Source organism: Homo sapiens, chromosome 4 (genome assembly GCF_000001405.40).
Source record: "Homo sapiens chromosome 4, GRCh38.p14 Primary Assembly".
In the NCBI taxonomy this organism is placed as follows: Eukaryota; Metazoa; Chordata; class Mammalia; order Primates; family Hominidae; genus Homo; species Homo sapiens.
This window is the reverse complement of record NC_000004.12, coordinates 138019878-138257083: the sequence shown is the minus strand read 5'-3', so window position 1 is coordinate 138257083 and position 237206 is coordinate 138019878. Positions and strand designations below refer to the sequence as shown.

The following is a 237206-nucleotide window of genomic DNA, read 5'->3' as shown; positions in this document are numbered from 1 at the left end:
TTGTACAATTTTGAGATTGATAAGGTAAACCTGACTCAGATGAGATACTGATATATGCCAGATTTGCTTACATGTAGATTGCTTTCAGATCTAGAAAGAGAATGTCATGGTAACAGAAAGCTTGGGCCACCTCACTCAGCTTTCTTGTATGTTATGGTCTGCAAGTGGTGAAAGGAAAACACCATCTGTGCTGAAGAATGTAGCTAAGATCTCTGTGGTATACCTTGACTGCATTTGCTTTCTTCTCTCTGTGCTTTAGGTAAGTAAACACTACTTGATTTTCACAAGCAGCGCCAGTCAATGTTTATTATTGACAAATGTCAACAAAGTGGTTGTGTACCTGACACACAATTTTTTCAATGCTGCTTCACCAGCCGGAATTCTCCACAGCCAGTGGCGCTTCTGCCCAGGCTTTGCTGGGGCCACTGGGCCCTGGCATCTGGACGAGAGGGAGACAGTGGCACCCCAAAACTCGGAGATGCCAGCAACTGTGGAGTTCCAAGGGGTGTTACAGCTTTTGCTCAGGGAGTCCCGAGGTCTGAGCCCCAAGGAAGTGTTACAGCTCTCTTTCATTCCTGCTGCCTGAGCTTGGTGAAGTGGGGTGTGTCACACATCTCATTTGGTCCCACTGCCTGCAGCTCAATGAATGGGGCTGTGTGGCGCCCAGCGGTTTTTTCACTCCTGTAGCTTGACGAGCAGGAGTGTATGTACACAGCACCTTTTGCACCTGCTGTTCTACGGTTTCCGGGTTCTTGTCTCATGACCGAGAGGAATGAGGTATGGTGGACATCAGAGGGTGAGCAAGGCAGAGAAGAATTTTATTGAGTGACAGAAAAGCTCTCAACAACAAGAGGGGACCCAAAGTGGGTAGCCCTCTGTGAGGATGAGTCCAGGATTTTTATGGGCTCAGAATGGGGAAGTGCATGCTGGTTGGTCCACGGGCAGGCCTGGAAAAGCAGCATTCAATTGGCTAAAAGGCATGGGGGAAGTTTTCACTCCAGTTGTGGGCTCCACCCAGAACTGGCAGCTCAGGTTCTCAGGCTTCAGGCTGTCTTTGGTTTGAAGGTTAGGTTTCATCGGGGAACTTTCCCTGTCTGCCCAGGGATGCATCTGCTCCTGTTGCTATCATACCTAAGGTCACTTTTTCATGTGTTCTGCCAATTAAGTTTTCTCTTCTTTGAATAAACTGATTAAATCCTTTGTCCTTTCTATCTTGAATTGTTTGCTTTTCTTATACATTTCCATACACACACACACACACACACATATTCTGGACTTTACAACTTTCCCTTAGATGCAAAACAAATATGGTCTCTTGGATATGGACTATTTCTATATTTATAGTAATTTTAATGTACAGAAAATTTTTAATTTAATGTCATACACTTACAAATACTTTCCTTTATAGTTTCACTTTCTTTTTTCATTTTCACAATTCTTTAAATATTCTATTCAGAGAATATTATGTGCCAGGTACTAGATCTAGGGGTACAGCAGCAAACACAATAGATGAAGTGCCTATTCCCTTCTCAGCACCGATAATAATTGATATAAAGAAAAGTAAAACAGGGTAATGATATAGCAAATAGTAAGCATTAAGTGTGGAGGTTCGTATTTTATATCTGATGGCCAAAAACAAGCCCTTTTGAGTAGAGCAGAGAACTTGTTAGGCAAGGGAGGGAGCAACCCATGTAGATATTTGTCTTGTTTAAAATTTTTTCACTGTTCTGATGACATAACATTTACTCCTAAACATTCTTGTAAAATACTTTAAAAATTAGCTTTTCATATTCAGGTCTTTAATCTGTTTAAAATATTTTTGTGTATACTTTGAGGTAAGAATCTAATCTGAACTTTTTCTATGCAGAAAGCCAACTATTTTAACACCATGGATTACATAGGCCACTCTGTCTCCACTGTTTTGTAATGCTGCCTGTTGTACACCTTTGACTTCATATATAATTGAGCCTTTTAAAGTAAGCTTTCTATTCTGTTCTATTGGTCTACTTATTTGTTTCTGTACCAGGATCACTAGTTTAATTACCATGTTTTTGCAATAAGTCTTGATTTCCAGTTGACTCTTTCCTCCTCTTACTAGTTTTTATTTTTAATTTGTGCTGATTATTCTTGGCCTTTCATCCTAAAATATATATATTTGAGTATGAACTTATCTAGTTTTATAAAAATTTTAAAAAATATTTTATTTTCACATATCAATTCATTTAATGAGGATTGCCATCTTCAAGCTATTGAGTTTTGTCATCCAGGAGAGGGCATATATCTCTATGAATTTAAGTCTGCTTATAAATCCTTCAGTGAAGATTTTAATATTTTATAAACTTTTTATTTATTTCTAGGTCATCTACATTTTTCAACTTTTAATACTTTTTAAAGGATATTTTGTATTTTTTTGCTTTTGGAAATATAAGTTTTTTTGGTATAATGATCTGATATTCAGCAACCTTACAGGGCATCCTCATTATTTTAAATATGTTTGTTGGTAGAGTCTCTTCTCTTCAACTTTCTATTTAGACAATAATACCATCTGTGAATAACAAAAACTCTTTATATACTTTTTTTACAATACTTAGCCATTTTATTTATTTTCTTTCTTTTCTGTTTTTATTGGTTAAAATTCCTTTTTGTTTTGTTTTGTTTTTTGTTTTCTTTTGAGACAGAGTCTTGTTGGAGTGCAGTGGTGGGATCTCGGCTCACTGCAACCTCCACCTCCCATGTTCAAGCAATTCTTCTGCCTCAGCCTCCCGAGTAGCTGAGATTACAGGAGTCTGCCACCATGCCCTGCTAATTTTTGTATTTTTAGTAGAGACGGGGTTTTGCCATGTTGGCCAGGCTGGTCTTTAACTCCTGACCTCAGATGATTAGCCCACCTCAGCCTCTCAAAGAGCAGAGATTACAGGCATGAGCCACCATGCCTGGCCAATTTCTAAGAAAATGTTTAATAGCATATGTTAATATATATATTTTTATATATGCATATATAATAAAATATATGCATATATAATAATATACTATAAATAAAATAAATTTATCATTTTACCATCTTTTGGTTATACAATTACACAATAAAAGGATTCTAAAAAATTGTAAATTCCATATTATGTACATTCCAGTATAGGAATTGTGAATTCTATACTTATACAAGTAAATTGCATATAAATAATACACAAAGGACTATGCTTATTTTCTATTGTTCAATTATCTTTCTATTCTAAGATATCATATTAGATTATTATGAATTTTTAAATGCATTATTAAATATGATTTGCCAATATTTTAAGTATTTTTGTTAACACTTTAGCATGCATTTATTTACATTTTAGGTAAGGCTGTACTTTCTTTTTCCATGTTTTTACTGTCTTTTTCTATTACTTGTTATCAAAATTACAATAGCTTAATAAAAAAGAATTGGGAGTTTTTCTACTTTTACTACTTTGGCAATAGTTTGCAAAAGTTAGGAATTATGTGTCCTTTAAATGTTTGTGGACATCTGCTATAAAATACCTGTCTACTTTTTGTTGATTATTTTGTTAAATGTAGCTTTTTAACGTTGATTAATTTCTAACTATTTAAAAATATATTCCAATTTTCTATTTATTTTTGAGTCATTTTGGTAGTATTGGTTTTTCTAGAAAATTGCCCATTTAATCTGGCTCTTAAAATAAATTGTTCTGAATTTGGGCCCTTTATTAAGGTTTTTAAACCTGTACTTTGTTACTGGTTATTACCTGTATTTTTTTCTTAAGATTTTCTTATGACTGTCTCTCTTTATCTTGAGCCGTCTTGCCAAAAACATGCTTAAATTTATTAGCTTTTCAGAAAAACAGTTGTCATATTTGTTATTTCTCATCATTATGTTTAAATCTATTTCTGTTATTACATTATCTACCTTTTCTCTACATTCTTGGCACTTGCCTCATTGTTTGTTACATTTTTGTGGTTATTAAAATCGGTATTCATTCACAAAGGTTAGATATCAGCATTAAAAAGAAGTATAAACTAAAAACATTTCTCCTACTTTTACACCTGTCTGCTCAATTTCTATGCAGAGATTTTACATAATTATCTTTATGCACACACACACACAATTATTGCCCTTCTTTTGTTACTTAATATCAGATATGTTATATTTTAGAAATTTACCTATACCACTACATTACGAGATTAAAACAAATTTTTAAAGCTGGTTAGTATTTCATTTTATATTTGATAATTATTTAACTATTCCCTTTTGATGGATATTGATGTTTTTTCCAAACTTTTGCTATCATAAACTCTGATGCAACGGTAATAGTTTACTGCATCTGACTTATCTTTACATATATTTTTGCTGAATCATTTGGCAACAAATTACATACACTATGACACCTCACCCATATGTATTTCACATGCATCTCTGAAAGATAATGACATTCTCCTGTGCAGTCACAATTTTATTGTCACATCTAAGAAAATTAATAATTCCATATATAAATTAAAATACAATTCTTATTCATATTTTTTCAATTTTCCAAAATATATTGTATATATGTAAAAATCTGGGGTTCAATCAAGTTTGACAAACTGCATTAGGTTGTTGTATCCCTTTAGTTATTTTGAATCTAGAACACTCTCTCTCCCTTTTTATTTTTTATTACACTGAGTTTTTGAAAATTCCAGGCCAGGCCGGGCACAGAGGCTCACACCTGTAATCCCAGCACTTTGGGAGGCCAAGGCAGGCGGATCACCTGAGGTCAGGAGTTCGAGACCAGCCTGAACAACATGGCAAAATTCCATCTCTACTAAAAATACAAAAATGAGTCGGGCATTGTGCCGGGCTCCTGTGATCCCAGCTACTCGGGAGATGGAGGTTGAAGTGAGCAGAGATCATGCCAGCCTGGGTGACAGTGAGACTCTGTCTCAAACAGAATTAAGGAAAAAAGAAAGAAAGAAAAAGAGAGAGAGGAAATTCCAGGCCAATTGTGGCATAGATTTTATCATATTCTGGATTTTTTGGATTCTTTTGTTTTCTCATCACTGGATTCAGGGTAAGCATTTTTGGCAAGCATTTTACATAAAGTATATGGCGTTATCAATATTGGTTATGTTAACTGGCAGTATTGGTGATGTTTGCTTTGGTCATTTAATTAAGGGTGACAATCAGATCTCCCTTTTACAAAGGTACGCTTTCCTTTGAAATGTATAAGTGATCTTTGGATGAATAATTCAAAAGTATGTGAAATTTTCTATTTTAATAAGATTTCACTCAGAGGTTTCCACACTCATTATGATGCTTGTCTGAATCAATTATTGAATAGAATTGCAAAATCATTGATTTTCTAATTCTTTCATTCCTTTTACATTTATTAGCTGTGATTCTTTAAAGAACCTCCTTTTTCTTTTTTCCCTTCTCTCTTCTGATAAAACTATACTCATCATTTAAAAAATGTATAATAATTCATTGCAATCATTGTCTTTCTTAGTGCTCAAATTATTCCAAGTTGGGCCAGAATATGCTGCTTCAAGAAAGCTTCTCCTTTTGATCAACTCTTATTTGTTAATGAGAACATTCTTGATTTTTGAAATTGCATTTCAATATGATTAAGATTGAGCATCTTTGCATATGTATAAAAGCCATATGTATTTTTTTTCTGTGAAGAATTTATTAATATCCTTTGCTGATTTTCAGTTAGGTTGCTCATCTTTTTGTTATCAATTTGTATGAACTTTGTTAAATTTAAAAGGACTAGGACTTTGGCTGTGGTTTTAAATATATCACATTTTTGTGACATTATGATTTTATGTTTTGACTTTATGATTTTTTTCTTTTTGTCAGAAAGATTTCAACAATTTATCTTGTTAAAATGATCTTTTTTTTCGTGGCTTCTAGAGTTTGTGTCAGTTAGATAAACCTTTTGCACTCTAGACTCTAAAGGAATTCTACCATGTTTTATTATAGGACTTTCTACCATGTTTTATTATAGGACTTTTGTGACTTTATTTTTACATTTATACCTTTGATCTATTATGATTTTATTTCTGTTGTATGGTATGAACAATTAGTTCAACTTTATGTTTTTCTAACAGTTTATGTAGGTTTCCCCACTTCATTTATTAAAAAATAATTTTAGCTTTTGTTTTAGATTCAGGGGGCACATGTGCATGTTTACTACATGGGTAAATTATGGGTATATTGTGATGCTGGTGTTGGGGGTATTAATGATCCTGTCACCCAGGTAGTAACTGTCACCGATAGTAGCCAATGGGTAGCTTTTCAGTCCCCATCTCCTCCGTCCCTCTTCTCTAAAGTAGTCCCCCGTACCTGTTGTTCCCATCTTTATGTCTATGTGTACTCAGTGTTTAGCTTCCACTTATAAGTGAGAACATGTGGTATTTACTTTTCTGTTTCTGCATTAATTTGCTTAAAATAATGGCCTCCAGCTGCATCCGTGTTTCTACAAAGGACATGATTTTGTTCTTTTTTATACAGCTGCGTAGTAGTCCATGGTGTATAACCAAGCCTCACATCATTTTTAAATAGTTCATATTTTTCCCTCTGGTTTGAGATGATACTTTTATCGTTAGATAAAATTCCAAATTTATTTGGGCCAATTTCTGGTCTTTAGATTCTGTTTTTAATGTACCTGCACCACCGGGTTTTAATTACTGAAAAATCGTAGTATATTTTGATGACCTTGTATTTTCTCAATCTTTGTTTTTTAGTCACGAAAAGTTAATATTTTCATATAATTGTAGAATTACTTTTCCTAGTTAAAAATGTTCTTGGCATGTTTATTTGTATTATGTTCCATTTGTAAATTAACTTAAAAAATTGACAACTTATGTTATTAGTATTCCTATCTAAAAGCATGACATATCTTTCTATCTGGTCAAGCTGTTTTTAAAAAAATATACAATTTACAGGCCAGGCACGGTGGTTCACGCCTGTAATCCAAGCACTTTGGGAGGCTGAGGCGGGCGGATCACGAGGTCAGGAGATCGAGACCATCCTGGCTAACATGGTGAAATCCCGTCTCTACTAAAAATGCAAAAAATTAGCCGGGCGTGGTGGCAGGCGCCTGTAGTCCCAGCTACTCAGGAGCCTGAGGCGGGAGAATGGCGTGAACCCAGGAGGCGGAGCTTGCAGTGAGCCGAGATCACGCCACTGCACTCCAGCCTGGGCGACAGAGCAAGACTCCGTCGCAAAAAAAAAAAAAAAAAGCATGACATATCTTTCTATCTGGTCAAGCTGTTTTTAAAAAATATACAATTTACAAATGTCTTGTTAATTTTATTCTTAGCTTTTAAATTCTTTGTTGCTATTGTAAATGGTATGACGTCTTTCAATATTTCATGTAACTTGTTTGTATATACAAAGTGTACTGATTTGGAAATTTATTTATTTGTAAACATTATCTTAAAATGGTTTAATTCATTGTAGGAGAGATTTTTGTTGTTGTTGTTGTTGAATGTTTTATTTTTTCCAGGTAATTAATCATAAAATAATGAGTTTTTGTGCTCTTTTTTTCCTTCTTCATGCCTTTTCTTGTCTAATTCTAGCAGTTAATGCATAGAAAATGATAAATGATAGAGGTGACAATATATTTCTTTATCTTATCTCTAAGATTAAGAAGAGTACTGTAATATTCCCAAATACTAGAGGATGCACAAAGCAGTTCATCCCTATTCAACTGTACCCTATCCCAGTTCATCCCAGGTGAAAGTCTTAGTAACTGCAATACAGCAGCCTGACAGCAGCTATCCATACTCTGCTGGTCACTTGAGTTGGGCTCGTTACTGCCATTTGGCAGGTGAGTCAGTAAACTACAGATTTTTTTGAGTCTGCACTCTAGACTACGTTCAATATCAACTGTCTTAATTCAAGTTCTCTAAAAAAAAAAAATACCACAAAATAAGGAAATGCTTCTATGAATACTGTGGAGGGAGTGCAGGAAGCAGAACACGGACGGGAAAGACAAAGAAAGCTAAAATTTCAGGTAAACGCCTAGCCTGATCCTGCAGCTTGGGAAAATAACTCCGGAGATTGTCTCAACTAAAGGCAAGTATGTTGGACTGTCATATTCTCAAATCAAGGAGTGATCGGTTAACATCTGTTAACATTCCATAAGGGATGTAAACTCCCAGGCATCCCTACTCTCTGCCCCCATGGGAAAAGTGGCTCCGTTAATCTAAGCGCCGTCCTCTGAGGAGAGTCGCAGGTATGCCTTTTTAAGCAAAAACAGAAGCTAAGGAACAAATACCCAGAAATAAGAAAAGTGATATGAGAAAATCTCTATAGAACATCAACTATCACCTACAATTGATAATATTTTTTTCCTATTGATTTAATATTGAGAGAAGTGTGTTGAATTTTCAACATTTGCTTATCAAATTTTCTTTGTTATTTTATTGTATGTGCTTCACATATTTTGTGCTGTGTTCTTAGATGCATAAAGATATTTTATCTGTACAATGACTCTCTTCATAATAGTTTTTGCTTCACAGTTTTTTTGTTTTAACTCCTATCTTGTAGGAATAGCAAGCACTGAATATGCAAAGAGAGTTACTAGTAAGAGAGAACATCAAAGTGGAAATAAATAGTCAATTCCTGTATCTTCTCTTAAGCCAGAGTCAGCGAACTTTTTCTGTAAAGAGGCAAATTATAAACATTTCTTATTTGGCAGGCCATTCAGTCTCTTTTGCAGTTACTCAACTCTACTGTTGTAATATGAAAGCAGCCATAGAAAATATATAAATGAGTGGGCATGGCTATGTTCTAATAAAACTTTATTTATAAAACTTCCTGTCATTAGCCCATTGCACTGACCTTGTAATGCCTTATTTGCAGTTAAGATATTGCTAAACAAAGAGTTGGCGAACTACACAGGAGCTAAGAAAAATGTTTATATTTTTAAAGGGCTGTAACACACACACACACACACACACACAAACACACAGATACACAGAACATGGACAGAGACAATGGGTAGCCTTAAAGTCTAAAATATTTACTACTTGGCCTTTTACAGGAAGTAGGCCAATGTCTGCACTAAACTCACAAAAATGAGTCTGGCAGTTTTTCCTCCTGTTTTCACTTTCTGAAATAATTTCTCTAAGGAGGAGATTATTTATTTCATAAAAATGTGGTAGGCCTTACCTGTAACACAAGTAGAACCTAGTTTTGTTTGGTTTTATTTTTTTGAGCCAGGGATATCCTTGATTAGCACCATAAATAGTTGCCATTCCATTCAGTTTTTCTGTTTTTTCTAATGACGTAATAGAATCGATTCATTTTCCAGAAATGTGTCCATTTTATTCTGAGTTTCACATTATTTTCCATATAGTAGATCACTGTACTCCTTTATTATTTAAAAATTCTCTTTAGCTCTCTAAGATATTTTCTCTTTTTTTAAACTCACATTTAATATATTTCCGAATTTTTTATTGCTTACATTTGCCAAACCTGTATCTAAATTATTATTCTTTCTAAATAATTAGATTTTCCAATTGGGAATGTTTTCTATTCCCCTTTTGTTCTTAATTTTTTTATTTCTGTAGTTATCTTTTTTTCTTCTTTGACTATATTGTTTTTACTTAAATTTTTCTGTTGAATATTGAGCTCATTTCCTCTTTTATTTTCTGATGAATGTATCTTGAAGCTTTAAGTTTTCCTTTAAGTTTTCTTTAATCTACTCTAACAAATTTGAACATATGGTTTTCATTGTTATTCAGTTTTAAGTATTTTGTGAATTTTTTCTCAGGGCCTATTTTCTAATTTAAAGATAAGTTGGTAGTATGTTTTTTTTTTTTTTTTTTTTGAGACAGAGTCCCCCTGTGTCACAATCTCAGCTCACTATAACCTCTGCCTCCCAGGCTCAAGCGATTCTCCTGCCTCAGCCTCATGCTGGGATTATAGGCATGAGCTACTGCACGCAGCTGGTAGTATGATTTTTAATTTCCAGACATATAAGATTTATTTTATTAGTTTTATAACTATTAATTTCTAATTTTGTTGCATGTTTATAGTAAGAGTGTATAGTTTACACAATGTTGATTCTTTGGAACTTACTGGGGTTTCATTTTTGTCTTCGATACGGATAGTTTTGTTAATGTTTCATATATGCTTGAAAATAATCTTTATTTTTTATTTGGTGGATGGGAAATTCTCTATAAAGTAACTCTATTGAGTTGATTAATTATGCTCTCCAAATTTTCTACAGTTTTGCTTATTTGTCTGCTTGAGCAATCTGTTTCTGAAAGAATATCACAAATTTTCAACTATTGTGCTTTTTTTTTATAATTGAGTTATGGCATAAATACAGAAAGGTATAACAATATAAATGTAGGCCAGGCGCAGTGGCTCATGCCTATAATCCCAGCACTTTGGGAGGCCGTGGCGGGTGGATCAGTTGATGTCAGGAGTTCAAAACCAGCCTGACCAACATAACAAAATCTCATCTCTACTAAAAATACAAAAATTAGCTGGGCATGGTGGCACATGCCTGTAATCCCAGCTACCCAGGAGTCTGAGGCAGGAGAATCACTTGAACCCACCAGGCAGAGGTTGCAGTGAACCGAGATTATACCACTGCACTCCAGCCTGGGCAACAGAGTGAGTGAGACTCCGTTTCAAAACAAAAATAATAAAATAAAATAAATGTAAATCTCAGTGAATTGTCAGAAAGTTAAAATATTCAGGTAATTACTACCCAGGTTATAAAATAGTACAATACCAGGACTCTAGAACTGTTTTTGTTCCCCCTCGCAATCACTAGAAATGCTTATCTCCAAAGATAACCAGAGAGTTCTCAGACTATAGAATCATTTCACTTGTTTTTAAACTTTATATAAATTGAACCATGCAGTATATGCTTTTTAATTCTGTCTTCTAACATTATGTGAGAGTCACCCATATTGTTTTTTTATATCACTATTGTTCGTCCTTTTTTTTATTGCATTGCAGTATTTCACTAAATAAATACAATGATACATATATCCGTTGTACTGTTAATGGACATTTGGGTTATTTTCAAATGAATAAAGGTACTAGGAATGTTCTCATCCAAGCTTTTTGGCATATAGATGCCCTGCATTTTTACTGGGCATATTCCCAGGAGTGGGTTTTTTTTGTTCAAAGGGTATGTGTCTGTTTAACTTTAAAAGATAACACCAAACAGCTTTCCATAATGGATGCACCAATTTGTGTCCCCCCACCAGCAGTGTAAGAATTCTGGTTGCTCCATGCTGTCAGTACTCCTGGTATTGCCAGTCTGTCTCATGTGAGCCATTCTCAGTGGGAATTGATGGCTTATTGTGGTTTCGGTTTTAATTGCCCCAATAGCTAATACTGTTGAGCAGTTTTTTACAAATGAATTGACTATTTTATTGAGCATCTGTTCAAATTTCTTGGCCATTTTTTATTGGGTTGTCTGTCATTTTCCTATTTATACAAACTTATTATTTATTCTGGATATGAGACCTTTGCAAATTGCAAATATTTTGTCCCATTTTAAGATTCACTTTTATAATCAAATAATATATTTCAATAAACTCAAAATCTTAATTTTAATGTATTACACTGTATTTTTCTCTTTTTTGTATTAGGGCTTTGTGTGTCCCTTTTAAGAAATCCCTGCTTACACAAAGTTTAGAAATATATTCTGCATTTTCCTCTAGATCAGCACCGTCCAGTAGAATTATAATGGAAGCCACAACTTTGAACCACGGATATGATTTTAATTTTTAGTAGCCATAATAATAAATAAAATAGGTAAAACTAGTATGAATAATACAAATTGTTAATAACTTTTTTGTTATTTTTCTTTAAGACTTCAAGTTCTAGTCATATTTCAAGGGCTGATAACCACATGTAACTAATTATTATCATATCAGGTGACCCATTTCTAGAAGCGTTCATGATGCACCATTCAAATTTAGCTCCATGATCCACGTGCAATTGACTTTTGTGTGTGTTATTAGGTAGCATACCTAGCAAGGAAACTAGGTAGCTTACAGAAGCAAATGAAGGTCTTCAGGATCCCGAGCCAATCTGGGTCCCTTAGGAACTAACATAGGGCATGATAGTACTAGGACTTTCTGAATATCTCTAATTTCTGCACATTCTCTGTTATTCTGTGAGGATATTTGCAACACGCCAGGGAACATGGCCACCAGTTGTTGTCAGATCACATCTTTACAATCTCCAACAACAGATGAAAAAAGCTGATTCTAATTCTGTTTAGAAATATCCCAGCTCAGGTAATATTCCAATACTCTGCAGCCAGAGCACTGGATTATTTTTGGCCAGGCCTAGATGATATGCCTGTATTTATAACCATGGGACAGAAATTGTTACTAGAAAACGGTAGCTACCAGTATACATTATTTCTATTTCTATTACGAGATGCTGTGAGGAAGCTAGGACTATTTCTTGTGCACAATAAGCAGTAAATAAGTATTTGCGAATAGCACTAGGATAGTCTCATAATTTGACAGCTATACTTAAAATAAGGCCTAATACAGGATGAAAAATATGTATTCATTTGCTTTGAACACATTTTTATGATACACAAGTATTTGAGGACCATCCAAACTCTTAGTTTACAAGCTTAGAACTGGCAATTTTAAGAGTTCAAGGCAATTCAACATTTTCTTTATAAACTGCATTTTCTACAGATTTTGGGGTGCTTAGAAGAGGTACACTGGTGCCCTTAGCAGCAATGTGCAGCTTTGCAAACATTCTGAGTGGTGGCCTCTATCTTACATGAAAGTACAATCCTTTTGGTTTTTAGTCTAACATCAGCCATTTTTCTTCATAATTAAAAAAAAAATACTGTGAGGAGGAAAATGTTATTTAATATTGAAAGAATAATCGTCCTTTATAATTCATTCAGTTTCCTATCTGAGTGGGGTCTTTGGCTCAACTTATGAGTTCAGTTATTTATAACAAAATTTAAAATTAAAGTGTGACACTGTGTTAATTAGAGAAAGTTGCTGTTCCCTGAGATTCCTAGTGTCCTACTTTTACCTCATATTTCTTCAGAGCTAATATGTTTCTCTTACTGGGAAAGAAGAGCTGCTCCTTAGGTCCATTAATCAGGAAAATTGTGTGAGTGAAAGGAGATGTAGGAGGAGGAAGAGAATTGGAAAGAAAAGAATCTCTATTTAGCTTCCTTCTTTGGGAGTTTTAGCAGGATTGCATGAGGAAAATGATCCATTTTTGTTTTTTGAAAGACATTAACAACTGAGAAAAAGTATTTATTTTGGTTTTATAAAAACTTTAACTTGGTGTAGCTGAAACCAATTATATAGAATTTAGATAGATAATTTAAAAAGGAGAAAATGTAGCCTCAATTATTTGGATGGCAAAGCATTGAGGTGGTGTCATTTTCTCAGGTGTCAACATAACAGAAAATGGTTCTGACCTTTTCCATGCTACTTTCCTAATGGCGATTTCTCATTTCTTTCTTTGATCATCCTCACCATACTTGACTCCCTTCTTTCCCTGCCAACCTCTCGCACACAGGCTTTTTGTTTGTGGTTTTTGTTCAAAGGTTCAGAAGCTTATTTAATGGTGCGTATAAAGGTAGCTTCAGGGTAATGATAACATTCAATTCTTCTCACTGAATCCAAAACCACATGTAACTATAGCCAAAAATGATATCTAGGATTTCTTTTCTTTTCATATTTGTTTTTTCTTGACACTTGGTTGAGAAAGTTAGAAGGGTTTAAAAATGTTTTGCCTTTTTGACTATTGCAAAGTAAATATTTTAATTTAGCTTACATTTTTAATGCATTTTAAATTTATAATAATAACAATAGTTTATATAATGTGGAAAAAAGTCATACATAATATCATTACTTTCTATAACTACCATTCTGTTTTCCTTTACAGGCTTTTGCTATATACATATTTTTATGTAATTGTAATTGTGTAATTTTGAACTTAGAAATTTTTTTTGGTAATTCAAAGGAACAACATGACAATGAAGGATATGTATCTTTTACATAGTTCAAAAAAATCACCTAGTGCTAATGAGAATCAGAAAATGACTATTTTCTGGAGTCATGGTGAATTTTGTATTAGTCACACTCGGATGGTGATTTAAAATACTGGTTTATTATGAGTAGTAAGAAATAATTTTATCTTTTAATGTTGAGGAAGGCTTATAGTTGTGTGTATGTGACAGAAGTATAAAGTGTAGAATCTTTAATTTTGTAAATATTGGATTTGACTGTATTGCCTTATAAAAAACTCAAAATAAAAAAATAAAAAGCATTACACAAATTATGAAATTCAAACTGTGTTGTTATAAACAATGTAGCTTTAGGATACATTCTACTCACAAAACAGTCGCATGTAAAATGTTTTTATACACGCATTAAAGAAAAAGAAACTCCTTAAAATGAAGTAACTATTTCCTGTTTCATTTTGTTTGAACAGCTTTTGTTGCTCACTACGAGTTGCTTTAAATCTCTGGGAAGGTCTGTTCCGAATTTACTACTTCTGGATTGGCTAAAATCTCTTTAAAGTGTGTGCTTTGTTCTCTAAAAAGCTTAGGTCAGTTGAGCAACAAGCTCCTCCTGTTTTTTTCTTTTTTTAAAAAAAAGAGCTGAGTAATGCTGGAGGCTTCTCATGTGGCTGATGCAAACCTGGAGAATTTGCATCATCATTTAGCTGTAGTAAGTTGGTGTGACAGGCAGGCGCTTAAATACAAGCCCATGAGGAAGCTGAGCTGGTTTGTAATGATAGGGCGGCAGCAGCAGCAGCAGCAGCAGTGGTGGAACGAGGAGGTGGAGAATTGAGAGCACGATGCATACACAGGTGTTTCTGAGTAGTAATTAGATCGCTGTGAAGGAAAAAGCACACCTTTGAGTTTTCACCTGTGAACACTATAGCGCTGAGAGAGACAGTCTGAAAGCAGAGGAAGACATCGATCAGTAACACCAAGAGACACCAAAGTTGAAAGTTTTGTTTTCTTTCCCTCTGTTTTATTTTTCCCCCGTGTGTCCCTACTATGGTCAGAAAGCCTGTTGTGTCCACCATCTCCAAAGGAGGTTACCTGCAGGGAAATGTTAACGGGAGGCTGCCTTCCCTGGGCAACAAGGAGCCACCTGGGCAGGAGAAAGTGCAGCTGAAGAGGAAAGTCACTTTACTGAGGGGAGTCTCCATTATCATTGGCACCATCATTGGAGCAGGAATCTTCATCTCTCCTAAGGGCGTGCTCCAGAACACGGGCAGCGTGGGCATGTCTCTGACCATCTGGACGGTGTGTGGGGTCCTGTCACTATTTGGTGAGTGCGACTTTTTCTCTCGTGGGGGCGTGGCTGTGGGGCTGGAAAGCTTGCTTTCTGGGAAAGCAAATGGTAGTTTTTGAGGAGTGAATGGATGGCAAAGGCCACACCAAATTTTTAAAATTTTTGTTCGGGTACGTGAACTACCCAGATGCAGCATCCGCTGTTGGTGTGATCTGGAACACCCTCAAATTGCTTCCTACAGGCTGTACTTTCTTTTCCTGACTAAGACAGGCTATCTTCTGACTTTTCTCTGTGGTGATGAGAGCAAAGGCTAACTTTCATGACCCAGTAAAAAACATGCACACTTTCTGTGCCGGGCAGTTGTACACTTAGCTTGGGCATTCTGGCAGCTGGCATGCTGAATGAGACACCTGTGAAGTGGAACCTGGCATGGGCTATTTAGACATAGAACGGAGTGTTCAGCAGAAGTCTTACTGACTTTTTATTAGCCAAACAAATGGGTGGCAGTCTTTATAAAAATATTTTTTAAGTTCATGTGCTTGTCACCTCTTAATATCCTTTCAAAAGTCCTTGACATGGGAGAGATGTATGATGGCGCATAACTCAATCCCTATCATAATGGGGTATATTGCAATGGCCTGAGCATATTTCAAATTACTTTTCAACCTTTCATCTCTTCTCAATACCCATACACTTTTGCAATATAAGTTTTAAAACTTCAGTTGGGCGTTAGTTTTCTGTACTTGCCCAGATCTGTTTTTTTCATTATATTTCACTTGTTCTCCAGGGACACAGAGAATTTGTCCACCTGTTCACTAAATTAATCTGAAGGGAACTGGCAGAAGTATAATTATGAATTTTTCTTCAAAGTTTATGTCTCTTCTATTGATCTGAGAATTAATAGTAAAGAGGTAAATAAATGCCCCCTTATGGAGTAGGCAAATTACTAGAGAGCTACCTGAGTTTGTTGTAAAGATGATAAAAACTGGTGAACTGTCAAACATTAAATTTGATTTATGCTATGAGGATTTATTTACTCTTCTTGGGAAAGATTCTGTACTTTAAAGTTGCTCTTTGTCTTAACTCTGGGACTAACACTAACTAACAAGTACTAACGCTAACTCTAGGACTAATTAACAAGTACTAACTCCTGTTCCCATGTGTACCAATCAATTCATTCTTTCTACTCAGGCCTTGTGATGTTTTAAATCATTGGTTTGACACTCATCTAGAGAACTCAAATTCCATTTTTTTTTTTTTTTTGAGACAGAGACTCGCTCTTTGCCCAGGCTGGAGTGCAGTGGTGTGATCTCGGCTCACTGCAACCTCCGCCTCCCAAGTTCAAGCAATTCTCCTGCCTAAGCCTCCCGAGTAGCTGGGACTACAGGTGTGTGCCACCACGTTGGGCTTATTTTTCGTATTTTTTAGTAGAGATGGGGTTTCACCATGTTAGCCAGGATGGTCTCGATCTCCTGACCTCGTGATCCACCCACCTCAGTCTCCCAAAGTGCTGGGATTACAGATATGAGCCACCGCGCCCGGTCCTCAAATTCCATTTTTAGGAAGAAGTTATTTTAAATAGAACTTGTTAAAACAAGTAGTATAGAAAGATTTATAGAGGAATTATTTGGGGTTTTTAGAGAGAGTTTGTGGTATTATTTATAACTAACTTGTGCTTTATTAAATATTCAGTAACAATTGTGTATCATTATTTCCCAGTATTACTTCCCATCTTTATAAAATAATTTGGAGTAATATCATTATGAAAAACTCTAATAGTACCCTTAGCCACTATTAATATTAAAATAGCTCTGGTATATGCACTTATAGAAAAAGAGAAACCTAATTGTTGATCATCTTAAATGATTTTGTGCACCCTCAGCCTTTAAATCTTCCTACAGCACTTTATATATTCAGAATAAATCAATATCTAATCAGAAAAACCACAACCAGTTTACTGGACTTTGCGTACTTATGTGCATGCAGCTTCCACTATGTGATTCAATTTTTGCACATAATAAAAGATTATTCAGATGTAATAAAATAGATCAGTATGAGTATTGAACTAGTTAAAGTGTGTTGACTTGCACTATGAAAATATGCTTATGCATAAGTATTACATATCATCTGAAGCAAAAGCTCAAAAAAAAATAAAAAGAGAGAAACAGCTAAGGAGACTAGCTAACATTACACTTGAGTTGGTATTCTTTGATTAGTAATTGCAGGGAGTGTGCTCTTGTATTAATCTACTTATCTTTATTTGCATTGCATTTGTCACTTAAGTTACCAGAAGCTTTTGGACAGGAGTGCCTCTGTAACAGCAAGCAAAGCAAAATCTGAAGAAAAAATAATCCTTCTTTTTAAAAAGACTCTAGAACTTTGGGACCAACTGTAAAGAATCTGTACATTTGGTTTAATACATATATATACTTTTTTTTTAAGTGAAGGGTCAATACATGGATTTTTACATCTTGTTTTGAACTTTTTTCATCTGGGCAAAATGGTTATGAAGCTTGAGACCTTTAAATGAAAATCATTCCCCCAGAACTCAGTTTAAACCTAGGGCAACCATCCTGGAGTTTCAGTAAAGCATATAGAGGTCTAGGTATTGATTCTCTGACAATAAATTCTGAGGTACTTAAGACTCTTCCCAATAACATTTTATATTGGATCCTTTTCTGGACAGCCTACCAACATGGCGAATGTTTCCCCATGGAGAGTGAGTTGCAACTAGTTAAAATTAGTTATAGGTAGATGAAATACATCAGTGTTCCCCAAATATTAGTCTGCAGACTCGTTACTTTAGAATTATTTGTACAAATTTTAAAATGATAGAGATTCTTGAATTTCTCTTGTGGACAATCTATACTCTCTTGATTAGAGTCTGTTTTTGGTTTGAGTGTTTTCGAATTAAAAATTATTCCCAGACTGAGCATGGTGGCTCATGCCTATAATCTCAGCACATTGGGAGGCTGAGGCAGACAGACCCCTTGAGCCCAGGAGTTCCAGACCAGCCTGGGCAACATGGCAAAACCCTGCCTCTACAAAAAATACACAAAAATTTAGCTGGGCATGGTGGTGTGTACCTGTGGTCCCAGCTACTTGGGAGGCTGACGTGGAAGGATCACTTGAGCTCAGGAGGCAGAGGCTGCAGTGAGGCAAGATTGTGCCACTGCACTCCAGCCTAGGTGCCAGAGTGATACCCTATCTCAAAAATTAAAAAAAAAAAAAAATTATTCCTAGGTGACTTTGATGTCATGATAAGTTTAGAAATCAGATATAAAATATGTAACACTAAGATTTCACTGAATATCCAAATTATATTTATATTGAGCAGTTCTGTCTAAATTATTACTAATCAGTAGTACTTTTCTACACTTTTATTCTCAGAAGTAGATTGGAAAAAAATTGTGTTCTTACATTTGAGCACTTGGCAGTACAGATAGAACTTTTCACATAATGACAGGATTTTTTTAAATTTTCTTGTTAATTACTCAAATTAATAAGTATAGCTATATTTCATGTGGTGCTTGCCATGTGTCAGGCCATGTACTGTACTAGGTACCCGCTGCCACATTTATACACACAACTCCTTTATGAGGTAGAAGCTGAGATCTCCATTTCACAGAGAGTGAAACTGAGGTTTTGGGGAGTTGCATATTTGTCCAATTTTATGTGAATTGTATCGTTAAATGTTAAAAATTTAGCTTATAGTTAATTTGATCTAAAGTACACAAATATAAATTATAGCACCTCATTTTAAAAAGTATATTCTGGGCCGGGCGCAGTGGCTCACGCCTGTAATCCCAACACTTTGGGAGGCCAAGGCAAGCAGATCACCTGAGGTCGGGAGTTTGAGACCAGCCCGACCAAAATTGAGAAACCCTGTCTCTACTAAAAATACAAAAAATTAGCCAGGCGTGCTGGCAGGCACCTCTAATCCCAACTACTTGAGAGGCTGAGGCAGGAGAATCACTTGAACCCTGGAGACAGAGGTTGCAGTGAGCAGAGATCGTGCCACTGCACTGCAGCCTGGGGGGACAGAGTGAGACTCCATCTCAAAAAAAAAAAAAAAAAAAAAAAAAAAAAAATATATATATATATATATATATATATATATATATATATTCTGGCTAGGCGCAGTGGCTCACACTTGTAATCCCAGCACTTTGGGAGGCCGAGGTGGATGGATCTTCTGAGGTCTGGAGTTCAAGACCAGCTTGGCCAACATGGTGAAACCCTGTCTCTACTAAAAATATGAAAATTAGCCAGATGTGGTGGCAGCCACCTGTAATCCCAGCTATTCGGGACCCTGAGGCAGGAGAATTGCTTGAACCTAGGAGGCAGAGGTTGCAATGAGCTGACAGCGCCATTGCACTCCAGCCTGGGTGACCAAAAATTCCATCTCAAAAAAACAAAAAACAAACAAAAAAAAACACCCAGAGAGTACACTTCAAAAAACATCCAAGATAGCCTTTTATAGAAACAGAGTCAGAATTCATTTTGTTGACAAAATATATCCTACAAATTAAATGAAATCTTGGCCGTGCACAGTGGCTCACACCTGTAATCCCAGAACTTTGGGAGACCAAGGCGGGCAGATCATGAGGTCAGGAGATTGAGACCATCCTGGCTAACACCATGAAACCCCGTCTCTACTAAAAATACAAAAAAAATTAGCCAGGCGTGGTGGCGGGCGCCTGTAGTCCCAGCTTCTCGGGAGGCTGAGGCAGGAGAATGGTGTGAACCCAGGAGGCAGAGCTTGCAGTGAGCCGAGATCGCGCCACTGCACTCCAGCTTGGGCGACAGAGTGAGACTCCGTCTCAAAAAAAAAAAAAAAAAAAAGAAATCTTGCAAGTCAGAGAGTCCATGGTTTTCTAAAGAGTGGATACAGCTTGTTCATTTTGATTTTCCACAGAAACATAATTTATTAAAAGGGTTCTCAAAAAATAACTCAAAAAACTTAAAAGCTAACTCAAACATTTGGACTAATGCCTTGTCTTGGTGTGAGGTTGTGTTCTTCTAAAAATAGGTCAATATTATTGACATCTCTCTCCTCTTTTTCCCCTATTTCCAGGTTTTCAGCTCAAAATTCTGGAACACATGATATTGTTGCAGACATGTATCTTTGTCATTTCAAGTAAAATTATAGTGTTCAAATAGAATACACTAAATCTCAACTGTGAGGATGTTAGAAAAGGAACTTGGCGGGTCTTAGCAATTAGATGATGGTTATTTGTCTTGAGTAAGGATGCCATTCAGACCAAAGGAGGCAGTTACATCTCAGGCAACATATAAACATTATTGTATCTATTCTAATGCTGGGTGTCTTGAAAATGTATTAAATTGGTACCATTTTGTGACAAATATTTCACAGGAGCTTTGTCTTATGCTGAATTGGGAACAACTATAAAGAAATCTGGAGGTCATTACACATATATTTTGGAAGTCTTTGGTCCATTACCAGCTTTTGTACGAGTCTGGGTGGAACTCCTCATAATACGGTAAGAGCATAGTAGAAAGAATTAAGAAAAAATAAACCAATTCATTCTTATGAATCACCTTGATTATTTTTAACTGGTTAGACACATGCATGTCATGTGACTACATGATAAACATGTCTACCTCAGGATATAAAGCCTGTGATAAAGTACCTTTCTGAATTAAGATATTTTTAATGCAATTTTATCACTGACAAGCAGTTCACCAGCAATGCCAAACTTTTAGAAATATCTACCTTTCTTTGACCCTCAGCTATTCTCTTTGACACTTCCAGGAGAAAGATGCTTACTTGAAAGAATATGAACATGAAAATTCACCTGGATACCTTTTGACCAACTAGACCAAATTAAATATTGAAGTTTTCTCTTATTGTAGATTATATCATTAAGGCATTTAACTTTACTTAGTCATTGTGACCAAGACACTTCTGTGCCTCACAACTTAGTTGGTCACCAAGTCTTATACTTCATAAAAAACAGAGTTTGCATGACAGAGTCAAATGACTCATTTCCTTATATTAAACAGATTAGGAACTACAGTTCCAAAAGTCTTTTTTGATTTTATTGTTGTAACAATGTGTTTACATTCCTGCTTGTCTTGGTTTAAAATCACACTGAATAGTGCTAAGTCACTCTGAATAGCAAATTTCCTTCGACTTTGTGGGAAGCTTATGATGTCATATGAGCATTTCAGAGTATCACAGTTCCTTAAGGCTAACTACTTTGATAAAATGTGATGTGCACAGTCTGATTACAGAATTTAATGGATATTACTAGGGAAACTTGCTCTTATCAAACTTATCAAACATATGTGATTGAGAGTTCATGTGAGCTTTTATGGCTAAGTGCCAAATACAGTGCTAGTAAGTATTGACAACACTAATCATGAGTTTTACAGTGTTAGAAGTCTTTTTTTTTTTAACCAAAAAAAGATCTTCAAAGTAGTATATGCTTCATGAAGGCTTTTTCATTTTAAACACTCTGCATTATTTAAAATTGTTATAATGAAATAATAATAAGTATTTTTTTCCTTTCCTGAAATTCCTCTATCAGGAATGCACTTCTATTCCTTTTGGTTATCTCAATCTTATCTGCTCTTCAAAGGTCATCTTAAATCCTTTCTTTCCCACAATTAATTTCCTGTTTATTCTAATTTATGTTATTTCTTTCATCTCTAAATTCTTCTGAAAATTCTATCTCTGCTTCACATTTGGCATTGAGCATGATACCTTCTATTCTTCCTTAATATTTTAGGTGTCTATATTTTGTTTCCCTTTTAAAACTGCCAACATTTCAAGCATACAAAGATAAGATCTTTTTGTAACCCATATACTACTTAGGTCAGTGCCCTTTTTTTGGCATATATTAAATTATTTTTGAATAAGTAATTGAAAGTTTAAAGTTACAATATATTGTGTACAACATACTCAGCATTCAAATGCATGTACTACTTATTGACTGCTGGCCTGTCAGGCTGGCGGGCTTTGGAGCTTAATACAGTTGGACTTGACTCCGTCTTCAGCCATGTATTAGTTGTGTAACTTTGGCTCATTGCTTAGCATTATGATGAACATGATCATTCCATATAAATATAGCTTATATCTTACAGTAGCACAGATAAAATATTCATATATTAATTTATTTATTCCACAAACTGCTACTGAATGGTAAATGGCAATAAAAAGAGATCTAAAATGAAATCAGCCACAATTTCTGCTCCCAGGTAGCGGATAATCAAATGTTACTTTAATTTAAAAAAAAAAACTACTTTTCTCTGTGTGTGTGTGTCTGTTGACAGAGGAAAGTACCTTTGTATTCTAGAAGCTTTTAAAATATGTTCATATATCTCTTTGTCATAACATACTCATATTGCTGAGTTGGCCTTTTAAATAGGCAGAATAACAAATGACATGAGGAGGGACAAAATATCTAAGTATGTAAATATTTCTCTTCTTTTACTAATACCCATAGTTCCTAAGTACTTCCCATTAAAATTATACCTTTAGATTAAGTTAGTATTGCCAGAAATAATCTGTAAAACACAGATTTCAAGGACAGAAATATTATCTATCTGTACACAGCAGGGGTCATTAAACCGAATTTGCGTGTGCACTATATATTCAATATATATTGGGTTTCCACTATATGATAGACACTGTTCTAAACACTGGAGGTAAAACTGTGATTAAGATAGATATGATTTTGTACCCTTAGAGCTCAGAGTCAAGTGGGAGGAAATCATTATCAATCGAGAAATCACATAGGTAAATATAAAATTGCTATTGTGATAAGCACTGTGGAAGACAGGCCAAGGGCTTCAGTATGAATATACTCCAAGAGATCTGGCCCAGTCATAGGTTGGAGAAGTTTTCCCCTGGGAAAGGAAAATTGAACTAAGATCTGAAGTATAAAACATAGTCAATTAGTTGCAGAGGCTGCAGGCAGAGAAGATTCATATCCTTCTAGTGGGAAGAAGCTAACTGAAGAAGTAGGGAGAGCTTAGACCAGATGGAGCCTTGAATGCAATGTGAAGGCTTTTTGCATATCCTGAACATATTTTGAAAGCACTAAAATGACATAATCAGATTTTAAATTATACATAAAAAATTGTATAAATGATGGAGAATAGGATAAACAGTTTTGTTTGGGGAAGATGGGAGGGTGTCTAGGAAAAGAAGAAAATGAAAAACCTTATGCCGCTCTCCAGTATCAGCCGGCCAAAGTTGGGAACATGTAATGCTGGTTGGTTTTCTGATAATCTATGGATCGGGCATGAATGTTGGGTAACCACGAGAAGAAAGAGAAGCTAAAAAGGAAGTTTGGCATAAGAAATTAGATAATTGCTGCCGGGCACGGTGGCTCACGCCTGTAATCCCAGCAGTTTGGGAGGCCGAGGCAGGTGGATCATCAGGTCAGAAGTTCGAGACCAGCCTGACCAATATGGTGAGACCCTGTCTCTATTAAAAATACAAAAAATTAGCCAGGCATGGTGGCATGCACCTGTAATCCCAGCTACTCAGGAGGCTGAGGCAGGAGAATTGCTTGAACACGGGAGGCGGAGGTTGCAGTGAGCTGAGATCGTGCCACTACACTCCAGCCTGGGGGACAGAGTGAGACTCCATTTCAAAAAAAAAAAAAAGAAATTAGATAATTGCACAGACTTGCATGTTTATGGAAAAAATATGCATTCATATATACATACATCTAAAATGAAAAGGTCTGTGCAATTTTCTCATAAAAATATTTGAAGAATTAAAATAGAAAGATGTATTACCTATATTTCTATATACCTGAATTTATTTCATATTCTTGTCTCATTTATATTTTCTTAATTGTATCAGATTATAATAAATCTATTATTTTTAAATTTATATTTTATATCTGAATGTTACTATAGGATTAAGAATAATCACTTGACTTTGAGTTTTTGTCTGTACAGAAAAAATAAAACAATGTCAAATATTTAGGCATGTATTTGCAGGGAACACTTAATACTAATTTTTTAGGTTGAGTGTTGTGTTCATTCTTTTGACTATGCCCTGACACATTAGATCTGTATGGCATTAATTAATTCATAATATGGCTGAAGTTTACTTACTGACTTTTTGAGAAAGAAGATGGCTTCCTGTAAGCCTAGCTCTGTCAAGATCTCATGTAATAAACCAGATTTTTAAGGAAAAGTCAAATATGGGAGAGCAGGGGAAAAGTTGATAGTACTTACCCTTGTTCCCAAGAATATGTGAAGTTTAAAATCTAGCCACCAGTGTTACAGGAAGTACTTCATTTGGAATGTCTATGGCAACCTAATCAAGTACGGAATTCTGAAAACTATGGACTTTCATATTTAACATGTTCCATATGCTAAATACACTCAAGGTAGAAAAAATTAATGAAAATGCAGTTTTTTCCCCTGTGGTTAACCTAAATATATACATTTTTTTTTAGCCCTGCAGCTACTGCTGTGATATCCCTGGCATTTGGACGCTACATTCTGGAACCATTTTTTATTCAATGTGAAATCCCTGAACTTGCGATCAAGCTCATTACAGCTGTGGGCATAAGTGAGTATTATAGCTATATATGTGAAAAAGGAAAAACAACACAAAAATGATTGAAGACAAAGTGTCTTTAGACTTTTTGCATTGCGGGATTGCCTCTCACATCATGTTCTTTTTGCTTACAGTTCCAAATTTCTACTGGAAGGATTTGGAGTGGGATCCAATACTGTATTCCATGCCAGTTTTGTATTTGGTCAATAGATATGATGGCTAATCTTTTTAAATAGTAAAAATCACCTTACTAGTAAAATATTAAGTCTATTATACATGAACAAGACTTTTAAAGAGAAAACCCCAATTATTTTAGAGACTACTTGAATTGGAAATTAGCTATATATTGAATTATATCTCATGTGTAATCATGGAGTTACCTTTATGTAGTGGGTGTTTAAGTTGTACTTATACATTTTGTAGTGTTAGCAGCTGTCACTCCCAGTGTTATAATGTCAGCTGCCTGTTGTTGGTCATGAAAAGAATTTTCTTTTAAGATTGATTATTAGTAGTATTTTCTAACTAGATTTCTTTATGGTCTCCAAATTAAGAAGTTGTTCATCTTTTATCAATGGGCACAAATATTCATTGATTAAAAAAAGAAACAAAAAGAAGAACATGTACAAAATTGCATGAGTGATATGAAGCCATATATGACTCTAATTCCCCAAAAGATGCCAGGTACCAAATCCTTAAATATGGGAAAGGATAACTTAATTCTAGGTGCCATTTGAATCACTGTCTTAAGAATCAATATGATCACATTTAACCGAGTTTTAGCTACTCATAAAGAGAAAGCTACACAGGAATAACTCAACTGCATAATCGTGGAAGAATTTTTAGTTTGTATGGCTAAGGTGTTTCAATGGGACAATGCCTGGGGTATTGCCTGTAATTTACTTATTGCCTGTAATTCATTTATTTATTTTTAATTAAAATTTAAAAAATAGATTTAGGGGGTACAGTGCAGTTGTGTTACGTGGATATATTGCGTAGTGGTGGAGTCTGGGCTTTTAGTGTAACCATCACCCAAATAGTGTACATCGTAGATATTAAGTAATTTTCATCCCTTATCCTCCTCCTACCCTCTCATCTCTCTGAGTCTCCGATGTCTATTATTTCACACTCTACGTCTATGTGTATACATTATTTAGCTCCCACTTATAAGTGAGAACCTATGGTATTTGACTTTCTTTTTCTTTAATTCCACTTAAAATAGTGACTTCCAGTTCCATCCATGTTACTGGCAGCAAAGACATTATTTTATTCAATTTATTAAGAAGACAATAAAAAATGGTAACTATTTATACTTTTGGAAAAACATCATTTGATGTTCCAGGAGACTAGAGACCTATTCATTGCTGTATTTCCAGCCCCTCACTTAGCTCCTAGCATGTTGTTGGTGGTGCTCAGTAAGTATTTGTTGACTTGATTTTCTGAGAAGTCTAAGAATTTTTTCTCCGGCAGAAAAGTCTATAGTCTGTTTACTTGTTAAACTTGGAGGATTAGATATCTTCAGTATATTTCCAGGCAGTGGGAAAATGATAAAAATGAAATAGAGTTTGCTTCATATTATGTTCAGATCTAGCAGTCTAAGTTTTTGAGGGTTGAACCATTTGAGCATAGTGGTTACAGTTTAGGCTTTGGAGGGAAACAACCTGGAATTGAAGCTTGGTGTTACAATTCTTAGTTTTGTGATCTTGTGCTAATTTTTAAACCTATTTAAGCCCCAGTTTTATATATTAGGAAAATGCCTATGAAAAGATAATCTATTAATATCTTGAATAGCTGAAGGAAGATGAAGTTAAGCCAAATTTTTTGTTTGGGTCACATTCTTTTTCATTATTTTTTCTTTTTTTTTTTTTAGCTTTCATTTTGAGTTCAGGGGTACATGTGCAGTTTGTTACATAGGTAAACTCGTGTCATGGGGGTTTGGTGTACAGATTGTCTCATCACCCAGGTACTAAACCTGGTACCCAAGCTATTTTTTTCTGATTCTCTCCCTCCTTCCAAACACCCTCAAGCAGGCCCAGTGTCTGTAGTTCCCCTTTGTGTTAATGAGTTGTCATCATTTAGCTCCCACTTATACGTGAAAACATGCAGTATTTGGTTTTCTGTTCCTGTGTTAGTTTGCTAAGGATAATGGCCTCTAGCTCTATCCATGTTCCCGCAGAAGACATGATCACAGTCAGATTTTTAAGACCTTTAACAGAGTGCCTTGCCTATAGAAAGTTCTTGATAAGTCCACTGTTCCACTAAGGGACTGAACTAACAGCCATTGTTATATTCACCATTTTCTTGTCCCTTGAATGACTGAGGCAGAATCATATCACAATTATTATATTTAAAAAAGAGAAGAGCAGGGGTGGCATTTTTGAGAGCTCTGTAAATTAACAATGATAGTTATTAATTAAAAGCCATAACCAGAAGACTAAGTAGATTGCATGTAAACATTTATAAATCCACAAATTTTACTCACTTTGGAGTTAAACTTATATGAATACTAATGCTATATTTATGTTTTTATAAGTCTAGATAACTCTTTTCTTGTTTATCCCAATTCAATTAAACATTTTAAAGGGAAAATTCGTATCTCTGAGGATTAAATGAAAACTGCTCAAACTAAACTTTAAAACAGTTCTAGGAAAGGATAACCATATTGGGGTTTACAAAACCTCTGTAGTAGACATTGGTGACGGAATAGTTAACAAGGAGCCTGAGGAAATCTTAGATGAACCCAGACATTTCCTTCTATTTTTGCCATAAGTTATTACATTCATTTTTAAATTTTGATGTTCCTTTTGCAAGCTTGAAATTCGGAGAAAGAAATGTGTACCCATAATCAGCAACAGTTAAAAAGCAAACTGGATATCCTTATGACTCAGTGGTAGGTAATGTAAATCAGTGCCCTAATTGGGAAAGTCAAACTGTCTGTAAGAAAAATTTAGCTTTAATGGTGCAACAGCGGGTGGAGATGGAGATAGAGAAGGAGAAATTTATCTAGGGGCAAATCTCTCACACCCTGCTTTCTTCAAAGTGAGTCTAGGTGATTTTCTACCTGTTAGGGGTGGAAGGTTAACCAAGATGTAGAAAACAGAGTTGAATTGCATGAATTGCTTCCCTGTGATCCCTGGGGAAGGAAACAGTTCGTGGTCATTTGAAATCTCTAGTTAAGCATAGAAAAAGGGCAAACCTGAAGGGTCTTGCTACATCATAGAAAAAAAGAATTTCAAATTTTGTGAAATGTTAGCCAACCATTTGAGAGATGATAATGGGATAAGGGTGGGGGGTTAAGTAAATACTAATTCACCCCCATTTTTTTAAGTACTGTATTTCATTTCTGTCAAATTTAATGAAGATAAAAAAGTTTTTGCTTATACAAATTTCATCCATTCCAGTAAACATGTCAGGTGCGTGGAAGTTAAGATGGAAAATCTTATAGATTTGCATTTGGCTGCTCTCTTATAGCTCAATATTTAATTACTTTCGTTTGTTCTTTTTTTTTTTTTTTTTTTTTTTTGAGACGGAGTCTTGCTCTGTCGCCCAGGCTGGAGTGCAGTGGCATGATCTTGGCTCACTGCAAGGTCTGCCTCCTGGTTTCACGCCATTCTCCTGCCTCAGCCTCCAGAGTAGCTGGGACTACAGGCGCCCACCATCACGCCCTGCTAATTTTTTTGTATTTTTAGTAGAGACGGAGTTTCACCATGTTAGCCAGGATGGTCTCGATCTCCTGACCTCATGAGCCGCCCGCCTCGGCCTCGCAAAGTGCTGGGATTACAGGCATGAGCCATCGCGCCCGACCTGTAATTACTTTCTTCACCTTCTGTAGAAGTTCATGAATTTTCACTGCTTTTATAGATTCAATAAGCATTGAAGTATGCTCAATATTTAAAATATTTATCTGTTCTGTATTCCTGAAATTGGACCCTATATAATTATACACTTGAATGTCAGAATATTATAATAAAAATATTCTCCTTAAGATACGAGATCTAGTCCCAGATCCATCCCTAACACCATCAATTGTTGGATGTCAATTTCCTTGCTAGTTTATTTTATCTATATAAAATAAAGATGAGTTAAGAACCCCATCCTAATTCTCAAACTTTTGAAAGTAATTGGGAGGAACAAGCAAAAATAACATTTGTGATTGTATTGTGAAAAAAATTACCCAGTTCTGCAAACGTATTACTTTATATTCTTTTTGAAATCTATATTTTCCTGGCACCATTAAATTACATAAAAGAAAATCTAGGACTATTTCTGTGTTAACACTTCAAATACAGCATATGAAGTGGCTCTGTTTAAATCTTTGAAATCTGGCTATACCTACTTCTTTTCTACCATAAGTAACTTAGCAACACAACCAATTCTTAGGTAAATAAACATAGTATTAAAATATACAAGTACTGCAGAACAACTATCACATACTTTAGGAGGATGACATGCAAAATGTGGAAACAAAGGGTCCTGTAGCTAACATAAATGTGAACTTTTGCAGAGAGAAAGAGCCATCAAGAGTTTAAAAGAACTAGGTACACCAAGGGGATCATGTATGTCTTTTGAACTACTTCCTCATTGTTGCCTGGGAACTAATGGTAAAAGTGTGGGCTCCAGAGTTAGATTACCTGGGCTCCAGACCCATCTTCACTGTTACTACCTATGCAAACATGCGCAAGTTAAACAATATCTTGAGTCTCAGCTGCTCATCTGAAAAATAAAGCCAATAAAATGACTATGTCATAGAGATATGAGGATTAAATAACATTATTCATGTAAAGTCTTTGTACAATGTCTGCCATAAAATAAGTTTATATTTATATATCACTTAACATTTTTATTCCCAATAGTGAGATCCTAGATACAAACTGTCACTCTGCTTTTTAAAGGGTTTGTTGCTACCTGTCTTCTCTAAAATTAATGCATCCAGGAGATGAATTCTAATAAAAAGATAAAAGGAATCCAGGCAGTCATTACAAAACAGCAGTGAAACAACCCACTTTATCTCAACATGTAACATACATACACAATATCCATATATTTTATCAGTTAAGCACAAAGTACTCAGAATTCAGAAGCCAAGAAGAACCTGACCCTGGGAGAAAACCCAATATATCTAGACTCTGTAATCTCACTCTTCAAAACCCAAAGACAGACTTGAATTACATAGTGCAGAAAGAAATACTTGCCAGTCCTTAAATCACAGCTTCAGTCCTTAACATTCCCCTAAACATCCTCTTCAAATATAGCTTCCTTCAAATATGTATTTCTTATCTCCAGGATTTATAGATATCACTTCCATTGCCACATTTCAGTTCTTAGGAAACTGCATCATAAATAAGTAAATAAAAACTATATGTCCCTGTATTTTTATTTTGGTAAAATTTAAGGGGAGCATACAAAAGAATGCCCAGACTGATATAATTATTTCCTCATGTGTGAAATTAGCAAATTGTTATTCAAAGGAAGTAAAACTAGGACCAGAGAGCTGGCCCAGATTTCTTTCATTATTGCAATGTGGGTAAGGTAGTATTTTTTAAAAGTATATATTATTTGTTTCAGAAACTTAGAAAGCTCTTGCATTTAGTGAATCCCAAGTCCCTTTTCAATATTGTTGGAGAAGCAACATACATAGACATAAATTTCACTGTAAAGACACGTGATGAAACAGCAGTTATAGCCACCGGAGAAGCTTCACTGTACCTCTCGCTGGCTGCCTTGTTACTTGTTAAACTGTGCCTTCAGGGTAATTCAGGGGCATCTCAGCTGGAATTTAGTGTACCAAATAATGAGTACAATGTCTGGATGCTCAGATAAAGCAGGGTTTTAAGAACCCTTTGAAAAAAATTCATCTTTTTTTTTCTTAAAAAGTTTCATTGAGGTGTAATTGACATACAATAAACCACACATGCTTTAAATGTACAGTTTGATAAAGTGTGATGTATGTATTCACCTGTGAAACTATCACCACAATCAAGTACCCAGCAATGGGATTGCTGGATCATATGATAGATTTATTTTTAGTTTTTTGAGACACTTCCATACTGTTTTCTATAGTGGCTATACTAATTTACATTCCCACCAGCAGTGTACTAGCATCTTAATGAGAATTTTTGTTAAGCTATCTGAGAGGAAAGCAGGGTGAGATGATCAATTCATAATATCTGTTTAATTTTGTCTTCCATTTGCCTAAGAAAACTTTACAAAGTATTTTTTAAAATCCCAAATACCCAGTTTTTTTAATATTTCAATAGACATTAGGTACTTATACTCTTTATGAAAGTAACAAAACCTCTTTCTTATTTTCAAACATATAGTTAGTTGTTCCAAAAATAAGAATGCCTCTCTCTCTCTCCTTCCTTCCTCCCTGCCTGCCTCTTTTCGTTTTTATCCTTCTCCTTTCCTCTCCTTTCTTTTTCTCTCTTTCTCTCTATATAACAGTTCTTTTCTACTGTGGAAAGAACTTTCATAAATACAGAGTGCTTTGGGTTTTAGGAGCCCTATTTGAAAGAAAACACTGCCCTTTTGTTGCTGGTGGCCACATGAGACAATTTTTTCACTTTTACACCAACGTTGAACCTCCTTAATTAAAACAATAATCATTATTGTGTAATGACTCATCACACAGTCATTTGCATAGAAAAGGAAAGGAATCACTGGATGATGGAGCAGGGAGCAGAGTTACACTAACTTATTTTCCATATATAAGTGCCTTATATTGGGGAGAGATAAATAATTTTATTTTTGTGATTCCTCTGATAAAATAATGCACTTTGTCATTGACAACAGACCTGTCTATCCCTTCATGTTTTCAGCTTCCAACACAGATGAAATAACCCCCCTTAGATGCCCCTGTAGCTTATTCAGGGGTTTGGCCTTTTTGATCATTCTCATAATTACTCCTTTGAAATATTTCTTCGTTAGTAACCCTGTATTTCACTTTGTATGAGATCTTCTGATCCCTTATTTTTCCCATCTTGGAGTTTTTTCCAAAAACAAAATGTATTTTATTGCTTCATTTACTTTTGAAAATTTTTTCATCTTTATTGAGGTATATACAACAAATAAAATTGTAATTTTAGGGTGTACAATGTAATGATTTTATTTATATATATATATATATATATATATATATATATAGTGAAATTATTGTCTCAATCAAGTGAGTTAACACCTCTGTCACATCATTTAGTTACCCCTCTTTTTTTTGTTTTGTTCTGTGGTGAGAACATTTAAGTATATTTCAAGTATACAATTCAGTATTTGAAACTATAGCCACCAAAATGCTATATGTTCATCATAAAATTTATTAAACTATTCCTAAAAATAAATTTAAAAAATTGAAAATTATTTAGTGTTCTATCACTTATAAACACCTGCTGTTGATGTTTTGGTAAATATGTTTCCAGATCTATTTCTCCTTCCTTCCTTCCTTCCTTCCTTCCTTCCTTCCTTCCTTCCTTTCATCCTTCCTTCCTTCTTTTCCTTCTTCCTTCCTTCCTTCTTTCCATCCATTCCTCTAACTTGCTGTATTGATCAGTAATATATCATGAATATCCTTTCTTGTAATAAATATTTAACTGCCTCATAATTTTAAGTGGCTGCATATAAACTATTAAAATGATATACCTTAATTAGCCTTCCTTTAGGAGGTTTAGGCTATTTCCATTTTTTTGCCTTTAAAGATTATGTGTTGCTGACATTTGCATTGATTGTTAAATTCTGAAGTGAGCTAGTAACTATATCAGGCAGTGAAAACTGTGAGGCGGACTCATTACTATATATAAGGAAAACTTCCAATTTCAATTTGAATAATAAGAATTCTGTAGGAGTTTTGTTTCATTCTTTGAGAAATATCTTTACATTTTAAATATTTGTTTAGGGAGAATATACCTTTATAAATATAAAGGTTATAGTTAATAACTGTAAATGTCAGGAATAAAGTAGTGTTTTGGGTTGTTCCAAGCATAAGGTTGTGGAAAGAGTATAAAGTTGAAAACCACTGTCTAGAATAACCTCAGTCATCCCAGCAGAGTAGGGGAGAAAGGTCTTAGAGCATCACCATTTCCCTTGTGCCTTAGATTTTCTAACTGAGGATCCAGTTCATTCATTCAACAAAAATGTATTAAGTTACCTGGGCCAGGCATGGAGCTGGATACCAGCGATACAGCGATGAATAACCCTTGCTCTATCCTTGAGGTTTTCATGGTCCACAAGGTGTCGAAGGTGGATAGTTATTGCTGCTTGGGAAATTGTAGACAGCATCAGTAAGAATGAAAAATTCTTCTGGCTTTGAACCCAATGTGCATTCTAGCCTGGTTAGTCTTTTGCACTCATCACTTAGAATATTGTGCTGAAGCCCTGAAACATATCTTGAAAAACTATACTTGTACGGTGGGTTGAAAGTCGCCCCTTGACATGCTAATTAGAAAGAAGACAACCAAAAGAAAAGTGCTGCCTGAGGCTAGTCCTGAGAGTGAAAAATAAGATCTGAGCCAACTTCTACACTTCTTGCTCCTTCTTGAGTGTGATCCACATTGGCAGGCATACCATCATAGAGACAGGAAAGAGTTGTCACATCAAGCTAGACAGTGAAATTCAGCCATCTGATTGGATGCTGGGTTTGGTTAGAAGACATTTTTATGTGATTGTTAGAGTACTACAATATATGTCCACTCTTACATACAAAGAACAAGAGAAGAATTCTTATTGTCCAGAGGCTTTATCCATGTTTCTCAAACTTCAATGTGCATAAAAACCAGCTGGAGAACCTGTTGAAATGTAGATTTGTATTCATTAGGCCTGGGGCAGAGCCTGAGATTCTGCATTTCTAAAACACTTCTAAGTAATGTCAACACTGCTGCCTCACAGATTGCCCTTTGAGTAACAAGGACCTAAAATGTCTTTGTGCCAGTGAGAATTCACCTTTTGTAACTTCCTCTATTTGTTTGCAGCTGTAGTGATGGTCCTAAATAGCATGAGTGTCAGCTGGAGCGCCCGGATCCAGATTTTCTTAACCTTTTGCAAGCTCACAGCAATTCTGATAATTATAGTCCCTGGAGTTATGCAGCTAATTAAAGGTATGGACTGAAAAGCAAATGCTTTTTAAAATACGTATCTGCTTTTGGTCTTTTTTAACACTAACTTTTGCTTGTACTAACAGAATCCTTAATTAGTCTCTGCCTGTGGAACTTAAACTCTATATTGTCATCTAATTGATTTGAAAGGCTGCTACATTGTGAGTGAGTTGGTTTTTACAGTTGAATGGCAGAAAGAGGATTAAGAATGGGCCATGCAACAAAATAAGGCATCAGTGAATTTTCTAGGTTTAATGGTTTGGAGTGAAAACTCGAAGTGGAAAAAAAAAAAACCTGCCACTTAGTTTTAATTAAAGATAAATATGTCTTTTTTTTACTTTAAAATTGTCCAATAATAGTAATAAAAATTAAAGAGAAAAAGGTATCTGGAAAGTGATAAAAGATGATCAATAATTCTTTGACTTTCTGGTTATTATTCCTTTTAAATTGAGAGTGGTATCCTCAACAGAGGAGTCAATACGGGAACAGCATTCCTAAACACCAAAATTATATCACAATAAAATAGTTGTAAAAACTTAATTTTTATTGTTACATTATTTTTAATATAAAATTCGCATTTCTGCGATTACTTGCTTTATAGAGTTTAACATTTAATTTAAAAAAAGAAATTGAGAGGTGACATTTAGAGTTTTTGTTTTAGGAAAGAAGGCACATGCAGTTGCTTGGATTCAGTGGAAATTGTTGGAGGACAGAGATTCACATGTGGTATTTAATTAGCAACAGGAATATAGCAGGAAATAAAGTGAGAAGAAATTGTAAAGGAATGACATAACTTGGGCATGTTAAGTATTTAATGTTTACATTGATATTGTCTGTTCCAAGAAAGGGAATCTAGAGAAATTTAATGACGTTGCAGAAGAATTACACAAGGCAAAAGGAAATGCCAGCGTTTGGTAAAATCATCACTGTTGGTAGAAGCATTAAATAATGACAAACACTGAAGGATCAGCCACTCTGGAGCTGGGAAAGGGAGCTGCTGTTGCCCATTTAATAAGCCTAGTGGGAGATTTTAGAGCCCTGCTGGCGGAAATGCTTTTATGAAATCCAGCAACAGCAGCCAATGCAGAATAAACACAATGAAGATTTTGACCGTTAGAGCTTGCACTGAAGAGAAGACAGGAGCTTGCTCTTCTAATACACCTTGGCCTCCACAGAGCTAGCCTGCTCATTTCTATCTTATTCGTTAGGAATGTAGGCACAATAATCTGTTTTGTTAGTGCTTTATTTTTCTGAGCTAACTCTTCAGTCTTCTGTAAGGAGTTTCTTCAGTATTTGAAAAGTGCAGAATCTCTGGGTCATTGGCTGTTCTTTAATACTAGTTTAGATTCCAAAAGATTATATGCTATCCCTTGAAACTAAGATTTATTTTCTTCTTCTTTTTGGTGTAATGTAAGATACTATAGGTAGCATTATAGACTTTATTCAATTTTTACCAGGTATTTATATATGTATATGAGGAAGGGTTTGGTTGCCCAAATGTTGCTCTATTGCAAATTCCTTGAGAGCAGAGGTCATGATATATCTTGAGGTTTTTTTAGTGGCTAAAATACAGAGACACTTTAATCAATAATCATGATATCAATGCTTAATGTGACAGGCTTATTCAGAGATCTCACACAACAGAGAAATTCCCTGAGAATATTACCGCATTTAATGTAAATTTAACATTTTAGAGACCATTATTAGCAGGTATATTTGCTCGATTGCTGTAAAATTGTGATTTTCTTCATCTCTAACATGATCACACATTTTTCACATTAATCTGAAACTCTAGTAGGAGACTTTGTTAATACAGATTGTGCTTTTATTTCTATTCTAATCATATCCTGAAAGTAGTTGTATGTTATGTATTCACTTATGAGAGTTTGTTGAACTTTCCTTTGAATATTGCCTTTAATCTTCATGAGACCTCTGTTATATAGCCAAAATATTCCTGAATTCTAGAAACAAAATGCCTCTCTTTTGTAATATTCTCAAAATGGCACTTTTGAAGATCTTTGCTTGTGACCCAGTCTTTATAGAATTTGGTTTTTCTTATGGATTATTTGGTGCTGCACTCTAAGAAATATTGTGCCTTTATGCCAAAGAGACCACAGATTATGATAAAAGAATATTCAACAGATGCTTTTATCTGAATTCCACTATTTATATTTTTCTCCTGGAAGGACACAATGATGTTTTAGTAAAATGGGCATTTCTGAATTTATCATGTCATTTAAAAAGTGAGCTATGTTTGGGAATCATTTGAGAGAAAAATTGTTTAGTATATAATTCAACATTCTCCATTTTTGGTCTTCATACTCACACATATTATATTTATATATAAGTTATGCCTGGGCAATGAATGCAGGAAAAACTGAGATTTGACTTGGAAGAGAGAGTGTCTCATACACATCATCCACCCCCTGTCCCCCTTCTGTTTATTTACATGAAGTTTTATTTTAAAACAAAGTCTCACTTCCCATTTGGGTAATCTCATTTGCTATTTTCTTTGGGTAATAGAAACATTTTTTCTGCTTAAGCTTGAATATTGACTGACTAAAGTAAATCTGAATTTCTAACTTTTAAAACTATTCAAAAGATATAAAAGAAAAAGCTCCAATGTGATTCATAAAATAGAGAAAAAGGTGAAGTGTTCAATTCACATGCTGCTGCAAAATTTGTTGAAACCTATTTATTTTAGAGTTCATTATAATATCTTTTCAATATTTCTAGGAAAAAAAACATGTCATTCTCTAGGACAGGGTCACAGAGTGAGTGGACTTTCTCTGTAAAGGACAAGAGAGTAAATATTTTCAATTTTTCAAGCTAGCTGTATGGTCTCAACTCTGCTATTATAGGTTGAAATCAGCCATAGGCAATACTTCATGAATGGGTAATACTTCATGAATGGGCATTTTTAACTTATAGATAAAGAAAACTTTATCTATAAGAAAGGCTTGCAGCCAGACGCAGTGGCTCACACCTGTAATCCTAACACTTTGGGAGGCCGAGGCGGGCGGATCACAAGATCAGGAGTTCAAGACCAGCCTGGCCAACATGGTGAAACCCCATCTCTACTAAAAATATGAAAATTAGTTGGGCATGATGGCGCGCTCCTGTAATCCCAGCTACTCAGGAGGCTGAGGCTGGAGAATCACTTGAACCCAGGAGGCGGAGGTTGCAGTGAGCCAAGATTGTGCCACTGCACTCCAGCCTGGGCCACAGAGTGAGACTCCATCTTGAAAAAAATAAAAAAAGAAAGGCTTGCAGTTTGGGTTGACACACATGGTCTTCAGGATTTTCCAACTTCTCTTCTAGGAGGTAGGCATCTAATGAACAACATGGGATAAACAGAAAGCAGAAAGGTAAATTGTGTAGGAAAGGAGTCCTGGGATTTATTTCCATCTCCTCATTAAGGGTAGAACCTTGGATACCTCTCCGCATTTTCTTGCCAAGCAAAACATTATCTTTTTAAGAATTCTATCTTTTAAGAATTCTATCATATTCATAAAGATTATAATTTACAGAAAACCCTTTAGTCTTCTTTTATGGTCACAATAGAGGCATACTCAAACAGAGGATTATTTTTCAATGCCATTTTCATCTTTGTTATAAATTTATTAAAAGAGAAATATGAAATAGTGTTAATGATCAATATACTTTTGGGACCCCTTCTATAGAATGGGTACAGTATTGATAAAGATGGTAATCAACAGAGAGTAAGAAATCTAGACTTACAACAGTATGTTTCTCCGCACCCCCATGTTTCTGGTTAAGAGTGAATAAGAACCAATTCTTTGAAAAATCCTAAAATCAGTCTATTCTAATTACAGGTCAAACGCAGAACTTTAAAGACGCCTTTTCAGGAAGAGATTCAAGTATTACGCGGTTGCCACTGGCTTTTTATTATGGAATGTATGCATATGCTGGCTGGTAAGTTGATAGCTCCAGATCTGGTGGTTTGCGTAGTTCATTAATCCCATTATGCACTCAGATTAAGTGCCAAGCAAGGTGCCAGGCAAATGTGAATAGCCATAATCCAGTGTGATAGGCTTTACTTGAAATGAGAAATAAGGTATTATCCCCTCCACCAGGCCAATTACTTTGCACATGACAACTAAACATAACAGGTTTCCAGTCAAGGTGACTGCTAGATTTAGCCTGATGTCATAAAAAACAAACAAATGCTGGGTCTTAAGATCCAATAAAAATTACTTATAAGTATGTACCAGTAAGGACATAATAGTGCCGTAAGGTACTAAAGAATAATACTTCGCTTGTCAAAAGGCCTTTCAGCTAAAGCTCCAAGGGTGTTTACAAATAGTGATTAATTGATTTTTTTTTCCAGCTTCTCGTGAGAGAAGTAACTCAGATGTAGAAATAAGTATGACATTCCCAGAAGGTAAATGGTAATCTAAAGGCAGAGAAAGAGAAACCAAGATAATGCAGTCAACTCTTCTAGACAGTCTATTACATTTAAAAGGACCTTACATGTTCCTTAAAATGTCCCCAACATCTGAAAATTTAAAAAAGTGAAGATGATTAAAATCATGATGCCACAGATATATTTCCTTTGATGTATGTCCACCTGTGATACCTACCTTTCTAGTTAAGGCATTAAAACTTTGTATTTGTACCTTATTTGTTCAGATACTTGAAAAACAGTAATCATGTAATCATGGATAAGAGTGGGACTTTCTCTTCAGTAAATTTTATTGACCTTGTAAGATTTAGTTGAGATGATGGTTGCAAGAAAGCCTACAAGGTATTATTTAATTATCAAAATCATTGTAGTAAGATTAAATTTCATTGTTTTGGGATAAATCATGGCAATGTTTATTTTTTAATTATCTATAAATCTCATTGTTATACAGCTTTAGCTGTGAGAATGATCTATGAGCCTGGAAGTAATATTAGGAAACCACACTAGCTAAAAAATTATATGAATGCATTTCCAACACAAATATAATTCCTTTTGTTTTTTTAGTTTTTAAGATCTTACCTTCTAGCCGATGCATGGAATATGGATATATTTCAAAATGAATGGAGCGTTTACCCTATTAATCTCATTGAATTATGAAAATATGGTATTAGAGGATAATTAGGGGGTATGGGAACTTAAAATCTTAACATGGCCTTTGAGGCAAAATATGCTTGAAGATTGTTAGAAGATTATAGCTCTAAGGAAATCAGTGTAAAATATTTGTATATTCCCAGAATATTTTTATAACCATTATATGTAAGCATTAGTTTTGAATCACTCAGTATTTTTGAAGTCTTTTTGCTTTTGTCTGAAGCACAATGTGGTGCTAGACATCAAAAGAACTGAGCGTGATCACAGGGTTAAAGCAGAATCAACTGTTCTATGGCTATTCAGCCTGGATCAGAGCTCTGTGCCCTGGGGCTGAAGCCAAGCTACTGGGAGGGTCACTGGGAGACACCAGAGCAAAGCGGGGAGGTAGAGAAAGCTTTCAGCTACAGCCAAGTGTTGGGAGCCGGGCAATATGCAACCACGAGTGTGGAATGTGAAGATAGTCACAAGGGAGGTTTGATTAATTCTGTTGAATGAAATTTCTTTTGCCTGAGAGTACGATAGATCTGTTCCCATGCCATCTTAAAATATTCTTTTACCCTCCTCACTTTTCTAATACCCAGAACTAAAAATTCAGGTCACTTGCTTTATGTAGAGCAAAATTTCTCCGCTTATGTAGGCTTTTGAGGGCTGATGAATTTCTCCATGGATGAAGACCCTTTTCATTTTGAATTATTGTACTAATATTTAACTTTATTGATGCTGACCCCAAAATGTTTCTCTGATTACAAGGTAAAAGGGGTTTACATGAATCTTTTTTAATACTTTTACCCATATAATCCTCATGTCTACTCCCTATTTGAAAGACCAAAAACCATTGATTTCTTTATATCCTTGAGGGTTCAATCACAGTATTGGAAAATAAGTCCAGGATTTAAAATGGAATGTTATCTGATACAAGTGGCTTATGTAGGGGACAGATAAGTAACCGTGTTTCTATAACAGGTTGTTGTGCTACCTGAATGCTGCTTTGTGAAGACGCAGAAATAATCTGGCTGTTAATCTATGGTCATCAGTCTTAGAAAAAGGAAGCTGTGTTTAGAAAAAATATAGTCTGTTGGTGTGGGGTTCTAGAGGAAAAGTTATTATCTGGATGTAAATGAAACAAGATGGAGGCTAAAAGAATTCCAAAGAGAGGGGCATTTATTCACTTGCCAAATGTGATCTCGCCTTTCTGACCTTTCTCTCGCTTTCAAGATATAATTACAAGACTGGGTTGTAGAATTATCAGTGGGTAAGTGTAAATGATTCTCCACTCCCTATGCTGCTGCTATGACAATGTTTGATACCCCCCTAATAAAAGGGCATTGAAAATGAGTAAGTCAGAAGCAAAACAGCTATTGTCATCAGAGCTTACCGCCCAGCCTGTTAGCCTGTAAGTAAAAGCTGCAAGACCATTGTTGTCCTGGAGACCTTGCTCTGCTAGCAAGGAAAAAGATACCACCAAGCCCAGGGTGGGGATATGAATAGTGGAGGTTTTTGTCTCTGAGGAATGCTGAAACTTTCTAGAATGATAAAGCTACTTCACAGAAACTTGAGTAGGGGAAAAGAAATCATTAACCCAGTCAGGTCACACAGTTGGGTCGGAACAATGTTAATAACATTGCCAATGTCTGCGTTCAGAGAAATACATCTGCCAGTCCCCCTTGTGGCCCTGGGGAACTCAGTCCCATATCCTGATCCAAAGCTAAACATTGCTTGGTAGGGTTTTCTTTTTTTTCAATTGTGTGATAGAAAATCGTTTTTAGTGTCTTTTTCTCTTCCTTTTAAATCCTATCCCCCTCTATGGATTTAGTCTTTCTAAAGCACTTGCTGGGATTATTTTGTACTGTTGTGTCAAATCTAATCTAAAGAATAAGCTTCTTTTAAAAATAATTCACATAGTTGGGTATTGGAATGCATTGCTAGCATTGCAGTACCTTTTATGCACAATCATGGAAAAGCTGGAACAATAGATCTTATGAGCATTCGCTAGAGTCCTTGAAGTGTTGTAAACCAAAGAGAATATCATGGTCATTCCTGGAGACTAGAACGTAAAGGTGGATTTCCCACAGGATGTGTGAATGTTTGGACTAAAACAAGAAGCTTTCTCCTTCCTACTCACCATCCTGCTCCAAGCCCTTTCCTTTTCTCTACTCCCTGGAGCTGTGGCAAATATTTGAAATTGTGTTCTATTTTTCATAAATATTTTCTTTCTTGCTTTAACATTGTGGGAAAAGACTACTTTCTAAAACAACTGTTAGGAAGGAACTGGCTATTTTTGACATGAGAAGCCTAAAAATATTTCTTGGGGTGTGTGATTTTTCATTGGTGGTGGTGTTTGTTTTTTAGTGTGCATGTGTTTTTTTTTCTTTTTTCTTTCCCTACTTCCCATTGCCTCAGGCTTATAGCAAACACATCAAACCCCTCTTGGAGTGCATATTGCAGATATAAGTACTGATTGTTGCTTGCTTTCATGGTGTAACTACAATCTCTATTTATAGAAACTTATTTTCTAGTCATTAGAAAAATCTTTGGTTGCTGACTTTTTAGATCACCGTTACTGCTACTGTTCTGTCAGCTCCTCAATTATTTCTACTTAAAACAGTCCTTAAAATTGTAGACACTTTAACCTTGAACATCAACTGACTACTTGTGAATTTAGGTGGTTTTATAAAGATGGAGCAAGACAGGTTTCTTCATCTTTGTTTTAGCTGGTGAGATACTTAAAGTATATTAAGAGCTGATGGACTTATATTCCAGCCACTTGATTTTCGATTTTAGAGAATTTGTACCTATGAATCTGTGCTCCTGCATACCTATGTAAAAGGTTACTTTTAATAATAATAAGATAATGGAAGATTATATTGAATATATGATTTTTTTTATTTCACAAAAATTTTCTAAGCATAGAAAAGGAAAAGGTAGAAAAGTCTTTGCCTTCATATGTTTGGCTCTTTCTATAGTAATCCCTCTGTCACACTTGTACTGCAGTGTACGGGTGCTCATTTTCCTGTGCCTAACCCCTCTGCCACACTTTTGTGCTCGTGTGCTATTCTCAGTCTGGAATGGCCTCACACCACCTCACCAGGGTAAGATAAAGCAGTTCTTAAAGGTTCAAGTTGGGTGATGCCTCCTCTAGAAAACCCCCTTTGACCTACCAGGTTGGGCTAGACCTGCCCTCTGGCTCCCACGTGCTTGCTCCAGTATTGGACCTGCACTGTATCACACTATTCTGTGGGACATTCTATGAGCTATGAGCTCCTTAAGACTATGGGCTTACCACTTGTATATTTCTGACACATGATAAAAACTCCACAAATATGGCTTAATAGAAAAATGACTTATGGGAGTATTTAGTTGTTAGATATTTTCATCTTACTATAAGTATTGTTATAGTTTTCATAATTCTGGGTTCAATGTTAAATATTTAAAATTTGAGACTTTGGATAATGGTAAAATATATTAATAGTTTATAATTTATTTATCTATTTTTAGGTTTTACCTCAACTTTGTTACTGAAGAAGTAGAAAACCCTGAAAAGTAAGTAGCCAGATGTACCCTGAAATTTTTATGAAGAATAAAATTTAAGATTACATAGTTTAAAAAGCAGACTTGAAGAAGGAATTCAGTGTGGGCTAGTCAACCTTAACATCGTCATCATCATCACTATAATTCTCTTAGATAAGATTTATTTGACTTTATCATAAATTATATACATAATTATATTTATAATTATATACAAATAGCTTAATTATATAGTCTACATTCAATACTAAGTTGTCTTTTAACCTGAAAATAGGAAATAATAAAGTTATATTTTAGGTAGCCTATCCCATATAAACACATACATATAACTTAATACGGACTCTAAACTACCCACGGGATAGCTTGAACTCAAAAAGTTAATTATTTCTAACAATTCATGTAATCTTTTTTCATAACTATCGAATTAAAGTGAGTAATGTAATTAATAGACGACTAGTTACAAAAGCCTAGAAATACCTGCAGAATGTTATAGGACCTTATAAATTTGGGGAGCTGGATAAGTTTTACTCTTTCTTTCTAGGTAACAACTTGATAAGTAGATGATTTGATGATGATTTATGTAATATTTTCAAAATGAACTAACTTAGGGAAAAATGAATTATTCTTATAATTTGTTCATAAACATTGGATTTGCTACAGGAAAAAATAATTCATGGGCAAAAGAGGGAAAATGTAGGAACTGTAGTATAGTATAAAATGTAGACTAAATTATAAAGTTATTTAATTCATTTTACTTTATTGAACATCTGCTATGTTCCAATCATTGTGCTGGGAACAGCTTTCATGATGCATAAGACTTGTCTTGAAGTATTTTATTGACTAGTCAATGAGTCAAATGTGTAAACAAATAGATGTAACAGTGTGATTGGTACCAAAATAGATTATTTATCCAGTTTGGCAAAAAGGAAAGAAGGAAATACTTGTGTATCTAGGGAGATGTTGTTTATAATAGTGTCTCAAATGATGAGTAGGTGTTCCTTAGGTAAATATAAATGAGAGAGAAGAGGGGTATGGGAGGAGAGAGAGAGAGAGATAGAGAGAGAGAGGAGAAACACAAACACAAACAAACACACACTGATTTCTAGGAAAAAGAACAAGTACAAAGGTGCATCAGTATGAAATAGCCTGGACATCAAAGAATATACCTAAGGGTTGACAATTCACACTAAGATAGACTAGGAAATTCTGGCACCTGGTATCTTGGGAAATGGTAAACTGATGAGATCTGGCCAAGTACCAGGAATGTCGGAGTTTAGAACACATAAGCCAGCAATTGGTATCTGATTCAACTGCTATGCAAATCAATATGTAATTTAAACATGTGAAAGGCCATTTTATTAAGAAATATGACCAATTTATGCCAATATTGTCATATCTATAACTGGAATTGTAGGTCGAGAACACATATTTACCAAGAGCTAGTTCTTTCTAAGCGTTACTTGGAAATGACAAGCTACCTTACGACTGTAAACCCATTGATTACAGAGATAAATAGGTTGGCCTGCCTTTTTAGTTTTTGAGAATAACTTGTATGTAAGCACCAGCATAGAGAAAAGACAGTTAGTACTGGATATAATATAAAATATGTATTGAATTTCTATTACGGGAAATAAATTACTATGGTTCGTAACTATGTATGTTAAGTCTAAAGACATTTTAAAGACATCAATTACTAGAATTTAACATGAGAATATTTTTATAAGCAAATGGCAAATTGTAGGGTTGCAGACAAGACCTATAACATAACATTTATTATATGATTCATCAGTGGTGTAGATATAATTCATATTATCTTTAATATTATTTAACAGTTTAAGTGTGATTTTTGTTTGACACATATATAGTAATACTATTGTGTATATTAAGCATATCTTGAAGCTAGTTATGCCGTTATTACCTCAACCCAAATTTCTGATGTATTCTACTAAACTGTGTTCCAATTAAGGATTGTCTCCTTCTCTTCTTAAATTAAAGGGCCTTAGTTGCACACTACTGATAATGTCCATGATTTAGTGCACACAGATACTAAGGAACAGTGATGGTGATGTATTGATTCAGTGTTTTTTTTTTTTCTGTTGCAAAGAAATTCCCTTATCTAAAAAATGGAAATAATAATAACACATACTTCACTGGGTTGTGTTGATGAATTAATATGCATAAAGTGCTTTAGATTAGTGACTGTCACTTTTTAATTTCTACATAATTGTTTGGTTGTCATTACTACTATTACTGTTATATACTTTATTAGAGCAAGGTAAATGTTATTCACAGAATAGTGTTTTCTAGAATTCAATATTCCAAGCAATTATTTTTCTTCAGAGCTTTTGAAAGAAATGTGAAAAATTACACCATTTTGAAGCTTACTTTCTAAACTTTTAGTGTCAAACCTCATATGCATTTTTGATCTCTATTATGCATTCTTGATCCATAAAATATCTTTATGGGATATCTATGCTATCTCGATGCATGCATACGATGTGTAATGATCAAATCAGGATAATTGGGTACTCATCACCTCAAACATGTATCTTTTTTTGTGTTGAGAATATTGCAAATTTCTCTTTTAGCTAATTTAAAATATACTATGTTTTTGATAACTACGGTTACTTTACTATGCCACTGAACACTAGAACATGTTTTATCTAACTGCATTTTTGTTTTCAATAACCAACTTATCTTCATTACTTTCTCCTTATACTTTATAACCTAGGTAACCATCATTTTACTCTACCTCCATAGGGTCAACTTTTTTTTAGCTCACACGTGAGTGAAAACATACAATATTTGTCTTTCTGTGCATGGCTTACTTCACTTAATATAATGTCCTCCAGGTTAATCTATGTTGCTTCAAATAACTGAGGATTTCATTCTTTTATTGAATGAATAGTATTCTAGTGTGTGTTTATATATATTTTCTGTATCCACTTATCCATGGATGGACTCTTAGATTGATTCCATATTTTGGCTATTTTGAATAGTGCTGCAATAAACATGAGAAAGCAGGTATCTCTTCAGTATACCGATTTCCTTTCTTCTGGATATATACCCAGCAGTAGGATTGCTGGATCATATGGAAGTTCTATTTTTAGTGGTTTGAGAGCCTCCATATTGTTCTCCATATTGTCTGTACTAATTTACATTCCCACTAACAGTGAATTTTAGATTCAGGGGGTACATGTGTGGCCCCTGAATTTAAAATAAAAGTTTTTTTATTTGTTATATGGATATATTGCATGATGCTGAGGTTTGGGGTATGAATTATCCTGTTACTGTTGGGTATGGGGCATAGTACCCAGTAGGTAGTTTTTCAGCTTTTGCCCCACTCTTGCCGTCCTTACTCTAGTAGTCCCCAGTATTTATTGTTCCCGTCTATGTGTTCATGAGTACCCAATGTTTACCTCCCAATTATAAGTGAGAACATGCAGTATTTGGTTTTCTGTTTCTCTGTTAATTTGCATAGGATAATGGCCACCAGCTGCATCCATGTTGCTGTAAAGGACATGATATCATTCTTTTTTATGGCTGCATAGTACATGTATATGTACCACATTTTCTTTATCCAACCCACTTTTGATGGGAACTAAAGTTGATTCCATGTCTTTGCTATTGTGAATAGTGCTGCAATAAACTTATGAGTGCATGTGTCTTTTTCATAGAATTACTTATTTTCCTCTGGATATATAACCAATAATGGAATTGCTGAGTCAAATAGTAGTTCTGCTATAAGTTCTTTGAGAAATCTCGCAACTTCTTTCCACAGAGGCTGAACTAATTTACATTCCCACCAACAGTGTATAAGCATTCCCTTTTCTCCACAGCCTTGCCAACATCTGTTATTTTTTGACTTTCTAATAATAGCCCTTCTGACTGATGCGAGATGCTATCTCATTGTAGTTTTGATTTGCATTTTTCTGATGATTAGTGATGTTGAACATTTTTTCATATGTTTGCTGGCCATTTGTATGTCTTCTTTTGAGAAGTGTCTCTTCATGTCTTTCATCCACTTTTTAATAGGATTATTTGGTTTTTGCTTGTTGAATTGTTTAAGTTCTTTATAGATTTTGGATATTAAACTTTTGTCAGATACATAGTTTGTGAGTAATGTCTTTAATTCTGTAGGTTGTCTGTTTACTCTGTTGATAGTTTCTTTTCCTGTGCAGAAGCTCTTTAGTTTAATGAGGTCCCACTTGTCAATTTTTGTTTTTGTTGCAATTGCTTCTGAGAACTTAGTCATAAATTCTCTCCCAAGGCCAATGTCTGTAGTGGTACTTCCTAGGTTTTCTTCTTGGGTTTTTAGAGTTTGAGGTTTTACATTGAAATATTTAATTCATCTTGTTAAGTTTTGTATGTGATCAAAGATAGGGGTCCAGTTTCATCCTTCTGCATGAGGCTGGCTGGTTATCCAGGTATACCATTTATTGAATAGGGAATCCTTTCCCTGTTGCTTATTGTTGTTGACTTTGTTGGAGATCATATGGTTGTAGGTGTGTGACTTTATTTCTGGGTTCTTTAACCTGTTCCATTAGTTTATTTGTCTGCTTTTGTACCTGTATCATTCTGTTTGGGTTACTGTAACCCTATAGTATGGTTTGAGGTCAAGTAATGTGATGCCTCTGGGTTTGTTCTTTTTGTTTGGGGTTGCTTTGCCTATTTAGGCTCTTTTTTGGTTTCATATGCATTTTAGAATAGTTTTATCTAATTATGTGAACAATGGTGTTGGTAGTTTGATAGGAATAGCATTGAACCTGTATATTGCTTTGGGCAGTACTGCCATTTTAATGAGATTGAGTCTTTTAATCCATAAGCATGAAATATTTTTTCGTTTGTTTGTGTTATCTATGTTTTCTTTCAACAATGTTTTATAGCTCTCCTTGCAGAGATCTTTCACTTCCTTGGTTAGATGTATTTCTAGGTATTTTTTGTTGTCATTTGTGTGGCTGTTGTAAATGGGATTGCATTCTTGATTTGGCCCTCAGCTTGAATGTTATCAGTGTATAGATATGCTACTGATTTTTGTACATTGGTTTTTGTATCTTGAAACTTTACTGAAGTTGTTTTAAACACAGAAAATGCTTCCAGAAATATTGATGGGTGAATATCAAACACAGATGGTAAAATTATGTGGACTTAGCCCAGATGTGTAATTTGCATTATTTTTTAGGTAGATACAGCTTCAAAATACCTTTAGTTACAAGGGAGAATAATTATGATTCCATCTTCTTTGTGATGTGCCAAGATAAATGTGTTTCCCAATCAGTCATGGATACATGTGTCCAGGTGTGCGGCAACATGCAACTTTCTGGCAGCTGGTGAAATGAATCATCTGCTGAAAATACAACACCCTTTATGGTCTTCCTCCACCTAGACAATAAAATTTTCCTAAATTTGTGACCTAATAGAAAGATGATAATTAATTTAGATTAGTGAAAATACCAATGTGTATTAAAATATATAGAATTCAGAGTAAGTTTCCATGATCTCAATTGACTACACTTTAGGTGTAATTTCATTTTGAGACATCTTTCAAATTATCTACCATTACTCCAAGAAATAACTTTTGAGCTGCTATTATAAGTAGGTGGTATAGGACAGTTCCTTAAGTGTTGTATCGAATGAGAGACAAAGGTGGGCAAAATTTCTGTTTGTGTGATTACATTTATAATGTTAAGAAATTTTGCCATGATCTTTCTTACAATGTTTTCTTCTCCAAGAATAGCTTTGAATTTATGGAAGTAGCAATCTTTCAAATACAACAATTGCTATTGAACTTTTATAATAAGAGTATTGCCTTTACCAATTATCTATAACATTATGGCTGACTCCACAAATTAATATATTGGAGTAAGGATTGTATTTTGAGGGACATGAATGTCCAAAGTTTGGACCATGAAGATGATAGAATCCCAAGGAATAACTGAATTTTAAAAGGCTTTCCCCCCAAAAATGGCATATATATAGTAGTAATAATTGCTACTGTGTACATTTGTTTTAAAAAATCCTAGTGCTTGTGCAAGTGTAATGAATTTTGCCTTATGACATGACTTTTGTGGTGACTATGCAATCTGTCATTGTTCAAAAAGTTACACAGTGCAAAGAACATATCATTGAGATGTATAATGTTTGTAATCCTGCTCTTAGATTGATAAATCATATCTTGTGTTGATGAAAGCCAAGAAATGAATTGCTTTTCTTTGACCTTGGGGGTCTGAGATTAGCCACTTTGTCTATTAGCCTTATTCCAGTGTTCTTCTCACTTCATTTATTCCTTCTGTTTTGAAGAGCTGGAAATAGTAGACTTAGAGGAAGTCAGTAAACCTTGATATCATCAGTCATTTTTGAAAAACAGGCTATCAACACGCTCTGAATAATCAACTTTAATAGAAGGTTTAAATAATCAGAGTGTCATGTTTAATTAATACTTTGCCTACTTCCAGTTTATATTAATTGATGCCTCAAAGTCATCACACCTTGTACCAATGAAAACCTCGAAGAAGTGAAACTTGGTTTGGGAAAAATGCCCAAAGACCTTTAAGGCAGTGTGATCAACCAGATTGGTCTACAAATGGTCCACAATCATGTTATTTGCATTCAGTTCAGATGCTGCCGTCTTAAAATCTTAGTGTATCTGTATTAATTCCTTATTGACTGTGTAATTCTTTACAATACTGTTTTATAAGGCCTATTGCTTGTAGGACAGTTTTATAACCGTTACCTGAGTAAAAAACATAAGAAAACAAAATAGGCAAAATATCTTGCCCAAATGTGTTGTAGCAAAGTTACATGACTAAAGAATAAAGGTTAATTGAAGCCTTTTATCTTGCATTTTGACAACTTGGGAATGCGGCTTGCTTTCTTTCTCCTTTTATTTTTTGAGACGGAGTCTCACTTACTGTGCTGCCCAGGCTGGAGTGCAGTGATGTGATCTTGGCTCACTGCAACTCCACCTCCCAGGTTCAAGTGATTCTCATGCCTCAGCCTCCCAAGTAGCTGGAATTACAAGCATGTGCCACTATGCCCAGCTAATTTTTGTATTTTTAGTAGAAATGGGGTTTCACCATGTTGATCAGGCTGTTCTTGAACTCCTGATCTCAAGTGATCCACCTGCCTCAGCCTCCCAAAGTGCTGGGATTACAGGTGTGAGCCACCACACCTAGCCAAGAATGCATCTTTCCATGAGAGACAAATATTCCTCTTTATATGCATTTAGTTTTCTAACTTAATAGTCGCTAGAAAATAACATATAATATTGTAACTGTATATGTGCAGATTACAGCAATATTGTATTTTGTAATCTTTTTATTACAAGTCAATGTTATCTACATTCTTAGACAACATTAAATATTACTTTAAAGAATATTTCCAAAGTTTCTACTACAAATACTCAAGTTATATGTTTTTAAGATATGTATTAATTTATTTACAAGTTTATAAAGATATTCCCTGTGGCAAAATGAGGCATCTTTTTACTAATGACAATATGACATCATTAGAATTATCTTAAAATGTGACACTGCTTTTCTTCAATTGTTGAAATAATTGATACCTAAATTAGAATCCCTCTGGGGGTTTTTTTTTTTTTTTTGCTTTTCTTTAGAAAATATACATAAAGCTTGATTAATCCATTTTTAAATATGTTTCACAGTAGAAATAGAATTGTGCTAGTTGAGCCACTGAGGCAGACAAAAGATCGGTATTTGGCCAGATGTCACAGAGAAGAGATGATTCTGTGTTCAAAGAACAAGGTCACCAAATTGCTCTTCCTTGCTTTTGTTCACTCTAAAAATTTCGCACTAATAGAACATGTGGTTGATGTACCTTGGGATCAAAATTCTTGCATTTCTCGGCATCACATATGCATAAAAAATACATTTTGCCCAAAGATAGTTTGTTCATATAAGGCTGAAGTGTCAAATAAGTGGTGCAGAAATTATAGGATTATATTATAATATTTTATCATGGGGTAATCAAAGAAGACAGATATTAATCCTTCAAGTGCTTTGTGGAAGCTATTTAGCTTTTCTTTCTTTCTTTTTTTAATTGTAAGGATTCCAATTCCACTATGAGGCAAAATTTGAAGGGCGATGCTTTACTTTCTTTCATAATAGTTGTTTGAAAGTTCTAATTTTAATCTCATTGAGTTTTATATTTTGAGGCAATATATATAAATCTTTTGAGGCTATATATATATATATATATAAATCTCATTGAGTTTTATATTTTGAGAACAATAAACTCTTGTTTTAGGAGCAACAACAGTGGCTGGTTTAATTTTATCCTATCTTTTTGTTCCCTTTAGCTGAGAGAGAGGGAGGGAGGGAGAGAGAGGGAGAGGGAGAGAGAGAGACAGAGAGAGAGAGAATACAAGTGGTGTGATGAGTAGAATAATAGAATCACAGAATTTCAAAATTAGAGGGGACCTTGAAGACCATCTAATCCTTTTTAACCAGATGCAGAGATCTTCTCTATAATACCTTTACACAGCAATAATTCATGTATGATAAATTGAGAAACTCACTGTTAATATAACTTCCTTGAACTGGGCTATCAGCCTTTTTTACTTCCTTATGCTGGTTAGCAACCTGCTAATTGCTATGACTATTTCAAGCCTAGATAAATTTTTGGTTAGCTGGCATAAAAGATGGGTCAAATATTTTGACTGCAATAGATAACAACCAAAATGAGAGTTAAATAAAGTACACCAGAGATTCCAGAGTTGGAACCCTGTTATCTGAAAAGAAATACCTTCCATAATCAGAAGCATTAAGTCAGCCATTATATTGTCTCCAGCTTTTCAGTCCACACTTACATAGCACCCCTCATTCATATTCTTATTTATGCACGTAAGCTACCTTTGTTCTTTTCTATATGTCTGGATTTGAAAGTTAGGTGATTGTGACCAAAATGAGGTTCACAAATAAAGCTTACATTCTGTGTCATACTTGGTGAAAAACTTCTTAGACAACTAAAATCTAGTCCAAGGCCTGGTGCTGTCTGGGCATTCATGCAGATGCAATGTTGTTTAAGATTCTCACTGAAATAGCATAATGTCACATGTAGTTCACTAAGGGTAGAGACAAGATGCATTCAGGTTATTATATTTACACACACCATGCACTGAAATCATTTTGATAACTTTATTCTAGTCACATTCAAACACTGACTTAGATTATTGATCTACTCAGGAAAATGAGCAACTTTTGAATTTGGATAGACACAAGCTAAAACTGTATTACCAATGTAAACATCTAAAATGAACCAAATGAAGTTGAGACTTTCCAGTGAAAAAAATATTTTCTTTACTTATATGAACTATAGAAACATCTACTTGCTGAGTCTTTGAAAATAGCACTGGTTCAGGAAATCAAAATTCTAATCCTGTCTCTTTTTAACTAGCTGTTTGACCTTGGAGAGACCTCTAAATTGCTTCCGAATCTTTGTTTACCAGTTTTAAATGGAAGATGATAATCCCTATATTATAGTTCTCATGGGGTTGTGAGGATAAAATATGTGAAATTCAAAAATGTTAATGAGCTCTGCAAGTAATATACAAACACCATCTGCAACCAAAACCTATATTCTTCAAAGATTAGAATATTTTATAATCTTTGAAAAAATTAGAGGATTAGCATAATTGTTTTATGAATAGGGAGTGCCTTTTCACATACATGACCTATTAATCAGCTTGAAAGGTTGTTCTGCATCATCAGCAAAGTGCCCAATTATTAGTAGTTAAAAGGTTCAGAAGATGATGGGAATCGCTATTTATTTTATAGTCTACTAACCTCCCTCAGGTGACAATATGCTCACACATCGTAATCAGAATGACTTCCTGGCAGATTTTTTTTTTTCTTCTTAACCAAATATTTGTATGCTCACACCCCTATTGTCATCGTCACTGTTGGCTGGTTGTGCTGATATAATGGATGGACTGTTTGCGTTTCTACTGAAGTCACCTATTTTTAGGTTTACTGTCTTACCAAGAAACTCCTTTACGAAATCTGACAAACAAGATCTTGATCTGAGTGGCTGGCATCATGTATTTTAATATTTTATTTTTACTTTTTCTAGAAAAGGAGCTATTCTGTTGATACAAAACAGAAGAATACAAATACAAGTCCACTCCCAGATAATTTTTATGCATTTTTGCTTAATTTAAAAATATAAGCCCATTATTAAAAATACAAACAGTATCTGCTTTCTGACAAGTAGATTGATTGCAGCGTAAAAGTAGCACCTCAGATTACTTTTAATAACATGATGTATATTATCTTCATTCTGCGCTGTAGAAAGCTGAAGTTCAGAGTAGTGAAGTAATTTCTCATGCCCATGTAGTTAGCCAATGAGAAGACCAGAATTGCAATCCATGTTTGCCTGGTTCTAGAGCTCATACTCTTTCTAACGCGACAGCTGGTTTTTGGGAAAACAAAGCTGATCCATGAGGGTACAAGGTGAATGGCTAAGGAAGTAATTTTGCTATGGAAAAGAAAGTTGGAGGAAGAGTAGAACCTAGAAGAGTAGAACAGAGAAGTGAAGATGTCTCGGGCAGCGGGTGAGCATACATACAGCCATAGAAGAATTCTTGGTTTTAGGGAATAGTATGTAGACTGTTTTGACTAAAGGAAAGGATTGTGAAGAGGAGTCAAAATCAAGATAGTAGTAGGATGTGGATAAGGGGATACAGCAACTCTTAGACTCTACTATAAGAATTTTGCATCTTATCCAGTAGCCAATGGTGGGATGGAGGGTGGGAAAACTGTTGCAAGTTTTGAATCTATGGGAAGCAGTGCTTGGAGACAATTAACTTTATGACAATTTTAGTGGATTTTCCTCTTGTGACACATATGCAGTTTTTAAAAATTTATAGTCCATGAAGATATGTTTTAGTTTTATTTTGCATGTTTATTTTGCTTTTTAATAAAAGCAAGTAACTCTGTTAATTGCCTCATACACCTGCATCATTGCTAAAGTCAGACAATATGATAAATCATGTGGCAGAAATTATGGCAAACAGCACCATAATCTCCACACTGTCCAAGTCCAAAGATATGGATTAAACTGCTTAGAGGAAAAGGATGCATCAGCATAGTGTTTACGTACTATGCAAAAATATAGAGCTATCTTTTTTTAATGAAAAAGATACTATCATTTATTTTCCCTGACAATGGAAGAACAAATGGGATTTAATTAAATAAGAATATAGTTCATTTTAAAATTAAATTTATATTTCAAAAGCATTGAAATGAGAATTTGGTTAGGCATTGGAATTCTCAAAATAGAGATAAAAAGGATTATTGTTTAGCCACAATTTAGGGGATATTCAGGTTGAAAAAATGACACACTAATGCCTAAATATGTTTCTAGTTCTAAAATATTATAGTTATCTTTTTAGATTACTGAATATATGAGAACAAATGTAGGGAAGCATGCCTTACACCACAGGCCTATTTTATTGGGGTGGGGAGGGAAGAAGGTGTCACGTACTTTTAAGGTAAAGGAAGTCCTTAGTTAGATTTTCCTTTTTCTTATAAGTGTGGTAAGGTCAAATAGAAATCTTAGGTCAGAGTTTCTAAATATTTTAAATAAGGTGTATTAAAGATCTGATTTTACTCATTTCGTATTCTAAGTGAAGGGCAGGTATAAGGAAGAGAGTAAAATAGCAATGCCAGTGCAGGATATGAGTCAGCCTGGGGACAACTGGCACTTCCAGGCACAGTGAGCATCACACTGGTGTTGTGAAGGTAGCTCTGCACTTGGAGTCAGGTGGCTACAGTTTTAGCTCTTGTTTTGTAAATATTTGATTTTATGTCCTTAGCTACATCTTTTGTCCTCTCTGAGCCTCTGGGTTATCGGCTGCAAAAAAGAAATGGTGGAGTAGCAAATTCTGAGTCTCCCTTCAACTCTAGTATGTTCTATGATTCTTGTCGATGACACACGAGTACCTAGTTTGACAAGGAGAGTACATGACTATGGGAGCATGGCTGAAGGGTGGAAATGTAAACAGAATATCTGTCTTAGGGACACTTTAGAAAAAGTGTCAAGAACATGAATCAAGAGAAAGGGATGCTATGGCCATTTTCCAGATCCCATGATGGTTAGGAGATTAGGCAGGACCAAAGTTTCCTCAGTTGTCTCAGAAAATGTTAAAAAGTTTGAATGGGTAAATGGAGGAAATGAGTCCAAACTGGCACCCCTTCAAAATGGAAACTTAGTTATTACATCTGAAGATCTAGGATCATATCCAACCTATAGAATTGAATTCTACTTAAGGGATCACCTTAAGTAGAGTGTCTTGTGATATAAGGAGTGTACCAGGAAAAATATAGATTTTAAAAATGCTTGTTAAGGGTGCCATTAATGTGGTATAATGATGAATCCCTAATCCTATTTACTACTTTTATTATATATGCCCACAGAAGATATAAAATGGTCTGTAGCCTCTGTGGTCCAGAAGGTTTATATTAGTCTTTTATTATGTGATTCATTATTTTTCTCAAGAGCATAGACATATGGGATTGCCCATAAGTATCCATAGATGCAATTATATGAGAGGAATCTTTTCTGATGGGTCTGCTACATTTCAGTATTAGACATTCCCCATAATTTAGTTAGGATTGCATTTATATATTTCTAATATGCTGCATACATAAAGAAAGAGAGGGAGCGATCCTTGTCATGACTTTCAAAAGTCTGCATTAATTCATTCCTTTTCCCACCTAAGTGGGTATTCTAATGCTTACCTTAAGATCGTTGTGAGAATTAGATATAATTTATGGCTGTGTCTGACAATGCTTTGCTCATAGTAGATACTTATTTAATGGTATGCTTTTTATTGGTATTAAACATCATGTCATTAGTTCATTTGTCACCCATAGGGACTATCAGATCAGGATTTGTGGACATGGGGAAGCTGTTTCTTTTCTTCTGTACTGCTTGACTGTTGGCTTTGAGAAAACCCATTCTCACGAGGGAAAAGACACTCTTACTTGAAACACCCGGCCATGGGAAATGACAATTATCTCAGTCTCAGAGTTGAAGCATTTCTAATCTCCAATGCTGGAGGTTGTTTTTCAAGAACATACAATATTTTTATAATTGTTTTTCTAAGGAGACAGGCTCATAGTTTTTTAAATCACATGGTTTTCCTGGCTATTTAGTGCTGTACCATATTATCTTTCTTTCCCTTTCTTATATGCTTTCTCTTAAAATTATAGAAGTGGAAGAAATACATCTTGCTGTGACAAAAGCTTAAACAATAACCCGTACTGATACATATTATTGAGAATGCAGTGATCAAATACAAAGGCCACTGTTTTATATATCAAGCTGTACAATACTATATGAAAAATAGTTCATGATATCAAGTTCATGGCATAGCATTAAAATAGGCCAAAATATGTAAAAACTAGAGCTTATAATACATAGCCATATAACACAAAATGAGATATTAAAGAATAGAATGTATGATTTTATGAGCAAAGTCATTTCTAGGTCCTGGGAGACTGCCCCTTGCACAATGCTTTTCTTGGTATCCCAAGTCCCACCTCTTCCGAAGAATCTCTTCTATTGGCTTTTCATGATGCTATTTCTTCTTCCTCCCTGATAGTCTATGGTCATGGCCGTTCTCTAAGAGATAGATAGCAAAGGATTTATTATAGTAATGTCTCTACATTTCAAAATGGTTTCAATTATCATATTACCCGTGTGTACAAAGAGTTCTCTACTTGGTTACCTTCTTCTATTCACACATTGACTTGGCTTAGTGTATTGGACTCATTGTCATAATTAAAACCACAATTAATTTGACCTTGAGAAAATAAATTGTCAAAGCCTGTGATGTTAGAGTTAGGAGGGGAGGAACCATCAAAATTCACAACCCTTTTATTGTGAAGCTAACGAAATAGAAGCCACAGAGATGGATTAATTTGTCTATATTTATAAGTTAAAATCCTGATCCTTTTCTAGTACTCTTTCCAAATGCTTAGTGTTGTTGAATAGAAATCTAAGAAAGATGGCTATGGCAAGATTTTAGCCTTGAAATTAGCTGGGGGAAATGTAATCATTAGAAGTGACCTCTATGTCATTTGAGAATAGAACAAAACTGCTTTTAAAAATGTGTCAGAGCATTAAAATTTGCCTGCATTTGACTTTCTAAAGCTGTTAGTCAAATAGATAATGAAAGAGGGTGCTAGGCTAGTTGAAGTAAGTTAATCCATTTCAGGTCGTTTACTGAAGGTCATTTGGTTAGAAGATTAAAATAGAAAGTTTACAATTAGGAAATGCTGAAATGTTAGAATATTATAAGGAAATAGCTGCTTTTTATTGTCTTTAACATCTTTACAGATACACTGGCTCTTAAAATAGGTTAAATATCATTTGTGGAGGCAATATTTAATTTTTCTGTTATTGATATTGTCAAACAAAGTCTCACTTTCTATATTCTGGCCTGAGGCAAGTAAAAGAGAAATTGAAATAGAAAAGAAGATTAACTTTGTTTTCAGCCAGAAAATGACAAAAAGAAACGAGGGAGATAGACAGCAAGTGGAGGTCATGATTTTAAGGTACTATTCGCTAGCTGCTCTGGGTCTTGTGGAAAAAGGTTAAATGTGTTTTAAATGTATGTAAGTGTTTAGCTATTTATTCCTCACAGTGCAGTGTCCTCTTGCCAAGGAGAAGTGATCAAGTGGCAAATGTTGGGGGAAAGCCACTAGAAATTGAACTCAATGATGTCTTTCTCTGAGCTGCGGAATTGTTTGTCTTTATGCCAAGTCACAACGTGGACTCTGAACTGCAGCAAGGGAGAAATCTTCAGTTTGAATACATAGGTGCTTTTCAAACCATTGAGTTTATGATGCAAGTCTGTGACTAGGCAGGGCAGGTATTTCCTGTTCTCTAAAAGATAGTGCTAGTTCTGCTCTATTGCTGCCATTTCTATAGCAATACCTGGGTGGAATTCCCTCCCTGCTTAACCCTGCCTCCTCCACTCCCTGCCTCTGATCTATGCGCACTTAGAAACACAGGATATCCTGATTATCCTGTTTCAGTATTTCTCATAATGGACACATATTGTTTATTCTATTTTTAAATGACGGGAACACAAATCTCTACCCAGTAGTTGTGGTCGATGATCCATTTAGTCAAATGAAGAAAGGAAAATTTATATGTATTCTGTACCTTATTGGAAGTCAAAGTAAAACTTTATGATTGTGGTAAGTATTTTCAGTAACAGTATATAGCATTTCCTCCTTTCTTTTAATAATAATAGATAAACAAATTTAAAATGCCAAAAAAATATGATGAAATTAAAAATCACCTGTAATATCTTAATCACATCAAATAAAAGTACTCACTGTTATTATTTTGATATTTTGTTTCCCCCACAGTTTGTGCGTGCGTGTGCATATATGTAGTGCATTATATTGCTTGAGATAAATGTAAATGTGCATTTTTCTTCCTAACTTTGGTGTTATATAATGTATTTACTTGTTTGTTTATTGTCTGATTCCCAAGGCCAGGGCTTTGTCTGTATCATTACTGCTGTATCCCTGACAGCTGGAAGGTTCTTCCAAGTGTGCCCTGCCATTTAGATTTGCTGCATCTCAAGCTCAACTCCAGCTCTTTCTACTTATGTGCTATAGATCTGTCTCACCGTCTTCATTTCATGTCATTTTATTATATTTTCGTATATCACCTAGATGTTAGTTAAGAACATTTTTAATGCTAGTATAATATTTCTTTGTGGGGATGTGCCAATATTCTTGTGCTCATTTTCTTGTTGGACATTGAAAACATTCCTAATGTTTCTTAATGTATTAGGTTGGTGCAAAAATAATAATAATTCTGGATTATACATTTCATATATAAATCCTTACATATCCAATTATTCTCTTAGAATAGATTGCTAGAAGAGAATTGCTGTGTCAAAGGCAACAAACTTTAAAATGGTCTGTCTATTATCAAGTTGCTTTCCAAAGTGGATATATTAATTTCCTCTCCCAATAGCAATAGCTAAGAATACTTATAGTGTTGGGTGTCATTATTTTAAAAAATCCTGGTTAATTGAAAGGCAAAAATTACACCTCATGGTTTGAAAATGCATTCATTTGATCACCAGTGAGGCTCAATACTTCCAGCATTTTTAGCAGCTACACGTGGTTACCATTTTGGAGCATGAATATTGGTGATTCATCAGAATTCTTTGTATATTATGGGTATTGATTCTTTATCTATTATATTATTTGTAAAAAGTTTGTCCCAGTTTTTCACATTACTCAATTTTCTTTATGATCACAGCTTACAAAACTTGTGGTTTTGTTTCTATAATTTGTAGTTAGATATAATAATCATTTTTTATTTCTGTATTGCTATTATGATCTGCAAATTTTTACATCCCTAGATCATTTTCATCTCACCCATATTTTCTGTTTGTTTGTTTTTTCTGGTTTCTTTTTTACAGCCCACTCTTTACCTTATCTGGAATGGATTTTTTTTTTAAACCTGATATAATATAGGCTCTTGACTTTCCCCCAATTTTCTCAATATCCCAGTATTAGCAAATAGTCATATTACTCCTTAGTTTATGATACTTACATTATATTATATTGATGATACTTTTTATTTATTATATTATATTTATGATACTTACAATATATTACATTGATACTTGTCATTATAATAATAAAATTAATGTATTTTTATGTTATATACTAAGTTGTATTTCAAGGCAATCTATTCCACTTGCCTTTTTATAGATATATCAACCAATTACTATATAATTTTATTAAAAGTTTGTAATACTCTTTTTTAATCTGAAGGGAAAAGTAGCCTCAATTATTATTATTTTTCTCTGAATAAGTCAACATTGAGTATAACTTGTATTTGCATAGAGGTCGTTTTTACTCTTAGCTGTTCAAGTGGATGAAGAGAATCTGTATAGTGCTTTTAAATTTAAAGCTCATGGTGTTTCAAATTATCTTGGTAGTGTTATCTCTCATAATTAAATCTGCTCTATATAAAGATATAGTCCATGTATATGGCTGAGTCTTTTATAGTCCAAAATTTATTTTTCTGTGTACTATGGTTTATTAACTTGACTTATTTTTCTTCTTTCAGATTTAAAAAATGTTAACTAATTAAAGTAACTTCCCAAGTACCTACCAATGACATTAATCTTCCTCTTTTTGTCTTTTGTTCTTTTTACCCCCAAATCCTATTAATACAGCAACTTTTTAATATGATTTTCTACTTTTCAGAATACTTCTTAACAACATAGCAAATGCCAAAATGTTAATGGAAGTATTAATGAAAACATGCAAAAAATATTTCTTTATGATTCTGATAATTATCGAAATTGCCTTAGATTAAACATGAATAAATTTAATTATTATATATGTATTCAAATAGTTGGATATATAATCCTGAGAAAGAATCCTTCACTACATATGTTATAAAAATGGTAATGAACACATTACCTAAGAAGTCTGCACTAGAAATAATAAGATACCTTTTCATTCTTGACATCTTTCTTCTTTTTGAACCAAGTATCTGTAGAAAAATATTTGAATCAAATTTTAATGAAATTCTTATTAGAGGTTTGCTACTTTTCTCACAAAATGGCAATATTGCCAGGCACGGTGGCTCACGCCTGTAATCCTAGCACTTTGGGAGGCCAAGGTGGGCGTATCACCAGAGGTCAAGAGCTTGAGACCAGCCTGGCCAACATGGTGAAACCCTGTCTCTACTAAAAATACAAAAATAAGCTGAGTGTGGTGGCAGTTGCCTGTAATCCCAGCTACTCGGGAGGCTGAAGCAGAAGAATTGCCTGAACCCAGGAGGTGAAGGTTGCAGTGAGCCGAGATTGTGCCATTGCACTCCCGCCCGGGTGACAAGAGTGAGGCTCTGTCTAAAAAATAATAATAAAATAAAATAATAAAAATTAAATTAAATTAAATTAAAAAAAGGCAACATCAATGTAAGCCTATTTCATAACAAGTCTTTTTTTCCCCATGGTGCTTCATCCTCACTTGGTATATTCTAAATATGCATACACAAAACACAATTGTGTTGCTCTTTCAACTTCAGTCGTCACGGAGGGAGCTCAGTATTTTGACAAGGAATGTGAACTGGCTGTTGTATATTTAGAAGTGAGTCTTCCTTGTGCTCCTTTCCCTTCCAAGTGTTGACATTATTTCAGTCTGTTGCTATTTTTCATTGGCTGGTTTCTCTAGATTAGTGAGGCCTGATCCTTTCCATGGCACTCACACCCTGTTTGTACCCAACTCCCCACTGGTGGCTGCTGGCTGATCACACCATGCTGTTTTCGTGTTTTATGGAGAAGTGTTCAGGTGTGGCTGCTGTGTTTGATATTAAATCTGAGATGAACTTCAGGAGATTTCCTGCTTTTTATTACAAATAATTTTGGCTAGGGGCAGTGTTATCCTGTTCATAAATCAGGTGTTCTCAGAGATTTAATAATTTAGAATTCACATGAGGATTTGGTGGAATAAACATTTCCTTTCTCTGTTAAGCTGCCTCTTAACTTTCTATCTTCCCCTTTCTCTTCACTGCTTCCATTTTTTTAAGCCTTCTTTAAGTCTTTGCCAAAAATAAAAATAATAAAAAATAAATAAAACAACAACAAAAGAGGCCAAAGAAGCCAGAAACCCTTTCTGCATGTGGTTACAAGACACATAAAAAGCAGAGTTATGCTTGAGGATAACAAACCGTCCTGACAACCCTTCTCAAAAATGTTTGCACTAGAGATTTAGAGGAAACACTTCAAGGGCCCTTAATAATGCTCATTGAATAGTCTTAATATTTTTATGGAATTGGTGAGTATGAATACATAAATAAAGATGTTTGAAGAGACTATAAGGAGTCAGAAGATGTTTTAGTTTATCTTCATATTAAAAACAGTAGGTAATGGAGAGACCCAGGGTGGGAGACCTACTTAGAAGAAGGAGGTAAGGTTTCCCTGAGGAGGGAGACTTTGATCTGAGAAAAATGGGGGCAACCATGTGAAGATCTAGGGGGAGCAGCATGCCAGGGAGAGGGTCCTCCATGTCTTGTTCTGTTTGAATTTTAGATTCCGTGAGAGGATGAATTTTTGTGTGTAGCTGATGTCTTTATCCCTTTGCTTATTATAATGTCTAGCATATAGAAGATATTTAACAAACATTGATTAAATGAATGAACTTGATATAAAGAATGTTAATAAATGCAATGGGAAATATCCTCCTGAAATTCAGATGGTTTTAAAAACATTTCTTGCAATAAGGTTTTGATAAAAGCTAAGGTTGTAAGATACAGTGACTTATGAAGACATTACGTGAAATAATACAGTCAATGTATGTGACCGTCCAGAGGTCTGACCTGATCCCACAGACAGCCTTTTTAGAATGCAGAAGAGTGAACAGATCACTTATCCTTTAAATGATCTTCTGTAATGATCATTATTTTTCAGCCAGGCTGACACTTTGAAGTTATAATGATGGAAGGTACTTTGATGTGCTGTACTGCTGCTTGAGGACAGAATCACATCTTCAGAAGACAGGAGAAGAGATTGTAAAGTTGGCATCCTATTCTCTCCTGTGAATGACAGAGCAAAATAAATGCAGAAACTTCCTTAGGATGCTCTGTTACATGAGCAAGTGGGCTTAACTGAGTTTTCAAAGAATTCTATTAAACAATCTTTAGGGATTAGCTTTATGTGCTAAAATTATTAAATAATGAACTTTCAAGAAAACGAACTTTAGATTTCATTAATTCAACACCCTTGTCAACTCATGGGGAAGTGTAAGTCCAGAGAGATTTGGTAATCTGTGTTTCTGCTAGTGATGGGGACATGACTAGACCCAGACTTTTCCATAATTCTGTGAAATCAAGTGAATACAAATATCAGAGACAGAACTCCAGAGAAAAGATGTCACCAAAAGACAATTTACATTTGGGATGGTATATATAGACATTTTTCTTGGTTGTGGGAATTTAGAGTATAAAGCTGAGGGAAATGATGGAAGCAAAGAGAAATTAAGAGATGGACAATTGTATGAACCACTTTTGTTTCCCTTGGGCAGAGAGTCCCTGAGCCATTAGATAGTGGCACTTGACTTGAGAAAAATGTTCCTAAAGAGAGGGACATGAATCTTTGTAGTCTAAGAAAAGGCATTAGTAAATACAAAATGAATGCACAAAAGCTTATTTTTCAAAAGTTTTAACTTTTGAGCTGAAAGATAAAAGATCACAACATTTCCATTTCTGCGGGGAATATGAATCTTTATAAATGGACAGCCTGAGGAGAGGAGAGGGAGGGCTTACAGGAGGTTCTGCCATTCTGAGAGCCTTTGTGACCTTTTCAGGAAACTGTCAACTGTTCCAACCAGGAGTCTTCATCACCACTTTCTTGACAGTGACATATTATCTCTCTGAACTGGCAGGGTGCTTAGCCCATCAACTCTGTTTTTTTCTCTTTCCCACCTTTCCCTCTGCTCCATTCAGCTGCTATGTCATGTCCTCTGTGGCCTTGGCATGTGGATTTACCACTTTAACTAAAGCCAGGCCATTTCTATTGGCTTCCCTATCAATTTTATACTTTTCCTACTAACATTAGCTTCATTTGCTAAAATTATTTTTCCCTTAATTACTCTAAGAGTATGAATAGAGATTTATTGCAGTGAAAAATTATTTTCAATTTTAGGGTCAAATATGTGCATACATACCTATATAATCATTCATATTTAGGCATTTTATAAAGCCAACTCATCTATATTTTATTTATTTATTTAAGATGAAGTCTCACTCTTGTTGCCCAGGCTGGAGTGCAGTGGCACAGTCTTGGCTCACTGCAACCTCCGCCTCCCGGGTTCAAGCGATTCTCCTGCCTCAGTTTCCCAAGTAGCTGGGATTACAGGTGCCTGCCACCATGCCTGGCTAATTTTTCTATTTTTAGTAGAGATGGGGTTTCACCATATTGGCCAACCTGGTCTCAAACTCCTGACCTCAGGTCCACCCGCCTCAGCCTCCCAAAGTGCTAGGATTACAGGTGTGAGCCACTGCACCAGGCCCAATTCCTATATATTTTAAACTATAGGAAGCCAGCATTGGGTCCACAAAGTGATGTAAAGACATGACTTTGAGCATCTAGAACAGTGATTTTAAAACCTACCTCAACTACTGGAACACATCTTTCTTTGATAGAATGTCAATACATAAAACTAGTAAGAGAGGACTCATCTGGTTGAAATGAGTGAGAACAGGATAGTCTATAATCCCATTGCTTATCTTATATTCTAATTCCCAGAGCACCCTACTTGAAAGCCAGTTGTTTAGTTGATCACTAGATATCAAAGTGAAATGATCAATATTAGTTGCACTTGCCTTTTTTGGTCAGAAATGTTGGAGGCAATTTTGGGTGGTAGAAGCAGTAGTTCGTTTGGTGGGATTGAATGTCTCCATGTTTACTTGTTTCATTTCTTATTATGCAGCAGAAATGTGATGGGGCCTGGTTGTGTGTGTATAGTATAAGTGTTGTCAGTTCCTTCTAAGACATGCGTTTACTGTCTAAGGGAATTTTGAACCTCATTCCCATTTACCATGCCAAAACATATATATCTATTTTATGTTGCCTTGTTTTTAGCATAAGAGTATATTTACTTAACGTTGCTTGTCTTATTATGAGTCCTTGGGCAAAACAAGAGGCAATTGTACTTTGTTCTTTGTTGGATGGGTGGCAGTTTTCAGAAATGCAACAGATTTTTAAATTTCAAAATAGCAAACAATGGGGTCTATCTTTCCTCTGTTTTGGGGAAGTAAGAATAATAATTATTTTCTCTCCTAGCTTTTAAAGATGAAAATCAGTTTTTATTTGATATTGTAATTTAGGACATCATTTTAATAATTTTATATCATATGCTTGTCTCATAAATAATATACTATACAATAAAATTTAATGAGGACCCACTTTAAGTCTTGTATAGACTAATTAAAAGCTACAAAAAAGTCTTGATATAATGAGGTCCTTCATTCTTTTATTAGTTAGAATAATGCTAGCTGTTACAACAGACAACCCACAAAATTTCAATGGCTTTAAACAATCAAAAGTTTATTTTTAAAAATTATATAACACTCCATTATTGGTGTCCCTGGCCACCAGTAGGCTTTCACGTTTATTCTGTGACCCGTATTCCTTTCATCATGTGGCTTTGTCATGCTATAGGTCCTTTGCAACTAGCTCACTCAGGAAAAGAATGTCACAAGGTGACACACTTAACCACCTTGGTCTTCAATGACACATCTACTCACATTCTGTTTGCAAGAATGAGTCACTTGCCCCTCCTAGATAAAAGAGGGGCTGGGAAATGTGGTGTCTGTTTTGGTAGCTGCTTCTCATAAATAACTTATACTTTGGAAAGAGAAAACAGACTTTTGGTGAGTAGTTGGTTGTCTGAGCTGTAAATCTGAATCTTAGAAACACTATTATAAAAATCGTTTACCGAAATGTTGCATTATCTTAGTGTTGTGTAGACCAAATCCTGAGGAAAATAATAAATTTTTTTAAAAAATTAAAAACAACCTAAGAGATACAAGAATTGAACATCAGTGTAAAATTTAATTTATTACTATTAAAATATTTTGTGTTCTTAGTTTTTTGTTAGTATTTTATTTAAAACCAATTTTGCTTTTGTACACTAGAACTTCCCTACAAATATGTTTGTGTTTATCCATGATAAATATGGATAACTGTAATGTATCTGGAAGACAAACTCTAAGTCTTTAGAAAATGAGAAAAAATGAGATGCAGACAATGCAAATTTTTTGTGTGTATGAAATGCAAGCAAATGAAAATTTACTCTCAAGCTACATTTTGCTGAATAATTTTATTTAGTCATGAATTTATTCTAATAGTAGAATAAAAATAATGAATAGATAAAACTGCTTATATTTATGTTTCTGATTGCTTATTATTCCATATTCCTGAGTTGTGAGTTTTCATTTTAGTTCATTTCTCTGTGTGGTGGTGGCTAAGAGTGACCCTTCTGGCCATTTTTCTATGTGGCTTTGCTGCACTTTTCTCCTTCCTTTATGCATCTCTGCACATTTTTCCATGAGCTTCCTTCAACCCTGCAGTCTTTTAATCTTTGTCTGTTCATTTCTTACATCTCCCTACAGGTCTCTCTGTCTTCTCTTCTTTTATGGAGTTCTTCATCTGTGGACAATGGAGAATGGTGAGATTTAGATTAGACATCAGTGGTATTGAAATTTAAAATGTCTCAGTGAAAACACCCATAGCCTTGCCGTGGTTCAGTAAGAAGCAGAGGGCAGGTGTTTGATGCTGGAAATCAGTGAGATCACTGTGCACATTTATGTAACAATATGCTCGGCCCATCACTTTGTTCAGCCTTGGCCCAGAATCATCATTAAGCATGAACATGAACCACAGACCTTTAAAAAATGTTCATAAATAGGCTTATTGAATGTTTTCTTTCTCTTGCTATATTTTTTTCAGTGACCACCTATGCCTTCCCTGCAACTATGTGCTATGTCTCTTCAAATACATTTCATTTATAATGTTTTTAATAGCCAAATTCCCACTCAGTAGAAAACTAGAGTTACTGCCATAGCACTAAATGACAGTGAGGCAAAATCACTGAAAACACACAAAGAAATGTGTGTTCTTCTACAGATGCTCTCAGTCATCTGTAGTCCAATTTTTTTCATGTCTGGAAAACTATTTGTTTTCTTGAACGCTTACTTGTACTTCAATCCCTGCTAGAAATGTCAGAAATCAGAGAGGCAGATAGGACTGTTCCATGTCAAGGGGTCTCTGGAGAGTTTAGTGTGAGCAAGAGTCAGGGAAAGTATGTCAAAATGTATGGAAGAAAACTCATGTGAATGAAAAATACGGATAGCTTTTCTTTGAAATGTACTCATTTACTTTTTTTGTCTGCAACACATGACTGAAGTTTGAAGGGTAGAATAAAATTAACAGCTGTGGTAATAAGATAGAGTACTTCTGCAAAAAAGTAAATTGGTGGGTTGAAAAGAGAGAAGTGAGAGATGTTTGCGTCATTTCTGGGTCAGACCTACAGAAAAGCTTTCAAGGTCTTTACAGGGTCACTGTAAAGAAAATGTGAAACAAGTATGATTCAAAAATAAATGCTTTGAATCAAAAGGTACTTAATATAATTATAAGTACTTTATGTTGAGATAAATTACAGCTCCATGTCAATTGTATGTAAAGAAATAGTCCCCAGTTTCCCTTTATGTTTTAAATCTTACATTTTAAGGTATTTGCCATTTTTTGTTCTTCTTAATTTTTTCTCTTTCCCTCCTTTCTTTTTTTCTGAATGCCAAGTACATTTGTTAAAATATTTAGAATTTTTAAATAGAAATGTGAAGCATCAACCATTTCTCTCCAGAACACACAAATGTAGGTTTTGACAGAACTGCCTATCCTCATGCCTAGCCCCACAGCACAAAGACAAGCTTAGATGCCCCGGGATCCATGAGTTCTGTAGTCACCATTGTATGTGTCCAACAGAGGGGAGTGTATATGATCTATTTGGACTTGCACAAATCTCAGAAGACTGTATTCATGTTATAAAATAATCTTGAAATATCCTAAATTCAGACGATTAGAGAATTACTCATGTAATTCAGACCACTCATGTGGGCTGAATGTCAGAAATCCTTCTAACCTTCAGGTCTCCTTGACTTCTCTGGAGAATCAAGCTAGGTTTACTCATTTCATTTTCATAGCAAGGATCACTTTTAGCGAAAATGATGCACTGGAAACAATAGTCATTTCTGATGCTCCATGATAGAGTTGCAAAGCATGCTTTAAAAAATGCACCTTATTCTGCATTATTTGCAAGTTTACTTGTGGTGTGAATGTTTTTTCTACTATTTCTACTATTAGATGTGAAGAAAAGTATACTTGGCTTAAAATGTGTCACACCATGACAATTAGTCTTCTAATATTTGCCTCATTTATATAAAATATAATACATGTTTGTCAGCATGTAAAGGTCCTGGGGGCCTTGTACCTAGAGTTAAAGCAGGCACAAAGCAGCCATGACATTGTGACAAGATATACCATGCGTGTGGAACTCAGGGCCAGAAGAGGTGGGTTCTGGTTCCAGCCCTCCCGCTTACTACTTTTGTGACCTTGGTTATGTCACTCAACCTCTCTGAGCCTTGGTTTTCTTGTTTAAAAATTGCGGGTATTACTTCCTGTTTCCATGGGTTGTTGTAAATTTTGTTTGCCCATGCTCCTTCTCATTCCACAAACGATTTAAAATGACATGCATATATTTAAAGATAAAATAAGATGTATTTGCCAGTGCTTTGTAGATTATACAAACATAAGTTGCCTGCCATCATTATAGGGCCATTTTCATTTCTGGGGAGGCCTATCACTCGGAACAAAAATGCTTCTAAGCACATGTTTTAGAGATTTCCATTTAACAATTTCAAATAAAGCAAGTATGTGTGACGTAGACTGGTTGTAAGTGCCAATTTAAAATAAGCCCATAAGAAAAGAAGACTATCCAAGACCTTTTCGACTGAAGACCATTTACAACTAATAAAAATAGCAGACTCTCACATACTTAATGCCTGTTAATTGAAAAGAGCATATATGACAAAAAGCTGTTAGGATTAAGTAACTCTTGTAAATGGTATTTCGTTAGTCATAACAAACATGTACTAACATTTGAGAAAGAATAGAACTTAATTTTGTTAAGAGTGAGTCATTTTTACTCAGCTTAAAAATTATGCTTTTGTTGCATTTAGGATTGGTGGATACCTCACAAGAACACAGAGGCTTTGAAATATCCGTGGCCTACTGGTTCCTTCCTCTAATTCCCTTCATTATCAAGTGCCATTTGCCTTAATCTTGGGTTACTAGTAATGCTATCTGCGCTGTGCGTCTAAAGCCTCCAGAAAGATTGCTCAGGCATGGCCTAATAGCTTTTATCAGTTCACCCAGTGGCTCTTACACTTTGATACCTGAAACCTAGAGTTAACTGTGTAGGACCAAGCTCTTCTGAAGGAGTCAACTGCTCTCCTCTGTCAATAATGGCTGTTTATGCCAAAACAGCCAAGAGAACCTCCCCACCCCCTTCCCTCTGTCAAAGTGAAATGGAACCTAAGAATGGAAGCTAGTGGCTATTTTGCCATACCCCAACCAACTTGCTATTGCTTAATTCCATCTAATTATCAGCTGGGCGTCGTGGCTCATGCCTGTAATCCCATCACTTTGGTAGGCCGAGGCAGGAGGATCACTAGAGGTCAGGAGTTTGAGAACAGCCTGGCCAACATGGTGAAACCCTGTCTCTAATAAAGATAAAAAAATTAGCTGGGTATAGTGATGGGTGCCTATAATCCCAGCTACTGGGAGGCTGAGGCAGGAGAGTTGCTTGAACTTGGGAGGCAGCAGTTGCAGTGAGCTGAGATTGTGCCCCTGCACTCAAGTCTGGGCGACAGAGTGAGACTCTATCTTAAAAAAAAAGAAAATTTTTTTAAAAAAGAATAATTATAGAGAAATTACTGGATATGCTGTGCATTGCAACAAGATTAGACTCTTTCTCCTTTGTTTATATTTTAAGCTGTTATTTTTCTCACTAATATCTGTGTAGTATATTTGGCTGATAGTAAGATTGTTAGTCTGTTTCTGTTTATCTGAGGCATGGTTACCTTCCCTCCTTCTCTATAAAAAAAAGTTTTTTTAGGGAAATTTATTGTGAGCTTCTGTTTTCTTTTAAATAATACATAATTTTAAAATTCTATTTCCCAAACAGTGAAACGATTTGAAAACATTCACTTGACATTACAATTCATGTTACACAGAAAAGTGATAAAAATCATGAAATCAGTTTGCCCCCTTCTTTATGATAGATAAAACTGTAGTGTTAAAGAATACATGAGAAATACTAGTTTGATAAAAGCTCTAATAAACTTTATATTAAACAACCATGATTTTCCTTAAAAGTAATAGAGTTGAGGGACCCACATGCTTGAAAGTGAATACACTTTGGTGGTCCAAATGCCCGAATTTCAAGGTAGGGTGTGTATGCACCTGAATTCTGGGGCTTCCACTTACTAATTGTGTATCCTTAAATAGTTATTTAAGCTCTCGAAGACTTTATTTTTCTCATATATAAAATGTGCTGATGTTCCTAACTCACAGAATTTTCTAAGGACAAAAGGAGACACGTATGTAAAGTGCCTAATAAAATGTTGGGCACATAGCAGCCCAATGGTAGCAGCTGCTCCTGTTATTTTTGTTATTAACAAACAGAATGAAGGGAAACCAACCTAGAAGGTTAGATTTTCTAGGTTCCCTTCTGCTTAGATCAATTTAGGAAACGGCCCTCAGAGAGACTGTAATGTCTAGGCAGGAAACAGGCAGGGGGCTGACTTGGAGGAGCTGGACTGGGAAGGTAAATTCTATGCTGGGAGAGCCACAATCCCAAATTTCAGACTTACTTCTTTCTGCTATTTTGCAGCATCATGTGATGTGACCGTACTCTCTGTTTTGGATAGGTTACTTCACTGCAATTAATAATGTCACTTCATTTTTTATCAATGGAAACTTTATATACCTTAAGCATATGCTTGCAAGGAACAGAGAGTCTTTTTCTCTTCTTCTTTTCCTCTCTTCCTCTCTCCTCCATAGAAAGAATTTACTCCCCATATGGGGATCTTATAAAAGCTGAAAGGATTCAAGGTCAAAATAATACACTGAGTGGTTGAAAAGCTGTGTATACACCTTCATGTTCTCCTTCTTACCCTTTTGCATTTACAATAGCCCTTCTTACGAAGAAACAGAATTCATCTTTAATTTGCTTTATGCCATTTATCCTTTTATATTTGATTGGCTCAGTGATTTTCTTTACTTAAATGTAGCATTTATCAACCACAACTAGCAGTGCATGTTATAGTGTTAACAGAAAATTCCACAGGACCCTCTTCACACTAGGGAAGGGGACCATCTGCTACTTTCATATTAGGATGTCAGGATTTAGAGGTCAATGTGTTTCCTCATCAAGGCTGAAGGCTTTGGGAATCCGGGGAAGTGTCAGGCTCCAAGCAGCATAATGAATGACAGTTGCTGACTGGCTAGGCTAGCATGTTTTCAACAGGGGATATCGCTGTTCGGTATAATGTGCTGGGACTTAGTGTGCTAAAAACACCCAGCTTGGGTAGTGAGGCAGGCTGTGCCTTTTCCCCCCTGATTCTGAACTGCATTTTCATCTTGGAAGAAATTATATTGAGGTCTTCATTAGTGGCACCCAGCAGGGTGAAGGCTCCGTGAGGGCTGATAAGCACTATGGCTGAAAAACGATCAGCCTTTGTGCAGGCAGTTGAAGGTTTAAGTTGCCTGAACTGGAGAGAGTCTGAAGAGGCGATTATGTTAAGCAAGTAATGTGTATTGGTAACGTGGAATCAAATTATTAGGGTCAGTAACTTCCTGGCTTTCCCAGTGCATTAAATGAAGACATAATATTGCATTTGTGTCGGGTACTTCTTGATGCCACATAATGTCAGCACTGTCCGGTCGTCCGTACTTCACAGCATGTCACCTCTAATTTCATGGGATTATCTGCGCTGTTGCATTATTAGATACTCACGATCTTGAGCTTCCTTTGAACTCACAGCAGGGCAGTGCAAAGTCATTATTGTGAACACTTCTGTGCTTTCTTGTCTTATATACAAAATTATGGCCACATTTAGAAAGGTAGATATATCCCACTATCATACTTCCAAAAGTGTGCGTTTATTTGGTGGGAATGAAAGCTATTGATGGAAAAAACATTGAATGTGAAAAGTGTTTTAAAGGACTAGTGTTAGAAAGGTGTCAAGGCAGTGAATTAGTATTAGAAATGTTTATAGGACAGTGGTTCTCAAAGTGTGGCCTGATCAGCAGCCTCAGAATCACCTAGGAACATATAAGGAATGCAGATCCTACTGAATTGGAAACTGTGGGGTGGAGCTCAGCAGTCTGTGTTTTAACAAGCCCTGCAGGTGATTCTGATGCATCTCAAGTATGAGAAACACTGCTGTAGCATTTACGGAGTACATGAATGACATAAATCCATATGTTCTGGGGTATAGCAATAGACAAGACAGACGAAGTATCTGCCCCCATGGACCTTATTAAGTTACAAAGGAATATGTGGTTTTTTGCCCTGATGAAATGTTTATACATACCCAACAGAGCCTATAATTATTGTAGATACCATTATATTCTTCATTTGAATTAGCCTGTTATTTTCTTCGGTATCAGAGAATGGCTAACAAAAGATAATGAATAAGTGATTCCTTTGTGCATTTCAGAACCATTCCCCTTGCAATATGTATATCCATGGCCATTGTCACCATTGGCTATGTGCTGACAAATGTGGCCTACTTTACGACCATTAATGCTGAGGAGCTGCTGCTTTCAAATGCAGTGGCAGTGGTAAGTCCAAGTTGGGAAAATGCCAATTGGAATTTAGGTTAATGAGCTGATGCAATTTTATAGTAGTTCCCTCTAGCAGAAAGTGTTTTGAAATTCAGTAATCTTTTCTTGACCTGAATAATAGTGAATATTTAAAAAATTTAGAGCATACCTTAGCATATTCCATTTAACTGATATATCTAAATTCCTATATGATTTCCCATTATTTCTAATTTCTTATAAAACAGTTTCACACATACATGCTTGAAAATCTGCCAAAGCTTATTCTCCCAGCATGTCTTTAAAGATAGGTGGACAGTTATTGAATCTAAATAAATGCATTTTTTCTATGCAAATTACAATTTATTCTGTACACTTTCCTGTTTGTAAACTTTTCATATGCGAACTCAGAATCCTTTCCCCAAGTGTCACTTAAGAATTTTGATGTGGACCATATAAATTTGGTTTTCCTAGTATATCCTTTTGAATACTAGTCCTGCGATATTAATAAATTTAGGAAATACTGGGTTATTCAAAGTTAAACCGATGTTGTTATAATACTTCTCAGAATATTAAAGATACCAACATGCATTTGAACTCCCTAAGAAGTGGATACACATAATTTTATAGCATTTTCCAAAATTTATTTGACACTAGGACCATCTTTGTCCCCAAAGATCATGTTATAAGACTGTTATTCTGTGATACACTTTTATTTTGCATAAAACTTAGCTAGTAAGAGACCATTCACTCTTGACCTCATAACAATGAATGGTGAAAAGTTAAGTTCCCATTACTTGATGTCAGTTCCTTTTAAAATAGTTAGTATTACCTCATATCAGCAGCATCTACAGGGAATAAATTATCTCATTTCATTTGAACCTGTGTATGAGTTCACTACATTGAAAAAGACTTCGACCACTGCTCTAAGTCCCACCAGACAATCAAATATACAAAGCTTATTGAAGTCAGGTCAGTCATCTCATCTTTTGAGACAAAGGGCAGCACTTATTCTTTGGGCATAATGTGGCCCATTAATTGCATAGCACCAGCTGCATCAAGGACAACTAATGAATCCAACACATTTTCTTTTTTTGGAAAATACATCCTTCATGGAAATTTGCAATATCGCACATATCATGGCATAAAAGAACATTTTAGAAGTTGTGTTTATCTTTTAAGTTTCTGTGGCTTATCGGACTTATATTTGTGTTCTAGCCTTTTTATAGGAAACCACAAAAGAAATTGACACATACATGAGGGGGAGGGAGGGACTTTATAAACAGAGATTTAGCTAGTGTGATTTTCTGGGAAAAAGATTTTCAGAGCTACTCATGTATATGCTATAAATTATTAAGTCATCAATTATTTTATTTACCTCCTAAGAATGGGATTGGCATATGAAACACATATCTGTAATACTTCTCAGTGTATTTCAATATAAAATTTGGTTTTCCAGGCTAAAGAGAACGTATTATACAGAAAGATTTCTATCTCCAGTAGAACTTCTGATTTGAGCTTTTATCACTTGTCAGAGTCAGAGACAATACACATCATAGTTGATAAAGATTCGATAAATGGATCATTGCTTTTTGAAAGTAGAGAGAAGGTGCTTGTTTAGATCTTTGACTATAGTTTTGCAACAAGCAATGCCATGGTCCTTGCTTTTGATTATTGTCTACGGAGTTAGTCTGACCCTAACCAAAGAGAGAAATTATAAAACATACAAGTATCACCAGGCTAATAGAAAGTCATAGAGCAAGTTTGGCCTAAATTGTTTCATTTTATTCCACTTTCTGGCAAGGCATTAATTTGCTTCGTTCTTTCTTTCACTAGACCTTTTCTGAGCGGCTACTGGGAAATTTCTCATTAGCAGTTCCGATCTTTGTTGCCCTCTCCTGCTTTGGCTCCATGAACGGTGGTGTGTTTGCTGTCTCCAGGTGAGTGAGTTCATGTATTTCCAGAAACACATTTCTGTTTTTGAGATTGGATGTGATAAGGATAACTTTAAAAAGAAAAGAAATAGTGCCTCCAAACCTGTTGTTTTTAAAGGGACATGCAAGATTGAAATATTGGTCCAAGTATCAACAGCACGTTTTATTCTGTCCATTAGAGGGCACTGCTTGCCTATTAATAGCTTATTTGGAAGACGGACATGTGGCTTTTTTAAAAATAGTATTTCCACAGTCTAACAATGGCATTTTATTTCTGGTGATATAATTTTCTGTTTCTCTGAAGATGCCAAGAAAAAAGTAAAGTAAGAGACATCAGAAATCACCACCCCTACCATCAGTATTTCCTTTGTTTAGTTTGATGCAATAGTCTTTTTGTTTTAATATACGATTAAAAGCCAATCAGATAAATGTGAATGCTACATATAGGTGTGTGTACCTGTGGATGTGCATGTGTGTGTGTTTGTTGAATTGGATTGACAACACACATATAATACTAGGAATCTAGAACTAGATTTCCCATCAGCTATTTATATGTAGAGAGAGCTATGCTGAGTCAGATATTGCTATTCTTTCTCTTCAAAGAATAATATAATGTTGGCAGATTTTGTAAAATCCAAATTTAGATTTCCTATGATATTTCTCCACCTTATTTGAAAAGTGAACTTAGGCAATCACCTAAGGAATACCTGACCATTTGGTATGAAAAGATGCACGTTTTCTCTGGGATTTTTGGATTTTCCCTTTGAAATGATCAATCATACAGTCAACTCCACCCACATTTCTCTCCCATCAGGTTATTCTATGTTGCGTCTCGAGAGGGTCACCTTCCAGAAATCCTCTCCATGATTCATGTCCGCAAGCACACTCCTCTACCAGCTGTTATTGTTTTGGTAATGCATATTAACAAGTATATCTAGATATAACCTTGAATAATAGGTTAGCAAAAAGGAATTCCAACCAGACATTAGATAGTATTTTACTTTCTCATTCATTGCTAATGTATGTCATGGTGGAGTTTGGGAGGCAGGATATCTTCCATCTCTTCCCTTTACTCCATGTTTCTGATGCCTATTTTTTTTGATGCTTTGGGGCAAAAATCATCATCACCTCACTTTCATCTTTGCAGAAATGTGTAAGGTCTAAGGAAAATGATTGGCTTGGCTCCTCTCATTGACATAGCACCTCACAGAAAAGAATGTAGAGTATTAAGTCCCAATGACTTAAGGAAAGTAGAGCAAAAAGCTACAGTCCAAAAAGTACCCAGATGTATCATCTAGGCACCTTATAATGAAATGCACACAAAATTATTGAAACAATTGATAAAATCCTAGACAGTGCCATGATTCATTTGAGACATTTGAGAGCAAGTGTCTTTTATCCTGCAGGATAAAAATAAAAGCACCACGAGGTAAATTTGAGTTGTAAAATTCTTTCTGCAGAGCAAAGTGTGAAATGTGAGCTACAAAAGACTGTATGAGGTGTAAAAGTCCTCAAATACCCATTGGCAATGTTATATTCATTTTTACTGATGATTTTGTAACATTTCTCTCAACTGGAGTCTGTTGTCAGGAGCACCACAGAATGCACTGAACATTTTTTTTTCATGCATTTAATTTGTTTCAGAACGTTTCCTTGAAATTTCTTTTTAAAGTATGTGTACTCTCTGTGCAGAATCTGGATGTTAACGTCACTTGTGGGAACAGAATGTATTATTCCGTGAAGAGGGCTTTCATTTTAAGCCTCTGCTATCAGTCATGCTGTCCTTGGCATGTGCAGCTGCAGAGACTTGCTAAGCTGATCTCTGCGCTTCATTCTTCTCCGTGGTCTTGAGGGTCACACACGGCAAGCACACCAGGAGAGTAAATGTGGAGGAAAAAAGGTCAATGTTTTGCAATCAAGAGCCAACAGAATCACCTATGAGTGTCTGTGTTTCCTGGGTGTGGATAGCCAAGAGCTCACCGGAGAGCATTTGCAGAGCTTTCTGTAAATCTTCCAATTGGGCCTCTTTTACTGTTCATTATCGGTTATTTACTAATCATCTCAATCTTTGAGTCTTTCAATTTTGAGTCATTGAGTAACCTTTCTTTTACTCTTTGAAGACATACTATCTTCTCTCAAATGCAAAAGGAACTAAAAACACAACACAACATTCATATAGAATTCCACTTGAATAAAGTATAATGGCCATATCACTCTCATACTGTTACTGGTGTGTAAATGGATTATGACAACAGAATATAGAAAAGAGATTAGTCAAATCCAAGTTTTAACTATGATGATAATTTATCGGTATAAATAATTATTTGAAAAAGGTCGTAATGCATAGTGAGGTTTTTGTTGTTAATCATCTGTGTTTTCACTGAATTCACCAAGCTTGCTTCCCTTTCCCCCCTCAGCACCCTTTGACAATGATAATGCTCTTCTCTGGAGACCTCGACAGTCTTTTGAATTTCCTCAGTTTTGCCAGGTGGCTTTTTATTGGGCTGGCAGTTGCTGGGCTGATTTATCTTCGATACAAATGCCCAGATATGCATCGTCCTTTCAAGGTAACCTCAGCAATCTTGATGGGTTTACATAAATCTCTCTCCTAATACCTAGTCCTCCCTTTGTCATAACTTGCTGATGGGGAGGTTGGGCTGGGGGCAGCATCTGTGGAATAAAAATGTTTAACTCTTGCAGGCAGTGCTTTCCTGTTGGATTTATTTTAAGTTGGAAAAAAAACAGTGGATCCAATTTTTTATGTGATGGGCTTGAACTTTGTATGTCAAATTTTTGAAAAATGACTGTATGAATGAATGTTTGGTATGTTGATTTTTCATGAATGTGTTCAATGACCTGATATACTCAAAGTATGGGCTACTTCTGTCTGTCTTTATGCTAGAGTTGTGGACAGCCATGGTGAGGAGGAGTAAGGGAGATACTTTGTTAATGCCAATTCCAAAAAGGAATTTGCCTTTACAAAATAGGCATTTTAAGTACTTAAATGTTGTGACTTGTTACATTGCTCTTTCTCTATATTATACACTCCAAAAAGAATAGAAATGTAAAATATACAGGGAAAGAGAAGATCTACAAATTTACCACTTGATACCCATTTACCATAAGTAAGCATCTCCCTTTTGGAGGACTGGAGAAAAAGCTTGTCATCTTCTTCAGACTTGACTCATGGATTGATTTGACCTCACGATTTATTTGTTTTTAAGAAATGGCATAGATAAGGTTGTCAGTCATGTTGTCAGGATTTGTTTCTAGTAATATTCATTGCCTAATGCTGGTGGCATCTTTATTAGCGGTTGAATAGGAGTTGGCTTGTTTTATTCCTGTCAGTTATTATTGTGGATCTCAACAGAAAAATCAATATGCACTGAAAGACTTTAACATGTAACAAGCAGCCGGTGCTCTTGACTCCACATTAAAGTGGGTTCTAATCATAATTATCAAAGAGCCAGTCTTTTAAAATCAAAACCATAAATCATCATGGCATTTAACTAGTAAAATAATTCCAACAGAACATCTCTAATAAAGTATCCATTTTTGTCCTTAGAGTTTGTTCTAGCCAAAGATTTAAAAACAATTTAAATTAAGTTGAATTACATTTAAGGGAGTACGTTTAATACATTATCTGTGCACCATGAAAGAGATTTTGCTACTAAGGCACGTTGGTGCCTGTTACCTGGTCGCATGACTACAGCATATCACTAAAGTATATGTCATGACTGACACGCTCATCTCAAACCCAGCTTCTGTTGCTTGAACATGTTTGAAGTGACTTTTTTGTGTTCTGTGTTCCAGGTGCCACTGTTCATCCCAGCTTTGTTTTCCTTCACATGCCTCTTCATGGTTGCCCTTTCCCTCTATTCGGACCCATTTAGTACAGGGATTGGCTTCGTCATCACTCTGACTGGAGTCCCTGCGTATTATCTCTTTATTATATGGGACAAGAAACCCAGGTGGTTTAGAATAATGTCGGGTAAGAATTTTAAATACTTTCAGGACATTGTGCAACACCATGTAGAAAACCCATAAAGGTGTGCATACATAATATACTTAACATTTAAAAATGTAAGTGGCACAATTGATTTGAGAACATTATGGCATTTTAATTGGAACTGCTTTTTGGCAGGAAGGACATTTAGGGTACAGCCGTTGAATCCTTTTGGATATTAGTTTGGGCTGCTGTAATCACTTCTTAGGAGAAACAGCTTTGTTTTAGATGAAATTTTATCAGTAGTTCTCTAATCGACCTAATCTCTCTTTGAATCCTTTACTAACCTAATTATTTTCCTTCTAGTTTGAATGCAGTTTAGTGATTTTATATCATAATATGTAACTTGATGAGTGACACGAGATTTGTTGGGGAGTTAGGCAGTGGCCTGCAAATGCCTTAAACATTATGACTGTACGCTACCTTAAAAGGAAGGGTGACTCATGAAGGATTATAATAACAAGAACAATGGAGAGAACAATAGCAGCTTCCACATGTGAGTGCACATGTATGACTTCATTTAATTTTTTTTAAATTTTACTTTAAGTTCTGGAATAAACGTGCAGAACGTGCAGGTTTGTTACATAGGTATACATGTGCTATGGTGGGAATGTAAATTAGTTCAACCATTGTGGAAAAACAGTGTGGCAATTCTTCAAGAACCTAGAACCAGAAATATCATTTGACCCAGTAATCCCATTACTGGGTATATACCCAAAGGTTTATAAATCATTCTACTATAAAGACACATGCACACGTATGTTTATTGCAGCACTATTTACAATAGCAAAAACTTAGAACCAACCCAAATGCCCATCAATGATAGAATGGATAAGGAAAATGTGGCACATAAATATGATAGAATACTATGCAGCCATAAAAAAGAATGAGTTAATATCCTTTGCAGGGACATAGATGAAGCTGGAAGCCATTATTCTCAGCAAACTAACACAGGAACAGAAAAGCAAACAGCACATGTCCTCACTCATGAGTGGGAGTAGAACAATGAGGACACATGGACACAGGGAGAGGAACAAGACTTTATTTAATTCATATAATATCCTACTGAGGTAGGAAAATTATTATCCCCAGTTAATAGGCTTTGAATTATAGCATGAGAGAATTCAGGTCACTTGTTCCAAGTCATACAGATATAAAGTAGAATAGCTGAAAGTCAAACTCAGGCAGTTTTATATTTTAGGAGAATCACCCTGGGGGTTATGAGGATGGATTAAGATAGGTTGGGGCTGAAGACAGAATATTGACTTTGGTGGTTACTGCAGCAATCCTGATGAGAATTGAGGGGGATTCTGAAGACAGGCAGTATCAGCAGGGTCTGAGAGAAAGTGAAACATACTAAAAGGAAAAATCAGCAAGACTTGGTGACCAGTTAAACTGGGGGAGGAGAAAACATAGTAGATGACTAGGTAGGAAGGGTGCTTATGAATAGCCTGTGTTGAAAGCATATCTCTCTGTCAGAGGCTCTCCTGAGTCCTCTCCCCTACATGATCATCTCAAGCAATCCTCAACAAGGTTGATGTGTGAGGTGCTATTATTCCCAAGTCCAGATGAGAACACCAGAGCTCAGGAAAATGGAGAATTTATTTTTGAGTGTATGTATTTTAAACCATAGAACTAGGAATTGAACCCACATCTGCTGGACTTCTAAGTTCATGCTCTTTCTAGACTGGATCCCTTGTGGAAGTGGGGGGGGCGGAGAGAGAGAGAGAGAGAGGGAAAGAGAGAGACAGAGAGAGAGAGGGAGAGAGAGAGACAGAGAGAGAGAGAGAGATAGGTAGGTAACAAATATAGCCAGAAGGGCAGATCTATTCTCGCTGGTGAATGTGGTGAGTTTAGAACATAGCTTTCATACTTTTTCTTTGTTTTAATTTACTTACTTTACCATAATTAATTTTTTAAATTCCAGTTAAAAGTTTGGGGAGATTTCTGGTTAAATTATTAATAAATAATGCCAGTGTTACTAAAAAAACAAACAACCAAAAACCTTGATATGCATATTGAATCTCTAGTGTGCTGTGCAGACTCATTGAGAAGTCAGTCCTTTAAAGCAGAGTTTTATTAATACCTTTTATTAGCATTCAATTGGAATTTTGCATCTTTAGATCTTATACTAATATTTATATCTGGATTTTGTTTCCCCAAAGAAATGTTACTATACAAATGAGGTGCTTTATGGCTGACACAGGCACACTGATTGCCTTAACTGAGTATTTAATCTCTATTTCTTCTCAGATCACACTAGCTTTCTGTGGAATATTTTTAAGTTTTCTGTGTTCTAGACACTAAATATAGAGCCTGTTCTGAGGGAAAAGGGATCTTATTAAATACCATTTACCATTAGGGTTGCTTTATTCATTGCTAACATTTAGGATAGATTAGCACTCATCGCTGTGAAATCTGTCTGTCTCCCATACTAACCAAGACAGTTAAAACCCCTGAGCAGCACAGAAAATTAAGAGAATTGAGGAAGAAAGAGCTGGTGGTCCTAGAGTTAGACTAGAAGAAAGGGAGCATGATGAAAGAGCAAAGCCATTGTTCGATCCCACTTTAGCAGGCATTTTGTTCCTCCTGTTTGGAGTCAGCCAACTCTAATAGTTCTTTCCTCTTGCTAACAAGCACGTGTGTACTTTGTATTATTTCTTTGTCAGTTCATCTCAACAAGCGGTTTTCATGCTTGATCCTTCATTGATGTCTTTTGGTGTTCATGTAATTTTAAAGTTTGTTGCTATTTTTCTATCTCTAATGATGTTTTGAACATTTCCAAGGCCTCCAAATTTAGTGTTAGCCATTTGTGAAACTAGCAGCAATGGAGTAGTCCCATAATGGTTATTTGGTTCTCAAAAATGCCATTAAGTCTTACCAGGGAGCATGGCAATTCTGCTTTTAAACTGCGATCATTGTAACTCTTTATCTTTATAGCTGCCTTGAAAGTGAGTAGCAAAAAGCAACAGTCCTCCGTAATTTTGTTTGATTTTTCTCTGAGGCAGCATTCTTGTAGTAAAATAAAGAAAATTCATAATATTTATTGCTGCAATAGGAAGTATTTTCTTAGCCTTTGGCCAAAACAAAACACTCACACACAGACGCACAAACAACAAAATCCTGAAGCAGCGCCCTGTCCCTTCTCCCAACTACTCTATGATCATTTTGTTAGAGAGAAACTCAATGTGAACTTAGAGACCAAGAGCCTTTGCTTGGAGCAGTTTGTTCAATGATTTAATATCATGTTCTTTCATTAGGTAAAATTCCAAAACCTTTATATTATCATTTATTTTTACCCTGATAATGCATGAGTAGATCAGCCCTGTGAAAATGATAGTCTATCAAAATGCATTTTACCTAGGTTGTTTCCATGAAAAATGAGAGGTAACCAAATAGCACTCGGAAAATGGTGAAAGGCTGCTGAGAACTGACAGCCAGGGAATGTTCAGAATCCAAGGAGCTGAGATTTTCAGAGATTTGATAAATCTCTCCAGCCACAGGATGCCAGTATTGAACCACTTTTTGTTTGATAGCATTTCTAGGGAGAAAAGAAAACATGCTCTTAAGGGAATGGTGAGATACACGGAAAGCTTTTTTCTGCCATCTGTGACAGAGTGGTTTATTCTTCTGGTGGGTTAGTTATATTATTTATTTACTTATAGAAACACAAGCTTCTCACGCGAGGAAAAAGGGGCGGATACCCCAATGACATATGCAAATACACAAAGATAGCAAGACCTGGCAAACCTGGGCCAGGACTCACAGCAGCTGTTTTACTTGGCTGTCTCTATTTAGCAGCCAAACCTTGTCACGGGGTTGAGTGAGGTGACTGGAAGTGGGTCCCTCCTGCTCAGGGAGAGAGATAGAGGACAGCCTTATTTAAACAAAATCTTTGATTATAAAAAATCAGACTGGGAAACACCAGCAGAATGACTGTAATGCATCTTTGTGGACAGTGAGTTTGCAACTCCAGAGTCCTAAAAGCATATGCTGCATACAGTGGGTCAAGATAACTTCATTTATGTTAAATCACTGACAGCTGAATAATGCATTTAACAGACTGTTCACAAAGACTGCAGTGCAATATGTAAGTTAATTAAGCTTGCCTACATTTCTTAGGGGTCCAAACTATCTTCATTGTAAGAATAAAATGAGATCATGCTTGTGAAAATATTTGTAGCCTTAAAAAAATACTATTATTCTTATGAAGACTTCCAGAAAAAAAATGGCCTTGTGCCACATCACAAATGTGGCAATTTTTGCTGTAGTTCCCATATTGGTACCAGGTATGGTTGGGTAAATCAAATTTTGCAGGGTCAGTTGTTGTTTCAAATTATTTCAAGAATAACTACTGAACATGAAAGGTAAAGCTAAAAATACTACAACTGTTATTTGGTCCTGTACCTTACAGTTACTGAAAACACCAAATGCAGACTCATTAACACACCTTTATTTAAAGAAAGAGTACCGCGGGTTGATTATCCTTAAAGCCGAAAGACTTTTTCAACATGGATGTAGACATGACAGTTGAATGCCACATACTCTGCAGCTTTCCCCGGCAAGCAGGAAGCTTCCTTAAAGACATACTTGCCTCTCTTGAGCACTGCTGTCTGGTCCACTGCTGTAAGATAATCTAGAAGGAGAAGTTGCTGTGACTTCAACAGGTACTCATGGTCAAAATCAATTACTCTGCAGAAGCCTTCATTACGATGAAAGTCATTCAAATCCTGAGATTCCAAGAGAGATCACATAAGAAAGACACATTGGATATTGTCAACAGGGCTGATTAAACACAAAGGAAGAGGAAAGATAGCAGAAAGTGTGCAAAACCAGAAGAGAGATTCTATGGCCATGTGCTGCTACTGAATAACGGACCCAAACCAAGCTTTTAGGAAGGAGAATGACACATTAGGGAAGCAGCAGGATCTAAGTTGCTCCTCATTTGTCTGAATGGAGGCAATGTTATGACATGCGGAAGCAAGATGTCTAAGATAGCAGACATCTGGGGGTCCCTGAATATAGAGAAACATTTTTGGAAAAGGCTTTCATGTTGGGTGTGGAGGGCAGTCATGGAGATTAGTTCAGGAGGCTATGGGCAGGAGGATCTCTTTGGGGAGACAGGGCTGTAGATGATGTCTCTTTAACATCACTGCTTTACATCTGGCCATTGCAGATGCCTGAGATCTCTTGTTTTTCTGTTTGTTTTAAACTACTGTCACGTATCCCTAGCCCCTTCTCTGTCTAAGCTACATTTTCTTTACTATTTATTAATATTTCCTTTTCCCACAAATGCCTATTTTTATAGAATAAGTTTGTCATTTCCCTTTTCTGAAAATATGGGCTTTAATTGCTCTTGAGTGCTCCCTTATGCTGCACTTACATCTCAATGTAAAGAGTCGGCTGTGTAAAATACAGTTTATTTAGGAAACACTCAGAGTTTATAATTTACCGAGACTGTGCTGGGCCCTTTACAATTAATATAGACTGTAAAATTAGTGGGCTGAGGACAGTATCTTTGACAAACACAGAAGAAAAGGATGAAAAAAATACTTTTTTTTTTTTTTGAGATGGAGTTTCATTCTTGTTGCCCACGCTGGAGTGTAATGGTGCAATCTCGGCTTACAGCAACCTCTGCCTCCTGGGTTCAAGTGATTCTCCTGCCTCAGCCTCCTGAGTAGCTGGGAGTACAGGCATGCACCATCACACCCAGCTTATTTTGTATTTTTAGTAGAGATGGGGTTTCTCCATGTTAGTGGGGCTGGTCTCGAACTCCCAACCTCAGGTGATCCACCCACCTCAGCCTCCCAAAGTGCTGGGATTGCAGACATGAGCCACTGCACCCGGCCTGAAAAAAATACCTTTTAAAATGTCATTAAATATGGCTTGAAAGGAGCTATTACAGATAACAAGCCATGAATGAGGAGAAAGACTCTATGTCCAGATGAAAGACTATCTGGGCCTGAAACCATCAAGAGGTCAGGCTGTAAACAGCTCCAGGACTAGCAGGACATTGAAAAGGTTCTGTAGGAATTCATTACAAAGATAAGAAGCAAACTGGCTGGGCATGGTGGCTCACACCTGTAATCCCAGCACTTTGGGAGGTCGAGGCAGGCAAATCACTTGAGGCCAGGAGTTCAAGACCACCCAGACAAACATGGTGGAACCCCGTCTCTACTAAAAATACAAAATTAGCCGGATGTGGTGGCACATGCCTGTAATCCCAGCTACTTGGGAGGCTGAGGCAGGAGAATCGCGTGAATCTGGGAGGTGGAGGTTTCAGTGAGCCGAGATCGCACCATTGCACTCTAACCTGGGCAACGAGTGAAACTCCGCCTCAAAAAATCAAAACAAAACAAAAAAAGAGGCAAACAAGAACTAATGTCCCCAGAAACCAAGGTCATAGAGTTCTAGAACTGCTAAGATAAAATGACCTTAGAAATCATCTAGCTCAATGGTTCTGAAGGAAAAAAGGTAGACTTCCTTCTGAACACTGGAGCCAGCCTTTCTTGGGATGCCCTCAGTTCCTACATTTTTGTGTCTATCAGAATTACAGACTGCTAGGCCCCATCTTCAGTTTCTAATTGAGTAGGTCTAGGATCGAGCTTGAAAAGATGCATTTCTAGTATGGTAGTTGATGCTAATTTTGTTGGTCCAGGGACCGCACTTTGAGAATCACTGATTTAGTCTCTCATTCTACTGATTAGGCAAATTAGGCCCTAGGAGATAAGACAACATTCTCAATAACATGTTACAAGTTAGAGAATGAAAATTACATTCTGATTCTCCTCCAGATTCTTCTGAGGAACTGATTGTAATCTCATAGGTGCAAAAAGAATAAACCAATTTTAAACTGATATAAAGTGTATTTTTAAACATTTATTTATATATTGGTCCTACTGTTTCAAAATATTTTCACCCTTCTGGTCCATGAATAAAAATCCTTATTTGAATGCAAAATATTAATGTATTCTTGCTGAGAAGCCATCATGGGAAGTTACAGAAGTGACAAATAAATTAATTGAGCATGATAGAATTCTAATGAAGTAAATAATTCTTGAAAGTGCTCTATGAAGTAGACAGTTGTGTGTTTTTGGTATTCAACCCAAAATAATTCATATTTTGCTATTTTTAATGCATTTCTGATTTCCATGCATTTTTAATTCATTTTTATTTCTTTGTAGAGAAAATAACCAGAACATTACAAATAATACTGGAAGTTGTACCAGAAGAAGATAAGTTATGAACTAATGGACTTGAGATCTTGGCAATCTGCCCAAGGGGAGACACAAAATAGGGATTTTTACTTCATTTTCTGAAAGTCTAGAGAATTACAACTTTGGTGATAAACAAAAGGAGTCAGTTATTTTTATTCATATATTTTAGCATATTCGAACTAATTTCTAAGAAATTTAGTTATAACTCTATGTAGTTATAGAAAGTGAATATGCAGTTATTCTATGAGTCGCACAATTCTTGAGTCTCTGATACCTACCTATTGGGGTTAGGAGAAAAGACTAGACAATTACTATGTGGTCATTCTCTACAACATATGTTAGCACGGCAAAGAACCTTCAAATTGAAGACTGAGATTTTTCTGTATATATGGGTTTTGTAAAGATGGTTTTACACACTATAGATGTCTATACTGTGAAAAGTGTTTTCAATTCTGAAAAAAAGCATACATCATGATTATGGCAAAGAGGAGAGAAAGAAATTTATTTTACATTGACATTGCATTGCTTCCCCTTAGATACCAATTTAGATAACAAACACTCATGCTTTAATGGATTATACCCAGAGCACTTTGAACAAAGGTCAGTGGGGATTGTTGAATACATTAAAGAAGAGTTTCTAGGGGCTACTGTTTATGAGACACATCCAGGAGTTATGTTTAAGTAAAAATCCTTGAGAATTTATTATGTCAGATGTTTTTTCATTCATTATCAGGAAGTTTTAGTTATCTGTCATTTTTTTTTTTCACATCAGTTTGATCAGGAAAGTGTATAACACATCTTAGAGCAAGAGTTAGTTTGGTATTAAATCCTCATTAGAACAACCACCTGTTTCACTAATAACTTACCCCTGATGAGTCTATCTAAACATATGCATTTTAAGCCTTCAAATTACATTATCAACATGAGAGAAATCACCAACAAAGAAGATGTTCAAAATAATAGTCCCATATCTGTAATCATATCTACATGCAATGTTAGTAATTCTGAAGTTTTTTAAATTTATGGCTATTTTTACACGATGATGAATTTTGACAGTTTGTGCATTTTCTTTATACATTTTATATTCTTCTGTTAAAATATCTCTTCAGATGAAACTGTCCAGATTAATTAGGAAAAGGCATATATTAACATAAAAATTGCAAAAGAAATGTCGCTGTAAATAAGATTTACAACTGATGTTTCTAGAAAATTTCCACTTCTATATCTAGGCTTTGTCAGTAATTTCCACACCTTAATTATCATTCAACTTGCAAAAGAGACAACTGATAAGAAGAAAATTGAAATGAGAATCTGTGGATAAGTGTTTGTGTTCAGAAGATGTTGTTTTGCCAGTATTAGAAAATACTGTGAGCCGGGCATGGTGGCTTACATCTGTAATCCCAGCACTTTGGGAGGCTGAGGGGGTGGATCACCTGAGGTCGGGAGTTCTAGACCAGCCTGACCAACATGGAGAAACCCCATCTCTACTAAAAATACAAAATTAGCTGGGCATGGTGGCACATGCTGGTAATCTCAGCTATTGAGGAGGCTGAGGCAGGAGAATTGCTTGAACCCGGGAGGCGGAGGTTGCAGTGAGCCAAGATTGCACCACTGTACTCCAGCCTGGGTGACAAAGTCAGACTCCATCTCCAAAAAAAAAAGATTATATATATATATATATGTGTGTGTATGTGTGTGTGTGTGTGTGTGTGTATATATATATATATATATATACACACACACACACACACTTTTTATATATATATATATATATATATAGTGGAACTTACAAATGAGAGTAATATAATGATGAAATTTTGAACTGTTATTTATAAACATCTAAGGTAAAATGGTTAGTCATGGCCAGAGTATGTTTCATCCTTTAATTTTTGTCCATTTGAAAATAAGGATTTTTGAAAGAATTATACCAATTAAAATTATTAAAGGCAAACATAGAATTCATAAAAAATTGTCCAAAGTAGAAATGATGACCTATAATTTGGAGCATTTCCAATTCAGTAATTTCAATTTTGCTCTTGAAAACATTTAATATATATCCAAGACTGACATTTCTTTAGCTGAACCTAACGTTTGGGTCTCTGAGTGAATTTATAATAACTCCTTCCTTCCTTAGCATAGGGTTTTCAAAATTTGATTTATAATTCCTATTTCCAGTAAATATTGTTCATTTGTCCACATCTCTCCCTATGATATGTTGCTGGAGGTAAGAATTTCTTTCATATTCCTATTTTTTTTTTCCCCATAGACTAGGCTCATAGAATTTAAACAAGCAAATTTTCCTGAGCTTTTTCTTGCCAAATGAAAGAAGACTGGTAAATTCTCATAGAGAGGTTTGTGTAGTTCTTGGCTCTTCCTGGGGTTAATGTGCTTATATTCACAGTGGCAAATTGGTCTCAGACTTTAATTTATTTATTTTTGATTTGAATTTCTCTTTAAAAGTATCAATTTAAAAGGTAACTAGAATTATTCTTTCTCATTTTCAAAAGTGATTTTTGCATTATTAAATTTCCCTGCCATTGTAATGCCATTTCACGCAGAAAAAAAGTCAGCCAGTAATTAAGAAAAAAAGTGATGGAGATTAAGTAGTATTTTGGCTTATTTTTAGGACTCATCATGAGAAGACACAGTTCCTTTAATCAGGAAATTAATATCCATAATTTTCACTCAAAATTGCAGTATGTAAAGCAGATTCTCAAAAACTCTCCTGAACACTTATTTATATATATGTTTTTATATAAGTAAAATTTTTCTCATATTTTTATACGATATGCACACACACACATACATGCACATACTACTTACTACATGTTCTGTACTTGTACTTTGTACCATGCATATTCAAATGTTTATATACATAAGTTTATTATAACATAAACAGTAAAAGTAATGAATACTGTTTAAAATAACTAATATAGTATTTTTTAATTTTTGTGGGGATGGATTCTCAAATACTTGTGATTTTAAAAGATTCTAAAGCTAAAACACAACTTGATTTTAAAAAGAATGATTCTCCTTACACAATTATAAATATTTGCAGTAAATATTTTCCTTATAATACTGTTTTGACCCCATTTAAAAAGTATTAGATTATATTCCTTTGATCCAATGAAAACTGAACCTTATAAATGGTTAGCTGAAAGTAGACCTTATTCTTGTCCTTCTTTAGAAGAGTAAAGATTTGTCCTAGGGAAGATGGCTGACTTCGGTTCCCAACATGCGTATGCATTTAGACTGTAGCTCCTCAGCCCTGTGGACACAAAATTTGGACAGCTTATTAGGTTACGTTAGCAATGCATGACGGTTTCTCCAACACTAAGATATTCACGTTGAAACAGATTTCCTGTTCGTCTTATGTGTCTGGTAAAATTGTTTCCCCAATTACAATTTGACATATCAATAGAGGGTTAACAAGAGTATAATTACATAACAGAATTCCTCATGAACTGTAATCAGTCTACAGGAAAATCATTATTTTATCTTGATTTGCAGATGAATATACTGCTAAGAAAGGGAGCAACTCTGACCTTTGTTAAAGTTGATCTTTTGTAATTGAGGTATAAGGTATGAAAAGATAAAAAACCGAAGGCCAGAGAATCAGGAAATGAAAGATAGTATGGACTGAAGGTAACAATATTTTAATGTTATGCAATATAGTCAGAGAAATATTAAAAATTAGTTGTTTGCTGTGCATAGGTGGATCTCGCAGGAAGCTAATGAAACCTAAGCTTCAGTGCCTCTCACTTAGACATGTTCCATTCGAGGTCCTGAACCTAACTTTGTATTAGGAATTCTGTACTAATTTTGTTGAAGAAGACCAGCAAAGTTGTGTACACTTCTACCCCCACAAAATCTGCATTGTCCATGTGAGTAAAGTAAAATAATTCCTGTTATTTTTTTCTGTTAGAAATAAGTATGGAGGATATGTTTTTAAAAATTTATGAGTTAATTGAAATATCCATATATAACAAGTGACTTTCTCACAATATATATGATGTGATATATAGGGAGATAGTTTCACTTTCATCATATTTTATACGTTGATTCTGAACTATAGAAAAATAATAAATGGGATTTTAATTATAGCTCTTAGTTGGGAAAGAAATATAGAGAGATGTGGGATTTGAATGCCCATGAAAGACATTTTATTTTACTTGAATATATTCTTGCTTCACTTTACCCTCCATAATATGTTGTACATTAGTGCTGATCAAGTTTACAGAGTTACATTTTGCTTTCCTAACCATTCAGTCAGGAATTAAAATATGGCATTGTATAACAACTGGGAAGAAGCTCATAGTGGATATAAATTAGAGTAGATAATGGGTCACCTTGATAGCCTCTGTTTACATTACTTGTATATGGGCAAAATAATTATTACCTATACGTGTATTTAAGCTTAATTTTCATATAAACAGTATTTTTAATCTATGTTAAAATAGATAATATCTAAAAGTGTGATCTCTAGGTAGTCCTTAGTTTATTAGTACTGTACTTCAAAAAGATTTTTAAATAGGTCCGGCACGGTGGCTCATGCCTGTAATCCCAGCACTTTGGGAGGCTGAGGCGGGCGAATCACCTGAGGTCAGGAGTTCGAGATCAGCCTGGCCAACATGGTGAAACCCTGTCTCAACTAAAAATATAAAAATTAGCCGGGCGTGGTGGCAGGCGCCTGTAATCCCAGCTACTCGGGAGGCTGAGGCAGGAGAATCACTTGAACCCAAGGGGCAGAAGCTGCAGTTAGCCAAGATCGCATCATTGCACTCCAGCCTAGGGGACAAGAGCGCGAGACTTCATCTCAAAAAAAAAAAAAAAAAAAAAAAAAGATTTTTAAATAATAGCTAAAGGTATGCTCTCTAGGTCATCCTTAGTTTATTAGTACTGTACTTAAAAATTATTTTTTAATAGTCAATTTTGGGAGATAATTATTTCTTTCCTTATATTTTCCAATTAGTTGGTGTCTAAAAATAAATGTTTTGTCTAATTTTAGATCAGGTATACATTCACAAAAGCATAAATCATAGTCTCACAGGAAATTCACCAATTTTCCATATGTCGTGAGATAACTGTCCTTTCTACAACCTCATAACAATGAATTTATATAATTACCTAGATTTTCTTAGTGTGAATCTACCCATTAGTTTTATTTTCTTGGTAGTTATTTTTTTCCCTCCTCTCTGTTACTATTGGCCTTAAAATACACAGAGGACGGTTACAGTGTCCTAATAGCTGTTACATGTGTGTGTTTCAGCGTACTTGAATCAAGTGTACATTTATAGTACCAATAACCGCCTTTACAGCTTTACAGTTAACAATTCTCTCACAAAACTGTAGAGCATTAGGCATCTGAGAGCCATAGAGGGCCAACTTTGTTCCAGAGTGAACATGCTTTTTTTCCTCAACATATACACTACTGATTTTTTTTAAAAGTATGACTTTCAAGTGAATTAATGTATTGGTTAGGAGAACTGCTTGCTAAGTCCTTATTACCTCTTGTTAAAGCCTCAGAAGGCCGTGCTGAAAGCCAGAGGGGAAAAAAAGAGTAATGCACAGGTATCTCTTTTGCAGTGGTGACTGTATTTTGAGTACCTTGTGTGACAGGGTATTATTACAGCATCTTGTGGGAAAACCTATTAGGCCTTTGCATGTTAAAGCTGTATAATTTGTTGGGTTGTGAGTGGTCTGACTTAAATGTGTATTATAAAATTTAGACATCAAATTTTCCTACTAACTAACTTTATTAGATGCATACTTGGAAGCACAGTCATATCACACTGGGAGGCAATGCAATGTGGTTACCTGGTCCTAGGTTTGAACTGTCTTATTTCAAAAGATTTCTGAATTAATTTTTCCCTAGAATTTCTCCTTCATTCCAAAGTACAAACATACTTTGAAGAATGAAACAGATTGTTCCCATGAATGTATGCTCATACTCGACTAGAAACGATCTATGTTAAATGACTGTGTATATGAATTATTTCAAGTACTACCCCAAATAACTTTCTTATTGCTCTGAAAGAAGAAAAGCAATGTAAATCACTATGATTATTGCACAAACAACCAGAATTCTCCAACAATTTTAAGTAATCTGATCCTCTTCTTGGAGAAAATTGTTACCTAATAGTTTTTCCTTATGAATGTTATTACTACTGGTATAAATCAAATTTCTATAAATTTCCTACTTAAGTCTTAAGAACTGGGTTCTTCCTTTGATGTTATTCATGTTCAGAAAGGAAACAACACTTTACTCTTTTAGGACAATTCCTAGAATCTATAGTAGTATCAGGATATATTTTGCTTTAAAATATATTTTGGTTATTTTGAATACAGACATTGGCTCCAAATTTTCATCTTTGCACAATAGTATGACTTTTCACTAGAACTTCTCAACATTTGGGAACTTTGCAAATATGAGCATCATATGTGTTAAGGCTGTATCATTTAATGCTATGAGATACATTGTTTTCTCCCTATGCCAAACAGGTGAACAAACGTAGTTGTTTTTTACTGATACTAAATGTTGGCTACCTGTGATTTTATAGTATGCACATGTCAGAAAAAGGCAAGACAAATGGCCTCTTGTACTGAATACTTCGGCAAACTTATTGGGTCTTCATTTTCTGACAGACAGGATTTGACTCAATATTTGTAGAGCTTGCGTAGAATGGATTACATGGTAGTGATGCACTGGTAGAAATGGTTTTTAGTTATTGACTCAGAATTCATCTCAGGATGAATCTTTTATGTCTTTTTATTGTAAGCATATCTGAATTTACTTTATAAAGATGGTTTTAGAAAGCTTTGTCTAAAAATTTGGCCTAGGAATGGTAACTTCATTTTCAGTTGCCAAGGGGTAGAAAAATAATATGTGTGTTGTTATGTTTATGTTAACATATTATTAGGTACTATCTATGAATGTATTTAAATATTTTTCATATTCTGTGACAAGCATTTATAATTTGCAACAAGTGGAGTCCATTTAGCCCAGTGGGAAAGTCTTGGAACTCAGGTTACCCTTGAAGGATATGCTGGCAGCCATCTCTTTGATCTGTGCTTAAACTGTAATTTATAGACCAGCTAAATCCCTAACTTGGATCTGGAATGCATTAGTTATGACCTTGTACCATTCCCAGAATTTCAGGGGCATCGTGGGTTTGGTCTAGTGATTGAAAACACAAGAACAGAGAGATCCAGCTGAAAAAGAGTGATCCTCAATATCCTAACTAACTGGTCCTCAACTCAAGCAGAGTTTCTTCACTCTGGCACTGTGATCATGAAACTTAGTAGAGGGGATTGTGTGTATTTTATACAAATTTAATACAATGTCTTACATTGATAAAATTCTTAAAGAGCAAAACTGCATTTTATTTCTGCATCCACATTCCAATCATATTAGAACTAAGATATTTATCTATGAAGATATAAATGGTGCAGAGAGACTTTCATCTGTGGATTGCGTTGTTTCTTAGGGTTCCTAGCACTGATGCCTGCACAAGCATGTGATATGTGAAATAAAATGGATTCTTCTATAGCTAAATGAGTTCCCTCTGGGGAGAGTTCTGGTACTGCAATCACAATGCCAGATGGTGTTTATGGGCTATTTGTGTAAGTAAGTGGTAAGATGCTATGAAGTAAGTGTGTTTGTTTTCATCTTATGGAAACTCTTGATGCATGTGCTTTTGTATGGAATAAATTTTGGTGCAATATGATGTCATTCAACTTTGCATTGAATTGAATTTTGGTTGTATTTATATGTATTATACCTGTCACGCTTCTAGTTGCTTCAACCATTTTATAACCATTTTTGTACATATTTTACTTGAAAATATTTTAAATGGAAATTTAAATAAACATTTGATAGTTTACATAATAAATGTCGTCATGTTTTGCTTTCTTTTTAAGCAGTGTATATTCATTTAAATTGAAGGCCTTAGTTTTAATGATTGATTGAATTTATCTATTACTGATTCCCCAAATTTGTTGGAGCATCCCACTTTACACCAGTTTCCTGTACTAAAAACTGGAAGTGTTGGCAGACCCAGTCTCCTGGAAACACTCTTCTTTTCTTTCTCATGGTCTACATCCATCTGTCCTCTGGTCTGAAATATCTAGCTCCTCTTCTATTTCCACCTGTACAAGTTCAAAATCTTTTCATTTCAGGCCTTTAACAAGAATTTTGTCTTTTATCTCTTTACACTCTCAACTGTTTCCCCAGAATGTTCTTCCTGAAACTCAAATGAGGTCAAAATTTTCAATGGTTTCACATTTATATATATATATATATATATATTTTATTTTGTGGATGGATAAAATTCAAACTCCTCCATGTAACACATAGGGCTTTCCATCACCTGTCACCTTTCTTTCTCCAGCTTTCCACATTCTCGGCAGCCATATTAAATGTGTTCTCAGTGGTTCAATAGCAACAAAATATGATGCCATTATTTCTTTTTACACACTGAATACTCTTACAGGAATTAATTATATTTTCCTCCCCAACTCCCATCTCCTTATTCCACACACAGTTAACTTCTACCCAACATTTAAGTTCAAAAGTAACCTCTTCCAGAAGCCTTCCCCAAGTTGCTTTAAGACCTGACACCTGAACGCATTCATCATCTGGAGCACATCTTTTTTGTAGAACTCATTGAACACTGCTGTAATTGATTTACTGGACTCACTTTTCTGCCTGAATTTGCTGATTTTGTCTTTCGCCAACTGAAGCATAGTAGGTGCTCAATTAATATTTATTAAATGTATAATTTCAGTGCATGCATGAATAAATGACATTCATTAGGTTGCAGGGTTAGCTTTTTTATGATTAGCATAGAAGCAGGTTTTGTTACTCCTAAATTTAAGCAATCCATTAGCTTCTATGGAAACAGATTTTCTGTAAAAGCTACCTGCCAAACAAAAGCAAGCTGACTGGGAAGTTTGAGTCAGTCTCTCTTTTTCTCTACCACCACAGGTAGGTAGGTCCTGATGAGGGAAATACTCAGACAAATAGCCTATTATGAATTATTTAGGCCCCTACATTCTTGATACAGTATCATTTTCATATATCTTGACAAAAAATAATGGTCTGATATGTAGAGCAGAAAAAAAATCTAAATTTTTGATGACCAAATTTTACTTGGAAATAGACATGGGAGATTAAATAGCACTTTTCCTGGGGTAAAATGTTTTGGGAGAACAAGGAAAAAAGAAACCAACAACGTTGGCACCTATTAAATTTATACAGTTTTGAAAATAAATGCAATCCATGAGATATGTAGATATATTTATTTAAAAATTAATAAATATGACATGTATTGAATTAAAATATATAATGTCTAGTAATTAGTCTTTAAATTGTCATTAGGCTTTTAAACATGCTGGTTCAGGTTCAGATAGACTTTTGTAACTGGAATACATCTAAACATTTTTTCTTAAATTTTTAGGCAATGTCTAATTTATAAGGATTTGAGATGATTACACATGCTGAGACAAGCAGGCTTTGGGTGGGTAAGTGTACTGTTGCTTTTGTCTCCACATGCCCTAACAATTACATTTGCAGACTCCCTAGAGATCTGACTTTGAAAGTCAGGCCTGTTTTTTTGTTGTTGTTGTTTTTGTTCTTTTAATGTTCTTAAGCTTAAGAACACCTGGTCACTAGTGGGCAGTGGCTAAAACTATGATCTAGAAAACATTTGAGGTTTGAAAGAATTCAGAAGTAAAAATATAATTAGGATTCAATTCCTTCAAAATTTTAGCTTCTAACATTTATTAATCTCTGAAAGGCATAAAACAGGATTTTGGAGGTGTTAATGCAGGCTAAACACTACAAACATTGAAATAACTCTCCAGCTACGATAAAATAACTTAGTAAGTGTAAATGAAGATAACCCTAAGAGACATATGGGAAAGTTATTTTCCACTAGTTTTCATTTTTATTGAAAACAAGATAAACTAATTTTACTTTTGTGATGTAATTAACATTGTAACTGTATAACATATCATTATGATCATATGTTTTGTTTCCTAAAATCTAAGGACACCATAAAAATTTATTTCATGTTCGGAATGCTGCCTTCAGCTTACTTAATGTTCTCTTTTTAATTCTCACATTGCCATGTTCCTTTAATAATTTGTTACTCAATGATCTACAGTCAAAATTTAGTTCTTCGTTCATTAATTCAGCAAAAATTCACTCAGCACTTCCCGTATGACAAATCAATATTGTAAATGCAACAACTAACAGTTTAGATAGTGCCTCTGCCTCATGAACCTACCGTCTAGTTGGGGGGAGAGATGCTTTTTCTTAATCAGTCAAATGTGTAGTCACAAATTAGGATTAGTCTCAGGTGCTGTAAGACAGTACAGCCAGGTGGATGTGATCTGGTCTGGGATGTTGGCAAAGGCTTTCCTGAAGATGTAGTATGAGTTGCTATTGAAGGATGAGTGCACATTAACGAGATAAGAGGAGGCAGGGTGAGGAGTGTTACAGGCCAAGTGAATGATGTGACAATAGCTCTAAGCCAGAATAAAATAAGCAAGGCTTGTTTAAGAAAACAAATGAAAGACCAGCACAACTAGAGTATAGGAGCAAAGTACAGAATTCACTCTAGGAGAAGCAAGTGTAGAGCACTTATTAGGCAATATTCTAGATTTCAGTATTTACCAATATAATGGAGATAGCATAGGCAAGTGAAATATGTACATATAATATAAACAGTGAACTTTATCAAAATTTCAAATATTTCCTTCTCACATGTACATAGAATTTTTTTAAATAGTAAAAAAAAAGGTTTGAGTTTTATTTATTTTTTAAAAAATCTTATATTTTACCTTTGTAAACTGCAATGGGCTTAAGACACATATTTGGAAAGAGAAAATAATTGGAGGAATTATATAATTAAGAAATGTGGGAAATTTTATTTCTAGGAATTTTACCATCGTCTCTCCTTAGCATGTTTCCCTCCTCTCTTCCAAGTTAGATTATATCTGATCTGCATTGTTAAGTACTCACTGATTATTATCTCTAACATCTGTGATTTTTAAAAAATAAATACTCTTCTGGTGTTTTGATTTTTTATTCTAATTTTAACTTCTAAAATTTATTTATTTATTGAGACACAGTCTCACTCTATTGGCCAGGCTGGAGTTAAGTGTCACAATCTCGGATCACTGCAACCTCTACCTCCCAGGTCCAAGGGATTCTCGTGCCTCAGCTTTCTAAGTAGCTGGGATTACACGTGTGTGCCACCATGCCTGGCTAATTTTTGAATTTTTAGTAGAGACAGGGTTTCGCCATGTTGGTCAGGCTGGTCTCGAACTTCTGATCCCAAGTGATCCACCTGCCTCAGCCTCCCACAATGCTGGGATTACAGGCATGAGTCACCATGCCCGGCCTAAAATGTATATTTTGCCCACATGAAAACACTAAACAAAATCTAATTAACATGATATGTTATTAACAAAGTTATTGTCTCTCAAGTCAAGGCATTTATTTGATTTTAATGGTTTACTATGAAAATCGTCAATATAATAAAATTATTTAAAGCTTTTTCTGATTCTTTAGAGACTCAGGGAATGATTTTTTTTTTCATTTTTTTCTACTCTTCATAATTCACAATAAAAGAAAAGTGGCTCTTGTAGCAAAAGAACAGTAATTTTGCTTAAGGAATAAAAAAATAGAGAAAATATTATTTTAAATTATTTAAAGAAAGTTTCCATGGAAAACAGGGAATTCTATGATATAGTTTTCTCATACTCAAATTTCCCTTACCTGAAATGTTATTGCCAGATGTTCTTCTATGCATTTTTCGTGATATATTGATTTCCTTAAAAGAATAATTTGATATCATCCAGGTGTGCCTAATGATAAGAAAAAGCTAATGTAGAAAGTCTACAATTATTAGTAAAACGCTTTTTCAAATTACAGCTCTCAGATTTCAGTGAAAGAATATTGAATCAAAGAACTGAAAGGGCAGAAGAAATTGAACAATGGTTCAATTTTGTAATAGATGTTATTTATCATTTTTATTAAACTTTGTATTAGCTATGTGCCTTGTATTGACTAGGATACTCCTCACCTGTGACTATGAATAAGACAGATGACAAGCCTTACTTCCATTTTTGGATTAAGAAAATGAGTCCAAAGTAAGTAAAATGGCTTGCCTAGAACAACAGAGAAAATCAGAGGTCAGAGCAGATTTTGATTATCAAATGACTCAAGCTTCAAACTGTTGAATCAAGCCATCTCTTAGGTGAAGGCAATTACTTCGTTTTATTTATAAGGCAATCAATTATTAAATATTTTGTATCTACTATATGATTAATAATGAATTTTATGATGTGGGGAATGTACCATGATTCTTCAGCCCTAGGAACTCACAGTAATTCAGCTTGGATAAAGATGAATCTATAAAACCACAGAAATACACAATTTAATACAGTGTATGATTAACTGGAAACTGTGTGTTATAATTGTAAATAAGTTAATGGATATGACATGCTGGGCTTCGCTTTAGTCCTTAAATATTTGGAGGTGATTGACAGGGGGGGTAGAAGTTGATTTCAGATGATGATATATGTGTGGTTTACAATTTCAGTAAAGACATATAGTAAAAGTGGACCATGCTTTTGGTTTATAAAAGAGTTAAGTCCAAGTAGACTAGAGAATAACAAATATGAAGAAGTTGGTTGTGTTATTTATATTCACTTATGACAGAGCCTTTAAAACATGAAAAAGAATTTGATCTGAAGACGGAAGTCACTGAAGGTATTTTGGGCAGGAATAATGTGGTCAAAGTGGCAACTAAACAAGATTATGTTGTCAGCTCTGCTGGAGAGATTATAAGGAAAAAATCTAGAATCAGCAAAATATAGCTGATGAGCTTTTGCAATGAGCAGGCATGAAGAAGTCTAGATTGGGATTAGTGATGAAAGCAGATAAATAAAACATTTGTGAAGAAAAAACCAACAGGACTCTATGCCTAACTTACTAGAATAAGAGGAGGATGAGTCATTGTGACTCTGAGATTTCAGCTGAATGAGTTGATGATTAGGGTCATATGTGACTGAAACAGGCATGCTTGGTGATAAACTTCTGATTTCCCTTTATGGAATGGTTGGAGATTGGCACACATTTCCATTTGTGAAGTCCTGAATTTGGGGTGGTGAAAATTCCATCGGGGGCCAGGCACAGTGGCTCATGCCTGTAATCCCAGCACTTTGGGAGGACAAGATGGGTGGATCACTTGAGGTCAGTAATTCGAGACCAGCCTGAACAACATGGTGAAACCCCGTCACTACTAAAAATACAAAAAATTAGCTGGGCATGATGGTGGGTGCCTGTAATCCCAGCTACTCAGGAGGCTGAGGCAGGAGAATCGCTTGAACCCAGGAGGCAAAAGTTGCAGTGAGCCGAGATCATGCCATTGCACTCCAGCCTGGGCAACAGAGACAGACTCCATCTCAAAAAAAGAAAAAAATTCCAGCTGGATATTTCCCCTGATTATTAGATTACAGGGCAAAAGCCAAGGTGAGAGGACAGGATTCTAGATACACATTGTTAGTGTTCTTGAGGAGGCTAGTAACACTCTTTTCCACTGGGTCTATTAATCAATTAAGACATATATCTAAATTATAAGGCAGATAGAAGAACAAAATACCACCATCATGCAGATACAGCTAACACAGGAGAATATGACTCATAGCTATGGACAAGTGGACTTTCTAATATTGAACTCTAGGGTTAAAAAAATGTGCCCATCTAACTATAGGCAGCCTTGTACCATTCAAGCTTTTTCCCACGGATCCTTGACCCTATAAAACTTATAGTGTGAATTAATGCCCAGTAGAATTGATGTCCTCTGTGGTCAGGCTGCTTCCCAAGAAGAAAATACATATCATCAGTTGTTGTTTTTTTTTCCACCAAACTCACCTGTAAGATTAAGACACTACTGTTCTAGAAAGAGGCCAAGAGTATTTCCTTAATGTAGCTCTTAATGAAAACAAATAACAGGCATGCAAAAGAACCATCTCCTCTTCCCCACCTTATCACAACTAGGCATACTCTGAGAGAGATGATACTTTGGGTTTAGAAACCATGTCTATTGCATTTTGTAGCCACAACCTAACTCAAGTAGGCTGTCTGGAAAATATTAGTCTCAACATATACTTTTTGATGAAATGAAATTGCCAGTTGAAGATGATGTGAATTGATGGCTTTCCATCAGTGAGAATGGAAAAATGGAAGCACATAGCCCCATGGAATAAGTTTGCATGAGCTGGGTAGGAAATGAAATGAGGCAGGAGAACTAAAAGGGAAAAGAGCAGTGGGCATCTACTAAGAATCTTTGGATCTAAGATGAATGTCTATTTTAGATGATGAAACAATTTATTGTAGTTTCAGAATACCTTCATTGATGTCATCTTTTATTTCTCAAATTTGTTCAAGTTGGATGGATGACAGACATCCTGAGCTTTGTGTTTCAGATATGTGGTTAGTGAAAAGATGTCAAACAATGATCGCTGTATTATCTTCGGATCCCGGAAGCAGTCAAGGACACAATTTTTAGCCTTACTAAGCTTGTTATGGTCTATTAGATTGTATTGTTTGATACTCTTTTAGATGCAAATAACAGAAACCAATTCAAGTAATTGAAACAAAAGAGGAGTTATGATAAGAATATAGTAATGTCTTGAAAAACTCTTTGTCAGGAATGCCATCTGGCCTCAGAAGGGCTGAAAATCTGGAAATGGAAAGCGATATGAAACCAGGCATTATTTTCTCGCCATTTCTTATCTCTATGTCTCTGGGTGACTGTATTCTAGCTCTATTCTTCTGTGTACTGGCTTTCTCTCTGCAATGCCTTAGGCTATACATCTTCCACAATCAAGAGAACAACTCAAAGACTCAAATCTTTAGTCACAATAACAGATACTACGTTCTAACCCCAAATAGAGTCTAAAAATTGTTCTAAGGTCCCTGCACAAGTAGATGGGTGAATGATTTTGAAGAAGTAAAATTCCCAGAGAATATAATGCCTATAACAGGTTTCCTCTACATAAACACACACCACATACACAGTTACACAAAGCATGAATAAATCAAGAAAGTGGAAAGAATATGAAAAGTGAAATGCAGCCAATAATATCTAATGACTATCAAATGCATATTATATGACTTTAGTACATTCTAAGTGCTAACAGTATGCTAACTTGTTCAATCCTCTTGCCACTTTGTGAGGTCTACACTACTATGAAGGAAGGTGGAGTTAAGTAGTTTGTCCGAAGGAACACGGTAAGTGTCTGGCACAGTTTAGACACCTTTACATAGAAGCCTCTTAAAATTATCCCCGTTCTTTGACCACCAATTGTTTTATTGTACATCTATTCATAAATATTGAAATTTTTTTGCTTATTGGACAAAAGCAGAAGAAACTGCTGTCATGGGAGAATTGATGATGAATATTACTTGGTTCTTCAGGCTATCCATTGGCCACAGGGCATACTGGCATTTGCCTCATCTAGCTGTAGGGGGATGTTAAGGGTGAATTACAATTTGGGAAGTTTTCTCACCAAGAGAAAATCCAGCAAGTAGTAAAGCAATTCAAGTCAAATAATAGGCCTCGTTTCGACAATCCTGCCATGAGGTCATAGCTAGTACAAATGATTACTAGCTACTATTTACTTCTAATTAACAATTCCCCTTTCCCCTTGGTTTCAGAAGTTTCTGTTTTGTCAGGAGAGGAGTGGCATGAGCAGTGGGCAGAACAATAGGGAGATGTGGATGCATTTCCAATTTCAGTTAGAGATTTTATCACTTCCTCAAAAATGGTTTAGATCAAACTGACAAAACATGAAAGTACAGAATTTTTTAACATGTATAGACACATTTAAAATTAAGCTCACTAATATACGTATTTATATATATTTACCTAATATATTAGTATATATATTTAATACCTAATAAGCAAATAGAGTTTTTGAATATCCATGGACCATTCACAAAAATTGAATTTCTCCTGGGACTCAGTGAAAACTAATTAAATTCCAAGAATTCAATATCTGAGAGACTGCGGCAATAATATAGCAAAATCAAATCAACAACAAAAGGATAGCTTAAAATCCTACATATCTGCCATCTTAAAAATACATTGTTGGCTGGGCATGGTGGCTCATGCCTGTAATAATCCCAGCACTTTGAAAGACAGAAGCTGGCAGATCACCTGAGGTCAGAAGTTTGAGACCAGCCTGGCCAACATGGCCAAACCCCATCTCTACTAAAAATACAAAAATTATTGGGAGGCCGAGGCGGGTGGATAACGAGGTCAGGAGTTCAAGACCAGTGCGGCCAAGATAGTGACACCCCATCTCTACTAAAAATATTAAAAAATTAGCCAGGCATGGTGGCTGGTGCCTGTAAACCCAGCTACTCGGGAGGCTGAGGGCAGAGAATTGCTTGAACCTGGGAGGTGGAGGTTGCAGTGAGCCGAGATCGTGCCGCTGCACTCCAGCCTGGGCGACAGAGCAAGACTCTGTCTCAAAAAAAAAAAAAAAAAAATTAGCCGGGTGTTACATACCTGGCTAGGTAGCACACACCTGTAATCCTAGCTACTAGGGAGGCTGAGCCAAGAGAATTGCTTGAACCCAGGGGGCAGAGGTTGCAGTGAGCCAAGATCGCACCACTGCACTCCAGCCTGGGTGACAGAGCAAGACACCGTCAAAAAAAAAAAAAAAGGTTAAAACTTTAGGTTAGGAAAAAACAGTTTCAAAATACTTAGAAGAGGATGATAATGAAAAAACAGCAAGCCAGCATTTTTAGCTTCTAGCTAAAGCAGTTCTTAGAGGGACATTTAGAAGGCAGGTGGAATGGAGCTGTGGTCACGGGAAGGAAAATAACAACGACAAAAACAAAGCAGCAACAAAACCAGGCAAGGGGCTGCACAGGTTCAGCAAGAGGAAGGATCATGAACTGAGGAAATGCTTAATAGTATTAAAAAATAATAATTTTGAACAAATTAAATGCAATAATGTATTCCATTAATATCAGTTTTTAGAAAGGGGAGTTATTAAATAGCAAATTACAATGATACTAAAGGGCTGTGATAGAAATGTATGTACCAATGAAAAATCATCAGTGCATGTTTTAAAATAGCACAGCTTCTTCAGTTATTTATACATCTGAGGTTTAAACAAGAGAGAGGAAAAAATGAAGAAGAAGAAGAAGAAGGATGGTTAGTTTTCCATGTTAGCAAGAAAAATCTGTCTCGCCTATAGAGTACTGCAATTCCCTGCTTCACTGTCCAGAGAATTTACTACTATTTTTTAGGTCTGAACAAGTATAGAACAGATTCTCTCACTTCTGAGCTTTTCTAGCAGAATCTATAACCTAATAATCTGCAGTGTCCAGGCAGTGTAATTTTCAAATAAGATACTCTCCACAATTTACTTTTAACTTGTTTTTTTTTTTTGAGACACAGTCTCACTCTGTCGCCCAGACTTGAGTGGAGTGGTGTGATCTCGGCTCACTGCAACCTCTGCCTCCCAGGTTCAAGTGATTTTCCTGCCTCAGCTTCCTGAGTAGCTGAGACTACAGGCACATGCCACCACGCCCAGCTAATTTTTGTATGTTTAGTAGAGACGGGGTTTCACCATGTTGGTCAGGCTGATCTCCATCTCTTGACTTCGTGATCTGCCTGCCTTGGCCTCCCAAACTGCTGGGATTACAGGCATGAGCCACTGTGCCCGGCCACCTTTATTACAGGCGTGAGCCACTGCACCTGGCCACCTTTAACCCTTCAGTAAATAGAGCTACAAGAAGAAGCCTTGAGATGAGCCTATTAGCTTTTTAGCTATATAATAAAACGAATGTGGCAATGAAAGATCCTTCCAGAGATGTTCATTGAATCTCAATATGAATACAGATTTTAAATCATTGGTTTATCCTATAAAATTGTTTTCCCTCATTTATCAAACCTGATTCTTATCTGCATTATACAAATGCAATGATAATTTGTATTTTTAAACTGGAAATTTACCATTGAAACCCTGATTTGCTTTATACAACATTTCCTGTTATAAATGGATTTTCCAGATTATCAATAACTAAATAAGTTATGATGTTTTATAACATGCATTAACTTTTCTTTTACTGATGACATGTTTTTCTTACTGTTTCTTAACATTATTATAATTTACTGTTAAAGAATTTCCTTTTTCCTAGAAACTGAACTTTTTTATAGATGTACTATATTACATACTTTAATTCAATAATTTAACTCGTTCAACAAACAAAAAACAACTACTGTGTCCCAGATTGAGTGTTGTGCATTCAAACATAAAGCAGTTTTTCTCAAGTAATTAACAGCCTGATGAAAGAGACCCGTAAACAGATATAAGACAGTGCTTTAAGGGCCTGATAGCGGCATGAATGGGGCATTGCGGCAGCATGATAGTAATACCTAATCCTACCTAGGGAGCATAGAGATGAGATTCTAGAGGGATGATTTAAAAACAAGGCATTAAGAGCTAACCAGGCAAAGGGGTATAGGAGGGTTGGGACTGTGAAAAGCATTCCAGCTGTTGTATGTGCTGGGCACAACACATGCAAATTTAGAATGAAAATATCATACAAAGTGCACAGGGATCTTAAGCAGTGTTTGAGGCAGAGGAGAGAGACACAGGCTGCAGACGCAGGCGAAGACCAGGTCAGATGGCGCCATATAGGACTTGGTGAGGAAGCTGTATATGATTCCTTTGGGTGACAAGCAAGGAAAATCTCTACAAAAACCCTGAGTATTTGAACAGAGTAGATTATAGAGAATCAACACATAAGAAGGGCGACAATAAAGAGGTTTGTGGCAATTGTTCTAGGCAAGACATTGAAACTGGCATTGCAAAATTATAACTGAGACTGTGAAAGGGAGCGGACCTAACCTACTCCATCTTGCTTCTAACATCCAAACTGTCCTTGTTCACTCCTAGGTGTAGGTTGAACTAACTTTGGGAGGAACTTAGTTTATAGTTTAAAACAAAGAAAATAACAGGCCTTACCCAAAACCTCCTTCTTGCCTGCGGACTAGACTGCCTTTGTAGGACTAACAAATTAGCCACAAGATTAGAAATTATAGTTTAGAAGTCATGCAGCTAGAGCCTACAAGACTCTGACTCTCCCTAAACTGCTCCTAAAATCAGTGTTTGAGATATTTTGCAGACTCTGCACTTGATGGATAAGGTGGGACCACCCAGATTGATAAACTGGCTCATCTGATCTGTGGTCCCCACTCAGGAACTGACTCAGTGCAAGAGGACAGCTTCAATTCCCTATGATTTCATCTCCTACCCAAACAATCAGCACCCTCGACTCACTGGCCTTCCTCTACCCACCAAATTATTTTTAATAACTCTGATCCCCTAATGCTCAGAGAAACTAATTTGAGTAATAATAATGAAACTCCAGTCTCCTGTACGGCCAGCTCTGAGTGAATTACTCTTTCTGTATTGCAATTCCACTGTCTTGATAAATCGGTTCTCCATAGGCAGTGGGCAAGGCGAACCCATTGGGTGGTTACAACATGATAAGCACCAAACCCAGTCTGTGGACATAGAGACTGTAATGAGGGGACGTATTGGTTGCCTATAGCTACTAAAATAAATTACCACACACTTAGTGGCTTAAAACAGCATAAACTTATATTTTACAGTTCTGGAAGTCAGAAGTCTGAAATGGATCTATGGGGCTAAAATCGAGGTATCAGCAGAGCTGTGTTTCTTCTTATTACTCTGGGGAAGGGAATTATTTCTTTGCCTTTTCCAGTGTTCCTGCATTCCTTGGCTTAAGGCCTCTTCCTTGAGTCCCTCTGGCTTCTTTCTCTGTTGTCACATCTTCTCTGACTGTGATCCTTCTACCTTCCTTTTACAAAGATCCTTCTGATTATATTGGGTTTGGCTCATTGAGATAATCCAGAACAATCTTCTTATCCCAAGAGCTTCAATTTAATCACATCTGCAAAGTGTTTTTTTGTCACCTAAGAAAACACTTTCACAGGCTTGAGGGATTAGGATGTGGACATCTTTGGTGGGCCATTATTGTGTCTATCACAGGGAGTAAATGTAAAAAGTATTTGGGATAATTTATTAATTTATGAAGATGGTGTGGGATGAGTGAGGGAGACAGTAAAATATTCCCAGGTATTTAATTTACTTAAAGAATAGAGGTGTTCCACAGACACAGGGAGGGGAACATCACATGCTGGGGCCTGTCGGGGAGTAGGGGGCAAAGGGAGGGAGAGAATTGGGACAAATACCTAATGCATGCAGGGCTTAAAACCTAGATGACGGGTTGATAGGTGCAGCAAACCACCATGGCACATGTATACCTATGTAACAAATCTGCATGTTCAGCACATGTATCCCAGAACTTAAAGTAAAATAAAATTAAAAATAAAAAAGTAAACAAACAAGAAAAAAAATAGCGGTGTTTATCCACTAAGACAAAGCATATTAGAAAGAAACTCATTCAAGTGTGAAGACTATAACGGTGAGTCATGTAGACAACTATATGTGACAACTACAACATTTAAAATTACATATGTGGCTTGCATTTTGTGGTTCACATTAGTTTTTTACTAGCCAGTGGTAGTCTAAAAAGTCCTATTCCAAATACCTTTGGCCTATGAAAGTTCAAAGCCTCTTCATGATCTCTTCAAATTCCCAGATAGTCCATTTTCATGGGACTTCCTCCAAATACCTGCCCTATACACATTGTCTGTGTTTTGCTCTACATTAGCACAATATAAAATTTAGAAGCTTTATCAGTTATTTAAAGAAAAGGATTTGTATGTGTAGAAACATTATTGACAATGTATGAGTCACAGAATCACATCATAAGCCCTGCCTTCTCTTTCACTACCCATTTTCTCCCTTAATTCTTTATTCATTCTTCCTTTTCTTCTTTCTTCTGAGAAACAAAGCAAACTATCTCTTTTTCTCCTGCTAAGTAGTTCAGTAAGCGTCTTATTCTGTTTGAGCATGCTTTTGAGATTTGTCTCTCTTCCTGAAATCAGGCAGTTTTCTCCTTAAGATCAGGTCTAGTGAATAAAGTTTTCTTCATCTTTTTACACTTGCAATACAAAGATGAAAGTCACTGGAGAGATTTTTTGTGTATTCACAGTCTAGGGGGGATACAGGGAAGGTAAATAAAAATGAAGATAGATATGCAAAGCACCACCATATAGCAATGTATAGAGGCCATGGGACCACAGAGAACAAAAATGCATATCATTAATTATGTGAATTGATGAACATAATTAGTAGCTGAATCTCTTTTTTTTTTTTTTTTTTTTTTTGAGACAGAGTCTCACTTTGTCGCCCAAGCTGGAGCACAGTGGCGCAATCTTGGCTCACTGCAACCTCCGCCTCCCAGGTTCAAGCGATTATCCTGCCTCAGCCTCCTGAATAGCTGGGATTACAGGTGCATGCCATCATACCAGGCTAATTTTTAATATTTTTTGTAGAGATGGGGTTTCACCATTTTGGCCAGGCTGGTCCCGAACTCCTGACCTCAAGCAATCTGCTTGCCTTGGCCTCCCAAAGTGCTGAGATTACAGGCGTGAGCCACCGTGCCCAGCCTAGTAGCTGCAGCTTCTTGGCTACATTCACAGTATGCTCCTGCCAAGTGACCAGGTGACATTCATTATTCACTCTACATCCAATTTTCTACTCAAAATTTAAATGTAATTTTATCACAAAACCGCTTATTTAAATAAAATTCTATGGAAAAGTGGAAACTGATCAATAAAAGCACCCTTACTCTGATTTTGGTGAGAGATGTGGAGCCACATCTATTCACCTATTCACTCCTCTCTGCTGTTACAAAATGTAGTAACCCCCAGTGGGACTTTGGGGAGCATAGTGTAAAAAACATTGTTTTGTTTTCCTGGCCCTTGAGACACTCCTCTAACTCTCCCAATTTTTCATTTCTGATAAGTCCTCTTCAGTAAATGTAGAAGGCTTCTCAACTTCCAAATATCTCTAAAATGCTGGTTTCCTGTTGCTCTCCTCCCTCTCAATCTTCCTTGTGTGTTTTTATCCAATGTGGTTTCAACTCTGCTCCCTAAAGGCTACGTTCATCCAAATTTAAACTGCCAACAGCATTCTCATGTGGACTTCAGGTTCCAATAGCAGCATACCTGCTAGATATATCCTGTTGGCTTGAGCTTCCACAAGCACTTCAACTTCTACATGTCACATTTAAAAAGTAAAGTAGGCCAGGCGCAGTGGCTCACACCTGTAATCCCAGCACTTTGGGAGGCTGAGGCAGGCAGATCACCTGAGGTCAGGAGTTCAAGAGCTCCTGGCCAACATGGTGAAACCCCAGCTCTACCAAAAAAAAAAAAAAAAAAAAAGAGCCAGGAGTGGTGGTGGCATGCCTATAATCCTAGCTACTAGGGAGGCTGAGGCTGGAGAATCACTTGAACCCAGGAGGCAGAGGTTGCAGTGAGCAGAGATCGTGCTATTGCACTCTAGCCTGGGTAACAAGAGTGAAACTTGGTCTCAAAAAAAAAGAAGTAAAAATAAATAGGTAAAATTATTTTGATAGTTATTTTATTTAACACAATATATCCAAAATATTGTTTTCTTAGTAATCAACATAGAAATTATTAACAAAATATTTTACATTTCTTTTGTTGTACTGGTGTACATTTTATACTTACAGCACATCTTATTTTGGATTAGCCACATTTCGGGTGCTTAATAGACACATGTGGCTACTGGCTACCATACTGGACACCTATGAAGCAGGTTCGCTGTGTACTGGCATCAATCGTAGGGGAGGGCTCTAAACACTTTGTTAATAACATGCACTGGTATCAATCCACATGATTCCAGTGAAACACACAAGTGAAGCAATTTTATTACTCAGAGATGGGCAGCAAGGGACAATAGAAGCCTAAAATCCATGGTAAGCCAGTCTCCTAAGGCTCAGGAACACTGCCCAGGGTGGATGGAGCCTCATATGCATGGGCCCTATGTCACACCACAGCTGAGGGACCCTGTAAAGCACTCTACCCTGGGTTTTATACCCAGGGGTAACTTGACTAGCTGAGCTAAAGCATTGCAAGCATCCATCCTGTTCTAGGAGGGTGAGAACAGAGTCCAAGCTATTCTAGTCAATTCCTCCTTATTCCAAGATGTTATATTCCCAGCACATTCTATAGTTATTCTAAAGTGAGAAAGGGAGGAAGAGCTGGGTTGTAAGGCCACCAGAGGCCTTGTTCTGCAACATCAAAAATATAGATGCGCATAGTGTACGTAACCTGCATTCAATATTAATATTTTATTTTTAGTATTTCTCTGGAATTGATGACCTTAGCACAAACATGGAGTTGCATTTTGAATGACACTTAACCAGGAATACATTCTCACCACAGCTGCCTAACTATTAGATGTATAACTTAGCATAAATGAACACACACTTTCTTGAGTAGGAAAAAAAATGGTTAAGCAGCAGTATAATCTATTTTCTTTCTTTGCCTAGAAAATGCCCCCAAGAAAGAACAAAAGCCACCAAGTTGAGTCTTCTTATACACATTCAAATTACAGATCTATGGAGAAACATACTAACTCTATTTAGTAATGGGAAAGCCTTTATTCAGGGAATGCTTTGAGCAGATGCACCTGGTCTGTCAATGATTGCTTATGGCAAACTGTCAATTGTTAGGAATGAAATCTATGGATGTGTGGCCAAGACTTTCTAGGAAATTTATGAAAGCTATTTCAGTATAAAATGGAGATAATGCATGATAAAAGATATGTCTTCTATGTAAGTAGTGTTGTTGCATATGTTATTAGAGATTACCTAAGTTAATCAGGGCCAGGAAGTATTCTGATCTGGTGAGAAGACATCAGGACAGCTAAACTAGGGGATCTGGACTTCTCTTTGCTTTGCCTGTGCCATGGATTACTTTAAACTCAAAATTATTAGGAAAGCCTGATACTGGGTAAAATCTCTGATTCACATGAGTTTGGTTTGATAATTCAGTTCTTTGTGGCTTTTGTTAAAAGACTGAAATATTTAATATGAAGAAAATGAGGCCTACGAAGATATGCTTGGTGACATGGTTGCAAATAAGCTCTGATTATTAAGCAAGTACTTGAAGGTCTAGTAGAAATTACTTTGTATGAAGTGGTGTTGTCCTAAATAGTAACCACTAGCCACATGTAGCTCTTTAAATTTAAATTAATTAAAATTTCAGAAAGTTGAAAAGTCAGTCCTCAGTTACACTAGCCACATTTCAAATGCTCAACAGCCACAAATGATCAGTGGCTAGTCTATGGACAATATGAATATAGAATGCTTCCGTTATTACAGAAAATTCTGTTGAACAATCCTTTTCTAGCAACTGGAGATATTATTGGGTACCATGAACCAGAAAGAGGACTTAGTTTTGAGTTAGAACATTCCAATGAAATATTACACAGATGTCTAAAAGTAGGAAATAATTTGGTATAAAAGTAGGAAAACATTTATTTTGGCTTTGAGACATGACAGAGATTGGAGAAGAGGAAAGAGGTATCAGCAGAGACCTGGAGAAATGGGAGAAGGCTATGCATTTTGCCATATGATTCTATATTTGTGAGTACTACATTTTTAATGGCATTACTGAACTTGAGAATAGGCAGGAGTATGTGTGTATGTATATGTGTGTGTGTGTGTGTGTGTGTGTGTGCGTGTGTGTGTGTGTGTATGTGTGTTACTATTAAAGGAACTAAACTTTCTTTATGAATAGGTCTGGAAGTAGATGGCACCAAGAAAAAGTAAGGCTATACAAGAAGGCTTTGGCTTTTCTACTATTTTAGAATTTATGATTCAAGCCATATACCTAGGTCCTTAAGACAGAGAGGGAAGGAAGATGCACTCCATATTTGGATTATAGTAGTACATGACGTGGTGTCTGACATGAAATAGATCATCAATAAAATGGTTAAATGAATGGATTAATCCAATACCAATTGGCTTTCTTGAAGCAACTTTTGTTCACAGACAGCTATCAGTGTGTGGAAGATTAACACAGCACAATCTTTGACTTGTTTTGATTTTGCAATGACAATGTAAATTTTGGTCAATTGCAGTTCAGATATAAGTATCTTTAGAAGCTAAAAGGTAGACTAGCTTGTACTGGAGGCCTCTTAACCTTTGAAGGTTCATAGTTTTTTTTTTTAATTTTAGATTTATTGCTGTGCTCAATACTCTGCAGTGACTAGTCACTAATCTACAGCACATCTTCAACTACAGAGTAAACCTTATAATTCTACACAGATTTTGCAGGCACCACCAAGTTGAAAAAATGCAAAAATTAGATGACATGAACACATTAACCTTTTTAACTCACTCTACGACAATTCCAGAAGCGCATCTCAGTTTTGATCCTGGCAAATGAGTACTGGGGTCTGACTTAAGTGCTGAAATTTTCTTGTCTGGTTTAGATTCAGTGTTGCTGAACTGTATAAAAAAGACTTCATTAAGTTGGCTTTCATTCTATTTATGCCTTTGTCATTTCCTTCAGTGTTTAAGTGAAAATAACACATAAGAAATCATTGCTGACAGGCCTAGAATTTGTCTTCTATTATTTATTGTGATACTCCTCTCTCCACCCACCATTACAATCTAACAAGTCAAATATCAGTGAAGGAGATGTTTAAGACCCTGTAATTCACAGCATGGTATCTGTTTTGACTATATTTAATAGCCAGCACTTACTCCAAATGAGTTAAAGCATGTTATTGTGTAAGCATTTATTTTCACTACTTTACTGCCTTGATAAACATTTTCCTACTTCTCCACTGCTTTTCTCTTCTTCTGTAAGTTTATGTCACAGGATATAACTAGCTAATGAGTAGGATTAGATACTGCACCAACCAGGCTATTAAGTGTAGCAAGTTACCACCACATTAGCAAATGGAGAAACACATATTAAACACTCTAAATACTCTGGCCTCACATTTTTTTCACATGTCCATGTCTACAAGAGGCTTTCCTCTTGACTCAGTACCTAACTTGGTTTTCTCTGTCTGAGGGATTGGCATTACCATTTTACTTATGGCTCAAGTAAGAGATTTGGTTATCAGTTTTAACTCCCCCCATTATATCCTGTACATCCATTATATTTGATAAATTTTCTAATTGTATTGCATACAAGATAATTTGAGTGAAGCTGAGTTCTCTCTCTTCACCTCCTTTCAGAATTATCTAGATTGTGTATCATCTATGGATGACTAATTAGAAAAACTTTAGTTTTTCTTTTATTCCCAGTAATGTCCTGTTTTATAACTAAATCAGTTACAATTTTGATTTTACAAAATCCTATTGTATTTGATAGCTTTTACTTCTTCAATAAGGAAGAAAATAGGAATCTGGATATATTAAAATATTGACTTTTGCCCCTTTCCTTAAATTGTCTTCTAAACTCTGATGAGAGCCTAGCCATCTATATCAAATGCACCATAAAACTCAGTTCGCATGCTAGAATTAGCCCTCCTCTAAATACAAAGTAAGGCTGATACAGTTAGATCACCTGTGCTGCAAGTACAGTCCAGAAATCATTCCACAATTCTTTCAGTTTTCTTTATAAGAGTTAAAGTTTGTTCATAGCACACTTTGGTTTGTTGACTAGTTATAATTATTATGTATTAGCTTTGTGTAATTTACTGGAGGAAATATCAAGGGATATTAAGGGGAAATAATAAACATGATATGTGCATAAAAGGAGCTATATAGTAATACAAAGGAGAATACAGAAAAGATTTTAAAAACATGAATAGCCAACTAAGGTTGTAAAATTTTATACTCAAAATTTGAATATTAGAATGAAGATAATTTTTACAGTTTCATTGACAATGACAAATAGGAGACAAGCTAACTGCCAATGATACGATAAGTAAATAAACGGGATAGCATATAGACACTAAAAATGATACTTTCCAAAAATGTTTAAAACATGAAAAATGCTCACAGTATTATGTTAAGTAAAAATAAAGAATGTATAAATCAAAATCATACATATAGTAAAAAAAATCTGAATTTATGCAGCTTTAAGAAGTTTTACCTTTCACCCTTTCATAAAAACAAATCTCTTTTGTGGCTCAGTCCTTATAACTGTAGTATGCTTGCCACTACTTGCTGGTGTCATCTGCTATGTCCTCCATCAATTTGTGAAAGCTTTGGCATCTGGCTTATATCCATCAGAATAGGCTATGTCATACTACAACAATAAATGACTCAAAAATTCTATTGATTTATAATGATAACTATTTATTTCTCTCATGCTAATGTCCTCACTTATTAGCTCTGGCTCTACTCCTTGTTGCTTTCCCTGTAGAACTCAGGGTAATGGAGCCTTCTCTCTCTGGAATTGTGTCACTGAAGAGAGAAAAGAGACATGAAAGACCACACATAGGCTCTTAAAACTTTTGCCTCTCATCAACTCACATCACTTCATGAACATATCATGGGCCCAAACAAGTAGCATACCTACTCCCAAGTTCAACAGCGTGAGGATGTGGAAACATCACTCTCAGAGGGACATTACAAGAAGGGAAATAATAATATTTAACCTTACAGTAAATAACAACACTCATCTCTCATTCCCTCAGCTATCTCAGATTAAGTAATTTCCACCACTACTCCATTTGAACCATCTATACTCATGTCATTTCTTATATATCATGGTGTTAGCCCCTTAAGAGAGTTGAAATTCTGTCTCCTCACACAACCTCTTGAATCGTTACTCAAGGAGTGATGGAAATATTTCACTTAAATGAGACTGTAGGAGATGTATATTGTTCAAAGGCAAAAACGCATTGTCATCCACTTGTAAATGGGCAGGACTTTCTCTGTGCTGAGCTAGAGTGGTCTGGTACTATTGGTGGCCTGGATCATGCTCTTTCTTAGAGATGCTAAGGCCATTTGTATTTACTTTCTCTCTCCCTTTTGGATTCCCTCCCACATAGCCAGGTAGGATGGGTGAGTGAAACGAGGATAAGACCAGTTATAGCTTAATAAAAATCGGAGATAACTATTCTGTTAAATCTCTTGAATCTTTTGTCTGCTCCTTTTGGAAAAGGTGGCCTTATCTTGGTTTGAATAGACAGAACATGTGACTACTATTTGGCCTTTGGTCTAGAAGTAGAAAGAGATTTCCTATTTAACTATTTAGTTCCAGAACTTTTGGACTTGAATATACACTAGGTTCTTTCTAAAACATAAATAATGATTGTTTTTGGCTTATGAGATTATATATGAGTTTTTAAATTTTATTCTTGTAGTTTTTCAGATCTTTCAAATATTTATTTCACAATAACAACATTATTACTTTTATAGTAATAATAATAGAATAAAATTATTTTGGAAAACAACGTAAGAAAAAGTAAAGAGTAAAGAGAAAAACTATGGGAGAATGACATCAGGGAAGACAGGGATAATTCCAAGTCCTTTGAGTGTCTATATAATACCTTGTTTACTTATATATTTAGCATAGTTCTCATGTTGAAAGATGTTAGTTCGACCTTATGGTGGTATGGTCCTAGTGATCCACAAATATCCAAAATGGTATGGTCCTAGTGATCCATAAATATCCAAAATCTACACCAGACAAATCAGCTATTTTTGTAGTTCTTGGTAAAAATGAACAGAAAAGGTAACACAAGGGAAAAGATACTACAGGAATTTCTAGGTCTTTAGGAATACTCCAATGCATAACTCTTATGAGTTATCCTGAAACATAAAGATGGAGACCATTTTAGATGGAGTCCAGAAATCTGGACTCAGCACACCTAAGAAACTGGAAGCAAAGAAGTCTGCCTATGTGTCCTATGTTGTTATTCCCTTACTGAAGTATGAATATGTTTGAGGATTTCTAATTCAGAGTACACCAACCAGTTAGGAAAGGAGAGTGCAAAACAAGACGCCCTTTCTCCAAGCCTTGGCTGCTTATTTTGAACATTTTCTTAGGCATAGAGAAGATATTTGCTTTTGGGTCTGTTTATCTAACGGAAGGAAAATGAAGAGAGATTGACTCAGCAGAGTAAAGGACTTCAAGAAGGAGATACAGGATAGAGAAAGAGAGAGAGAGACACACACAGAGAGAGATTGCATGATCTTAGGAAGGAAAGGTCCAGAAAAAGTATGCATTCACTAGCAAAATGTTAATAAGATATCCTAGGATCAAAACATTTTATTGAAACAATCTCTTAGTTGTAGAAAAGTGAAACTTGTTCTGAGCATTCTATAGCCAACACTGGAGAGAAATGCAGAAGCTAGTCACTCCATGTTGAAATGAAGAGATGGATGTTAGGATAAACGAGTCTTCTAATAGTTCAAGTGGATTGGAAGGTAGATAAGGGCTTTTGTTTCTTAGAGAAATATAATCTTCAGTCTTTATTCATCACTGTGTTAAGTTTTTAAGCCAATCCAGTGGAAGATTTATCAGCAAACTTTTATGCATAAATTTTATGAGGAATTTTAGTAAATTCTAACGTGACAGATCTCCTAAGTATCATGTATCTAAATTATCAAGTTAATAGTCACAGAATGGACAAAGCAAACATTTCAAACAGGCAATTCTCTGTCACATTGACAGGTTTACTAACTATTATTTGCATTATTTTACAAACAGCTTTTAGAGATGTTACGGTTTATTGGAGCAGTACATTGTATTATAATGGCTTTTCTGGCTATTAACAAACTGTTCTTTTGAAAACACTTCAGAAGATATTTCTGACTTAAAAAAGAAGATAAAATTACAAAAATTAAAACGTTTCTAAAGTCAAACCTGTAAGTCAAACCATGTAAGAAGCAAATACAATTCGGTATAAAAATAAAAGTTAAAGCAATCTCCAAGAGTTTTTTAAAAAAAGCATTTTTGTATTAAAAAAAGAAATCTTTACCGCCTTAATCCATTATTAAAGATGACCATTCATCCTTAGTAATCAGATCAATTTGTGCTGAAAATTTAGTTCTATATGTGTGAATTGGAAGTGATCTTATTAGTGTACTACTACGTCAAGTCTGATAAAATCCCCAATCCATTTCAGTTAAGTTTCTATTGATCTACTTAAGAGATCAATTTGGACTTGTTCGATTCCTTTGTCAAGGGATTTCATCTGGCTTGAGTTTAACGTTATGAAATAAATGTGATTTAGAAATGTAAGATGGAATAAAAAAGAGTCCAGATGAGTGCTGACAATTATTTGAACTCTAGATTTTGCATCTGAGCATTTGATAGGGCATTGCCATTTAGAAATGGGCTAAAAAAACCAGTAGGACACAGGGGTCAAAGAGTGCCTTTCAAAGCAGTTAACAGTCAGATCGTCCCTCATAGTTACCAGTGATTATGTCTTTGTGTCATTCAACAATTTGAAATCTATTTTCAATCAAAAATCAAAATACAGATTTAGTTTTATTCTTAAATGTGTTTTACATATATTTGTACTGATTTTCAGTAGCAAAATATTCCCTTCATGCCTACTTTTTAGTTTTTTTTTAATTCTTTTCTGCATTTCATCTTAATTTTCCTTAGAAAAGAAAGGATCAATGTAAAAATGTGTAGAGATCTCAAGGACAATTGCTGGAGTTGCACCTCATAGCCATTTTTTTTTCTGCCTCTTTCCTCTCCTTAGGGACAGTTTTGGAAATGGTCTTAGAATGAGATCAGCCCAGAAACATTTCTATTTCTCCCCTAATTCTATTTTCTTATTTGTAGAATGGACAAAGAACTGTTTTCAGCAGGAAGCAGTTGTCAAGACTCTGTGTTCTGCCTGGTAAAGAATAGGTATATGGATCTGCAGTCATCCTGCATTTATTCTGCATTTATTCAGTATATCAAGGAAGTTCAAAGTCAAATAGCAATAAAGAGATTGAAGTTAGAGACTAAAGATAATGCAAAAAAAGTTAAAGACTGTAATTGCTGGTTAACATGTTACCTACTGCCATTGTATCCTCCAGTTTTCAGCAAAGAGAACAGAGCCATGGAGTAAGGGATTTTTCAGAATTTATGAAAGAAATTACACTACAGATACATGTAGGAGCTTACTGGGGAAATCAAGCTCTAGAAGGAAGACGTTGGAAGATTAGAAGAAATCATCACTAAGAACTAATGAAAGCACTGGTGCAAGCAAACACACTGGATCTTGTGAAGAAATCCAAGAAGCTAAGCACACCTGTCAGCCGAAGTGGGACCACACACAGGCGTGCACATACACACACATTCTAACAGCATCAAAGCAGAGAAAAAAGAATAATGAAGAAAGACAAGGCCCTAGTCAAGGAGCCAAATATGATGACCCATTTCTGCCATGATTTTATTTCAATTATTATTATTAAATAATTATTAAAGGTTCATTTTAAAGACTTTTGTTATATTTCTCATATATGTTGGTTTACAAAATAAAAGGCAATAGGCTAGTAAAAAGGAAATTCACCTTGACATACATAGAAGATTTCTAGGTTCAACTTGCTTTACTTTACAGATGAGTAAATTGAGATCTAGCAAGCTTAAGAGATTTATCCAGTGTACAAACAATTACGTGACACTGTGTGACATAAGACAGAATTCTTGTTAGTCAACTCCCACTGTAGTGTTTTTTCTACTATGCTTTGTTCCCCTTTGAAGAGACAATTTCACTTAAACTGCTGGCCAGGTCTCATACTCTAAAACACTTTGATCCTGTAACTGGCCTTATTGACACTTACCTTAGCAAATCTACTTTTCAAGCCTTAATTCTGAAAGGCTGGATGGCCTCTTGCTTCCCTAGAGACTATGTTGTAAGAACTGGGTGACAAATATAATTTACTGTTTCTGTATAACACAAGAATATTCATATTTATCCAATTTTACCATGAAATTCTGAGAACCTGTTATATTCCATGTACTGAATTAGGCAATATGAAGAAGTGTAAAAAAGATAGGAACTGACCTCTCTGCTTTAGAATGACATAAATTTTAGGTAATTCTACTGATTCATTCTGTTTTTCCGTATCACATTCAGTTACCTTCACATCAGCTTTTTGATGATTGAAAATGCTTGGTAAAGTGGGTAGATTAAATATTCAGCTCAAATTTATTCTAGTAGACAGAAAAATAAAGGGTGTGAAAAGTGGTGAAATTAAGTGTTTTTTTTTTCAAAGTTACAATAAAAGATAGAAAAAAATTACAGCAATTGCAGGCAGGTTTCCACATAAGAAAATTCTGTCTTTTAAAACTGGAACACACAATGAACCAAACTCTATCCTAAAATGTTACAATCTGAAATTAAACTCTGCTGGTACAGGAACAATTAAAATGGGAATACCTAGATTTCTGTACTATCTAATACCTGCTTTGTCTTCCATTTTCATGAGACTTCTAAGATTACACGAACAAATCATAACCACATGTAGTTGTGCCTGTTGATCTTTCACTATTACTCTGTTTATGACATGTAAAGTAGAGTAGTAAGTTGCTGATGCTATTGGTTAATAATCACAGCAACACTTGGGAGCTTAATCAATCTTCAATTTATTGTCTGTGCAGCTTACAGTTAATGCTGCAATTAATATTTTTTCTTTTTATACATTTAAAATCACAGAAAAATTGCCTCTCTTTCTTCTTCTAGGTGGTGGGCTGTTCCTTCTATGACTTTCTGGAAGAGATCAATAAGAATAAATTATTATCAGCCTTTCCATAAGCTACTGAAGATGGAATCTACTTTTCCTGTGGATACTAGTCATTCTACAATCCTGTTTCTTATGCCAAGAGAGGGTTGAGAACAATTAGACAAATGAAAGTATAACTAATGAAAGTGATACAGTGTCAATTTCTAGGGTGTGGTTATTGAAGAATGAGCGAGCTGAGAAGGAGAGGGTGATGAATGTTTGCTGAACATACAGAGGCAATTCTCTTCCAGATTGTCACATTTGTGCTCTCCTTGATTCCTTCTGCTTCCTGTTGCTGAAAGCTCTCCATAAACACTCATGCTTCCTTGTCTATTCTGTACCTCCACTTCTACACATCCTTGTTTCCACATGACAACTAAATTAGCCTCCTTTGTTCTACCTGAAGGGAGGACATTGGCAAGTGCATGAATGTAACTTGAATACAGGTGATGCCAAAGGTTTGGCCGCATTATAGAACAAGAAAACACAAGGGACAAATAGTGGGAGAGATGCCCAGTATTCAGAGTTCCTGCTTTCTCTTCTATGATAGTATTCCCTCAACAATCTGAAGAAACAGGGCCTACTCTTCAAGTCATTTTAGGTGGTTTTGTGAGGTCTCCTTTTGTTGATTTGTCTCATAGTTTTGTTTTTGTTTTGTTTTGTTTCTTTGAGACAGAATCTCGCTTTGTCAACCAGGCTGGAGTGCAGTGGCATGATCTCAGCTGACTGTAACCTCAGCATCCCGGGTTCAAGCGATTCTTCCACCTCAACCTCCCAAGTAGCTGAGACTACAGGCACACGCCACTATGCCTGGCTAATTTTTGTATTTTTAGTAGACACAGGGTTTCACCATATTGGCCAGGCTGGTCTCGAAATCCTGACCTTCTGCTCTGCCCACCTCGGCCTCCCAAAGTGCTGGAATTACAGGCATGAGCCACCGCACCCCGCTAGATTTTTTTTTTAATGTTATATCACAGAAGAAAAGAGAAACCAACTTTGATTTGCTCCAGGTCTGATATCTTTGTTGTTTTGCTTTGGAGAGCACCATTTCGCTGAATTTAGAGAACTTACAAATTGTCAAGGAAGGGACTAAAATATGACAACATGATAGAAAAAGAGACATCTGTGAAAATATGTTTATAGAAATTGAGTCTTTTGTCACAAAGAAATGAAAGAAGAGCAGGGATGATGGATTCATGGCAACAAAAATTCTAACCAATCTGCTAGCAATGCATGGAATGGAAACATATATCAACTGAAAGTGCATGGGATGGAAGGATAAACTCTGACCCTTATTATTGTACCTTTAGTTGGTGAGACAAAGGCAGTGATTGCTAGATCTCACCTGTCAAATTCACATTATATTTTGCAATCACAATTTTTGAAATTATATTTTAATTGACAAATGGCAATTATGTATATTTGAAAGATACAATGTGATACTTTGATGTATATAAACATTAAGGAAGATTAAGTCAAGTTGATTAACATGTCCATCTCTTCATCGACTGTTTTTTGTTTGTGGTGAAAAGATGAAAAATCTACTCTTCTAGCAATTTTGAAATATACAACACATTTTTATTAACTGTGGTCACCACAGAGTGTAATAGATCACTAAAACTTATTCCTCCAGTCTAACTAAAATTTTGTACTTGCTGATTAACATCTCTCCTGTACCTATCCCTTCTCTACCTATGGTAACCACCTTTTTACCTTGTTTCTCGAAGGTTGACTTTCTTACACTCCAAGGTAGGTGAGATGGTATAGTATCTGATGTTATGTACCTGGCTTATTTTACTTAGCAGAATGCTCTCCAATTTCATCTGTATTGTTGTAAATGACAGAATTTCCTTTTATTTTGTCTGTGTGTATATATATATCACATTTTTCTTTATCCATTAATCTGTTGATGGACTCTTGGGTTGCTTCTATACCTTGGCTATTTTGAATAATGAACATGGGAGTGCAGGTATCTCTTTTGCATACCAATATCTATTCCTTTAGATACATACTAAGAAGAGGGTACAATCACAATTTTTAAGGCTCCCCTCCCATGTCACTTCTTTTAGAAAGTATTACTTGTTTTTCTTGCTATTTAACCCTTCTGTCCCAAACCTCCTTAGACACGTTTATCTTTTCCACATATAACATGCCACCAGTTACAGTAGTTTTTATTTAAGTGTATTGATTTAATGGTGATTTTCCCAAGGATCCTGAACTCCTTGAAAACATGAATTACATTCTTTTAATATTTTTTATTAAAAAAACCTATCAGTGCTTCATAGATAATTGGTACTCAATGAGTATTTAAAAAAGTTAATCTGAAAGAAAGTTGTTAAAGAAGTAGTTTGATTTGAAACAAAGACTGGCAGAAAAGGTCGAATGTACATAGATCTCTGTGGAGCATTAGAAAATGGGCAACCCAGGTGGTCAAATCTCGTCATGCCAGCTGCGAGGTTTGAGTCAGCTTCTTGCCTTTTTCCACCATATTCTCAGCTCCTATAATTCTCATCCATTCTAAGCAGATACAGATACTTAATATTCAGCAATCAAAACGAACTCAAACCAAATAATAGAAAAGAAAATGAGGGCATCAAGTGGTCCACTGTCATTCACCAACATAATTCGTTGACTTTTCAATAGAATCTAGGGCACCATATGGGTACACTGAATGAGCTTATTTCCTGAACAACAAAACCAAAGTATAACTCTGTGCAACTATGGGAACAAAACAGTACCAAGAATATGTATACTGTTGGAAACTGGCCCACAAGGATAGGAAAAGTCCATTTGTTCAATATTCATTTAACTGTTATGACCAATCATAATTTCTATAAGTAGCAATCATTAATCTAAATCTTCAGAAATAGCTCTTTAAACATTACCATAAGTACATGTAGTACTTTATTACCTTCCACAAAAAGAGAATCAGAAACAAAATGTTGACCACTCGAAGTTTGCTTTAGACACTGTCAGTGCCTCCTTACGTCTGATATTCTTCACTTACTGCCCTCATTTTTTTTTTTTTTTTTGTGAGCATGGCCACCATGCTTAATATGGCATCCCTTCTGAGTAAAAAAATTTAGTTATTAAGTCTAATTGAGCAGAGAAATGTCATGTACCTTTTAAAAGGATTTTGGAAAAAAATAAAAGAAAAGAAAGCAGGATTCAATAAACACATGAGGAAGGAAACAATTTATTGAGTGGGAGTGAGGAGCCTATGTGACAGTGCTGAAACTTGAGTCTGTAGATGTATATGTAGTCTAGTCATGGCATTCCCTAACTGACGACAGCAAGCAGGATTTTGAAATATTTGTTTAAGTTTAATGGCTGATATAGTATCTTGAATAATTGATTTCTTAAAGAAGTTTTTAACCTGAGTCTTATTGTGTCCTGACTACATGAAGAAATATGAGTCCCACAGTGGATAAATAGGCCCTGTGTGTTCTAAATGAGTAGAATATTGACCCCTACTCTTTCCAGCAGTGTGGTAGAGCTGAGTGGTGGAGATGACTTATGAGGCGAGTCTACCACATTAATTTAGGTGACATACTCTTTCCTTCACAAATAGCTTTAACATTTTCTGCTCACACAGCAAGTGCCTTTGCCTTCTTTTGAATCAGCAATAACATTTGCTCACTTCCACATATTTAAATAACCAGTTCATAAAAAGCATCATAGTTTGTTTACACATATTATACAAAAGAAAATGGAGTTTGTGTTTGTAAAACTTCACATTTAGTACAAGCCTTTCAATACTTGTTTTTAGTTAAAATATTAATTTTTGGAACATCCTCATTGGAAATGACAATACACAAAATATACAATTAAAATCAATATATGTTATATATACAACATATGTTGTTTATATAACATATGTTGTTATATATAACATATATATGTTTATATAACATGTTGTTATATATATAACATATATATGTTATTATAACATGTTATATATAACATATATATGTTGTTATATATAACATGTTATATATAACATATATATGTTGTTATATATAACATGTTATATATAACATATATAGCATATATATGTTATATATAACATGTTGTTATATATAACATGTTATATATGTTAACATATATGTTATATATTAATATATGATATATATAAATAAGAGTATTAAAGCTATGGAACCAGAAAAGAAATAATATGACAAAATTTCATTACATTGACATTGATTTTGCTGTTCATCAGCTTCAAATTCTAAGTTTTTATTTTATTTTAGTAGAAAAACTGTATATTTTTAAAGTATAGTCCTCAAAGAGAGTCTTTTGAGTGCTGAATGATCAACAATGTATCATATTTATGGTTTATTTTCTTGATGCATTCCTGTAGCCTTGGAGAGCAAAGTTCTTAATGAATATGGCCACTCTGAATTTTTTACAATCTTCCAGCTCTGTAAATATTAGAAGGCATTTTGAAAGCCAAGATTTCTCACCTTTATACTTTATGATAGAATTATAAAAGTGAGGAAGGTGGACAGGTAAGAGTTTTATTTACTTTACCATTTAGAGTAGAAAGTAAGAGATAAAAATAAGCAAAAGGCAGGAGACGTCAGCAAGATGGTGAAAGTCTCGGGCTTCAATCCCCCATCACAGAAAGTTCAGCAAACAACTATTCACAGATTAGAACGTCCTTTTGAAAACCCCAACACTTAGAAACAAGCCTTTGACACCTATGTGGTCCATAGAACTGAATGAAATCTGAATTAGAAGGATAAGAAGAATGGTCTCACTCTGACTGTGCTGCCCCTTTTCCTTCCCCAAGTTAGCACGATGCCAGAGGGAGAGGATTTCCCTGGGCTCACAGTTTTTACAGGGGGAAAAGAGAACTAGAGGTAGTCATCCAGCTTTCCTAGCATTCTGAGTTGTTTCCTACAAGCCCACTCTAGTCTCACAGGGAACACTGGGGAAAATGACATGGCTAGAATGCCTGGTGTCAGGTAGAAATAAAGAAAGGAGGCATAAGTCATAGTTACCAGCACATGGATCTTAGTAATGCCTCTGTGCTGTTGCCAGCTATGGAGCCTGATCAGAGACATCAGTCAACCTTATAGCGCATCCACAAAGCTGAGCTGGTTGCCTTGAGAAGCATGGTGGGAAGTTCAAGGTAGTTTGAGTTTCTAGACTGTTATTCTCCTTGCCTGCCTCAGAGCCTACTCCAGTGGTCCCACCCAGTCAGGGAGATGCTTGCCTCCTCCCATTTTAGAGAAGCAAAGAGATTAGACTGTCTTGATCCAGAAAGTCAAGCAGCAGCTCCATCTAGCCATAAAAACCACCCAGCTACCCTGCATAGGCAAAAAGACTTTGGCCTCAGTGGATTTCAGAGAAGTGAAGGGGCTAGACTGGCTTGAACTTGGAAGTCAAGCATCAACTCCACTCAGCAGCAATTTCACTGAATGACCTTACCCAGGCAGGAAGACTCCCATTTTCATTTAGAGAAACACAGAGACTAGTTCTGCTTGGCCTAGGAAGTTAAACAGAGCTCCATTTAACCAAAAAAAAAATCTACACAATGACCTTTCCCAAGCAGGGAGACTCTCACCTCCATGGATTTAAGAAAAGCAAAGGAGCTAAATGGGCTTGACTTGGGAGTGGTCAGCTACTCAGCTCGTAGAAAAGCCCAGCCCATGGCTCCACCCAGATAGGGAGGCAATCCTTAGTCACACATCTGTAAGGAGCATAGCCTCTGGTCCTACCTGTCCTGAGTAGCACTAACACCTAACCTTGAAGCCCATCCTACAGACCCACTCAAATATAGATCCCAAATAACTGAATTGCCCGTCCAGGGAATATATTTTGTAACTTATCTGACCAAAAGCCATTGTAGTACCCAGCCAATAGCTTTGCCCCATAGCAGAGCCCAGGTAGTGGTCTCACCGGATAGCAGCAGCCCCATCCAACGTTAGAGTGAAGGCAGCATCCTAGTCAACTAAAGAACTCAAAACAAGCTCTGCCTGCCTGGGATTGTTACAGCTGGCCCTTCCAGAATCAGAGACTAGACTAAATAGTGAGGTTCTATTCCTGCCAAAGAACACCTGAAACGGCCAGAGGGGAAGCTGTCTCCTCAAATGCACAGACAACAGCACAAGAATGCAAGAATTACCAAGAATCATGTAATCATGACACTTTCAAAAGAAACTACTAAAGCTTCAGTAATGGCCGAGCATGGTGGCTCGTGACTGTAATCCCAGCACCTGGGAGGCTGAGGCAGAAGGATCACTTGAGGTTGGGAGATTGAGACCAGCCTGGCCAACATGGTGAAACCCTGTCTCTACTAAAAATACAAAAATTAGCCAGGTGTGGTGGTGGGATCCTGTATCCTAGCTTCTTGGGAGACTGAGGCAGGAGAATTGCTTGAATCTGGGAGGCAGAGGTTGCAGTGAGTCGAGATCGCACCACTGCACTCCTGCCTGGGCGACAGAGCAAGACTCCATCTATAAATAAATAAATAAAGGACTGCAACAAAATGGAGATCTATGAAATGATTTGCAAATAATTCAGAACAATACTCATAAATAAGTTCAGTGAACTACAAGAATATATGAAGAGGAAGTTTAATGAAATTTAGAAAACATTTCATGGAAACAGCAATAACACTGACAAAGAAATAGAGACAATAAAAAAGAACCAGATAGAAATTCTAGAGATGAAGAATGCAATGACTGAACAACAGAAAAAAAATTAACAGAAAACTTCAATAGCAGATTCAAACAAGCAGAAGAAAAAAATCAGCTGAAAGAAAGAACATCTGAAATTATTCATTTAGAAGAGCAAATAGACAAAAGAATAAAAAAGAATGGAGAAAGCCTACAGGAATTATGGGACAATCAAGAGACCAAACTTTTGCATAAGGAGGAGAAGAAAGAGAAAAAAGGCCAGAAACCATATTTAAATAAATAATGACTTTCCTAATATGAGGATAGATGCCAACACCCAGGTACAGGAAGCAGAGAGAGCTCCAATTAAATTCATCTCAAATTGAGTATATTAAAACACATAATAATCAAACTATCAAAAATTAAACACATATAAAAATTGTGGGAGCAGCAAGATGTAAGAGATACATCAAATATAAAAGTGTCAATATGACTATCAGTGGATCAGTGGATTTCTCAGCAGAAATCCTAAAGGTCAGGAGAGAATGGAATGATACAGCCAAAGTCTTGAAGGGGGTGGGGGAAACTGCTAACTGCTAACCAAAAATACTTTATCCAGTAAAACTATTTTTCCATATTGAGACAGTAATAAAAATTTTCTTACACAAACACCCAAGCTTAGAGAGTTCATCATCACTATACTTGCCTTATAGGAATTGTTAAATGGAGTTCTTTAAACTGAAGCAAAAGGCTGCTAATTAATAACATGAAGCATAGTAAATCACAGAACTCAATGGTATACGTAGAGCAGAGCCATATTCAAAATACTATAGTTCTGTAATGATGGTGTGTAAAACTATTAATAAAAATTGTAGGTAAGATAAATTGCCAAGAGATATACATTATAAAATGATGTAAATTTTGACATCAAAAGCATAAAATATGTGTGTGGAGGGTGGAGAGTGTAGAGTGCGTATAACTTTCTGTTGCCTTAGCAACCACTTTTTAATGTAAGTTTAACTTTTTATTACCAGAAATAGGGCCCCGTCACACTTGGCACAGTTTCCTATACTATACTCACCTAAATGGTTCCAGCCAGTGACCAGAGATAAAAACTTAGAGGCATCTCTCCCATGTAGTAGGCTGGGCTCCCAGCTTTTCTCTCACTTATTTTGAATAGACCATTCAGACATTTGCCTGTGAATTCTAAGTGTTTACCTTCCAGTCACAGCGTAACCTCCTGGAAATAATGACTGCTTGCTTTAAAACCACCAGTTACAGCTGGTGGTTTCCCTACAGGAAAATTGTTTGGATAATGCCCTGGACCCAATAAAGGCACTGACACATGGGTCCCTTCTCTTTCTCTCTACCAGAACCCCCTCTATGTGGGTATGGCTTCCTGACATGCCATGTACCCTCCAGGGTCTGTGAGTACTAAAATCTCTTAAACTATTATGTGGTGGTTGTGTCACTGAAGCCACACCTGCAATCTGACCCCTGACTGTGAAGCCACCGAAAGGAGACTCATGCAGGTGAATCCCTGGGTGATGCTCTTCTGTCTGGACATCTGGTAGCTGCTGAAAACAATAGCTATCAACTCAAAGAGTTTTATCCAAAACAACTGATGTAGAAGGTATGATTATAGTCAAAGCTTGGATACAATATCATTGTCTGCCCACTGGGAATGGATGACTTATTTCCCGTATCAGATGGTCCAGTTGGTATCTGATGGCACTACTACTTGCCAGTATTCAATCAAGCTATTTCGCACTGGTGCCTACTTCTGCTCTCAGGTGTTGCCTTGGGGATTTGCTTGAAATTGTGGTGGCTGTAGACAGCTCTATGAGCTCTTAAAGTTCTTTTGAAGCTGTCAGAGAGCAAGTCCCAATATAATCAGGGTGTGTTTTCCTTTGTGACATCATTAGCTTTTCTTGGGATCTCAAAGGACCCTGTGCAGCAGGCCACTATTTGAATGTGTGTTGCTCCTTGTGGCAGGTATACTGTTCCAATGCCCTGGGATCTCTGTAGTGGTCGGTACTGTATTGATTATAAATGGTGAAGTCCTAGTATCTTGCTAGAGTGAGCTGGCCAGGATGGTGGAGCTCTACCACCATTTCACAGGTTATAGACAGGGGCCACCAGGTTTCAGGAAAGCAGCAATGACCCCTCAGTAATAGTTGGAAAGTGTGATATGACACTGAGCTTCACTGTGTTGGTGAAGAAGAGGTGAGGAAAATAAAAGGTAATTAATTTAATTAACTTTATATATAGAACATTAATACATACATATGCAAACACAATATTTCAATATAAATATATAATAAATAAATTGTATATATATTTTCCATAATTTGATTTCATTGGAAAGTCAAAATTCATATACTAAAGAATTTTTGTTAATAATAAATAAAAACGATAAACAGCACTGATTGGCTTTTGTGTCTCCACAATAGAGATTCTAACTTAACTTTTAACATTTGCTAAAATGCACTAATTGACCAAAATGCATGGGCTTAATTAATACCAGGACTCAAACTATAGTTACATCTGGGGTCCCACTAAATTTAAATATTCTACTTCTATATTTTGCCTGTATAAAATACAAAAATGAGTATTCCTCAATTTAACTATGGCCATGCCTACACTTCCCGTAATCATATACTCCATTGCTATAAAATATTCTATGTTGGACTTAGATTCTCTGACACAGTAAGTAATAAATTTAAAGTAAGTTTTTGGCACTTACAAATTGGATTGATAAAATGGGACCCCATAACCCCCCCAGTTAATAGTTAATATGGCCCAATATAAGTTGAAATGGGCTCCTCAAGATTAAAACTAAGTATATAAAACCTAATTATTAAAGGGATAATTCTCCCTCCTGCTTTTCCATTTAGCAACCAATCTTTCTCTGTTCCCGAATCTGAAAAAAAAGAAAAAATATATATATATATGTAGACATACAAAAGGTGCCGTACTACAGACTACTACAACCTTAATACGGTGATCCTATTCATTAGGACCCCTATACTCAATAACTAATATTATTACCATTGTTGATTCAACCCAATCAACATCTGGTACATAGTTTGCTCTTATAGATTTGGCTAACCTGTTCCATTCAGTTCCTATTTCTACGTCCTTTCACAGCTGCAGTTTGCCTCCACCTCTGAAGAAGCACAATACACCTTTCTGGGTTACCAATGGGATACTTCCCAACAGCTTTGTCATCACATACAATATTCTCAAACAAGATCTTAATGGCATCTACTTTCTCCAGGAACACAGGTATGACACTACATTAATATCCTCTTCCAAGGAGATTCATTGTTTACAACCATTAAGGTCAGTTAAGTCCAATATTTCTTAGTACTTCTGAGTTCTGGCAGCAACATATTCCTCATTTACAAATTTTACTTCTAAATTAAAATCAATAGGCACTCCTGTCAGTGCCCTCAAAAAACTCCTTCACTGTAGAGGCTTTGAAAACCTTTTGGCCTGGCACAGTGGCTCCTGCCTGTAACCCCAGCACTTTGGGAGGCTGAGGCAGGGGGATCATTTGAGGTCAGGAGTTTGAGACCAGCCTGGCCAACATGGTGAAACCCGATCTCTATGAAAAGCATAAAAATTAGCCAGGTGTGGTGGCATGCACCTGTAGTCCCAGCTACTTGGGAGGCTAAGGCAGGAGAATTGCTTGAACTTGGGAGACAGAGGCTGCAGTGAGCCAAGATCGCGCCACTGCACTCCAGCCTGGGTGACAGGGCAAAAATCTGTCTCAAAAAAGAAAAAGAAAAAAATGAAAACCTGCTTCCAGGAGTCCTGGGACCACTGATAACTGCCATTGGTTGCCCCAGGGCTTCTTATGCAAGATATTGCCCCTCTTGGCTTTATGCTATACACCATTAAAACAACAAGTGTCGGCCGGGTGCGGTGGCTCACGCCTGTAATCCCAGCACTTTGGGAGGCCGAGGCGGGCGGATCACAAGGTCAAGAGATCAAGACCATCCTGGCCAACATGATGAAACCCCGTCTCTATTAAAAGTACAAAAATTAGCTGGGCGTAGTGGCGCACGCCTGTAATCCCAGCTACTCGGGAGGCTGAGGCAGGAGAATCGCTTGAACCCGGGAGGCAGAGGTTGCGGTGAGCTGGGATTGTGCCACTGCACTCCAGCCTGGCGACAGGGCGGGACTCCATCTCAAAAAAAAAAAAAAAAAAAAAACAAAAAAAAAAACAAGTGCCTGGCTACAAACAGGGATCTCTTGAAAATAAAGACTTTCACAAATCCTAAATCTGTGATTCTCCATACCCAACTGCTCACTGTGCTTTAAGTAATAGAAACAGCACCCTACAAACTTGGCATAGTTACCAAGGCCTCTCTAAGAGGAGCCAAACCTGGGCCTTCTGGTGTATGCTACCTGAAGGAGGGGTGGCTTCCCTGGTCCTCAGTTCCTTAAAAGATGCCAGGGTGCTGGAGGAGGTCATCCTTACCCTATACCCCTTCTCTACCTGGGAAGCCCATTGGGAATAACTGAGTAAATGATAACGAGAGTTGGCAAACTATGTAGACAGCACTGCTAACCATCATACATCATGGTACTTAGTGTAATGTTGCTTCTTTCCATCCCTTAGCCACAATGTCCCTGTGTTAGGCCATTTTTTTTTTTGGCATTGCTATAAAGACTGGGTAATTTATAAAGAAAAGAGATTTTATTTTGGCCTATAGTTCTGCAGGCTGTACATGAAGCATGGTGTTAGCACCTGCTTCTGCTGAAGCTCAGGAAGCTTACGCTCATGGCAGAAAGCAATGGGGAACAAGCATGTCACATGGCAAGAGAGAGAAGGGGGAGGTCCCAGACTCTTTTAAAGAACCAGATCTTGCATGAACTAACCGAGGGAGAACTCAGTTATCACCAAGGGGATGAGGCTAAGCCACTCATGAGGGATCCACCCCCATGATCCAGCTACCTTCCACCAGATCCCACCTCCAACATTGGAAACCACATTTCAACATGAAATTTGGAGGGGACATGCATCCAAGCCAAGTCATTATGACCCTGGCCCCCCAAATCTCATGCCCTTCTCACACTGCAAAATACAATCATCCCTTTTCAATAGTCTCCCAAGGCCTTACTTATTCCAACATTAACTCAATCAAAGGTCCAAAGTTTTATCTAATACTCAAGGCCAAGCTCTTTCCACCTCTGAGCCTAATAAATCAAAAAATAAGTTATTTACTTCCCAAATGCAATAGTGGTACAGGTGTTGATTATACATACCTGTTTTGAAAGGGAAAAACCAGTCACAAAAAAAAAGAACGGGTGGCAGCAGGCTCCAAGTAAGTCCAAAACCCAGGAGGGCGGTCATTGAATCTTACAGTTTCAAAATAATCAACTTGGACTCCATGTCCCACATCCAGGGCACACTGGTACAAAGGGTGGGCTCCCAAGTCCTTGGGCAACTCTGTGGCTGCTCTCACAGGTTGGAATTAATGACCTATAGTTTTTCCAGGCTCAGGATGCAAGCTGCAAGTGGCTCTATTATTCTGGGGTCTGCAGGATGGTGACCCTCTTACCACAGGTCCACTAACCAGTGGCCTGGTGGGGACTCTGTGCGGGGACTCTAACCTCACGTTTCCCTCTGGGAACTGCCATAGTAGGGATTCTCTGTGGAGAATGCCCCTGCAGCATGCTTCTGCCTGGACACCCAGGCATTCCAAAACATCCTCTGAAACCTAGAAGGAAGTTGCTGCACCTCTTTCACACGTGCATTCTGAGCACCTGCAGACTTAATACCATGTGGAAACAGCCAAGGCTTATGGCTTGCACCCTCTGGAGCTTCATTCTGAGCTACACTTGGGCTCCTTTGAGCCAAGGCTGGAGCTGGAGTGGCCAGAATGAGGCGAGCTGTGTCCTGGGGCTAAGCAGGGAAGCAGTGCCCTGGCCCTAATCCCTGAAACCATTATCCTCCTAGGCATCTGAATCTGTGGTGGTAGAGGCCATCCTGAAGACTTCTGAAATGCCTTTGAGGCCTTTTTACCATTATCTTGAATATTAGCACTTGGCTCCTTCTTAGTCATGGTAATCTCTCTAGCCAGTGGTTGCTCCACAGCCTGCTTGGATTCTTTTGTTACCACAGGACCAGGCTGCAAATTTTTCAAACTTTTACACTCTACTTCCCTTTTAAATATGTTTCAACTTTAAGTCATTTCTTTATTACTGTATCTGATTGTAGGCTGTTAGAAACAGCTAGGCCACATCTTAAACACTTTGTTGCTTAGACATTTCTTCCACCAGATATGCTAGGTTATCACTCTTAAGTTCAGCCTTCCACAGATCCCTAGGATGTGAACACAATGTAGCCAAGCTCTTTGCTAGGGCATAACATGCCCAATAAATTCCTCATTTCCATCTGAGACCTTGTCAGCCTGGTCTTCACTGTCCATATTTCTATCAGTGTTTTGGTCACAACCAAAGTTCCACATTTTAATTCGTCTTTCTGTCTTCTTCTGAGCCCTCCAAACTCTTCCAACCTCTGCCTCTTACCCAATTCCAAAGCCACTTACACATCTTTTGTTGTCTTTATAGTAACATCCCGCTTCTGGTACCAATTTTCTGTGTTAGGCTATTTTTGCATTGCTATAAAGGAATACCTGATGCTAGGTAATTTACAAAGAAAGGAGCTTTTATTTTAGTTCATGGTTTTGGAGGCTGTACATTAAGCATGCTGCTGGCATCTACTTCTGGTGAGGCATCAGGAAGCTTACAATAATGGCAGAGGTGATGGGGAGCCAAAATGTCACATGGCGAGAGCAGGAGCAAGAGAGACAAGGGGGAGGTCCCAAACTCTTTTAAACAACCAGATTTCATGTGAACTAACTAAGGGGAGAATTCAGTCATTACCAAAGGGATTATGCTAAGCCATTCATGAGGGATCTGTTCCCATGATACAATCATCTTCCACCAGGCCCCACCTCCAACACAGGGAATCACATTTCAACATGAGATTTGGAAGGGACAAACATTCAAACCATATCAGTCCCTAATAAATGATGGAGACCAAGAAACAACGCACTTAGCCAAACTTCAGGCCATTGTGTTTGCACTAGATGCCCTGGTCAACAAATGGTTTCATCTTTATATTTATTATAAGCTATTAGGCCATTGCTTAAAAATTGTCCCCTTTAAGGCAAAAAACAAAGACAAACCAAACAAAACCTCTGGGAATTTCTTGATTTATAGACACCCAAAGAATAAATCAAAATTACGAATCTCCATATGTTCTGAGGCCACAGCCTAAGGCTTTGCTGGGATATTTCTTATTCCCTTCAAAGTTACAAGCATTACTACTACTAAAAAAAGGCACAAATTTCACTTATTAAAATATATCTTGCTAGGTTCTTGAAAAAGACATTCAATAGAACTTTCACATCCTTGATAGCTCCCAAATAACTGCTTTAATTGAGAGACACAATGATGACCTCAAAAAACTTCTTTTCTTTTCAAATTCCAAGACAACAAACACACTAAGGTTCTCCAGTTTGTCCCAGGCCTTAACTACTTTCATATACATTTTTGATCTTGCCCCCATCCCACTAACACTGGAAGCCAGATGGAGGACTCATATTCTCCTAGGATTCATTACAATAGATTGTCCCACAGACCAGGTATCTATTCATATAACCAGGGACCCATTTAAACCTAAACTTTTACCCTGAACAAAACCTCGTCAGGGGCAGCTGCACATTGTTCTATTGATTATTGGTCTTATTACTATTACTGGTTTGGGTACTTTTGTTGGTTTACAATCAGACATCCAAATCCTTCAGCAAATGATTGTTTGAACCAATTATGCTAAATACTGTGTCCTACATTAACACAAATGGGTACCCACTTGAAAAGGATACCCAGTCAGACATTCCAGATGACATTGACCTGACCCAAAATCTCTCCACTGAGATGACATTACCTCAGATGACATCATCCTAACCCAAGACCTCGATGTTGTAGTTGACTTCACTCTTTACCCTAAACCTCCACCAAGGGATACTCACAGACTGCCTTTCCTAACGCAGAAAATGGACCCAGCACATTTTTACATATCCGTCTAAATTCACTGTCTGCTTATCCTGTGATCCTGGTATACTTCTTCTCCGGTCAAATATATACCCTCACACTTCTATACCTAAAGAGAATTCTGGTACAGGTTACTAAAATTAATGGAGATTATTGCTTTCCCCAAAAGGCACCAATTCTATGTCATTAAACCCTTTAACTCCCTGAGGAGAGGACTTACCCACTCTCTGATGTCTTTTTCTGCCACCTGCCTCCAGCTTTCCACTCCAATCTTTTGCCCTGTGTCTCCACACACAACCACCACAACTACTCTTTTCCCTTACAGTCAATAATCTCCACCACTCAACTCCAATTGCCTTACTTTTGAGTATGATTCTAAGACATCATGAGATAAATTACACTGAATGTTAATAATTTTATATTGCTTCAGTATTCCTTTTAAAATATAAATTTATTAATACTAGAAGCAGGGTTCAGGCCACCTTGACCCTGTTTCCAATACTGTATCCCACTTGAATGGCTCTAGTCAATGACAAGGTATAAAAACATAGAAGCATCTCTCCCATCTAGCAGGCCAGGCTCCCTGCTTTCCTCCTACTTCCTTTAAATGGACCATTTAGACATTTGCTCAGGAACTTAAAGTGATCACCTCTGATTCACAATGTGACCTCCTGAAATTAGTGCCTATTTGTTTTAAACCTACTGATTAAAGCTCTCCACAGGAAATTTGGATAATTCTGTGGGTCCAATAAAGGAATTGACCCAAAAGTCCCTTCTCTCTCTCTCTTCTTGCAGCCCCTGACCTGTGTGTGTTTGCGTAGAGAAGGCATGCTATGTACCCCCTAGGATATGTGAGTATGAAAAACTTTTAAACTATTGCATTCTGATTGTGTCATTAAACTGCACCTGCAATCCAATCCCTAACAGTGAGACCACCTAGAGGAGACTCATGCAGGTGGATCCCCTGCTGGTGCTCTCCTGTGTGGGCCTCTGATGGCTGCTGAAAACAGTAGCTACCAATGAGTTATTAAAGAAATTCAGAGTTTAAATGAAAACAGGGAGTAAAATGTACTATTGTTGTATCAAAGTTAGTTAAGCCATCACAGTTAAGTTGTTATCAGCTTGAAATAGGCTGTCATACATATGAGATGTTCCATGTAAGCCTCATGGTAACTACAAAGCAAAAATCTTCAATAGAAGCACAAAACAAAACTAGAAAATATTCAAAGCATACTACTATTGAAAACCATCAAACCACTAAGAAAGACAGAAAGAGAGGAAGAAACAAATTCTTAATAAAACAACCAGAAAACAAGTAAGAAAATGGCAGTAATAAGTTCTTACCTATCAATAATTATCTTATATGTAAATAAGTTAAATTCTCCAATAAAAAGAAAGAGAGACAGAATGAATAAGAAACAGGACCCAGTTATGTGCTGACTACAAGAGACTCACCTCAATTTTAAGGACACACATAGAGTAAAAGTGAAGGGATGGAAAAAGATATTCCATGTAAATAGAAACCACAAGAGAGCAAGGGTAGCAACCAAATAAAACAGACTTTATGTCAAAAACCATCAAAAGAAGGGCATTATATAATGATAAATAAACCAAATCCTGAAGAGAATATAGCAATTGTAAAAATACCTTCATTCAACATTAGCACACATAAATATATAAAACAAATAGTAAAAAATCTGAAGAAAGAGACAGATTGCAATACAATAATAGAAGGAGATTTCAATACCTCACTCTCAACAATGAAAAGACCATCTGAACAGAAAAACGATAACTAAATATTAGACTTGAACAGCACTTTAAATTAAATGGATGTAATAGACCTATATGAAGCAGTCCATGCGGTAACAACAGAATACATATTATTCTCAAGAACAAACAGAACATTCTCCAGAATAGAACACATGTGAGGGCACAAAAACAGCCTCAACAAATTCAAGAAGACTGAAATTATATTGAGTATCATTTTTGACCACAATAGCCTAAAACTAAAAATCAGTAAGAGGAATTTTGGAAAAACTACAAATACATGGAAGTTAAACAAAATACTCCAGAACAATCAATGGTCAACAAAGAAATTAAAAGAAAAATTTTAAATATCTTGAGATAAACAAAAATGGAAACAAAACAAACCAAATTTATGGGATACAGGAAAAGCAGTTATAAGAGGAAAGTGTATAGCAATAAATATCTAGATAAAAAACAAAACAAACTAAAGCAAAACAGAAAGATCTCAAATAAACAACCGAATATTATACCTCAAGAAACTAGAAAAAGAAGAACACACAAAACTCAAAATTAGCATGAGGAAGGCTGTAACAGATAAATAACATGGGGAAAAGAAATAAATAATATGGAGACTAGTAAAACAACACATCCATGAAACTAAACTTTTTTAACTTTTAGGTTTAGGAGTACATGTGCAGGTTGTTATACAGGTAAACTGCATGTCACAGGAGTTTAGTGTGCAGATTATTTAGTCACACAGTTAATAAGTATAGTACCTGATAGGTATTTTTAAAATCCTCTCTTTCTTCCTATCCTCCAACCTCAAGTAGGCCCCAGTGTCTGCTGTTTCCCTATTTGTGCCTGTGTGTTCTAATTTTTTAGTTCCCACTTGATAAGTTAGAACATATGGTATTTGGTTTTCTGTTCCTGTGTTAGTTTGTTCAGAATAATGGTGTCCAGCTCCATCCATGTTGCTGCAAAGAAAATGATCTCCTTCTTTTATATGGCTGCATAGTATTCCATGGTTTATATGTGTGACATTTTCTTTATCCAACCTACCGTTGATGGGAATTTAGATTGATTCCATGTCTTTGCTATTGTGAATAGTGCCCTGATGAACATACGCATGCATGTGCCTTTATAGCAGAAGTAATTATATTCCTTTGGGTATATAACCCATAATAAGATTGCTGGGTCAAATGGTAATTCTGGTTTAAGTTCTTTGAGAAATGGCCACACTGCTTTCCACAATGGCTGAGCTAGTTTACACTCCTACCAGCAGTGTATAAGTGTTCCCTTTTCTCCACAACCTTGCCCTCACCACCATCTCTTATATTTTTTCTTTTTTTTTCTTTTTTCTTTTTTTTTTTTTTTGAGATGGAGTCTTGCTCTGTCACCCAGGCTGGAGTGCAGTGGCACAATCTCGGCTCACTGCAAGCTCTGCCTCCCAGGTTCATGCCATTCTCCTGCCTCAGCCTCCTGGTAGCTGGGGCTACAGGTGCCCACAACCATGCCCGGCTAATTTTTCGTATTTTTAGTAGGGACAGGGTTTCACAGTGTTAGCTAGGGCGGTCTCAATCTCCTGACCTCGTGATCCACCCACCTCGGCCTCCCAAAGTGCTGGGATTACAGGCATGAGCCACTGTGACCAGCCATTTTTTTTTTCTTTTTTTATAATAGATATTCTGACAGATATGAGATGGTATCTCATTATGGTTTTGATTTGCATTTCTCTAATTTTGATATAGAGAATTTTTTAACATGCTTGTTGGCCACATGTGTGTCTTCTTTTGAAAAGTGTCCATTCATGTCTTTTGACTACTTTTTAATGAGGTTGTTTCTTTTTTGCTTGTAAATTTAAATTCCTTATAGATTCTAGATATCTAACCTGTGTCAGAAATATAGTTTGCAAAAATTTTTTCCCATTTTATAGGTTGTCTAATTACTCTGTTGATAAGTTTCTTTTGCTATGCAGAAGCTCTTTAATTTGATTAGGTCTCATTTGTCAAATTTTTATTTTTGTTGCAACCTCTTTTGGCATCCTCATCATTAATTCGTTGCCAGGTCCTTGCCCTAGAATGAAATTTTCTAGGTTATCTTCTAGAAATTTTATAATTTTAGTATTACACTTAAGTCTTCAATCCATCTTGAGTTGATTTTTGTATATAGTGTAAGGAAGGAGTCCATTTTCAATCTTCCACATATAACTAGCCAGTTATCCCAGCAGCATTTATTGAATAGGGAGTCCTTTCTCCACTGCTTGTTTTGGTCAGCTTTGTGGATGGATGTATGTGTGTGGCATTCTTTCTAGAACCTCTAATATGTTCTGCTGGTCTATGTGCCTGTTTTTGTACCCGTACCATGCTGTTTTGGTTACTGTTGCCTTGTCATATAGTTTGAAGTCTGTTAACATGATGTCTCCAGCTTTGTTCTTTTTGCTTAGGATTGCCTTGGCTATTTGGGCTCTTTTTGGTTCCATATGAATTTTGACCTAGTTTTTTCTAAGTTTTTTTTTTTTTTTTTGACAGAGTCTTGCTATCTCACCAGGCTGGAGTGCAGTGGCACGACCTCAGCTCACTGCAACCTCCGCTTCCTGGGTTCAAGCAATTCTCCTGCCTCAGCCTCCCGAGTAGCTGGGATTACAGGCATGTGCCACCATGCCCAGCTAACTTTTGTATTTTTAGTAGAGACGGGGTTTCACCATGTTGGCCAGGATGGTCTCAATCTCCTGACTTCATGATCCTCCTGCCTTGGCCTCCCAAAGTGCTGGGATTACAGGCATGAGCCACCACGCCCAGCCAGAATTGTTTTTTTTTTTTTTAAATAAACAAAATTGACAAAACTTTGGCTAGACTAAGAAAAAATGAGAGAAACCTCAAATAAATTACATCAGATATGAAAAAGAAGACACTACAGCTGATACCACAGAAATACAAAGGATCAAAAGAGACTATTACAATTATATGCAACAAATTTGATAATTTAGAAGAAACAAACAAATCCCTAACACATCTAACCTACCAAGACTGATTGATAAAGAAATAGAAAATTCGAGCAGAAAATAACAAGTATGGAGATTGTATCAGTAATAAGAAAGTCTTCCATCAAAGAAAATCACAAGATCTGATGGCCACATGGCTGAATTCTACCAAATGTTTAATGAAGAACTAATACCAATCCTTCTCAAACTCTTCCAAAAAACTGAAGAGGAGGCAACATTTCCAAGCTCTTCATGAAGTCAGCATTACCCTGATACCAGAGCCAGACAAGGACATTACAAGAAAAGAAAACTGCAGGCCAGTATCCTTGATGAACATCATTGCAAAAACCCTCAACAAAATGTTAGCAAACCAAATTGAACAATATATTTAAAGGACCATCCATAATGATCAAGTGGGATTTATCCCTGATATACAAGAATGGCTCAACATACTGAAGCCAATGAATATGATACATTGCATTAACAGAATGAAGGCCAAAACACCATGTAATCATCTCATTAGATATAGAAAAGGCATTTGATAAAATTCAACATCTTTTTTATGATAAAAACGCTCATCAAATTAGGTACAAAAGGAATGTACCGCAACACAATAAAGGCCATGCAGGAGAAAACCACAGTTAGCATCATACCTAACGGAGAAAAAGTGAAAGTCTTGCCTCTAAGATCTGGAACAAGACAAGGATGCTCACTCTTGGCACTACGTTCAACATAGTATTGGAAGTCCTTGCCAGAGCAATTAGACAAGAGATGAAAATAAAATACATATAATTAGGAAAGTAAGAAGTAAAATGGTCACTCTTTGCTGATGACATATTCGTATATATAGGAAACCCTACAGACTAAATTAAAAAAAAAAACTTGTTGGAATTAATGAACAAATACATTAAAGTGGTAAGATACAAAAATCAACATGCAAAAACTAGTCAAATTTTTGCATGCTAATAACAAACTATCTGAAAAAGAAAGAAAACAATCCCATTTATAATAGTGACAAAAATTAACATACTTAGGAATAAATTTAATCAAGGAACTAAAATATGTGTACACTGAAAAGTTTAAAACATTGATGAAAGAAATTGAAGAAGACCCAAATAGATGGAAAGATATCCTATGTTTGTGGATTGAAATAATTAATAGTTAAAATATTCATTCTACCCAAGGTGATTTATAGATTCAATGTAATTACTGTAAAAATGTCTGTTTTATTTTTCATAGAAATAGAAAAAAAAATGCTAAAATTCATATAGAATAACAACAAACCTTGAATAGCAAAGGCAATCATGAGCAAAAAGAACAAAGCTGGAGGTGTCACACTAGCTGATTTTAAACAATACTAGGGAGTTCTCTAGTAATTAAAACAGCATGATGCTAGAAAAAAAAAAAAAAGACGTATCAACCAGCAGACTGGTTGAAGAGAGCCCAGAAATCAACCAATGCATGCACAGTTGATTGATTTTCAACAAACCTGCCAATAATACATGGTGGAAAAAGGATAGTCTCTTCAACATATGGTGGTGAAAAAACTAGATATCCACATGAACAATATTGGACCCTTATCTCACAGCATAAATGAACTAAAAATGGATTAAAAACTTAAACTGAAGACCAGAAACTGTAAAACTACTAGACAAAACACAGGGGGAAAACTATACAACATTTGTCTTAGCAATGATTTTTTGGATTTGACACCAAAAGAACATGCAACAAAAGCAAAATAGACAAATGGAGTTCTATCAAACTAAGAAGCTTCTGCACAGCAAAGGAAACAATTAATATAGGGGAACAACCTATGGATTGGAAGAAAATATTTGCAAGCCAAACATCTGATAAAATGTCAATATTCAAAATATATAAGGAGATCAAACAACTCAATAGCAAGAAGACAAAAAGCCCAATTTAAAAATGGGCAAGGGGCCTAAATAAGCACTTCTTAAAGGAAGACATACAAATGGCCAACAGATATATGAAAAAATACTCAACATCACTAATCATCAGGGAAGTGCAAATTAAAATCAGAATGAAATATCATCTCACATCTGTCAGAATGGCTATTATCAAAAAGATAAACAATAACAAAGGTAAGTAAGAATGTGGAGAAAAGAAAACCCTTGTACACTGTTGTTGGGAATGTAAACTGGTATAACCACCTTGAAAAACTATATGGAAATTCCTTAAAAAACTAAAAATAGAATTACATGAGGCAAAAACCATATTTCTAGGTATTTACCCAAATATTTGAAATACGTTTGTTGAGAAGGTGTGTGCACTCCCATGTTCACTGCAGCAGCCAAGTCATAGAATCAATCTAATTGTCCATCAACAGATAAATGGATAAGGAAAATGTCGTTTATATACACAATGGAATACTCTTCAGCCTTATCAAAGAAGGAAATGTTATTTGCATGTATGCAATTGGAGAACATTATGCTAATTGAAATATGACAGGCCCAGAAAAACAAATACTGCGTGTTCTCGACTATATATAGTATCTTAAAAGAGTTGAACACATAGAAGTAAGAGAGTAGAAAGTGGTTATGGAGGTTGAGGGATGGGATAATGGGGAAATGATGATCAATATGGGTTTTTTTTAAATATCTATTGCACACTGTGGTGGATATATTAATAGTTGATAATGGAGTATTCTACATTTCAAAATTGCTGAGAGTAAATGTCAAACGTTCTCACTACCAAAAAATGTTAAGTATTTGAGGAAACGGATGATTTAACAAGTTTGATTTAATTATTCACATTGTATTCATGAATCATAACATCATATTGTACTCCACAATTTTCTACAATTATAAATTGTGAATTTACAATTCTAAATAATGAGAAAAATGAATATATGGCTTGTCTTGGTGTTAGGAACAAATTAGGAGATTTGTCTTAGTGTTAGGAGCAAATTAGACAGATTTTTCCTAAAACCTCGAGCTAGTTTTGAAATCATTGTATTTTAAAAAAAAATGCACCTATAATAGTCATTTCCTTTTCATTTAATAATATACTATACTTCTATGTAACATTTTGACTTTAGGATACTAAAGTATAAATAAGATTAGATAACTTTAATTTTATGTGTTATTATTCATACTCTGCATTATTAAAAATGTGTAAAGGGGCTAACTTGTAAGATTAAGATACCAATTTTTTTAAAGCAAGAAATTAAAGGAAAATAGGAAAACTGAGATAAATATTAAAACATAAAATGCATCACATAATATCCAATATACTTGGTTGAAAATCTGACCTCAATTTTCCTGTTAATACGGAAAACATTTAAGAAGGATTTTATTCCTTATACTGTAGGATTTTTCCTATACATCTTACTATGAGCTTATAAGAAATATATACTTCCAACATGATATATTTAACAAAAGAACAAAATAGTGAGAAAAGATTGTTAAATCAAGTATGAAAGCAAACTAAATTTTAATCAAAGCATAACATAAATTAGTTTTCGGGTCCAACTTTTAGGTGGTATGATATATCTCCTGGTTGTATGAGGAACAAATGAAGAGAACATTAAAGTGGACATTTGCATATTTTTGTGGTAATATTTATTCAGCATCCCTCATATGCCTTGAGATTATAGTAAATACTTTTATTATGATAAATTTTTCAGATTGATTGACTAGGTTCATGAGGAACTATAAATAAATATTCAATATAAGCTGAATATATCTAGTTATCTCTATAAAACATATGGGAATGCCAGTGATACTGGCCAGTTGGGAGAACATCCAGAGGTATATTTGGATACTGATGCCCCTTTTCTTTTTCCGTAAGTCATGCAAATATTCTCTGTTCTCAGATGTTAGTTAAAATAATGTTAACAATGTTTATTGAGTAACAGTTATGTGTCACAGTATGTAGTTGCTACAGTTGATATTAAGAAAGAGTAAATCCATAACTTAAGGTGCTTATAATATATTAAAGGTATAAGACAAATTTAAGAATATAATACACAATCTAGTAAGGAAGGCTGTCAAGAAGTATCAACAATGTCTGATACAGTGCAGATGAGGGAAGGATGGCTTCTTTTGAGGGACAGAAAAAAAGGTTTCATGGAAGAGGTGATATTTGAAATGGGTCTGGAAGAATTGATATGATTTGAACCAGAGGATAAAGGTGTTCCATGCAGAAAGAATGCCATCATTCTAAGAGCCCAGGTGGCATTCAGTTCTGTTCACATCCTTAACTCTCTGTCCCCAGACCCCAAAGAAGCAGTCACAATAGGAAAAGTCATTTCATTTCTACTCTTATTTACAGAGCTTTAGCCTGCATCTCACACGCTCCAGTTTGAAGCACGTGTCCTGTCCTCTCTCGGTGTGCCTGGCTTCATTAAGGAATCCTCATTTTTGTAGCACTCATTAAAACTGACAACTTATTTGGATGGTCTGCATGACTTTTCTCATCAGCAACTCTGAGAGTTGCTCTGACTCAAATCACTTCCTAGTGCCCCAGCAGCTGCCTATTGATAAGATTACAAGGGATACCTCTTCTCTATTCCTCTCCCTCCTTTCCCCCTGAACCAGGCATATAACATCCCACACTCCAGACTAGTTGACTCCAGGGCCCTGATTTTCTACCTGTCTGGGGTCAGGATAAGATAATAGGAAAGCACCATATAACACAGGAACTGTGAGTAATCTAGTTTACTAGGAACAGGAGATACACTCAGGAGATTGGTAAATTGTCGGCTGGAAAGATAATCTAGGCTCATATTGTAGAAGTCTTTGAGTGACAAGCTGAGAAAATTGTATTTGATTTGATAAGAAACGAGAATCCAATGGAGGATTTTGAGCAGAGCTTACTGTTTGCATTTAGCTCTCTCTCTCTCTAGGTACTGGGTATATGTATGAGTGTGTGTGTTCTCCATGATATATTCTTATAGGAAAAAGAATAGGGTCTATTAGATTTTCTTTGCATAGTGCCACTCACAACTGTGTGCACATAAGAAAGACTTTGTGGAGATGAGGATGATGAGGAAATTTGGGAAAGTTTATTAGACCACAGGGCTTTGCAAAATGTCACATTCATAAAGGGCTCAAGCATTCCTGAGAGGGAAACATAAAGATTGTCAAAGAGAAAGTAGGCAATGCCAGTAAAAATGGAATAGGTATTTACCCTGTGGAAGTCTTTAGTTTTAACTGGCAGAGACTAGATGGAAACTGAAACAAATCTCAGAGTTTCATGCTCTGCTGACAGCAGAGATGTGGTTCAGTTAGCATCTTGCCGAGTGTTTAAAGGATGTGAAACTCTTGCAGTTTACAGTACATTTGGCAGCTCCCTGTTGGATAATCTTTTTTATGTGTATTCTGTTTAGAAGTGAATTCTACACCAGTTATTTTAAGTATTAGTTTTTAAATCTGTTGCTGTGTTAATTATAGCAAGGACAGCAGCAACACAATAATAGGCTGATGGGAATGTTTTATTTAATGAATCAAGGAAATATCCACCAGGGCTGTATAGAAATGGCAGTGGACTGAAAATAATCAAATATGAATGGGTTTAGGTAGCCAATGGCACTGACAGCTTATGAAGCTGAACACCAGATTTTTTTTTTCCTGCTGTAGTTTATGTGAGAGTCACTGAAGAAAATAACCCTTGGCATGATTATATTTTCTTGTGGAATGTAACTAATTTCACAGTGGAATAATTTTGACAAGAGTTCTTAGTTTCCTTCCATATGTTTTATTTCATTTTTTTAAAAAAGAGGCCTTTGCCCTGGCACATTTGAGTGCTATTGAGCACCATAGGAAAACTTTATTTTTTGTGCCAGAAAAAAAAAAGAAAGGTGAGTCACGGTAAATTGCTCTTACACAACTGCATGCTAGCATGAAGACCTCAAAACCAAACAAAGCAAGAGGCCATCTTGACTCCTCATCAAGGTCTGAAGCAAAGTGAAAATTATGGATGAACATTTAATATTAAGTTCCACACCTTCCCTCTGCCCCTGCAGACCAGGTATATAACCACCTTTGTTTTAAAGACAGGTGGAGGAGTTACTGTGTTTTCATTCAAATACATAAACATTTGAAAAGCCATAGCATGAGAATAAGTGGCTGAAGTTATAGAAAATTAAATAATTTTTACCCTTTTCCTGTAAAAAGCTATCCTACAACTTGTATGTACAATATGTAAGGAGGAAAATAAAGGATACCTAGCAGTAGTACTGATTGATGTTGGATTTTTTGAAGCGCAGGCCTTTCATTTCCTTGAATTTTCCATTGATTTACTTCAAAGTGTCATTTCAAAATAGCTTTCTGGGACTAGGGATCTTGGCATGAAATCTTCAGTATGTTCTAGGATACTTTATTCTGGCACTTATTTATCTTATAGATTAAAAAGAAACTTAGAGCCTTAAATGGTTGGTTATGTGAGCTTGCCTCTTCCACCTCCACCCCATACACATAAACACACATACATAGGCACACACACACACACATCTTTTCCTGCTGATATTTTTAAATTGTACTCCGAATAAAAACCAGTTGTCAGGCCTCTGAGACCAAGCCTGCACGTATACATCCAGATGGCCTGAAACAACTGAAGAACCACAGAAGAAGTAAAAAATAGTCAGTTCCTGCCTTAACTGATGACATTCCACCATTGTGATTTGTTCCTGTCCCACCCTAACTGATCAATTGACCTTGTGACATTCCTTCTCCTGGACAATGAGTCTCAGAAGCTCCCCATGGAGCACCTTGTGACCGCCGCCCCTGGCCGCAAGCCAACAACTTTCTTTAACTGTAATTTTCCACTACCTACCCAAATCCTATAAAACTGCCCCACCCCATCTCCCTTTGCTGACTCCTTTTTTTGGACTCAGCCCGCCTGCACCCAGGTGATTAAAAAGCTTTATTGCGCACACAAAGCCTGTTTGATGGTCTCTTCACCCCTACGCGCGTAACACCAATCTGCTGAATAATTTCTGCTTGTTGTAAAGGTAGAAAATAATTTTTTTCTCTACTTTTTCTGAGTTCTTAACTAGTCCCTCCAGTAACAAAAGATAGATTAAGAGGAGAAAAACAAATAGAAGTTTATTAACATTTAATCCTTAGATACACATTCATTCTAGATATTCACAGAAATTAGTCAATCTCAAAGATGTGGGCTTAGTTCAGGCTTAAATACCATCCTCTACTGAAAAAAAGAAAAAAGAGAGTTGGAGGACCAGTAATGTGGCGGTAACCAGGAAAAGCATGGAAAACAAGGGTAAGGTTTGTTATGCAGATTTAAGTCAGTGCCTTGTCTATTGATAACAATCTCTAATGATTTAAAGTCATTCGCTCCTGGTACAGAGAGGAAGACACCCTTACCAGTGGAGATTTTCTTTATAAATGTAAATTTCCCTTTACAAAAGGGTAACCTGTACTCTATTTTTAGGGCTTCTCATGTGTCTGTGGTACCTTCAAATAACCAGCTCAAAATAATCCTTATGCTAAGGAGTCATATTTCAGGGTGGCATATTCTGGTCTCCTACATAATTGATTGAACTAAATATCAGTAGAATAGGAAAAAGAAGAAGTAGGGCCACAACAAAACAAAGCTGTAAATGCTGTTAAATGTAGCTAATACCAATGTAATCATTAAAAATTTAACATGAATTTAAGCCCAAAAGAAAAAATAAGCACACAATAATTCATTAAAAAAATTTGTGGTTCATGTTCAGTACCTGGTAAGCTAATGTACAAGAGGCATGAAAAGTTGAATAAGATACCTGCTCTTGAGATCCTCAAAGTCTGATAGCAAATGTAGAAAGAATTATGACGTAGTATGGTGAGTTCTATAATAAATTACACCTGCCTTTGCAAAAATTATAACAGTGAGAAAATTATGACAGTGAAAGAGATCTGACCTAACCAACTTCATCTTGCTTTTAGCCTCTAAGCTGCCCTTGTTCATTCCTGGGAGAAGGCCAAGCTAACTTTTGGAGGAATTTCATTTATACTTTAACTTTGAAACAAAGATGACAACAGTTTCTCCTGACACAAAATCCCTCCTGGCCTGGGAACCAGACTGCCTTTGAAAAACTAACAAATTAGCCACAAGATTAGAAATTACAGCTCAGGAGTCATGCAGCCAGAGGCCACAAGATCACCAACCCCCTCAGTTGCTCCTATAGACAACATTACTATTGTAAAACCTAAGCTTGGTGTTTGTGGTATTTCTTAGGAAGTACATTCCGATGGATCAGCTGGCGCCACCTAGACTGGTGAACTGGCTCATCTGGTCTTGTTGTCCCCACCCAAGAACCTACTCAGTGCAAGAGAACAGCTTCAACCCTCGCAAATTAGCTTTAAAAAACCCTAGCCTCCAAATTTTTGGGAGGCTGCTTTGAGTAATAATAAAACTCTTGTCTCTTGTTTAGCTGGCTCTATGTGTATTAAACTCTGTCTTGTATTTCCCTTGTCTTGATAAATCAGCTTTATCTGGGCAGCAGGCAAGAAGAACCAGTTGGGTGGTTACAAAATGAATAGTTCACAGGCAGTGATGGGGCTCACATCATCCCAAAATATGATTGTAGGAGACCAGTATATACAACCCTAAAATATGCCTCTGTGGCATATTATTTTGAGAAACTGCAGACATAAAAGCAGCTCTGAAAAGTTGATCCTTTGTAAGAGAAATTGACATCTATAATGAAAATCTCTATTTGTAAGGGTGTCTCCCTCTCTGCACCCTGAAGAGAGAGATGAGTAATTGGAGAAGATATTGACTTAAATCTGCATAACAAACCTTATCTTTGTTTAAGGTGCTTTTCCTGGTCATATCATAACCAGGCCTTTCCCCACATCCTTCTTTCTTTGTTTCAGAGAACAATGGTATGTAAGCCTGAAGTTTAAATGCTTTTCTTTGAGATCTACTCTAGAGAATTACTCATTTCCTAGCTGTCTCATATAAAAATATACATGTTAATAAACGTGTTTATTTTCCTGCTATTAATGTATCTTTTGTTAGAGAGAGTCCCACATGAGAAATATGAATTGTAGGGAAAATTATTTTTTCTCCCCTACAACAACTAGAAAGTAAGGAGGGTTATTAGTAGCAGAGTCAAAAAGAAGAAAGCATACACTGGAAAAAATTGTAACTCATATAAAAACAAAACAGATCTAATTTTCTTAATATGTAAAAGGTTTCCATAAATGAGTAAGACTAATTACCTACTAGAAAAATGTGAAAATTATATAAGCAGATAATTCATTAAAAAGAGATACACATAACCCTTAAAATATGAAAAGGTGCTGAACTTGAATCATAATGAAAGAAATAAAACATAAAATTACACTGCAATAACATCTCTCACCTATAAAGATTGATAAAGATATGTAAGTTTGATACACAGTCTTATCAAGAATGTGGGAGAAATGTGAACTTCACATATTGCTTGAGAAAGTATAAATTGGTACAACACATATGGAGAATAAATGAAAATATTTACCATAATTTTATACTCTCTGATGGAACAATTCCAATTTATTCTGTGAGTATACTAGTATGTTTTTGCAAAATGATATATGTGTTACAGAAAGGGGTCCCAATCCAGACCCCAAGAGCAGGTTCTTGGATCTCATGCAAGAAAGAATTCAGGGCAAGTCTACAGTGCAAAGCAAAAGCAAGTTTATTAAGAAAGTAAAGTGGGCCAGACATGGTGGCTCATGCCTGTAATCCTAGCACTTTGGGAGGCCAAGGTGACAGATCACTTGAAGTCAGGAGTTCGAAACTAGCCTGGCATGGAAAACCCCAAGTCTACTAAAAAAACAAAAATTAGCCAGGCATGGTGGTGTGCACCTGTAATCCCAGCTACTCGGGAGGCTGAGGCAGGAGAATTGCTTGAACAAGGAGGCGAAGGTTACAGTGAGCCGAGATCATGCCACTGCACTCCAGCCTGGGCAACAGAGCTAGACTCTGTCTCAAAAAAACAAACAAACAAACAAAACAAAACAAAATTAATTAAATAAATGAAAGTAAAGTGGTGAAAGGACAGCTACTCCATAGACAGAATAGGACGTTCCTGAAAGTAAGAGGAGGAACGTGTCCACCCTAGTTACAATGCTTGTATATATATGTATATATATACATAGGATAAAAATAGATCTTGGGGAGATGTGCTCTGCTACAAGAGTTTGTGATAAAGGATTAATTTTATTAATTACTATATTTTGCAATAATTGATACTATTATCTTTAAAGCAAAACTATGAATGCCTTTGTTCTCCAGATAGCAGGATATCTGGACACTCCCAAGTCTGGGTCTGTTTCGTAAGCATTATTAATTTGTTCCCTTAACCATAAACCTCTAGAGGCTAAGGATGCCTCATTTTCTGGAAATGTAGCCCAGCAAGTCCCAGACTCATTTTCCTAGCCCTCACTCAAAATGGAGTTGCTCTGGTTCAAATGCCTCTGACATATGTACAGGACTATTAATTCCATCATTGCTCATAATAACAAAAGTTAAAAATCATTTAGAGTTTCATAAATAGGAGAGTGATTAAATATACTATACTACAACCCTGACATAAAATACTATACAGCTATATGGGAATAATGCTATACTCTCTATACTAATATGAAAACACCTCTCTCCAAAACACAATCATTTAGTGGAAAAAAGCAGTGTTCAGAACACACTGCATAGCACCCTACTATTTGTGTAAAACCAGAGCAAACTTGTCTTTGCTAATTTATGCATAAATATTTTTGGAAACACAAAGTTAGCCAATGAGAAGTGAAAGGGAACAGCATGAAACAATAGTGCAAAGGAGACTTTTCACTACCTGCCTCTAAATATGTTTGGATTTTGGACTATGTGAATGCAATATCTTTTGTAATTGCCTGATAGGATTTTTTTCTGCCAACTGCACACACAAAATCAATTCACTGAGACCACAGTATTGCACCAAAGAAAGAGTTTCATTGATGCAAGAGGAGCTATGCTGAAGATGGGGTTATTACTCAAACCAATCTCCCCAAAGGCTTGGAGGTTAGGGTGTTTCAAGTATAGTTTGGTGGGCATGGGGCTAGGGAATGGGTGCTACTGATTGGTTTGGGATGAAATCATAAGGGTGTGGAAAATGGTTCTCTTGTGCTGAGTCTGCCTCTGGGTGGGAGCCACATGACTGGTTGAGTCAAGAATCACAGATCTGGGTGAAATCAGCCAGCCATCAGAAATGCAAAAATCTGAAAAAACATCTCAAAAGACCAATCTTAGGTTCTATAACAGTGATGTCATCTACAGGAGTAATTGGGGAAATTATAAATTTTGTGACCTCCTGAACAATGGCTGGTTATATTTTAGCAGATTTAGGCTCCCTTCATAATGCTAGCCTTACGGCCTTTCATTAGTTTTACAAAGGCAGTTTAGTTTTGGGGAAGGGCAATTATCATCCTTGCTTTAAGGTTAAACTATAAAATAATTCTTCCCAAAGTTAGCTTGGCCTATGCCCAGAAATGACCAAGTACAGCTTGGAGGTTAGAAGAAAGATGGAGTCAGCTATGTCAGATTTCTCTCACTGTCACAATTTTTCAAAGGTGGCTTCACTATTTGAAAAAATGAATTTTTTTTTAAAAAAAAGAAAAAGAGGAAGGAATAAATACTTCCAATCTTGGCAGTCAGGAAAGCCTTTAGAAAGGAAGTGGTAGTTGAGCTGAATTTTGGAAGATGGGCAGTTCAAGCAAAGAGGAAAGAGAAATGAATGGCATGAGGAAATACTCAGAAATATGAAAATATGTGGAGGGTCAGCAAAACCATAAAAAGACACTTGGAAGGAAGCTTCAAAGAGCGAAAAAGAGAGCAGTGATATATAAAACAAAGGAAGTGGAAAGCTCCAGGAAGGAGGGCATGATCATTAGCATCAAAAGCTGCCAGGAGGTCACCTAAGGCTGCAGCACTCCCGCCGTTTATCTGCAGTTTATCTGCAGTTGATCTCCACTTTCTGCTCTTGACTTTTTGCCACTGGACACTGTGGTTACAGGCGTTGGTTTTGTTTCTAGTTTTGCTAACCAGTGATTTGCAGATTCTTTGCTATCAATGTGTTTCTTTGTTAGGCACTTGGATAATGAAAAAGGTAACAGATATAACAGATGACTTTAAAAATTTTTAAATCTATTTTGTGAGAAAAAATTGCATCAGCTAAAGAGCTTATGGACAATTAGAACGCAGTATACCTAAAAATGCAAAATAGTACAAACAAATTTATGATTTTCATAGCACTTAGTTTGTTAAGATACATTACAGGGCTTATTGAGCGGTAATCAAATGAGGTAGCACATATAATAATAAACCGTCATGGAGTACGGTATGAATAGAAGGAATGCTGATGAAGACAATAATGACGATGCAAACATAATGATATCTCGAAACGAAGGGAACATTTCACCCTAGCTCTGTGTTTTCCTTTGTGCTTAAGCCTGTTCCTCCCCATGCTTTTTCTTCAGAACGTTCCATAACTGTGTGGTTAAATGGATAAAACTGGCCAGAATTCCAAAAAAAGCTTCATGAATTTATGTTGGGAAAAGGAGCAGGACATTCAGGAAATAAGAAGAGACTGGATGATGTTGACAGAAGGAATAGCAGGAGCACAACTCTAGTCTCCTGAAAGGGTGTGGCTTGTTCTAGCTCCAGGGAATGGGAAGAGTCTGCAGTTCTGACTGATCATAAACTAGGCATGCGATAGCGGCCTGATCATTTCACCTTTCTCAATTTCAACTTGATTACCTATAAAACGACAAGATCAGTGGTTTCAAATTTTTCTTTTAGAAGTGCAATTTTATTTTTCTTAGGTAAACTGTGCTTAAAAGACCAGTAGACAGAACAGTGGTAGGAGTTGCTCTGGCTGGAGCAAGTATGGGCAACCAGCTGCCCTCTTTTCTCACTGCCTTTTGAGATGGCCTCTGAATGAAGCACCATAATCCAGTAAATGAGGGAATTGGACCGTCTTATGGCCCATTCAAGTTCTAGTTTTTTCTTGTTTTTGTTTTTGTTTTGAGACAGAGTCTCATGTCACCAGGCTGGAGTGCAGTGGTGCGATCTTGGCTCACTGCAACCTCTGCCTCTCGGGTTCAAGTGGTTCTTCTGCCTCAGCCTCCTGAGTAGCTGGGACTACAGGCACACGCCAACACACCCGGCTAGTTGTTTTTTTTTTCTTTTGTATTTTTAGTAGATACGAGGTTTCACTATGTTGGCCAGGCTGGTCTCGAACTCCTGACCTCGCGATCTGCCCACCTCGGCCTCCCAAAGTGCTGGGATTACAGGCATGAGCCACTGTGCCCGGCCTCTAGTTTTTAAAATTGTCCATGGCTTTAGTATTCTGAGAGCACTGAAAAGGTGATTAGTTAAAGGATGAGATTATTCTAAAAAACATTTCTCAATGTCTTCTTTGATCATTTCAGTAGTATTTCAACTTTGGATTATAAAAAAGCTATTTCCTTGGGCATCATGGTGGTCTAGGAACCCCAATAACCTTACTGAGATACCTATATACCAACCTCGGAATCTTATAACTGAAAGATACATGGGTTGGCAGTTATATAAACCTCAAAGGCAAATACAATGTGAGCTGTTTAAAAGTCTCAACTTAATATCAAACTATGCTTACTGGCATTATATTATTCTCCTATAATATATGCACAGGAAAATAAATTATTTTATAACAGAGAGCAATGTATCAAAAAGCTAATTTTCCTCACAGCATAGATAGTTCTCTATATTTCATTATGTCACATGCACAGTGAAAGGTTATTGTGTTAGCGTGTTAGGGCTCTCCAGAGAAACAGAGTCAATAGGAGATATATATATATTATTTCCTATTATATATGTAAGTATATATATAAATATTTAGGTTGGTGCAAAAGTAATTGTTTTGGACATTACTTTCAATGGCAATAAGGGTTTTGGACATACTTTCAATGGAAAAACCTCAATTACATTTGCATCAACCTTATACACACACACACACACACACACATTCACACATATATATGAGATTTATATATACATATATAATTATATATATGTGAGATTTATTATAATAAATTGGCTTACTTGGTTATGGAGTCTGAGAAGTCCCATGAAGTCCCACGATCTGCCATCTGCAAGCTGGAGACCCAGGAAAGCCAGAGGTGTAATTTGAAGGCCTGAGAACTGGAGAGCTGATAGTGTACATTCCAGTCTGAGTCTGGAAGAGCACTGAGAGCCGGAGAAGATTGATGTCTCAGCCCCAGCAGTCAGCAGAGATTGAATTCAGCCTTCCTCAGTCTTTGTTTCATTTAAGCCCTCAATGGATAGGACAATTCCCACCAACACTGACGAGGGCCATCTGCTTTACTCAGTCCACCCATTCAAATGCTAATCTGTGTCTCTTTCTTCTCCTTTTTTCTTTTTTGTTTTTTTGTTTTTTATGAGATAGGGTCTCACTTTATCACCCAGGCTGGAGTACAATCTTGGCTTACCACAACCTCCGCCTCGCAGGCTCAGGAAATTCTCATGCCTTAGCCTCCCTAGTAGCTGGGACTACAGGTGTGTGCCACCACATCCGGCTAAACTTTGTATTTTTTAGTACAGACGGTGTTTTGCCATGTTGCCCAGGCTGGTCTCAGACTCCTGAGCTCAGGCAATCTGCCCACCTCGGCCTCCCAAAGTACTAGGATTACAGGCATGAGCCACCACACCTGGCCTTCAGATGCTAATCTCTTACAGAAACACCCTCACAGACACCTCCAGAAATAACGTTTAATCAGATACCTGGGCATTCTATAAGCTCAGTCAAGTTGACATGCAAAATTAATCACTAGTCATGAAATTCAAAGCTTAAATGTAGTTATGATTTGTGGTAAACTTTTAGGCTATACTTAATCAATCTACATTGTTTTATTATAAAGAGATGGTACCACCCTAATAGTTTGTTGATTCATATTTCTAACCCTTACATGTTGTTTAACTTAATGTTGGTAAGCCAGCTTCTTGCTTTCCAAAAAATAAAATACGTCGATGCTGCCTAACTGCAATTAACCAACATTCTTAAAGCATTTGCCAAAATGGATTGTTTATGAGAACTCATGGTGCTCAGCACTCACTTTCTTCAATAAAATCAATTGAAAAGGTCTAACTGTTGGTGAGTGAAGACTGTGGCGGCTTTAGCTGCCTTCTGATTGCTTGGGCAGATGTGTGTCAGCATGCTTTCTCTTCTTCTGGGGAGTGAAGGAAGTCCCTTTATGTGTGTGCCCAGGACTGGCTCCTGTTCCTGGAATAAATACCATCATGTTGTGCAGTCTTGCAGTTTCTAGTAAGTGCTGTGCATGATTGGCATGTCCTTCAGAAAGCAGCGAGCCTGGATAGGAGACAGAAGGGAAAGCGAGAATGATATCAATAGCCTCCAAGGGGATTTATTTTAAAGCCTGCCATGTTGTCAACATTGTTTCAATACGACAGCTGAGGCTTTTGCCAAGTATTGAACATCTGACCCCATTTGGCTCGTCACTTTAAGCTGTGCTTTTTTCTAAATGGAAGGGCTGACCCTCCGAGAAACCGTAGTCTGTGTTTGGTTCATCACCGAGTTCAAGATGATTATCTGAAGTTTGTTTGAACCTCAAGGGAGAATAAAATTGAACTGAAAATCTCGCCCCAGCAAATTTCCCCAGTGATGTTTGGCCCTTCGGCTTTTGCTTAGAAATGACATAAAAGCAGCTTTTGTCCCCTGGTCATTTGGGACTGGATGGTAGATTCCAGACATATCATATGCCATTCTGGTGATAATCCAGCAGGGAAAGAAATGTATTTAATCATTTTTGAAATGAGAAATACGACATGGAGTTTAATTTCAGCTTAAACATTAAGTTGTGTTTCTTTTGCTGATAGATATTGTCATATACAACAGTTTATGCATTTCAACTTCCAGAGACTGAGAATTTTCCTACTAAAAATTCAACAGCTAGGATAAGTGAAATCTAAGCTTTCAGAAATAGTCAATAACAATGCAAACTTTGAAGTTAGACTTGGGTTTAAATTTTGACTCTACCACTTCTTAGAGACGAAACCAAGAGCAAATTATTAACCTCTCTGAACTTTGCTCTACTTATCTTTAAAACAAGGTCAACAGTGCCCCCTTTATAGGCCTGAAATAAAGATTATATAACCTCTAAGTATAGTGTCTGGATCTTAGTAAATTCTTTATAAATGGTGACAATTTTTATGTAATAAACAGAGAACACAGTAGATACGTAAAATATGCAATAAGCCTGTAAATTTGTTTTATTCATATTTGCCACTAATCCTTCCAAGGTAATAGATCTTATTAAAAACAATAATTACAGTAATGCAATGATACCTTTGGAGGGATATTATTTTACTAAACATTGCCATTTTACTTTATAAATGTTTAAAAGAAAGGAATTGTGTCTTTATACTTCACTGCATATTGTAGGTACTTGCTATGTTTTGCTCTAAAAAACTGACATACCACACTATCAACCAATATTTTAACAATTTTTAAATAACAGAACTTTATGTATAATATTAAGAAATGAAAGGCATTTTTATCTTGGAGATCATAATTTAACAAGTTTTGATCTTCAAATTTTTGTCTTCCTAAAAGAAGGAACATTATCATTCTTTGAATTGTAAACAATTATGCCAGGAATGAGGAATAGTCCCAAGCTGGCTGTGGAATTTGCAGTAGTATTGAGATGGCTTAATCTGACAGTTGAGGACCAAAATGTGTTAACTAGCTTTGTGGCATTTCAGCTGGACTATGTGGATAACTTTCCTTTCTAAACATTTATCTGGTGATATCATGTATCCTCATATAATCAAATCAATGATAAAATAGGAGTGGATTAGTGGGTTGGTTCATGACTATCCACATCGTTTATTTAGCACAGTAAGATGCTATATATATATATAATTTTTTGTTGTTGTTTGTTTGTGTTTTAGACAAGGTCTTGTTCTGTCACCCAGACTGGAGTGCAGTGGCATGATCATGGCTCACTGCAGCCTTGACGTCCTGGGCTCAATGATCCTCCCACCTCAACCTCCTGAGTAGCTGGAACCACAGGCATGTGCCACCATGTCTGACTGATTTTAAAATTTCTTGTAGAGAGGGGATGTCACTATGTTACTCAGTTTGGTCTTGAACTCCTGGGTTCAAGTGATCCTCCCACTTCAGCCTCCCAAAGCACTGGGATTACAGGTGTATGCCACTGCACCCAGCCAAGATGCAAAATTTTAAGTATTTAAAATTTTCTGTATTTAAATTGGTAGTTCTAGCCCAGGCATGGCAGCTCACCCCTGTAATCCCAACACTTTGGGAGGTACAGGCAGAAGGATCACCTGAGCCCAGGAGTTTAAGGCTGCAGTGAATTAGGATCCTAGGACTGTGCCACTGTACTCGAGGCTGGATGACAGAGTGAGACCCTGTCTCATAATAACAACAACAAAAATACATCTGTACTTCTAACCATAATTTTTTTCTTTTTAAATTCTTTAGTTTAATTATATGGTTCTGTCAATGAAATGGGGAAGCAGTAAAAATTGAGTTAAAAATATTAATTTTAGGGCTGGGCACCATGGCTCACACCTGTAATCCCAGCTCTTTGGGAGGCCAAGGCAGGCAGATCACCTGATGTTAGGAGTTCGAGACCAGACTGGCCAACATGGTGAAACTTTGTCTCTATTAAAAATACAAAAATTAGCCAGGTGTCGTGGTGTGTGCCTGTAATTCCAGCTATTCAGGAGGTTGAGGCATGAATATTGCTTGCACCAGGGAGGAGGAGGTTGCAGTGAGCTGAAATCATGCCACTGTAATCCAGCCTGGGCAACAGAGTAATATTCTACCTAAAAGAAAAAAAAAGATATTAATTTTGATATATTAGGGGAGGTAGCAGAATTTGAGCTATTATATGGGGTACAGCAAAGCTAAACTGCCTGATTTATTGTATGGCTAGAAATGCAAACAAAGTCAATTCCAAAAGTGGTGTTTTCAAAATACTTAGAACAAAGCTATCAATAGAATAATAGCTTCTTGGGGAGGCTCCTTTTAAGAAAAATATCCATTAGAATGGCAGGTAGTTTTAATGCATAAACAATTTTATTCCTTTATAGTCACACACCATGCTGTTTTACTTAAGAACTTGGTCTTTTCCTGAATACCAGCCCTATGCTACTCACTTTCACTATGTCACGCCAATAGAAAACTGAAAATTATAAAATAAAGCATTAGAAACTCTTTTAAATTTTTTATCAAAAGAAATCTATTTGTTATTAGCAGCCAATGATTATGTCTTCCTAGTCAACCTTAAACATGAGTCGACATGGATAGGAAAATAACACAGTAGATGCCTTGATTGCTTTTAGCTCTCTGAAAATAGGCACTTAATTTCCTTCACAGAAAAAAAAATTTTTTTCTTTAAAGTTGACTAGTTAAGTGTAGGAGTAATCAAAGCAGCCAACTCTGGAGCAAAAGGCAGTGACTTACGATTTGGTCCATTTACTTAGTGCATGAATTTGTTTTCTAAACTGTATCATGGGGTAATAATAGGACTGATAATCATAAGTAGGACTGTAAGAAGGATGGCATGAAAATATTTGAAACAGATGATGGTGCATGTGTTTAGAAAGACTACAAGAAAGGCTAGTGTCTTTCAGGTTCTGTGTATGTTTCCCTGGATTTAACTTCAACCTCTCATATTACATTTTTTATTTTTAAAAAATTGTATGTTCTTAGGAATTCAGAAACTAGACAGTCAACATTTCCGGCTGAAGTCAGTTACGTGGTAGACATTCTCTGAGCTCATGCTAAGATATTTTTCTTTTCTTTTTAAAATATCTTATGTCTTAACCATTTTCTCCTCTGACATTTGTTTTTCTATCACCTTAATGACTTAAGGAATATAAACTGGACTTATTGTTTTGCTGAATGTCTGATCATTCTAATGGCACCTGACTTATCCAAATTTCCCCAGAGAAATGACTAAATTCAGTAGGAAAATTATTTCATTGGTCTTATGCATCACACATAAGACAGTAATATTCTTTCTCTTTTTAATAATAGCATTACTTTGTTGGTAATTACTTCTGTTAATTTCACTGAAGGCATTTTAAAAAATGAATTATACTCTACCTATCTCTTCATAACTGTGTTCTATTAGTTTCTGAACACTTCTCCATTTAATCAGGGCTGTTTTGAATACCTCTTCTATTCTTATTCTACTAAGAATGCCTGGGTACTTGAAAGATTAAAAAATAAATAAATAAAACAAATTTAATCATAACTAAAACCTCATTGAATTTTTTTTATACTCTTTATTAGTGGGTGTGATCTCAAAGGGGTCTTGTTTTATCTCTCATAGACGGAGTTGATAAAGAAAGTTGTAATTCAAATTCTGCTAAAATTAATCTTAAAACAATTAAAGTATTGTATATTGCACAATTAACTGTAGTCTAAATCTCTGCCATACTTTCTAGCTTACTCTCATAGTGTAATCAGCACAAGCAATATAGATCATGCCTACTATGGATTGCTATAAAATACATGAAATGGCCAGAGAGTATACAATACCACTGGGATGCATTTTTTTTTAAGATGGAGTCTTGCTCTTGTCACCCAGGCTGAAGTGCAATGTCACGATCTTGGCTCACTGCAACCTCCGCCTCCCGGGTTCAAGCAATTCTCTCTGCTTCACCCTCCCAAGTAGCTGCGATTACCAGTGACTGCCACACACCGGGCTAATTTTGTATTTTTAGTAGAGACGAGGTTTCGCCATGTTGGCCAGGCTGGTCTCGAACTCCTGACCTAAGGTGCCCTGCCCACCTCGGCCTCCCAAAGTGTTGGGATTACAGGCATAAACCACAGTGCTGGACTGCATTTTTATAAAATTACTTCTCCTAAATACAACCTGTTAATAGCATGAGGATGCTTCATACCAATTTTTCTTTCTCTGTGCTTCAGTATTTTTTTCTTTCACTGTATTATTATTAGTGTGTACTAAGGAGTAGCTCTTTCAAATAGAGTGGTTTTTTTTTTCAGCTAGAAATCTTGGTATCTCCTGTTCTCCCCTTGATCCGCTCTCCTTGTATGTCTGCTGTTTCTCAACCACCTCATACAAGGATAAAGAGGTGGTGGTCTCCTTGAGCTTTTAAGAGTCTTTGAATGAATCTTAAATTGTTTAGAGGCTTTTCTCTCCTATCTAGAGTCTTTCGAAACTGTGACTCAATTTTTTTCTTGTTTGTACAGTCAGCCCTTTGTCTTTGGGGGTTCCACATCTGTAGAGTCAACAAATCAGATTGAAAATATTTGGGAAAAAATTTGCATCTGTACCAAACATGTTCAGACGTTTTCTTCTCATTCCTTAAGCAAAACAGTATAACAACTATTTACATAGCATTTATATTGTTAGGTATTATAAGTAATCTAGATACAATTTAAAGTATATGGTAGTATGTGAGTAGGTTATATGCAAATACCACACCATTTTATATCAGAGATTTGAGCATCTGTGGATTTTGGGATCTGCAGGAGCTTCTGGAATCAATGCCCCAAAGCCCATGGATATTGAGGGACAACTGTACTTGGAACTGATATGTGTTGCTTGGAAATTAAAATTCCTAGTCTAAAGCTTTAAAAGTGGCTAGCCTAATAAAAATTTCAAGGTCACTTTTTTAAGAAAACATACCATTACCTAACACAGAAAAAGAATTAGTTTACAAAGAAAACATAGACAAATTTGGTCAAAGATATTGAGGCAAGGAAATAAAAAGGAACCATGAAAAGCTGAGCTAAAAGGATGTTTTCCAATTTAGAAAAAGAGAGTCATCTTCTAAAATCCTTTTGAAAATAGTGCAGAAGCCATAAAGTATATAATTATTTCTCTACTCTAAAAATGGTATATGATTGAAACAACATAATATTCTGGGGGGGAAAAAACCCAAATCACTTCAGTTATATTTGTGCTTTGTTCTTATAAGCCATTTCAATTTGCTGAAGCCAGAGGACTATTAACCTAGTCTCTGAAATTTTGAAGTGTCCTGAATCCTGTTTTCCGTGAACAACTAAAACTCGATTATATACATAAAGTGAAATTTCAATAACTGAACATATGATTGTAAGATCTTATGAAGGGATGATAATCAACAGAATTAATGAGAGTGTTTAATTTCATGCAGCAATTTTCACAAAAGGTAGAGCACAACAGTAAACTCCATGAGTTGCATTGTAATCAAGCTCCTCTTGTAATGAATGCAGGCCCTTAATTTATTGAAACTAATTTTGAAATCATGGTACCATACATGCTGTCTACTGTAGAAATAATTTATAAACATTAATTCCAGGAAAGAGAGGATCCATTTGCTTCAAAGAGCCCATCAGCAAGCTGTCCTTCCTGTTTTATCAGTAAGCAAAGCTGAGAGCAAATAACAGATGGGACTGTCCCTTGGTGGTGGCGCAGAGCATGCATGAAATATAGCACAATCTTCCTCCAGTGTGTTATGCTTTTAACAGTGGAAGATCAGAGCAGGAGAGGTGTGGGCCAGGATGAATGACTGTCTCTGATGAAACATTCTTCTCTTCTAGCAAGATTCCTGTAGCAGATTGAGCTCTGGCAGTTGATCTCAGTGGCTTGATAGAGTGTCATTATAAAAACGCACCTGGAAGATTCTGTGGAAAAGACAACCTCAGAAGACCAAGGTGAATCCAAGGCCTGATCTGGACTCTTAATGGGTGGTTAAATTCTAGTTCCTTTAAATAAGCATCAAAGACGCCACAAAACCACAGATAAAGCTGCCATAGACAGCTATATTTGGGACTCATTTATCATTTGTCACAAGCATTTCATCCTCTTGCAATATTTTTTTCTACTTAGTACTTCTACAAGAAGGTGAGTAGTTGTGCATTTGATGTGTGTTGGGGGCTGTGAGGCTAAAATCTTCTGCCTCTGTTGTTTGTGTAACCACACTGAAGGCTGTTACTAGGGCTGTGGAAGCTGGATTTAGTATATGTTATTCCTAATGGAAAAATCTATCAGCCCCACTTCAGTTGCTATTATTAAACAGCTTTTAGTCAGTCAGATACGAAGTGATCCCCAATTCCACTAGTAGATTCATGCTCCGTTCATTATCACTGTTCACAGTAGCTTTTCTAAATGTTTTTCACTTATCCTGGGTTTCTAAGTCTGCCTGATTCCTTCAGCTTTGGACGCTGCTCCTATGTCCTGTTGAAGTGAAAAGATCAAGGCTGCCTGATCTCCTTTAACAAACAACTGTAACCTGCCCCTCTTTGATTTACGATATCATTGTCATCATTAGTCCTTTTTCTCTCTCCTATTTTCGGGAAAATATTACCCTCTTCTTTTAAAAAGTTAATCCACACACATGCTCTTAATTTTACCCATTTCCATTCATTCTTCAATTATCCCCGTGATTACTGAAATATTCAGTCTTTTTCTCTTAAGTGCATTCTCTAATTGACTTGATGAATTTATGTCTTATAAAGAAAATAAACAAAGCATTACTTCCAAATCTGCATTGCCCTTCAAGCTACTATCTCCTCTATTTCTATGAAATTTCTTAAAAGATTAGTCTGTCATCATTAGTTCCTGTAATTGTTCTTCATCTAATTTACTCCTCTCTTTATTGCGGTCTCACTTTCTGCTCCCCAGTCACTTGAAACTGTTCTATCAAAGCATCTAATTCCTAATCTATCAAACACAGTCGTGATCACTTCAGACTATTAGGCATATGAACACTCTTTCTACATTGAGTTTTCAAGTCTTGGCAGAAGGCACGGCTTCATGTCCAAGGATGAAGAGGTAATATGCTTTGTCTTTCTATACTAAGGCAGAGAGGACAAAGGCACATAGCCTTGGTTTGACAAGTCAGATGGTCCCATCTGGGGATAGAGGAAAAACGATCCACAGTGCCACAGTAGCAGCACAGCAGAGACTGGAACAGAGGTGATAGTGCTAGCTAGAGACTCTGTGGTGTCCCAATCTAGCCTTTTCCTATGCAGTGTTTCTTGTTGACAAATCTCCCTTGGTTCCCACTGACTTTCTGAGCCTTCCTGGCTAAGTTTCATATAATTCTGTGAGCTAACTAATATCTTTGCCATAAATTACTTGCTTGCCTTAATTGAAACATATTTGGTTTATCTTCCTTTGAACTAAAGATCTCATTAGTACAGAAAGTCATACTTTGGAATCAGTTTAATGTAATAGAGTTTTAGGGAAAGTGGAGTGAAAAGTCAGCAAGTGGAATTGATTTTCAGACTGGGGCCAAAAGGGGCAAAATTCCACTTGTCCTCACAGACACGATCCTGGTAGCTCATCCTATGCCATGGTGAAGAGCTAACTAAACAGTGCCTTTGGTCCCTGTAATGAAAGGCTCTCTTAGAATGAAATGCCTATTCAAGGCGAGGTTTTGGGGAAACCAAGTTGCCACCGTCATTGAAAAGATGAAAGACTGTAGGGATGCACCTGATGTTTGGAGGGCACCGAATAGCTGAAAAAAAAAAAAAAAAAAAAAAAAAAAAGAAATAGGCTGGGCGCAGTAGCTCACGCCTGTAATCCCAGCACTTTGGGAGGCCGAGGCAGGCAGATCACGAGGTCAGGAGATCGAGACCATCCTGGCTAACACGGTGAAACCCTGTCTCTACTAAAAATACACAAAATAGGCTGGGCGTGGTGGCGGGCACCTGTAGTCCCAGCTACTCAGGAGGCTAAGGCAGGAGAATGGTGTGAACCCAAGAGGCGGAGCTTGCAGTGAGCCAAGATGCGCCACTGCACTCCAGCCTGGGTGACAAAGCGAGACTCCGTCTCAAAAAATAATAATAATAATAATAAAAGATAAATGATAAGTTAATCTTCTTAAATTATTGATTATGGCAAAGACTGAGTTCCTGGAACTCTCACAATCCTAACAGAGTCTCAATTCTCTCTAATTCTTTCAACTTTCATGTAGGTGAAAATCAAACTCCAAGTTTGATATTATGATTGCCAAATTATACTATCAGTTGATTTTAGAGTCTTGCCGGTCCTTGTATGAGAAAGTGAGAGACAGCAATGCTCAGAAAACTATAGGACTGGAGGATCCTAAGCATAAGAATTAGACAATGTGGGGTGATTCCAAAGCCTTGAACTCATAGCCTTTTCCCCCTCTGTAGTTGTGTGCTGGAGCCAGCTCTTGCCAGCTCCTGAGATCAACTGCATTTATCTCATCTCTACTCTGTGTCCATGATATGTTGACAATTTGAAGTCAGTTACAAGTATTTGAAATGCCACAATCAGGGCTGTCCCTAACCCCCTTGCCGGAGAATGGATTGTTAAACATTTGCCAGTGCAGTACTGTTAATGGCATCACAGAAGTGCATCCTCCCTTCTTCGATGGAAGCGGCTTTTCTTGCTTGGAGACTGTATTTCCTTTCTTTTTCAGAGGCTGACTTTGCAAGAGAGAGTCCGTTTACCACTTAGAACCGTGAACACCACCCCCGCCCTCATTTATCTCCAGACTTGAACTAGTGGTTAAATCCCAACATGTCCCAGAGAAGTCAAAAGCATTGTAAAATCTGGGTGAGAAGATTTCTTTCTTTTGATCTTATGACAACAAAACTTGGGACTATGTGTACTAGTAATTGACCTTGGACAGGTAACGTGTAATTTTTCAAAAGAATAAATGTATCACTCTGAGCTTCTATATTGAAAGAGTTACCCAGAGTGGCTACAGTGGGTCTGATTCTTGGCTCATTTGCTTGGTTATAATCTGGGTTTCATGGAGGCTTGGGATAGTGAAGTTGCGATCCTAGAAATCTCTTAAATAATGCAGGGAAGGGTAGCAAGTACTCTGGGTTGGAATTATACATAAATCACCTTCATCCTAATTTATTACCCAAGATGTCTAGAAGATAATTTCTTCACCAATATCTTGAGGAATGTATTGGTGAAGGGAGTTTTGAGGAGAGTTTGTTCTACTGTTCTTCCTAAGCTGAGGATGTTGATGGCAGATGCTTCAGTTGACATGGTTTCCCTGATTGAAATGAAAAGGAAACTATTCTAGGGCAGCAGAGGCCAAGTAGCAGCATTCAAAGGAAGGACGCAAAATCATTGTGGTTATCATAAAAGGCAGCAGGGCAAGCTCATCAGCAGAGTGTTATGTATTACAGAAACCTTTGGTAGTGGTTCACCAGTCACTGGGTCTCTTGACTGAAATAGACGATAGTACATTAGTCCCTCTTGATTTGTGTTACGGAAAACACCCCACACCTGGGAAGTATAGGTCTGACCTGGGTCATCATTATGGGAAGTTGCTCATTCTCTCCCAATTCTCAGACCTGAGTTAACGCCATAATCAAGAATTCTTTGAAGATGGACTCAGCAATAATATCACTTGTTTGTGCAATAAATCTTCCCAGCCTTCAGCAAAGGATCTTTGGCTATTGCAGATATTGCAGATAAATAGCTTTTAATCTGGTTTGCCTATTCTTTGTTCGGGGGTTTATTCAGAATGGCTAGAAAATGCTGTCCTTTTGGAGAAAAAAATTCCAAAGAGCTACTGCTGTTTTACACCAATGATCTAGCAAACAGCATGAATAGTGATATTACATTCTAAGGGTAATGTGCTTTTAGGGGTCAACATTCACATAAACATTTTCAGGTACCAAATGTTACTGTTTTAACTTTGTGACAAAAATAGACTGCTTGCATTTTAGGTCATGCTGATAAAATACTTCCTAGAATCTGGCTACACAGACATTTCATGCCAGGTATTATTTATATGTGAATAAAATGCAACGGAATGTGAATAGAATGCAAAGGAGCTATAAAATTCCATATAGTAAAAATACATACAGTAAACATGCCCTGGAAAACAGAAATAACCAGAGCTTTGGGATATTGTTAAACACCAACTCAGAGCTATCCTGATTCCTGGAGACTGAGAATAACACTGTCTCTACTTATCAGAATGACAAATTGTACTTCAGGTTATAAATTGAGTTTTGATCTCAGTTGGCCTCTAGGTAGTCCAGTCTTGTGGTAATTTTTCTGAGGATATGACTGGAATAGGTCTCTTAAGCAATTGGCAGAATCCCCAAATGGGTCTCTGCACCATGGAGTAGGGCCATTGTGATAGAAAATGCCAAGCTTCTGGTATTGCCCTTACCTACTAAAGCACTAAAATCCAAAGAAGTATTGCATTCATAGATGAATTACGGAAATTAAAAATATCATTAAAAGCCTGAAAGATGTTGGGTTGATGATTCTTTTTGTGTCTCTATTTTGTCCCGTGCTTAGAAGATGTAGCGATACTGAGCGATAAATTGTACCCCTGGATGGTCATTTAACAAATATTTATTCAGTAGCAACCAAGATTCATGCTTTGTGCTAGGTGTCAGGGGTACAATGATGAGCAAATCTTGACATGGTCTTTGCTTTTGTAGCACTGATAATTTAATGGTACAAACTGGACAGTCACTGCTCAAGATAATTCTATAAGCTTGTGTTACAGGGGAACCCTCTGTTGTCCTGGGGTGTGTGTGTATCTGTGTGTCTGTGTATGCAAGGAGTTTTGGAGGAGAAAATGGGAAAGGTAGGAAAAGTCTTACTTCAGCAAGTGATATTTCAGATGAGCTCTAAGGCAGAGGTAGGTGTCAAAGAGCACAGACAAAGGAGTCCGTGCAGTGATTCCATAGCAGGAGAGAAAAGTGTGCTTGAGAAGCGAATGGAAGACAGTACACCTGGAGTGAGGAATGTGAGGTTCAGAGTGACCAAGAGGAGCCTGAAAAGTAGACAGGGACCTGAACTTGCAGGATTTTCTCTGATCTGAATAGCGATGAGAAATCAAGTGTGTGGCTTTAAACAGGGATGACATAATATCATGATTAGACACGTAAAGGAATACTCTGGGTGCAGTATGGGTATGAACAGAGAGCGGCAAGGTATGTTATTGAATTGTTGCAGTGAGAGTTTGTTGTATGGATATAGAAATAGGTAGATAGAGTTATGAGACATTTAGGAATTAATATTAATAGGACTCATGATTGACTGTTGGTGATGGATTGAACACTGGGTGTGAGACAGTAGAAAATGTAAAACAGTGTTCTTATATTTCTGGTTTGCATAGCAGGATATACATAAATATGTATATATATTCATCGTGTATATACTGAATGAGAATAAGATTGGGGCCAATGATCTTAGACCTATAATATTTGAGGGGCCTGACACACATTCATATGAAGATGTTGAGTGAGAAATTAGACATGAGGATAAATAATAGGAACTGGTTTGGTGATGAAATAAATATGGAAGTCATTGGTCCATAGATGGGAAATGAGGTCCATTATGTGGAAAAATGCAGACGGAGGAGAGAAGAGCCCGAGGCTGTGCACGGACAGACATCAGCACATGGGGTAAAAGTGCCCTTTGAGAAACAAAAATAAAATCCTAAGTCCCTAAACCAACTGAATAGACCCCTTCTTGCCCAACGGGACCTCAGAGAAACCTTAAAAATGGAGTTCACAGCCATGACACGATGGGAGGTCAGATGTGCCTCGTATACCTCCTCCCTTGCTAACCGCCACTAGGTTCTCTTCCCTAGGTGTTTAACAGTAACCAGCCCTTTTGAAAGATTCCTTCTGCCACCTATAGGAACCAACTGCCTGATGCTGCCCCTCCCTTTCAGTTTTTTTTTTTAATTTATTTTTTATTTTCATTTTTTGAGATGGAGTTTCACTCTTGTTGACCAGGCTGGAGAGCAATGACACGATCTCGGCTCACTGCAACCTCCACCTCCCAGGTTCAAGTGATTCTTCTGCCTCAGCCTCCCGAGTAGCTGGTATTACAGGTGGCTGCTACCACACCTGGCTAATTTTTTATTTTTAGTAGAGACGGGGTTTTGCCATGTTGGTCAGGCTGGTCTCAAACTCCTGACCTCAGGTGATCCACCTGCCTCGGCCTCCCAAAGTGCTGGGATTACAGGCGTAAGCCACTGCACCTGGCCCTTTTCACAGTTTCGACACAGCAACTGACCAGCATTCCTTCCTGATAAGAGACCATTGACCATGAAGTGCTCCTGGGGCCCGTCTTTGTAGGCTGCCACATAGAGGTTCTTTGTGTCCTCTGGTTCACCTTTTGATGTATAAGGTCTAATTGTAACACATTTAAATGTTAAGTCTTCATCCCAGAGTGAACATGGGATGCATGTTACACATGCTGTGCCTCCCCTTTGTGAATATTTATATCTCCTTCTATGACCTGCTGAATATGTATACTTAGCCACCCTGTTAGCCATAAATCCATCTTATTTTTCCTATCCTACCCTCTACATGCCTGTTTCCAGCTTCTAGCCAGAGGCTACACTTCTCAGTCTGTCAGAATGGTCGCCGGCAGGCTCCAACCCTTCATGAGAAGAACCTTTAAGCTCTCCTTTCAGATTTATGAAGTTAATCACTCTTCAGTTGACACCCTAAAGTGCAGTCAGTAAAGTGTGATGCACTCAGCAAGGACTTACTAAAGGTTTATGGGACCAAAAACAAAACTGGTAAGAGGAAAGAGCACCCTTCAGGCTCTCTGACTTCTTGCCAGCTTAGTCTTGGGTTTGTTTTTACTCTTTAGCTCCATTGCAATGTTTGGCTGGATTTCTCTGGTTCTGATAATCTTGGGTATTAGGTATTTGATGAGGTAATTCAAATAGTGTGTAAAGTGTTTCTTATTGATAAAATGAATTTTGGATACTCTACTTCACGCTCACACTAATTTTTCTTTGTGTGCTTTTTAATACTTAGCAAACTCTATTTTATCTTAAATTCTTCATCTAGGAATCTGCCCACCACTCAAGCCTGGGAAAGCTGGCAGAGGATGCACGTGTTTTACTCACCTGAGTGTTTACAATGCTCGTGAGGTGCCTCCCTGATAGTAAGTGCTGCTCTTTCTTAACATTCTTTTTTCCTTTAAAATTTGTTTCAATCCATGAGGTAAAAAATAATGACGATATAGATAGACGAACAGTTCATGTTGTTTTTCCCTGCAGTCAAATAGACAAAAATTTCAACACAAACTTTTATTCCTGGTATTTGGCTTAAAAGTAAACGTCAGCTACGTCAAGAAGCTAATGGTGTTCTCTGCATATCTCACCAGTTACTGATTCTTCTACTTAATATAAAAATGCATTTCCAAAATCTTACCACTGGGGGGCAGCATCGTGCAAAGCTAGCCTTTAGTTTTTCCTTCCTGTGTCCAGTATAGAGTGCTCCTAATATCTATCACAGACTGGTGCTGTGCCATTAATGGAAGAAGAGCGAGCGTGCGTGCGTGCGTCCGTCCGTCCGTCTGTCTGTCTATCGGTCTATTTTCCCTTTGCCAAATTCTTTCCTCTTCCTTTTTTTCCCAGTTCTTTGTGAGTTAAAACTTCTGTTTTTGAAACTTCCAGGAGCTTAATTAATAAACATGAAAACCAAGTTGAAGCTGGCACAAAGCCCTTTTTTGCTCAACCACTTGGGCATGCTAGGGTAACTGTAGTTATTTACATTTGGCATCCAACTGACTCAAAGAGCAACACTGCTTTTTTCTTTCCCCCCTATGAGTACCGAAGCTATTAAATTAAACAGGTTAATGTGGCTACAGCATTTCGCCCCCTACTATCCCCCAGCTATAGTAAATCTGCCACCTGTTTATTTCCATAAAAATTCAATTACAGCACCACGAGTTATTCTTCTTATGTGAGCAATTAACTTTAGGCAGTTTCAGGCCACAGAGAAAGGCCAGGCTGGCCTGCTCCTTTCTTCTTCGCTCCCTTTAGCCGCAGGTCGTTCTTTCGCTAAGTGACTGTGCTCCTTCACACCAGTGAAAAAATGAAAAAGGAAAGAATAGACTAGACTGCTGGGCACTGTCACGCCAATGAAAAAGCAAAAAGCGAAAAACCGCAAACAATCTTCTGCCTCCCTATGCCCAAGCCTTAGAGGCCCGGGGAAGTTAGCAGCAAGCAGGCAGCCAGGACCACAGGGGCACACCGGTGTTGTTCAATAGCACACCAAAATGAAGAAGAAATTACTTGCAATGTGTTCATTTTCTTTCTTCTTTATATTTGTAAAAAATGTGACCAAGAAGGGAAAGGCTGGTAAAATGCCACAGCGTTCTGGCTAAAGCAACAACGCAATTGTGAAGAGAGAAAACTGCATTCATCCACATGTCCCAGCAAGAGCTATCACCAAAGGCATTGTGAAGCAGTTGAGCAGTTACATCTGCTCTCCTTTAACAGGAATGAGTCTTTAGTACCCGGTTGCAAATGTTGACTTTTACCTTTTCTTTAAATGTCTGCTACTCTTTGTCATATTTCTTCTCCTTCTCTCCAAATTCTACCAATAAAAGTAAAAATTACTGAATCGTACATCTAGTGATTTTCTGCATGACCTAATTGTCGAACAGGTATTGAGGTACTTGCTTTCCATCGATCCCTGTAATGCCATTGACACTGACTTATATTTCTAGTAAATGTATAAACATGGTTTTAAGAGTGGGTTAGACTCTGAAATAATCTTTGAGTAAATCTTACCCCAGGTTCAGGTTAAAACAAATACTTCTTCGTAAGTAGGTTGGTACCAGTTCCTATTGAGAGGTGACAGCTTGCTGGCAGCCCTCGCTGGCTCTGGGCGCCTCCTCGGCCTTGGCGCCCACTCTGGCCGCGCTTGAGGAACCCTTCAGCTCACCGCTGCACTGTGGGAGCCCCTTTCTGGGCTGGCCAAGGCCAGAGCCGGCTCCCTCAGCTTGCGGGGAGGTGAGGAGGGAGAGGAGCGGCGGCAACGGCGCGGCGGGAACCGAGGATGCGCGCGGCGCTTGCCAGACAGAATGAGTTCCGGGTGGGCGTGGGCTCCGCGCGGGCGGGAACCGGGGCTGCGCGCGTTGCTTGCCGGGCTGCGCGCGGTGCTTGCGGGGCTGCGCCCGGCGCTTGCAGGCCAGCACGAGTTCTAGGTGGGCGTGGGCTCGGCGGGCCTCGCACTCGGAGCAGCCGGCCGGCCAGCCCGCAAGCACCGGGCAGTGAGGGGCTTAGCAACTGGGCCAGCAGCTGCTGTGCTCTATTTCTCGCAGGGCCTTAGCTGCCTCCCTGCAGGGCAGGGCTCGGGACCTGCAGCCCACCATGCCTGAGTCTCCTCCCTGCTCTCCTCTCCCCGCTCCCCCGCCGTGGGTTCCTGCGCGGCCTGAGCCTCCCCAACGAGCGCCGCCCCCTGCTCCCGGCGCCCGGTCCTAACGACCACCCAAGGACTGAGGAGTGGGGGCAAACGGCGCGGGACTGGCAGGCAGCTCCACCTGCGGCCGGTGCGAGATCCACTGGGTGAAGCCAGCTGGGCTCCTGAATCTGGTGGGGACTTGGAGAACTTTTATGTCTAGCTAAGGGATTGTGAATGCACCACTCGGCACTCTGTATCTAGCTCAAGGTTTGTAAATGCACCAATCAGCACTCTGTGTCTAGCTCAGGGTTTGTAAATACACCAGTGGACACTCTGTATCTAGCTAATCTAGTGGGGACGTGGATAACCTTTGTGTCTAGCTCAGGGATTATAAATGCACCAATCAGCACCCTGTCAAAACGGACCAATCAGCTCTCTGTAAAACAGACCAATTGGCTCTCTGCAAAATGGACCAATCAGCAGGATGAATAAAAGCAGGCTGCCCCAGCCAGCAATGGCAACTGTACAGGGTCCCCTTCCACACTGTGGAAACTTTGTTCTTTCGCTCTTTGCAATAAATCTTGCTACTGCTCACTCTTTGGGTCTACACTGCCTTTATGAGCTGTAATACTCACCGTGAAGGTCTGCAGCTTCACTCCTGAAGCCAGCCAGACCACGAACCCACCGGGGAGTAACGAACAAGTCGAGAGTGTGCCTTAAGAGCTGTGACACTCACCGCAAAGGTCTGCAGCTTCACTCCTGAGCCAGCGAGCCCATGAACCCACCAGAAGGAAGAAACTCCGAACACATCCGAACATCAGAAGGAACAAACTCAGGACACACCGCCCTTAGGAACTTTTAACACTCACTGTGAGGGTCCGCAGCTTCATTCTTGAAGCCGGTGAGACCAAGAACCCACCAGTTCCGGACACACTATCGAAGTGTAGTTATTATCAATAAATTCAGAGAATAAGAAAAACATCAAAAGAGAAATAATTAGGGTATAAATAGATGATACAACCCAAGGGCACCTTGAACCCCTATCTAGGACAGGTGTATGGAGGGCTCAGATTACTCATCCAAATTGTCATGTGTCTGAGTTGATTCCTGAGCAACATTAGCTCAGGCAGTGTTGCTGGGCAGGCATGGATGTCAGATGTCGGCCATTCCTAAAATACTCCCAGGGGATTAAGTGAGTATATAAATATCTCCCTCCTGTGTTCCTGCATCTGAAGGTGCCCTACACCCGAGAGCATTAGTGTGCTGCTAGGATAAAAGAATGTAATAAAATGGACTTTGAAGGCACATGTCAAAGGAAAAAATACAGTCTAATTAAATTTAATCATCTTTTAAATGGTTACTCAAAAGAGAGACTCTGTTAGAAGTTCAAAAGGCCTATATAAATCCTCCCGAGGCAAGTCCATACCGAGAGCTCACATATGGCAGTTGGAAGAGTAAAGGAAAATTTAGAAAGTTTGTTTCATCTTGGTAGGGCTGATGGGACTTTAATGAAGACAGACCAGTATCACATGGCCCTGAGATCACATTCTCTGCTGTCAAATGGGTTCAAGTTCACAGTCTTGAAAATTGTCCTTTTCCTATATTCAAATGTTCTCATGAGCCCTTTTCTTTTCAGTTCAAAGTAGATGTTAAAATGAGTTTTAAGTGTTTATTCTTTATCCTAGATTTTGGGCAGATGCCTAATTTCCATAGCTTCCTTACCTCCTGAAGAGTTTCAGGCTTTTTGCTTCTGCCAAAATGTAGCAAACCTACAGCTTGGTACTTTGAAGTTTGAGTTAAAGCAAAACTAAATGGACCATGTTTATCTGATCAATTAAGGCATTGCCTACATCCTCAGTACTGATGTTTCTCATTTAAGCAGCGTTCTATACAATCCTCAGGAAATTAACAACAGAAATAGAGTTTGGGGAAAGGGGGGTCATTATACAAAGAAATGTAGGAAGAGTGTGGAAGAATTTGACTAGGCTCCAATACAAACTGCATAAACTGGTCTCCAGTGTAAACTGAAGAATGTCTTTGTAGAAGTGGGACTGTAGAAAAATATTTTTTAAAGTTCCAAAAATAGAAGTTTGATTTAAAACGCCTATTAGGTAAAGTGATCTACTAGATTTAATAGTCTTTAACATGATTGATGTTTTTAATTAAAAATACCTCATCTTTCTCTCAGGGATTAGCATGTGTACAATTCAGTTTAACTACAGTTCAACAGGGAGAATTCTATAAACAGTACCATGCTAAGCAGAGTATTCAATTTAAAAAAATAAAATGAGCATAAATTAAAATTCTTCTAGGAGTTTACAATTTCTTTTTCTTGAGACCAAACCGAACAACACCAATTGATTAGTATGAGAGTGAATGATAGGTAATTGAACCCTCTGGCTGTTCCCAGTCAACGTTCTGTTCTACTATTCCCAATAATAGCTGGAGATACACTTGTTTGGCTTCCATTCCAGCTAGCTCAGGACCTGTGTACACAGCCCTTTCTATAGAAAGACAGGAAATCCTCTTTTCTCAGAATTCCTACTAGATTCCTTAGTCCTTGTTTTGAGCGAATCACATCGTCCAACTGGCACCAACAGATTAACTTGAAACTTTGTAAAGAAAATGATGTGCTTTTTGATATCTGGCAGATTCTATGGAGATTGCCTTCCAAATTCAAAGATTTGTCTCCGAAATTGTGCCTTGGCAAGAAAACGAATGTACAATCTTCACACATAGGGTGTGTTTCACTTCAATTTTAATACTATAGAGGCAAAAAAACAGCTTTCTCCAAGTTCCAAGTTTTATGTCCATAGTCTCTTCAACTATAAATGGGAAAAAATAGCAAAGATAAAGCTATTAATCTGTCTGACCCATATTCCCCTAAAAAGTTGCTTTTTCTTTCTAATTTGGTTTTCTATATTTCTTTTATGATTTACTTCTATAATTATTTTTATGATTTTTCTGATTTATTTTATGCATCTGTTTCTTCCCCAAAGACATATGATGTCTGTCCAGTTATTTAAATTGCGATAACTTTTAAACTTGATTTATTAAATATATGGTGGAGATAATTGTAGAGATTTTGTGGAAGCCTGTACGAGAAAAAAGTTTTCCTGGGGAAAACTGTTTCAACATGGTACATGTCTTGATAAAGATCTGTGTTGATTTAATGGAAAACTTATTTCCCAATGTATTTATAAGTAAAATTTTGTATGATTAAATGGCAGCCGATGGGGGAAACTTGGGGAAATAAATCACTTTTCCTTAGAAAAAGATTCATTTATATTTTAACCCCTGAGACAGTGTTACTGATGATATTATAGTTAGATCATTATTTACCATTTCAGATTTACACTAAATATCTCGATTTATCTAACGTGGATGAAAGTGTTCTTGGGCCTACTTATATCTCTTAAGTAGACTAATGAGATGACAATTTTGAAAAGGGTAAGAAAGTGTAAGGAGTATTTTTATTCTATTATGTTCAAGTTGTTTTTGGTTTCTTTCTTTTTTTTAAGAATATTTCAAAACTGCTTTGGCTGTATTGAAGGTGGAAATGAGGATTTTTCTCTTAACAACAGATAATTGGTACAATGTGATCTATTTCATGTTTGGAATGATATGGGTTTTGTACTTAAAGTTGCTGGGTTGACAAGAGCTGTGTGGAAAGGAGAAAATAAAAAGGGACAAAATCAGTGACGGTAGAGAGATAGAATCATGAAAGGGGCTACTGAGGATATCACCCTGTTTAACCTTTTGTGCATTGCTTATTGCTTCTACATAATTAAACTACGATAAGCTTAGGCAATACGTATTGGGTTTGAACTTTCAAACCACAGTGAGGCTATTTTTTAACCTGACAGTTAATTTTTCATCTCAATAATGACAGAAAAATTATCAAAATTTTGTAGATATTAAGCCTATCATTGGTTGGAACATTTCAACTGCTTCATGTAGAGCAGTTGATTTAAAAATTTGTAATTAATTAAATAACTGAAGGACTTGGACCTTTAGTTATCTGTTTACTGGAGATTTATAAAGATATATAAACCCCTCATCAGCCTCTTTTCTCTCCTCAGAAAGAGTATATTTTATCCCAGGTTTATACAAGTATCTCTGAATCTGAACTCAAATTTTCAAGCATTTCATCTAAATGTTGTGCGTTTTCTCTTTGACAAATTATAAGTATGGGCATCTCCAGTTATGCTGCATGTTAATTGTATTAGTTTTAGGCTACCAAACCTGCTCCAATATCGACTCGCACTCTATTACTCTATTTATCAACTTAAGACAAGAACACTTGATGACCCTCTTTGGCTTACAGTGGACTCTGTGGGTCAGAATGTTTTGTTGGTTATTTCCCAAGAACGCTATATGAACTCCTGGCTACACATTAACAAGAACCACTAAAAAAGTTAGGTCGGTGGAAATTCTCTCAGGACTAATTGAATAACGTTTTTGAGATTTTTGACTTCACTTTGTTTTAAATTATATTTAAGACATCGATCTTCTAACCTCATTTTTTTGTTGTTTTTTTTTTGTGTGTTTTTTGAGACGGAGTCTCACTCTGTCGCCAGGCTGGAGTGCAGTGGCGCGATCTCCGGTCACTGCAACCTCCGCCCCCCGGGTTCAAGAGATTCTCCTGCTTCAGCCTCCTGAGTAGCCGAGGCTACAGGCATGTGTCACTACGCCCAGCTAATTTTTGTATTTTTAGTAGAGACGGGGTTTCACCATGCTGGCCAGGATGGTCTCGATCTCTTGACCTCAGCCTCAGCCTCCCAAAGTGCTGGGATTACAGGCGTGAGCCACCACATTTGGTCTTCCTCACATTTTTGAGAGAAGACTGACAGACCACCCCTTGTATAAAATATGGTGTAACTGGCTACATTTCCACAATTTCTTTTTTCTGTTATTGTGTGTTTTTTTGCATTGGTCAACCTTGAGGCAAGATTCAGTGTTAGTTTCACTCCCAACTACTACTATCCTTTTCTTTTCACTCTGTAAGTCACTAGTGAGAGTGACTTACAGAGATTTAACTAAATGAGAGTGACTTATAGATTTAACTAAAATGGAGGCTTTATTAAGTTCCCAAATTTTATTCATAAAATTGTGCTTAGACCTTTTTCTCCAAATTATTTCCTCTGTTTCTCAAAATATCCCTCATCCTTTTGAGAAGGCAGCTTTTGTGTGAGAAGAAAAAATAATTGTTTTTCCAACTGCAAATAAATTTTATGTATCATATTATGCTAATTTGTAGTTTCACTTGACTTGAATGGACAATTCCTAATGCTGTTCAGCTACTGTCAGCAGTAATGCCTTAAGGTGAGTCAATCAAGAATTAACATTATTGTATTTGATACTGTTCTCTAAAACAGGTCAATTCATTTGGTTACTTTGGGACACATTATGTAGATAATTAATCCTAGCAGATACTCCAGTAAGCCTCTTGTTTTATATGATTTCATGAATGAGAATTTTCCATGGTTATTGTAAGCAATAGTAAACCTTTCTTGAAAATTTTCAAGCTAAACAAACTAGAAAAAAGCTTCTCAAACTATCTGTGGTGAAGGACTGTGTCTTCTTCTTATTATTATTTGCTTAACAGTCACAGACCAACATTTTTGTAAAATGCATTTTTCATGCGCTTGGATGGCATGACAATATCAAATTGTCATATAAATTTCTTGGTGCTTATTCTCAATTTCTGTACCTATCTTGCTGTGGATTGGTAGCAGTTTGCAGACCACCACCAGTCCACGGGCCACATTTTGAATGGCTTTGATGGAGGTTATTGTCTCTGGTAGAACTTCGGAGAATTGATTAACAGATTGTTCTTATATTTAGCAAAGTTAAAATTTATTTAAGAAAGATTCATTTCTCACTGAAGGAAATCTTTTGTTGAAGTGAAAAATTTCTCTATTCAGGATGGAATTTTGGTTAAGCTTGTGGGTTTTTACAAAAGGATGGCCACATCATCATTTAGTAATTTAATCTGCCATTTCTTATCCCATAGATAATCCAGTGCCTTGCCAGAGAATATAAACTTGGAATCCTACTTCTGTCAAAAGTTTACATGGAAGACATTATCATATCTTTTAGATGTCTTCTAGGTATTCCAGGTTTTGCTTTAGATTTGATTTGCTCATTTGTTTTTGGCTTGGACTGAATCAGATTATTAAATATCTGATTATGTAAATCATAGTGCCTTGGCTTCTGACAGAATCATTTAATTGAGAAAATTATAAATTGTTCCCATGTATTTAGAGACGCTATAAAAATATTAATATCAAGCCCAAATACTACATTTCCTTCAGGAAAACTAGGCCCTGGTTACTTAGATGTGAGCAAACTAGGCATTTTACTTGCTTTCAAAGAACATAGAGTCTAGTAGGGGAGACAGGTATATAGTCATGTAATAAAAAAATGTAAATGTATAATTATGTTAAGTGCTCATCTTAGTCCATTTGGGCTCTTATTGAGACAGCCAAGTAAAAGGAGCTCCTCAGAGAATCTCCAGCTGGTCTGAGCATGGGGAGGAGGGTGGGGCCTCGGGAAGTTCATGCCATTTGCAGCAGGGAAGGATCCTGGCCCCTCCTGTTCCTGGGTGGTTACTGGGGATTCAATCTGTGAGATGAAGGCCTGTAACAGAAACCCCTGTCTCACTTTGCTGTGTTGTTTTTCCTTTTTCCTTTTTGCCCAGTAAATCCCCCTCCTCACCCTTCAAATTGTCTGTGAGCCTAATCTTTCCTGGTCATGTGATAGGGGCCCAGATTTTCCTACAGCATTATGACAAAGATATCATACATTGAGTGATTTATGAGCAATAGATATTTATCCCTTATAGTTCTGGAGGCTGGGAAGTCTAAGATCAAAGGTCCAGTGTGGTTGGGTTCTGGTAAGGGCACTCTTCTGCCTCATACGTGGAAGAGGAAAACAAGCTCTCTGGGGTTTCTTTTGTAAAAGCACTAATCCCATTAATGAGAGATCTGCACTTGTGACCTAATCACTTCCTGGAGGTCCCACATCTTAATACTATCACATTGGGTTTCAATATGTGAATTTTGAAGGGACACAAACATTCAGAATATAGCAGTACTTATATATACTTATATCAATTATATATTAATATCAACATTATATGTAAATAATTTAGAAACATTATTATAGAAGTATATTTAATTGTTGGAATTATTCAGCCCGAAGGGATGATTCTGTCTTCCATTTTCTGTTTTATGTTACCAGGTAATGATAGCATCTCACAGTTCAGTTTAAGGAAGCAATACAGAGACATGCAAATCATCCCTAAGACATGAGTACTCCATGTGAGGGTGTTGTGAGGGCCTAAGAAGAAAGACAATCATTTGGGACAACGTTCTGAGAAGGGAGATGGTTGCTGCCCTCGTGGATTTAACAGACTTGGTTATGTGGCTAGTTTTCTTTTTCTTCTTCCATACCTGAACTGTGGTACTCAAGAGAATCATCTGAAGCTTGTGTTGGACAGGACAGGCAATAACTTCAAACTGAATAATGAGGCCCAAGATGGACAGTCCCTCGTTGAGGGTCAGAGCCAGCACCCTTGTAGACTGTGACTACTAGGCCAACTCCTAGAGCTAGAGTTCCATATGGACAAGGACAAGCTCTAGCTAGATCAGAGCAATTTCATCACAAAGCAAGTTTTATTTTCAATCATCGCTGCAGACCACAAAGGTCAGGCTAAATATCGACAGATCTCTATTGTGGGAAAATTTGGACTTTTGGCTTATTATCAGTACTCAACCTTGATAGGCAGCACCAGATTAACTGCTAAAGATTCTATGCATCTTTATCTCATTAGCCTTTTACATTTTATCCTGTTTCTTAGCCTCGGCTGGGGGACGGGTACAGTCAACTCCCACTGGAGCAACAACATAAAAGGTGGGAAGGAAAATGTTTATGTTGACACCAGGGTAGTGAAAGCTATCCAAGCTATGGGGAATTTAATGCTGAGGAAAGGCAAGATCAGGGTGGAGCATCCGGCTGGGGTAGCTGCCTTTCACTGGACCCCTACCAGCCCAGTTTGGGACATGCAAGGGGAACAGCACATAGATAAAGCTTTCTCAAGGTTTATGAAAGAACAGACGGCAGCACAGCTAACCTCCAGTGCAAATAAAAATCATACATTTAAGGAAACTTTAATTCCTGCCTGGTTAAAACCAAAATATATGCTATAATGGTTGATGATAAAAATTTTAAGGAGAGTAAAAGTAGGTTCGTAAATATTCTCTAGTCAATGACCACAAATCTGTTAGAGAATTTCCCAGAAAAAGCAAAGGCCTTCTTTCAGATTTAATTCCTATGGATTCTGAAATTTTTCCTTATAGATTTGTGTTCTTATTGCTTTTACCAAGAAGAGCAGACACTCTCCTCCCATGTTCAGCTGTAAGCCACAGTGATTCTGGTTTTCCCTCCTAAAATACAACCTTTTAACTAGAAGCAATGATTGCAAGACTTATAAAACAGATGTGTTAGAAAATTGTATTTGGTCACAAATTTATAGAGTATATTTGTCACTGGTAATTGAATTTTCTCAGTAACCTTGTGATAATTAACTCATGGGCTATGACCTCATAGTTTTGTCTTTTTTACTCCACCAATATAAAAAGTGTAAATTTTCTTGCTAGTCAGAAAAATATTCAGACCTTAGGTCTGTTTTTCTTTTTTTCTACTGACCATGTAAGAAAATAAATATGATGGTCTGTGGCAGAGATTGTGACTGTCTAACAATATGCAATCTTCTTTTCTCCTTAGTAATAGAATTTAAACTTTATTTAATGAAGCAATTTGCCTAGCTAGGTAGGAATTATTTGTGTTTTCAAAACATTATTAAGGATCAGGGACTACTGTATACTAATATGTCTCTTGACATACAAGAAACTTGCACTGGATTCATTCAACTTTCTAAGTGTTTAAAGAGTTAACATTTATTTCAGTGGATTGTGTATATTTATAGGCCTCATAATGACAGATTAAAGGCACTGATTTGCCCTGAGTTCTGAATGAAATCTGTGGAGCTGAACTAAGCTTAAAATATATGTGTGTGTGTATATGTGTATGTGTATGTATATATATATATATAGAGAGAGAGAGAGACAGAGAATATTGGACTTTAATATTTTTACTACTTTACAAGGAGACAGTATTTTTATTTGGTATTTTAATTTCTGTGTGGTAAAATGATAATGGAAGAATGTTCATTATGTTCAAATTTAAGAAAAATGTTCCATCCTAGTATTTGGAATATGATGGCCTCTTGTGTGCCTGAGGCATCTGTGATTTTTGGCCTGCTGGATATCCATTCACTAATAAAAGTACTCCTGTTTTGCTTTATTGAGCCATCTTTCTCCAATTCTCATGTGATGGGGAGGAGTTGACTCTACCTCGTAACTCCAGGGCTGAGAGGATACCCAGCCTGTAGGGTCACAGGGATTATTGTTTCTGGGATAGGCATGTGATATAAGCCTCCAGGTCTTCCCTCTGATGGGATTAGTAAGGTAGAAGGAGGTACAAATCACAACAACGTTGATTCTCTTTTTAATGGCATGGGAAAGCCTGCCTGAGAATTAAGCCAACACAAAGGGTAGCAGAACGAAGAGATGGAACACAACCAACTCCTGATATCATACTTTGAAGCAGATGTCTGAAGCTGCTGCCACATCTGGATTTTTTAATTTATGTGAAACAATAAATTCCTTTCTTTGCATAAACCTAGTTTGGGATGGTGTTCTGTTACTTATAACAGAAAGAGTCTGACTAACATGTGGTGCTCACTCTATACCCCTCTCTTGTGAATCATGTAGCTGGGCATAAATGGAGAGTCAAAGTAGAATAGGGAGAGAACGTAATCTAGTATTAAATGTGTTTTAATGGTGGATGTCTGTTCTGACCTATTTCAGAGACTTAGTGGGCAAAAACTTAATTTTCTACTTCACTGGGCTTAGGGGACTACAAAAAGAGATTTTCTCCTAAGAGAGACACCAGTTCCCTGGTTGAACCTTAAATTACCCATCACGGGATATAGATTAAAATAGAATAAGAAATGAGCAGGCACAAGGGAGAGAAGAAAATGTTAGGCTGCCTTCAGGCCATGCTTCCCTCTGCCAATACCATTCTTAGCCCTTCCAAGGAAGCAAGAGGTACCAGTTTTGATTAGTCAGTGTGCAGAGCAGCTAACAAGGCCACACTGACTTGTGGGTGGAGTTACTGTTCAATAAAACTGTACACATCCATGCAGGCTTCTTATCTCTCTTTCACTTCTTGGATCCGTGCAGCTGGATGGGTCAAGTGAGTGAAGGGTTTTCTTGGGACATGGTAATTTCTTCTGCTCTGCTTCTCTTTCTTTGTCCCTCTCCTCCTCATTCTTTCTCAGGCATGCATTAATGTGCTATTCTCAAGACTTCAGATTCATGGAATTAGGTGTCTCTTTTTGGAGCATTTAGACTGTGCACTTTAGCTCAGACTTTACAAGAGTTCTGAACATAAGGGTCAGGAACTTGCACAGCATTGAATACTGAGGTACTTCGTATCACATTTTGCTGTTGTTATTTATGTGAATAAGAAATAGTGTGTTTATACAATAAGAATGAGGTAAATAAACATTTTTTTCTTTTTACATTATCTTCCAGGAAGCTACAATCCAAATATATGGTTTAACTTTTATATATGTGAATAATTCTTTGGCTTCATAATCTGTATTCACAAGATTGTACTCAAGGGATCACCGGGCTGTGTTTTCATCTGGAGGCTTGTCTGAGGAAAAAATCCGTTACTGTGCTCATTTAGGTTATTGGTAGAATTTATTTTCATGTAGCTGTATGATTAAGGGCCCTGGCTTTCTGTCAACTGTCAGTTGGAGGCTGCTGTCAACTCCTGGAAGCTGTCTGTAATTATCTGCTACATGGTCCTCTCCCTTGGTAACTCCAATATTGCTGTTTGCTTCCTCAAGGGCAGCAGATCAGTCTTTCATACCAATCTGCTAAAAAATAATTTTATATGACATAATGTGATCATGAAAGTGACATCTCACTAACTTTATAATAAAACCTAACTAAGGGATAGATATTATTCTATTATTATATTTGCTATATTCAAGTAGCTAGAAGCAAGTCACAGGTTCTTCCCACACTCAAGGGGAGGAGATTATGCAGAGTGTAGCACTAAATGATGGAGATCATGGGGATCATCTTAGAATTCTGACTACCATAATCAATATTTGGCAAAGTATGTCTCATTGAAGATTACTTTCATAGGTTTGTTAGTAAATCTGTCTTCATCAAGAAGCTATTTTTATTTATTTTTTGTTTTGTTTTGTTTTTTTTGAGACAGAGTTTCACTCTTGTTGCCCAGGCTGGAGTGCAATGGTGTGATCTTGGCTCACTGCAATTTCTGCCTCCTGGGTTCAAGCAGTTCTCCTGCCTCACCCTCAGGGATTACAGGCATCCACCACCATGCCAGGCTAATTTTTTTTTGTATTTTTAGCAGAGAGAGGGTTTCACCATGTTGGACAGGCTGGTCTTGAACTTCTGACCTCAGGTGATCTACCCAGATTGGACTCCCAAAGTGCTGGGACTATGAGCATGAGCCACCACGCCCAGCCAAGAATCTTTTTCAAGCAACAGAATGCAAGTGACAAGAGACCAATTCAAACCATCTTAAATGAACAAGTTATTTTACTTACTCATAGAACTGACCATTTCAATGGATCATTTTGGGCTCTAGGCAATAATACAATTGGGGTTGAGAAAGATTCTGCCTTAATACAGTAATTAAAAGAGAGCATACCAGGAATGGGAAATTATGAACATTGGACAGAAGTTGGAAAAAGATCTGACAGAGAATGTAGCCATAACACAGGATGTGCTAGGGCTGGGACCAAGGGCAATTCAGTCTCCATGACTCACATTAAATCTGAAAAAAACATGTCATATGCAAAATTAGAAAGGAGGAAAACATAGGCTTCCACCCTGCACTCTGTCATATTTGCTTATATGAACACAGCATTGCCTCTCAGATATTTCTGCATTGGTAAATATTGTTACTTTTTCTGCTATAATAATAGTACTGATCTCATCCTTGTCTAAAACGCACCTGCAAATTTTCCATTTATTTTTTCATGTTTCAGTTCAGCAACTCTATGAGGTATTCTCTAACCCCTACCTCTCGTTCAGGTGGAGTTGGGTCCCACACCTCATATTCCTATAATTTGGCAGGCACTGTTATCAAACTCAGCCATCCCCTACTTCAACCCCTTTCTTTCTTAATACCTCTATGCAGTCATGGCCACAAGACAGGGTTCTCACCAATGAGACACAAACCAAATTTTGATATGGGGAAAATGTTGGTTGTCTTGAAGCAGAAATCTTCCATTTTCTCATCCATTCTCCCACCATTGAACACAGACATAATGGCTAGGGCTGCTCGAGTAGCCTTGTGAGCATAATGGAAATTACAAGTTAATCATAAATATCTGGTCTCTGTTATCATTAATATGATGAATGAATCTAGCAACTGACTTCCACTATACTTACTATATGTAAAACAAAACAGAACAGAAACTAACCTTAACCATTATAGTCAAATTTTTATTATGTGAGGCCTAATAAGATTCTAAATGAAATGCAGTCTTATATATTTCTAGATGATAGCACTGACCGTGACAGGGGCAGTTATTTATTTAATTTTCTGCTTAACCAATGGCAGCATGAATGAACTCCTTCATTTTGCAAAGCTTGGCCGGGTGCAATGGCTCACACCTGTAATCCCAGCACTTTGGGAGGCCAAGGTGAGGAGTTCAAGACTAGCCTGACCAATATGGTGAAACCTTCTCTCTGATAAAATACAAAAATTAGCCAGGCATGGTGGTGGGTGCCAGTAGTCCCAGCTACTCGGGAGACTGAGACAGGAGAATTGCTGGCACCTGCGGGGCGGAGGGTGCAGTGAGCCGAGATCGCACCACTGCACTCCAGCCTGGGAGACAGAGCAAGACTCCATCTCAAAACAAACAAACAACAAAAAACAAAACATAAACAAAACTTGTCTTATTATTTGTATCTTATTCATCTTAGCATCCTTATTTTTAGAAGAGTACCTAGAACATAGAAAGCGTTTAGTAAATATTTGTTGAATTGACTAATACATAAATACAAGATTTTGTCTTTCCAAGTTTTAACAGCTTACTTAGAAAGAGTAATGTGTCTTTGCTAATCAGAATGAAAGATTTCTAGTGGTATGATTAGTCTATTTCCTCGGTTATTGCCTTTTCTTATTCAGCATGTTATCAACAGCTTAAAAATACAAAAAAGACAGATGAAAACCTATCGGTGCTGCAAAAACTGCTGCTGTAGCTAAATTACTTGATGATAAAAGCAGTATTTAAAATGAAATACTAAAAAATGTGGGAGTATTTCTCATTCTAAATGTGATAAAATCAATAGGAATAAATAAATCTAGCACTTAGATGTAAAAAATGAAACTCAAATCTATAATATGGGATCAGAAACTGAAATTAACAAATCCAAATCTGTTTGTTGAACACTGGACACTTACAGGTTAAAATCAGATGAGTAAGCATCCACAGAATGAAGAATATTTGAGTTAGGGAAGATGATTCTTGTAGATGTGGAAGGGATTAGGAGAAAGAGTATAACATGTGACCTATTTGAAGCTCTTTCTTATAGGAGATAGGTTAGATTTATTTGATGTGGTTTCAAAGGAACTGAGAGAATTTTGGAGCAAAGTGTGGAAGCTTCAGGTTGAGAAATTGGAGCTCAACCTGAGAAAGATGTTAGCAATATAAAGTTTTCAAGCTAGATTTGTCTGACTTGTGAGGCCCAAAGTTGTGAATTGTCACATAACTACCTGGAAAGGATAATGACAGACAGTTTCCTGCTTTGGTTAGGAGCTTGACTAACTTGCCTGTTAAGATGTTCTAATTTGATAGATTTAAGTTAAACTAATTTCATAGAGTCTTTTCTTTTGTTCTGCAGGATGGTATTTCTGGGTATTTTATGAAACAAAGTGACAAGGTAGTGGTAGTTATGGGATGAGTATGTGATAACTATACTATTTGTTTAGCTTTGTTTTTATAACAAAGTAGTTCCCTATGCTGTTTTTTCCTATCCCAGATGAAAGTGTGTCTGATATTGCCTATTGGTATGGGATGAGGGAGGCTCTATTATACTTTGCTGTTTCAAGTATCAGGTAGGCAGCTAATTATACAGAAACATAAGCTTGCTCACATCTGAGAATACTAAACCAGAGGTTGCAGTATGCACATTTGCATTAACATAGCATGCTTTAAATGCGGCTAATACTGTTCCTAGACTTCCTTGAATTTTAATGCTTTTAAAGGTATAATCACGGTGAACAAAAGGGTTTACCACAAACTTTCCATACCATGTTGTGTTTCATTTTCTACTTAATGGATTGGCTTTTGCAATCCCTGAAAGCTGTTTTGATTTCCAGGGATAAATTTGAACTATGCAAAATGGAGATGAGTTATTGACTTGATAACTCACATATTAATATTCCTGCCTAAAACTTTAAAGGGAGTCCCATATGAATGACACCTAAGCTTCCAGGGATTTACCATGGGATAATTTCTCTTTCCCAATTTTATCTCTTCTCTTTTTATCTAAATTTTCTTTTCTTTTTTTTTTCAGGGCTTTTCGGTCTTCTCTAGTCCCATCTCCCTCTTTCCAAAATAATTTTCCCCAGTTTTGCAAATTATTAAGTCACATATTTGCTCTTGTGTCTTGTATATTATAGAGTAGTAATTTTAGTATGTTTTCTTCACTACTGTATCTCCAAAGCCTAGAATATTTCCCAACACATAGATAAGAATTAATAAAAATTGGTCAAATGAATGAATAGATGAATGAATGAATTCATGCTCCAGAATAAGCCATGGATTAAAAATGCTTCCAGCTCTGACAGATTTTGGCGCCTATCTGGGGAGAGGAGTGATCTTATCTGGGGAGAGGGAAGGGACATCCAGGTGATCCAACTGGAGAAGACCACTTCTTCCCCACAGGGGCATTAAAAAATCTAATATTGTACACTGTGGGTTTGTTTTCTCTGTAAGATAATCCTGTTTCTCGGTTAATTTTATTCTCATTATCAAGAAATGTTGATTCTTTACTTGATGCAGATTATATTACAAATCCTCTTCAATACATTTGAAAACAAAGGGATCCACACCTGATTCTGTTGCTGATGTTTTCCTGAAGTGCTACTATAGAGGCTAAGCTTATCAAATGCATTTTAAAACTATATATATTCAGGCTTCCACCTTCTTTTTCATTTATCAGCTAAGCCCAGTCCCTTAAACATAGTGGTCAATAAACATAATCAAATCATTTAACAAAGTAGATCCCTATCCTAGCCACATAAAATACATTAGTCAACAATTTAGGTAAAGAGCGCTGCCTCCATGGAGCTTACATTTAAGCCAAAAAATTAAAAGAAAGAAAATCAGTAAGCCAGTCACAAAAAAATAAGAACAAATATACTATCTTAGAAGGTGATACATTCATTAACAAATATACAGCAGGATAAAGGGTTTTGGAGGGATGGGTTGAAATTCTGCTACTCCAGCTTTATTGAAGTATACTGGACAAATAAAAATGGTATATTTAAGAAGTACAATGTGATGTCCTGATATATGCATACATTGTAAAGTGATTAAGTAGGCAATGAATTAAAACATTTTAATTGATGCCACCATGCTCTGATCTCATACAATCTAGAATTACTTTAAAAATAGAAAGATATATTAGTAACAGGCACATATTATTTACTAAGTTTATTTTTATGTGAAATTTTATTTGTATAATTTTACTTGGCAGTCCTTTAGTTTGGATGTGAATGAATTGCTATAAACTGAAAGGTAATGATAGAGGGCTATATAACCAACTGAGAAAAATATAATCAGGGAAAAGGTTATTAGATGTCTTCTTCAATAATATTTAGTTGGAAAAGGATAGAAAAATCATGCCAACAAATCTGGAGGAGTTTAACAAATTGTCATTGTAAATACTGTTCAAGATAAACCAATAATAACAATGAATTAAAGATGGTAAAACTACAAAATAAAAGTCAATATGAAAAATAGTCATAACATATAGCATGCAAATTATAGTCTTAGAAAATAGCAATGAAGAAATGGAAGAGATATCAAGCTAGAAGTCGTAGATACAAAATTGGACTTTTAAGATTATACATTAAAAATAAGTTATATCTGGGAGCTTCCCAGATGTATCCTCGTTCACTCAACATAACCAGATAAAAATGAACTTTTCCACCACATTGTATTAGCATAGCCATAAATTGAGTACAACAGATAGTTAAAACAAGCAGAATAGTAGAGAAAATTATGGTAATCTTTGATCAAGAAGATGTGAATTTGGTCTCACATGTGACACAAAGTGACCCCCTGTATTTGCTGCTGCAAATGAAATGGCTGAACCAAATGTCCAATAGGATCACTTCTAACTGTAGAATTATATGATCCTGGCCTGTCTAAAGATTCTTCTGGATTATTGTAATTAATGGAAATGATTAGTTGGTCTTGGAGATCTAAACTTATTTTTTAGACTCATGTAATCTCTCTATCATAAACCTGAGATCACACAGCTGCTTATTAGCACAAATGTACCTTTTAATGGGTCATTTATGGAAATATAAATTTTTTCTTTCATTTCAGATACCAATCTATTCTGCCCTCTGTTGGAAATGTAATGGTAGAGGACTAAGTGGGAATAAAGATATTTGGTTAGATCTGATGCAAAAAGATATTGTGGAATTTGTCTTTTCTTTAAATGGAATGGGTAGCAGATAAATGAATACCCTTAGTCATAATGCCTTAAATAATAGGACTATGACAATAAATCAATGGGATACAAAAACTAAAGTCACTGACATAAGGACTTTGGTTTTGGATAATCATTATCTTTTCTTAAATTATTACATAATATTTGGACATATTTATGGGGTTCATGTGATATTTAGTTACAAGCATAGACTGTATAATAATCAAGTCAGAGTATTTAGGATAGTATCATTTATCATTTTCTACGCGTTGAGAACATTTCAAGTCCACTCTTTTAGCTATTTTGAAATATATAATACATTATTAACTATAATCACCCTACTCTGCTACCAAACACTAGAACTTACTCCTTCTATCTGTGTGTTTGTCACTCATTAACCATTTTCTCTTCATCCCCCTTCCCCCAACCCACACGCCCTTCCCAGCCTCTAGTAGCTATCATTCTACTCCCTAACTCCATGAGATCAAATACTTTAACTTTCATATACTAGTAAGAACATGCAATATTGGTCTTGCTGTGCCTGATTTATTTCACTTAACCTAATGACCTCCAGTTCCATCCATGTTGCTGCAAATTGCATGATTTTATTCTTGTTTTTATGGCCAAGTAGCATTCCAATGTGTGCATATATCACATTTTCTTTATCCATTTGTCTATTGATAGACACTTAGGTTTTTTCCATTTGTTTCCATATCTTTGCTATTGTGAATAGTGCTGCAATAAACATGGGAGTACAGGTATTGCTTTTATGTAATGATTTATTTACATTGGATAAGTACCCAATAGCAGTATTGTTGAATCATACGGTAGTTCTATTTTTAGTTTTTTGAGAAATCTCTATGCTGTTTTTAAGAGTGGCTGTACTAATTTACACTCCCTCCAGCGCTGTATAAGTGTTCCCCTTGCTCTGCATCCTTGCCAACATTTGTTGTTTTTTGCCTTTGTGGTTCTGATTTGCATTTTCCTGATGATCACTAATGTTGAGGATTTTTTATACACCTGTTGGCATTTTGTGGGCCTTCTCTTGAGAAATAGCTATTCATGTCCTTTGCCCACTTTTTAATGAGATTATTTGTTTCTTTACTGTTGAGTTGTTTGAGTTCCTTGTATATTGTGGATGTTAGTACCTTGTCTGATAAAGAATTTGCAAATATTTTCTCCCATTCAACATGTTGTCTCTACATTCTGTTGATTGTTTCCTTGGCTGTGGAGAAGCTTTGTAGATTAATCTAGTCCTATTTATTTTTGGTTTTGTTGACTGTGTTTTTGAGGTCTTAACCATAAAATCTTTGCTTAGACTAATGTCCTGAGGTATTTCTTCTATATTTTTTCCTTTCTTTTTTTTTTTGTGATGGAGTTTTGCTTTTGTTGCCCAGCTTGGAGTGCAATGGCACAATCTCAGCTCACCGCAACCTCTGTCTCCTGGATTCAAGCGATTCTCCTGCCTCAGCCACCCAAGTAGGTGAGATTACAGGCATGTGCCACCACGTCCAGCTAATTTTGTATTTTTAGTAGAGACGGGGTTTCACCATGTTGGTTAGGCTAGTCTCGAACCCCAGACCTCAAGTGATCCGCCTGCCTCAGCCTCCCAAAGTGCTGAGATTACAGGCATGAGCCAACACACCTGGCCTCTATGTTTTCTTCTAGTAGTTTTACAGTTTCAGATCTCACATTTAAATTTTAAATCCATCTTGTGTTGATTTCTATATATGGTAAGAGATAGGAATCCAGTTTTATTCTTCTGCATGTGGAGTTTATTTTTTATTTTTATTTTATTATTTTTTTTGAGACAGAGTCTGGCTCTGTCTCTAGGCTGGAGTGCAGTGGCACGATCTTGGCTTACTGCAACCTCCACCTCCCAGGTTCAAGAGATTCTCCTGCCTCAGCCTCCCCAGTAGCTGGGACTACAGGTGCACACCACCTCGCCCAGCCAATTTTTGTATTTTTAGTAGAGACGGGGTTTCACCATGTTGGCCAGGATGGTCTCAATCTCTTTACCTCATGATCTGCCTGCCTCAGCCTCCCAAAGTGTTGGGATTACATGCGTAAGCCACTGCACCTGGCTGTGGAGTTTTAATTTTCTCAGCACCCTTTGTTTAAAAGGATGTCCTTTCCCCAATGTATATTCTTGTTTCCCTTGTCGAAAATCAGTTGTCTAAATATGTGGGTGAACTTCTGGATTCTCTATTCTGTTCCATTGGTTTATGTGTTTGTTTTTATACCAATATCATGCTGTTTTTGTTACTATACTATATTTTGAAATCAGGTAGTGTGATTCCTCCAGCTTTGCTCTTTTTGCTCGGTATTCGATTAGCTATTTGTGCACTGTTTTCTTCCATACAAATGTTAGGGTTATTTCTTCTTTTTCTGTGTAAAATAATATTAATATCTTTATAAATATTGCATTGAATTCGTATAGTTGTTTGGGTAGTAGGGTAATTTTAATTATATTAATTCTTCTGATCCATGGACATGGAATGGCTTTCCATTTGTTTGTGTCCTCCTCAATTTCTTTCAGCAGCGTTTTGTAGTTTTCCTTGTAGAGGTTTTTTACTACTTTGGATCAATATTTATTTCTAGATTTTTAAATAGCTATTGTAAATAGGATTGTCTTCTTAATTACTTTCTAGTTTTTTTTAATAACTATTGTAAATGGGATTGTCTTCTTAATTTCTTTCCCTGCTAGCTCATTATTGGTGTATAGAAACACTACTCATTTTTGCATGTTGATTTTGTTTCCTGCAACTTCAATGAATTTGTTTATCAGTTCTAATAGTTCTTTTGGTAGAGTCTTCAGGTTTTTCTACATATAAGATCATACTGTCTGCAAAGAGGGACAAATTGACTTCCTCTTTTCTAATTTGGATGTCTTTTATTTCTTTCTCTTGCCTGATTTCTCTGGCTAGAATTTCCAATACTATGTTGAATATGAGTGGTGAAAGTGGGCCTCCCTGTCTTGTTCCAGTTCTTAGAGGAAAGGCTTTCAGCTTTTCCAAATTCAGTGTGATTTTAGCTGTGGGATAGTCGTATATGCCTTTATTATGTTGAGTATATTTGTTCTATGCCTACTTTTTTGAGAATTTTTTTCCATTAAAGGATGCTGAATTTCATAAAATACTTTTTCTGCACCTATTGATAATCATATGGTTTTTGTCCTTCATTCTGTTGATGTGATGTACAGCATTTACTTATTTGCATATGTTGAATCGTCTTTGCATTGCTGACATAAATCCGACTTGGTCATGGTACATTATCATTGGATTGCTGTTGTATTTGGTTGAGGATATTTGTATCTATCTTCATCAGGGATATTGGCCTCTAGTTTTCTTTTTTGTTGCATCCTTGTCTGTTGGTGTCAGAGTAATGCTGACCTCATAATATGAGTTAGAGAGAAATCCTTCCTCTTCAATTTTATGGAATAGTTTAGGAGGATTGATGAAAGTTCTTCTTTGAAAGTTTGTTAGAATTGGCAGTAAAGCCATCTAGTCTTGGACTTTTCTTTGTTAAGAGGTTTTTTATTACTGATTCAGTCTTATTACTTGTTATTGTCTGTTCATGTTTTCTATTTCTTTTTGATTCAATCTCTTGGTAGATTGTATATGTCCAGATATTTATCCATTTCCAGTTTGTTAGTGTACAGTTGTCAATAATAATCTCTGATAATCTTTTGTATTTCTGTGCTGTCAGTTGTTACGACTTTTTCCACTACTGATGTTGTTTAATTGAATCTTCTTCTTCCTTTTTTTTTTTTTTTGGTTAGACTATCTAGTAGTTCATTGATTTTGCATATCTTTTCAAAAAACCAAATTTTTATTTCATTGATATTTAAAATTTTTTAAAATATCTACATCCTTTAGTTCTGCTCTAATTTTTATTAATTTTTCTACTAGTTTTGGTTTGGGCTTATCCTGCTTTTGTAGTTCCCTGAGGTGCATTTGTAGATTGTTTATCTGAAAATGTTCTACTTTTTGTTGTAGGCACGTTTTGGTATAAACTTCCCTCTTAAAATTGCTTTTGTTATATCCCATAAGTTTTGATATGTTGTGTTTCAATTTTCATTTTTTTCAATAAACTTTTTAATTTCTTTCTTAATTTCTTCCTTGACCCAATGGTCATTTAGGAAGCACATTGTCTAATTTCCATTTATTTGTACAGTTTCCAACATTCCTCCTGTTACTGATTCTAGTTATTTTTCATTGTTGTATGAGAAAATACTTAACAGATTTATATTTTTAAAAATTTGAGACTTGTTTTGCATTCTAACTTATGATCTGTCCTGGAGAATGTTCCATGTGATTATGAGAAGAATGTGCATTCTGTAGCTGTTGGATGAAATGTTCTGTAAATGTCTGTTAGGTTCATTTGTTCTAATAAGTAACTTAAATTCAAAGTTTCTGTGGTAATTTTCCTTCTAGATGATCTACCTAATACTGGGAATGAGGTGCTAAAGTCCCCTATTATTACTGTACTAGAGTCTATCTTTTCCTTTAGATCTAATAATATTTGCCCCAAATTTCTGGTTGCTCCAATGTTGGGTGCGTATGTTTATAATTATTAAATGCTCTTGCTGCATTAATTTCTTTATCTTTTTTTTTTTTTTTTTTTTTTTTTTTTTGAGACGGAGTCTCGCTGTCACCCAGGCTGGAGTGCAGTGGCGCAATCTCGGCTCACTGCAGCCTCCGCCCCCTGGGGTTCACGCCATTCTCCTGCCTCAGCCTCCCGAGTAGCTGGGACTACAGGCGCCCGCCACCTCGCCCGGCTAATTTTTTGTATTTTTAGTAGAGACGGGGTTTCACCGTGTTAGCCAGGATGGTCTCGATCTCCTGACCTCGTGATCCGCCCGCCTCGGCCTCCCAAAGTGCTGGGATTACAGGCGTGAGCCACCGCGCCCGGCCATTTCTTTATCATTATATAATAAACTTCTTTGTCATATTTTACTTTTTCTGACTTAGTCTGTCTTATCTGATATATATACAGCTACTTGTACTTCCTTTAGATTTTCGTTTGCATGGAATATATTTTTCTATCCCTTTATTTTCAGTCTATATGTGTCTTTACAGATGAGATGCGTTCCTGTAGGCAGCATATAGTTGGGCCATGTTTATAATTACTATTATTAAGCCAGTTTATATCTTTTAACTAGAATGTTTAGTTCATTTACATTCTTGGTTATTATTGATATGTGAGGGCTTATTTTTGTCATTTTATTATTGGATTTCTGGTTCTTTTGTATATCTGCTGTTCCTTTCTTTTTATTGTTTATCATTGTAATTTGGTGGTGGTTTATAGTGGTAACATATGAGTCTATTCATCTATTCTCTTTCTTACTGTGTGTTTGCTCCACCAGTGAATTTTATATTTTCATGTATTTCCATGAAGGTACATATTGTCCTTTTGCATCCTCATATGGGGGCCTTAAACATTTCTTATAGGGCTACTTTAATGATGATGAATTCCCTCTGCTTTTGCTTATCTGAGAAAGACTTTATTTTTCTTTCATTTATGAAGAATACCTTTGCTGAGTCTAATATCCTTGGGTAGCATTTTTTTTTTCTTTCAGGAATTTGAATATGTCATTCCATTCTCTCCTGGCCTGTAAGAGTTCTGCTGAGAAATCTGCTAGTAGTCTGATGGGGTATTCATTACCTTATAAGTGACTAGACACTTTTCTTTTGCTTTGTTTAGAAATCGTTCTTTTTCTTTGACTTTTGACAAGTTAATCATAATGTGCTGGGGAGAAGACCTTTTTGAATTGTATCTATTTGAGAATCTCTGAGCTTCCTGTATCTGGATGTCTATATTTCTTGCTAAGCTTGGGATGTTTTCATGTATTACTTACTTAAGAAGGTTTTCTATCCCTGTTATATTTTATTTCCCTTCTGAGACACTGAAAATTCAAATATTTGGTCATTGTATAGTCTCATATGTCATGTAGGTTTTGTTCATTCTTTTAAATTCTTTTAAAATTATTTTTGTTTGGGTTTTTTCAAATGACTTTTTTTCAAGTTATGGAATTCTTCTTCTGCTTGAGAAAAATTATAATTTATTATTGAAATTTTGAATGTATTTTGTATTTTATTCAATGAATTCTTCAGTTCCAGAATTTCTGTTGGTTCTTTTTATGATATTTATCTGTTTGGTAAATTTATCATTCATATTCTAAATTGCTTTTGTTATTTCTTTGTGTTTTCTTTCAGTATTTTCTTGTATCTAACTGAGCTTTTTTTTTTTTTAATTATACTTTAAGTTCTAGGGTACATGTGCGTAACGTGCAAGTTTGTTACATATGTATACATGCACCATGTTGGTGTGCTGCACCCATTAATTTGTCATTTACATTAGGTATATCTCCTAATGCTATCCCCCACCCCTGACCCCATGACAGGCCCCAGTGTGTGATGTTCCCCTTCCTGTGTCCAAGTGTTCTCATTGTTCAATTCCCACCTACGAGTGAGAACATGCAGTGTTTGGTTTTTTGTCCTTCAGATAGTTTGCTGAGAACGATGGCTTCCAGCTTCATCCATGTCCCTACAAAGGACATGAACTCATCCTTTTTTATGGCTGCATAGTATTCCATGGTGTATATGTGCCACATTTTCTTAATCCAGTCTATCATTGATGGACATTTGGGTTGATTCCAAGTCTTTGCTATTGTGAATAGTGCCACAATAAACATACATGTGCATATGTCTTTATAGCAGCATGATTTATAATCCTTTGGGTGTATACCCAGTAATGGGATGGCTGGGTCAAATGGTATTTCTAGTTCTAGATCCTTGAGGAATCGCCACACTGTCTTCCACAATGGTTGAACTAGTTTACAGTCCCACCAACAGTGTAAAAGTGTTCCTATTTCTCCACATCCTCTCTGGAGTCTGTGTACAGTGGCACTATCTCGGCTCACTGCAACCTCTGCCTCCTGGATTCAAGTGATTCTTCTGCCTCAGCCTCCTGAGTAGCTGGGACTACAGGCGTGCACCACCATACCTGGCTAATTTTTTGTATTTTTAGTAGAGACGGAGTTTCACCATGTTGCCCAGGCTGACCTTGAACTCCTGACCTCGTGATCTGCCCACCTCTGCCTCCCAAAGTGCTGAGATTACAGGTGCGAGCCACTACGCCCAGCCCTAACTGAACTTTTAAAATAACAATATTTTGAATTCTTTTCCTAGGGTTTTATAAATTTCTCTTTGATTTGAATCTGCTGTGGTGAATTGTGTTCCCTTCGAGGTATCTTTCCCTGACTTTCCATGTTTCTCGTATCCTTATGTTGATATCTGTGCATCTTGTGTAACAGTCACTTCTTCGAATTTTTTGAATTTGCCTTCCTAGGGGAAGAATTTCCCTAAGATACATTCATGGTGTTGGTTGGATAGGGTACTATGGCTTTGATTCTGGGTGTGTGCAGTAGTGGAGTAGCCATATGAGTTCTTTGGCTATAAATAGCATCGGTAATTTCTGTGATTTCCTCAGTGGCCTAGGGTGCAGTTGTTAGTGGAGACTGTGGTGAAGTTTTTCTGCAGACAGGAATGTCAGGTGGGCCTGACAGTGGGGCCCCAGTGGTGGCAGTGGCAGACTGACCATGCCTGTCTTTGGGCGCCAGGGCAGCATAAGCCAGCACCACTGTTAGCAGGTCCATGTGGGTCAATTCTTGGGCCTCCATACAGTTTGCTTAGGTGCTGGCAGTGAGAGCAGTGGGCTGACAGGTGAGTGGGTCTTTGGGTCGGTCCCTGGGCAGCAGATGTGGCATGGACAATGACAGTAGCAGTGGTGGAACAACATTTTTACTCCCATATGATCCATGCTAACGTTGGTGGTGGCTGCAATAGGCTGGGCAGGCCAGTCCTCAGGCCCACAGGTAGTATGTGCAGGTGAGTGCCAGCTCTGGTGAGAGTGGCAGGTTGAGTGGGCTTGCCGTCAGATTCCCGGGAGGAATGCTCAGTTGCTAGTGGTGGTGGATGGGGCTGAGCCATCCCCACCCAGGCTCTCAGATGGTGTGGCTGGGCACTGGATGTTGGGAGGAGCCATGCTGTGTGTGCCTGTCCTCAGGCATCCCTAGTGGTGTGTCTGGGTACTGGCTGTGGTAGGCAAAGGTTCCCAGGCCTTTGGTAGAATGCTTGTGTGGGGGTAGCACCAGCCGTGCTGTGGACTTTCTTCTGGTGAAGGCAAGGTTGCTTTCAGTCATATCAGCCATAAACAGTTAACTGGGGAGCATCTGCTTTGGTTCCAGTTGGTGGCTGTTGGCAGGGTAGCTTGTCCACAAGGGACTTGCAAATATGAAGTGACTTCATTCCTGAAGATGGTGGGATTGCTGCCAATGGCTCACACTTTGGACCTGGCAGTAGCAGCCAGCTGTGGAACCTGGTTGCAAGTGGAGGATGTCAATAGGGCTCCAGGGATAAGAAGATAAAGGGGTGTTGAGCCTTAAGACAAGATGCAGTCTGTTGGTGGTTGGACTCTCAAAATGATGCCTTTCTGTAGCTTCTTAGGACTTGAGGAGTGTGTAGGACTCAGTGTGAGTTCTTTTCTGGAGCGATGCTTTTGCAAGATCTCCAGGTAGCTCCCTATATTAGTTTCAGGGCCTGTGTGGATGAAGGGGCTCTCCCATGGCTAGGATTACAACAGTCTGCAGTGGGAATGTGGACCACTAGGAGTCACTCACTTACCCTTACCTCACATTAGGCAGCCTCCCTGAGATTCTAGCCAGTTGCAGCTGAGCAGGCTGACTCACTTCTCTCTCCTTCTTTGTGTTACGTGTTTCCTGTCACTTCTCTGTTGAATTCCTGTGTTTTCTCTTAGGTAATCTATTTGAAATGTGACTATCTATTCACTTTTTTGCTTCCTTTTCATAGAGGAGGCAAGTATCAGATGCCTCTAGTCAGCCATCTTGAAGCCCCTCCTTCCATCATTAAATTATCTTACCTTTAAAACTGAAATGTAAGAGATTCACTTCCAAGATGATAGTGTGACGACCTCTCAGGATGCACTCCCCAGTGAAACATGAAAAGCTGATGAAAACTATTGAAAAGAGGAAAAGAAAACAATCAACCACCTAAAATCTCTGGGAATAGTTCTACAAGTATATAGCAAAGGAGGAAACATTTATTCAAAAAAATATACTACAATATAATAAGATATGAATATGTGGCATTTGAATCACAATCGTTTCGTCTCTCTTGCCCACTCCAGCTCAGTTTGACAGAATTTTCATTTAGGATGCATGAGGCCAATAGATAAAGCTGCTTCTTCCCTCAGCTCTCAATAAAATCTCATCTTATTGCACCATGAGAGAAAGCTTCCTGTACTTCTCATTTCCTCCAACTACATGATGAAGTGAAATTCCTGGTGAATATGGCTGGGAGTTAGGGACTACCTGCTTTCATCCCACTCCTATTTGTAGAATGGCAACTGTATCCCACACAGGGAAAGCTGGGAATAGTTGAACCAAGATTGCTCTAATCTCACCTTGCTCATAGGAAAGAGGTTCCATAATAAGAGGCAAACCGAGAAGAGTAGAGGCTACTGTGGTATGCTGTGCCCAGAAGAGTGGCTCAGAAAGTTTTTCCGCAGGGAGAGGCAGTGACAAAAAAAAAAAAAAAAAAAAAAAAGAGAGCTCTGGTGCTCTCCCCAAATAACTGATTTTATTTGAAACAGAATATGGGGAAGTTTAAGGATGAGGGCATCCCGATAAATAGTAGCTCCTCTTAATTGAAGCAACACTATAAACCATAGGCCAGCTAGTTCAACAAAGAAAACCAGGAAAAGGGACACCTAAGAAGAGCTCTGCTAGGGTTTTTGAAAAAACTCAAAGACAGGCTCCAAAATAATCCTGCATAAGACACCAAATTTAATAAGATCAGACTGCTCAGAAATTTGTGTTTCAGGACATTGTCAAAACTAGTAGAGCTGGTAATTAGGGAAGCATTATGGGTAGGATCTAATACCAAATGAAGCAGCCACCTTACCAGAGATACCATGGAAAGGGTCAAAGAGAGCCCTGCTAAATAACTGCTATAACTGTGTTCCCAGGGTGACACAGGAGAAAAGCCGAGAAGAGAGTCATCAGCCTCAGAAGAAACTAAACTTGCCAACACTTTGGTTTTGGACTTCTAGCTTCCAAAGTTTAAGAAAATAAGTTTCTGTTGTTTCAGCTATCTAGTTTGTGACATTTTATTATGGGAGACCTTACAAACTAATATAAGTAGTCACAAAATGCTTTTTATACTCATGAAGAAATAAAAAAATGCATTTATTTATTATTATTATTATTTGGGACAAAGCCTTGCCCTGTTGCCGATGCTGGAGTGCAGTGGCGCAATCTCGGCTCACTGCAACCTCCACCTCCTGGGTTCAGGCGATTCTCCTGCCTCAGCCTCCTGAGTAGCTAAGACTACAGGCGTGCATCACCATGCCCAGCTAATTTTTTTTTCTTTTATTTTACTTTAAGTTCTGGGGTACATATGCAGAATGTGCCGGTTTGTTACACAGGTATACATGTGCCACGGTGGTTTGCTACCCAGCTCATTTTTTGTATTTTTAGTAGAGATGGGGTTTCACCATGTTGGCCAGGCTGGTCTCGAACTCCTGACCTCAAGTGATCCGCCCACCTTGGCCTCCCAAAGTGCTGGGATTACAAGTGTGAGCCACTGTGCCCTGCCAAAAAATTACATTTAAAAAGAAACAACCAATGTATTAATAGACAGATATGAGCTACAAAGAGAAATACTGGGAATGAAGAAGTAGTCATTGAAATTAAAAAATCTACTAGATGAGAGTTCTAGACTGGACAGAGTCATAGAGATAATTAGTGATGTTTGATACTTGTTTTGAATAATTCACTCAGAATATATCACAGCAATGGAACAGAATAGAGAGCCTAGAAATAATGCTGCACACCTACAACCATCTGATCTTTCACAAAGCTGACAAAAACAAGCAATGGGGAAAGGACTTCCTATTCAGTAGATGGTGCTGGCATAACTGGCTAGCCATATGCAGAAGATTGAAACTGGACCACTTCCTCACACCATATACAAAAATCAACTCATGATGGATTAAAGACTTAAATGTAAAACTCAAAAGCATAAAAACCCTTGAAGGTCACCTAAAAAATATCACTCTGGTCATTCTGGACAGAGGACCTAGCAAGGATTTCATGATAAAGATGCCAAAAGTACTTGCAACAAAAATAAAAATAAAAAAAAGGGACCTAATTAAACTAAAGAGCTTCTGCATAGCAAAAGAAACTATCAATAGAATAAAAATACAATCCACAGAATGAGAAAAAAAATTTGCAAACTATGCATCTGACTAAGGTCTAACTATCCAAAATCTATAAGGAACTTAAACAGATTTACAAGCGAAAAACAACCAACCACATTAAAAAATGGACAAAAACACAAACAGACATTTTTCAAAAGAAGACATACACACAGCTAATAAGTATGTGAAAAAATGCTCAACATCACTAATCATTATAGAAATGCAAATCAAGGGCGGGTGCGGTGGCTCATGCCTGTAATCCCAGTACTTTGGGAGGCCGAGGCGGGTGGATCACGAGGTCAGGAGATCGAGACCATCCTGATTAACACGGTAAAACCCCGTCTCTACTAAAAATACAAAAAATTAGCTGGGCATGGTGAGCGCCTGTAGTCCCAGCTACTCGGGAGGCTGAGGCAGGAGAATGGCGTGAACCTGGGAGGCGGAGGTTGCAGTGAGCCGAGATCGCACCACTGCACTCCAGCCTGGGCAACAGAGACTCTGTCTCAAAAAAAAAAAAAAAAGAACTTAAAACAGAATTACCGTTTAACCCAGAAATTCTATTACTGGGTATATACCCAAAGGAATATAAATTCTTCTACGATAAATTCACATGCATGGGCTGGGGGCAGTGGCTCAGGCTTGTAATCTCAGCACTTTAGGGGGCCAACGTGGGCGGATTGCCTGAGCTTAGGAGTTCGAGACCAGCCTGGGCAATATGGTGAAACCCTGTCACTACTAAAATACAAAAAAAAAAAAAAATTAACTGGGCATGGCGGCGTGCGCCTGTAGTCCCAGCTACTCTCGGGAGGCTGAGGCAGGATAAGTGCTTGAATGTGGGAGGCAGAGGTTGCAGTGATCAGGCCACTGCACTCCAGCCTGGGTGACAGAGCGAGACTTCGTCTCAAAAAAACAACAACAAAAAATTCACGTTCATGCACATGCTCATCATAACACTATCCACAATAACAAAGACATGGACTCAACCTAAATTCCCATCAACAGTAGACTGGACAAGAAAATGTTGTACATATACCCATAGGATACTATGCAAAAAGAATGAGATCATTTCCTTTGCAGCAACATGGATGGAGCTGGAGGCCATTATTCAAAGCAAACGAACACAAGAGCACAAAACCAAATACCACATGTTCTCACTTATAAGTGGGCACTCAACATTGAGTACATATGGACACAAAGAAGGGAAAAACAGACACTGGGGCCTACTTGAGGGTTGAGGGTGGGACAAGGGTGAAGATCAAAAACTGCTTATCCAGTACAATGCTTATTAGCTGGGTGATGAAATAATCTGTACACCAAACCCCTGTGACATCCCGTTTACCCATATAACAAACTGTACATGTACCCCTAAACCTAAAATAAAAGTTAAAAAAAGGGAAAAGATAACCTACAAAATAGAAGAAAGTGTTTGCAAACCATATATCTGATGTGTCTAAATTCCAGAATACAGAAATCATATATCTGATATGTGTTTAAATTCCAGAATCCTACAACTCTACAACAAAAAGGCAAACAATCCAATTAAAAACAGGCAGGGTTGAATAGACATTTCTCCAAAGAAGATAAATAAATGTCCAATAATCCCATGAAAGATGCCCAACATCATTAGTTACTAGAAAAATGCAAATCAAAACCAAAATGTGAACTATTTTATACCTCCATGAATACCAGTGTTCATTGCAGCACTTCACAATAGCCCAAAGGCACAAGCAACCCAAATGTCCATCCACAGATGAATGGATAAATCAAATGTGGCATGTATGTGGAATAAAATGTAATTAGCCATAAAGAGCAATGAAGTTCTACAGGCTACAACATAGATAAACTTTGATAACATTTTTCTAAGCAAAATAAGCCAGACACAAAAGGACAAATATTCTATGATTCCATGTATGAAATATCTAAAATGGTCAAATTCATAGAGAAAATAGATAAGAAGTGACCAGGGGCTGGGGATAGGTATAATGGGGAGTTATTTCTTAATGGGTAAAGTTTCTCCTTGGAGTGATAAATAAGTTTTGAAAATAGATAGAAGTAATGATTGCACAGCATTGTGAATACAATAACATCACTGAATTGTGTATCTAAAAATTGCTAAAATGGCAAATTTTATTTCACGTATATTTTACCATGGTAAAAAGATAGTTTAAAAATGTGGAACTGAAGTTCAAGACAGCAGTAATGAGGAAGGAGGAGGAGAGAGTACACTGAAGAGTGAGAATGTTTTGCTCCTTATTCAGGGAGGATAGGGATATTAAACAAATTTTGGCATTGCCGGAAAATATTTATATAAGAATGTCTGTTCAAATTTTACAGTTAATTACTAAAAGAACAGAAATATATTTTCTAGTTTCAAAATGAGCAGAAGAGAAAGAAGAACAGAAAACAGCATTTAAAAAAATCTCTGGCTGTAATCCCGGCACTTTGGGAAGCTGAGGCAGGCGGATCACGAGGTCGATAGACTGAGATCATCCTGGCCAACACAGCAAAATCCCATCTCTACTAAAAATACAAAAATTAGCTGGGTGTGGTGGTGTGCACCTGTAGTCCCAGCTACTCAGGAGGCTGAGGCAGGAGAGTTGCTTGAACCTGGCAGGTGGAGGTTGCAGTGAGCTGAGATCGCACCACTGCACTGCAGCCTGGTGACAGAGCGAGACTCCATGTCAAAAAAAAAAAAAAGAAAAAAGAAAAAAAAAAAGAATAAAATCTCTGGAGATTACCAAAGGCTGATGACAGGAAAAGGAGACTACAAGTTAGCTGACTTAGGAAGTGAGACAGGGTCTTGTGAGGGCCACTTCTGATCTTCTGTACCTTACTGTGTGTAACAGAGGGCTGGACATCTGAAAACCGTTTTGCCTAGAAATGTCTTTGCCAGCTAGCTTCTGTTAGACTCTCACAGTGAGAGGCATTGGCAAGTCATTGGAAGGAAGAAGGAAAAAGCTAAAATCCCTTTGCATTCATCCGTTTTTTATGCTGCTGATAAAGACATACCCAAGACTGGGTAATTTATAAAGAAAAAGAGGTTAAATGGACTCACAGTTCCACGTGGCTGGAGAGACCTCACAATCATGGCGGAAGAGCAAGGGACATCTTACATGGTGGTAGGCAGGAAAGAATGAGAGCCAAGTGAAAGGGGAAACCCCTTATAAAATCATCAGATCTCGTGAGACTTATTCACTACCAGGAGAACAGAACGGGGGAAACTGCCCTCATGATTCAATTATCTCCAACCGGGTCCCTCCCACAACACGTGGAAATTATGGGAACTACAATTCAATATGAGATTTGGGTGGGGACACAGCCAAACCATATCACTCACACCCTTTTAAAATTTTTGGTGGTGGGGGGTGGGGGTGCTAATACTGTGACTCCTTTAGCAGCAGTCACAAAAAGTGATGTGGAGCACTTGGTTCCTGCAGCATGTTTCCAGCAGCAGCACAGGTTTTGTGGGTCATAGCAAAGCAGCAGTAGCAGCAGTCCTGGCAGCACAGTGTCCTGCCTCTATCTGTCCCAGCTGTCCCAGCTATCCATGTTCTGTGACATCTGCAGGTAGCTTTGGGCCCCAAGTTTCCCACACTATCAGGAACATGGGAGTTCCTGCAAGTTCCTGCAAGAGTTTTCTGCAAGGCAGCTTCAGCAGTGGTTCCAAATAGGAGTAGCAGCAGTGGGACTCCAGCAGCTCCAGGTGGGCAGGGACCGTGGCTATAGGTGACACTATACCCCTTCTGCTCCTCTAGCCTAGGATGGTGGTTGCTTCCTGCAGATACCAATCAAGGAAGTTTACTTTTCTCTTTTGGCTATTCTAGGCTTTCTGACCCTTTTGTAACTATACCGTGTATTAAATTTCCTCCAATTGAAACACCAGTTGAAGTTTCTGTTACCTTAACTAAACAATGATACATGATGGAAGGGCAGTACTTCAGAAACCAAACTAGTTTTGCTTTTATCTTTGTTTCCACACTGACTCATATGTAATATAATTTAGTATTATTTATTTTTGATATCATATATGTAGAATACTTTCATTGATTTCATACATGATATAAAATGCAAAAAAGTTGCATGATAAAATATATCTTAAATCAAAATAAGAATATAAATCAAGAAAGAAATATAAATTTGTATTTCATAGTTTGATATATTAAAGTACACTAGGTCTTCTTCGGAATTAATGGATAGTGTATAAGTAATAACATGACTTAAATCAAGATAAGAATCACGTGATAAGCCAGTACACTTTCTTTCTCCTGACAACGCTTTTTTCGGCACATATAGAGAAAAAATTGTAATTATACTTTAGAAAATCTCTTCTAATATTGTTTACTGGATTCCAAGTTACACATTGTAATATTTTCATGACTTGTCACAATGAACCCATTAATAGGTATGACATTTCCTGATTATGTTTGAAGTATGATAACATATTTCTCCAATGAGTTGCAAGGAATCAAGATGTGATTCATTAAGCATGCTTATGAGTTGTTCACATAATTACAAAGAGAAACCATCCACATGAAAATAAAAACACAATTTTAGGCATAGGAGAAAAGCTTAACTTCTATGACTATTAGCTCCAGTGAAAGATGGAATACACCGAGAGAGAAATATACTGGGTGGACACAGCATTATGGAAGAGAATGTGCCTCCCTAGTTTTGTGCATTTCTGTGCACTCTCGTAGCTAAGTTCCCCACACCCAGAAATAATAGATGATGGTATCAGAAAGGTCTTTAATCCAGAATTTTCCAAGTATGACTAAAAGATTTGTTGTGAAAGATTGAGATTGTGATCAGAATTGGAACTGTATATATTACTACACATTAAATTAGGCACTAATAAATATATATACACATACATAATTAGATATTTTCAAATGGAATTTCTGTTTTTCGCTTCTTTATATGTGACTCCTCCCCTTCTGGATCAGCGCAGATTGCCCTAAGTGGTGTAGCATAGCAGAGTGTAGGCTCTGGATGCAAGCTGCCTGGCTTCATTGCCTGGTTTCATCACTAACTGTGTGGTCCTGCATGAGCTAATTAATCTCTCTGTACCTCAGTATCCTCATTTGTTCAATGTTGTGAGTATAAAATGAATAATACATACAACTACTTAGCAAGATGTCTACATCAGTTGCAGATTATTTCCAAGCAGCACATTACCATATTAGGATTGTTATAGCTGAAATGCAAAGAGAACAAAAGAGTCAAAGTCAACCCCTCACCCTTTAAAATAGGCTCTTGAAGTCCATTTCTGAGATTATATTACTAAAATATGGGCTTTCAGTAGCAAACGACAAACACTTGAAAACAGTTTTCTAAATTCCAGATTTTTCCCTTTAAACATCAAGAACAAAAGTATAGAGAATTGAACATGACATTTTTACTATAAACTATAAAATAGGAAGGATAGCTTCGGGACAATTTCCTGCCAAACAGGGATTAGATAAAAGCTTTCCTCAGCTAGAGGAAAGCATTGGAACAAGAAAGAAAGAAACACTTTGAGGCTTCAGTGAGAAGCTCACTCCCACATCTTTGGTAATTTCAGGGAGAAGAGGCATGTTCTCTGTTCCCTTCCGGGAGGCAAAGCTTCATTATGCTCTCCAAATGGGATGCCCAAAATGTTTTATCCAAAGGTTTTGGATTTTTCAGGCAGAAAGAGGGCTTGAGATAGTGTCTTCCACTACATCTCAGAGTTATGAAAGACCTGGTGTAAAGAAAATCAAGAAATTGCTTCATGCCTTAATGGAACATGTGGATTTGCAAAGAAGGTTGGTAAATCATAGGAGACCTAGGTTGAGATGAGCAAATACAATGTGTAGATATCAAGGCTATGCTACGGGTTTTGGGTGCCAGCAAGGATGCTTGTAGGTGTGCAAAGGCAAGATGGGACCACTTTACGTTAGATGTAGATACAGAAAGAACCAAGGTGGCCACAAAAAGACTCATGGGAAGAGTAATAACAGTCCATTGGAACCTGAGAAGAGCCCTTGTAAAATACATTCCCGCGCGACCTCTGTTGTGATACTCTGCTAGCAATTTTTTACTCTCAAAAGCTTTCTCATGGAGGAGTAAGGCAAGAGGCAAGCATATAAGAAATATGTGTATGTATTGTTGCTACAGAGTTTGAAAAAGGACTTGTCGGAGTTTTGTATCTCTATTAACAAAATAATTACCTTGAGATCTTTTCCAATCAGATGTGGCTGAGTTACCTGGAGAAGCCTGCATTACATTTTTAAAAGAAGGCTCAGAGAATAAGTTGAATGCAGTAGGGAGAAATACGGAAAATTGCATATTTGCACATCTGACTCATAATGGATAATTTCAAACCTTCTATAAATAAAAGTTTTACAAACACTGCACAACACATACTTCTAAGCCCTCTACACTAAGACTTGTATATGTGAAGGACAGAAAAGGAAAGGGGTCCTCTTCTGGGGTGCTTCTCCTCTTTCATATGCATTGTCTCTGCTCTGTAGTTTCTTTTCTTGTTTCCACATTTTTTTTCCATAAGCTGTGTAAGGATGAAACATGACTTCACTTCAAAAACATTCTAAATTCCTAGTTATCACATTTGCAACTCAGTGCTGCCTTCCTGCCTGCATGTTTCTATTTGTGCTGTTGATCTCAATTATGTTCTCTTATCCTTGCTTTTTAGATATCCTGATGATTTCTGTGATTCTCATAGGTTCTGCAGCTCTCTTTATCACGTAGGCATCCTTAATTTAACACTTTTCGCCTCTGCTTCTGTATTTGTCCTGCTGCGCAATCAGCATTCTGGATGATGCATCAGTAGGAGGGTCATTGTAAATCACCTCTGGCAGGATGAGTCACTTTGTGCTTAGAGTTGAGCTGAAGAGTGATTTCTTATTCCAGAGCAAGGCAGCATTTCGTTTTTAACCATAAATGTTCCCTTGCCAGCAACAGCTAGAACATGTTACTTTTAAAACATTTCCCATCTATAATAATATTGTATAGGCAGCAAGAATTCTGTATGTCCCCAACTAAGGACATATTAAAGAAATAATTATTTTTTTCAATGATGATAGTTTCATGAAGATTGAAATGCCATTTTCTTGTGTACTATTGAGAGGTGACAGCATGCTGGCAGCCCTCACAGCCGTTGCTGGCTCTGGGAGCCTCCTCAGCCTTGGCGCCCACTCTGGCTGCACTTGAGGAGACCTTCAGTCCGCGGCTGCACTGTGGGAGCCCCTTTCTGGGCTGGCCAAGGCGGGAGCCGGCTCCCTCAGCTTGCGGGGAGGTGTGGAGGAAGAAGCGTGGGCGGGAACTGGGGCTGCGCTCGGCGCTTGCGGGCCAGCACGAGTTCAGGGGTGGGCGTGGGCTGGACAGGCCCCGCACTGGGAGGGGCGAGCCGACCCCGCTGGCCCGGGGCAGTGAGGGGCTTAGCACCTGGGCCAGCAGCTGCTGTGCTCGACTTCTCGCCGGGCCTTAGCTGCCTCCCTGAGGGGCACGGCTCGGGACCTGCAGCCTGCCATGCCTGAGCCTCCCCCTCGCTGTGGGCTCCTGCCAGCCCGAGCCTCCCCTAGGAGCGCCGCCCCCTGCTCCAGGGCACCCAGTGCCATCGACCACCCAAGGGCTGAGGAGTGCAGGCACATGGCAAGGGACTGGCAGGCAGCTCCACCTGCAGCCCCCTGCGGGATCCACTGGGTGAAGCCAGCTGGGCTTCTGAGTCTGGTGGGGACTTGGAGAACCTTTATGTCTAGCTAAGGGATTGTAAATACACCAATCGGCACTCTGTATCTAGCTCAAGGTTTGTAAACACACCAATTGGCACCCTGTGTCTAGCTCAGGGTTTGTGAATGCACCAATCGACACTCTCTATCTAGCTACTCTGGTGGGGACTTGGAGAACCTTTATGTCCCACACACTGTATCTAGCTAATCTAGTGGGGACTTGGAGAACTTTTGTGTCTAGTTCAGGGATTGTAAATGCACCAATCAGCACCCTGTCAAAATGGACCAATCAGTTCTCTGTAAAATGGACCAATCAGCTTTCTGTAAAATGGACCAATCAGCAGGATGTGGGTGGGGCCAGATAAGAGAATAAAAGCAGGCTGCCGGAGCCAGCAGTGACAACCTGCTTGGATCGCCTTCGACGCCGTGTGAGCTTTCTTCTTTAGCTGTTTGCAATAAATCCTGCTGCTGCTCAGGCTTTGGGTCCACACTGCTTTTATGAGCTGTGACACTGGTCACGAAAGTCTGCAGTTTCATTCCTGAAGCCAGTGAGACCACACACCCACTAGGAGGAATGAACAGCTCCAGATGTGCTGCCTTAGGAGCTGTAACACTCACCACGAAGGTCTACAGTGTCACTCGTAAGTCCGCGAGACCAGGAACCCACCAGAAGGAAGAAACTATGAACACATGTGAACATCAGAAGGAACAAACTCCGGACACGCTGCGTTTAAGGACTGTAACACTCACTGCGAGGGTCCATGGGTTCATTCTTGAAGTCAGTGAAACCAAGAACCCACCAATTCCAGACATATTATTATCCTATAACCAAACACTTATTAGTTGTGATTTTATTCCATTTTCAACAGGTTTGAGTGGACTTGAAATGTATGGACCATAGGTCACTGAAAAAGCTAATTTTCCTTCTTGAAAGATAATCAGAAGAACCAAATTGAAGTTTCACATGCCAATTTTGATTATCTTTCTATAAGTAGTTAGAATGTTATTTTTTAAGCTACAGAGCAATTAATGACTAGAACTGCAGGAACTATTTAATTGGGTATTGATTTAAAGCCAAGCTGTTGTTTGGCTGAAGCATTGCATTATAATTAACGGACCTTAACCAGACTTTAATTTTTCTACATTATATTTGATTTTCAAGCGTTGCAATAGCAACCTTCAAACAATCTACAGAGCAAGGCTTGTATTATTCCTATTAAATTTTTAAAGTTTTGACTGAATTTTTAACATACCTTAAAGACATCTGGCTTTTGATAGTAACTTCAAAGTTTGCTGCATTGTGAAAACGGTACACTCAAGATTAAATTCTCCAACTGACATATTGTCAATTAGTCAATAAATTCATTCATAATTTCATACATGATAATATTATCAGTGGCAGGGTTTACTGAGGAAGACTGTACCTTATTTCCCTGCAGTTCTGGAGCCAAATAGATTCTCATGTGTTTGGAATGATACAGCTAAACACTTACTTGAGGGGCAGAAGACGGGGCAAAATGCCTTTTCAAAGACTCATCCATAATATTCAATGACTGATTAGTCTCTGTAGAATGGAAGAAATATATGAGTTTGTAATTTTTAAAATCGCCATCTGGCCACTGTTTGATTTGGTATAATACTTTAAATTCAAGTCTTGCTATGTTTAAGATGACCACTTAAAATTTTATATTTGGAGGATTCAATTAAATGCTTATCAAGTTCACAGCATCGTTAAGATCTGTAAGGATACAAAAATGAACAAAACATGCATGTTACATGTAACAAAACGTGGATTACAGCCTACTTTGAACACAATATTGCATAAATAACTAAACCACAAGGCAATACATGCTGTATATAATGTACTAATTAAATCTTTTTACAAAACTTACTAAAATTATCAATCATCTCTTTTTTAATGTAAATTTTATTCTGTATATTTAAGGTATACAACAGGGGTCCCCAACCCCCGAGCTGTGGACAAGTAGCTACACGTGGCCTGTTAGTAACAGGGCCGCACAGCAGGAGGTGAGCAGCAAGTGAGCATTACTGCCTGAGCTCCACCTCCTGTCAGATCAGCAGCAGCATTCGATTCTCACAGGAGACAAGCCCTATTGTGAACTGCCCAACTGAGGGATCTAGGTTGTGTGTGTGCTCCTTTTGAGCAGCTAACTAATGCCTGGTGCTCTGAGGTGGAACAGTTTCATCCCAAAACTATACTCCTGCCCCCACCCCAGGTACGCGGAAAAACTGTCTTCCAGGAGACTGGTTCCTGGTGCCAAAGAGATTGAGGACTGCTGATATACAGCATTATTTTATAAGACAAATATATATGTGTGTGTGTACACACACAACTTTACATATGTGGTGACCATTATATACGTAAATATGTATGTGTAAATTTACATATATATTTAAAATGGTCACTATACTGGAACAAATTTGCATATCTATCATCTCACGTAGTTACCCACTTTCTCCTCACTGTGATAAGAACAGTCATTGAGCAAAAATCCTGAACACAATTCACTATTATTAACTGCAGTACTCATTGGATCTTTTGATTTCTTCCTGCTACATATTTGCTACTTTGCATCCTTTGACCTTCATCTCCTCATTTCCTCTTTCCTTTGACCCTGGTAACACTGTTTTATGATCTAGCTCAATACGTTTGATTTTTTTTTTTTTAGATTCCACATGTGAGATCATGTAAAATTTTTCTGTCTGTATCTGGCTTATTTTACTTAGCCTAATGTCTTCTAGGTCTATTCATGTTGTGGCAAATGACCAGTGTGTCAGTCTTTAAGGCTGAGTGTGTGTATGTGTGTGTGTGTGTGTCTGTGTTTGTGTGCGCGTGCACGCCATTCATTGTCCTTACAAGTGTTTACTTTTCTTCCCAGCTGCTATTATAGCCAAATATCCTTAATTTCAAGTCTTATCAATGTTACCTAATAGTTGCTACGAAAGATTCTATGGTGTAAAAGTTTCGGTCTCCTCCATCTTATTTTGCTATTCTAACATATGAGTCTAGCTGCTTGTTTCTGCTGTAGGGTGGTTTGGGAATTTGTTGTAATCCCCACCGCAATTTCAAGTCTGGCAACTGGTGCTCCCTTTTTAAAGTGTGGAACAGCTACTTTGTGTCAGCTCCTGGGAGAGCTCACACACTGGGGAAACAGCAGTGGAACACTTGCAGGAAGGGTTATACTGGCTGAATTTTAAAGCACTTCAATGGATTCAAGACTCCAGTACATTTTATTGATTGTGGAGCTCAGAGCGTAACTGGTTGAATCGCTCAGGAAGTAGATGTTCAGGATTAACCATGCGGTGTTTAGATATGAGTCACTGAGTGACCTTTAATTTACTCTGCATCTTCAAAATCAGGCGGTGTGAAGAAAAATAAGGCAGTAGATTGTAGATTTATTTCCATTTCAGATCAACTAAGAGTCACTTGCTGGTAAAACAGCGTAACAATTTTGCATGCTTATATATAGAACTTATATAACTATATTGATTTTGGTCACTGATCAGTACATTTTAGGTAGTGTACCTGTGTGGGAATACGTATGAACTGATTGAAAAGGGTATTTATCTCTTCAGGAATGTTTTTCGTATGTAACGAAGTCTGAATGGCATTTAACATTTGCATAATTTTCAGTTGTCTTAGAGAATTATGCTTTTCCCTCTTTGCATGCTGATGTTTGTTCACTTGCACTTTATTGGAAATATTTGATAATTCAAAACCTTTTTGAGTATGTGTGCTTGTGTGACTCAACTTGGTATTTCAGTAATGTTACAGAAAAACCATTTTATCAAACATTAATTATCAGCATATTAGTTCCAACAGAACTGTGCCTTTTATTTTGATATTGAAATATTTTCACAGTGAACACAAAGAACTACTAAAAATATGTTAATACTTATATTGTAGTAGCAGAGGAATTCTGTACTGTGACCTTCTTTCTGTATTACTGAATTAGTGATTGGGAAGCAAATAATGAAGACATGTACTATTACAGGCTGTACATGGCTTCCTCCGAGAAAGGAGGTGGGCACATAGGCCTGAAAGTGCTAATGGATTATTTACTCACCACTTAGGACACATGCTGGATAAATGAAGTAAAGGGTGGGGTATCTTGTTCAATATATGAATAAATAGATAAGTGAATGAATAACAAAATTAAAAACAGCCAGTACTATTATTGACCACCATGTTTAAGTTGTATTTTCTGTTACTCACCTGTGTTTTCTCAGTTTTTATAGCAGAATGGAGAAACACAACCAAGGAGATACACCTAAGTAACAACAGCAATGATGTCAAAAAGAGTGCCTGAATACTTAGGGTGGAGGTCCTGGACATGCAAACCCAAGCTTCCTCTTTGCTGTGGCCAGGAATCTGCAGTGATTGAGAGCACAGACTGTATCTAAAATTCCACCTTTCAAAGTTCAGCATATTACTTTTTTTTTTCTTACACCTATAAGTAAGAAACTTAAGCTCACTATCCTTCAATTTCCTCATCCGTATAAAGTGCATAATAATTGTCCCTATCCCATAGGAATGGCTTGGATATTAATGAAATAATATATGCAAAATATTTAAGACAGTTTTTGGCAAATTTGAAGTATCAGCAATCATTATTATAATAATTATTCCTTCTATGGAATCTTGAATGTTTTGTCCATTTTCTTTTGTAGGCTTTAAAACTTGCTTTTCTATAACTGATGTTCTGCATTTATATCTCTGATCACTGGGGTTATCTGTTGTGTTACTCTGACAGTCATGCTGACCTGAGCCACACTGCTGTTCTCTTGTGTTCCAACCCTGATATTGTTCTCCCTTTCCCTGTGTGGTCCTTGTCATTCTTCCTCTCTGAAATTTCTAGTAGAGGGAAAGAAAGGATGTTCCTATCCATTCTTAAGGTAAGTCTGGCTTTCTCTGTTTCTTGATATTAAAACAATGCTTATAGTCCTTCTCTTTCTCTTGTATTCACAAGAGATTTTTCTAGGAACTAGTTGGGAAACAATAAATGTGGGTGCTTAGAATGCTATACTCTAAAATGCCTCTCACTCTGCTAGTAGTCATCCAGTGGCCCAGACCAGAGCTCAGCCTCTGTCTCCTACTTCTGGTGTCTTTGCTGATCACTGAAACAACACCTTAAAGTTAACTGAATATCATCCCCAAATCTCTTATTTGATATTTCTAATTTTGATGCTATAGACACCAAATAGTACTTCAAAAAAATCTCTTTATCATTTCTCTAAAGTTGCTACTTGCTGCTTCTATTACATGTTTACAGGAGGCCAAGTAGAGAGGTTGCAGGATAAATGCAAAGGCAGACAAGTGGGTATAGCACGGCTATGCAAATGAAGAAGTCTCAAAGCCAAAGCAAATCACTAGGACTCTATTGTGTTACAAATAAGTAGAACAGTGTAAAGGGAAACAACTTGAAGGTCTACGACATGTTTTACGTGACGATTTTGTTCAACTGAACCCTGTTTCCTTGACCCTTGAAGTTAGAAATGGTTTTGAAGAATGTCATACTGAAGCAGGACGATCCCCAGCTGCTTGTGTCTTCTTCCGCCGACCCATTCCTCTCAACGTCCAGCTGCTTGTGTCTCTGCCTGCTAGGGTCTCGGGGTTTTCATAGGCACAGGGTGGGGGCATGGCAGGCCAGAGTGGTCTTGGGAAACGCAACATTTCCACGCCAAAGCAGGAGTGCTTGTCTTCACCTAGGTCCGTGGGCACAGGCCTGGGGTGGAGCCTAGCCAGGGACCACATTCTTCCCTTCTCAGCACTTCCCTGCCCCACTCCTGTATCAATACTAAAAAGATATTATAATAATTTTCCTTTATACATATATTTTATTTCTCTATAGAGGACTTGTGCTTTTGACTATTCATGAGTCATTTTGAAGAGGCTGAGTGTAAATCTACTTAGTGACCAGACAGGGGAAAATGTTACTTATTTTTTAAAATAAAAATCTAATGGAATGGATTAAGAGGACAATTCATTACTCTCTCATGAGAGATTTCAGAAAAACATTGCCACCATTCAGCAGAATCGATTTGAGGATTGTTAAGGAATATGTGAAAGAATGAAATTCACAGATAGACAGAAATGATAAAAAGTAAAAGCATGTCCTGAAAACTACAATATTTCTTGTTCTTAAAAGGAATATGAGAATATGAAATAAAGTGATGACTTTTAAAGGAGATGTACAACACTGTGTATGCCATTCTGTTGGTATAAATCATAAAAATGCTCCACAATGTAAATGCTTAGGATACTTTTATTGAATTACTGCAACAATAATAACGTGAGATGAAAGACAGGCATCCATATACCTGCTAATTAAGAAACGGCAACACACTGTAACTACTGCACAAACCATAAAATATTCCGTTCATGTTTGTTGAGAATCCAGAGAGGTTCTGTTTTAGCTTTGTAGGTGCAATTTGGCTGGAAAAGAGGTGCACGTGAAGCAGATTGTTAAATGCTCTTTTACCATTACTTACTGTTTAACAAGGTGCTCCAGTGTGATGAAAGGGAAAGACAACTTGGACTTGAAACACTCCTTTAAATCACTTTTATGAGTTTCAAGGATATTGACTCCTCCTCTCCGAAAAAGTGTCTTTGCTTTGCAAATCACTTTGAGGAGTATAAAGTCTATTCTATAGGTATTGATCAAAGTCATGTGGCTGAATAGTTGAAATGGTTGGCTGTAAGTTTGGTAGTGCCTACTTTTTTATTTGCATGTTAAATTCAGAATGAAAGTAATGAGACTTATAACTCATTCCTTAATTGGTCTTAAAAGTATCCGACCAAACTGTTGTTTTCTCTACATCTACACATGAGGCTACATAACAATACGTAACTAAAAATGTTATTCCCATGATCAAGTGTTAGTTAATTGAAATGATCTGACAAACAATACTATATAGTTTCTTACTTGTTTGTTTTATTTTGAATATCAAATTTATTTTATTTATTTTTTAGAATGTCAATATTTGCAGTCTTTGAACCAGACTTATGTTTTAAAATTTTTGGACCTATGGACTTTACACTTTCTAAGTAGTGTGCCTAAATTACTTCTGCTTCTATAACTTTGTAGATAATAACATTTGCTTCTTAATGTCTTCACATTCCATGCTGATCACACAGGCTCTCTTGCTATCAAGTTGGTAATGAGATATTGAAAATGGGTCAGAGCACTATGCTGATAATTGCCATTTTGGGAACTCCACACCTCTTCACCCACTGGCCACTCCCTTTGTAATCTGAGTCCTATAATGATCTGGGCAATTTTAGCTGAGTGCTAATGACTCTATGGATCAATTGCTTTAACTTGGTTTCCTCACTACAGCAGGGATCTTCGTCCTGGTAAAATTACTAGTATGGGTCTAAGATTGCCTGGATAGTGTTGAAGGTTTTGCACAAAGCTAGTGCTCTGGCTAAAAAAAGTTTCTGAAGGCATGCGAGTGGAAGCATTTTATATGAGAGAAGAGCATATTTTATGTCCTAATGATAGAGGCAGGAGACAGCCAAATGTTGCCCAAGTCATTGTGCACAGGCAGCTTGCCTAAACATGCCCGTGGTGAAAAATTCTGTCCCTTAACACATTCTCAGTAAGGGAAATAAATCATTGTAGAGTGGCCCAGGCCCAGACATGTGCACTGGGAGAATGGGGTGGAGCCACCAGGAATTCACACTTTATGCAGGGCAGGAGCTGGGCCTCTTCAGCTCCTGTGTGGTGGCCTGGTATTCAAGTCTTGTGAGGTGGAAAACCTGCGTGCAGGACTCCTCTTTTTGTTGAGAGTTTTCCTTTTCACTTAATAAATTGCATCCCCCTCACCTTTCAATGTGTCCGTGTGCCTAATTCTTTCTGGTTGTGAGAAAAGAACCTGGATTTTAGCTGAACTAAGGAGAGAAAAATCCTGCATCATGAATTATAAATTTGCTATTAGAATTTACCAAGACTGGAAAAGGCATATAGTTTCAGCTCTTCACTTGAAAGAATCCAGGCATACTCAAACTGCCTAGAAATATATTTGGAGTCCAGAGTGTAAACATTTCTTGACTCTTCCTTTCAGATCACATTTAGTCAGTGTAGAGACTACTTTGAAGTAGTGCTAGAAGTATCTTTTTTGACTCCTTCTTTATTCCTTTTTTATGTCTCCCTTCCTGAGGGGCCTGTTTCATCCTGCCCATTCCCTTTGTAATTAAACCAGCTTGTCTCATTTTTTTGGTGTTGTTGTCTTCCCAGGAATGGGCATCAGCAATCTCACTTGGCTCTGAATGTTATATTCTTCAGAGTGGCGTTTTAATGACACTGTGGTGGCTTTGTAATGTGTCAACTTTGTAAGAGTGAACTAATTTTCTAAAATTTCCTTTCTTGCATGCTTCTAGTTATGATAAGATCAAGATATATTCTTGTGAGAGATTTAGAGACTGGGGATGAAGCACTAACCACTCTGCAGCTCATATATGTTACTGACATGTCTCATATATTGGTGTGAGCCATTAGTGAGCCTGGCAATTGCTCTGTCTTCTGCCAGATTCTTCTTTAGTTTCTCTGACTCCTGGGTGTATGTGCTTAGCTCCATGAAGGTGGGCCCTTGCCTCTGCAGGACACCTTTTTCACCAAGGTCATACACACAAAAAGGACTGACAGGTCTCAGTTTGTCCTTGTAGGCTCCAGCTCATGCTTGTGAGTTCTAGGTGGTTCCTTCTCTCTACCACATTAGGTCCATCTTTCCTTCCCAATTGCTTGCATAGTGGACTTCAAGGTTTAGAATTAAATGCAAAGACAATTGCTTAATCAGCTCCCCAGATTTCATAAGGTCAAATCTCCATATTAAATTGCTTAGTATCTATCTGTGTCTATATCCATATCTATACTGCTTCTCTAATGAAAGTCTGATACTAGTTTGGTGGCAGAAATAGTTCTAGAAGAACAGAATCTTAAGAGTGATTAATCTGAATTTGTTCTGGGTTTTCTGAAATTAGTTCTTTGATCTTATTACATATGAAGGTCATTATATGTTTCCAATGGTATAGAGGGCTAGACTATGTCATGCAGTGGAAAAGCAGTTACATAAATTATCACTTTTAGATACTTGTAATCAAGTACTTACAGATGGCCAGGCTCTGGTGACCATGTATTTGCTGTCATAAAAGCTTTTACTAAAAAACTGAGTATAATGGCGTTGGTTGGTTGGTTGCTTATAACTATGCTGGAGACCTTGGGGGGAAAATACATGACAGGTGCAGAACTTTACATTTCCAGCTCAAAGTCTGCACAAGGGACTGGAAAGCTTCTATGATTCCTCTATGTTTTGTAGTTATAGAGCTGAGATTTGTGAAAATCAAAATCAAATTTTAATCTTGAGCGTAACTGAATTGCAATGCAAATGATTCCCCAACCACATAAGGTCTCCTGTTAAAGTTAAGGCATTGATTAGGGAAGGAGTAGGTTTGTGAAAATAGGGGTAGGGACATATGAGCAGATTTGAGGATACTGGAGTGCTTGATCCCCTATATTTCCCCAAGCCTTGTTTGTCAGTTGAAGCAGCCCTTCTATTCTTGCTTGAGGTGGTTAGCCTCTCCTTGTCTGAAGAACCTGTAAGGGCTTCCCCTGGGTAGGTTGACTTGCAAGGCACTGCTGATCCTTCTCAGGATATACCTCCACATCCTCTCCTTGCTTCTAGACCTAGAATCAAACTCAAGTCCCAGTAGACACCAGTGGATATGGTAAAAGCATAACCTTTGAAGAGGTATAATACAGACAGAAAGAATTGCACATTTTTTCCAATTTATAGTGACAAAAATCCGGAGAATATCTGTGGGAAAGGAACTTTAAGGAAGAAATATTAAATTGGGTCAGGGAACTTAATGATAGGAACCCACTTAGCAAAAATTCCAAATTTAATGTCTTAGCTTGAGAGCAGCTAGAAGTTGTTCTAACCCCTTGGTTGGCTGCTTGACTGATACGTAGATCTAAATGCAGCCTACACTAAGTAACATTAAAATACCCGAATCTCCTTCATACATAGAAGAACAAGGAATTCAAAGCCTTATGAAAATTGAAATGCTAGAATGGATTTATCATGTAAGATCTGCTTACCATCCTGGGATGGTCCAGAGGATACTCTCTTCCACATGGCTTTGATAAATATATTCTTGGAGAGTTCTGTGATGGTTCTTCTCTGCAGACCAGATCTTACCATGGGACTGCTGCCATCAGACTGGGATTCCTAGAAGTAATGAGAATGATGAGGTTTCATGGTGGCAGGGGACAAATGGAAGCACTTAATTGACAAAGACAAAGTGGGCATGCTTATCATAATAGACAGCAGAGCCAAAGTCATAATCAGAAGAGTATAGCTCAAAGCTCTTTGGCATTGACTAACTAACTTTGGTGTTCCATAAACTAAAATAGAGTAAATTCTCATTATTCATTAATTCTGTATTTGCAAATTCACCTACTTGCTAAAGTTTATGTAACAACAAAATTAACACTAGCACTGCTTTTGAGGTCATTCGTGGACATAAATGTGTGCAGAGTGGCAAAAAAAAATTGATTCACAGACACATGTATTCCCAGTTGAGGTCAAAGAAGGCCTAGCTATGCCTTCTTGTTTCGGCTCTCATACTGTAAACAAGTGATCTTTTCATGGTCTATGTGGCGGCACATTTTCTGCATTTTTGTGCTTTTTGTTAATGATTGCTTTTGCTGTTTAAATGGCCCCCATCATAGTACTAAAGTGCTGTGTAGTGTTCTTTAGTGCACGAAGGCTGTGCTGTGCCTTACAGAAAAAATACATATATTAGATCAGCTCTGCTCAGGAATGAGTTGTAATGCTCTTGGCCAATAGGCCAAGTATCTTTAAACAGAAACGCACATAAAATAAGGTTATGTATTGATCAATTGATAAAAAGTTGTGACCAGAGGTTTGCAGGAACCTAATGCTATATTTCTCCTAAGAGCAATGGGCCAGTATTTGCTAATTCAATATTCATGATGACTTTATAGAACATAACTACTGTGAATAACAAGAATCAACTGTAGGTGGTACTGAAGTCTTGATTTTGTAAGCAGAAAAGCTCTAAGTCCAGTGAAATTGATTTATGAAAACAGAGCCACAGCCTCTTAATCATTTCCCAAACTTGAGCCACCTTACATACTCAGATCCCCTTGAATGGAAGGAAAGCTGGGTCCTCTTGAGGAAGGATCTTGCCACACTGCCACAAATATATCATGCTAATCACTGCCCAGCATTGCTCCATGGGACTTGCATGCATTGACCAGGGTTTTTGCATATTTTAAGGGAATTAGTGGACACTGGCTCTCAAATCACATTAAATCCTGGAAATCCAAGATGTCACTGTGGTCTACCAGTCAAATAAGGGGCTTTTGGAGGTCAGGTGATCAATGGATTTTGGCTTAGGTTCTCACACAGTGGACCCAGTTGGTCCCCAAACATCCTCTGTCATCACTTACCCACTTCTGAAATGCATAATTGGAAGAGACATACCCAAGAACTTGTTTCTTTCCTGACCTGTGAAGTGAGGTAAGTCACTAGAACTACCTCTTCATGAATTGGGTATAAACTAAGTGAAATACTACATTCCTGGAAGCACTACAAACATTAGTGGCATGAACAAGGACTTGAAAGATGTAGCAGTTATGATTCCCACCACATCACCAGTTGACTGGCTTATTTGGCCTATGCAGAAGACAGATGGATCTCAGAGAATGACAGTGAATTAGGTAAACTTAATTGAATGGAAACTCAAATTGCAGCTGCTGTTTCATTTCTGGAGCAAAGCAACACATCCCCTGCTCTCTGGTATATACCTACTGACCTGCATAAAGACTATAAAAAACAGTATATTTTCATCTGGCAAGGCCAATAGTACACTTCGTCCTACTTTAGGGATATAGCAGCTCCCCAGCAAAAAGTTATAATCTCTAGCCCAGGAATCCTGATCACAGTTGCCTTCCACAAGAGAACATACTCATCCATTATATTGATTATGTAATTCTGATTGGGTCAGGTATGAAGGAGCACATTGGTAGGACACTTACATGCCAGATGATGAGAAATAAATCTCACAAAAAATTAGTATGCTAGCTTGCCAAAATTTCCAGTTATTCAGTGGTATGGGCCATGCTGATATATCCTTTTCAATGTGAAGGACCAGTTACTGTATATGGCCCATCCAATCTGTAAGAAAAATGAACAATACCCTGATAGGTATCTTCGGAATTTGTGTGTGGTACACTGACACATTTATTGATGGTCAATAACTTTGAGTGAAGCTCAGAACAAAGGAATGCTTTGCAACAGGTCCAACTGCTGTGCAAGCTGCTCTGCCACTTGGACCATATGACATAGCAAATCCATTGATGCTCAAAGTGTCAATGACAGATAGAGAACTTCTCTATTTGGAGCTTACATCAGGCCCCTAAAGGTGACACACAACAAAGCACTTAGGATCTTGGAGCAAAGGCAGGCTATTCTCTGCAGAAAAACTGTAGTCTCCTTCTGAGAACAGCTTTTGGTTTGCTACTGAATCTCAGTAGAAACTGAACATCTGACCATGACCTGCCTAGTTACCATGTGACCTGAACTGCCCTTCGTGATCTGGGCAAAATCCTATACATCATACCATAAAGTCAGGCATGCACACCAGCACTCCATCATCAGATGGAACTGGGCCCTGAGGGCACAAGTAAGTTGCGTGAAAAAGTTGCCAGGACGTCCATGGCTCCTACTTCAGAAACAGTGTCTTTTCTTTCTCAACCTGTTTTTGAGGATTCATGGGGAGATCCCTATGCTCAGTTTCCTGAGGAAGGAAAATTCAGGAACTGGTCCAAGAGGTATGACTGCTGCACTACAGCCCTCCTCTGAGAAGGCCCTGAAGGGGAGCAAGGAAAGAAAATTCTTCCAGTGGACACAAATTCAGGGTTCATACCTGGCTGTCCATTTAGTTTGAAAGGAGAAATGACCAAAAGGATGGGTGTATAGCAACTCAGACTGCAGCTAATGCAGTCTGATGGGTGCATTTGCTGGATGGTCAAATGGGCAAAATCTTTGGAGATATTTGTGTGTGGATGCTCACCAGAGTGACTTCACTATAGAAGGATTATAACAATCAAGAAAGAAAATGATTCCTTTGGTGAATGTCAGTCAGCCTCAGGTCTCATGTAATCAGTTGATGAATAAAGTAGTCATGGTGGTACGATGGAGGTTATATACATGTATTTCCACTTACTGAGGCCAATATGACCATAGCCACTAATTAGTGCCCCATCAGTCATCCAATGTGATCACAGTGATATGTCACTATTCCCCAAGGGTATCCGCAAGCTACATGGGGGCAGGTTGATGGCAATGGGCTGCTTTGATTAAGGAAGGCATTCATTTTACCAGAATAGACACACTGGATATGAATTTGCCTTAGATTTCCTTAGTGTCTCTGTCAAAACTACCATCTATGAATTTATAGACTACCTTGTTACTATTTTCCTTTTCGTTTCTTATAGCTTTCCTATAGCTTCTGGCTCTGATGGAGCAATCAGCCTCCTAATAATAGCTTCCAATCAAAATCTTCTTTGTTTATGAGAGCTTCCTTAGTCATGAACCTTCCCATATTCTGTTGTATATAAAGTCAGTTCCTTTGGAGTGACCTTCAGAGCATTCTGTTCTTATGCCTCACCTCTTCTCTGTACAAAACTCTGAGCCACTGCTCCAGAGTATGGAGCTGGGGCAGTGGGTCATTTTTTCTGGAGGAATCCCTTACATCAGCAGTCCCCAACCTTTTTGGCACTAGGGATCCGTTTTGTGGAAAACAATTTTGCCACTGATGGCATGGGGAGGTTTGGGGATGAAACTGTTTATCCTCACAGAATACTGCATTAGTTAGATTCTCGTAAGGAGTGTGCAACCTAGATCCCTCTCATGTGCAGTTTACAATAGGGTTCGAGCTCCTATGAGAATCTAATGCTACTATGGATGTGACAGGAGGCGGGGCTCAGACAGTAATGCTCCCTCACCCACTGCTCACTTCCTGCTGTGCAGCCCGGTTCCTAAAAGACCATAGACTGGTGCCAGTCCCTGGGAACCCCTGCCTTATATTTTGAGCAGTGTGCCAGTTAGGGTTGGTCATTCCTGGTCTTTTTGGCTTGCCTCTCCTGGTCTGCAGCCTCCATCCAATAAGTGAGCTGGGGTGAAGATGATTGTAACCTCGGTATTCTCAGCTTGCTGTTCCTGGGCTAGAGCTTATGTTCTGAGAGTGGGAGCTGCTTAGAGATCCTTGACCCTTTGTTTTCACTCATCTGGAATTTACCTTGGCCAATGCAGAGCTATGGGAGATGATAAATGCTGCTGGCTTTTCGTCCTGGGGAGAGATAGCACAACCCTTGAGCTGAGGTGTGGGGGATCTCTGTGTTTTTGGCCACACTCACCTGAAGTGGCTCTCTTATCACCTCCAGTATGGAGAGGACAGGAATGGGCAGGTCATGGCTCAAATGCCGGAGACTATTGCTGTTCTTGCCACAGTTTAATAGATTTTCTTGAATAAATGTTTCTTCATGTTTAATGTATGTACTTTGGACAATGTCTCAAGACTTAATTTTTTAAAAAGTAATTTTTACCAAATATGGCTGTTTGACTGGGAAGCTGATCCACAAACCTCCTCACACTGCCTTTCTGGACATGTATTTCCAGGTTAGCTTGCCTTTTGATTGTCCTCAAGATATTGTATGTTTGGTAGGCAGAGGCCTGACTTTGTTATTACCTTTATTTGGAGGTTAAGTATGGTTTAATGAAATGTGGATGTATGCCAAATCGAAAAGAGGCTGATTGTGGTCACTTTGCCTTGTGTCACTTTGGCTCGACTGAACTACATTTCCCAGAATTCTCATTCTGGTATGTTTCTGGTTAGGATGGCCACATGAGAGATTCTTCTGGGATTATTTGGAGGGCAGAAGTACAGCAACAGCCGTTTTCACTCTCACACACTGTTGCTTATTTGCTGGTTCACTTTATTGTTGTGAGGCAGCAGCCAGGCCTGCAACTGTTCCACATTTCTTTGAAAGCATTTAGTTTTTCTGACTTCCAGGCAGGTGTGTGTGTTGAATAAATGTCCCAGCTTTTTTTAGACACCCATTCTACCAGGTTCAAAGGCTTGTATTTGTGGGTTCCAGTGTTTTCTTTCTGTGTCTTACTTCACATCCACTTTCCCATCCTGATTGTCTGACCTATAGAATTTGAGCTCCAGCATCAGACTCTTACAGGAAAGGGGTCCTGATCCAGACCCCCAGAGAAGGTTCTCGGATCTCGTGCAAGAAAGAACTCAGGGCGATTTCACAGTGCAAAGTGAAAGCAAGTTTATTAAGAAAGTAAAGGCATAAAAGAATGGCTACTCCATAGTCAGAGCAGTGGTATGGGCTGCTGGATTGGTATAATTGTAGTTATTTATTGATTATATGCTAGACGAGGGATGAATTATTGATGAGCTTTCCCAGGAAAGGGGTAAAATCTTTACCCTTTTACCCCGGAATTGAGGGTCTCTCCAGTTTTTAGACTATATAGGATAACTTCCTGATATTGCCATGGCATTTGTAAACTGTCATGGCACTGGTGGGAGTGCCTTTTGGTAAGCAAATGAATTATAATTAGAGTATAATGAGCAGTGAGGATGACCAGAGGTCACTTTCATCACCATCTTGGTTTTGGTGGGTTTCGGCCAGCTTCTTTACTGCAAACTGTTTCATCAGCAAGGTCTTTATGACCTGTATCTTGTGCCAACCTCCTATCTCATCCTGTAACTAAGAATACCTAACCTCCTGGGAACGCAGCACAGTAGGTCTCAGCCTTATTTTACCTAGCATCTATTCAAGATGGAATTGCTCTGGTTCCAACATCTCTGACAAGACATAAAGGCGACCGTTTACAGACACTACTAAGCCCGCCTCACAATTCTGAGAAGTCAACTATCTGTTAAAAATTATTATGTATGTATATATCTCTTAGTGCTTCCGCTTCTTTCACTGAAACTCAATGATACAAACATCAACAAATCTTTTTTGTTTTTTTGTTTCCATTGAAGAACTTTCTAAACATAACTCTGAAGCACAATTATACAAAAACAACAAACAAAAACACTTTTGGGGTGAGGCTGGAGAAGGACAAAGAGGTTGGGGTATATAGAGAATAATCTTCTGTACCTTTATTGTAGAGGGACCCTGAAGAAACTTGAGACAGAAAATTATAAAAACAAGATTCCTCTTCCGTGTCACACTCTCCTTTTCAAAGCCATGACCCCTGGGGAGACTAAGACACTCTTTCACTGGGACACAGGAGAGCACCAGGGAGCTAAGATGGTGTCTCTGGACCTCCATAGAAACCCATAATGAGTAAGACTCTCAGCTTCATCACTTTTAACTTTGAGACCTTGGGAAGGCTACTTAACCACTCAGTTTCCTTCTAACTTAGGACACTATTCTGAGATGATAACATTTGTGCTAGCTGTTATCATTATTATTCCCCCATCTTGCCTCAGGAGTTCAGTTTCCTCCACATTGGGAAGTTTGTGATGAGCTGAGAAAATGTTGCAGGCAGCCCTACTCGGCTGACTCAACACTGGCTATTTTGGTCCCCAGTGTCAGGGTTGCTGGCCTTCCATATATCAGTGTTCCTCTTACAGATTTCTGAGGTCCCCAGATCTTGTACTGGTTTTCTGGGTCTTCTGAAGTTGGCTCCAAACCAAACTGTTTGCTATGAGCCATCATAATGCTTTCTCCAAGAGGAAACAGTGTTTCCCTAAGTTGTAACATTTCCCATTGTCCCTCTGAGGAGATTGGGCCTTTGGGTCCCTCAAGAACCCTGCTTTTATAGGTTTATTGCTCCATCTGCTGGAAAGATGTATAATACAAGCAAGATCTGGGGGCTGAGATCTCACTGGATGCCTGGCACTGGGCTAAGATCTGCACCCACATTACCTGGTTTCACTTCCACAAACACTCTATCAGTTCTGTCTTACAGCAGATAAAACTAATGCTTACAGGAAGTGACTTCTCTCTATCATTCAGCTGGCCTGCCAGCATTGGACCCAGCTAGTCTGGCTCTGGAAAGTGCATTTTATCACTATTCTATAACCATAGCTGATTTGGGCTCCGTTAGGGTTGGAGTAGAAATCTTTCCTACCCACTAATAAACGTATGTATTCTATGTGTGGTCTTCTCAAAGGAACTCACACATTCAGAGAAAAATATCTACTTCATAGAATTTCGAGGAGTCGAGAAAATATTTTAATGCAAGCAATCTAGCTTAGTGTCTGACATGTAGTAAGTTCTAAATAAATGCTATTTACTTTACCTTCCTCTAGATCCTTATAGTGCCCTCTCACTTCCATCTAACTGTGGGAACATTTCCTATAGCCCTAGAGCATATTTCTGAAGAACTAAAGATGTTTTAACCCTCTTTTATCATGGGACCCTAATCATCATACTTTGAGTTCCCATTTCCAGTTCAGAAGGCTCTGCCTCAGTTTCCTCCCCATCACAAGACCAAAAGGCCCTTAATGCAAGTAAGATCCTTGAGGACTTGCTTTGATATTTCAGTGTTAACAAGGCAGGGACAAGATCTGTCTGCTCTTCATTCCTAACTTCCTAGGTACTAGATTTAGCAGTGTTAGCACTAGCTCATATTTGCAAATCTCCTTGCAAGTCCAGATTTGCTCCTGTACAAAGGAGGTGATTCAGAATGCCTTTCCTTTAGATTAGTATGTAATGCAATGTCATGTCGATTAGTCAATAGAAAATATGAATCAGCATGTTTGCTATCAGATCAAAACGACTTGCAACATATATTCATCATTGAGGGGTTTGGCCTTTATTACCAGTGCTGGGAAAATGCCTGGATATTTAAATATTTAAATGCCTGGATATTTAAATATCTATGTCTTTCCCAGTTTAAACTTCCTGTGCAAATTAAAGAGGCTCGACCCAGTGACCTCTAAGGTTTATTTATCTTAAATTCAGGTGCTTTCATATTTCATATCTTGTTCATATTTACCAAAGAATAACCTTGGCACTTTGCTGGGTATCTCATTAAGATTCAAAAATAGGTACCAGTGTTCTTACTAATTCTAGCTTGAAAACTATAATTAATAATATACAAATTTAATTTATGGTATTTTAGTGACATTTTATCATACTTTTATTGCAAGGAAATTTGCTTTTTTTAACTCCTGGTTTATCAATGTTTACTTTTTTTTTTTTGAGATGGAGTCTTGCTCTGTCACCCAGGCTGGAGTGCAGTGGCGCTATCTCAGGTCACCACAACCTCTGCCTCCTAGGTTCAAGCGATTCTCCTGCCTCAGCCTCCCAAGTAGCTGAGACTATAGGCGCGTGCCACCACGCCCAACTAATTTTTTGTATTTTTAGTAGAGACGGGGTTTCACCATGTTAGCCAGGATGGTCTTGATCTCCTGACCTCGTGATCCTCCCGCCTCAGCCTCCCAAAGTCCTGGGATCACAGGCGTGAGCTACCACGCTTGGCCCAATGTTTACTTTTAAAAACAGCTTAAACGTAAGAGAGCTTTTATATGTAGTTCTTGATAGGAAAGTTTAATGGTCAAAATTTGAAATATGATGAAAAACATTTCATAACTATCGATTTCACAGATGAACTTTAAAATTGTAACATACGCTATTTTTATTAAAAATATCACCACTCTGTATATAATTCTGAACATTTCTGAATAACGTTAAGTCGACTAGTTATAATACACCTTAAAAAGAATGTTTTAAATTTGTCCCTCCTTCTGTGGGAGGAAAGTTGGCCTAGTTGAAGCTAGGAATCCGTGACTCTAATCCAGGTCTCCTTTATAAAAAGAAAATATACTTTAAAGAACTTGGGGATCATCTTATCAAAAAGGATTAGAAGATGTACTAGAGGAATTATCATTTGTCTGGAGAATCAAATGGCTCACAATGGTTATTACCCTGCTTAAGTATATAGTAAAATAGACTGATTACAGCTTCCTGCTTACCAGGATTAAATACTATAATTTCTAAAATGCTCCTCAGGTATTTTAAATCCTTGTTCATTTTTTTTTTATTTTTCGCTCGTTGGCATTTTGTGTTGTAATTAGTGTGCAGAGAAAGTCTGCATATGTCTATTGTATGAGCCCCTACACCTGTTTTACCGTCTGTCTCTTTCAACAGATTACTTTAAGGGCAATACAAAATACTTTGATTTTTCAATTCAAATCAGTCATATTGGTAATATGGCATTGCTCTGCTAACTAATAAATTATTCTGCATCTCAAAACATGTGATCTGAAAGACAGGAAAGGTCCAAGAGCACGTGTGCAAAGGAGTGCACCCTTGTAGCAGCAAGATTTGTATTGCATTCTGCTCACATGGATTCCAATCTGTAGTATTTTATTTGACTGGTATACTTTTACAAAATAAATGAAATCAAGAAATTTGAATGTATGTGTTTCAAGGAAGCCCAGTAAACTTTACTTATATTGAAAAGGTAGGCCGGGTGCGGTGGCTCACGTCTGTAATCCCAGCACTTTGGGAGGGTGAGGTGGGTGGATCACGAGGTCAGGAGTTTGAGACCAGCCTGATCAACACAGTGAAACCCTGTCTACTAAAAATACAAAAATTAGCCGGGCGTGGTGGCACATGCCTGTAATCCCAGCTACTCAGGAGGCTGAGGCAGGAGAATCGCTTGAACCTGGGGGGTGGAGGTTGCAGTGAGCCGAGATCATGCCACTGCACTCCAGCCTGGGCAACAGAGCGAGACTCTGTCTCAAACAACAACAACAACCACAAAAAAAAAAAAAAAAAGGAAAGAGAAGGTAAAAATCTAGATAAGGACCTCCACCTCTCAGTATTTGCTTTAGACTATAAGAACACTGTACCCTTCAAAGGCTATTTATTTCCCTCCCAGGACGTGGGGCCTAATGTTCTATGGCACATTTGTCATGCGACAGCATGATTTGTTTGCCTACATATTAGAATTCTCTTGCTTCAAAGATGAAACAGCAACTGAATATAAAGTTATATATTTGGGGTGGGAGTTGATATAGATATAAATAGCAGAACTCTTAATATTAATTATTAGATAACTTAAGCATAGATAGCAAGAAACAGACTAGAGTAGCATGACAAAAAATTTAAAAGTCATTTTGCTTTAAGTCATTTTGTTTATCTGAATTTCATATTCCAGCTACAATTCTCCTTATAAATCAGTATTTTCTAATCTCACTCTTGATGCAATGCTAGAGCTAACTGTGCTGAATAATAATGTTTTTCCTCAGGTACAGAGGAATGAAGAAGGAATAAACAGACCTTCTGGATAATTGCATCAGCCTTCCCCACTATTCCAATGCCATGCTAACATTTCAAGTAATGTCCCTTTTGTCTTGCTGAGAAAAAATCATTTCATGATTTATTACACTGGATTAAAGGCTATGCACACTCTGGAGTTGGAACATGACTGAAGGGCAAGCAAGCATAAAGGATATCAGAAACAGTTGATGTGTTTAAATTTTTCTGAATTTCTCAAGTAAACTTTTTAGAAAGTAGTCTGAAGATAAAATGGTTATATAAGTTACTTAAACTGTAGATGATGGCACCTTTATCCCTATATAATAAAATTAAGGTAAGAATTAGTTCTACAAAAAGCTTTCTCTTTTAGAGATTTCTGTTTTATCAGATTACTGTTTGCCAAAGTGAATTTCATAATATGTGACTTTTTTTCAGTATCATTGATTGTCATTGAGCTTGAGAGCCTGAGTTTTTGCTGAAATTGTTCCAATGCACAGAAAATGCCATAAAATTGAGCCTACCGTGGGTTTTTTTTTTTTTTTTTGGATATTACCTACACTTGTAGAAAATCAAAGTTTATTCTAGTCTTTGTATGCTCTGCATATCTGAAATACAAGAGGGGCTTCTGTCAGTCTGGAAGTGATGATATTTGATTTCTCATTTCTTACTATGGTCTCTCTCCAGATAAGTAAGTTAGCTAATTCATCTACTTGATCCTCAATTAATGGCCTTCTTGATTAAATAAGAAGATGACAAGGTTTCTCCTTAATATGAAATTTAAATTACACAGAGCAAAAAAAAATTGTATTAATCTTTAATACCTCCCATGGAGACTTGAATTCTTCACTATACAGTCCAATAAATGGAATATTTAAATATTTAAAGGTTCCAGCAAAAAGTTCCAGCCAGCTGTACTGTTCTAATAACAAGGTCTATCAACTTTTTTTTAACTGAGCAATTTTATGATATTTTGTGAAGAGAAAGAAAAAACCTGCTTAGCCAGCCAGTTACCTGCTTACTTAAGGCAGATTATTTATCCTAGAGGTCCCATTGTCTAAGGCAGATTATGTATCCTATTGTCTTCTACTGACATTCATTTCTATTCATCATTTATAAACTTTATTGAAACATAATTTCAAAATAAAAAGATATGCCATCATCATCACCAACAAAATTATGTTGATGATAGAAATCTTATTGTTTTCTCAGACTTAATCTATCCTCAAAATATAATTTTCAAAACATTTAAAGACTTGATTCTTTTACAAGTTGAGAGAGGATGAGTCAACAATTTATTTAATTAATGATGAAAACAATAGGATTGTAAAACTGATTCATAAATTTATAGATAAGACAGAAGTATTTATAGTCCCTGAAAGACATAATATTGATATAGGATTGTTAAATTAAATAGAAAGCTAGTACCCTTCAAGGATTTGTGGGTGTAGCTTTTGACTGACAGAATAAAACTCAGATTCACAAAAGGCCGGAGAGTTTTTTTGGGAGAATTATATCATCAGAAACACTATCAGCCACCAGCTTGCACTGTAAGTGAGAAAGACAGTACAGAATGAAAGGGGGTCATTGAACTCCCAGAAAACAGGCTTAGAAAATGATTCAACTGCAAACATGTGCTAGCTTTCTTGAAAAAAAGGGGCTAAATATTTGTTGCTTAGTGTTGTGAAGTTTGGGGGGTAATTTAAGCAGTAGATAATTAAGACACAATGAAAGGTTAAATGTTATATTCGAAATAGGTGTTTTACACACAATTTAGAAATGGAGATAAGAAAAGTATGCAGATATCGATAACACAAGTAAAGTAAGATAAATGTCACAAGAGAAATTCACAGCAAGTCTATGTCAACTTGTTGAAAGAGTGAGCAAAGAGCATTCCTGGCCATATTGATTAGAACCAGGCAAGATGTTATGCAAGAAGAAATAATTGAAAACACAGGAATTGAATTTGAAACCTAACAATTAGAAGTTGTGTGATCCACAGCTGGTCAACTGCCTTTACTTGTTTCTCTGAACGAGAATCCCTCATGAGGATTAAATAGGCCAAAGGTACATGCTTTTTTATCCAGGGTGGTCTACTTTCATGCCATTTTCCCAGCAAATATATTAAAAGTGCCCTCTTTTACTCTCAGTGAAGTCTTGCTTTGGATGATGAATTATATGGTTACCTGAGGATTGGTTCAAATAATGCATAGGCAATTTTAAAAAGTGATACTAAACAAAAAAAAAAAACCCACCAAAATTTTACACTTTGCAAGAAACATAATTAATTTTAATAAATTTTATCACAAAGTTACCCTTTGCACTTACATACAAGTATGAACAGAGGCTTCATATACTTACATATATCAATGTATATATGAGCATATTTATACTATACACCCCAAAACATATAAAAATAGAAAGCATGTTTGCATAACAGTTTAGAAAGATTAATCTGACGGTGATGAGTCATAATTCAGAGTAAGGAAAAAGATATTGCCTCAAGTTTGGTATTGGATTTTTCCATTTCACACACAAGATTGATGAATTTCTGTCTAATGGGGTATAATATATGAAATCAGATATATCATAACATATCTATGGTTATGTCTCACCCACCATAAATTATTTAAAAGGGAAGCAAAATCAATAAAACAACAAAAAGCTCAACTTTAAACACAATCATCTGGGGTAACTAGAGGAGCAATGGGAATAGCAACTGAAGGATAATTGGTCACAACTGTTTTCATCAAATATATTTTTGGTGCAGAGAAAAACTATTTTCCTTATTCCCAGAGCGAGTAAGAATGCAGAGACATGAATACTTTGGTTGGGATTTGGAAAATATAGTCAAACTTTAACAACTTTATACAACAGTTCTTAAAAATGTATTAGTGTCAAACTCACCCTTTAGTGACGAAGAGGAGTGACAGCTGTCTTCGCACAGCTGATTGCAGAGAATAGTGTGTGCAACGTCATTGCAGGTACTACTTCAGGGTGATTCATTGGAAATCTGTCTTGAGAATTAAAACATTAACCAGAACTTTTAATACAATTTTTAAGCTAAAGAAAAATTCATTGGCTTGAGGCACTTTTTCAGAACAGGGATTTAACGCTCTGGCAAGGGCCTGAGGATGAGGCAACCTTGCTGCTAACGCAGCTTCTTAGAAGCCTAAATAAATTGATAACCCAAAATCAGGGCAGTGAAAATACCTGTGTTGACCTGGCAGAGAAAGTAAAAAAAAAGCTCAGATGTGGACATCCTGAAATGTATGTACTAGGTGAGGCCATAACACTTATGAGAGAATTATGTTCCAGGGAGGACCCAGAGGACAATCTAATCACCAAGGGCATCAGGAAAGCACTGGATAGAAGGCCAGCAGCATTGCTGAGAAATCCAGCGGTGGCTGTGCTCTGCAGACAGAGCCACCCACCTCAAGGGTCATGTTACATTTCTATTGTTCTAACAATTACAACTAACCAATTCATAACTTAAAGGCAATTCTTACACTCAGTGATTTTCTCAAAATTGAGGTTTAAGCCTGAGTTGTACTAAATTAATAGTATGAATGTATGTGCTGCTTAAAGAAAGCAATTGCTTTTCTCTTTGTGCTCATGTATTACTTGTCTTCGAGAAAACTGTATTCTGCATAAAGTGTAATGTTCTGCGTGGTCAGAAAGGTTTAGTAGAATGAGCACAGGCTCTCAAATCAGAAAGAATTGTAATTTTGGCTATAAAAAGTTTTGAATTTTAAATTATATTAATATATTAAGCTCTTACACTTATTGAATGCATATTATGTGCAGATAACTCTTCTGGGCACTTTATTTGGAATTAATTATTTAATCCTCATAACAACGCCATGAAGATCATACTATTACCATCCAAAGTTTACTGAGGAAGATACTGAGGCAAGGTTGGTGACTAGTAACATGACCACATTTGCTGTGGATAGGTCAATCCAGGACATCTGACTTCAAAACTTGCAATCTTAGCCATATGATAATTTGCATCTTTATTTTGATTCATGATTCTAAGAAATGTTCATTGAGCTCTTACGCTGTTACAGACCCCACAGAAGCAGCAAGTAATGGAATTAAAAAAAATCTCTTCTCTCTTGGAGCTGACATTATAGTGGGAAATGGAAATAATTAGAAGATTGTTGTCATATTAAAATATACAATCCATTGTGCCTGAAACTATGGAGGCTAAAATGGATAGCTTGCTTCCTTGAAATCTTAGGGAAAAGATGATTAATGTTTGCCAAAGAATTGAAAGGCCCAAATTGAGAATAACTGGAGTCCTTAAACTTGCCATTTTGCATTCTAGCAAAATCATACATCTTTGATTTAATAATTAGAAGGGAAGCAAGCTACTGCTCCTTTGTGTATAATTACAAGCTTGTTGCAGGCAAATAATTCTGTATATTAACAACTTTTTCACATTTTTGGTGAATCATTATCTCTTCAGTTTCTGACATTATAACAGCTATCATATTTGTATACTTTCTATCAAATTTGCCTTGATATGAAGGGGTTTTACAAACTTATTGATCATTTATGCCATGTATAGTGTTATTGGGGATATAACAAAAATAAAAAACTGTTTTGGTCCTCAATAGATTTACAATCCAAAGCAGAGTGGGAGGAAGAGACCTACAAGACCATGTTTCATTGGATAGCTTTGGAGTAATATCTATAATTTTAGAAAAAAGTTAAGAGGAAGAAGAAACTGGTGTCAGCTACACTTAGAAGATTTTACAACAGAGACTGGCTTCCATTCACTGATCAGACATTCACTGATTTTTAATTCTTACCACCAGAGAAAAAGTTGTTATGATGAGGGTCCTCAGGAAAGACAATACAGTCAGCCGAGAAATACAATTTTCTTTGTCTACTGTTGTTTCCTTTACACGGACCATTGAAATATATACTTAACCACCAGCAAAACTCCTATTAAACACAAGTAAAAAAAAATCACTACATGCAAAAGAGTGAACACCAGGCAAAGTGATAATTTATGAATTTCCAGGATTTTTGTTGTAATTTACCCGTGTAAGTTTACAATAAATGATTGATGTAACTAAATTTATGGATTGCAATTAATTACTAGGTTTGTACCACAGATGAAGTAATATATATATTGTCTAATTTAATAATGATTTGTCTACAGAATTCAACCAACTGCTCATTACAGAATCTGATGAACCTACCTTTAGACTACCTGTTATCTTAACTACCTGTGAAGATACTATATATGATGTAATAGGTTTAACAAATAATGAAGGACCTTTTGTCCTTGCTTGACTCAAGAAGGGATGGAGGGTCTCCAAGAAATATAAATGTAGTCTGCTATAATGGGTATTAGCTAGATTAGTACTTCAGAAAAGGAAGAATTATTTTCATTATCAAATGATTATTTGATATTTCCATTCTGCATTCTAAGCACATATTAGTTGATGTACAGGTGCTGCTGGATAACTGTTTGGAAACAGACCACAAAATCGCTCCAAAAGGTAAAATTCTCAAATAACAGAGTTGTCATGGTTGTAAAAAAAAGGTATGATAAATACATAAAAGCTGGCAAAAATGGGGAAGGATTAAAACTGTAACCTTAGTTATCCTTCAGTAAACATAGTTAAGTAGAATGAAGCAGATGTTTATTCTGGTAGATTCTATTGCAATGTTACATTTTAACTTAATATTTCTATTTTGTGATTTATTTTTAGTATAGCAAAATGTTTGGTTAATATTGTGGGTATTGATACTGTGTTAAAATTTGTGACAGTCTATTTAATTTTTCAATATGAAGAAGTATTACTGCTATGATGAAATATTTACTGTTGTGGTGGAAATAAATAAGAAAATAGAATTGACTAAAAGCAAAACAAACCAATAAAAAAAGAAAAAAAGTCTGTTATTTATCAACAAAACATTAGGAAATTTACATGCTTAAAGTAAACTTTGATTCCCTATTCCAAAGTGCCTTATATATTCTACTCTCTTTGCTTTCACATAAATTTATTCTATGCTATAATGTAACTGGTATACTATTAAGTCCCATACATATGTTACATTGAACCATACATTTTTCTATTCCAGGAAAGAGAATTTTCTCATTTTTTCCACCACTACCATCCACCACAATGACCACTATTTTTCTCTTCACTTAAAAAGTATCATTTATCTAAAGTTAATGGCATAGTTTCAGACTTCTCATGTGTCCAAGCATATGAATTAACAGTTCCTATGTTATTGTCCTAAGATTTGTAGGTTAAACCTTGGATATTCCCATCTGAGCATCTGTACCAAACAGAAAAGACCTGTGTGAGTTCCTGAGAACCAGTGCTCATTCCAGAAGAGACAGGTTTCTCTCCAGGAAGAAATGTCTGAAATTCAGTGAATTAAAATCCTCATTGAGTCTTCCTACTCTTTACTTCTCCCTGGAAAAACTGGTTACGAAAATTTAATATTCTGTCATGATAAGATCAAGCTCTATCAGATCAGCCATACATATCAAGTACATTTTGACAAACTTGATTCATACTGTTTTCAAATTATGAACAACCAAGGCTCTTCTATCCAAAAATATTGATTATTTAATTCTGAATATCATTACAGAGCAGTAATATGCTCTCAGCATTTGGGGATACAAGAGTCAGAAGATGGACAAGCTTCCTTCCTAACAACAATTACCACTTAATTACAATATACCAAGTAGTATTTTATCTGCTAGGTATATTGGACTTACTTTTCACAGATAGTTTATACTAACAAAATTTCTAACCAAAATATTTCTTGAAAATTACTGATTTTATTTGAAATTATGTGCAGGAAAAATACAAGCATATCTCTGAATTTCTATTTGTCTGTTAAACAAAAGGGGATAAATATGACTAATGTCATTTAACAAGAGGAATTACAGACTATGAAAAGAGTAGCTTATTTATATCAACTCACAATACTTTCCAGAGAGAGAAAGAAAAAGGCTATTATGTGGCCTGAACAAGAAGTTGGCCATCCTTTTCCCTTTCTTTGTGGAAGATGGTCCTGATAGGATAGAGACTTAAAGAAGGGATTGATTTGTTTTCTCCAGCTGTCCTAATAGTGAGTGAATAAAATTAACTGTGAACTATTTCAATCAATAACTCAATGATTGACTTACATTGATTAGAAAAGAGCTGATTCTTTGCCATGGATATCTAGATACCTTGATGATCCTATTTTGAACCAATTTAAAAGTAGGACAATACCCACTGGATGGAAGTTTCAAAACCTGAAAACAATAAAACCCACAAGATTTTATTTCTTTTAATAACTTCTGTGACAATGAAATTGAAGTCTTACACACTTTTTTTTTTTTTTACTCCAGTGTCTTGTTATCTGGAGCAAAATTCAGAAAGGAGAGCAACTATGTAAAAAAGTAAGAATTTTGGCTTGCTATGCCATTCTTAGAGGTTTCTTTTATCTTTATATTTTCTTGAAATGTCTTGTGTAAAATTTAAACAACTTCCTGTACTATAAATAAGATATTTTGAAGGCAAGCATATGCATAGATAATACTTTAGAAAAGAATTGTGATTCCAATTCTGTACTTAGCACTTAATATTAAAAGTTTCTTATAGTGAATATAATTTTCTACAACAGATAGTACAATTTTGTTTCACCATTAACAGGTAAATAAGTAAATATACATTTAAATAAATATTATAAAGTTCATTTGTTAATTAATACAAACATTATAAATTATTGAATACTTTTTCCAATGGACAAGCAGCTTTAAAAACCTGCTTTCACCACTTTATTTATTTATTTTTTTTTGAGACAGAGTCTCGCTCTGTCGCCTAGGCTAGAGTGATCTCGGCTCACTGCCAGCTCTGCCTCCCGGGTGCACGCCATTCTCCTGCCTCAGCCTCCCAAGTAGCTGGGACTACAGGCACCCGCCACCACACCCGGCTAATTTTTTGTATTTTTTTAGTAGAGACAGGATTTCACCGTGTTAGCCAGGATGGTCTTGATCTCCTGACCTCGTGATCTGCCCACCTCAGCCTCCCAAAGTGCTGGGATTACAGGCATGAGCCACCGTGCCCGGCCTTTTTTTGGTATTTTTAGTAGACATGGGGTTTCACCCTGTTAGCCAGGATGGTCTCGATCTCCTGACCTCGTTATCCACCCGCCGCGGCCTCCCAAAGTGCTGGGATTACAGGCATGAGCCACCGTGCCAGGCCACTTTCACCACTCTTAATCCTCTGAGGTGAAGAGGTCTTTTAAACTATAGTTTGTATAACTGAAAATCAAAAGAAAAAAGTTTTAATGAAGTTTTTGTAATTAGTAAGAAACATAAGGGAATACCAAAAGCAAACTTTTTTGAATGCTTACTTTTGGGGAAGCATTGAATTTTATATCTGGTATATGATAATTCATATCTTAGGATATGCTCCCCTTTCTATAAGTAGGAATTAGGAAACACGGAGAGGTGAATTTTTTGCTCATGAATGAATTTACCCATTAGGCATTTTTGAGAGGTATCAGTAGTCAGCAGTTATCACTTTCTTCTACTCTTCATATTGCTAGAGACATAGTGACTCCATGTCTTATAGAATGTTCATTTTCTCTTTCACTTATCCCATATCATGTGCCAGCTATTGATCCAATCAATTTTAACAATGAAAGTTCTAAACCAGGAACCATTTACACTGGATCTTACATTTGCCCTGGGTAAGATGGCAGTTGATGGCAGTGTCCACGTGCATCAGGAAGAAGTCTTCATTAGCTTCATGATTTAAGTCCTTAAATGTAATTTTATCACAGAAAACATAACCTATATTCAAGCCTTAACCTTAACTTAGTCCTCATATTCATTGTTACCCTTACCAAGTTTTTCTTAATTGTATGCCTAGCATGCAAATGATACGGACAGGAGACAGGGAAATACAGGGTAGAAAAGGGCAGTTCCCCAGCAAAGGCCCCACCCTCAAGCCTGAAAAACCATGGCCCTAAATGAGGACAGGCATTCCTGTTGTCACACCCAAAAAGTTGCCTTTTGGCCTGCCATGCCCCATATCCTGTACCCATATAAATCCCGAACCCCACGCTCCAGAAGCAGATGAGCAGGTGAGGAAATGAGGAGTCAAACAGATGGATAGTAGAACGACACAGCAAAGAAAGAAGAGGAATGTCTGAATACCAAGAGGAGTTCAGCTGGGGGCAGTTAGGGAGAGGTTTGGAGACTGGCCAGTTTCCAGGGGAAGATCACCTTCCTATTCTATCCCCTCCTTCTGCCTCCTCATCCAGCGCACTGAGAGCCACCTCCACCACTCAATAAAAACCTTGCATTCATCCTTTAAGCCCGTGTGTGACCTGATTCTTCCAGGACGGTGGGTAAGAGCTCAGGATACTGAAAGCTGTCACACTGGCTCTCTGCGCTTGCGAAAAGGCAGAGGGTCCATTGAGCTGGTTAACACTTAAAATCATCTGCAGACAGCAAGGCTAAGAGAGCATCAGTTAACACTGTGGCTGCAGGCACCCACCCCAAGACACTGCCGTGTGACCAGAGAACACAGTGCTTGCTCCAGCCTCTGCACCCACCTGTCTGCATGATCCCTCTCCCTCAAGGGTTTTGAGCAGCAGTGGTGACCAAATAGCCAAGCCACTCCCCTGTTGCAAGTCCTGAGAGGGGGATCAGGGAACTCTCCCATTTCACTTAGGCAGGGAAGGGGTAAGACTATGGGATGGACTAAGAATGTAGATTTTACATATCACTTGGTAATTTGTTACAAATTATTTGGTAATTTTTTTTTCTTTTTGAGACAGAGTCTTGCTCTGTTGCCCAGAGCCGGAGTGAATGGCCAGTCTTGGCTCACTGCAACCTCCACCTCCTGGGTTCAAGCAGTTCTCCTGCCTCAGCCTCCCGAGTAGCTGGGATTACAGGTGTGCGCCACCAAGCCCTGGCTAATTTTTGTATTTTTAGTAGAGATGGGGTTTCACCATGTTGGCCAGGCTGGTCTAGAACTCCTGACCTCATAATCCACCCACCTCAGCCTCCCAAAATGCTGAGATTACAGGCATAAGCCACCGTGCCCAGCCTACTTGGTAATTTTTAAAAGCTACAGGTTTAATAGTTAATTTCTCAAGCAAATAAAAGATGTTCCCAACTCCAAACTGCTTTATTAAATAATTTAACCTAATTAAATAGAATCCTGATCATGGACCATATAGTTTATTATCCAAACTGGAGCCACAGGCAGTAGACAGGATTGAACCAGACAATCCTGCAAGATCACCCACCCTCCTTCAAAGAGATATTGTCTGTGAGTGGACATTATCCTCACAGCCTTATACCTCTTTTTTCCAATGGACAATTGCATATGAAATGACAGCAGAAAAATTAAAAAACAGGGCATCCCCAAGGGCAAAATAATGTAGGCCCAACTCAACACATCAAAGATGAAAAACTGCAGAATATAGCACTCCTCCAACCTGAGCTGTAAAAAGTTATATTCTTCAAATAATTTTCACTACCACTCTATATAACCATGTTAAATACATTAGCACAACATACTGATGAAAATAAATGTCTTCCAAGATTTGCACATAAATGCAAAGAGGATCGTAATCATTACTTTTAAGAGATTTGGGGTCAGTTGGTGTGTGTATAGGGGAGTGTGTTTTATTGTGATATAATTCAAAAACCATACAACTGAACAGTTTAATATATTAGCAGAGTTCTGCAACCATCACCACTATCTAATTATAGAAGAATTTCAACACCTCAAACACAAACTCCATACCATTTAACAATCACTCTTAATTCTTCATTCTCCCCACTCCCAGGCAAACACAAATCTACTTTCTGTCTCTGTGGTTTTGCCTGTTCCGGACATTTCATATAAATGAAATCATACAATGCCTTTTCTGGCTGAATTCTTTTTACAATATAATAATTTCAAGGTTCATTCATGTTGTAACACGTATCAGTACATCATTCCTTTTTATTTCTGAATGATATTGAATTATATGGACATACTACATTTTGTTATCCACTCATCAGTTGCTGGACATCTGTATTATTTCCATTTCTGAGGTATTATGTGTAACACTGCTATGGACATTTATGTGGAATTTTTTGTGGACATATGTTTTCACTTCTCTTGGATATATACCCAGGAGTGTAAATTGCTGGTCATATTGTCTCTGTTTTATAATACATTTTGAGGAACTGCCAAACTGCTTTCCAATGTGACTTCACCACTTTAAAATCCCACAGCAATATATGATAATTACAATTTCTCCATATCCTCACCAACATTTGTTATCATCTGTTTTTTTTATCTGAGCCGTCCTAGTGAGTATAAAGTGGTATCTCATTATAGTTTTGATTAGCATTTCCCTTCTGGCTAATGATGCTGAGTATCTTTTCATGTGTTTCTTAGCCATTTGCATATTTTTCCTTGAAAACAGTCTATTAAGATATTTTTCCTTATTTTTGAATGGGTTATTTGTTTTTTCACTACTGAATTGTAAGAGTAGTTTCTTTATGCTAAATACAAGAGCTGTATCAGTTATATGTTTTGCAATTGTTTTCCCTTTTACTGGATTGTTATAATAAAGAGTCTGACTCCATTATTGATGTGTGACTCTTGGCAGCTTTTAAAACCCCATCCTAATGTCTTCCCCTTCTGTCCCGCACTGGACCATGATGATAAGAAAGTCTGGGTTTTCCCACCTTTGGCACTGAAGGGAAGTTCAAACCACACAGGGGGACCCTCAGCCCAGCCTCATCTTATAACCCCCATAAAACCCCCAAACCATTGTCCTTTCTTGGCTCTCAAGACATTTTTACACCTTCTTGGGAGCCAGCTTGCTCACCTAGAAAGCGTCATCCTATGAGGGAATGTATTTCATAACCTGTTGGTGCATGTGTGTTGTCAGCAGTCTTGACATCAGTAACCAAATTTTGGGTGGGAGTCCATTCTGTTTATAAGATGTGGCCAAAGAATTATTTTTTAGTATCTCAATAGTGTTTTTCAAGACACGAAATTTGATAATTTTGACAAAGTTCAATTGATCTTTTTAAATTTTGTCACACGGTTTTGCTGTTATTTATAAGACTTTCGACAACTCAAGTGTGTGAAGTTTCACCCTTATATTTTATTCTGAGTTGTATTGTTTTATCTCATACCATTAGTTTATACTCCATTTTGAACTAATTTTTGTATATGGTGTGAAAGGAGGGCACAGCTTTATTCTACTTTATGTGGATATCTAGTTTTCCTAAAATGATTTGTAGAAAAGGCTATTCTTTCTCCCATTGAATTGTCTTGGCACCCTTGTTGAAAATCAATTGATACTAAATGCAAGGGTGTATTTCTGGACTTTCAATTCTATTCCATTTATCTATGTGCTTATCCTTAAGCCCGTATAACACTGCTTTGATTAGTGTAGCTTAGTAGTAAATTTGAAGTGAAAAAAATATATAATGTAAGTTCTCCAACTTTGTCTTTATTTTTTATGATTATTTTGGTTACCTTTTATTTCCATATGAATTTTAGGAACAGCTTGTCAATTTCTTAAAGAAAAAGGCAGTTAGGATTATGATAGGAATTGCATTGCACCAGAAATTGCATTTGAGG

General features: G+C 36.9%; 1 protein-coding gene and 3 long non-coding RNA genes across 6 annotated transcripts, besides 6 other annotated features; 2 read left to right on the top strand and 2 right to left on the bottom strand.

The window, feature by feature from the left end:
* Positions 14190 to 15389: an enhancer, noted in NCBI's record as "MED14-independent group 3 enhancer chr4:139162849-139164048 (GRCh37/hg19 assembly coordinates)". NCBI's record gives its function as "activates an origin of replication core promoter dependent on BRD2, BRD4, P300/CBP and CDK7 cofactors, and independent of MED14, by STARR-seq in HCT116 cells {active_cell/tissue: HCT116}" and the evidence as "EXISTENCE:reporter gene assay evidence [ECO:0000049][PMID:35650434]".
* Positions 14481 to 14720: an enhancer, noted in NCBI's record as "active region_21911". NCBI's record gives its function as "activates an Ori minimal core promoter by ATAC-STARR-seq in GM12878 lymphoblastoid cells {active_cell/tissue: GM12878}" and the evidence as "EXISTENCE:reporter gene assay evidence [ECO:0000049][PMID:35858748]".
* SLC7A11 (solute carrier family 7 member 11) lies at positions 14735 to 92987 on the top strand. 2 transcript variants are annotated; one of them, NM_014331.4, is made up of 12 exons: positions 14735 to 15291; positions 20633 to 20759; positions 24702 to 24817; positions 33760 to 33885; positions 37719 to 37818; positions 42455 to 42499; positions 71840 to 71963; positions 73779 to 73882; positions 74691 to 74787; positions 76294 to 76443; positions 77690 to 77867; positions 85067 to 92987. In NM_014331.4, the coding sequence occupies exons 1-12, from the start codon at positions 15015 to 15017 to the stop codon at positions 85126 to 85128; spliced, it is 1506 nt and encodes a 501-aa protein (NP_055146.1). In that variant the 5' UTR covers positions 14735 to 15014; the 3' UTR covers positions 85129 to 92987. The 2 variants fall into 2 exon arrangements, with proteins under 2 accessions (NP_055146.1, XP_011530104.1); XM_011531802.4 differs by lacking the exon at positions 85067 to 92987 and adding an exon at positions 82297 to 84739.
* Positions 33600 to 34210: an enhancer, noted in NCBI's record as "OCT4-NANOG-H3K4me1 hESC enhancer chr4:139144028-139144638 (GRCh37/hg19 assembly coordinates)". NCBI's record gives its function as "activates a minimal SCP1, AML or CMV promoter by ChIP-STARR-seq in primed H9 embryonic stem cells {active_cell/tissue: H9 hESC(primed)}" and the evidence as "EXISTENCE:reporter gene assay evidence [ECO:0000049][PMID:30033119]".
* Positions 38949 to 39494: an enhancer, noted in NCBI's record as "NANOG hESC enhancer chr4:139138744-139139289 (GRCh37/hg19 assembly coordinates)". NCBI's record gives its function as "activates a minimal SCP1, AML or CMV promoter by ChIP-STARR-seq in naive H9 embryonic stem cells {active_cell/tissue: H9 hESC(naive)}" and the evidence as "EXISTENCE:reporter gene assay evidence [ECO:0000049][PMID:30033119]".
* Positions 66356 to 66415: an enhancer, noted in NCBI's record as "active region_21910". NCBI's record gives its function as "activates an Ori minimal core promoter by ATAC-STARR-seq in GM12878 lymphoblastoid cells {active_cell/tissue: GM12878}" and the evidence as "EXISTENCE:reporter gene assay evidence [ECO:0000049][PMID:35858748]".
* SLC7A11-AS1 (SLC7A11 antisense RNA 1) lies at positions 78907 to 168070 on the bottom strand. The gene is made up of 7 exons (NR_038380.1): positions 167778 to 168070; positions 166104 to 166250; positions 151293 to 152577; positions 88266 to 88367; positions 85378 to 85551; positions 82477 to 82612; positions 78907 to 81423 (listed from the first exon to the last, which is right to left on the bottom strand). It is a non-coding gene; the product is annotated as an SLC7A11 antisense RNA 1 (long non-coding RNA).
* On the top strand, positions 126399 to 229662 carry LINC00616 (long intergenic non-protein coding RNA 616). The gene is made up of 11 exons (NR_037866.1): positions 126399 to 126665; positions 127574 to 127711; positions 133292 to 133347; positions 158571 to 158631; positions 158812 to 158925; positions 161664 to 161800; positions 166045 to 166141; positions 208478 to 208704; positions 224568 to 224911; positions 228382 to 228491; positions 229197 to 229662. It is a non-coding gene; the product is annotated as a long intergenic non-protein coding RNA 616 (long non-coding RNA).
* Positions 142965 to 143874: an enhancer, noted in NCBI's record as "OCT4-NANOG-H3K27ac hESC enhancer chr4:139034364-139035273 (GRCh37/hg19 assembly coordinates)". NCBI's record gives its function as "activates a minimal SCP1, AML or CMV promoter by ChIP-STARR-seq in primed H9 embryonic stem cells {active_cell/tissue: H9 hESC(primed)}" and the evidence as "EXISTENCE:reporter gene assay evidence [ECO:0000049][PMID:30033119]".
* On the bottom strand, positions 205709 to 231846 carry LOC105377447 (uncharacterized). Of its 2 annotated transcripts, none has more exons than XR_939242.3 (6): positions 231740 to 231846; positions 229392 to 229527; positions 227482 to 227591; positions 214348 to 214477; positions 208464 to 208619; positions 205709 to 205790 (listed from the first exon to the last, which is right to left on the bottom strand). It is a non-coding gene; the product is annotated as an uncharacterized LOC105377447 (long non-coding RNA). The 2 variants fall into 2 exon arrangements; XR_007058271.1 differs by lacking the exon at positions 205709 to 205790 and adding an exon at positions 205832 to 205964.
* Positions 231847 to 237206: the final 5360 nt, after the last annotated feature.

Coding starts and splice junctions, on each gene's coding strand:
- SLC7A11 (XM_011531802.4), top strand. CDS start 15,015: ATGGTCAGAAAGCCTGTTGTGTCCACCATCTCCAAAGGAGGTTACCTG. Junction 37,819..42,454: donor ATGTATGCATATGCTGGCTG/GTAAGTTGATAG, acceptor ATCTATTTTTAG/GTTTTACCTCAACTTTGTTA. Junction 73,883..74,690: donor GGTGTGTTTGCTGTCTCCAG/GTGAGTGAGTTC, acceptor CTCTCCCATCAG/GTTATTCTATGTTGCGTCTC.